This window comes from Pseudophryne corroboree, chromosome 11 (assembly GCF_028390025.1).
Source record: "Pseudophryne corroboree isolate aPseCor3 chromosome 11, aPseCor3.hap2, whole genome shotgun sequence".
NCBI lineage: Eukaryota > Metazoa > Chordata > Amphibia > Anura > Myobatrachidae > Pseudophryne > Pseudophryne corroboree.
Genome location: NC_086454.1, coordinates 66,160,625 through 66,448,982, shown reverse-complemented (window position 1 = coordinate 66,448,982; position 288,358 = coordinate 66,160,625). Strand labels below are relative to the sequence as shown.

Genomic DNA, 288,358 nt, shown 5'->3' with positions numbered 1-288,358 from the left:
GCCCACAGTCCTGAGGACTCCTGGCCATATCCCTTTGCCCTCCAGACTGCCTTTTCCTTTAGGGAACACAAATTTTGCACATTAAATTTACTATCATGTGTTATCAGTTGTGTGAAGTAAACTGTCTCTGGATGAGAGAAGAGAGAGGAAAAAAAATAGTAAATTAAGAAAAGAAAAATGGTTGGCATTCACCAACAGGCTGTCACACCATCATGCATATCGGTGTCTATGCACAGTCTCCCTTCACCAGTATTCTCATTCTCCACCCTTTGTGCATGACCAGGCGCACTGCATTAATACTGGTGTCCTTATGTCCTTATGCTGTTGAGATATACTGGTTTTGGGTAGAGCTCTGAAAAGACCGATTAGGCATGTGGCGTTTGAACTGTAACCAGGTCCATGTGTTGTACCCTCCTGTCGGTGAACGTAAGAAATGAGGCGGAAACTTTGAAGGAAAATCACATAGAGGTTAGTAACAGATAAGTTTGTAGAAGCAAAGAGGATTTTATAAAATTTGACAACTGGATTGGGCACTATGGGGAAGTGATTCTCTACTGTCTATACCCCTTAAAAAAATTCTGTGTGTCTTATCTCTACTGGGACTATCCCAGCCATCAATCCAGTGTCCTGTCCATCCTAAGTTCATAGGGAACCCGGTATCTGTGAGTTAATTTTCTCTACCTGTGATGGACATGCATCTAGAACAGTGAAATGTAACATTAGTAAGTTGCATTTATTCTGTTCTTCCCATTAACCGAATCTGTGTTTTCTATATGGCTCGTGATTCCTTACTATATGTCTCTTGATCCCGTCTATGTGTTTAATACTGTGGCTTGTTTTCTCTGTCTAGGGGTCTATCTTGACTATGTGTTCTACTATATCTACAATCTCTGACTAAATGCCCTTCCTTCCTACAAGTGTAACATATCCTAGGTCTTTTCCTACTATCCGGGTTTTGGGGTTTAGGTTGATGAGACTTTGCTGCAAGAGCCTGTAGACTTATTGTCATCAGCTTCTCCTGTTGCTTTCTACGCCTAGCAAAATTCTTAAGATGTTCAATTGCGCATGCTCTAAGACAAGCTACAAAGGCCCCTCTCCAATTAGGCAAAGATGCTTGTACCCTGTCCCTACCTGCCTTATTGAGTCCGTCCATTAGCACAGAGACAGCTACTTCCCTGTAATTCGCATCGTTCCCTGTATCTGATACCCCAATGTATCTATCCATTATTTGCAGGGCCCGATGGAAATATTCAGATGCCATTTCATTTCCCCCCTGTTTTATGGAGAAAATTCTTCTCCACTTAACAGTAATGGGGAAACACAACTCTAGTTGCTTATTAATTCATTCTATATTGTCCTGATTGTTTCCGTCAGTCATAGGACTATCCGACTCTAACTTACAATCAATGATACATGTTTGGGTGTCAATATTAGGGGGTAGGCACGCTTTTAAAAGTATCCACCAATCTTTATTAACTGGTTCATAAGCATTACCCAGATCTCTGATAAACTTTTGACATCTGGCTAAATACTCCCGGGGATTGGGGAATTCTGAAATGATTGACCGCAGCTCAGCTCTGGACCACGGGCAATACATTGCATTATACCTGGTGAGGATTACTCCTTGACTATCGGTTCCCCAATTGGGAGTTACTATTTCCAAGACAGGATGTAATCCTACCATTCCGTTTCTAATCTGTTTACTGTAGGGTGTTGTTGTCTCTGTGCAATGACCCGTCTCACACTTACCGGTAGCTGTGACCTCACCAGTTCTTTCAGTGGGGAACACTGGTACTGCTCTAACTGGATGGACAGGCCCCACCTGACTTTCCTGCAGAGCGACTGCCTGAATAAGAGCTGTGATTTGGCTATATCCTTCATCTTCCTGTGACCTATGACCTTGAAAAGACTTCAAAACAGGATACAACTTGCAAAGGTTAGGGTTAATACATTGCTCTTGCATATTACTATCATTTACAGATGTACCATTGATTGTAGCCATCTTATTCCCTTCGACCTGTGTCGGTAATGGTGGGTTCGTGTCTCCATTCCTGCTAAGTTTGGAACCTGCTTTACGAGTTTGTTCCCGTTGCATCTCCCCCTCTTGCTGCCATAAATTTAAACAATCATTATGTCTAATCCTTTGTTTTCTGGATTTAAGAAGACATATTTTACTGCTTACATTCTGCAGTGCCTCGGGTTCAAAGCTGCCCACCTTAGGGAATGGTACCCTATCTTTGTCAGTCATACGTAACAATTCATTGCAAAAAACTTCTGTGTGTGAACCATATTTTTCACACATGATGAACCTTGCTGAGCCTTTCGGCCACATTTCTGCCTGAACCCTGCCTAAACGTCTCTCACTTGAGCAACTGGCTCCCATATTTGTGGGTCTCTTTTAATAACAAAAAAAAAATCCCACAAACACCAAAATACTCAATGTAAGTAGACGGTGGAAGTATCTCCGAGTGCGTTCCACTCGCTCTCCGCCCACGTTGGCCAGTACTACGATACACTGTTGATAGCGAAGGCAATGTACCCAACTTAGGGCTCCTATCAGACCTTACAACACCGTAATTTCTTTCGGTGGAAGTTCTGTTTGGAATATTTTCCTGAGAGAGGCAGCGAAAAATCCCTTTTCGGTATCTTTCAACTGGAATTGTTTGTAGGGTGAAAAACAGAGAAATTAGATAATTATCCTTCACCCTTTCCAGTGAAGCCCACCAGGGAGATTTCCCGACGTTGTCAAAGAAAAACCCCTTTTGTCTATGCAATCACGTCTGCGTATGCTCTCCCACAGCGCATATGACACAATGGTATCACGTTGTGCTGTGCAGAACACACGGACATGCGATGCAATAGCACAGCCTATAGATACTAGTAAGATTGCTGTAGACCACCTAGCCTAGATCACCCCAGACCACTTCAGCACTTCGTTGTATGGGATTACTAAGACCACTTCAGACCACTTCAGTTCTAATCACGCAGGGTAGCGAACCCTACGCCGCCGGGCCTCTACTAACCCGGTGTTACCACTTCAGACCACTTCAGTTTCTGGGTTCAGTTCCACTCTGTCCGCTTTCACTCACTTAAATACACTTTGGTTTTTCTGTACAGAAAATTTAAATTCATTCAGATAGGCAGCTTTACCCCAGAGGCAATACAGTTTAAACAAAAGTTTTATACTAATCTGCTTTAGAAACTGGGTAGTTTTGTGCAATTGTAGCATGGCTACTATCCCACCTTTTAACTAAACGACACTATTGTGTAATTTGTACTTAGCGTCCGCACTCTTACGCACTTTGTGTAAACACGTGACCGTGCATGTCTTTTTACGCTGTTTGCGCAGTCCTGTACTTTGTCCGAGACACGTGTACAAAACCCTGCGTCCGCAATAAATCACACAGCTCTATAAATGTGAACAATACTAATTACTATTGCCCACTAGACACAACTTGTTCTGTATAAACTTTTATGCAGACCTGCGTTTGTGTCTTTTTACTTACTTCCTTAAAATACTGTTTTATTTTTAACTATATAGCAACAAATATCTCCGGTTTCACACATATCTAAATGAATCTAGCAATCTGAGTTTTATGGCAACAATGTGAGAGAGTATGCAAAGTATGGGTGCCTTTTGTGTACGCTATTTGGCGCCAAAAAAATTGTACAGATTTTTAAATAGCTTTTTACCTGTTGTTCTACGGGTTCTACCAGCATCTCTGCAAACCATACAGAGCAGACGTCATCTAATCAGCACACAAGTAGGGTTTTCAGTGCATCCATCGACCACGAAAGGGTTACGTAGGATACTTTCTGTCCACCCTTTGCTGATAGATTAAGTCTGCTATGACCCGTTAGGCTGCAAGTATGTGGCAAATCGGACAAGCTCCCAATTGTAAATGCTGGTTTACATACAGGACTAAAAGCAACACTTTAAAAAGACATTTCATACACTTTAAATGAAGCCGCTGCGGCCGCTATACTTAATACACAACCTACGTACTTGTTACACCTTTAGCGTACAGAGTACCGTACCGTGTACGGAGTTTGTGTACAAATGCCGGGCTGGCTGTACAAAGTACACACAGCGCGTACACACCCAAAGATACACCGTGAACCCTTAACAGCTATGCATGCGATAGTAATACACTTTAAACCTTAGCAGGGAAGGAAAACACGACACCAGATTTGTATTTAAAATGCCGGGTTCCGACACCACAACATATTATTACTGAAAGGGGGTTACAATAACAAAGCAATACAATATAACAGAATAATGGCTACAATCAATGGTACATACTTTTGGTTTCGCCTGCGCTTCCCGGTCCGGTCCTCAGTCATCAAGGGTGATGACCTTCAGAGTCTGTGATAGTGACCTGGCATGCAGCTGGCTCTTTATACAGTAGATCAAAACATAATACAATAGACACTGTGTGCTCTTCTTCCATTGGTTCGGGGGTGGGACATATCCTGTGCACCGGGGATCATTGGTCAGCTCAAGAAGTGGGTGATGGCTAGGACTTGAAATGTGGTTTCTGTTGTTTGCATCTGAGTTCCCGCCCCATGACCAGTTAAACCCATCACATTAATCATACATAAATCTGGTATTATTAATAACTTAATGTGGCAATATATAATAATATTCTTATTCCCACCAGATTAATGTTTACGTGACTCTGAACAATATGATCCCACACATGATATGATTATCTATTTCCATCCTCAAGATATACATATATCCACATATATCCATATACTCATATATATATATATATATATACACACACACATACACGCACACATACTCCTGCTATTACAATGTTAGGAATTATATATATATATATATATATATATACAAACAAACAAACACATACATCTCCAAGAGTTTAGACTATGAATGTTAGTATCTCAGATTTCTAAATGTCTGGTTTGTATTTTTGTTAGCTATTGCCAATTGAGTTTCTATCAGCCTGGGTTTCTGGGTATTGTCTCTGTGTTTGTTTTCTCTTCAGGTGAGACAATGACAATCCAGTTCTTATTGCTTTAAATAGAAACTTTGCTACCCTAGTAAACAAAGGTGTTTGCCTTCTTCATAGAATTTCAAGGCTTAGTGTAAATAAGGCCATTGTATCTTAGTCTCTGGGAGTTTTAATTTATGTGTGACCGATCTTCATGCTATTTAGAAAAGGAAGCAGGCAGTGTGGGATTTATGCAATATATAGATTAGATTTATGATATGTCTTTGTGGCTTTTCCATGCGAGTACAAATTCCACTGTAATTACTCATACCACGCTCTAATGCGCAGGACTGCGGGAGTGACCATTCGCAATCTGCGAATATGTGCACGCACAGCCGAATACGTACGCACACGGAGGCCATCTATGTGGTGTTTGTACGTAATGTGTGTGTTGTAATATTTTCTGACTTCGACAACCCCTAAATACCCTTCGTGTAACTGTTAAGTATAATACTTCGGCCCCCATTTATAAAGCCTTGGAGAGTGATAAATAGCACAGTGATAAAAATAGGATTTTAATTACCTACCTTTTCTCGTAGTCCGTAGCGGATGCTGGGGTCCACATTAGTACCATGGGGTATAGATGGGTCCCTTGGGAGCCATGGACACTTTAGAGTTTAATAGTTTGGGTTGGCTCCTCCCTCTATGCCCCTCCTACCAGACTCAGTCTAGAAACTGTGCCCGAGAAGACGGACATACTTCAAGAGAAGGAAATACACAGATAGTGGTGAGATTCATACCAACTTACACATAACAACAGAAAATCAAGCAACCAGCTTGAAACAAGTCAGCAACGGCTGAACAACAGTACTCAACTAAGTAACAAGGCAGTACAGAACCAAGCAACAACTGCAGGAAAACAAAGCACTGGGCGGGCGCCCAGCATCTTCTACGGACTACGAAAAAAGGATTTACCGGTAGGTAATTAAAATGCTATTTTCTCTTACGTCCTAGAGGATGCTGTGGTCCACATTAGTACCATGGGGATGTACCAAAGCTCCCATTACGGGAGGGAAAGCGCGGAGGCTCCTGCAGCACCGACTGACCAAACTTTTGGTCCTCAGAGGCCAAAGTATTGAACTTGTAGAACTTAGCAAACGTGTTCGACCCTGACCAAGAAGCTGCTCGGCAAAGCTGTAAAGCCGAGACACTCCGAGCAGCCGCTCAGGAAGGATGGATTTAGGACACGGCAATTCTGCTGTAGAATAAGCATGCTGGATAGTAAACCTGATCCAGCGAGAAATCGTCTGCTTAGAAGCAGGCCACCCAACCTTGTTGGGATCATAAAGGACAAACAGAGCGTCCGACTTTCTGTGACGAGAAGTTTTCTTCACATAAATCTTCAAAGCCCTCACAACATCCAAGGACTTTGAGGTAATTGAGGAGTCAGTAGCCACTGGCACCACAATAGGTTGGTTGATATGAAAAGCCGACACAACCTTCGGAAAAAAATTGCTGACACGTCCTGAGCTCAGCTCTATCTTCATGAAAATCAAGTAGGGGCTCTTATAGGACAATGCCCCCAATTCAGACACACGCCTAGCAGATGCCAATGCCACCAGTGTTACAGTCTTCCAAGTAAGAAACTTGACCTCAACCTCCTGTTAAGGCTCGAACCAATCCGATTGCAGGAACTGCAGTACCATGTTAAGATCCCAAGGTGCCATAGGAGGCACAAAGTAAGGTTGGATGTTCAGAACCCCTTTCAAGAAAGTCTGAACCTCAGGGAGGGCAGCCAATTGTTTCTGGAAGAAAATGGACAAGGCCGAAATCTGGACATTTATGGAGCCCAGGCGCAGGCCTACATACACCCCTGCTTGCAGGAAGAGGAGAAACCATCCAAGTTGAAACTCCATCGTAGGAAACCTCTTGGATTCACACCAAGACACATAAGTTTTCCAAATCCGATGGTAATGTTTTGACGTTACTCCTTTCCTAGCCTGTATCAGGGAAGGAATAACTTTGTTCAGAATGCCCTTCCGAGCTAAGATCTGGCATTCAACCTCCATGCCGTCAAACGGAGCCATGGTAAGTCTTGATAAGCGAACGGCCCCTTTTGCTTAAAGTCCTCTCGAAGAGGATGAGGCCTCGGATCTTCCAGCAGTAACTCCAGAAGATCCGCATACCAAGCCCTTCTTGGCCAGTCCGGAGCAATGAGGATTGCCTGAACTCTTGTTCTTTTGCTTATTTTGAGAATCCTTGGGATGATTGAAAGTGGAGGGAACACATACACTGACTTGAACACCTACGGAGTTACCAGGGCATCCACCGCCACTGCCTGTGGATCCCTCGACCTGGAACAATACTTCCGAAGCTTCTTGTTGAGGCCATCATGTCTATTGAGTTATGCCCCAAAGACTTGTCACCTCTGCAAACACCTCTGCGTGGAGGCCCCACTCTCCCGGATGGAGATTGTGTCTGCTGAGGAAGTCCATTTCTCAGTTGTCCACTCCCAGAATGAAGATTGCTGACAGCACCACCGTGTGCTTTTCCACCCAGTGAATGATTCTTGTTACCTCTGACATTGCAGATCTGCTCTTTGTTCCACCTTGTCGGTTTATGTAGGCCACTGTCGTTACATTGTCCGACTGAACCTGAATGGCCTGATCTTTCAGAAGATGCACCACTTGTAGAAGACCGTTGTACATGGCTCTTAGTTCTAGAATGTTTATCGGAAGGATGGATTCCAGATTTAACCACCTTCCGTGGAAGTTTTCCCCTTGGGTGACTGCCTCCCAACCAAAGTCTTGCATCCATGGTTAGGAGGATCCAATTCTGAATCCCGAACCTGCGGCCCTCTAGTAGGTGAGAGGTTTGCAGCCACCAGACGAGCGAGATTCTGGCCTTCGGTGACAGACGGATCCTTTGGTGCATGTGAAGATGAGATCCTGACCATTTGTCCAGTTGAAAAGACCGTGCATGAAATCTTCCATACTGTAGAGCCTCGTAGGAGGCTACCACCTTCCCCAGAAGGCGAATGCACTGATGAATCGATACCTGGGTTGGCTTCAAGACATCCCGGACCATTGCTTGTATCACCAATGCCTTCTCTTCCGGCAGAAACACCCTATGAATTTCCGTTTCGAGGATTATCCCCAGGAAGGACAACCTCCTTGTCGGCTCTAAATTCGACTTTGGAAGGTTCAGGATCCATCAATGATCCTGGAGCAGTTGAGTTGAGAGAGCAATACTCTAACACTTTTCCCTGGAAGATGCTTTTATTAGATTGTCCAGATAAGGAATTATGTTCACACCCTGCTTGCGGAGGAGTAGCATCATCTCCGCCATGACCTTGGTGAACACTCTTGGTGCCGTGGAGAGGCCAAACGGCAGTGCCTGGAACTGATAGTGACAATCCAGCAGCGCAAATCTGAGATAAGCCTGGTGAGGCGGCCAGATTGGGATGTGAAGGTACGCATCCTTGATATCCAGGGATACCAGGAATTCCCCCTCCTCCAGACCTGAGATCACCGCTCTCAGAGATTCCATCTTTAATTTGAATTTCCTCAATTAGGAGTTCAATGACTTTAGGTTTAATATCGGTCTTACCGAACCGTCCGGTTTCGGCACCACAAACAGGTTTGAGTAATAACCCTTGTGTTGTAGGAGAGGTGGAACTGAGACAATGACATTTGACCGTAGCAATTTTGAATAGCTTCCTGTAGGATAGCACTTTCTGTCAGCGAAGCTGGCAAGCCTGATTCGAAGAATCTGTGAGGTGGGAGTTCTTGAAAATCCAGTCTGTACCCCTGGGTAACAATAGCTTGTACCCAGTGATCCAGGCATGAGGACGCCCAGACATGACTGAAACTTCTTAGTCTTGCTCCCACCTGCCCGATCTCCAGGCTGGGATGTCCACCGTCATGCCGAGGATTTTGAGGAAACAGAACCAGGTTTCTGTTCCTGGGAACCTGCGGGTGCACGTTTTTCGGGATTTCCCCTAACCACCTCTAAAGTGGAGTGGGATTTGGACTTTTTAACTTTAGCGGTCCGAAAGGACTGCATTGCAGACGTAGGATATGATTTCCTAGTCGGTGGTATAGCAGAGGGAAGAAAAATTGACTTACCCACAGTTGCCGTGGAGATCCACGCATCTAGCGCTTCCCCCAAACAGAGCCTGACCTGTGAAGGGTAGATTCTCCACACTCTTCTTGGATTCCGCATCCGCAGACCATTGGCGCAGCCAGAGCCTCCTGTGTGCCAAGACAGCCATGGAAGAACTTTACTATGGCTTTAGAAATCCATGCACAAGCAATAGTGGATCTTAAAGCTACGCCATTTGCTGTGTATAAAGATTTGAGTGTAGTCTCAATCTTGCGGTCGGCCGGCTCTTTTAAAGCGGTGGACCCAGGGACAGGCAAAACCACTTTCTTAGACAACCTAGAAACAGAAGCATCTACTATCGGTGGGTTTTCCCACTTTTTTTCTATCCTCCTCAGGGAAAGGTAAAGCAATGAGAACCCTTTTAGGGATCTGGAATTTTTTCTCTGGGTTTTCCCAGGATTTTTCAAACAATGCGTTTAGTTCCTTAGACGCAGGGAATGTAAGGGAGGATTTCTTATTGTCAGTAAAGTAAGCCTCCTCTACTTGCTCAGGTACCTTATCAGTAATGTGTAAAATGTCCCTAATAGTCTCAATCATTAGTTGCACCCCCTTACCGTCTCCTGTATCAGAGTCGGTATCCGTGTCGGCTTGCATTAATTGGGCAAGAGCACGCTTTCAGGATGTATATCAGGGGTTTTGGATAAGGTAGTGGGAGCAGAATACGACAAAACCTCTACAGATCTTTCAGTGTCATTATGAGCTATCCTAGATAATAGAAGCCACCCATGGGGGTTCGGATTCAGAAGGATGAGACTGTATACTGCATTCCTGAACACATGGAATAGATTCCCCTGGAGAGGACACACTCTGCAGCACAAGATACAGAGTCCCTAGACATGGTAATGTGAGATATATATAACACACACACACACACACACACACACACACACACACACACACACACACACACACACACACACACACACACACACGAAAATGTCAGACAGTTTCCCCCAAAGTACCTTCAGAGAGACACAGAGTATAAGGAGCCAGCACACACAGGGCCCCAGTAGGCAGTTATTGTGATAAATGCCTGGCGCTGACTGAGTAACCTTAATAGATTAAACAGTGAATAACACTCCTCCCCCCCTTCCATAACACCCTGGTACCGCAGAGGATAACTGGAGTGAAGTGGAGGGCAGGCTCCCTGTCAGTGTCTCTGTAGTGTGATCTGCAGGGAGAAAATGGCACTGGTGAGTGCTGGATCCGCTCTGAGGATAAGCCCCGCCCCCTGTAATGGTGCATCTTCCCGCACTCATTGTATTATACTGGCCTGAGGTGTGCTTGTTGCTAATAGCCCCTGTTAGCTCAGATGACCAGAGTTAGGGTATTGCGCTGGCCCAGGGCACCCCTCACAGCACCGCACAACTGTACCTCTGAGCCCTCCGGAGCGCAGCATTAGCGCTGCGCTCCCACCCTTGTGCCGCGAGGCGCCGGCGTCATACTCACCACAGCATCTTCTGGCTCTGTTAGGGGGTGGCGGCAGTGCTACGGGAGCGAGCGGTCACCTCGGTGGCTTGCGATCAACACCCTCAGGAGCTCAGTGTCCTGTCAGCGGAGATAGGAGCAATTAACCTCAAAGGTTGGATCCTACTTCCCCCCCTAAGTCCCACGAAGCAGGGAGGATGTTGCCAGCAGCCTCCCTGTACCTAACAGCTCTTAAAATATAATAAAACTAGAAAAGCCCCTAGGAGCTCCCCTAGCTTTGACCGGCTCCACCGGGCACATTTTCTAAACTGAGTCTGGTAGGAGGGGCATAGAGGGAGGAGCCAGCCCACACTATTAAACTCTTAAAGTGCCCATGGCTCCCAAGGGACCATCTATACCCCATGGTACTAATGTGGACCCCAACATCCTCTAGGACAGAAGAGAAATACCAACCAATCAGCTCCAAACTGCCATGTTACAGGCTGTGTTTAAAAAATGACAGGTGCTGGTTGGCTGGTACTTTATCACCGTGCTATTTATCACTCTCCAAGGCTTGATAAATCTGGGCCTTCATCTGATAGGGTGAGCTGATCACTTATGGTAAAGAATGGGTACAAGTCACACTGGAGTTCTCTAGAAGACAGATGGCCAGCCATGTAATATAATCTGGGATAGATGGAAGATTTCATCAACAAGAAACTCCTTTCTGAGCTCTTCCGCTCTGTTGGGTTGGAAGAAACGACCTACACCGACATGACATTCTATTTGTCATCTTAAATTGTGTTGTCAGCCAGATGTAAGCAGTGTCGGACTGGGGCATGAAGGGCCCACCGGGGGAATGCAGTGATAGGGGCCCATACTTAACGGTGTGGCCAGCCTACAAAGGGTGTGTAGCCAGCCTCCACGGAGGCTTGAAATACACAATAGTCTAGTGCAGTGTAATGCAACATATCTGCCATGTGTAATACAAGTGCACAGTCTGGAACCTGATCCCTAGAGGAAGGAATGGGCACTCAGGCAGTGGGGCCTACCGGTGGTTTCCCTGGTACCCCTGTGGGCCAGTCCGACCCTGGATGTAAGTGAGCACTGGTCAGAGTGTCATCTGCAAAAAAGTTCTCTGCTGCTCTAGTCAATCACATCTAAATTGTATATTTGCAGTTCAAACACCATCCTGTGCATATGGTTATAAACTGAGGCTTCTGCTGGATGGTTATAATGGTCTGTTTAAATTGTAACTGGGCAAGCATAAATGAAGGCGTGAAATTTGTTGCAGCTGCTGAACACACAAGACTAAAAGTGTGTACACACGGTGCGATTTTTCTTACAATGTTGACTATATAGTCAAAATCGTAAGAAAATATTGTGCATATCGCACCGTGGTGGTCATTCCGAGTTGATTGCACGTAGCAACTTTTTGCTGCTCGTGCGATCAAGCTGACGCCGCCTATGGGGGAGTGTATTTTAGCATAACAAGGCTGTGATCGCTTGTGCAGCCCTGCTATGCTAAAAAGTTTTGTGCAGAACAAGACCAGCCCTGTACCTACTTACCAAGTGCGACAGATCCAGCGATGAAGGTCCCGGCTGTGACGTCAGACATCCGCCCTCCAAACGCCTGGACACGCCTGCGTTCGCCTTACCATGCCCAGGAAACGGTGAGTAGACGCCCCGATCCTCCTTCCCGCTGTCAATCTTCTTGCGATCGGGCCTGCGATCGCTTTCTTCGGTCCTGGCATCGTTGCCAGCGTGTGGGCAATGTGGGTGCGCGCAGCCGCAGTTCCAACCCATTCGCACCGCAGCGAAGAACCGCTGCTTGCGAACGGGTTGGAATGACCCCCAGTGTGTATAGTCCGTGCGATGCTGATGCGCGGCCCTGCGGGAATGGCGTCGCAAGGAAAAATAGACTGTGTAGGTAGCCCAACATTGACTATATCAGTCGGGCTGCACGGCGCATCGTGACGTGTGTACACAGCATAACAGTTCTTGATCTGTGCTTACCTGGATTTGGCCACCACGCCATTTTCCTGGTGACTTGTGCAGTATTTGAAGCGGGACTCCGTAGGGGTAATTATTTAATAAATGGTTGAAGTCTGTGCAGCGTCTATGTGCAATGTTGCACCCATTATAGATATGCCACTGATTGTTGAGGTGAATTGTATTGATGAATAGCCTAACTGTGCTGTCACCATAGCAGAAACCCTTAGTGTTTGCTTTTCTGGAGGTGTGGTAGCCTCTAGTTTGGTCATGCCGTCAAGCGCTGTGGTGACTTTTGGGTCCAGTTACTTAGGGAGACATGCACTAAGCAGTGATAAAAGTGGAGAAGTGAGCCAGTGGAGAGGTTGCCCATGACACCCAATCAGATGTTCTGTATACTTTTATAGTATGCAAATTAGAAATGTTATGTCAATGTTGATTGGTTGCCATAGGCAACTTATCCACTGGCTTGCTTCTCCACATTTATCACTGCTTAGTAAATCTCCCCCTAAGACTCCAATGACCGCTGAGAAAAAGCGGCTCCTTATTTGCCTGATACCGCTGCAAAGTTAAGTCACCACTTTGGCGGTGTCAGACAGCAGAGAGGAGTGGAGTGACTCATCCTCTCCCATAGAGTTGCAGCAGTGAGACTTTTTTGTCAAAACTTTATTGATAACTGTCCAATCAATAGAGAACTCACTTCCTGCTTCCACACTGAGGAGTATCACATACCCGCAGCTACAGGTGACGAAGCCGGCGCAGGAGAAGACACTGACTGTAAGTGACCTCCCCCTTAGTAACAGCTGGTTTCTTAATGCTGCCATAGTTGGCTACGGCAGCGCGATATCCTAGCTTTCTCTTAGCGCTAGCAGACAGAGAAATCCCTTTAGTACATATCGCTTCTCAATTTCTCTGTCTTCTGTCTGCAGGGATTTTGTCTGCCTTTTTTTCATCTAGACCTATTATCTAGTCATAGTACAGAGACACCTTTATCTTTCTTGGCCACTGAGCATACCTCCCAACATGACCCTCTCCAGGAGGGACAGAATGCTCTGCTCCTGGACTTGCCTTTTAATTTGTGATTGCCATCACCTGTGCTGAAACACCTTTCTTATCCATTAGCCTGTTCAACACAGGTGATGGCAATCATAGAGAAAGGGAAAAGTCCAGAAGAAGAGCATTGTGTCCCTCCTGGAGAGGGTCATGTTGGGAGGTATAACTGAGGTGTCACGGTGCACACATTGTGACGAATACTAGTTTAATTGCATGTGGGAAACCGGCGGCCGCTTACCAATGGTGGTAAAATCAAGGATACTGAATTCTTTCAATTCTGGAATTTCTTGCTGAACCACATGCACTTCTTGTCCTAGCAATATCAAGCCAAGCTTAACAATGACGTATAGGCCCAAATATCTTTTAATGTCATGGTTTAAAGCATAAAATAGTAATGCAGGATCTGGATCATCTAAAAAGGAGAAGTGCTGCAGCCTGCAATTCTTCAAGCCTTCATCATCTCTTGCATTCGCACTAAGGAGGTTTTAAGGAGTTACTAAGGAAGTTATCTGAAGTTTATATTGGTTTCTAATGGCCAGCATGTGGATACCTGACCTCAGATGAATTTGGGACAATTCCCCTCTCTGGCTATGCCTGCGTCAGAGAATTGGGGAAATCCAACAAATTGGAAAACTACGATTCACTGTTTTCTACCAAAATATTATTGAAATTGGTTAGTCAGGAATTTTTAATGTTCAGTTTTCTGCTGATTCCCCAAAGAATTGCCAATTATTGATGTCTGCCGATAAGCGTTTTTGATTGGTAGATCGGATCAGCATCTTCAGAACGGGGAATTGGCCTGTAGCTGTATGGGCCCCATTAGGTTGTTTAAGGACCCACAATAGCCCTGTCCAAAGATCTAGTACTAAATACTAAAGTATCAGTATAGGAGGACTAACAACAATCCTAAGAATAACCATATTGCATATGTAGATACAGATCCATGGACATAATTACATATAAACCCATTTTTATCATACATGCTATTTTATAACCTAAGTGGCCTGCAATGGCTCCTTATGGTAAATTGTGCATGAACTTATTCCAATTTAAACTCCCTTCACTAACATAAGGCAATTAAAAAAATGCCAAAAATGTACCCATACAAAAGATATCTATTTGCAATAATGAACCTGTTCATCTGATTTACAAAAACAGGTCAGATAGCAAAAACTAGACAAAGGTTCTGGTTTTATCAAAGATTCAAGTGCAATTTTTTTGACACTTCTTTGTACACCTTGGTTACTCTTGCTGGCATTACTGGCTAAATAGCTCTATGGGAATGTTCCTTCATACCATAGGGGATATGTATCAAGCCTTGGAGAGAGATTAAGTGGAGAGAGAGATAAATGACAAGCCAACCAGCTCCTAGCTGCCATTTTACCGGCTTTGCTTGAAAAATGACAGGAGCTGATTGGTTGGTACTTTATCTCTCTCCCAGAGCTGGCCCTAACCAATTTGATGCCCTAGGCAAAATTTTGTCTGGTGCCCCCTAGCACCGCCACTAGTTCTGCATCTGACCCAGCAGCACTCAGGCAGTGGGGCCCACTGGGTGGTTACCCTGTGGGCCAGTTCAACCCTGCATAATGCCACACAGTAATGCCCATAATATACATAATTCCACACAGTAATGCACCTTACACATATGCCCCACATTAGTAATGCCCATAATACACATAATTCCACAATGTAGTACACCTTACACATATGCCCCACATTAGTAATGCCCATAATACACATAATTCCACGCAGTAATGCACCTTACACATATGCCCCATATTAGTAATGCCCATAATACACATAATGTCACACAGTAATGCACCTGACACATATGCCCCACATTAGTAATGCCCATAATACACATAATGCCACACAATAATGCACCTTACACATATGCCCCACATTAGTAATGCTAGTAGCTTTTTTTTAATAAAACTTATGACTGTGTTTTCTGAGATGGGGTGGCAGGATCGGTGGGTGCATGCGCTCACACCCGTTAAAGTTGCACCCGTACAAGGGATGTGACCTCACAGGGTATGCCGTCCTTTGCAAGCCTCACCCTTTATTTTCGCTTGCTCGTTGAAAACAGATAGCAGCAATGTCCAGATACTGCCACACTCGCTGCTTGTACAAAAAGATCAATAAAGCATGTAGCGCTTATAGGTCACAAATGAGATGAGTAGGTCATTGCAATACACATGTTTAATTATATTCAGATCAAAAATTCAATCTCACAATTGATAAAATTAAAAGATAAAAACAATACTTGGCGGCCTGTATCATATGAATTTGTTTCTGGGGTTCACAATGTTGGCAGAGTGTTGCGGTGTTTGTTAATCCACACAATTGATAGTTAACCAGAATGATGGTTTATTGACATACAAAGACAACACTTGTTAATTCGGAAGATGTCCTGCAGCATCAGTAACTCACTCATATATATAACAGGCTGGTACAGCGGAAGCGCGGTACTTAACGCTATCATCATGCGGCTGCGGTAAGGTAGTGACTCTGACAGTTTGGGATGGAAGGCTGCACGTCCGTGCAGACTGACTCCCGTTGGAAGGAACACACACCACCCACTGCTCTCCGTCCCACTCAGGCAGTGCGAACCGTCTCTCTTCACTGCAGGAGGAACTGTGTCAACTATCACTCCACTGCAGGAGGAACTGTGTCATCGGTCTCTGCCTCCCTGATGCTCCAGCACTAGAGGGTAAACATTAGAGGATGCTGTCGAAGTCGAAGAATATTGCAATACATACACCACATGCAAACACCACACAGATGGCATCCATGCATGTACTCAGTCTGCCGCGCGTGCGCATACTCGCAAATTGCGTACAATCGCCTCCCACGGGAGTGCGCATACGGGCATGGTATGAGCAATTACAGAAAGATTCTTACTTGCAATGGAAATGATTAGACACATGCCACAGTGCCCAGCCAGTGTCGAGTCACTGTTCACACACACACTAATCTAACCAAACATGCACATCCTTCCAACACAATGTCTTGTTCACTCCAATGTTTGAACAGACCCCCTGGTCTGTGATGAAAGACAAACACAAACCGAACAAGTCTTCGTTTGGTAGGGGCCAGAACAATGGGAGACAAATATCCCAATAGATACACATAAGCCTGCGTTTTCAAATTATTAACTACAGGCAGCCTGCAGTCTAGAAAACCTTTGATATAATAGCAGGGAAACACTTATAAATAAAGCGACAAAGCGTACGTATCATTGGGTGTGACTCTCTCTCTGTGATTGAATTGTATTGTCTTGTACCATTTATATTGTAACTTATTGTAATCCCCTTTTACAAATATATTATTACTTGTTGCTGCTTTGGACCACAACATACAATCAAATACTGGTGTCGCATTCAGTTTCTGTTGAGCGTTTGTATAGTGTAATTGCCACACCTAGAGCTGCCTAGTGCTCTCAGCGTGTCGGTCTGTGTGTATGCACTGAGTGTAAGCTGCACGGCTATTCCGGCGTGTGTACGCAAAGTGCGTGCACAGTACGGGACTGTGTACGCTAACTCGGGACAGAGTACGTAGGTAAAGGATTTATTACAGCGGCCGCAGCGGCTTCAGTTACAGTGTGCAATAGGGGTTAGTGGCTGCTTTCCAAGAAGTCTATAGAACTTCTCAGTTGAGGGCATCGTCCGGCTTTTGCACAACATTGCAGGTGCTTGCCAGCAGCAAAGGGTGGATTAGCATTAATATATTGTGTTGAGCTATCTTGTGCTGCTGAACCGCGCCTGTACTGCATTGGTTAGGGATGCTGGCGTGAACCGCAAGGACAAAGGGAAAAAAAGCCATTTAAAAGTTTTTTCTTTTTTTTCTTTTGCACATGTAACCTTGCGTAAAGGCGCACACAGCGTACCCATACTTTGCATCCATCCCACATATTGTTGCCATAGGTTATAACGGTCATTTATAGGTTTGTGTGAAACCGGATACATCTGTGTTGCTATATACATTTGAAGTAACTGTGTTAACGATATAGTTGTAAGAACACAAAAAGCAGCTCTGGCCTAGTCTTTTAGGTTAAACAGAGCAATTGTGGGGTGTGTTCGTGAGCGACAATAGTTTATATCGCTCACATTTATACTGTGTGATTTGTTTTAGTGCAGGCGCACTTTTGTACACGTGGCCCGGACGAAGTACGTGAGCGCGCACAAGCGTGAAAAGGCACGTGCGGTTGCGTAATTATGCAAGTTGCGTAAGATCGCTAACGCCAAGGACAAACCACACAATAGTTCAATTTAAAGCGGAGTAGTAGATGTTTATCTACAAATAGCATATAACTATCCGGTTTCAAACGCAGATTAGAATAACATTGATAAAGTGTGTTACCTCTGGGGAAAGCTATCAGTTAACAGGAAAGGATATTTTTCTGATCAGAAAACTATAGAGTGTTAGTGTGGGCTGAAAAAGGTGTGAATGTATTGAACCCCACTTGGTGAACTCGGTGAACTTGGTGAGCACGGTCTAGGTGAACACGTGCAACGGAGTGTGATAAAGCTTTGTGAAGTTGTTGTTTTAAAGGTTTTTTTTGTTGGTATTACACTCCGGCTGTTTTGGAGGACAGTGTGAAGACTCCAGTGATCCTACAACTTATAGATAGCAAGTGTCTATAAGTGGTACGATTGGACCGCACGGTTGTGTGAGCGATACGTGGCGCAACGTGATACGAAGTTTTGCATATTTGTGCATAAATCTCGTCATCATACGCGTTGTGTAAAGCACATGCAAGCGTGATTTGTGCAAAAATTGTCTTTTAGGCAGATATTCACTGGGTACGGTAAGTTACTCCTAAAGGCCCAGGGGATATAGGCCGAAGTAGGGCCTGCACTGGCTACGCGTGTCTGCTAAATAGGGCGGATCCGTGGTACTCGGAGCAGAAGAAGTTAGTGGAAGAACTTTGAGGACTTCCACCGTTAGACTACTGTGTTTGGAGCATTTTAGGAAGTTTTCCCGTGTTAAAAGGGTCCACAATGGGAGCCAAGTGCACAACACAGGGACGTTCCTCAGTCAGGGTTCAGACAGCAGAATTGAGACCCAGGGGGTCAGCTCGGTTGGTAATGTGGGGGAAGTATGGTCCCCACACTGAGACCTTTTGTGATGAATGGACACGAATGACTGTGGGGGATAAAGCATTATTTCCTGGGATAGGTAGTTTTGATCCAGAGGTACTACAAAATGTAAGGATTAGAATATGCCTGCTTAAATCCAGAAAGCAAAGGGTAAGGCATACAGATTGTTTAAACTTGTGGCAACAAGAGGGGGATGTGCAAAGGGAGCTTGCTTGCACAGCAAGTTCCAAACCAGGCAGAAGCGTGAATGCGACAGCACCACCACCACCATATGTTGATGGAGAGAAGAGTGTCACCACCAATGATACAAAGGTAGAGGTCAGGGAAATGCGCAGCGAATGTATTAAAACTAACGCTTGTACCTTGTACCCTGTTTTACCTTCTCCCCAAGATTACAGCAACGTAGAGGATGAGCCTATCATGATCTCAGCCCTTTCCCTGGCTGCCACCATACATGACACAAGGGTGGGCATTGCCCAACCACCAAGGGCAGTGGCCGCATCAGCCAGTGAGGGGGCAGATGAGATCGTGGCGACTGGTAAGTACGGTACCATCCATTATGCAGAAACAGTGACTCCCCGTATTGTAGAGACAAACAAGAAAGATGTGGTTGAGTTGCATCCAGTTAGGGTGATTGCAGTCCCTAACAGGAGAACTGACACTCAGGGGGTGACCCCAATCAGGAACATTGCAATGTACTGTCCCTGGTCCCGTATGGAGCTGAGGTCAATTATGGCAGAATTCCCTGACCCCAGAAAGGATTTAGTCGGATGCCAGAAATATATAAAAGATTTAGTACTTTCCCAAGAACCCACAAACAAAGATTGGCGGACAGTGTTGCGAGCGAGTCTCCCCACTAACATTGACATCCCAAAATTTATTACAGACTGCAACCTAGATGCAGAAGTGCCACTCACTGATGCTTACAATCAGGAGAATGTCAGGCAAATCAATATACAACTAGGTTTGCATTTCCCAGCCGTAGTTAGATGGAATAAGATTTTTTCCATAAGACAGAAAGAGAATGAACTGGCATCCGAATATTTCCACAAAGCTTTGATGGAAATGGCTAAATTCACTGGGGTTGAGGATATTAGAGACAATGTCAACCACAGGGAAGTAGCTGTCTCTGTATTAATGTAGGGATTGAAGGAGGCACTGAACACCAGGGTGCAAACTTCTCTGCCAAACTGGAGGGGTATTACGGTGACTGCACTTAGGGAATCAGCACCGGAGCACGACCGTAATATTCAGAAAACCAGGGAGACACAAGGGGAGCGGTTGATGGTGATGAGCATCCAAGCACTGGAAGGAGCACCAACTCGACCAAAACCCCAGGCCCCTGACACATGGAAAAAGCCAAGAGTTTGTTACCTGTGTAAAAGGGAAGGGCATTATGCCAGAAATTGTAACAGCACACAAAAATTCAGACCCCCTAGACAAGAACACGAGCAAAGTAATTATACACATAGACGAGATCAGGGATCATACAGGAGAGAGTACGAGCCGCATAGAGGGGAAACAAGGAGGTACCTGCCGAGGAGGGACTGGCAGACCTCTGAAAATTCTCAGTTACCCCCCTCACATATTGTAGCTGCCAATGTGCTGTGGGAGGGTCCACTGCCCCAATAGAGGTTAGGCCACACCTGTAGTATGCAGCCAGTGAAGTTGATTGCAAACCTTGGTAGTGAACCTGAGGTCACAGTTGATGTAGCTGGTAGATCATTACCTTTTCTTGTAGATACAGGGGCGGCCAGGTCAGTGTTAAATTCAATGGTAGGTATAAAAACCACGGGTAAAACAATTTCGGCAATCGGGGTAACAGGAACAGTGCAACAATACCCTTTGAGTAGACCAGCAGAGATTACGATAGGGCCCTTGCAGACCAAGCATTCCTTTTTGCTAGCTGTATCGGCTCCGACTAACCTGCTTGGAAGAGATTTATTGTGTAAAATGCGGTGTGTCATATATTGTACTCCTGAGGGTGTCTTCTTAGATATACCTGAGAATCACGTTCAAGAAGTACAAGATATATTAGACACCCCTCAAAGGCTAATGTCGCATTCTGCTGTTATAGACAAGTGTCCATCAAAGGTAGAGGAAATGATCTCACGAATACCGGGTTCCCTTTGGACCAAAGATGGACAAGACACTGGATTGATGGCGAATGTAGCTCCAGTAGTAGTACAAGTAAAAGATGGTAGGATAGCTCCAAAAATCCCTCAGTATCCTCTGAAGCCAGAGGTAGAATTAGGAATTTTCCCTGTCATAGAGCGCTTGCTACAACAGGGCATCCTAGTCAGGACGTCCAGCACTGCCAATAGTTCCATCTTCCCTGTGAAAAAGAGCGGGGGGAGGGGTTACCGGCTAGTGCAGGATTTAAGAGGGGTGAACAAAATAGTTGAGAGTCAATTCCTCGTAGTGCCAAATCCAGCTGTCATCTTGATGCAGATCCCCGCAACCTCTTCATACTTCACTGTCATTGATCTCTGTTCTGCCTTCTTTTCTGTCCCTCTCCACCCCGACAGCCAATACCTGTTTGCATTCACATACAGGGGAGTACAGTACACCTGGACTCGTCTCCCCCAAGGTTTCATTAACAGCCCAAGTATTTTCTCCCAGGCATTGCATGACTGTTTACAATCCTTTCAACCTGAGAGTGGATCAGTGCTAATACAGTATGTTGATGACTTATTGTTGTGTTCTGATTCACTCGAATCATCCTTGAAAGACACGGAACAGCTTCTGTTTCATCTTTCCCATACGGGACACAAGGTTTCAAAGGATAAGTTGCAGCTGTGCCAGGCCAGAGTAAAATATTTGGGACATTGCTTGACTCAAGGACTTAGACATCTCACCGCTGATAGAATACAGGCGATTCGCGACATGATTCTGCCACAAACCCAGCAACAGATCCGCACTTTCCTAGGAATGTGTGTGTACTGCCGAAACTGGATTCCAGGGTTCTCCATACTGGCTTTACCTTTGCAAGAGATGGTCTCTTCAAACAAACCAGATCGGGTTTCGCACACAGATGAGTCCAAACTGGCATTTGAGAGACTCAAACAGTGCCTATCACAGGCACCTGCATTAGGTATGCCAGATTATGGGAAACCCTTTGAATTGTACGGTACGGAAAGTGCTGGGTGTGCTGCAGGTGTTTTAACACAGAAACATGGTGATGCCAGCAGACCAGTAGCATACTACAGTGCACAGTTGGACACTGTAGCACGGTCTCTCCCCACATGCTTGCGAAGTGTTGCAGCGATAGCTTTGCTAGTGAGTAAGAGCGAAGACGTAGTGTTAGGACACAACCTGACCGTCCATACACCTCATGCAGTATCAGCCTTACTGAACTCTGACCAAACCAGACATGTCTCATCTGCGTGGTTTACAAGGTGGGAATTATCACTCATTGCCCCTGTAAACATCACCAAAAAGAGATGCAGCACACTAAATCCTGCAACTTATCTGCCAAGTGTGCCTGGACAGGCACAAAGGGTGGAGGATGAGAATGATGGTGAAGGAGGATTTAGTGCAGACACTGATACGCATGATTGTATGGAATACCTGAACCAGACTTTCACTGCGAGACCTGACATTAGTGACAACCCACTGGAAGGCGTAGATTTTACTTTTTACACTGACGGTAGTTGCCACAGACAGACGGACTCGGGAGACCTGTGTACTGGATACGCAGTTGTAGACGACAGAAGTATCATAGAAGCTGAGCCCCTGGGCCCACCGCACTCAGCACAAGTTGCTGAGCTGGTCGCCCTAACCAGAGCGTGTGAACTGGCCAAGGGTGAGTCAGCTTAAATATACACAGATTCTAGGTATGCCTTTGGAGTGGTACATGATTTCGGGGCCCTATGGCACCTCAGAAATTTCATGACAGCAGCTGGCACACCCGTGGCGCATGCGACCCACATCAAAAGATTGCTATCAGCAATACAAGATCCCAACAGAGTGGATGTTATCAAGTGCAAAGCCCACACTTACAGTCAAGACCCAGTGTCACTTGTTAACAGCCGGGCAGATGAAGCTGCCAAGGCAGAGGCAAGTTCAGCCACACTAACCAACATCACACCACTGATGACATTTAACACAATAAGCACACAACAACTCATTGAAATGCAAGATTTGTGTTCCCTGCAGGAGAAGTCTATCTGGAAGGCGAAGGGATATGGAAGAGAGTCTTCGGGCCTCTGGACAGATGGGCACGGTAAGCCAGTGGCCCCCAAGGCATATCTTCCAGCCCTAGTGGAAGCAGCTCACGGCCTGACCCACTTGGGCAAGGAAGGTATGTGCAAACTGGTCAGGGCATACTGGAGTGCACCAGGGATCTCATCTCATGCAGGTAGGAGGGCAATGGCTTGTATTACCTGCATGAGAAAGAATGTTGGGAAGACAATACCGATGGAGCCATCCCATATCCCTCCTACGGACGGACCCTTCCAGGTAATACAAATAGACTTCATACAGTTACCACCCTGTAGGAATCTGAAATATGTCCTAGTGTGTACAGATGTCTTTTCAAATTGGGTAGAAGCATTCCCCACTGCCACAAATACTGCTACGTTCACTGCAAAGAAAATTGTGCAGGAATTTGTGTGTAGATATGGTATCCCTAGAATAATTGAAAGTGATAGGGGTACCCATTTTACAGGTGAAGTCTTTCAGGTCATGTGGAAACTGATGGGTATTAATAGCAAGCTACATACTCCGTACCGGCCACAGGCAAGCGCAAAGGTAGAGAGAATGAATAGCACTATTAAGAACAAGCTTAGCAAAGTGATGGTTGAAACTGGATTGTTGTGGCCAGAGGCATTGCCACTAGTGTTGTACAGCATCAGAACCACTCCCAGGTCACCACTTAACCTATCAGCCTTTGAAGTTCTTTTTGGGCGACAACCTCACGTAATGATTGACCCCCAGGATGATTTGAAATGTAATAATGAAGTGACTGTGCAATATTTGGTTAGGATGAGCCAGCAGCTCAGAAATCAACAAAGAAATCTAAAGCTGGTGATTCCTGACCTACCAAACAGTAATTGTCATGACATTGAACCTGGGGACTTTGTGATGATTCGAAATTTTCTACACTCAGGTTGCCTCATTGACAGGTGGGAAGGACCGTACCAAGTTTTATTGACCAGTACAACAGCACTAAAAGTCGACGAAAGAGAGACATGGGTCCATTCGTCCCATTGCAATAAAGTTGCAGACCCGGAGACAGCTCGTGATAAGCAGAAAGGTGAAGAGAACCTTGTATCGCTGGAGCAGCTATTCCGGGAGAACTAAAAAGGCAAGACTGTTGAGCGGCACCCGAGCGTAGGGAGCGGAAAGAGCAAAGACGGTTGGTGCAGCCAGAGACGGTTAACAAAGATCAAGGAAGGTTGTCGCACCAGTTTTTCTTTTTTCACCTCCCCACTACTTTCTCTTTGTTTTTGGTTTTCCCCCTCATCTTCCTATTTTTGTCCCTAACGAAATGGATCCATCCCAAGAGACTGTATTCCGGCTTTTTCTGGTGGTTTTGTTTTTTTAGTGCAGGACAATTTGTTTTTGTGAGGGCCCCCGAGACGTCGAGCAAGGATCTGGAGTGAGTTCTGATGGAGAGTACGGGTTGGTAGGACCCCAGGATCAGCGTATAACTTTCGCCAAGGCTAGCATCAGAAAAAGGAAATCCACAAACCGGAACCCAACTCATCAATCACCAAAAATGTCATTTTATTGTTGTATGTACTGTTACATGTCTTCTGTTCATCTCTGTAGGGCTAGGTTAGTGAAACACACATAGTCATTAGATAATAGGGACACATAATTGCTCACACATATAGATCCCCACGATGTATCATCAGATAAATGTGCTCCCCATTTATCATATAGCTCGGTGGAGTTTGTTGGACCATGTACAGACCCTTAATACGGGATGAGAAGGAATATAATGAATACTTCACAAAGCCTAGAAGCTAGTGATGCACGATGATACATCCCCCTCAGGCAGTTACTCATACATACACGTTTTTCCTATCACACTAGGCCATCCATTTCTCACCTATGACCTTTTCTCCCTCTTCCAAGGTACATACTCGCCCGTTGTAATGTATAGCATGTAAATATTTGTTTCTGTTATTAATATTAGTGGCAGTTATTGTTGACTGCCAAAGGGTGGACTGTCGAAGTCGAAAAATATTGCAATACACACACCACATGCAAACACTACACAGATGGCATCCATGCATGTACTCAGTCTGCCGTGCGTGCGCATACTCGCAAATTGCATACAATCGCCTCCCACGGGAGTGCGCGTACGGGCATGGTATGAGCAATTACAAAAAGATTCTTACTTGCAATGGAAATGATTAGACACATGCCACAGTGCCCAGCCAGTGTCGAGTCACTGTTCACACACACACTAATCTAACCAAACATGCACATCCTTCCAACACAATGTCTTGTTCACTCCAATGTTTGAACAGACCCCCTGGTCTGTGATGAAAGACAAACACGAACCGAACAAGTCATCGTTTGGTAGGGGCCAGAACAATGGGAGACAAATATCCCAATAGATACACATAAGCCTGCATTTTCAAATTATTAACTACAGGCAGCCTGCAGTCTAGAAAACCTTTGATATAATAGCAGGGAAACACTTATATGTATATATATATATATATATATATATATATATATATATATATACATATATATGTGTGTGTATCTTGAGAATGGTTGGTCATTTCATGTGTAGGATCATGTTGCCTGGAGATAACATAACAAAGTAACCTAATGAACATGGAAATATCTGTCACACATTACATATTTCCCAAACTTAGTACACACATTACACATAGTCTCCCCTTTCCCCTCATGCAACTTTTACTTATTTACAAGGCACAACAATGGAATTATACACCTTTACAGTATGCGAGGGGACAGTAACTGATCAGAGCATCATGCATGGTATCTACGTGTTCGGATAATTATGAGTAATAATCCGGTGTTGGTTTGGAGAAGATCGCATGTCGTTACGAATAGTTATTCGCAAAGGCAGATTAAAGGTATATTTGTGTTTATTATGTACTTGGTATGCGGTGGGAATCCAGAGCTGACCAGCTGTACACACCCCTGGATCAAGGCATCGCCCATCTCTTCAAACCGACCAATGACCTCTCCTGTACTGTAAACGACCATCCCTCCAACCAATCAGTGGAGAGCATACAACCCCATTGCATTGTATTTTGGGCAAGGGTATATAAACCTTGCCCAAAATGGGCCGGTCACTCTCTCTCTCTGCTTTTTAAAGACTCATAGGTCGTCTCGCCAGACGACTGGGGACCGGATCCGGGTGGCGCAAGCGACAAAGCGTACATATCATTGGGTGTGACTCTCTCTCTGTGATTGAATTGTATTGTGTTGTACCATTTATATTGTAACTTATTGTAATCCCCTTTTACAAATATATTATTACTTGTTGCTGCTTTGGACCACAACATACAATCAAATACTGGTGTCGCATTCAGTTTCTGTTGAGCGTTTGTATAGTGTAATTGCCACACCTAGAGCTGCCTAGTGCTCTCAGCGTGTCGGTCTGTGTGTATGCACTGAGTGTAAGCTGCACAGCTATTTCCGGCGTGTGTACGCAATATGCGTGCACAGTACGGGACTGTGTACGCTAACTGGGGACAGATTACATAGGTAAAGGATTTATTACAGCGGCCGCAGCGGCTTCAGTTACAGTGTGCAATAGGGGTTAGTGGCTGCTTTCCAAGAAGTCTATCGAACTTCTCAATGCACACCCAGTGTAATGTATACACAGGAGACAAGGTACTGAGTGCACTATACTCCAACAGCCCCCCTCACTCAGGACTGTCTCTGGTCACATATGTAAGAACATGACATTTTATCAAAACTTTTCAATAAAGTCATACCTGTAACCGAAAACATGGTTATGAAGCAAAAAACAGTAAGAACAAATCAAGATCACATATATTCTAGTCCACGTTCTTTCAAGAACACATTTAGCAGGTGTGATGACAGTCCCTTTGTTAACATGTCAGCAACATTGTCCTCAGTTGCCACATATTACACATTGATGGACTTATTCTCCACTAATTCACAAATGAAGTGATGTCTTATGGCAATATGCCTGGACTGTCCATAATGCTTGGTGCTAGAAGACAAATATATTGCTCCTTTGTTATCACACACAATGTTGATGGTCTCACTGTGATAAAGAAGACTTAATTCATACAAAGTCTCTTTTATCCATAGTGCTTCCTTTGATGTTTCTGTAAGTGCCATATACTCCGCTTCTGTAGCAGAAAGGGCAACTGTGAGTTGCTACGTACTCGCCCAGCTGACAGCTGCACCTGCCAATGCAAAGAGATACCTTGTGTAGGAACGACGGTCATCCTCATCTGACCCTCAGTTGCCATCACATAAAACTTTTAAGATGGAATCTTTAGACTTTGTAAATCCCAACTTTTGTGAACTTGTAGCTTTAAGGTATCTGAAAATTCTTTTAACTGCAATCCAGTGTTGCCTCCCAGGATTGATTGCGAACTGACTTACCTGACTTACTGCATGTGTGATGTCAGAATGAGTCCCAATACTTGCGTTCATTAAGCTACCATCTGCATTCTGATAAGGAATCTCTTTCATTTCCTCTATCTCTTCCTGGCTGCTTGGTGACATGGCCTTTACGATTTTTACACCTTTGTCAATGGGAGTGCTTACTGGTTTTGCATCAGACTTTCCATACTTGGAAAGTATTGCCTCAATATATATTTGTTGATCAATTGTAACAGTCCCTTCTTTTAGATTTTGTACAATCATCATGCCTAACAAAAGATTTGCAGGGCCTAGATCCTTTAGCTTGAACCTTTGCTTTAGCTGGGGTTTTACGTCAGTGATGTGTTTCTCTTGGCCTGCCAGTAGTAGATCATCTACAGATACAGCTATGATGAACAACTTTTTGTCTATAGTCTTGTGATATGGGCAGTGATCAGTCTCTGACCTAACAGAGTTCATTTCTAACAACACAGCATCCAACTTCACATACCAGCAACGGCCACTTTGCTTAAGGCCGTATAACGACTTTTTTAAAAGGCAAACTTTTCCTGCTTGGAATATACTCTCATCATAATGTTCAGGTGGTTCCATATAAATCTCCTCAACTAACTCTCCATTCAGAAATGCAGAATCAAAGTCTAGCTGGTATAACATTAAATCATGTAGTGCAGCAATAGCAACCACTAACCTTAAGGTGCTGTACCTTTAGAAAGGTGAGTAGATCTCTCCGTAATTTATTCCGGACCATTGGGTATATTCATTGGCAACAAGGCAGGCTTTGTAATGAGCAATTGTCCCATCTGCATTTAACTTCTTGCAAAAGACCCACTTGTTCTTGATCGTTTTACAGTTGCTTGGCCTATCAGCTACAGTCCATGTACTGTTATCATCCAGTGCTGACAGCTCTGTATCAATTGTTGATTTCCACTCTGTCCAATCACTGCTTGACTTTGCTTCCTGTATGTTTTGGGGTTTACATTAAGCTATGTCTGCATATTCCTCACTGTATTTCTTGGCTGGAACACCTTTGTTGCTCCTCATGGAATTCCTGTTTCCTGATTGGCTGTCTACATTGACATTATCAGTTTCAGACATGCTTTCTGCTGCCTGTACATCCAATAATACATGTTGTTTTTCTTCTTGCTCCACTGCTCCAGTTAATGGCGCTATTTCATAGAATACCACATCTCTGGATTTAAGGAGACGTTTGTTTGTAATATCCCAAAGTCTGTATTCTTTGCTTTCTTCACAGTATCCCAGCATAATACATTCTATGGATTTTGGATCTAACGTTCTCCTTTTCTCCTTAGGTGTATGTGCAAAATCTTTGCTCCCAAAGACATAAAGATGACTGACACTTGGCTTTTTATTGGACCATGCCTCCAGTGGCGTTTACCCTTTAACAGCTACTGTAGGTGCAATATTTTTTAGGTATACTGCAGTAGATACTGCTTCTGCCCAATATTTTTTTTTCAGGCCCGCGTCACTTAACATAGTCCGTGCTCTCTCAACAATTGTGCGGTTTGCCCATTCACTCACGCCATTGTGTCCCGGTGTGTAGGCAATTGTTAGTTGATGTTTTATGCCATATTTTTTTAGGAATGTGGCTAACACCTTGTTGTCATACTCTCCACCATTGTCAGATCTCAAGACCTTTAGTTTCAGACCCGTCTGAGTCTCCACCAGGTTTTTGTGTTCCACAGTTTTTTTGACAACTTCACTCTTTTCTTTAATAAAATAAACATATGTCATTCTTGTGGAGTCATGAAATATCTGTAGCCACTGGTTCCACTTTCATTATTATTATTATTATTATTATTATTATCCTTTATTTATATGGCTCCACAAGGATTCCGCAGCATACAGTTACAGAGTACATATGAACATAATCAAAACAGGAAAACAGTGACTCACAGTTGAAGACAATATTGGACAAGTACAGGGTAACTAAGCATAACTACATCAGTAGACGACACTGAGATAAGTATCAAGGTGACCGAGAACTGTAGGATTTGGGCAGTTGAGGATTATTAATGTAAGAAAAAGATAATCACATGAGGGAAGTGGGCCCTACTCATTAGAGCTTACATTCTAAAAGGGAGGGGCAGACAGACAGGGGTGACACAGATGGAGTAGACTGAGCGTAGGACAGAGGGTTAAGATGAGATTTGGCCGGGTTTGGTAAAGAAGTGGGTCTTGAGAGCCCGTTTGAAGTTCTCTAGAGAGGTGGAGAGTCTGAGGGGGTGAGGTAGAGAATACCAGACTAAGGGAACAGCACGTGAAAAAGCTTGGAGGTAGGAGTGGGAGGAAGTAATCAGAAGACAGGAGAGTTGGCGTACATTAGCAGAGCGAAGTAGACGGGTGGGAGAGTAAAGGGAGATAAGGTCATAGATGTAAATGGGAGAGCAGTGGGTGAGTTCTTTATAAGTGAGTGTGAGAAGTTTGAATTGGATTCTAAAAGGGAAGGGAAGCCAGTGAAGGGCTTGTATGAGAGGGGATGTGGACGTAGGGCATTTGGTGAGGAAGATGAGCCGGACTGCACCATTGAGGATAGATTGGAGTGGAGAGAGGTAATTGTCAGGGAGACCAGTTAGGAGGAGATTACAGTAATCCAGTCTGGAAATAATCAGTGAGCGGATAATGGTTTTGGTGGCATCCTGAGTGAGAAAGGGTCTGATCCTGGAAATGCTTTTGAGATGAAAATGACAAGTTTGTGAGAGGTGCTGAATGTGTGGTTTGAAGGAGAGGGAGGAGTTAAAGTTTTCGCCAAGACAGCATACTTGGGGGCTAGAGGAGATAATCGTGCCATCAATGGATAATAAGATTGTGAGAGGTGAGGTTTTGTGGGAGGGTGGGAAGATGATCAGCTCAATCTTGGACATGTTGAGTTTAAGAAAGTGCTGGGACATCCAGGAAGAGATAGCAGAGAGACAGTTGGAGGTACGAGTGAGGAGAGCCAGGGAGAGATCAGAGGAGGAAAGGTAGATTTGAGTGTCATTAGCATAGAGGTGATACTGGAAGTTAAAAGAACTAATGCGTTCACCTAAAGAGGACGTATAGAAAGAGAAAAGGAGAGGACCAACAACAGAACCTTGGGAGACACCAACAGTTAGTGGAAGTGGGGAGGGGGTAGTGTCATGAGAGGAGACAGAGAAGGAATGATCAGAGAGGTAGGAGGACAGCCAGGAGAGGGCAGTATCACAACAGACCAAGAGAGTGAAGGATTTGCAGATGGAGAGGGTGGTCCACAGTGTCAAAAGCAGCCGAGAGGTCAAGAAGAATAAGCAGAGAGTAGTGGCCCTTAGATTTGGCTGCATGGAGGTCATTGCACACTTTTGTGAGGGCAGTTTCAGTGGAGTGGAGAGAATGGAAACCAGACTGGAATGGGTCAAGCAGTGAGTGGGAGGAAAGAAAGGCAGTGAGGCGGTTATAGACAATACGCTCAAGGAGTTTGGAGGCAAAAGGGAGGAGAGAGATGAGTCGATAGTTGGAGAGGGTGTTTGGATCAAGGGTAGGCTTTTTAAGAATAGGGGAAATGAGTGCATGCTTGAAGGCAGAGGGGACAGTGCCTGATGAGAGGAGATATTGAGAAGGCGGGCAAGATGGGAACAGGCAGAAGGAGAAAGGTAGCGGAGGAGATGGGAGGGGATAGGGTCAAGTGGGGAGGTGGTGTGGGGTGAGGAATGGATGAAGGCCATGACTTCCTCACCAGATACATGGGAGAAAGAGTTGGTGAGAGGGAAGGGGAGGAGTGGCAAGGGATGGGTGGTGGCTGGTTGCTGGTCTGGTGTGATGTCCTGACGTATGGAGTCAATCTTGAATGTAAAATAAGTGGCAAAATCAAGCGCAGACAATGAGGAAGGGAGAGGAGGTGGTAGTGGGCAGAGGAGGGAGTTGACAGTGGCAAAGAGGCACCGGGGGTTGGAAGACTGGGCAGAGTTGAGAATTTTGAAGTATGATTGTTTATAGAGGGAAAGGGCAGCACTGAAGGATGAGAGCATGAATTCAAAATGGAGGAAGTCTGCCTTAAAGCGTGATTTCCTCCACTGTCGCTCAGCAGTACGTGAGCATTTTTGAAGATGTCTGGTGCATTTGGTGTGCCAGGGTTGGGGTGTTGATCTGCGAGGGTGACTAGTGGTTGGTGGAGAGACAGAGTCAAAAGCAGAAGTAAGAGATGCATTGTATATGGATGTGGCTTGTTCAGGGCATGTGTGAGAGAACAGGAGAGAGATGCGACTCGAACAGGGTGGATAGGGATGAGGTGTCAATAGCCTCAATGTTACGCTTAGTGACGGTAGCCTTAGGAGGTTGGTCAGAGAGCGGAAAAGGGGAATTGGAGAAGTCAGAAATATTGCAGCGGTGAATGAAAACTAGATCCAGTGAGCTCCCATTCACATGGGAGGGTGAGGTGGTTAACTGGGAGAGACCAAGTGAAGAGGTGAGGTTAAGGAGTTTAGAGGCAGGTGATTTTGTGGGGTTATCAATAGGGATGTTGAAATCACCTAGGATAATGGAGGGAATGTCAGAAGAGAGGAGGTGAGGTAGCCAGGAAGCAAAGTTGTCAAGGAATTTGGAGGAAATGCCAGGTGGATGGTATATGACAGCAACTCGAAGATTAGTAGGTTGGTAGAGGCGTATAGCATGGACCTCAAATGCAGAGAATGTAAGGGATGGTTCTGGAGGTATAAGTTGGTATGTGTAGGTAGAAGGTAAAAGGATCCCAACACCACCACCATGGCGCCCCCCGGGTCAGGGTGTGTGTGAGAATGTGAGGCCCCCAGCAGAGATAGCAGCAGGAGAAGTGGTGTCATAGGGAGTAATCCAGGTTTCTGTAATGGCCAGGAGGTGCAAGGAATTGGAAATGAAAAGGTCATGAGTAGGGGCCGGTTTGTTGCACACAGATCTGGCATTCCAGAGGGCACATGATAGGGGGTAGAAGTTTGTGGGAGAGATGTGAATGAGATTATCAGGGTTGCTGGAGCATTGACGTAAGATTAATTTGGAAGGAAGGGATATAGAGGGTGTAATGATTGTGCTGGGTCCTTGGCTAGGAAGGGAGACTGGAGGAGAGAGGTATGGAGGGAGTATAGAATGATAGTGGTGGAGGTAGAGGCGGAACTACCGGCAGGGCAAGCAGTGCGTTGCACTGGGGCCCGCCTCTGTCCAGGGGCCCAAGCATGCAATGAGTCAAACTGACTCATTACATGCCGCTGTGCACTGCGGGCAACCGCTGCCCGCAGCGCACAGCCGCCCACAAAGGAGAAGAGCAGCGGCATGGACGGGGGAAGGAGGAGGACGGAGGTGAAGGAGGGAGCCGCAGCAGCGCTTTGTTACTGGTGGAGGCGCTGCTGCTGCTGCCCCTCTGCTTCACTATAGGCTGTCTTCCGAGAACAGCCTATAGTGAAGCAGGGGGGCAGCAGCAGCAGCGCCTCCACCAATAACACAGCGCTGCTGCGGCTCCCTCCTCCACCTCGTCTACTGCCCGGGAATCGTCAAGCTGCACGAGGAGCCTGAGCCAGCGGAGAGGGTAAGTATGATTCTACTTTCTTTCTTTCTCTTTATTTCTTTCTTTCTTTCTGTCTCTTTCTTTCTTTATTTCTTTCCGTCTCTTTCTTTATTTGTTGGGACTGCCTGCCGCTATGTGTAAAAATGGGGGACTGCCTACCGCAATGTGTAAAAAGGGTGGACTGCCTGCCGCTATGTGTAAAAATTGGGGACTGCCTGCCGCAATGTGTAAAAAGGGGGACTGCCTGCCGCAATGTGTAAAAATGGGGAATCTGCCTGCCGCAATGTGTAAAAATGGGGAATCTGCTTGCCGCTATGTGTAAAAAGGGAGAATCTGCCTGCCGTAATATGTAAAAATGGGGAATCTGCCTGCCGCAATGTGTAAAAACGGGGGACTGCCTGCTGCAACGTGTAAAAAGGGGGAATCTGCCTGCCGTAATGTGTAACAAGGGCACGCTGTCTGCCGTAATGTGTAACAAGGGCACGCTGTCTGCTGTAATGTGTAACAAGGGCACGCTGTCTGCCGTAATGTGTAACAAGAGCACGCTGTCTGCCGCTATGTGTAAAAAGTGTACGTTGTCTGCCGTTATGTGTAAAAAGTGTACGCTGTCTGCCGTAATGTGTAAAAAGGGGACGCTGTCTGCCGTAATGTGTAAAAAGGGGGACGCTGTCTGCCGTTATGTGTAAAAAATGTACGCTGTCTGCCGCTATGTTTAACAAGGGCACGCTGTCTGCCGTTATCTGTAAAAAGTGTACGCTGTCTGCCGTAATGTGTAAAAAGTGCACGCTGTCTGCCGCTATGTGTAACAAGGCCACGCTGTCTGCCGTTATGTGTAAAAAGGGGACGCTGTCTGCCGTAATGTATAAAAAGGGGGACGCTGTCTGCCGTAATGTGTAAAAAGGGGACGCTGTCTGCCGTAATGTGTAAAAAGAGGAATCTGTTCGCTGTAAGGTGTAAAAGGGTCTCTACCTGGTGTAGTGGTGCTACTGTGCGGCGTAATTTGAAGAATGGAGACTACTGTGCATCGTTTTAGGAATTGGTATTATTTTGTGGCCACACCCCTTCCCCGCGAAGCCATGCCACTATGTATTTTTGCACGCGCCTACGGCGCTCACTGCCCCTGTTTTGCATGCAGGGGTGGGGCTCCGATGCCGTTTCTTGCACACAGTGCTAAAATGTCTAGTTACGGCACTGTTGCTAGGTATCCATTTCTCTGGCCCTGAGCAGGTCCCCCTCACCAGATCCTCTCAAGGGGTGAGGGGGTGGACTTGGATGGGATGGGGGGGGGGGCCCAAAGCATTTTGTCGCACCTGGGCCCACCGCTTGCTAGTTCCGCCACTGGGTGGAGGAGTGGTCCAATAATTCATTGAACTACATACGTTGGTGTGCACTAGAGCTAGTGGTGTCTCTGCTCTACTAACTAATTTTGGAAATGGGTTACGAGTTTGCTTTTCTTTTATACAGCTCTCGCACATGGGTCTTTCATTGTTACTCATGGTGATCCCTGTTACCATTCCATCTAGCAGTTTCTGGACATTGTCATATCCTAGATCAGAGCCGTTTCTAGACAATTTGGCTCCCAGTGCGAGATTTCAAAATGCGCCCCCCCCCCATTGCTATAAAAAAATTTTTGCGTCCCCCCCCCATATAGCCAGAAAAAAACATGCGCGCGCTCCCGACAAGGCTGTGTGGCCTGATTGAAATGGGCGTGGTCTCATTACAGTGGGCGTGGCCTCGTCTGATATCACACCCACCACAGGGGGAAAAAATAAAAATAAAAAAGTCCCCTTTTTACACATTACACCAGGCAAGTGTCCCCATATTACACAGCGCGGCAGGCAGGTGTCCCCATTTTACAAAGTGCGGCAGGCAGGTGTCCCCATTTTACAAAGTGCGGCAGGCAGGTGTCCCCATTTTACAAAGTGCGGCAGGCAGGTGTCCCCATTTTACACAGTACGCAGGCAGATATCCCCATTTTACACAGTACGCAGGCAGGTGTCCCCATTTTACACAGTACGCTGGCAGGTGTCCCCATTTTACACAGTGCGGCAGGTATCCCCATTTTACACAGTGCGGCAGGTGCCCCCATTTTACACAGTGCGGCAGGTATCCCCATTTTACACAGTGCGGCAGGTGCCCCCATTTTACACAGTGCGGCAGGTGTCCCCATTTTACACAGTGCGGCAGGTGCCCCCATTTTACACAGTGCGGCAGGTGCCCCCATTTTACACAGTGCGGCAGGTGTCCCCATTTTACACAGTGCGGCAGGTATCCCCATTCACACAGTGCGGCAGGTGCCCCCATTTTACACAGTGCGGCAGGTATCCCCATTTTACACAGTGCGGCAGGTATCCCCATTTTACACAGTGCGGCAGGTATCCCCATTTTACACAGTGCGGCAGGTATACCCATTTTACACAGTGCGGCAGGTGTCAAGTGGGGGGGGGAGAGAGAGAGAGAGAGAGAGAGAGAATACTTACAACTTGCCGCTCTTCGGGTCCCGCGCGCCGGCCGCCTCCTCTGTCGATGGTTATCTCCAGTCCTCCTCTCCTCCCTCTCTCTCCCCCCGAGCGCTCCTGCTCGGGGGGCGGGGCTTCGCGAAATGACGCGTTTGCGTCGTGACGCAGAGCAGTGGTCACAAAGTGCCGCGGCGGTTGCACGGCTCGCCCGCCGCTAGAAACGGCACTGTCCTAGATGACCCAAATGTTTGTGCCACAGCACCATTGATTGGTTTGCATCAGTAGCCATCATTGCAGAACACTCCTCAGTGTCCAAGACATATAGTTGGTTGCATCGGGTTGCTGAAACAATTACAGTCCCTCTTTTATTTTGCATCATACACTTGGCCTTTGCAATCTGGACTCTGCAACCCTTTTTCTCTAGGATGCTGATAGCAATGAGATTACTTCCCAAATCTGGCACAGATAATACATCTTGGATATCTGTAACAACTGTTTCTCCAACAATTCTTAAACGCACTGAGATTGTCCCGACTTGTGATGCAATAAGAATTTTATTTTTCCAATCCCTTTTACTGTAGAGGGTTCACATGGTGTTAAAGAACTGAACCAATGCTGATTGCAACTGAAATGCCTAGTGGCACCCGAGTCCATTAAATGCCTAGTGACCCCCGAGTCCAATCCTTCTTGTGACTATCTGCCACATTCAGTGGTGACTCGTTTGGTTTGTCACGCTGTTTCTACGCACCACTGGAATTTCTCATCCTACAATCTGAAGCTTTATGCCCCAACTTGTGACACATAAAACACTTGAACTTAAGCTTTTTGGACTTTGTCCCTTTTGTCAGTAAGGCAGAATCATCAGCTATGGAACTGTAGTAGCTTGGTCCTTACAATTTCTGTTGTCAGCTTGGTATCATTAGACTCCAAAGCAACCACCAAAAAAATAAAATTCTGGCGTCATATTTTGTAACATCGCCATTGCCACTTCCTCCTCATCCACCTGTGCCCTTACAGATGCCAACTGCTGAGCTATTGACAATATCTTATCAATGTAATCATTCATGTCATTGCAGGCACTGAATTTTGTCCCATATAGCATGCGTCTCAAACCTATCCTTCACATTAGATATCTGTTCTCGTATGCCTTTTGTAGGGCTGTCCACATGTCCTTAACTGACACTTTCCCACTGATTATAGAATAAACATGCTGCTCCACAGCTAATCCTATCATGCCGGTGGCTCTGTCTACATCATCTGGGTTAGGACCTGTTCCTGGGTCTATTGTGACCTTCCACAGTTTTTCCCGCTTAAGCTGCATCTCCATGGCAAACTTCCATGTAGTGTAGTTCTTTGAACCTTTCAATTTTGCAAAGTTCATGCTGTGCCCAGTGCTTTGCATCATCACAGTGTTTTAACAAAATGTTTCTTTAAATTAATTAATCTGTTGTAGTTTTGTTATGTGCACCTTTGTTCTGGGCTATCACTCAAACACGCGGGGCTATGCCCATAACCTGCTGGCAGAGTGTTTCGTTGTTTGATAGGGATGTTAATCCACACAATTGATATTTAACCAGAACGCTGGTTTATTAACATAAAAAGACAACACTTGTTAATGCAGAAGATGTTTCGCAGCATCAGTAACTCACTCATATATATAACAGGCTGGTACAGTGAAAACGCGGTACTTATCGCTATATGTCATGCAGCTGTGGTAAGGTAGTGACTCTGACAGTATGGAATGGAAGGCTGCACGTCCGTGCAGACTGACTCCCGTTGGAAGGAACACACACTGCCCACTGCTCTCCGTGCCACTCAGGCAGTGCGACATGCTACAGGAGGAACCGTCTCTCTCTCTCCACTGCAGGAGGAACTGTGTCATCTCTTATTCTGCTGCAGGAGGAACTGTGTCATCAGTCTCCGCCTCCCTGATGCTCCAGCACTAGAGGGTAAACACTAGAGGATGCGCACACAGTGTAATGTATACACAGGAGGTAATGAGCGCACTATACTACAACACACAATACATGGACCATCTACATAGACATTGAGACTGCGGTTTATCTATTTCCATCATCCACTTGTAGCTGACCCATGGTAATGACTGGAGGATGTTTTCTGACTGGCAGGATGTTAAAGTCGGGGGCGGATTTAGGGGTGAGGGCGCCCCTAGGCACAAAAGTAACAGCTGCCTCTCCATGCCTAATTTTACTGTTTTCATTGATTGTTTATAAACCCTCATTTGATGGTAGCCAGTTTAATAGAATAATAAAAAAGCCACTAAGACATTTTTTTTAATTTATGTATAGATACTGTATTTATTAAGTAGGACAGCTTACAAGGGCAGTATGTGCATGTCTTACACTTCATTCAAGATGGCATATGGTACAGTACAGTGTAAATATTTTACAATTACTGGTATATTTCAGGGTAATAGTACCAACACAAGCATCCAAGCGCCACCCCCAAACACGTGCCGCCCCTATGGGAAATTCAGCACTGGGTAAAGGGTGGTGGCAGGCACCACAGTTTGCTGCTGGAGGCATTTAAGCAGGTTCTGTATGCTGCCATCCTTACCTCGCAATCCCATCCTTCCTACTTTTTATTACTTGTGTATGAGTAAGCCATGGGCCTAGCAATACTGAGAGGCCATGGCTTCTGATGGAGGGGGGCTTGGTGGTTATGGCAACACAGGTAAGTATGCAGGGAAGGGGCGGTAGTAGTTACGGGGGTGGGTGCCCGGTGGCAGTATCGCGTGTCTGATAAGGCTGCGGTGTAGCATCGCAGGGACAGAGCTTTCTAGCAAATGATGTCCCTGCATGCGATGATTGATACATTCATACAATGTAATCAATTATCGCATTGTGGATTGGGCCGATGTTATCACCTCACATCCGCACCCTCAGATGCAGATGGTGATAATTTAACATATTTTTATTGTTAATAAAATATGTCGCACAAACTCCTTACCTATAAAATCTCTAATCCTTCAGGGGCGTAGCTTGATGTTTTAAGTGGAGGACGTGTCCCGGGATAGCTCCTCCGTCTTGGGCCCTTATAAGCCCTTGTATCTGGGCTACTTTACCTCCCCTGCAGCCCTGCACGCTGCCTTAGTGTACCCTGTGCCCCTGTACCTGGTGCCTGTGTGTCGCGGAGCCGGGGGACGTGGAGGCAGGTCTTCGCGGGTTGGGGCCTAACAGATTACGGGAAACCGGGGCCTCAAGTGCCGGCCGCGGTTGTACTTTGAGCTCCAGAGCGTGCGCTCCGCATCAGATTGCTGCGGCTGCCTCAGACTGGTGTGTGGAGACCCCCTGCCGCCTGTACCTCTCCATTGTGGCCAGCCTGCCTGCCCCGGACCTCAACAGGAGAGAGGGTAAGGGTCCCTATACCACACTGCACAGCACTCTTTTGGAGCAGGCCCCAGTGGGCGGCGGCCATCGTTCTTCTTGGCACTCTCCCTGGCAGCCTCCAGGCAGTGCTTCTCACTGCACAGCACTCCATAAAGCTGCCACCGTGGGACGGAGCAGCGGAGCCCCGAAGTTCTAGTGCCCTTGCCCCGCTGGGCAGCGTCCTGTCCCCCACTGGGAGGTCGGAGCTACGGCGCTTGCACAGCATGGACCCGGAGACCTGACACACGGTGGCCACCGCATACGGTTCCCTCCTACCTCTCGGCCAGCTCCCTCACTGCCTCCTGCCTGTCCCTGATCATTGGAGGTGACGACGAGCCGCGGACTCTTGTTCCCCGCCTGCCTGAGCCCCTGCAGCGGCTTCCTGGGTGCTGCGTCCCCTCCGGCGGTGGCCATCTTGCCATGCCTGGCCCGCTCTTCAGCAGCACCATCCCGCTCTCACGAGCGCCGACTGGGCCCCGGAGCCCCCTCCGCTATATAAGAGCCCCCTTCACTGGAGATCAATGAGGGCTCCCACTGCCTCTGGAGCCCCTGCGAGTCAGGGACCATGCGGGACATAGGAGCCGCAGTCTAAGGGAACCTGACCCCTTGGCACTTCAGGTGTCTGCCAGAATACATACTCCATTCTCAAGTCTCCTACGTCAACCTCTTGTGCCTCTCAGATTTCTACAGAATTGTTTCGCAGATAATTACCATGGTTCCCCTCCTCAACGGAAGAGACAACCTCACGAGGGCCCCCCGATCTGAACTTGGAGTCGCTGCTGGCTGGGACTTCCTGCTCAGTCTGGGTCTCTGACAAATCTACTGTGGTGAGTAGTGGCACCAGCTGCGTGGGCTGTCTGCAACCGCCACTGTCTATTGCTACTTTCTCCCCTCCTAGCCTCACATGACGGTTCACATATGATAGTTTAGTACTTACGGGACGTCTGGGTGCCCCTCTCGTTACTCTCACCTGTATCCACTCATCTATGTAGTTCTATGCTCGTTTAGGATCTCAAGTGCACTTTCTTGCCCTGTCCTCATCCCTCCGCAGTGAAATAACAATTCAACAGACTGCTTAGCTATGGCCAATAGAAATCGTCGGTCCTCTACGGGGGCTGCATCCACATTCTTTGGCCCTAAGCGAGGAAAAAAATTGTCACAACAGCCTGCATCGCCGAAGACTGCTCCCAACGCCTCCTCATCTCCGTTAAGGTCAGATGATCCCATTGCTACCAACCCTGGCCCTCATTCCGAGTTGTTCGCTCGCTAGCTGCTTTTAGCAGCATTGCACATGCTAGGTCGCCGCCCTCTGGGAGTGTATCTTAGCTTAGCTTAGTTTTTAGTCAAATAACTAAGCGCATGCGCGCTGCATACCATGCGCATGCGCATTTAGCAGCAAATAGCAGCATAGCAAAAATCGGAAACGAGCGAACAACTCGGAATGACCCCCCCTGACCAGTATGATTCTTATTGCAGCCACTTTTAGGGTCGAATTGAGAGCAGCCATTCAAGATTTGAGATCAGATCTCTCCTCTCTTGGCTCCCGTACAGACGCCCTGGAACATAAAACGGACGATCTGTGTAACTATCAAGATGTGGTTACCCAGGAGGTGTCTGATTTGCGCTCGGAAGTGGAGTCATTGCAGGAACACGTTGAGGACTTGGAGAATAGGTCCATATGAAACAATCTGCGGATAAGGAATGTCCCGGAATCTGTGGACAATTCAGCTTTACAAGATTATCTATTTGGCTTGTTTCGGCTTCTTCTTCCTGATCTCATGGAAGACCAATTTTTGCTGGACAGAGCTCACAGAGCCCTCCGGGCAAAGCCCCCCCCCCCCCTCCCCCCCCCGATCAACCTCCAAGGGACATTGTCTTATGGATGCATTTCTACTACGTCAAAACGAAGGTTCTAAATGCATGTCGAGGAGCTCCAGCGATCTTGTACAAAGGGTCTGAATTGCTCGTGTTTCAGGACCTGGCTCCCTCCACATTGAGAAAGAGATGGGAAATGCTACCGGTCACAAAGGCCTTGCGTGATCGGAAGATTCTGTACAGATGGGGTTTCCCGTTTTCACTCCAATTCTCATCCAAAACTCCTGATGATGGTCAGGACTACCCTAAGAGACTGGGAATCATATTGGCCTCTACCGAGTCCCCCTCTCGCAGTCAAGCTCGTAGCTCGAAATCGAGTGCACCGCCACAAGCCGAATGGTTGACTGCATAGATGGCTTCCTAACTTTTCCTATGCTCGTTACTGTTGAAATGTTTCACTTCACTTGACTAACCTATTCTCTTACAGGTCCCGAAGGTGCCTATACCCTACACCCTCTGTTTTTTTTTTTGTGTGTGTTTTTTTGTGTGATTATTATACTATGTCTGCTCTTGTCACGGCAGTCACTCTCTCAGGTTGATCTCTAGTTTCGTAATGATTTGCTGTTTCACATGTTCCTAAGTATATAATCCACTAAATTTCTAGTATACGGCCTTCTAACTGGATTTACAATGACTTCTCATGTTGCTAGCTTAAGTGCATGTATATCCACATGAGCTGTAAGGGTCAATTCAGCCCCGCCCATATCTGTCTTCTTCTGCATTATCTTGCTGCTTCACTGACTTGAGTGCAGATATGATTTTGACTACTGCGGTCGAGGCAGATATAGCATTTGACTAGGCTTTAGAAGAGTTGTGTTAGGCTACACTACATTCTATTGGCTATATGACCCGCTAAGTTTTCAGTTTTATGTTATGAATGTTTAAGGCACCACATTAACAGTAGGGGCCTACCCAGCCCCACCCGTATTTGCTTGCGTCTGTTATGTCAGGTTGCGTTACCGACTTGACGGCTGGTTTGCTTACATTGTTCTTCCTCTCAGTCCTGCTGCCAGTTCACCCCCCACATCGCAGTGAGCCCCATCTCCGTAGATGGAGCTTCTCAACTGTGATGTCTGTCGAGTCCTTGAGATTCCGACCATACTTTGTTTTACTATTGGTCTATAGACCATCCTTTTTTTGTTTTTCCCTATTTTCCCATACATACATTGCCCTTCTCTTTCTCTGTGCATTCTCACTCCTGGTTTAGATTTCTAAGGCATATTGAATATCTTTCATTCTCTTGGTATCCACCATGAGTTTGAGTATCTTGATGTTAAACGTTAATGGTTTGAACTCTCCTGGCAATTCAATTTTTTAAGAAACAAAGGGCTGACATAGTCCTCTTGCAAGAGACACACTTCAAAACTATTCACCCATCCTTGTCCTCTCGGGCTTACCCCCAGGCTTTTTATTCATCGGCAGATAAGAAGCAAAAAGGGACAGCAGTTCTCCTACACCATGGGCTCTTTTGCTCAGTTGACAAATATTTCTCTGACCCGAAGGGACGCTTTAATATCCTTGTACTAAATCTGGGGTAGTCATACCTGACGGTAGCCTCAGTCTAGCCTCAGTCTACTTTGTGGAAAGCAGGGTGCTTTCCACAAAGACTTTTTTCCATGGCTGACTAAACTCTCCAAGGGTCAGGTGGTTGTGGGAGGTGACTGGAATGCAGTGCCGGATCTTCACTGGAACCGCTCCAACTCTATGAAGCCAAGCCCTGCCACAATTAGAGAATCCAAACGATTGGCCGACTCCATCTCCTCACAGGGTCTCTTTGATGCCTGGAGAGTTTTATACCCCTCCGAGCGTACCTATACTCATTATTCAGTCCCCCACAGAGTCCATTCTAGAATTGATCTGTTTCTAATTGGTGGTGGTTCCACCCAAGGACTGTCTAAGGCCCGGGTTACTCCTGTAGTTTGTTCTGATCATCTAGCGGTTTCGCTATTGGTGTCCTCTTCGCAGCCCTCATCTTCCTTTTTCTGGTGGAGATTGAATTCTTCCCTCCTCCTGAACCGGGAATTTGTAGAACAGACGAGGAAATCACTGGATGATTTCTTTGCATTTAACGTCACTCCAGAGGTTTTCCCTGCCATAATCTGGGAAGCTCACAAGGCTTCTATTCGAGGGCACTTTATTTCCCTGGCAAAAGCACAGAAACTGAAAGATACACAAACTATTGAGAGTCTAGAACACCAGGTCGAAGCTCTTATGCGCAAGCATCAACATAATCCTAAACGTTCGATATATAGCAAGCTCTTAGCTCTCAAAGGACAGTTGCAACAGATTCTCTCTGCTAAAGCTACCAAAACGATGAGATGGTTGCAGTATAAATTTTATGCTAAGGGCGCTAAAGCAGATTCTCTCCTGGCCGCCCGGCTTCGTTCCCGAAAACAAAGAAGTAGGATACTGTGCCTTACCGACGCCCAGAATAATCCAATCTACGACCCTCAAAAGATAGCTAATAGCTTCCAAGAGTTTTACCAAACTCTGTATAATTTACCCAACCCTGTTGATGCTACGGAATTGCAAAACCGTATGGACGCATTCCTTTCTAGCTGCTCACTTCCAAAACTGTCGGCAACGCAACTCCATTCCCTTAATATGGAAATCACTAATACAGAAATTGATTCTATAATTAAATCGCTCAAAAACTCTTCGGCCCTGGGCCCGGACGGTCTCCCGGCATTGTATTATAAGAAATTCAGGCAGTCCCTTACTCCCTTCCTGAAAGACTTTTTTTTAATGATATCTTGTCCGGATCCTCTTTTGATAGCGCCACTACTACAGCGGAAATAGTCGTCATCTCGAAGCCCGACTGAGACCCTACTAATTGCAGCAATTATAGGCCCATTTCGTTATTAAACTCAGATTTTAAATTATTTGCAAAGATCTTGGCTAACCGTCTTGCTGGGGTGATATCACATCTGGTCCACCCGGATCAGGTGGGTTTCATGCCGTGTAGACAAGCCTATGACAACATTAGAAGAGCGGTCGATACTATCCAATTTATCAATATCTCTAAAACCCCCTCTTTGGTCATGGGCCTGGACGCGGAAAAGGCCTTTGACCGCATCTCCTGGTTATATATGCATAGAAACCTGGCACAATTTGGTTTTAAGGATAATTTCCTATCGGGAATTAATGCACTATACAACTCTCCCACGCCCCGCGTACTAGCCAATGGTTGCTCCTCTCAACCTTTCGCGATACATAATGGCACTAGGCAGGGCTGCCCCCATCCCCTCTTATTTTTGCCCTCATGGTAGAGCCCCTAGCTTCCAAAATACGTGGTTGCCCGGATGTCTCGGGTATTACGGTTGGCCCTGATGAATATAAAATCTCCTTATATGCAGATTATATCCTCCTCACTGTCTCTAATCAGCTTATCTCCCTTCCCAATTTGTTCCAGATTTTACAGGATTTTAGTGTCATCTCCAACTTCAAAATTAACAATTCGAATTCGGAAGTTTTAGATTTCTACCTCTCTGGCCCGCTTAGACAGTCCTTAGCCTCGAGCTTCTCCTTCAGATAGAAACATTTACATATGAAGTACCTGGGGATCTTCCTGACTAAAGAGTACTCCCGACTTTTTGCCTCCAATTTTCCTAGACTTATCAATTCGATATCAGCAGATCTCACAAAGTGGTCGGAACAGTTTATCTCCTGGACAGGCAGAGCGAATGCTTTAAAAATGAATGTCTTGCCCCAATTGCTCTATCTCTTTCAAGCCCTTCCAGTTACGATACCCTCGCACGTCTTTATAAATTTACAGAAAAAGCTGTCTTTGTTCCTGTGGGCTGGCAAGAGACCTAGAGTCCGACTTAAAACTTTATATAGTGGGGCCAAGGAGGGAGGTATGGGGGTCCTAAATTTGAAGCTTTACTACTATGCTGCTCATTTATCGCAGGCCACTCAATGGCAGGTAGATAGCTCCACTAGACGTTGGGTACAACTTGAATCTGCACTTACACAGCTGACTTCGGTTTCCACTTTGCTCTGGATTCCTCAAGCTCAGCGGCCCCCCAATTTGTCCCGCTTCCCATCTGTTGCTTTAACTCTCACTCTATGGGATAGGCTTTGTAAGACCTTTTCGTTGGTCGCCTCCCCTCCTACGCTCTACCCCCTCTGGGATAATCCTGCATTCCCTGAGGGTATTGGCCACCATAATTGTAGAAACTGGAAATCTCATAACTTACTGTTTATTAATGATTTAGCTCCCTTACGAGGATTTCCAGATTTTGCCGCCCTTCAGGACAAATTCAACTTATCGCACCAATGTTTTTTCCAATATTTGCAGCTGCGTAGCTTTCACTCTGCCTGGTCTCGGAGAGTTGGCGTATGGTCCGGATCTGCTCTGGAAAGGCTCTGCCTCCGCTGACCCTGTCTAAGGGTCTTATCTCTACGCTATATCAGATGATGCTTAAGTACAAACAACCCCCTTTGGCCAAACACAAGGTTGCTTGGGAAACAGATTTCCAGGAACAGCTGGGAACTGACACATGGGTCCAAATTAGACGAGGTATGGTAGCCTCCTCAATGGCAGTGAGACATAGAGAAAACTCATATAAAATCTACGCGAGATGGTATTTAGTTCCATCTCGTCTGAAGCGTATATTCCCTAACTCTTCGGGCCTTTGCTGGAGGGGTTGTGGGATGGAGGGCACCCTGCTCCACATATTTTGGGAATGCCCAAAAATCTCTCCGTTATGGCGAGCGGTCAAAAGATTTATCTTCAATATCACTAACACTAGGATCCCCTTCTCTCCTTCCTTTTTCCTTCTCCCACGGGAGATCCAGTGTTTAGAGATGGCGGATCAGAGACTAATCTGGCACATCACCAGTGCGGTGAAGTGCAGGATTGCGTTCCACTGGAAATCCGATACTATTCCATCCATGGCTGCTATTACAATGAACATCTGGAACACGTATCAGATGGAATTCCTGTCTAGTATAGTGGAATGTAGATCCTCCACTTTCTCTAAAACATGGGCAGCATGGTTACATTTTTATGATGCTCCCCCCCCCCCCCCTTTCACCTGTGGTTTATAAAGAAACATGGCCTTTCACAGGTGTTTTACAGTTGATTGAGGTGATGTCTCCTAGCACTAAGGCCACAATGACAATGTTTATCTCTTGTTGGGTGAGATTAATATTATGCCTATGAACAATTTTTTCTGCTTGTCATTGGTGTGTCGCGGCACGACCCCCCCTCCCCCCTCCCCCCTCTCCTCCCCCTCAATCCCCCCCTCTTTAAATGGTTTTTACGTTACTACTGTTATTATTGCATTTTTTGCAGAAATGTTAGTGCTGTATTATAAATGAAAACATTTTCAATAAATTGTTCGATTAAAAAAATAAATAGATAAATCTCTAATCCTTCAAGACATCCTGCTGGTTTGGTGGTTGTATCCTGCATGATGTCAGCAAAGTTACATTGCTGTATCTTCTAGATGGGTATGGGTCGTTGGGTCGACCTAACTTAGGTCGACAGTCAATAGGTCAACCACTGAAGGTCGACATGGGCATTAGGTCGTCATGTACTAGGTCGACAGGTGAAAAGGTCGACATGAGTTTTTGGACTGTTTTTGGTGTAATTTTCTCCGTAAAGTGACGGGGAACCCCAGTTAGTGCACCATGTCCCCTTGCATGGCTTGCTTCGCTCGCCATGCTTTGGACAAGGTGCCTTGCTCTGCTACCGCTTTGCTTGGCACAGGTTACCGTTCCAATCGTAGTCCACGTGGATCGTCAAGTATGGAAAAACCCAAATAAATGAAAAAAAGGTGAAACACTCATGTCGGCCTTTTGACCTGTCGACCTAGTACATGTTGACCTAATGACCATGTCGACCTAATGCATGTCGACCTTCAGTGGTCGACCTAATGACTGTCGACGTAAGCTGTGTCAACCTAACGACCGTATCCCCTTCTATACGGTTTGCCTTTGTTGCTCTTCATAGAACTCCTGCTCTGTGATTGATCACTTGTATCTGTGGTTTCAGTCTCTGGCACGCTTCCAGCTGTCGACATGTCCAGCATCACAAGTTTTTGTGATATTGTAGTACCTAGCTTGTCTTTGGCTGAAGATGTTTCATGAGACACTACAGCAGTGGTTCTTAAACTGTGTGCCTAGGAATCCTGGGGTACCTTGGGACACTTGCAGGTTTGCCTTTAATTGGTGGTCCAGGATCAATTACAATTATTTATGGCCAATGTAATAGGCAATACCAGTGCTGGTGGCTGCCAATCATAAAATATGTGGACAATCAGAAGCAAATCACCACACAATTGAACCTAAGGATGACATATAAACACAATTTACTTAATTTACTAATTATTTTTACATTTCTCAATAAAAAATATTTGGTGTATGGGTGGCGTGAAAAAAATTCTGATACTCTCGGAGAGTGTTTCCCAACCGCGGTCCTCAAGGCACACTAACAGTCCTGGTTTTAGTGATATCCAGGCTTGAACACAGGTGACTTAATTAGAACCTCAGTTATTTTGATTTAACCATCTGTGCTGAAGCCTGGATATCACTAAAACCTGCACTGTTGGTGTGCCTTGAGGACCGCGGTTGGGAATGCCTGCTCTAGGGCACCGTAATTCAAAAAAGTTTGGGATCCACTGCACTACAGGATAAATATATTAAAGATCAATATGGGTTTTTGGTCATTTTACCTTGGGTTTTGCAACCCAACAATTTACTAAAGCGAAATTGATTGCAAAACAACCAAATATCCGACTTTTGGACAGTTTAGAACGTCAAATAAACTATCAATATTTTTACACAGAGAGCAGTGCTCTCAGCCAATCAGAGCTTCCCCATTAATTTTTATGGCATTGTCCGCACAAAACTTGTCATTTCGTTGCGGTTCTCTACGTTGCCAGTGAATCAGGTTTATTGTTTTGCCAAGGGGGGTAATTCCAAGTTGATCGCAGCAGGAATTTTTTTTAGCAGTTGGGCAAAACCATGTGCACTGTAGGTGGGGCAAATGTTACATGTGTAGAGAGTGTTATATTTTGGTGGGTTATATTGCTTCTGTGTAGGGTAAATACTGGCTGCTTTATTTTTACACTGCAATTTAGATTGCAGATTGAACACACCACACCAAAATCTAACTCTCTCTGCACATGTTATATCTGCCCCACCTGCAGTGCACATGGTGTTGCCCATTACAGAAAGATTTTGCTTTTGCAATCCATGCTCCTGGCCCTTTGTGAGTATTAAATTGGAAAATGAGGGCTGTGTAGGGGTGTGTTTTCAATATTCCTTTACAGTCAGACTACAAGCGCTAGCAGGCTATTAATGTCCAGGCATGCTGGGACTTGTGGTTCATGCCGGAGAGGCTTGCTGGTACTTGTAGGCCACCTGTAAAAACCAATAATATGAACAAATTATTAATAATATTTTTGGGGGGTGTCCCAACTTTGCGATTGATTACAGACCTGGGCTGAGCAGTTTGGTGCTGGTTAATGTTATGGCAGTGGGACCTCATGCTGTGTGTCTACCCCCAGATGATTCAGCCTGGTGCTGGTTTTAGGAAATTAGGGGGAACCCCATGCCATTTTCCCTTCTATTTTCCCATACTAGCCCAGACTGATACCGCTTTCAGATCGCAATGCCAGGTCCCACCCGGGATTTGGAAACGGGTTCTTCCCGGGTGGGACCCGGCATTGGACCCTACACACTGCAATTCTGACCTGGCAATATGCCGGGTTGGGATGCCATCCGAGGGCGGGGATGGAGTAGGCATCGGTGGTGGGGGCATGTGTGGATGCGGCACTTGGGATGACATTATGTCCGTGCCGCCTCTCCCTATGCAGTGAACAGGTACCGGGTCACATCAACCCGGGTAACCCGTTCACACTGCGCCTGACCCAGTAATTACCCGGGAATAACCCTTCGTATAACCCGGGTTGAGTTACCATGACCCCTTTCATACCGCACATCGACCTGTTATTTGTGCTGTGTGAAAGGGGTATGAGATGTCCAGGGCTGGGCCGTAGAGAGCCACGCCAGGCCCCGGTAAAGGGATGGGGGGGTGGAACTCGATAGCTGCAGGTGTCGGAAACGGTCAGTGCTGCTGACCATTCATACATTGGCCCCGCATATCGGCCTGCTATCATTTAGATGCACACTGCCGCTGTAATACAAGGGGAAAGAAGCGGTATCACTGCACATAATGTGCACTGATACTACTTCTCCCCCATAACGACCCTTAATACATCTACCCCTTTGTTTTGTATATGTTGTCTAGGCATCATTCCGGCTGGACTTATGGAGAAGCGCCTCTGAGGAATTAACTCTGCCTGATTAGCTGCACCTGTTGTGCAGGTGTTCCACCCCTCTCTCTGAGACAGTGAGTTGCTGGCCATTGACATTTCTGTGCCATTCATATGAAGTTCCTGTGATGTTCTGTTGAAAGTTCCTGTGCCTGCTGTTGGGATCTGCCTAAATTCTGGAAATACTTTTGTCTGCAGTCTGTCCATTTTGCTTGGAACTTGAACTATGTTCATCTGCCTGCCTACTGCTGACTCATTGGTATATACTTACTAAAGACTGTTTCTGAGTTTCTTTTCATAGTCTCCACAAAACCTGCTTTCATGTGAGCTGTTGTTGTAATCAGTCATGTGCAGTGAGCTCATTGGCTGGGGAGGCACTGAGATTTATAAATATATATATATATATATATATCGGTGAAAAGGTGGTACTTAGCGCTACACCAAATGAGTGAAAATAAAGAGAGTCTTAGTCCAGAGACAGTGGTGATGTCCAATTTCTCTGTCTCCAATCCACACTCCCTCTGACAGGGTGGTAGCCGTAATCCAGGTGACCGGTGTTCAGTCGATCTGTTTTGATGGATCTAGAAATAAGGTGAAAACAGCGCCTACTAGTGCAGTATTTTAGGATCCTTCAAATGAAAACCTCCACCAGTTAAATAACACCCTTAGAAAAGGAAGTGGAGTTAACCACTTCATTAAATCGCACGCTCTCAAAATGGGAATTCCCGAACTGGATAGATTTCTCCCTACAGCTCCAGAACCTCATGGTACTTCTAATGCTCAATGGTCACCAATGAAAAGAAAGAATGTAGCCAAAATAGTGTAATAAAGTCCAGGCTTGAGATGCCATAAGGACGAAACGCGTTGAAGAACAGAGACTGAACTGTATCTACTACACATCAGATAAGCTATTTTTACATTATTTTGATGTACGGGTATTTGCTTTGTTTTTTAACAATTAAACTGGTGTTAAAAATTTATTACACATGGCCGGACAGGCAAAAATATCCTCTGACTTGTACTTCTCGGTTCGTTATTTATTTCATTAAATGCCCATGCGGGCTATTATACATTGGCAACACCATTCGCTAATTTGAAGAGCGCATGGCTATACACAGGACCTCCATCCGACATGCACTAGAAGGTTGTGACCAAGAGCAGCCAGTTGCGAGACATTTTAAAAATCTCAGACATAATTTGGCAAGCCAGAGCAGCGAAACGCGTCAGAAGAAATCAACTGCTACATACACCGACTACACCAAGAAAGACCTGTGGTTCCATTGCTGCCTTTACAAGATTCTGGAGGACTTTTCCGGTAATTCACCAATCCGGCTCTATTTCCAAGCCTTTTGTGGACCAGGATACCTACCAAAATTGCATGGAGTTCAGCTGCTTTCAGGCACCATCGCTATGGATCCTCATATAGGAACACAAGGCTGGTAACATTGGACATTTTGACATCTTTAAGTCCTCATTTGTGAATCTGATTAATCTATCAGGAACACGGTCATAAGGTGTTGCAAAAACAACAGCAGTATATAGTCAATTTTTTCCTTATCCCATTTGTCAATGGACATTATCTATATTTTCATGTGAGATTTGTTAGCTTAATTTTAATTTTATCTTAATCTTATCTTTTTAACACCATTATATTAAATGTGTTCAGAAATCTGAATCTAGTGCTGTTTTCCTTTTCTTTTACGGCCATTCAAACTATGTTGAAGGCTCGTAAACCGGCTTCTGCTTGGATTTACCGTAGGGTCTGGAATTCTTACTTTGCTTGGTGCGCATCTAACAATCATGTCGTTTACAAGTTTAGTACGGCCAAATTTTTGGTCTTCCTACAACAGAGTCTGGACTTGGGCCTTCGGCTGGCCTCCCTCAAGGTTCATATTTCTGCCTTGTCGGTATGGTTTCAGAGAAAATTGCGACACTGCCTGGTGTTCATACATTCACTCAGGGTGTTTTACGGATTCAACCTCCCTATGTTCCACCTTTGGCTCCTTGGGATTTGTCGGTGGTTCTGGAGGCCTTGCAAGAGTCTCCGTTTGAACCTCTTGAATCTGCGGACCTTAAGTGGCTTTCTCTTAAGGTCTTGTTTCTGCTGGCTATTGCCTCTACTAGACGGGTATCAGATTTGGGTGCCTTGTCTTGTAGGTCCCCCTATCTGATTTTTCACCGTGACCGGGCAGTTCTTAGACCGCGCCCTGGTTATCTACCTAAGGTGGTGTCTTCTTTCCGCCTTAACCAGGAGATTGTGGTTCCGGCCTTTGTCTCCCCTGAATTGTCTTCCAAAGTGAGGTCTTTGGATGTGGTACGGGCTCTCCGTATCTATGTGAAGAGGACAGCCTTCGTTAAGAAGTCTGATTCTCTCTTTGTACTATTTGGTTTTCACAAACGTGGCTGGCCTGCTAACAAGCAGACCTTGGTCAGATGGATTAGAATGGTGATTGCACATGCTTATGTACAGGCTGGCCTTCCAGCTCCTGCTACCATCAAAGCCCATTCTATTCGGTCTGTTGGACCTTCTTGGGCGGCCCGCTGTGGTGTGACCCTTGAACAATTGTGCAAGGCGGCTACGTGGTCCTCAGTGAACACGTTCATAAGGTTCTTTGCCTTCGATTCTTCCACCTCCCAGGATGCCTCCTTTGGACGCCGTGTTCTTGTGCCCGCTACACTGCATCCCCTCCCATGAGGAACTGCTTTAGGACATCCCGATGTTATTCCCTGTGGAACCCCAGTGTACCCCGCTGCAGAAAAGGAGATTTATGCTAAGATCTTACCTTCTGCGAGGTACACTGGGCTCCACAGGGTGCCCACCCTGATGCACTTAGCTTCCTTGGGATTGTATGGCATTAGCCGCTGATACCTTCTCCTGTCGTGAGTATGTGGTGTATGTGGCTACTAATGGTTGTCGTCTCCTTTACCTGCATTGAAATGGTTAACAAAACTGATCTCCTGTGCATGGACGCAGAGTTATAGAGGAGGCGGCGCTGAGCAACTAGGGAACAGTCAAAGCTTTTAGCCTGTTGGTGCCTCGGATCAAGATCCTACTCTACACCCCGATGTTATTCCCTGTGGAACCCAGTGTACCTCGCAGAAAGAGATTTAACAAAGGTAAGTTCTTACCATAAATCTCTCTCTCTATATATATGCAATATTGCACCTCCTTGTCCCTGCAGCCGAAGTGATCTGTGGGTGAGCTGCCCAGTCATTTCCCACCCAGCCCAACTGCCCCCCCTCCCCCCTCTGACCTGGGTGGTCCTGGGCACCAGGTGTCCGGGAGAGTGTAGGTGCCGGTGATGCTGCTGGAGAGGAGAGCAGATGAGGAGGAAGGAGCGGTAAGAGCGCTGGCTGTCACCGCACGCTCTCCAGGCTCCAGGGCTGCCATCAGAAATTGTGGGGCCCAGGACAAACAAAACAGGTGGGGCCCCCTCCCACTACCTTATCCCTACACAAAATTATCACCTTCTTCTTAGGCTGGTCTGTCTGTTCTCTGCAGTGCTCACTTGGCACCCTAGGGCCCAGCATTCCGCTGCACCGCTCCACACCTATGTGACATCACGTAAAGGTGGAGTGTAGTGGATCTGCAGGAATGATTCACAAAGGGCTGTCACACATGGAGGCTTGATTTTGTAAATGCTGATTTACATACAGGACTAAAAGCAACACTTTAAAAAGACATTTCATACACTTTAAATGGAGCCGCTGCGGCCGCTATACTTAATCCTCAACCTACGTACTTATTACACTATTAGCGTACAGAGTCCCGTACCATGTACGGACTTTGCGTACAAATGCTGCGCTGGCTGTACAAAGTACACTCAGCGCGTACACACCCAAAGATACACCGTGAACCCTTAGCAGCTATGCATGCAATAGTAATACGCTTTAACCCTTAGCAGGGAAAGGAAAACACGACACCAGATTATATTTCAAATGCCGGGTTCCGACACCACAACATATTATTACTGAAAGGGGGTTACAATAACAAAGCAATACGATACAAAGAATAATGGCTACAGTCAATGGTACATACTTGTTTGGTTTTCGCCGTGCTACCCAGTCTGGTCCTCGGTCATCTAAATAGATAACTTATAGAGTCTTTTGTGACCAGGCCTGCAGCTGGCTCCTGTTATACAATCTTCCAAAACTTAACACAATGGATACTGTAATCTCTTTGTCACAGGGATGGTCATTTACAGTACAGGAGAGGTCATAGGTTGGTTTGATTAGGTGGGCGATGTCTGTTCAAGATGCACTTGTGGGTGGTCTCCTCTGGGTTCCCGCCGCATACCTAATGTACAGTAAATACAGTTTATATCTATATTCTGCTCCTGCACATAACTATTCACAGGAACGTGCAATATTCTGCCAACCAACACCGGAATATTACCCATAAAATACCCTACAGCTGGATACCAAACACCACCTTATAACCTTGTTCTGTCCCCTCCTATCCTGTAAAGGTGAATCCCTTTGTTCTGATACCATTTAAACTGTTGTAACTTGCTGGTGTAGTGCAGGGAGACTATGTGTACATTGTGCACTATTTGGATTAATTATGTAATGTGTTTTGATAGCTTTTCCATGTGTCCACAAACTCTACCGTAAATACTCATACCAGCGCTAATGCGCAGGACCACGGGAGCGACCATACGCAAACTGCGAATATGCGCACGAACGGCCATCTGTGTGTAGTTTGTACGTGATGTGTGTACTGCAATATTTTTCGACTTTGACAGTCCACCCTTTGGCAGTCACCAATAACTGCCACTATCTAATCAATAAACAGAAAAATATCTATACTATATCTACAGAAGCTTGGATGGTCGGGGGAGAGTTGTAGGTAGGAAATATATGACCTAGTGGGATAGTAAAAAGCATGTATGTATGAATCCATGTCTGGGGGGCATGTATCATCGTGCCGTATATGTTATACATAAGCTTCGAGGTATTGCGAAGTAAACATTAAATCCTTCTTATCCCATATTAAGGGTCTGTAAATGGGCCAACAAACACTACCGAGCTCTTTTCGGCTTCTTGTTCCAACAAATGGGGTGCACATTTAGTTGATGATACATGGAGGGGAAACATATGTGAGTGCTAGTATATGTGGATATCACCTGTCGACTATGTGTGCCATTAGCTGGAGGTTGCAGAGATGAAGATAAGACACATATATAAAAATACATTCACATAGACATTTTGGGTAGGACTGACGTCTTTTACGGATGGATGTATCTGGGCAGAGGGGGAGACAAAAAAAAAACGGGTGAAAGAAACAGGCCATGAAATTCATTTGCAATCCTTATCATAACACTGTCTCTATCGATGGGTCATAAATTAAATCTGCTGCTATAACAGAGCCCTCGCTCCTGTGACTCATCAAATTTGTGCCGTGCTTGCGCCGCATTAGAATTTGAACACACCTAAATATCGAACCGATAATTATGACGACTCCCAGGATACAAAGGAGAAACTTCCCCACACTCATAATGACATACTGAGCCCACTCTCCTAAACCTGAGAACCATTTGTGTGGGTTCAACCATGAGACCCAGCTGGTCAGTTCATTACTCACAGTTGCTAAGGTAAGGTTGTGCTTCCTCCTGAACTCCCACTTCAACTGCAAGATATCGTCCATCTTTTGATCGATGATCTCCGTTGGGTTGTCAGTGCTGTTTGTAATATAAGTACAGCACTTCACACCATATTGAGTTGCCAGAGTAACACAGTACCCACCTGTCACGGCTGTGACATAATTAAGGACCATCCTGTGCTGAATCAGTTCCTTCTTGTAAGCTTGTAACTCCCTTCCCGTATACCTGAAGGTGTCATCATACATCTCAGTGATATTATCTATCAAGTTCGCTAGCGCATGGATATACCTATAATTTATAGTTCCTCTGACAGTACGGGTAATGTCTAATGCGAGAAGGAACTGAATCCCGGTGGATTCATGGATCAAATCAGAGGCTGCGTGCTCTGCCCTGTCTATGAGGTGCCTCTTGATGATGTGTTCATAGTGAGTATGAGTATAAGGAGCCTGAGCACTGCGGTGAACGTCTTTTATTTTATCATGGGTTATGGTCATGACCTCCTGTAGTACTCTCCCAATATAACACGATCCCTCTGAGCTCAGGGCAAGCCACTTGTACGCCTTCCTCCCACATATGAAATAGGCATCATCTGGGAGAACATAGGGGACAAAATATAACATCACCATATTACAAATTTTCCAAGTGAAGAAACCAATCCCTAGTTCTCCCATCTGCTCAGTACAAGTATCGAGCTGGATGATATGAGCACAATACCCTGACGATACTTTTCCAACCCACATGGTCTTGCTTCCACGAGTATACCTATACCGAAAATACCTCCCACTGTTGGCTATTTGGCGTACAAGTTCAGAGTCTATGGGTATCCTATCAGCTCTGTGTGAAAAGGTCATTGTCTGGTTATTCCACGTCACTTCCCAATTTCCCGGTTTTCGGTAATTGGAAATATTAAAACACAATAAGGACCTGTCTATATGATACTGGTGGAGCTCCAAACTAGGGGGCCTAGAGATATTGAATTTCTTGTCCACCGGTCTCCCACCCCGCAATTCAAGTACCTCATCTATTGCTAAAGGGCATGGTACTAATCCTGACTTACTCTGACCTTGAGGTACTTGTGAGCACACCCAGCATTCTGTCTGGTTTAAGACCTTACCCACTAGTGAGTGGTAATCCCTCAACGGATGGCGGTCCATGTCGATATTAAGGTTGGACTGACATCTCTGGATGCACCCATCCTCTACTATATTCTCACAATTCCTACAAATACAATATACATCAGATAATAACCCCTCACAGTGCCTCCGAGCTCCCTGACTACCAGAGCGCTTACTGATGCCAGCCTTTACTAGAGTGATGTGCTGCTCCTGAGATCCTACAAATTCATACTCGCCATCAGAACCCATTCCAGATCCCTGCTCGACCTCTCTGGGACCCTCACCAAAACAAACTGTCCTGATCAAAACCAGAATTACTAACAGAACCCGCAATGCAGTCTCTTGTGATCGATCCATTTCGTTAGGGGAAAAGGAGGAAAATAAGAAGGAGAAAAGAAAGGAAAATGCAGGGGGAGGTGAAAAAAGAAAAATGGTGCGACAACCGTTCTAGATCTTGTTACTCTCTGTGCTCAGATGCCCTTCAACAGTCCTGCCTCTCAAGTTTCCCGGAACAAACACTCCAGTGATACGAGGTTCTCTACACTCTGCTCTTTGTCACGAGTTCTCTCCGGGTCAGCGACCTTCTTGCAGTGGGACGAGTGGACCCAAGTCTCTCGGCGACCTTCAATGCTGTCGTGCTGGTTAACAAGACTTGGTATGATCCTTCCCACCTGTCTATGAGGCAACCTGAGCGTAAGAAATTTCGAATCATCAAATAATCCCCAGGCTCAATGTCATGACAATTACTGTTCGGTAGGTCAGGAATCACCAGCTTTAAATTTCTTTGTTGATTTCTCAGCTGCTGGCTCATCCCAACCAAATATTTCACAGTCACTTCATTATTACATTTCAAATCATCCTGGGGGTCTATCATTACATGAGGTTGTCGACCAAAAAGAATTTTGAAGGGTGATAAGTTAAGGGGAGACCTGGGAGTGGTTCTGATGCTGTACAACACTAGTGGCAAAGCTTCTGGCCATGACAATCCAGTTTCAGCCATTAATTTGCTCAGCTTGTTCTTAATAGTGCTGTTCACTCTCTCTACCTTTGCACTTGCCTGTGGACGGTATGGAGTGCGCAGCTTACTATTAATTCCCATCAGTTTGCACATTACCTGAAAGACTTCACCTGTAAAATGGGTACCCCTGTCACTTTCAATTATTCTAGGGATACCATATCTACACACAAATTCCTGCACAATTTTCTTTGCAGTGAACGTAGCAGTATTTGTGGCAGCAGGGAACGCTTCTACCCAGTTGGAAAATACATCAATACAAACTAGCACATATTTCAAATTCCTACAGGGTGGTAACTGTATGAAGTCGATTTGTATTACCTGAAAAGGTCCATCTGTAGGAGGGATATGGGATGGCTCTGTTGGTATTGTCTTTCCAATATTCTTCCTCAAGCAAGTAAAGCATGTCATTGCTCTCTTACCTGCATGAGAAGAGAATCCTGGTGCACACCAGTAGGCTCTTACCAATTTGCACATACCCTCTTTGCCCAGATGAGTCAGACCGTGTGCCGCCTCAGCTATGCTTGGAAGATATGCTCTGGGGGTCACCGGCTTACCGTGTCCACCTATCCAAAGTCCTGAGGACTCCTGGCCATACCCCTTTGCCCTCCAGACTGCCTTTTCCTTTAGGGAACACAAATTTTGCATTTCAATTAATTGTTGTGTGTTGATCAGTTTAAATGTCATCAGTGATGTGATGTTCATTTGTATGGGGGTGCATGCTTGCTGATTTAGCAGCTTCATCTGCCCGGCTGTTACCAAGTGAAATTGGGTCTTGGTTGTAAGTGTGTGCTTTGCACTTGATAACAGCCACTCTGTCTGGTTCCTGTATTGCTGTAAAAAGCCTTTTGATGTGGGACGCATGCGCTACAGGTGTGCCAGCTGCCGTCATGAAATTTCTGAGGCGCCCTAGGGCCCCAAAATCATGCACTACTCCAAAGGCGTACATAGAATCTGTGTGTATATTAGCTGACTTACCCTTGGCCAATTCACACGCTCTGGTTAGGGCGACCAACTCAGCAACTTGTGCTGAGTGCGGTGGGCCCAGGGGTTCAGCTTCTATGATACTTTCGTCATCTACAACTGCATATCCAGTGCACAAGTCTCCCGATTCTGTCTGTCTGTGGCAACTACCATCAGTGTAGAAGGTAAAGTCTACTCCTTCCAGTGGGTTGTCACTGATGTCAGGTCTCGCTGTGAAAGTCTGATTCAGGTATTCCATACAATCATGCGTATCAGTATCTGCACTAAATCCTCCTTCACCAACATTCTCATCCTCCATCCTTTGTGCCTGTCCAGGCACACTTGGCCAGTAAGTTGCAGGATTTAGTGAGCTGCATCTATTAATGGTGATGTTTACAGGGGCCATCAGTGATAATTCCCACTTTGTAAACCGAGCAGATGAGACATGTCTGGTTTGGGCTGAGTTTAGTAAGGCTGATACTGCATGAGGTATATGAATGGTCAGGTCATGTCCTAACACTATGTCCTCGCTTTTACTTACCAGCAAAGCTATCGCTGCAACACTTCGCAAGCAAGTGGGGAGAGACCGCGCTACAGTGTCCAACTGTGCACTGTAGTATTCTACCGGTCTGCTGGCATCACCATGTCTCTGAGTTAAAACTCCTGCCACGCATCCTGCACTTTCTGTATCATACAATTCAAAGGGCTTCTCATAATCTGGCATACTTAATGCAGGTGCCTGTGATAGGCACTGTTTGAGTCTCTCAAATGCCAGTTCGGACTTATCTGTGTGCGAGATCCGTTCTGGTTTGCTCGAAGAGACCATTTCTTGCAAAGGTAAAGCCAGTATAGAGAACCCTGGAATCCAGTTTCGACAATACCCACACATTCCAAGGAAAGTGCGGATCTGTTGCTGCGTTTGTGGCAGAGTCATGTCGCGAATCGCCTGTATTCTATCAGCAGTGAGGTGTCTAAATCCTTGAGTCAAACAATGTCCCAAATATTTGACCCTGGTCCGGCACAACTGCAACTTATCCTTTGAAATCTTGTGTCCCGTTTGGGAAAGATGAAACAGAAGCTGTTTCGTGTCTTTCAAGGACGATTCGAGTGAGTCAGAACACTACAATAAGTCATCAACATACTGTATTAGTACTGATCCACTCTCAGGTTGAAAGGATTGTAAACAGTCATGCAAAGCCTGGGAGAAAATACTTGGGCTGTCAATGAAACCTTGGGGAGGTCGAGTCCAGGTGTACTGTACTCCCATGTATGTAAAGGCAAAAAGGTCCTGGCTGTCAGGGTGAAGAGGGACAGAAAAGAAAGCAGAACAGAGGTCAATGACAGTGAAGAATTTTGCAGTAGAGGGAATTTGCATGAGGATGACAGCTGGATTGGGCACTACGGGGAATTGGCTCTCAACTATCTTGTTTATCCCCCTTAGATCTTGACTAGTCTGTAACCCCTCCCCCCACTCTTTTTCACAGGGAAGATGGGACTATTGGCGGTGCTGGACATCCTGACTAGGATGCCCTGCTGTAGCAGCCGCTCTATGACAGGGTACACTCCTAACTCTACCTCTGGCTTCAGAGGATACTGAGGTATTTTTGGAGCTATCCTACCATCTTTTACTTGTACTACTACTGGAGGTACATTCGCCATCAATCCAGTGTCTTGTCCATCTTTGGTCCAAAGGGAACCCGGTATTTGTGAGATCATTTCCTCTACCTTTGATGGACACTTGTCTATAACAGTATAATGCGACATTAGCCTTTGAGGGGTGTCTAATATATCTTGCACTTCTAGAGCGTGGTTCTCAGGTATATCCAAGAAGACACCCTCAGGAGTACAATATATGACACATCGCATTTTACACAATAAGTCTCTGCCGAGTAGATTAGTCGGAGCCGATGCAGCCAGCAGAAAAGAATGCTTGGTTTGCAAGGGCCCTATCGGAATCTCTGCAGGTCTACTCAAAGGGTATTGTTGCACCGTTCCTGTAACTCCTATTGCCCGAATCATTTTTCCCGTGGTCTTTATACCTGATGTGAAATTCAACACTGACCTGGCCGCCCCTGTATCTACAAGAAATGGTACACCAGCTACATCAACCGTGACCTCAGGTTCACTACCAAGGCTAGCAATAAATTTCACTGGCTGCAGACTACAGGCGTGGCCCAACCCCTATTGTGTATTGGTACCCTCCTGCAGCGCATTGACAGCTACAATATGTGAGGGGGGTAGCTGAGAATTTTCGGAGGTCTGCCAATCTCTCTTTAGGGGGTACCTCCTTGTTTCCCCTGCATGTGGCTCGTAATTTCTCCTAGCTGGTCCATCATCCCAATTATGGGAATTGTAGTGTGGTTCGTATTCTGGTCTAGGGGGTCGGTATACGTTATGTGTACCTTTACTCCTACATTCCCTCGAGTAATGTCCTACCTACTGACAATTATAACATATTACTACACTTCACTTGGCTTACCATCAGGGGTCTGGGGTTTTGGCTGATGTGGTTTTGTTGTAAGAGCATTTATACTCACTGTCATCAGCTTATCCCCCTGAGACTCCCTGTGCTTACTGATGTTCCGGTCGTGCTCAATAGCGGACTCTCTCAATGCAGCCACCGAGATACCTCTCCAGTTAGGTAGAGAGGTTTGTACCCTTGTTCTTAATGCCTTCTTTAACCCATCCATTAATACAGTAACAGCTACCTCCCTGTGATGTGCATTATCTTTTATGTCCTCGATCCCAGTGTATCTAGACATTTCCTGCAGTGCCCAATGGAAATATTCGGATGCCGTTTCACCTTCTTTTTGTCTTATGGAGAAAATTTTATTCCATTTGACAACAGTAGGGAAATACACTCCTAGTTGCAGATTGATTTGTTTTACGTTCTCCTGATTGTATTCATCAGTGAGAGGTACTTCTGCATCTAACTTACTGTCTGCTATAAATTTTGTGATGTCAATATTTGAGGGTAAACACACTCGTAGCACTGTTCGCCAATCTTTATTTGTAGGCTCATGGGCGTTACCTAACTCTTTAATGAATCTCTGGCATCCGACTAGATCTTTCCTGGGATCGGGAAATTCAGACATAACTGACCTTAACTCTGCCCGGGACCAGGGACAATGCATGGCAATGTTCCTGATGGGAGTTACTCCCTGATTGTCAGTTTTCCCATTGGGGACTGCAATTACCCTGACAGGATTTAATTCAATTACATCCTTCTGGTTTGATTCTACAATGTGGGGAGCTATTGTTTCTACATAATGTATGGTACCATACTTACCTGTGGACACCACCTCACTTATCCCTCCGCTAGGGGGCCTTGCTACAACTCTTGATGGTTGGGCCGTGCCCACTTGAGTATCTTGTATGGTGGCTGCTAGAGAGAGTGCCGATATCGTGCTGGGCTCATCTTCCTGCTCACAATCCAGGGGAAAATTTAAAATGGGATACAGCTGGCAAGGGTTAGCGTTAGTACATTTATCAATCACATTCCTATCTTGTACTAATGCACCATTGCTTGTAGCCACTTTCTCCCCAACAATATATGCTGGTGGTGGTGCGGTCGCCATTGTTTTCCCGCAAGGTTTGGAACCTGCTGCGCGAGCTAATTCCCTTTGCATCTCCCCCTCTTGCTACCATAAATTTAAACAATCTGTATGTCTAATCCTTTGTTTTCTGGATTTTATCAGACATATCCTTATCCTTAAGTTCTGCAATACCTCCGGTTCAAAGCTGCGCACCTTAGGGAATGATGCCCTATCTTTGTCAGTCATACGTACCCATTTGTTACAATAAACTTCAGCGTGTGGACCATATTCCCCACACATAATAAACCTCGCTAACCCCTTGGGCCGTGGCTCTTCAGCCTGAACCCTGGCTAAACGTCCCTTAGTTGAGCAACTGGCTCCCATAATTGTGGGCCTTTTCCCACAAACACCAAAATACTCAATATAAGGTGACGGTGAAAGTTCTCTGAGCGCTTTCACCCACTCTCGCCCATGTTGGCCAGTACTACCATACACTGTCGATAGCGAAGGCGATGTACCCAACCTAGGGCCCCTATTGACCTATATTTACTGGAAGTTTTTAGGAATAACTTACCCTTTCAAGTAAAGTATCTGTCATTGGAGATTTTACTGAGAGAGACCAGCGAAAACTCCCTATGCACTTTTTTATACACAAATCACGCTTGCGTATGCTGCATACAGCGCTAATGATATCGTGATTTTACGCAAAAATCTTGTAAAAGGAATATCAAGTTGCGCTATATATCGCACCCACAAACACGCGGTCCAATCGCACAGCGTAGAGGTACTTGTTACCTATCCGCCATACGACCACTGGAATCGAATCACAAGCTGCGAAACCTCAGCCGGAGCGTATCAAAAAAACTACATGGGTCACACAGTTCACAATTCACAATTCCCTATCATGCTCCTGTGTAAGTCTCTTCACGACTTACGTATTACAAATCCTATACTACGTGAGTCAGCCGCCTCACGCCACCAAGCCTCCACTTACTTGGTGTACCACACGACGGGATCCCGAATTCCGGGGTTCGAATCCACTCACTCCTACGTTCGCTCACTCAAATACACTTTGTTTTTTCTGTACAGAAAATTTTAATTCATTCAGAATTGGCAGCTTTACCCCTAGAGGTAATACAGTTTAAACAAAAGTTTTATACTAATCTGCTTTAGAAATCGGGTCGTTTTGTGCTATTGTAGCATGGCTACTGTCCCACCTTTGAACTAAATGACACTATTGTGTAATTTGTACTTATCGCCCGCACTCTTACGCACTTTGCGTAAACACGCGACTGTGTGTGTCTTTTACGCTGCGTGCGCAGTCCTGTACTTTGTCCGAGACACGTGTACAAAACCCTGCGTCCGCAATAAAACAAATCACACAGCTCTATAAATGTGAACAATACTAATTACTATATCCTACTAGACACAACTTGTTCTGTATAAACTTTTATGCAGACCTGCGTTTGTGTCTTTTACACTTACTTCCTTAAAAAAAATATGTTATTTTATTTTTACTATATAGCAACAAATGTATCCGGATTAACACAGATCTAAATGAATCTAGCAATAATCAATAATTTAAATGATATGATTCAGATTGGATAGCTATCCTGCAGAACATACACTGATATAAATATACACATAATTATAATAATATTATATATATGTACCATTCACTGGTCTCCTATGAGACACCTTACCTCTTATTTGCATATCAAAGCTATTTGGTTTTCACTGCTAAAAAAAAAAAGCAGTTACACAGGTTAATTTGCATTTCAATGGCTATCCTCCCTAGTAAGCAGATTCTACAAGTCTTGGAAGGAAAAAAACAAAACCAACTCTTTCTTTCCTTTTTCTATATGTGTGCAACCCCCCACTTGATGTAAAGTAATTACGCACAGACAAGAAGGACAGAAAAAAAAAACTTATCTCACCATTTACTCTCACTAGGCCCAAATGAAACTATTTGTAATTGACTATGGCATGGGTTAAATAAATGCATTGGTAACTAATAAATGGTGCTTGATGTGACAAGGGAAACTGATTGTTCTGAGCAGACTGAAAATCAGCTATTTAGAAAATGACCTTCCTAAAATGGCCACTGCTCCTCCCCCTTCCACATCCATGAGGTTTACATAAGATGGTGGACAGGCCATGTGGTTAGTCCAAAATGGAGGACAGACCATGCGGCTTCCTTTGTCACAAAGAAATCACACATTATACATGCACCAGAAGTTATTTTAGGCCTGAGTTAAAAAAAAAAAACTATATCAAGGCTATGCAGCAACTTTTAAATGTACTTTTAAATCTACTTAACAGGTAAACAATCCAATCTGAATCAAACACAATATGACTTATTTGAACTTTGTTTTGCAACAATGTGAGAGGGTATGCAAAGTATCGGTGCACTTTTGTGTACGCTTTTTTCGCCCCAAAAATTCACAGATTTTTAAAAAGCTTTTTTACTGTGTTTTACGGGTTCTACCAGCACCTCTGCAGACCATACAGAGCAGACGTCATCTAATCAGCACACAAGTAGGGTTTTCAGTGTATCCATCGACCAAGAAAAGGTTACGTAAGATACCTTCTTTCTGCCCTTTGCTGATAGATTAAGTCTGCTGTGACCTGTTAGGCTGTGAGTATGTGGAAATCGGACGATGCCCCCAATTGTAAATGCTGATTTACATACAGGACTAAAAGCAACACTTTAAAAAGGCATTTCATACACTTTAAATGGAGCCGCTGCGGCCGCTATACTTAATCCTCAACCTATGTACTTATTACACCATTAGCGTACAGAGTCCCATACCGTGTATGGACTTTGCATACAAACGCCGCGCTGGCTGTACAAAGTACACTAAGCGCGTACACACCCAAAGATACACCGTGAACCCTTAGCAGCTATGCATGCGATAGTAATACGCTTTAAACCTTAGCAGGGAAAGGAAAACATTACACCAGATTGTATTTAAAATGCCGGGTTCCGACACCACAACATATTATTACTGAAACAGGGTTACAATAACAAAGCAATACAATACAAAGTATAATGGCTACAGTCAATGGCACATACTTGTTTGGTTTTCGCCGCGCTACCCAGTCTGGTCCTTGGTCATCTAGATAGATAACTTCTAGAGTCTTGTGTGACCAGGCCTGCAGCTGACTCCTTTTTTTTTTACAATCTTCCAAAACTTAACACAATGGATACTGTAATCTCTTTGTCCATTGGACACAGGGATGGTCATTTACAGTACAGGAGAGGTCATAGGTTGGTTTGAATAGGTGGACGATGTCTGTTCAAGAGGCACTTGTGGGTGGTCTCCTCTGGGATCCTGCCGCATACCTAATGTTCAGTAAATACAGTTTATATCTATATTCTGCTCCTGCACATAACTATTCGCAGGAACGTGCGATCTTCTGCTAACCAACACCGGAATATTACCCTTAAAATACCCTACAGCTGGATACCAAACACCACCTTATAACCTTGTTCTGGTCCCTCCTATCCTGTAAAGGTGAATCCCTTTGTTCTGATACCATTTAAACTGTTGTAACTTGCTGGTGTGGTGCAGGGAGACTATGTGTACATTGTGCACTATTTGGATTCATTATGTAATGTGTTTTGATAGCTTTTCCATGCGTCCACAAACTCTACCGTAAATACTCATACCACGCGCTAATGCGCAGGACTGCGGGAGCGACCATATGCAAACTGCGAATATGCGCACGCACGGCAGAACAAGTACACGCATGGAGGCCATCTGTGTGTAGTTTGTACGTGATGTGTGTACTGCAATATTTGAGAATTTTTAAGCCATGCACATCAGCACCCTGTGGTTGAGCATCCCGGTAGTAGTGCCTGATATAAAACCATGTGGGCCTGGAGCTGACGTTTATGAAGGGCCTATTGTGTGCCACAAGGAGTGGTGCAGGGGGTGTTGCCAGCACCATGGGGATGTTGCTAGTGATGTAGGATGTGTGACCAGTGTTGTGGGGGTATATTAATAGTGTATATATATATATATATATATATATATATATATTTATATTATACTGCTTCCAAAAATATAATTATTAAAATCTGGTGTCTGTAGCTGCATACCATTACCTATAGGCTCTCATACCCTCCAACATTTTACACATAAAAATTGGTACAAATTCAAAAAGGGGGCATGGCCACGGGTAAAGGGGGCGTGGCCATGCCCCATCCTTTTCCTATACTTTCAATGGAAGTTTGGTGAGCCAAAAATTGGTACAGACCATAAAAAAGGTACTTACCTGCCAAAAAGGTACAGTTGGAGGGTATGGGCTCTGAGGCTCAGGCTACAGGACACTCTGATAGACCGCAGCAGCCACCAGGAAACACACCGGTCAGCAGCAGCCAGCAGGACATAAACATGTAAGGATCAGGGTCGTTTTCACAGTGCCAAGCTTGGGCTCAGCTGCTTTTGAGTGCGGTGGTGAGATGGCACCTACGTGATGTCACGTGGTTTGGAGGAGGCACCAACCTTTTCGGTTTGGGCAGGGTGGAGCATGGGGTGGATAAAGGTGATCGGCATATGATGGATCCCGTTACCAGTATCCATATATCTATCTGTATATACATATCTGTCAGTGTGAATATAGGGAAGTAATAATTCCCCCAGACTGTGTTATGCCGCTTCCTGTGCTCTCTCACCTCACAACCATTCCAGCCTGACTCCGCTTTCTCATCGGTTTAGCTGGTCATACTGCACAATGCACCCTGCAGGGCAGGGTATCACAATATTTTCCCCCCAGACCATCAAAATGGGGAGAAATGACTTAAAATAAAATAAGTAATCTCATGTAATAAAATGAACTGGCCATTGCTTTCTGCTATGAGAAGAGTGGGCAGCACAGATCCCTGTATGTGAGCAGGTTTACCCAATAGTACTGCTGCTGTCATCTCTGTGTACCCTGCATGACAGCTCCAACCTACCACGGGGCTCATTCTGGGATGTATCAAGTACAGCATGCGCCTTTCCTCTCTTGCCTGCGAGTCCCTCCTGAGTCCAGCAGCGGTGGCGGTGTGCGTTGAGCCGGTTTGTGAGCCAATCAGAGCTCGCGGACCGGCTGCCAATCAGGAGCCACTGCTGCCGGACAGCAAGCCCTGATTGGCTCGCGGACCGGCCCCAGTTCAGGAGACCGGACTGAGGGCAGGAGAAGGAGAGGAGGAGCGCGTGCTGCGCTATCCTCTCCCCAGCAGAAGATAGTGCCTGCCCCAGGCAGCAGCAACAACGGTAAGTAAGTTACACTGCTGGGGCATATCTGGCACTCTGGGGGCATGTGTATCTGGCACTGTGGGGGCATATCTGGCACTCTGGGGGCATGTGTATCTGGCACTGTGGGGGCATATCTGGCACTCTGGGGGCATATATGGCACTGTGGGGGCATATTTGGCACTCTGGGGGCATGTGTATCTGGCACTGTGGGGGCATATCTGGCACTGTGGGGGCATGTATATCTGGCACTGTGGGGGAAAATCTGCCACTGTGGGGGCATGTGTATCTGGCACTGTGGGGGCATATCTGGCCTTCTGGGGGCATATGTGTATCTGGCACTGTGGGGACATGTGTATCTGGCACTGTGGGGGCATGTATATCTGGCACTGTGGGGGCATGTGTATCTGGCACTGTGAGGGCATATCTGGCACTGAAGGGGCATATCTGGCACTCTGGGGGCATATGTGTATCCGGCACTTTGGGGGCATGTGTACCTGGCACTGTGGGGGCATATGTGTATCTGGCACAGTGGGGGCATAGGGGTGTCCTAACTAGCAGTGATAGGGATACTTGTGGCTGGTGATACCATGCACAACCTTCTGTGGGACCTGCACACTGCCGGAGACACAGTGACACCCACCCTCTCTCCCCCTGCACACATTGGTTTGCTCCTTAATTTTAATACCCTAGCTGCTGGTGTGCTGAGACACTATGCAGGAAGGAAGGGCTAGGCTAAGGAAGTCTTACTTGTGCTGTAGCCACCATGTATGATCCTCCTGTGATGTCTGCCCAGTGTTTAAACCAGGGAGGGGGCGTGACCTCAGGTGAAGTGGGCGTGGCCACATGCGGAGGGGGCGTGAAATCGGTCTGAACATAGCAGGCATGCTATAGAGGTTGTGTCTATGTTCCCTTCGTGATCAGGACGTGTAGTACCCTTAACACCCCCTTGATAGCGGCCCACTCCAGCTCTGGGGTTCCCGCTGTCTCAGGAGCTGCCACTGCTGTAGTGAGTAGTGACAGCCCCACATTAGTATTGGAGGGTCCCGCTGCCGCTTCACCCCACCGCATATGGGTGATTGGACCAGCGGATCCACACTGGATCCGCTGTCCAATCACATCTGCCTCGCTGACAGGAGAGTGTTGTCCCTGTCAGCGAAGCACTTGTATAAGTGCCACTTTCCCCACTGTTTTTTTAATGGGCTTTTACAGCCCAGGCTTTGCCCTGCCCCCCCGCTTTAACCTGTTCTCATTGTAAACGGGAGGCACTGCTCTCTGTGCCTCCCAAACTAATTTTAAGTACTGAAATGGTTAGCATAATATAAAGAAATTATTTATGACACAGAATATGTGTCATAAGTATTTTCTTGATATTATTTTAATCATTAATGACAGGGGAGACACTGCACGTCCCTGGTTGTAATAAATCTTTTTTGCACCTGCAGCTGTTTCTCAATATCTTCTTCTGCATGGGGTGTCCTCCTGCGGAGCTCTTGTATGGATACCTGTGTACTCAGCTTCAACATGTATATGATGATTTATATATGAAAAGGTTAAACCTGTGGTGTCTGATACTGAAAAATTAAATTGCTCTAGGAAAAAAAAAAGATAAATACAGTAACATGTTCACAGAATTTTGGTGTCACAGTTAAGGTTTCCATACACTAGATGATATTATGAGCAATTTGTGCGGTCTCGATGCGCGGCCTCGATGCACGGTCTCGCTGCTCGTTGGTCGGAGCGTCTGATCTTTCCTGCTGCAGGGAAGATCTGAAACTATTGTCAACGACAGCATGCTCCTGGATGTAGCCACTCCCAGATCTTAAGATATATCTTTTGCGTATTGTACTATGGGGGTAATTCCAAGTTGATCGCAGCAGGAAATTTTTTAGCAGTTGGGCAAAACCATGGGGGTGATTCCGAGTTGTTCGCTATTTTTTTCGTTCGCACAACATATTCGCAATTTTGCGAACACGTTGCACAATAGCGAATAACCACCCCCAACGTATTTTTGCTATTTCGTACGCAGTATTACACAAAGTAGGCGTATGCCAAATGACATCGCACTAATGCAAACCCATCGCAATTTCACAAACCTCATCGTAAAAATCCTAACTCCTCATAGATTTACACATTCCTCTTAAAAATGCTCACGCTTTTGCGGAAAATCGCACAGCAATGGTTTTTTTTTTCAAGTTATATTACACCTTTCAATTCAAACTCAACAAGCCTTCCTCAATTACGAATCTAATTAGTGTAATGAATGATTGTGGTCATGACCAATTAAGGGGTAGATTTACTAAGATTCGTATTTTCCCGTTTCAGGTCAAAGTTCAATCACGAATGACATCGAAAGTGTAAAACTGCAACTTTTTGAATTTGTTACGATGGATTTACTAAGCTGTCGTATTCGGGTTTTTCTTTTCTTCCGATGTCGATGTCATTTGTGTTTTTTTTGTGTTTTTTACGGCAGTGATTAGCAAAACACTGCCGACTTTTTTACAATTAATCTCGGCCGGATCTGTGTGATCCGTGCTGGGGTTTTTTTTTTTTAATTAAACACTGTAAAATTTAAAAAAAAAATTGCGTGGGGTCCCCCCTCCTAAGCATAACCAGCCTCGGGCTCTTTGAGCCGATCCTGGTTGCAGAAATATGGGAAAAAAATGACAGGGGTTCCCCCATATTTAAGCAACCAGCATCGGGCTCTGCGCCTGGTCCTGGTCCCAAAAATACGGGGGACAAAAAGAGTAGGGGTCCCCCGTATTTTTAAAACCAGCACCGGGCTCCACTAGCTGGACAGATAATGCCACAGCCGGGGGTCACTTTTATATAGTGCCCTGCGGCCGTGGCATCAAAAATCCAACTAGTCACTCCTGGCCGGGGTACCCTGGGGGAGTGGGGACCCCTTCAATCAAGGGGTCCCCCCCCCAGCCACCCAAGGGCCAGGGGTGAAGCCCGAGGCTGTCCCCCCCCATCCAATGGGCTGCGGATGGGGAGGCTGATAGCCTTTGTTGTAAAAGAAAAGATATTGTTTTTAGTAGCAGTACTACAAGGCCCAGCAAGCCTCCCCCGCATGCTGGTACTTGGAGAACCACAAGTACCAGCATGCGACGGAAAAACGGGCCCGCTGGTACCTGTAGTACTACTACTAAAAAAATACCCAAAAAAAGACAAGACACACACACCGTGAAAGTATAATTTTATTACATACATACACACATACTTACCTTAAGTTCCCACGCAGGTCGGTCCTCTTCTCCAGTAGAATCCAAGGGGTACCTGTTGAAGAAATTATACTCACGAGATCCAGGGGTCCAGGCTCCTCGGGAAATCCAGGGGTAATCCACGTATAATTGGCCATTACCATGTTTGTTTATAAATAAGTGAAATAGATGTGTAAACTGTGCCTGGCCTAATGTTAAATAGCATATTTTTGTGTGGAGGTGTAGTGTGTGAATATATGTGTTTACATGTTTTTCTACACAATAAGCTACTAACTGACATAATTTGTTTGTTTGTTTGTAAATAATAAGATTAATATTCGTAAGTTTGATGTGTGTTTTTTGTAAGGTAACAAATTTCTGCTAGGCAATATGCTGTTCCTTTATTGCATTAAAAAACACAACAACCGCTTAACTGTAATAAACAATTGTTTATTTTTGTACATCATTTTTTTTGTTTGTTTTTTATAACCAAGAACAAATATTTTCAAATTTTAAAATTAACAAATTAGAATTTTTTTTCCATCCTCTCAACATCTGCCAGCATGGCCTGCAAATTAGCCTTTAGGCTTGCAATGATGCCAGGCAGGCTTGTGGGATCTCCAACTGCACCATCTGAAAAGAAGAGCAAAAATAAAAATAAAAAACTTACTCACATTACCTATTACACAAGCAAGCCACAAAGCACACTTTAATGGCAAAGGGACTACATCATGGATGTTTGAATGTTAAAACAGTAGCATAGCAACACACAAGCATGCTCAGCAATGTTTGTTATTGTTAATTTTCATTTTTAAAAAGTGTACCAAACCATGATGTACATTTACTAAGATGGGAGTTCTATTTAAGATGGGACGTTGCCCATAGCAGCCAATCAGATTCCACATATCTTCTAGAAGGTGCTAAATAAATGGGAAGTTGAATCTGATTGGTTGCTATGGGCAACATCCCATCTTGAATAAAACTCCCATCTTAGTAAATGTAACCCCATGCTGGGATTCATTCACATCTAGAGTGAAGCAGACTTGTCTTTTTTGGTGTTTGCTCTGCATCATCACACTGCATATCAACATCTTCAGAAGGACAACATATCCTAGCATGCCCACACTCCCTGAAAGCCTGCCTTACTACATAAGGTGAAACATGTTTTTTTTAAGTAAAATAAAATCATTTTTTGAGTGTAACTTTCACAACACAAATCATTGTGTCCTTAGCCTGGCTAACAAAGTGAAGCATGCGAGTTGAATGTGCAAATATTAGGAATACCCAGGCACAAGTGTAAAAGAACAACAACATACTAAACTCCACTCAGGTCTAACTGTTTCACTGACAACCTATCACATATAAACCCTGTTGTCCTGGCAACCCTGTCGACCTAATGAGTGCCGACCTAGAGTGGACACCCTAAACATTGCAGACATAGACACTGTACATCTAATGATACTCACACAAATGTAAATGCAACATCCATACCATGATGAAGAAAACAAACATTTTTCCTTGGGCCAAGATTGGCCACAGTACAACACTGCATGTATTGGAATTTGAAGTTAAAGTAGGTAACAAATACATTTTAAATGTGTTAAAACTTACTCTCATCAGCCACATGCGCAGCACCCTCAGGGGCTTCTGCTGCCCATTCACTGGGTGGGGAAGGAGGCTGGATGGGGGAAGGAGGGTGGATGGGGGAAGGAGGGTGGATGGGGGAAGGAGGATGGATTGGGGAAGGAGGAGGGATTGGGGAAGGAAGAGGGATTGGGGAAGGAGTAGGGATTGGGGAAGGAGGATGGAATGGAAAGCTGTTTACAGAGGGTGGGTCTGATTGAGAGGGGGAGGGGGGCAGAGAGGGTGTTTGGGCAACAGAGTGGGAGGGGGCCAGAGAGGAGGAATGGGAAAGAGAGGGGGAGGTGGGCGGAGTGGTGGTTTGGCCTACAGAGGGGGAGGGGGACAGAGAGGGGTATTGGTAAAGAGAGGGGGAGGGGGACAGAGAGGGGTATTGGTAAAGAGAGGGGGAGGGGGGCTGAGAAGGGGATTGGGAAGGAGAGGGTGATTGGGCGACAGAAGGGGGGGGGCTGAGAAGGGGATTGGGAAGGAGAGGGGATTGGGCGACAGAAGGGAAGGGGGCTGAGAAGGGGATTGGGAAGGAGAGGGGAATTGGGCGACAGAAGGGGATGGTGGCTGAGAAGGGGATTGGGAAGGAGAGGGGGATTGGGCGACAGAAGGGGAGGGTGGCTGAGAAGGGGATTGGGAAGGAGAGGGGGATTGGGCGACAGAAGGGGAGGGGGGCTGAGAAGGAAATTGGGAAGGAGAGGGGGATTGGGCGACAGAAGGGGAGGGGGGCTGAGAAGGGGATTGGGAAGGAGAGGGGGATTGGGCGACAGAAGGGGAGGGGGGCTGGTAAGGGGATTGGGAAGGATAGGGGGGTTGGGCGACAGAAGGGGAGGGGGGCTGAGAAGGGGATTGGTCTGGACTTCCTGCAGCAGCTTGCCGTTGTGCTCGCCCTAGAATGACATAGGTAATATTTAGGTTGTTGGTTTAAAAATTATAACAACAGTATTTTTCTATTACACTGTTCTGTCCCATGTTAAAGAGACAGGGGTAAAATTGCTATTTTTTTTTAAACTGGTGTTGTTGCCCATAGCAACCAATAAGATTCTACGTAACATTTATTAGGCTGCTTTTAGAAGATAATAGATTTAATCTGATTGGTTGCTATAGGCAACATCACCAGTTCTAAAAAGCTCCCACCTTAGTAAATTTACCCCACAGAGCAAGTTATTGGGTTCAGTTGATAGCCTGTGTAGCAACTCAGTACAACAACATTCACTTTTTCAGAAGCACTTTGCTACACAGTCAGTACTGCTTGCCCTAACCACACACTGTGTCATGTTTGTTCTACAATAGTTCATTGTCAGTGTGCTAATTTTCACACTATATAATTTAGTGAAAATATGCAAGATTTGCATTACAAGTTTCTGCTAATAATCTCAGTGTTATTTAATGTAATATGAAACTTACTGCCCCTACGTCTAGTGTGGATTTGTTGGCAGAGCTCCGCCAACAGGTCCGGTGTGCGATGGCGGAGGTCGCTCCAGCGTCTTTCAAGTTAGATAATGGAGCGTGTGGTCCGGGTTCGGCTGCGGAGTATGCGGCGGACCTCCGCGTAGGCCTCGCGCTTTATCCTATTGGGGATAAAGGGGCCTGCGTGGCCTACGCGGCGGTCCATCACCTCGACCAACACGCGCAGCTCACGGTGGCTAAATGCTGCTGCGCGCATGGTGCCAATGGCGTTTTCCATATATGGGCTTGTATTTATAGTGTGTGGTGGCATGTGATTGGTTGTAAATTTATGGTGTCATCTAATAAACTTTATTGATGTGTGCATTGCCGTGAAGGACAGTGGGTACAGTTCGCAATAGCGGAAATTCGCAGCCGCGGAAGAACAAGAAACACAATACATACACTCACACACACACACACACACACACACACACACACACACACACTCACAATCACACACACACTTATAGAAAAGTAATTGTTACAATCTGTGTACTCGCCACATTTGTCAATAACAATCAGCTGCACAAAGTTACAAAGTTTTCGACATTTAGGATCATATGTTGTGTCATTTGTAATGTAAACAGATGCATGGCATATAATCATTTGTGGAACAAGGGTTACAATCAGAATATTTAGACAAACATTGCATATTAAAAATTTAAACAGGTATGCCTTGCACAACACTTAACTGGGCATATAATTAAAAATGTAAAAATAGGACCTGGGGTTACTAGGGGCAACATTACCTAATATTAGATATGGACACATATTCCCCAAAAAAATAAAAAAATGTTTAATTAAGTAACATTAAGTGTAGCCTGCATTATGTGGTACATGTTATTTGGTACGTACAAAGGAATATGTCTATGTCGATAAGATTTAGCTGATGTAGTTTATAAGTTGGTTTATTCACACGTGATTGCATTTGCTACTATTAAATAATTTCAACATGCATTTAACATCAATGTTTATTTTGGGTAAAAAAAAAAAAGATTATTTGGGAGCATGTCAGATGTGTAGGTGCTAACAATAAAAATGTTATGTGTCCAGACAATTGCTGTTTGTAGTATTTTGGCTGAGCAGTGTTTGCTCAGTAATTGGACAACAGGTGAATTCATTGGCATACCAATTGCTAATTAGGGCAGACACACTAGTCACAGTACTTCGCAAGTGCAGAGTAACTGCAGACTTACTCCTCGGCTGCGACAGGATAGCGAACATTTGTTGTGTATATTTACCATCGTATACACATTTCTGCTCAAAACACGCCTACTGCTGGTTGCATACTCCCACACTAGCCGCCCACTTTCACGCCCATTTCGTTAGATAGCGAAGCCGTGCCTCTGTCACGCCTCCGTCACTCCCAGTTTTCGGTGGTGTAGTACGTGCAGGTTTTCAGTTAGTAATTTTGCTCAAGCGTCGTATCGCTCCCTTTGCGCACGCGCAGTATAGCTGTTGCACATGCGCAGTTGGCGGATTTTCGCCATTTTGCGATGCGATGAACTGCTGCGATCAACTCGGAATGAGGGCTCATGTGCACTGCAGGGGAGGCAGATTTAACATGTGCAGAGAGAGTTAGATTTGGGTGTGGTGTGTTCAATCTGCAATCTAATTTGCAGTGTAAAAATAAAGCAGCCAGTATTTACCCTGCACAGAAACAAAATAACCCACCCATATCTAACTCTTTCTGCACATGTTATATCTGCCTCCCCTGCAGTGCACATGGTTTTGCCCAACTGCTAACAAAAATCCTGCTGCGATCAGCTTGGAATTACCCCCTATATCGTTTGCCCAGGACTGCCGGGGAGCTGCTGGGGAGAGTTCTAGGGACATTTTTTAACAAGAATGCATCGTTTACAGGTTGTCTAGTGTAAGGGCACCTTTAGAAATAACACTGTCTCTTCTGCTGCAGTCTCATTTGAGAGCGAATTTAATATTTTCCCAGCTGGACAAATTTCTGTCATTGATTAAACTACACTTTGATATTATTAAAATCACTTTTATCATCCCCCATATTTGTGGGACAGACTAACCATTGTCTGGATACCCCATTATTTTAGAAGGTGAAATATAAGATAACCTTTAATCAAACAGCCACTTCTTTTACGTCCTAGAGGATACTGGGGTCCACATTAGTACCATGGGGTATAGGCGGGTCCACTAGGAGCCTTGGGCACTTTAAGAAATCAATAGTGTGCACTGGCTCCTCCCTCTATGCCCCTCCTACCAGACTCAGTTTAGAAAATGTGCCTGGAGGAGCCGGTCATGTTTGGGAAGCTCCTGAAGAGTTTTCTGCATTATTTTCTATTTTTTGTTTTCAGGCAGGTCTGATTGACACCAGACTGCCTGCTACGTGGGACTTAGGGGGGAAGAACGGCCCAACCTCCTTAGGGTTAATGGTCCCGTTCCCCGCTGACAGGACACTGAGCTCCTAAGAGTCCTATTCGCAAGCCCCACCACAGCGAGCGTACAGACCCGCAGCACGCCGCCTCCCCTAACAGAGCCAGAAGTAAGAAGAGTGGTGAGTAGGTGGCCGGCGTCCTGGTTAGCGGGTCGACGGTTGTAATGGTGGCACAAGGGTAGGAGCTGACAAGCATGCTGCGGATCCAGGCTTCAGAAACATGCAGGGTGCTGCGTGGTCCGCTGTGAGGGGCGAGCTGGAGCCATAACTATTAATACCCACACTGGCAGTACATCTTACAGAGCTTTTAACCCACTGTAGAGCAGAAATATTAACTCATCCAGTATAAAAAACAGGGAAGGCCGCTCACCATTAAGGGGGCGGGGATTCACTATGAGCGGATCCAGCAGCTCACCAGCGCCATTTTCCCTCTGCAGCTACACAGACAGGCTGGCAGGAAAGCGCTGCCCCTCCACAAAGACCCCAGACCACCTCAGCGGTACCAGGGGGTCATAGCCCAGGGGGAGGAGGGTGGAGCAATAATAGTATACTAAGCCCCTTTTAAGGGTGCTTAGTTGGCGACCCAGTTAAACTTGGAAATTATCGATAGGGGCGCGGTGTGGCTGGCTCCCTCATACTCTGTATCTCCCTACGGGGCTCTGTGTGGGTTAACTGTGCTTTTAACCTATTGTCCTGTGTGTGTGGGTCCTTTCACGTTTTACTATGTTAAAGGAGTGTGTCTCGTGCACGGCAGAGTGTTTTTCTCACTCAGGGGGATCACTGCAGTGTACTCAGGATAGTACACATTCTCAGGCTAGTGGATCTGAACCTGTATGGTTAGATTCATTGAAAGGGATGATCTTGAATATTTCACATAAATTATTCCAAAATGAAAAGGAGACGCAATACTTAAGACAGTCGGTAGATGACCTGATGAATAGAGATTCAGTGGCCATTCCGGCGTCTCAGACCCCTGCCATTTGTCCACAAAAGCGTACACTGGCCCAAATCTTGCAGACTGATACTGATGATGATGTATTAGACGTTGAGGAGGGTGAGGTGGACTCGGGAGGGGGGGATGAAGCTTTGTCACAGGGAATACAGGCCCTGATAGAAACTATTAGAGATGTCCTGCACATTCCTGCCAAAGCGACAGAGGATGAGGAGGAATCTTATTTTAATGTAAAAAAGAAATCCTCTGCTACTTTCCCTGCATCTAAGGAATTAAATTCCCTATTTGAAGGAACTTGGGTTAATCCTGACAAGAAGTTTCAGATCCCTAAAAGGTTACTGATATCCTTCCCTTTTCCTCAGGACCATAAGAAAAAATGTGAAAATCCACCGATTGTTGACGCATCGGTATCTAGATTGCCCATAAGATAGTTTCACCAGGATACAGTATTTAGATCGACATAGCTTAGGTCGACAGTCATTAGGTCGATCACTGAAGGTTGACATGCATTAAGCCAACATGGTCAATAGGTCAACATGGTCATTAGGTTGACATGTGCTAGGTCGACAGGTCAAAAGGTTGACATGAGTTTTTCACATTATTTTTCGGATATTTCCATATTTGACGATCCACGTGGACTACGATTGGAACGGTAACCTGTGCCGAGCGAAGCAGAGCAGAGGCACCTTGCCCGAAGCATGGCGAGGGGACACAGTGCACTATTTGGGGTTCCCCGTCACTTTACGAAGAAAACGACACCAAAAACAGTCCAAAAGCTCGTGTCGACCTTTTCACCTGTCGACCTACTACATGTTGACCTAATTCCCATGTCGACCTAGTGCCCATGTCGACTTTCAGTGGTCGACCTAATGGCTGTTGACATGAGTTGAGTGGACCCAATGATCCATACCCGTCTTACCGGACGGGGGCAGCCTCCTTAAAGGATGCGGCTGACCGCAGATTGAGACTACTCTCAAGTCTGTATACACAGCTGCAGGGGTGGCCCAGAGACCCATTATAGCTTGTGCTTGGATCACTAGGGCCATTGATCGGGTAACCTAATTGAGGGGTTAGATTCCTTACCAAGAGGTGAGATACTTTTACTCCCGCACTATATATAGGACTATATATGGTTGAAGCCATAAAATAAATCGGATTGCTCAATGCACGCACCACGGCCATGGCAGTGTCTGCACGCGGGAACCTATGGCTACGTCAGTGAACGGCGGATGCGGATTCCAGAAAGGGGGTGGAAAGCCTACCTTTCACAGATGAGGCCCTGTTTGGTGATGAACTGGATACGTGGATATCCAAGGCTGCAGCGGGTAAGTCTACATATCTTCCTTCCGCATCCCCCTCCAGCTAGGAAGGCCTATTCTGCTCCGACTCTGCAGTCCTTTCGGACAGCAAAATTTTAAACTAAAGCCAAGGGTTCTTCTACAGCCATCAAAGGCAATAGAGGTAAACCCAGAAAACAAGCAACTGCGGGTTCACAGGAACAGAACTCCGGTTCTGCTTCCTCAAAGCCTTCAGCATGACGGTGGACCTCTCTGCCTGGAAAAAGTGCAGGTGGGAGCCCGGTTAAAAGATTTCAGTCACGTATGGGCGACATCATGCCAGGATCCTTGGGTCAAAGAACTCATCGCCCAGGGATACAGACTTGAGTTTCAGGACCTCACAGATTCTTCAAGTCAGGCTTACCAGCTGCTCAGGAGGCAAGTATAAATTTACAGGATGCAATTCAAAAACTGATACAGACTCAGGTCATTGTTCCAGTTCCACCTCAGCTACGGAGCAGAGGGTATTATTCCAACCTGTTTGTGGTACCGAAACCGGACGGTTCGGTGAGACCCATTTTAAACCTCGAGTCTTGAACCCGTATATATGGGTGTTCAAATTCAAGATGGAGTCTCTGAGAGCGGTGCTCTCAAGTCTGGAGGAAGGGGAATTCTTTGTGTCTCTGGATATCAAGGATGCATACCTACATATCCCGATCTGGCCGCCTCATCAGGCTTATCTCAGGTTTGCCATACATGACTGTCACTACCAGTTCCAGGCTCTGCCTTTTGGCCTCTCCACGGCTCCGAGGGTGTTAACCAAGGTAACGGCGGAGATGATGTTCCTCCTCCGCAGACGGGGAGTGAACATAATTCCGTACCTGGATGATCTGCTGATAAAAGTACCATCCAGGGAGCGGTTGTTGGACAGCATTGCCCTCTCAACTCAGTTTCTCTGGTATCACGGGTGGATTCTGAATCTACCGAAATCTCACCTGGAACCAGCACGGAGGCTTCAGTTCCTGGGGATGATACTGGTTATGGAAATACAGAAGTATTCCTTCCATTGGAGAAGGCAGTGGTGATCCAGCCGATGGTGCGGGACAGAGGCGTAACTAGGGTTTTCGGAGCCCAGGGCAATATGAAGAGTGGCACCCCCCAAAAAAAAACACCCCAACAACACCAAAAGGAGTATGTGTGCGCACCGAAAAATGGGCGTGGCCACACTCCAGAAGGGGTGTGGCCACGCACCAGAAGGGATGTGGCCACTGAAAATGCCCCACAGTGCCAGTTACAATGCCCCACAGTGCCATATACATGCACCACAGTGCCAGATACATGCCCCACAGTGCCAGGTACATGCCCCACAGTGCCAGTTACATTGCCCCACAGTGCCAGATACATGCCCCACAGTGCCAGATACATGCCTCAGTGCCTGTTACATTGCCCCACAGTGCCAGATACATGCCCCACAGTGCCAGATACATGCCCCACAGTGCCAGTTACATTGCCCCACAGTGCCAGTTACATGCCCCACAGTGCCAGATACATGCCCCAGTGCCAGTTACATTGCCCCACAGTGCCAGATAAATGCCCCACAGTGCCACTTACAATGCCCCACAGTGCCAGATACATTGCCCCACAGTGCCAGTTCTTTTTTATGTTTACCTGCAGCGTTGAGGCGAAAGAGGGGGGGCAGGCAGCAGTGTACACTGCTAGAGCCCGCCCTCACTCTCTGAAAGCACTCGTGGGTCCCCGTTCTGCTCCCACATGTGCTTCATGTGGTGATCAGTGGACCTTTCTTCCCTTCGTATGTGCGCCGCGGTCGCGCACGCGCAATGTAGATTTTGCGGAGGGGGGGACGAGGCTCTTGGCTGCCGCTGCCTATACTGTGTGACAGGCACAGCAGCCGGGGAGACAGGGAGAGCATGTCGCATGGGGCGAGCGGGCCGTGCAGGTGCCGGTGGCGCCCCCCCCTACCTTGCTGGGGCTGCCGCGGCGCCCAGGGCACGTGCCCTGCTCGCCCTGTGCTAGATACGCCTCTGGTGCGGGATGTTCTCAAACCACCCCGGATATCGGTGCATATCTGTATTCGCCTTCTGGGAAAGATGGTAGCCGCTTACGAGGCACTGCAGTATGGAAGGTTTCACGCCAGACCCTTCCAGCTGGACCTGTTGGACAAATGGTCCGGATCGCATCTCCACATACACCAAAGGATACGTCTGTGCCAAAAGCCAGGATTTCTCTGCTGTGGTGGCTCCAGATTTCTCACCTGACCGTGGGCCTGAGGTTCGGGATTCAAAATTGTATTCTGTTAACCACAGTCGCAAGAATCAGGGGTTGGGGAGCAACCAGGGGGAACACTTCCAAGGAAAATAGTCAAGTCGGGAAACCATTCTTCCAATCAACATTCTGGAACTAAGGGCCATATACAACACCCTTCTGCAGGCAGCACATCTTCTTCAAGATCAGACGATCCAGGTTCAGTCGGACAGTGTGACGGCAGTTACGTACATAAACTGACAGGGCGGAACGAAGAGCAGAGCAGTAATGTCAGAGGTAACATGGATTCTCCTCTGGGCAGAAAGACACTCTGTGGCATTGTCTGTGATCTTCATTCCGGGAGTAGACAACTGGGAAGCAGATTTCCTCAGCAGACACAACCTCCACCCTGGAGAGTGGAGCCTTCACCCAGAGGTGTTCGAGTGCGTGACACGCCGGTGGGGAACTCCACGAATCGTCATGATGGCCTCTCGTCTCAACAAGAAACTCAGGCAGTATTGTTCCAGGTCAAGAGACCCACAGGCAGTGGCGGTGGACGTTCTGGTGGCTCCATGGGCCTACCAGATGGTGTATGTGTTTCCACCACTTCCACTGATCCCCAGAATTCTTAAAAGAATAAAAAGGGAAAAGGTTCATGCAATTCTCATTGCTCCGGATTGGTCAAGAAGGGCTTGGTACGCGGATCTACTGGACATGCTTCTGGAGGATCTGTGGCCTCTACCTCTCCGAGAGGATCTTCTGCAACAGGGCCCGTTCGTCTATCAAGACTTACCGCGGCTATGCTTGACGGCATGGAGGTTGAACATCAAATTTTAGCCCGGAAAGGAATTCCGGACAGAGTAATTCCTACCCTGATCCAAGTCAGAAAAGGGGTAATGTCTAAACATTACCACCGGATTTGGAGAAAATATGTGTCTTGCTGTGAAAACAGAAAAATTCCTACGGTGGAATTTCAACTGGGTCGGTTTCTGCTTTTTCTGCAGTCTGGTGTGGATGTGGGCCTACGCCTGGGCTCCATAAAAGTCCAGATTTCGGCCTTGTCCATTTTCTTCCAAAAACAGTTGGCTTCCCTCCCTGAGGTTCAGACGTTCTTGAAAGGTGTTCTGCACATCCAGCCGCCCTTTGTGCTTCCCACGGCACCTTGGGATCTCAACGTGTTGCAGTTTCTACAATCTGATTGGTTTGAGCCTTTACAGGAGGCTGATGTAAAGTTTCTTACGTGGAAGACTGTCACATTGCTGGCTTTGGCTTCAGCAAGATGTGTGTCAGAATTGGGGGCGTTGTCTCACAAGAGCCCCTATTTGATTTCTCATGAAGATAGAGCTGAACTCAGAACTCGTCAGCAATTTCTTCCAAAGGTGGTGTCTGCGTTTTCCATCAACCAGCCTATTGTGGTTCCGGTGCTTCCTGACATCTCTTCCACTTCAAAGTCCCTGGATGTTGTGCGGGCTTTGAAAATCTTTATCAAACGGACATCTCATCACAGAAAATCGGACTCGCTGTTTGTACTCTATGATACCAATAAAATTGGGTGTCCTGCTTCAAAGCAGTCTATTGCTCACTGGATCAAGCATGCTTACTCTACGGCAAGTTTTCCAGTTCCCTGATCTGCACATGCCCACTCTACTAGGTCTGTGGGTTCTTCCTGGGCTGCTGCCTGGGGTGTCTTGGCCTTACAGCTCTGCTGAGCAGCTACTTGGTCTGGTTCAAACATGTTTGCTAAGTTCTAAAAGTTCGATACTTTGGCCTCTGAGGACCTTAAGTTTGGTCAGTCGGTTCTGCAGGAACCTCAGCACTCTCCCACCCGGTTTGGGAGCTTTGGTACATCCCCATGGTACTAATGTGGACCCCAGTAGAGTCTAGGACGTAAGAGAAAACAGGATTTTAATTACCTACCAGTAAATCCTTTTCTCGTAGTCCATAGAGGATACTGAGCGCACGCCCAGTGCTTCGTTCTTCCTGCTCTGTTACTTGGTTAAGTAATGTTGCATTGGCAGTTGCAGTTCCTGTTTTAAGTTTGGTTAGCATGGCTTTCCTCTTGTTCTGTGTGCTGGTTCGGAATGTCACCACTTTCCTTAACTATCCTTCTCTCAAAGTATGTCCGTCTCCTCGGGCATAGATTCTAGACTGAGTCTCGTAGGAGGGGCATATAGGAAGGAGCCAGTGCACACTATTGATTTCTTAAAGTGCTCAAGGCTCCTAGTGGACCCGTCTATACCCCACGGTACTAATGTGGACCCCAGTATCCTCTACGGACTACGAGAAAAGGATTTACCGGTAGGTAATTAAAATCCTATTTTCTTTCTATATATATATATATATATATATATATATATATATATATATATATATATTTACACTTAAAAGAATGCCCCCAAGTGGAATCATTTTCTTGAATAGCAACTGCTAACTCTGTCTATTTGAGTACCTCCCCAATGGATCAGTTAATACCAGGTATGTGCTCAGCCAACCAAAGGGTAACCAAAAATAAGAGGATATGTAGGATAATGTATCAAAATAAGAATCTGCTCAGTATATATTACCACAACGGCAAGGTATGTTCAGGGGGCAGGGAGGTTTAAATAAAATATAAACCTTCAGAAAGCGGACTCCTATTTGGGCCATAAATAACAATATAGCATGTTAGAGAAATAGCTGCTATGATGTGCTTGGGCCAACCTAATATCTGATAAAATTATCCAATGCTCCATTATTCACATAAGCCAAGAGATTACAAATGGTCTGGCCGATTCACTAAATTCTGCTAAGACACAGTGAGAAGACTGGGGACCCCTGGATGTTTTTTTGTGAGCAGCAGCTATTGTTGAAATGTCCAGGGAGGTTAGGTTTAGGCACCACCAGGAAGGGTTACGGTTATGCTGCGGGGAAGGGAAAGTTAGGCACAAAAAATGGAAGGTAGTGGCTGCACTAATAGAGAAAACAGTATCAGAAAGAAGGAGGGTGCAGCTAGTGGTATGGAGGGTTCCATGATCCCTCATGTTAAAGGCACACAAGAAAAAGGTAAAAATCCTAGCACAAAACTTCCAATTGTTAACAATACAATGACAATGATGTATCATAACAAAATTATTTTAATATACAATTTCACAGAATGTTAGTGAATAACTAATACCGGTATATATAGACAGACAAGATGGAACATAAATAATTAACAATCAAAAAAATCTCAAATAAAATTGAAAAGTTAAAAACAAAAAAATAAAAAAATGAAGCAGGAAAAGTGAAGGTGGGAATCTGAACGTAGTTATAAGGATAAATTCACAGCACTCTGGTAACAAAGTCATTTATCCATATTTGTAGTGGTATTGATCCCTAATAACCAAAATGATAAATGGGAATAGTCATATAACAGTGAGGATGGCAATTCCAAATGGGACTTACCCTCACAGGGTATGGGGTTTTCCTCACACAGGTAGCACAGGTGTATCCTTCCAAGAAAGGGTTAGGCTGCAGGGATGGGGTGTGAGGTTTAGGCATCACCGGGGAGGGTTAGTGTTAGGCTGCAGGGGAAAGGGGGTGTTAGGGTTAGGTTGTGGGAACGTAGAGTTAGGGTTAAGAGGGTGTGGGGAGGGTAAGTATACTAACCCCTTCTTGGATTCTCTCCATCAGGATGTCACTTTCGGTCTTCTGACCACTAGCATGCTGAACGCCGGCTGCGCAGATCACACCTGATGTACTCTCATGTACTTAGTAAACAGAGTCTGTCTTATCGTGTAGCATAGTTATGTTTTAAATTCAATGCATTGTTGACTGAAAGCAAAATCACTTAGAAGAAGCTTTCCTGGCATTTGTTTTTTAATAATACAACTTTGTGTCAGAACCTGAATACTAAGTATTATCGACATGAAACTATTAAACGATGCACAAATTCATTTTTTTTCTTGAATTTGGCTATTTGTATATTACAAAAACACAGCTCAGACTTTGTGTCCTTTCACGGTAATAAATTCACCTCAGAGGACAGCCTGAGCCCTTCACACAGACTCTGCTGGAAACAAATTAGTCTCAACCTGTCCTGTGACATGGACTGATAACTTGTGTCTGCAGCTGAAATGTGCATTACAGGCATGCCAGTGTCTGACACTCTCTCACGTGCTACTTCTCAAAGCAATCACTTGGCTTTCACAAAATGTCTGTCTAATTTCTAAAACTGAGAGATGTCAGCTTCAACAGAACCTCTTAAGAGGGATTCCAGTCACTTTCCTGAAAATAATAAATATTCGGAAGTATACTGTATGTTAGGTTGATGAAATATAAAGACCGCTGAGGGTTTTGCTTCCCAAAGGCGCTGAGTTTAATACCGTATCTCTATGCTGCAGCTGTTGATAGTTTTTATCCAATAGAATGGACATTTGCATTTGACTATCTTGCGGATACCTTTGCCTCAGCACATGGTTACTAGGTCAGCCATTTTAAACTGGACATGCAATTAGATGTATTTTGCATGCCGGTCTGAATGCACATATCATTAACATGCCTGCAACAATGATAAAAGTTCTCTCTTACGTCCTAGAGGATACTGGGGATCCATTTAGTACCATGGGTATAGACAGGTCCACTAGGAGCCTTGGGCACTTTAAGAATTTGATAGTGTGCACTGGCTCCTCCCTCTATGCCCCTCCTACCAGACTCAGTTTTGAAAATGTGCCTGGAGGAGCCGGTCACGCTTATGGAAGCTCCTGAAGAGTTTTCTGCATTTATTTTATCTGTTATTTTCAGGCAGGACTGGATGGCACCAGACTGCCTGCTTCGTGGGACTTAGGGGGGGGGGGGACGGCCCAACCTCTTGAAGAGTTAATGGTCCCGTTCCCCGCTGACAGGACACTAGCTCCTGAGGGAACTATTCGCAAGCCCCACCACGGCGAGCGTACATTCCCGCAGCACGCCGCCACCCCTAACAGAGCCAGAAGAGTGGTGAGTACTAAGCAGGCGTCCCGCTCAGCGGGTCGCCGGCCATTATAGCGGCACGATGGTACAGAGACGCACGGCTTCTAACTGGGGCGGACTGCGTCTCCAGACTCAGTACACAACTGCGTCCAAGTACACTGTATACAGTACCCACACTGGCAAACAAAGCCTTAAAGCGGATCTGACTCCATTTTAAGCACTAAATTACCTGAGCCAGTATAAAAACAGCATGAAGACCACGCGCCATTGAGGGGGCGGGGCTTCACTAAGAGCGGATCCAGCAGCTCACCAGCACCATTTTCCCTCTGCAGTGGACACAGATGCTGACTGACAGGGACGCGCAGCTCCTCCGTGTGACTCCAGATTACCTCAGCGGTACCAGGGGGTCATAGCAGGGGGGGAGCGATTATTAGTGTACTAAGTACCCAATCTGGGTACTTAGTCTGCAACACAGCTAAACTTGGCATTAGCGATAAGGGCGCTGTGTGCTGGCTCCAAAATATCTGTGTCTCCCTCGAAGGGCTCTTTGTGAGTTAATTGTGCTTTTAACCTTTCCCTGTGTGTGTGTGTGTGTGTGTGTGTGTGCTGTCACATTTACGATATGTCAGGCAAAGAGTGTGTTTCGTGTACGCAGAGTGTTCCTCTTCCCCAGGGAGCCAACTACTATGTACTCAGTGTAGTGCACCTTCCCAGAATAGCAGGGCTGAACCAGTGTGGCTGAATTCCATTAAAGGAATGATTTCCAATATTTCTAATAAATTGTCCCGCAATGAGAAAGAGACGCAATACTAAAGACTATCTGTGGATGAGTTGAACAGAGACTCAGTCCCCAAACAAGCATCTCAGTCCACTGCCATTTGTCCACAAAAACAAACTCTGGCCCATATCCTGCAGTCTGACGCTGAGGGGTCAGACATGGAGGAGGGTGAGGTGGATTCAGGGGGGATGGGGATGCTGCTCTGTCACAGTGAATAGAGGCTCTTATAGAAGCCAGCAGAGACGTTCTGCAAATTCCTGGTAAGGTGACAGAGGAGTCTGAGGAATCTTATTTTAATGTATAAAAATAAGTCCTCAGTCACTTTTCCTGTGTCAAAGGAATTGAATACCCTGTTTGAAGAACCATGGGTTAATCCTGATTGGAAATTTAAAATCCGTAAAAGGTTACTCTCATCTTTTCCTCCTGAGGATAGAAAAAAATGGGAAAGTCCACCAATAGTGAATGCATCAGTGTCCAGGCTGTCACAAAAGATTGTATTGCCTGTCCCTGGTGCAGCCTCCCTAAAAGACACGGCTGATTGTAAAATCGAGACTACACTCAAATCCTTGTACACAGCTCCTGGGGTGGCCCAGAGACCCACTATAGCATTTGCGTGGATTACTAAAGCCAAATGGTCAGGTAACCTAATTGAGGAATTAGATTCCTTATCTAGGGATGGAAGGGGGGGGGGGATTGTTTTACTCCTGCAACATATACAGGACTCTGCAAACTTTATGGTGGAAGCCATAAAAGAAATAGGCTTGCTTAATGCACGCACCACTGCTATGGCAGTGTCAGCATGCAGGGGCTTATGGCTACGCCAGTGGACTGCTGATGCGGACTCCAGGAAAGGCGTGGAAGGCCTACCATTCACAGGAAAGGCCTTATTTGGAGATGAACTAGACAAATGGATCGCCAAAGCTACTGCGGGTAAGTTTACATATCTTCCTTCCGCAGCTCCCCCAACCAGGAAGGCTTACTCAGCTTTGAATTTACAGTCCTTTCGGACGGCCAAATTTAAGGGCAAAACCAGAGTTGCTTCTACAGCCACCAGAGGCGCTAGAGGTAAACCACGCAAACCAGCAGCCGCCGGTACTCAGGAATAGAGCTCAAGCTCTGCTTCCTCAAAACCTTCATCATGACGGTGGACCGCGAGGCCTGGTGTCTTTGGATATCGAGGATGCGTACCTTCAGATTCCGATCTGGCTGCCTCATCAAGCTTATCTACGGTTTGCATTGCAGAACTGTCACTACCAGTTCCAAGCCCTGCCGTTTGGTCTCTCCACGGCACCGAGGGTGTTCACCAAGGTGATGGCAGAGATGATGTTTCTCCTCAGAAAACAGGGAGTGAATTTAATTCCGTACCTGGACGATCTTCTGATAAAGGCACCGTCCAGGGAGAGTTTGCTGGATAGCATTGGTCTCTCAACCAAACTTCTCCAGGATCATGTGTGGATTCTGAACCTTCTGAAATCTCACTTAGAGCCAACACGGAGGCTTCCTTTCCTGGGAATGATACTCGACACAGAGTCACAAAAGGTGTTCCTTCCATTGGAAATAATAATAATAATAATAATTTTATTTATATAGCGCTCTTTCTCCAAACAGGACTCAAGGCGAAATGGCATTAGTAATCCAGTCAATGGTTTGGGATGTCCTGAAGCAAACCTGGATATCGGTGCATCTATGCATTCGCCTGCTGGGTAAAATGGTGGCCTCTTACGAGGCACTTCAGTACGGAAGGTTTCACGCAAGACTCTTCCAGCTCGATCTGTTGGACAAATAGTCTGGATTGCATCTTCACATGCACCAGGGGATCCGTCTGTCGCCAACAGCCAGGATCTCCCTTCTGTGATGGCTACAGACTTCTCACCTTGTAGAGGGTCGGAGGTTCGGAATTCAGGATTGGATTCTGCTAACCACAGACGCAAGTCTCAGAGGTTGAGGAGCAGTCACCCAGGGGGTGCAGCTTCAAGGAAGATGGTCAAGTGAGGAAGTTGTCCTTCCAATCAACATTCTAGAACTCAGGGCCATACACAATGCCTTTTTGCAGGCCTCATCTCTTCTTCAGGATTGGGCCATTCAGGTCCAGTCAAACAATGTGACGGCAGTAGTGTACATACCGACAGGGCGGAACGAAAAGCAGAGCAGCAGTGTCATAGGTGTCAAGAATTCTCCTCTGGGCAGAAAAACACGCTGTGGCATTGTCAGTGGTCTTCATTCTGGGAATAGACAACTGGGATGCAGACTTCCTCAGCAGACATGACCTGCACCCGGGGGAGTGGGGCCTTCACCCGGAAGTGTTCAGGTGCTTGACAAGTCGATGGGGATATCCACAAATCGACATGATGGCCTCTCGTCTCAACAAGAAGCTCAAGCGGTATTGTTCAAGGTCGAGAGACCCACAGGAAGTGGCGGTAGACGCTCTGACGACTCCATGGGTCTATCAGATGGTGTACGTGTTTCCTCCACTTCCTCTGATCCCAAGAATTCTAAAGAGAATAAAAAGGGAAAAGGTTCAAGCAATACTCATTGCTCCGGACTGGCCAAGAAGGGCCTGGAACGCGGATCTTCTGGAAATGCTCCTCGTAGTTCCGTGGCCTCTACCTCTTCGCGAGGATCTTCTGCAACAGTGCCCGTTCGTCTGTCAAGACTTACCGTGGCTACGTTTAACGGCATGGAAGTTGAACGGCTGATTCTAGCCGGGAGAGGGATCCCTGACAAGGTAATCCTGACTATGATCCAATACAGAAAGGGGGTAACGTCTAAACATTACCACCGTATTTGGAAGAGCAGAAAATTTTCTGCGGTGGAATTTCATCTGGGGCATTTCCTACTTTTTCTCCAATCATGTGTGGATGTGGGCCTACGTCTGGGCTCCATAAAAGTCCAGATTTCAGCCTTGTCCATTTTCTTTCAGAAACAATTGGCTTCTATTCCTGAGGTCCAGACGTTCTTGAAAGGTGTGCTGCACATCCAACCTGCCTTTGTGCCTCCAACGGCACCTTGGCATCTCAATTTGGTGCTGCAGTTCCTCCACTTGGACTGATTTGAACTGTTACAGGAGGTAGACGTAAAGTACCTTATGTGGAAGACCGTCACACTGTTGGCCTTGACTTCAGCAAGACGTGTGTCGGAGCTGGGGGCGTTGTCTCACAAAAGCCCCTATTTAATTTTCCATAAAGACAGAGCTGAACTCAGAACTTGTCAGCAATTTCTTCCTAAAGTGGTGTCTGCGTTTCATCTCAACCAACCTATTGTGGTTCTGGTTGTTACCGACACCTCTGCTACTTCAGAGTCTTTTGATGTAGTGAGGGCTTTGAAGGTGTATGTAAAGCGAACAGCTCGTCACAGGAAGTAGGACTTGCTGTTTGTTCTTTATGATCCCAATAAGATTGGGTGTCTTGCTTCAAAGCAGTCCATTGCGCGCTGGATCAGATTTACTATCCAGCATGCTTATCCCATAGCAGAATTGCCGGTTCCAAAATCTGTACAGGCCCACTCTTCTAGATCGGTGGGTTCTTCTTGGGTGGCTGCACGGGGTGTCTCGGCTTTACAGCTCTGCCGAGCAGCTACTTGGTCAGGTTCTAACACGTTTGCAAAGTTCTACAAGTTTGATACTTTAGCCTCTGAGGACCTTAAGTTTGGTCAATTAGTTCTGCAGAAACCTCAGCACTCTCCCACCCGGTTTGGGAACTTTGGTACTTCCCTATGGTACTAAATGGATCTCCAGTATCCTCTAGGATGCAAGAGAAAATAGGATTTTAATTGCCTACTGGTAAATCCTTTTCTTGTAGTCCGTAGAGGATACTGGGGGGGTCGCCCGGTACTTCGTTCTTACTGCACCGTTACTTGGTTAAGTATTGTTGTTTGGTTCAGCTGTTGCTGTTCCTGTTTCAAGTTTGGTTTGCATGGCTTTCCTCTTGTTTGTGTGTGCTGGTTCGTAAACTCACCACTTTTATTATTTATCCTTCTCTCAAAGTATGTCTGTCTCCTCGGGCACAGTTTCCTAGACTGAGTCTGGTAGGAGGGGCATAGAGGGAGGAGCCAGCACACACTATCAAATTCTTAAAGTGCCTAAGGCTCCTAGTGGACCCATCTATACCCATGGTACTAAATGGATCCCCAGTATCCTTTACAGACTACGAGAAAGGGGTTTACTGGTAGGTAATTGAAATCCTATTATAAAACATATATGTGAATGTAATAAATGCAGGTGTATTTGTTTATACATATGTCTTCAGTAAGTGACGGGATGCCGACTGTCAGTATCCCGACAGTGACATCCCGTCTGCTGGAATACCAACAGCGAGTCCCCTTGCGAGCTCACTGCACTCGCCACTATGTGGGCCCGGTGGTGAGTGGGAATTAGGGGCAGGTGTCGGCAAAATGCCGGCTGTTGGGATTCCGACGTCAGTCTCCTGAACGCCAGGATCCCGACCACTGGCATTTTGACTGCATCCCCCTGATAACCCTGCCTCAGATATAGTTTTGAATGTATACAAAATAATGAGACGGAGGTATAATTTCATGTTTATAAAACTGGTGATATTTCTCCTCATTTAGGGGGATATTTATCAAAGCTTGGCAAGAGATAAAATGGAGAGCGATAAAGTACCAGCCAATAACCTACTAACTGTCATTTTACAGGCTTTGTTTGAAATATGACATTTAGGGGCTGATTCTTTGGTACTTTATCTCTCTCCACTTTATCCCTTCTAAGCTTTGATAAGTATCCCCATTAGAGATGGCCTTATGTGAATATATAATATAATATACCTCCATAATGCGCATGTGCAGTAAAATTGTGTATATTTATTGTAGCTGACGACTTCCTAGTTGAGAGAGCAGTCAGGTCTGCTCAGTGCGGGGGTGGGGCGCATCACAGGGGGTGTCAATACAAAGGGGGCAGTACAGAACATGGTGGGCCACGTTTACATCATCATAGCCATGCCCCTGCTATACAATGCCAAGAATACTGGCATTATACAGCAGGGGGGGTGTATGGCTATGACGCTGCGATTCAGTGAGAATTGCATCATTGGGCACCTACCGCCTAGACTGCCCACTTTTCTGGCTAAGTGAGCAGACGGGTCCAGGGTGCAGCTGAAGAAGTCAGGAAGACATTCTTCCGGGGATCCAGGAGGGCTACACAATTTTTGGGAGCCTTACGCCTGTTTCGCTAGATTAGGCCAGTATTTGTGTGTGTGTGTGTGTGTGTGTGTGAGTGAGTGTATATGTGTATGCAAAAGATGGGCTGCACCCGCGGGTCTTCATACAGTTGAATAAAAGACTACTGTGTCAGTGTACAATAGTACAAGTTTATTAACTTAAAATTACAGGTAATACAAATGGCTGCGTACCATACATAGATGACCTATTAAGAAATGCTCAATACAGAGCATATAGGGGTATTAAAGCTTCCCCTATTAAGCTGTATTTCCCTCCCTCATGTCAAGGTGGCAGTGCCTCCAGAAGATACACCAATGCATTTCAACCTATCACAGGTCTTTTCAAGGTGTACCTGTGTTTTGGGGGACCAGATATTTATAGTGAATGCCTTAATACACAGCCACTTCCTGTATCTGTGGACAAGGTTGTTTAGTTGTAAATTGGATAGCCTCTTTATGTTAGCACAGTGGACTTATTTTACATTCAATAACTGAAAGAGAGATAGGGCCTGGTAAATATATACTTCTAAACTGTTTTTTTCTTCTATTGAAAATGGGCTCCGCGATCGCTATGCGTTCCACCCACTGGAATGCATGACATCACTTCCTGTTCCGTCGGAAGTGACGCGATGGTGAAGTCTAAAGCCTGGTTTGTAATCCTGGAAGTCGGTCATGCGTTTCACAGTCTGGAATGCATGTCACTTCCGTCGGATGTGCTGCTGCCATTCTAAAGGAGATGATTAGGGAAATATAAACAGGTACTTATCCATCTTACAATACCATCAGGGAGGCGTCCGATTGGCTCCACATTTTTTCTGCAGCAGGAAAATGACACCACAGATAAGAACTATCTTCAGTGTAAAGAAGAACAAGGAGTGTTGGAAGTGATGACATGGCCCCCAAAGAGCCCTGATCTCAACATCATCGAGTCTGTCTGGGAGCACATGAAGAGACAGAAGGATTTGAGCAAGCCTACATCCACAGGAGATCCAAAAAGTTTGACACAACCTCCCTGCCGAGTTCCTTCAAAAACTGTGTGCAAGTGTACCTAGAAGAGCTGATGCTGTTTTGAAGGTTACACCAAATATTGATTTGATTTAGATATCCTTTCTGTTCATTCACTTTGCATCATGTTAATAGATAAAAATTAAATATTAACACTTCTGATTTTTGAAAGAATTTTAACTTTGCAGCATTTTTTCCACACCTGCCTAACACTTCTGCACAGTACTGTGTGTGTATGTGTATATATATATATATATATATATATATACACGTGTGTGTATATATATATATATATATATATATATATATATGTATATTGTTTTACAGTTTTATGCACATCACTGACTTGTACATTTGTACCTGTTATTTAACTGTCCTTGGTCGCACTGCATTTGTCCTGTCTACATTGCAGAGAACTGAAACAATGATTTTCCTAAGAGGGGTACACATGGAACGATGTTCACTTAATTTCAGTACACACGGGAGATTTCTCCCGGAGACGTGTGCTGAGCGATCTAGCACAGACCGCTCTGCACACATCTCTCCCTCCGCTCAGCACAGCGTGATGTGTGCTGAGCGAGGGGGGATGGGACAGGGGGAATGCTCATTTCACCCAACAGTGAAATTAGCGATCTACTAGATTTGGCATGCATGCCAAATCTAGAACCGGCGATAGCGACGCGCGGGGCCACACATCGTTGTCGCTGGCACCCCTACACATGGAGCGATGTGTTCTTAATTTCGAAGCAATCTTGTCAGATTGCTTAGAAATGAAGTGAACATCTCTTCGTGTGTACCCTCTTAATTCACTGCATCAGCTCATTATACTGCAAAGCTATTTTGACTGTTTAGTACCGACTCAGGGACACTGTCCTACTGTCCCCACAGTAAAGTATTTTTTTTTTTTGGGGGGGGGGGGGGAATGTCATCTTATTAGTATATATTTCCTAAAGCAGGGGTGGGGAACCTGCGGTCCTCCAGCTGTGGTTGAACTACACATACCAGCACTCCCTGCAACAGTTTTAACATGGCCAAATAGCATAACTGTAGCAAGGCATGCTGGTATGTGTAGTTCAACAACAACTGGAGGGCCAAAGGTTTCCCATCCCTGTCCCAAAGACACATTACTTTTACCTATCCATTGAGTCCTCCAGAGAAGGCGATTGTTTCACTATTTTGGATTTTTCTAAAACTAATGCTGCTTTCACATCGCAAAACCTGCTTTTAAAATGGTTCTTTAAACGGTTCTTAAAACGGGTCTGAGCAGTTAAACCCCCTTCACATCGCATGTTGTAACTGGTATATTACCGTTTCATTACCGTTTTGGTACTTTTCACACTGAACCCGTTTCTCCCATAGAATCACTGATGAGCGGATTCGGTTTTACTCGGTTTTACTCGGTTCTCAAAACCGAATCTTATTGACTCACTGATGTCACGTGTTTTGGATAGCCAATAAGATTTGGTTTTGAGAACCGAGTAAAACCGAGTAAAACCGAATCCGCTCATAAGGACACGTCTGCTGCTGTAGTGAGAGGAGCATAAAACACTCTGTGAAACATGTATTTGGTTAACTTAGACTTTTTCCACGAGGAACCTGTTTTGGGAAGGGGAATTATTGAAGCTTACATTTGCCAGACCTTGTGCATTATTGCAAAACAGGATAGCAGGGATCAAATAATATAAATATGTAACGTATAATCACAGGGACTGAGGGCAAGGCTAAAGTCATGGGTGGAGAAATGTATCAAACATTTAAGAGAGATTAAATGGAGAACTTGCCCATAACAGCCAATCTCATTCTGTCACTGCATAGGCTGTCCCAGATAAATGACAGAGCTGACTGGTTGCTTTGGGAAACGTCTCCACTTTATATCTCTCCAAGACTTGATACATCTCCCCCAAGGTGCATATTTAGATGTATGATATGGTTAAGGCTTTAGTCATAAGTGCTGACAGTTTGCCTAGGCTCACTGGGAGATACAAGAGGGCGAGTCGCAGGAGGGAGGTGCAGGGGCCAGCCATAATATTATGCAGGGGGGGGCGACGACGACAGGGTCACGATGACACATGTCACCGCAAACTACATCATCAAGTCTCTGAACTGCAAACCTCCATAAGTGTGATTAATGGAGATGAGTGTTACTTTGCAGCACAGAACTGACACACTGTCAGTATAACCGCGGCACCATTTAGTAGGAGCAAAGAATCATTCACAAGAAAGAAATATTATATAAAAAAAACCACATGGAAGAAAATAAGTTTCATTGAATGAGAGACTCAAAATAAATGAGAAGTCTGTGAGAAGTTAGAATGAGAAATGAGGATTCTTATGATAAGAATGTCTCCCGGCCTCAGGCTAGGCAAGAGTGATGTACAGTATGTTACAGTTAGAGAGCTGCAGATTTTACACACTTGATGCAGAAGAATGAACAATGTCAACGACTCTTGTGTCTCATTGTGTCAGCTGTGATAGCTCCCAGCTCATACACAGATGTGTCTACAATACATACAATTTACATCTCAGCCTCTGATCTTCTCTCTCTCTCTCTCTCTCTCGCTATCTGTTCATGCACTTGCTGGCTCCCGTAGTTACAACTATTTTTTTGGGAAAGAGAGAAATCTGATCTAAATTTAAACAGCAATCATAAGGAGCTTTCTCCTATTTTTGTTAAATGGAGGAAATGATTCACTGCCTTTGGAAGCAAAGTATGCCAAATCCCATGCACGTTCCTATATAAGGAGTCTGGGGTGTGAGGGAGGGGGAAAGGGTTTATGAGGCTCCTCCTGTTAGGATCAGAGGTTTTTGGTCCTCTGGGAAGCAGTGTCTGATCTGCACAGCTTCGGGCAGGGGGTCTCACTCCTCCCCCAGGGAGTTCCCACACTGCAGGCGGAAGCAGAGGGATCCTCTTTCCATCAAGGAGGTATCAGACATGGGGTCATTTGCCCCAGCACTTGATTCATTTAAACACCCCATCATTCACACTATCTCTGCATTACCCTCTGGGCAATCCAATAATTGTTATCCACCTGTTTAACTGCATCACCCACTTACCCTTCTCTTTATCTGCATGATTACATCACTGTACCAGTGTACTCACATCACTGTACCTGCAGGATGACATCACTATACCTATGTACTTACATCACTATACCTGCAGGATGACATCACTATACCTATGTACTTACATCACTATACTTGTGTACTTACATCACTGTACCTGTGTACTAACATCACTGTACCTATGTAGTTACATCACTGTACCTATGTACTTACATCACTATACTTGTGTACTTACATCACTGTACATGTGTACTTACATCACTGTACCTATGTAGTTACATCACTGTATCTGCAGGATCACATCACTATACCTATGTATTTACATCACTGTACCTGTGTACTTATGTCACAATACCTATGTACTTACATCACTGTACCTGTGTACTTACATCACTATACCTGTGTACTTACATTACTGTACCTGTGTACTAACATCACTGTACCTACGTAGTTACATCACTGTACCTGCAGGATCACATCACTATACCTATGTATTTACATCACTGTACCTGTGTACTTATGTCACTATACCTATGTACTTACATCACTGTACCTGCAGGATTACATCACTATACCTATGTACTTACATCACGGTACCAGTGTACTTATTTCACTATACCTATATACTTACATCACTGTACCTGTGTACTTATATCACTATACCTATGTACTTACATCACTGTACCTGTGTACTTACATCACTGTACCTGCAGGATTGCATCACTATACCTGTGCATTTACATCACTATACCTGTGTACTTACATCATTATACTACATTACTGTACCTGTGTACTTATATCACTTTACCTGTGTACTGACATAATTTTACCTGTGTACTTACATAACTGTACCTGTGTACTTACATCACTATACCTGTGTACTTACATAACTGTGTACCTGTGTACTTACATCACTGTACCTGTGTACTTACTGTACATCACTATGTGTATTTACATCACTATACCTGCATACTTACATCACTGTACCTGTGTACTCACATCACTGTACCTGCAGGATTACATCACTATACCTGTATGCTTACATCACTGTACCTGGATGATTACATCACTGTACCTGTGTCCTTACATCACTGTACCTGCTGGATTAGATCACTATATCTGTGTACTTACATCACTGCACCTGTGTACTCACATCACTGTACCTGCAGGATTAGATCACTATATCTATGTAATTACATCACTGTACCTATGTACTTACATCACTTTACCTGTGTACTTACATCACTCTATCTGTGTACTTACATCACTGTACCTGTGTACTTACATCACTGTACCTATGTGTACTTACATCACTGTACCTGCGTACTTGCTTACATCACTATACCTATGTGTACTTACATCACTGTACCTGCAGGAGTACATCACTGTACCTGTGTACTTACATCACTTTACCTGCATACTTATATCACTGTACCTCTGCACTCACATCACTGTACCTGCAGGATTACATTACTATATCTGTGTAATTACATCACTGTACCTTTGTACTTACATCACTATACCTGCATGATTACATCACCATACTTGTGTACATACAGCACTATACCTGCGTACTTACTCCACTGCCCCTGTGAAACTACAACAAAGTACCTGCATTATTACATCACTGTACCTGTGTACCTACATCACTTTACCTCTGTACTTACATCAATGTACTTGTGAACTTACATCCAAGGGTCCAAGGGCGTAGCTACCATAGGTGCAGGCAGTGCAGCTGCTATGGGGCCCAGAGCGGAGAGGTGCCACCTTCCCTGTCAAAGTTACATGTGTTATATACATTTTTCACCATTAGGTGGTACGTAGGGGTCCTTTCAAACTTTTTCCTTGGGCCGGCAATATATCTAGGTATGCCCCTAGACCTGCTCATGTAGTGTGGTATAAAATGAACTGGAGGGCATTGTAATGTTATATAATATGAACCAGGGCACTGAAAGGAGGCACAATATGAACGGGGAGCACTATATATCATAATGTGAATTGGGGGTACTGTGCGGCATAATGTGTACTGGCAGCTCTGAAATGTGACATAAGGTGAACTTACAGTAAGCACTAATACGATTCATAATAGAAACTAGGGCACTATTATGGGGCATAACATTAAATAAGGCTCTACCATGGTTCAGAAAATGAACTAGGGCACTATAATAGGGCATAAAATTAACAACTGCTGCAGAAAAATGTCTCTCTAGAAGCACTGGGAAAGGGGCCCCTACAAAATGTTGCTATGGGGCCCACAAAGTTCTGGCTACGCCCCTGCTTACATCACTGTACCTATGTACTTATATCACTTTACTTGTGTACTTACATCATTGTACATGCATGATTACATCACTATACCTGTGCAATTAAGTCACTATACCTCCATGACTACATCACTGTACCTGCATGAGTACATTGCTTCACTTTATCTACTTACTAACATTACTGTGCCTGCACGATTACATCACTATACCTGTGCAATTAAATCACTATACCTGCATGACTACATCACTGTACCTGCATGATTACATTGCTTCACTTTATCTACTTACTAACATGACTGTGCCTGCATGATTACATCAATATGTACCTGCATCACTATATCTGTGTACTTACAACATGAGCCTGCATGATTACATAATTATTCCTGTATACTTACAGGATTACATCATCATACCTGTTTACTCACATCACTATACCTGCATGACTACATCGCTGTACATGCACAATTAAATTGCTCTGTTTGTTTATATCACTGTATCTGTATTATAACATCACTATACCTGTGTAATGACATGACTGTACTTGCTTTATACTGTACTGTGTACATAATTTTATCAGTATATTTTCATAATTGTATCTGCATATATTGCTGTACCTGCCTGATTGCTATACAGCGCTTTATCTGTGTTTTTGCATAATTGTATATACAGTACAGACACGCATATACACACCTTTATGCCCAAACATATACATGACAGTACACAGTTGTATTTGTGTGTTCACATCATCACATTACTTATATGCACAAATCACATCCCTTTACCTACATACTTACCTACCTGGATGCTTGCATCATCTTACCTGCATGCTTACATCTCCCTACCCGCATGCATGAATAACCTTCCACAACCCCCCCTTGACCTGACAGAGAGTGGCTGTGGCTTTAAGAAATATATATACATATATATATATATAGTCATCCTTAGGGTCAGTTATATGGTGGGGGACAGGATTTGCATCTGTCTGTGCACATATGTTATGATTGCCAGCCACCAGCACTGGTTTTGCCTATAACATTGACTATGAATAATTTGAGCTGGTCCTGGGTCACCAATCCAAGGCACCCCTGTAAGTGTCCCGAGGCACCCCAGGATGCCACGGCACACAGTTTCAGAACCACTGGTCTAGTGTGTACCCAGCTTAATTATTGCAGCTGGTCTGTGGGTTACAGCTCCCAGCTCCACTTCTGCAAAAAATGCAACAATGTAATTTGAGTGACAGGCTGCAGAGATTAACCCTTTCTGTGACTGCTGCACAGGAATCACACAACCTCTATTCCTCGGCTGAATTCAATTAGGGTAGAAGTTCTCGCCCCGCAAAGAAGTGGAAGTATATACCGCACTTACGGTAACTTTGGATTTGCAGATATTTTCTTGCAATACACTATATACATAGAAACACTGTGACCCTGTTTTTTGTGTCCCTGATCCTTGGGAACCCCCTGAACCCCGGGGCCCTGCACAAGTATCCCCTTTGTCCCCTCCTGTCGCCAGGCCTGGCTACATCACCTTACCTGTATGCTTACATCATCTTACCTGTATACTTACGTCATGTTACCTGTATGCTTACATCACCTTATCTATATGGTTGCATCACCTTACCTGTATGCTTATATCACATTATCTACTCTATATGCTTACATCACTTTACCTGTATGCTTACATCTTCTTACCTGTATACATCATGTTACCTGTATGCTTATATCACATCTATATGCTTACATCACCTTACCAGCATGCTTACATCACCTTACCTGTATGCTCATATCCCATTATCTATATGCTTACATTATCTTACCTGTATGCTTACATCATCTTGCCTGTATGCTGACATCACGTTACCTGTATGCTATATCATTTTCGCTGTATACTGACATCACCTTACCTATATACTTACATCATCTTGCCTGTATACTGACATCACCATACCTGTATGCTATATCATCTTACCTGTATACTGACATCACCTTATCTGTATACTGACATCACCTTACCTGTATACTGACATCACCTTACTTGTATGCTATATCATCTTACCTGTATACTGACATCACCTTACTTTTATGCTGACATCATCTTACCTGTATACTGACATCACCTTACCTGTATGCTTACATCATCTTACCTGTATGCTGACATCACCTTACCTGTATGCTTACATCATCTTACCTGTATACTGACATCACCTGAACTGTATGCTTACATCATCTTACCTGTATGCTTGCATCAAATTAAAGGGGTAATTCAGACCTGATCGCTGGGCAGCGATTTTTGCAGCCCTGTGATCGGATAGTCGCCGCCTACGGGGGGAGTGTATTTTAGCTATGCAAGTGTGCGACTGCATGTGTAGCAGAGCTGTAGAAACAGATTTTGTGCAGTCTCCGTGCAGCCAAGGACTCACTCAACCGCTGCGATCACTTCAGCCTGCCCGGGACCAGAATTGACCCCAGGAACCCTCCCTGCAAACGCATGGACACGCCTGCGTTTTTCCAGACACTCCCTGAAAACGCAAAGAAAAATACCAAGAGTTGGGGATCAGGCGCTTACAGGTGTTGTTTTTCTAATGCTGCTGCTACGAAATTGGGGTTAGTCACACCCAATAAATAAATCCAAGAACAACACAAAAATAGCAGCACTAACAGGAATCTATAGAGTGAGAAGGATTGAATGAAAAAAATGTATTCATTTAATTAATTTATCACATAAATAAAAACAACATTAAAATCAATAAAAGCAGTAAAAAAGGGTCACAGTAATCACAGCTGCCTATAGAGTGTGATCCGTTCCTATTTATGATAGGCTGGATTGCAGATGGGTGAAGGGACTGATGGTGCAGTCCTGATGGTATAACTTTACCACAATGGTGCCGCTGGAGGTGTAGTCCCTTGTAAGTGTCCCTTTGATGTAATCAGAAACCATTCAGGGTTCGGGATCCTCACTACAGTAGGTCGCGGTGTCCTCCTTTTGTGGAGAGGATTCGTGGTACTCCAGATGTAGTTAATCACCTCAATTTTTCTGCTGAAATTAAAAGTCCAGTCTTGGTCCGGGCACACAAAGGCAGCGATCAGTCTTGATACAGGGATTCAGGATTACCCGGATACCTGATTGCCAGAACACAGAGAAAGGTGAGCAGAATACTCTGAGAGAGCACAGGCACACTGGAGCACAGATTCTGACAGCAATGATCTAGGAAAACGGTCAGTTGACACCCGCAAACGGCCTCTTCCTGTCAATCTCCTTGCGATCGCCCGTGCGAATGGATTCGTCGCACAAACCCATCGCTGAGCGGCGATCTGCTTTGTACCCGTGTGACGCACCTGTGCATTGTGGTGCACACACAACAGCGATCTGGTCTGTATCGGCCCCTAAATGCTTACAGTAATCATCTTACATGTCTGCTTACATCCCATTATCTATATGCTTATGTATTCTTACCTGCAAGCTTACATCACCTTACCTGTATATTTAAATCATCTTACATGTGTGCTTACATCACCTTACTGTACTTGCAAGCTTACATCACATTGAGTGGTCTTCAGGCTGCCGGCGGCTGGCCTCCCGGCGACCACCATACCGGCGACGGAATCCCGACCACCGGCAAACCGACATCTTTTCTCCCTCTTGGGGGTCCATGACCCCCCTGGAGGGAGAATAGATAGCGTGGCGCGCGTATCGCGCAACCGTGCCCGCAGCATGCGAGCGCAGCGAGCCCGCAAGGGGCTCATTTGCGCTCGCCCAGCTGTCGGTATGCCGGCGGTCGGGATTCCGGCGCCGGTATGCTGGTCGCCGGGACCCCATACTACACCCATCAAATTATATATATGCTTCCATTATCTTACCTATGTAGGACCTAATTCAGACCTGATCGCTGTGCTGCAAATGCCACTGTCCTGCGATCAGATAGTCGCCACCCAGGGTAAGTGAAACTTCCCCCATTGCAAGTGTGCGAATGCATGTGTACGCCGTGCAAAAATTCCCCTCAGTCAGCGGACAGCTGCAAAACCGTTCGCATCACACTCACCATCGAATGTTTTTCCCATTCTGTGCAGTGTGTGCAGTCTGTGCGTAGCCCAGGGCTTACTCCTCCAGTGCGAAGAAATCAGACTGATCGGGGCTGGATCTAATGTCACACACCCTCCCTGAAAACGCTTGGGAACGCCTGCGTTTTTCCTGACACTCCCACAAATTGGCCAGTTACCACCCACAAACGTCCTCTTCCTGTAAATCACCTTGCAAATCACGCGCAATCAAAATTTTCGTATCATCCTTTTGCTGTTTGGCAGCACGCGTGTGCATTGCGGTGCATATGCATGTGCTGTAGTTTGATAATCGCCCGCTGTTTCAAAAACGCACAGCAGCGATCAGGTCTGAATCGGGCCCATAGTTACAACACATTAACTCTATGCTTACATCTTCTTACCTGTATGCTTATATCACATGACCTGTATGCTTATGTCACGTTACCTGTATGCTTACATCTTCTTACCTGTATGCTTGTATCACATGACCTGTATGCTAATGTCACGTTACCTGTATGCTTACATCATCTTACCTGTATGCTTGTATCACATGACCTGTATGCTTATGTCACGTTACCTGTATGCTTACATCATCTTACCTGTATGCTTGTATCTCATGACCTGTATGCTTATGTCACGTTACCTGTATGCTTACATTATCTTACCTGTATGCTTGTATCACATGACCTGTATGCTAATGTCACGTTACCTGCATGCTTACATCATCTTACCTGTATGCTTGTATCACATGACCTGTATGCTTATGTCACGTTACCTGTATGCTTACATCATCTTACCTGTATGCTTGTATCTCATGACCTGTATGCTTATGTCACGTTACCTGTATGCTTACATCATCTTACCTGTATGCTTGTATCACATGACCTGTATGCTTATGTCACGTTACCTGTATGCTTACATCATCTTACCTGTATGCTTGTATCTCATGACCTGTATGCTTATGTCACGTTACCTGTATGCTTACATCATCTTACCTGTATGCTTGCATCACATGACCTGCATGCTTATGTCACGTTACCTGTATGCTTACATCTTCTTACTTGTATGCTTGTATCATATGACCTGTATGCTAATGTCACGTTACCTGTATGCTTACATCTTCTTACCTGTATGCTTGTATCACATGACCTCTATGCTAATGTCACATTACCTGTATGCTTACATCTTCTTACCTGTATGCTGACATAATTTTATCTGCATGCTCCATCATCTTGCCTGTATACCAACATCATCTTGCCTGCATACTTACAGTATATCACCTTGCCTGTATGTTTACATGAGGTTACCTGTATGCTCACATCATCTTACCTGTCAGCTTTCATCACCTTACATGCAAGAGTAAATAATCTTAGGTATATTATTACATCAAAGAAATACCATAAAATAGGTATTTGCACTGTCCTGTGTCCAAATATCTAGCGTTATAGTATAATAGATGATCTGGCTCATACTATAAACAGGCTATACTGTTGTTGTTTTTTTATGAAATATACATATTAAAAATATATACATTGTCGCAAGAAAAGAGAAACATTTACTGCAATAAAAAGCACCATAAAAGAGCAGCTGCTATGTAGTGATTTTAAAATAGTGTCTCTTGTAGAACTCTTTACATAAGAAAGTTAATTCACAAATAAAGCGTCCCAGTTAAAAATAGTTCCAATTTGTAATTATGGTGAAGAAACAGCGCCGGATGAGAATTTATAAATGCAAGTTGCACCGGGCTCCCCCAGGAGTTTACCCAAATCAGAGACGATCGTTTATTCTAGAGATGAGCGGGTTCGGTTTCTCTGAATCCGAACCCGCCAGAACTTCATGTTTTTTTTCACGGGTCCGAGCGACTCGGATCTTCCCGCCTTGCTCGGTTAACCCGAGCGCGCCCGAACGTCATCATGACGCTGTCGGATTCTCGCGAGGCTCGGATTCTATCGCGAGACTCGGATTCTATATAAGGAGCCGCGCGTCGCCGCCATTTTCACACGTGCATTGAGATTGATAGGGAGAGGACGTGGCTGGCGTCCTCTCCGTTTAGAATAGATTAGAGAGACACTTGATTTACTAATTTTGGGGAGCATTAGGAGTACTCAGTACAGTGCAGAGTTTTGCTGATAGTGACCAGTGACCACCAGTTTTATTTATAATCCGTTCTCTGCCTGAAAAAAGCGATACACAGCACACAGTGACTCAGTCACATACCATATCTGTGTGCACTGCTCAGGCTCAGGCCAGTGTGCTGCATCATCTATTATCTATATATAAATAATATTATATATATCTGTCTGACTGCTCAGCTCACACAGCTTATAATTGTGGGGGAGACTGGGGAGCACTACTGCAGTGCCAGTTATAGGTTATAGCAGGAGCCAGGAGTACATAATATATTATATAGTGAGTGACCACCAGACACACAGTGCAGTTTATTTAATATATCCGTTCTCTGCCTGAAAAAAGCGATACACACAGTGACTCAGTCAGTCACATACCATATCTGTGTGCACTGCTCAGGCTCAGGCCAGTGTGCTGCATCATCTATATATATTATATATCTGTCTGACTGCTCAGCTCACACAGCTTATAATTGTGGGGGAGACTGGGGAGCACTACTGCAGTGCCAGTTATAGGTTATAGCAGGAGCCAGGAGTACATAATATTATATTAAAATTAAACAGTGCACACTTTTGCTGCAGGAGTGCCACTGCCAGTGTGACTAGTGACCAGTGACCTGACCACCAGTATATATAATATTAGTAGTATACTATCTCTTTATCAACCAGTCTATATTAGCAGCAGACACAGTACAGTGCGGTAGTTCACGGCTGTGGCTACCTCTGTGTCGGCACTCGGCAGCCCGTCCATAATTGTATATACCACCTAACCGTGGTTTTTTTTTCTTTCTTTATACATACATACTAGTTACGAGTATACTATCTCTTTATCAACCAGTCTATATATTAGCAGCAGACACAGTACAGTGCGGTAGTTCACGGCTGTGGCTACCTCTGTGTCGGCACTCGGCAGCCCGTCCATAATTGTATATACCACCTAACCGTGGTTTTTTTTTCTTTCTTTATACATACATACTAGTTACGAGTATACTATCTCTTTATCAACCAGTCTATATATTAGCAGCAGACACAGTACAGTGCGGTAGTTCACGGCTGTGGCTACCTCTGTGTCGGCACTCGGCAGCCCGTCCATAATTGTATATACCACCTAACCGTGGTTTTTTTTTCTTTCTTTATACATACATACTAGTTACGAGTATACTATCTCTTTATCAACCAGTCTATATATTAGCAGCAGACACAGTACAGTGCGGTAGTTCACGGCTGTGGCTACCTCTGTGTCGGCACTCGGCAGCCCGTCCATAATTGTATATACCACCTAACCGTGGTTTTTTTTTCTTTCTTTATACATACATACTAGTTACGAGTATACTATCTCTTTATCAACCAGTCTATATATTAGCAGCAGACACAGTACAGTGCGGTAGTTCACGGCTGTGGCTACCTCTGTGTCGGCACTCGGCAGCCCGTCCATAATTGTATATACCACCTAACCGTGGTTTTTTTTTCTTTCTTTATACATACATACTAGTTACGAGTATACTATCTCTTTATCAACCAGTCTATATATTAGCAGCAGACACAGTACAGTGCGGTAGTTCACGGCTGTGGCTACCTCTGTGTCGGCACTCGGCAGCCCGTCCATAATTGTATATACCACCTAACCGTGGTTTTTTTTTTCTTTCTTTATACATACATACTAGTTACGAGTATACTATCTCTTTATCAACCAGTCTATATATTAGCAGCAGACACAGTACAGTGCGGTAGTTCACGGCTGTGGCTACCTCTGTGTCGGCACTCGGCAGCCCGTCCATAATTGTATATACCACCTAACCGTGGTTTTTTTTTCTTTCTTTATACATACATACTAGTTACGAGTATACTATCTCTTTATCAACCAGTCTATATATTAGCAGCAGACACAGTACAGTGCGGTAGTTCACGGCTGTGGCTACCTCTGTGTCGGCACTCGGCAGCCCGTCCATAATTGTATATACCACCTAACCGTGGTTTTTTTTTCTTTCTTTATACATACATACTAGTTACGAGTATACTATCTCTTTATCAACCAGTCTATATTAGCAGCAGACACAGTACAGTGCGGTAGTTCACGGCTGTGGCTACCTCTGTGTCGGCACTCGGCAGCCCGTCCATAATTGTATATACCACCTAACCGTGGTTTTTTTTTCTTTCTTTATACATACATACTAGTTACGAGTATACTATCTCTTTATCAACCAGTCTATATATTAGCAGCAGACACAGTACAGTGCGGTAGTTCACGGCTGTGGCTACCTCTGTGTCGGCACTCGGCAGCCCGTCCATAATTGTATACTAGTATCCAATCCATCCATCTCCATTGTTTACCTGAGGTGCCTTTTAGTTGTGCCTATTAAAATATGGAGAACAAAAATGTTGAGGTTCCAAAATTAGGGAAAGATCAAGATCCACTTCCACCTCGTGCTGAAGCTGCTGCCACTAGTCATGGCCGAGACGATGAAATGCCAGCAACGTCGTCTGCCAAGGCCGATGCCCAATGTCATAGTACAGAGCATGTCAAATCCAAAACACCAAATATCAGTAAAAAAAGGACTCCAAAACCTAAAATAAAATTGTCGGAGGAGAAGTGTAAACTTGCCAATATGCCATTTACCACACGGAGTGGCAAGGAACGGCTGAGGCCCTGGCCTATGTTCATGGCTAGTGGTTCAGCTTCACATGAGGATGGAAGCACTCAGCCTCTCGCTAGAAAAATGAAAAGACTCAAGCTGGCAAAAGCAGCACAGCAAAGAACTGTGCATTCTTCGAAATCCCAAATCCACAAGGAGAGTCCAATTGTGTCGGTTGCGATGCCTGACCTTCCCAACACTGGACGTGAAGAGCATGCGCCTTCCACCATTTGCACGCCCCCTGCAAGTGCTGGAAGGAGCACCCGCAGTCCAGTTCCTGATAGTCAGATTGAAGATGTCAGTGTTGAAGTACACCAGGATGAGGAGGATATGGGTGTTGCTGGCGCTGGGGAGGAAATTGACCAGGAGGATTCTGATGGTGAGGTGGTTTGTTTAAGTCAGGCACCCGGGGAGACACCTGTTGTCCGTGGGAGGAATAGGGCCATTGACATGCCAGGTGAAAATACCAAAAAAATCAGCTCTTCGGTGTGGAGGTATTTCACCAGAAATGCGGACAACAGGTGTCAAGCCGTGTGTTCCCTTTGTCAAGCTGTAATAAGTAGGGGTAAGGACGTTAACCACCTCGGAACATCCTCCCTTATACGTCACCTGCAGCGCATTCATAATAAGTCAGTGACAAGTTCAAAAACTTTGGGTGACAGCGGAAGCAGTCCACTGACCAGTAAATCCCTTCCTCTTGTAACCAAGCTCACGCAAACCACCCCACCAACTCCCTCAGTGTCAATTTCCTCCTTCCCCAGGAATGCCAATAGTCCTGCAGGCCATGTCACTGGCAATTCTGACGAGTCCTCTCCTGCCTGGGATTCCTCCGATGCATCCTTGCGTGTAACGCCTACTGCTGCTGGCGCTGCTGTTGTTGCCGCTGGGAGTCGATGGTCATCCCAGAGGGGAAGTCGTAAGCCCACTTGTACTACTTCCAGTAAGCAATTGACTGTTCAACAGTCCTTTGCGAGGAAGATGAAATATCACAGCAGTCATCCTACTGCAAAGTGGATAACTGAGTCCTTGACAACTATGTTGGTGTTAGACGTGCGTCCGGTATCCGCCGTTAGTTCACAGGGAACTAGACAATTTATTGAGGCAGTGTGCCCCCGTTACCAAATACCATCTAGGTTCCACTTCTCTAGGCAGGCGATACCGAGAATGTACACGGACGTCAGAAAAAGACTCACCAGTGTCCTAAAAAATGCAGTTGTACCCAATGTCCACTTAACCACGGACATGTGGACAAGTGGAGCAGGGCAGGGTCAGGACTATATGACTGTGACAGCCCACTGGGTAGATGTATGGACTCCCGCCGCAAGAACAGCAGCGGCGGCACCAGTAGCAGCATCTCGCAAACGCCAACTCTTTCCTAGGCAGGCTACGCTTTGTATCACCGCTTTCCAGAATACGCACACAGCTGAAAACCTCTTACGGCAACTGAGGAAGATCATCGCGGAATGGCTTACCCCAATTGGACTCTCCTGTGGATTTGTGGCATCGGACAACGCCAGCAATATTGTGTGTGCATTAAATATGGGCAAATTCCAGCACGTCCCATGTTTTGCACATACCTTGAATTTGGTGGTGCAGAATTTTTTAAAAAACGACAGGGGCGTGCAAGAGATGCTGTCGGTGGCCAGAAAAATTGCGGGACACTTTCGGCGTACAGGCACCACGTACAGAAGACTGGAGCACCACCAAAAACTACTGAACCTGCCCTGCCATCATCTGAAGCAAGAAGTGGTAACGAGGTGGAATTCAACCCTCTATATGCTTCAGAGGTTGGAGGAGCAGCAAAAGGCCATTCAAGCCTATACAATTGAGCACGATATAGTAGGTGGAATGCACCTGTCTCAAGTGCAGTGGAGAATGATTTCAACGTTGTGCAAGGTTCTGATGCCCTTTGAACTTGCCACACGTGAAGTCAGTTCAGACACTGCCAGCCTGAGTCAGGTCATTCCCCTCATCAGGCTTTTGCAGAAGAAGCTGGAGGCATTGAAGAAGGAGCTAAAAGGGAGCGATTCCGCTAGGCATGTGGGACTTGTGGATGGAGCCCTTAATTCGCTTAACCAGGATTCACAGGTGGTCAATCTGTTGAGATCAGAGCACTACATTTTGGCCACCGTGCTCGATCCTAGGTTTAAAACCTACGTTGTATCTCTCTTTCCGGCAGACACAAGTCTGCAGAGGTTCAAAGACCTGCTGGTGAGAAAATTGTCAAGTCAAGCGGAACGTGACCCGTCAACAGCTCCTCCTTCACATTCTCCCGCAACTGGGGGTGCGAGGAAAAGGCTCAGAATTCCGAGCCCACCCGCTGGCGGTGATGCAGGGCAGTCTGGAGCGACTGCTGATGCTGACATCTGGTCCGGACTGAAGGACCTGACAACGATTACGGACATGTCGTCTACTGTCACTGCATATGATTCTCTCAACATTGATAGAATGGTGGAGGATTATATGAGTGACCGCATCCAAGTAGGCACGTCACACAGTCCGTACTTATACTGGCAGGAAAAAGAGGCAATTTGGAGGCCCTTGCACAAACTGGCTTTATTCTACCTAAGTTGCCCTCCCACAAGTGTGTACTCCGAAAGAGTGTTTAGTGCCGCCGCTCACCTTGTCAGCAATCGGCGTACGAGGTTACATCCAGAAAATGTGGAGAAGATGATGTTCATTAAAATGAATTATAATCAATTCCTCCGCGGAGACATTGACCAGCAGCAATTGCCTCCACAAAGTACACAGGGAGCTGAGATGGTGGATTCCAGTGGGGACGAATTGATAATCTGTGAGGAGGGGGATGTACACGGTGATATATCGGAGGGTGAAGATGAGGTGGACATCTTGCCTCTGTAGAGCCAGTTTGTGCAAGGAGAGATTAATTGCTTCTTTTTTGGGGGGGGTCCAAACCAACCCGTCATATCAGTCACAGTCGTGTGGCAGACCCTGTCACTTAAATGATGGGTTGGTTAAAGTGTGCATGTCCTGTTTTGTTTATACAACATAAGGGTGGGTGGGAGGGCCCAAGGACAATTCCATCTTGCACCTCTTTTTTCTTTTCTTTTTCTTTGCATCATGTGCTGATTGGGGAGGGTTTTTTGGAAGGGACATCCTGCGTGACACTGCAGTGCCACTCCTAGATGGGCCCGGTGTTTGTGTCGGCCACTAGGGTCGCTAATCTTACTCACACAGTCAGCTACCTCATTGCGCCTCTTTTTTTCTTTGCGTCATGTGCTGTTTGGGGAGGGTTTTTTGGAAGGGACATCCTGCGTGACACTGCAGTGCCACTCCTAGATGGGCCCGGTGTTTGTGTCGGCCACTAGGGTCGCTAATCTTACTCACACAGCTACCTCATTGCGCCTCTTTTTTTCTTTGCGTCATGTGCTGTTTGGGGAGGGTTTTTTGGAAGGGACATCCTGCGTGACACTGCAGTGCCACTCCTAGATGGGCCCGGTGTTTGTGTCGGCCACTAGGGTCGCTAATCTTACTCACACAGCTACCTCATTGCGCCTCTTTTTTTCTTTGCGTCATGTGCTGTTTGGGGAGGGTTTTTTGGAAGGGCCATCCTGCGTGACACTGCAGTGCCACTCCTAGATGGGCCCGGTGTTTGTGTCGGCCACTAGGGTCGCTAATCTTACTCACACAGCTACCTCATTGCGCCTCTTTTTTTCTTTGCGTCATGTGCTGTTTGGGGAGGGTTTTTTGGAAGGGACATCCTGCGTGACACTGCAGTGCCACTCCTAGATGGGCCCGGTGTTTGTGTCGGCCACTAGGGTCGCTTATCTTACTCACACAGCGACCTCGGTGCAAATTTTAGGACTAAAAATAATATTGTGAGGTGTGAGGTATTCAGAATAGACTGAAAATGAGTGTAAATTATGGTTTTTGAGGTTAATAATACTTTGGGATCAAAATGACCCCCAAATTCTATGATTTAAGCTGTTTTTTAGTGTTTTTTGAAAAAAACACCCGAATCCAAAACACACCCGAATCCGACAAAAAAAATTCGGTGAGGTGTTGCCAAAACGCGTTCGAACCCAAAACACGGCCGCGGAACCGAACCCAAAACCAAAACACAAAACCCGAAAAATTTCAGGCGCTCATCTCTAGCTTTATTCCTCTTTATATTCCAATAGTGGGAGTGCCGGACCACCGGTATAAGAAGAGCAGAGTGCTTAAAGCAGCCAGATCTGCTCACCAGTTGTGGCACTACTGTTCCTTGTCATCCGCAGCTAAGAACCGGGAGCCACTGCTGTGCACCAGGCAAGACGTCAATCTCCTCCTGAATACTACTCCAAACAGAGCCAGCCCTAGGCATAGGCAGTATAGGCAAATGCTTGGAGCATTTGAAAAGCCTAGGGGCATCAGGGCAGGACGGGCATCTAAATTCTAATTAACAATTGAGGGTTGTATCTTTATTGCACTGTCAGTGGCCGATGCAATAAAGTACTTTTTGTTCATTATATCACATTGGGGCTAATTCAGGTCTGAATTAGGCCCATTGTGCGTGATGTCATACCATCACGTAGTAATGCAGTGACCGGCAGAGCAGAGGATCTGTGGCGGCGGGTAGCCACAAAACAGTAGTGGATGGCCAGAAGACATCAAAGAAGTGTGGTGGCTGGAGAGACACTTGTGTGGGCTGGGCAGGAGTCTGCCAGGGTTCATTCATATTGTTTGAGATAGTATATATATTAGTGCGCACTATTTTAACAACGTTCTGGAGCTGGGGCTGGAGTAACACATGTGTGGGCTGTTTGCGATAGTATATTTGTGGGCTGGAGAGACACAAGTTCGGATGAGGCTGTGTGGGATGGGAGCACAACACAATGGGGGAAGGGAAGCAAAGCACCACAAGGCCATGCCCTTCTTTGAGACAATGCCTAATCATGACCCTTTTACACGTGCGCACGCACGCTGGGAGGGGGCATCAGACAAAATCTTGCATATGGCATTAACAGGGGCGTACAGGGTTGGGAAACCAGAAAGGGAAATTTCTTAAAGCAGCCCTAATAGGTGCGGGTCTGTTGAGGGGGTGGGGTTTGTGGATGGGGGCTGGATCACTCCTCAAAGTGCCTGATTCTGAGTTGGACACAGTTGCAGCCTTTGCTGCATTTTTTGCTGCAGTTTCATTGTGACTTTATGCTAATGCAGCTACAATGCTCTCCCCTGGTGTACATCCGTGTGTGCCAATATACAAGGACTTAGTCACCCACTGTCAGTATGTACAGTCACTGCAATCATGCTTTGTGCATCATCCACCATCAGTTGCTCCATTGAAATTTTCACCAGCCCTATGCTAGATACAGACCATCCGTCAGAGTATAGTCTCCAGTGTGAGTGATTAACTGCCTCTATACCCAACCACTATAAGCATCACACCCCGTGTCGCTCCAATAACACTCCTATACTTTGTTACATCTACAGCATGCCCCGTGGCTGCCCTGTCACTCTGCACATGCACAGAACAACTCCTGGGACAAAAACCCAGCAGTCCAGGGCCCGCCGGAGATCGCAAAGGACAGCTCTTATCGGAAGAGCTGTCCTTTGCAATACCAATTGCATATGTTAGTGCATATGCGAATGGAATCGGTACGATTGGTGGTGATGTCAATTAGTTCATCCCGCACAATACCTTTCATTATATACACAGTGCCCTCCACCATACTACCCCTCAGTACGCACAGCACCATGGCTTTCCCCTGTACACACAGCACCCTCATATAACCCCTAGTAAATACAGAACCCCCATATTACCCTAAATTCACAGTGCCCACATATTACCCCAATACACACAGCACTCTCATATTATCCCCCAGTACAAAGTGCCCCCAATCCACACACTGCCCTCATATTACCCTACAGTACACAAAGTGCGCCCCTATTAACCCCCCAGTACACACAGTACCCCTTAATACCTCTCAGCACAAAGTGCTTCCCCGATACACACAGTACCCAGTGCTGCAAGTAGACATTTTTTGTTAGTGCTACTGATAGTAATAATGGGCATGGTCATGTGTCATGAAGGGGTGTGGTCACACAAAACTAGGGGAGTGGCTACATGACAATGGGGGCATGGCCACATTATACCACACACCGTAATGCCTCTTACACTTTATGCCAAACACCGTAAGGCTCATTACACATTATACCACACACCGTAATGCTTATTAAAAATTATGCCACACACCGTAATGCCCATTACACATTATACCACACACCGTAATGCCTCTTACACTTTATGCCAAACACCGTAAGGCTCATTACACATTATACCACACACCGTAATGCTTATTAAAAATTATGCCACACCGTAATGCCCATTACACATTATGCCAGACACCATAACACCCATTACACATTATGCCACACACTGTAATGCCCATTACACATTATTCCACACACCGTAATGCCTTACATATTATACCACACACCATAATGCCTAAGACATATTATGCCACACAGTTATGCCACTGACACCATTTTATGTCCCACACACACACAAAAAAGATTTTACTTACCGGTAAATCTATTTCTCGTAGTCCGTAGTGGATGCTGGGGACTCCGTAAGGACCATGGGGAAAAGACGGGCTCCGCAGGAGACGGAACTTTAAGAAAGAATTTGGATACTGGTGTGCTCTGGCTCCTCCCTCTATGTCCCTCCTCCAGACCTCAGTTAGAGAAACTGTGCCCGGAAGAGCTGACAGTACAAGGAAAGGATTTTGGAATCCAGGGTAAGACTCATACCAGCCACACCAATCACACCATATAACTTGTGATAAACTTACCCAGGTAACAGTATGAACAATCACAGAGCATCAGATAAACCCTGATGCAACTATAACATAACCCTTATTTAAGCAATATCTATATACAAGCATTGCAGAAGAAGTCCGCACTTGGGACGGGCGCCCAGCATCCACTACGGACTACGAGAAATAGATTTACCGGTAAGTAAAATCTTATTTTCTCTAACGTCCTAGTGGATGCTGGGGACTCCGTAAGGACCATGGGGATTATACCAAAGCTCCCAAACGGGCGGGAGAGTGCGGATGACTCTGCAGCACCGAATGAGCAAACACAAGGTCCTCCTCAGCCAGGGTATCAAACTTGTAGAACTTTGCAAAGGTGTTTGAACCTGACCAAGTAGCCGCTCAGCAAAGCTGTAATGCCGAGACCCCTCGGGCAGCCGCCCAAGAAGAGCCCACCTTCCTCGTGGAATGGGCCTTTACTGATTTAGGCAGCGGCAACCCAGCCGCAGAATGAGCCTGCTGAATCGTGTTACAGATCCAGCGAGCAATAGTTTGCTTTGAAGCAGGCGCCCCAAGCTTGTTGGAAGCATACAGGATAAACAAAGATTCTGTTTTCCTGACCTTAGCCGTTCTGGCTACATAAACCTTCAAAGCCCTGACCACATCCAGTGACTTGGAATCCTCCAAGTCAGTAGTAGCCACAGGCACCACAATAGGTTGGTTTATATGAAAGGATGAAACCACTTTCGGCAGAAATTGTGGGCGGGTCCGCAATTCTGCTCTATCCGCATGGAAAACCAGATAAGGGCTTTTATGTGACAAAGCCGCCAATTCTGACACACGCCTAGCCGAAGCCAAGGCTAATAGCATGACCACCTTCCACGTGAGATATTTTACTTCCACCGTTCTGAGTGGTTCAAACCAGTGTGATTTCAGGAAACTCAACACCACGTTAAGATCCCAAGGTGCCACTGGAGGCACAAAAGGGGGCTGAATATGCAGCACTCCCTTTACAAACGTCTGAACTTCAGGCAGAGAAGCCAGTTCTTTTTGAAAGAAAATGGATAAGGCCGAAATCTGAACCTTAATGGAACCCAATTTAAGGCCCAAAGTCACTCCCGACTGTAGGAAGTGAAGGAAACGGCCCAGCTGGAATTCCTCCGTAGGGGCATTCCTGGCCTCACACCAAGCACCATCATTTCCGCCATTACCTTGGTGAATATTCTCGGGGCCGTGGAGAGACCAAACGGCAACGTCTGAAATTGGTAATGACAATCCCGTACCGCAATTCTGAGGTACGCCTGATGAGGTGGATAAATGGGGATATGAAGGTATGCATCCTTTATGTCCAGAGTCACCATAAAATCTCCCCCTTTTAGGCTTGCAATGACCGCTCTTAGCGATTCCATCTTGAACTTGAACCTTTTCAGGTATATGTTCAGGGATTTTAAATTCAACATGGGTCTGACTGAACCGCCCGGTTTCGGGACTACCACATGGTCGAATAATAACCCCCTCCTTGTTGAAGGAGGGGAACCTTGACCACAACCTGTTGAAGATACAATTTGTGAATTGCAGTTAACACTGTTTCCCTCTCGTGGGGGGAAGCCGGCAGGGCCGTCGGTGAGGGGGCATCTCCTCAAAGTCCAGCTTGTATCCCTGAGACACAATATCTATTGCCCAGGGATCTAACAGGGAGTGAACCCACTTGTGGCTGAACTTACGAAGGCGTGCCCCCACCGGGCCTAGCTCCGCCTGTGGAGCCCCAGTGACATGCGGTGGATTTTTTAGAGGCTGGGGAGGACTTCTGTTCCTGGGAACTAGCTGTGTTGTGCAGCTTCTTTCCTCTGCCCCTGCCTCTGGCAAGAAAGGACGCACCTCGGAATTTCTTGTTTCTATGTTCGAAAGGTTGCATTTGATAATGTCGTGCTTTCCTAGGCTGTGGAGGAATATAAGGCAAAATATCAGAATTACCAGCTATATCTGTGGAGACCAGGTCCGAGAACCCTTCTCCACACAATCCTCAGCCTTCCATATGCCTCTTAAGTCGGCATCATCTGTCCATTGCATATTCTACAGGACACGTCAAGCAGAAATCGACATAGCTTTGACTCTAGGACCCAGTAGACTCATGTCACTTTGGGCATGTTTTATATATATATATATATATATATATATATATATATATATATATATATATATATCTCTTAAGACAGCATCTTTAATATATATATATATCTCTATTTCACCTTGACAAAGGGACCTGTGTGTCCCGAAACGTTGGGATTCATGCTGTGATTTTTTTAATACATTTGATTATCACCTAAGACCCTGAGTGCCGCTGATTGCTTCATCGCTTTCGCTTTATCTCTATATATACATATATATATATATATACATACTAGGGTCTCAATCTCTGCTGATAAGGTACCTGTCCACGCTGCCACAGCGCTATAAACCCATGCCGACACAATCGCCGGTCTGAGTAGTGTACCAGAATGTGCACGCTATCTGCAGGATCCCTGAGGATAGCTGTTACGTCAGGGCTACCTTTTGGGCAAACGTGACACCCTAGGGGAAGATTCCCATCGAATCCTGGCCCTAGTAGGGAAAGGATACTCCCTGAGAATTCTTTGTGGGAAACTGCAGTCTCTTGTCTGGAGATTCCCGCTCTTTTTCATCATGAGAGGAGGGAAATTTACCTCAGCTTTCTTCCCCTTAAACATGTGTACCCTTGTGTCAGGGACAGATGAGTCATCAGTGATATGCAAAACATCTTTTATTACAATAATCATATATTGAATACTTTTCTGCCATTTTGACTGTAACTTTGCATTATCGTAGTCGACACTGGAGTCAGACTCCGTGTCGATATCAGTGTCTATTATTTTGGATAGTGATCATTGAGAGACTCTGAAGGTCTCTGCGACATAGGGACAGACATGGGTAGATTCCCTGTCTGTTCTCTAATCTTTTGTGCAATAAATTCACCTTAGCACTTAATTACACATATCCAAACAGGTGTCGGCGTTGTCGACGGAGACACCCTCTTTCACACATATTTGCTCCATCTCCTCCTTAGGGGAGCCTTTTACCTCAGACATGTCGACACACACGTACCGACACACCACACACTCAGGGAATGCTCATCTGAAGACAATTCCCCCATAAGGCCCTTTGGAGAGAACAGAGAGAGAGTATGCCAGCACACACCCCAGCGCTATTAACCCAGGAATAACACAGTAACTTAATGTTAACCCAGTAGCTGCTGTTTTTATTGTTTTTTGCGCCTAATTATGTGCCCCCCCCTCTCTTTTTACCCTCTTCTACCGTGTAACTGCAGGGGAGAGGCTGGGGAGCTTCCTCTCAGCGGTGCTGTGGAGAAAAAACATGGCGCTGGTGAGTGCTGAGGAAGAAGCCCCGCCCCCTCGACGGCGGGCTTCTGTCCCGCTTTCATGTACAATTTTTGGCGGGGGCTCATACATATATACAGTGCCCAACTGTATATATGAGTACTTTTGCAAAAGAGGTCTCTAATTGCTGCCCAGGGCACACACCCCCCCCTGCGCCCTGCACCCTTACAGTGACCGGAAAATGTGGGTGTAGTGTGGGAGCAATGGCGCACAGCTGCAGTGCTGTGCGCTACCTCAGTGAAGACTGGAGTCTTCTGCCGCCGATTTCGAAGTCTTCTTGCTTCTTTCACCCGGCTTCTGTCTTCCGGCTCTGCGAGGGGGACGGTGGCGCGGCTCCGGGATCGGACGATGAGGGTGAGATCCTGTGTACGATCCCTCTGGAGCTAATGGTGTCCAGTAGCCTAAGAAGCAGGACCTATCTGCAGAGAGTAGGGCTGCTTCTCTCCCCTTAGTCCCACGATGCAGGGAGTCTGTTGCCAGCAGAGCTCCCTGAAAATAAAAAACCTAACAAAATACTTTCTCACAGCAAGCTCAGGAGAGCTCACTGAAAGCACCCAGCTCGTCTGGGCACAGATTCAAACTGAGGTCTGGAGGAGGGACATAGAGGGAGGAGCCAGAGCACACCAGAATCTAAATTCTTTCTTAAAGTGCCCATGTCTCCTGCGGAGCCCGTCTATTCCCCATGGTCCTTACGGAGTCCCCAGCATCCACTAGGACGTTAGAGAAATGCCCCTTATAAATAATGCCCAGTGGTGGGCTGGTGGTAAACCATATTTCTTAATGGTACTACGTACCACTCTACTTTCAGCACTGATAAGTTCCAAGGTGGCCAAAAAACTGCAGGATTTGGGCAGTTGAGGATTATAAAAGTAAGAAAGGATAAGCACATGAGGGAAGTGGGCCCTACTCGTGAGAGCTTACATTCTAAAGGGGAGGTGCAGCACCTTACATACAGAACACTTTGGAACAATAAGGGTACACAAAACTTAACATTACAGTACCTGAAAAAGTAAAACAGAGGTAACAATTAGCACCATAGTTCTCAGTACACAATACAGCTGAGATGATAAGGAAGCAAAGGAGTAATCGGCGTACTACTAGGGTCAGGCAGCCACTGGAAGAGATCAACAGTAACGAGCATGAGGAGATGCTGGTATAGTCGGTCGCTGAGTGAAGTGTGAGAGAAGAGGGCTGGGAGAACAGGAGGGAAGAGAGCCCTGCTCCAAGGAGCTTAAATTCTAGGGGGAAGGGGGATACAGAGAGGGGACATGAGGCGCGAGCCAAGGAAGGTGGCCTGATGGTAGGAAGTTAGCGGGACAGAGATGGCTAAGGCAGGAGGTAGGGGGTTGGGAAAGTGGCCTTGGGACTTGTGTGGAAGGGTTGCAGTAACCAGGATAGAGGAGGTACAATGGTCATTGGCCGACCAGAGAGGGTTGGAGGGAGTATGTAGGGAGATGAGGTTGGAGATGTAGGGAGCAGTGGAGTTAGAGAGGGCCTTGTATGCAAGGCCATAAGTAGGTGTGTGCGGAGTGTGCCATAGCACATAACGCTGCAGGGTAGGGGGCGCTGCTGCTGGCACTTGTCAATTATCTGTTTTCATTACTTTCACTTGCAGCTTCCCCCCTTTTTGAAGCCCAGCAACACCTAATCACCGCTGTCTCCTACCCCCACCCCTTCAGTCGCTAATACCTATACAACATTCATGAAATTATCTTGATAGCTCTTTTTCAGTCACACTGGGGTATATTTACTAAGATTCGTAATTGTCGGAATTTGGTTGAAGTTTAAACACGAATGACATCAGGAGTGATAATTTGCAACTTTTTGTTTGTTTTTTACGCCTCATTTACTATGCTGTCGTATTCTGCATTGTCGTGTTTTCCGATGTCGATGTCATTCATAATTTCGGCCAGTGTTTTACGGGAGTGATTAGTAAAACACTGCCGAACTTAACACAATGAATCGCGGCCGGATCTGTGAGATTCGTGCAGGGCTTCATTGTGTACCTTAAAAAAAGTGTTTAAAGTGTTAAAAAATAAGAATTTACTTACCGATAATTCTATTTCTCGGAGTCCGTAGTGGATGCTGGGGTTCCTGAAAGGACCATGGGGAATAGCGGCTCCGCAGGAGACAGGGCACAAAAAGTAAAGCTTTAGGATCAGGTGGTGTGCACTGGCTCCTCCCCCTATGACCCTCCTCCAAGCCTCAGTTAGGTACTGTGCCCGGACGAGCGTACACAATAAGGAAGGATTTATGAATCCCGGGTAAGACTCATACCAGCCACACCAATCACACTGTACAACCTGTGATCTGAACCCAGTTAACAGTATGATAACAGCGGAGCCTCTGAAAAGATGGCTCACAATAATAATAACCCGATTTTTGTAACTCTGTACAAGTAATGCAGATAATCCGCACTTGGGATGGGCGCCCAGCATCCACTACGGACTCCGAGAAATAGAATTATCGGTAAGTAAATTCTTATTTTCTCTATCGTCCTAGTGGATGCTGGGGTTCCTGAAAGGACCATGGGGATTATACCAAAGCTCCCAAACGGGCGGGAGAGTGCGGATGACTCTGCAGCACCGAATGAGAGAACTCCAGGTCCTCCTTAGCCAGGGTATCAAATTTGTAGGATTTTACAAACGTGTTTGCCCCTGACTAAATAGCCGCTCGGCAAAGTTGTAAAGCCGAGACCCCTCGGGCAGCCGCCCAAGATGAGCCCACCTTCCTTGTGGAATGGGCATTTACATATTTTGGCTGTGGCAGGCCTGCCACAGAATGTGCAAGCTGAATTGTATTACACATCCAACTAGCAAAAGTCTGCTTAAAAGCAAGAGCACCCAGTTTGTTGGGTGCATACAGGATAACAGCAAGTCAGTTTTCCTGACTCCAGCCGTCCTGGAACCTATATTTTCAGGGCCCTGACCACATCTAGCAACTTGGAGTCCTCCAAGTCCCTAGTAGGAGCAAGACACCACAATAAGCTGGTTCAGGTGAAACACTGACACCACCTTAGGGAGAGAACTGGGGACGAGTCCGCAGCTCTGCCCTGTCCGAATGGACAAACAGATATGGGCTTTTTTGAGAAAAAAACCACCAATTTGACACTCGCCTGGTCCAGGCCAGGTCCAAGAGCATGTTCACTTTTCATGTGAGATGCTTCAAATCCACAGATTTGACTGGTTTTAAACCAATGTGTTTTGAGGAATCCCAGAACTACGTTGAGATCCCACAGTGCCACTGGAGGCACAAAAGGGGGTTGTATATGCAATACTCCCTTGACAAACTTCTGGACTTCAGGAACTGAAGCCAATTCTTTCTGGATGAAAAATCGACAGGGCCGAAATTTGAACCTTAATGGACCCCAATTTGAGGCCCATAGACACTCCTGTTTGCAAGAAATGCAGGAATCGACCGAGTTGAAATTTCTTCGTGGGGCCTTCCTGGCCTCACACCACGCAACATATTTTCGCCACATGTGGTGATAATGTTGTGCGGTCACCTCCTTTCTGGCTTTGACCAGGGTAGGAATGACCTCTTCCTGAATGCCTTTTCCCTTAGGATCCGGCGTTCCACCGCCATGCCGTCAAACGCAGCTGCGGTAAGTCTTGGAACAGACATGGTACTTGCTGAAACAAGTCCCTTCTTAGCGGCAGAGGCCATAAGTCCTCTGTGAGCATCTCTTGAAGTTCCGGGTACCAAGTCCTTCTTGGCCAATCCGGAGCCATGAGTATAGTTCTTACTCCTCTACGTCTTATAATTCTCAGTACCTTAGGTATGAAAAGCAGAGGATGGAACACATACACCGACTGGTACACCCACGGTGTTACCAGAACGTCCACAGCTATTGCCTGAGGGTCTCTTAACCTGGCGCAATACCTGTCCCGTTTTTTGTTCAGACGGGACGCCATCATGTCCACCTTTGGTAATTCCCAACGGTTTACAATTATGTGGAAAACTTCCCCATGAAGTTCCCACTCTGCCGGGTGGAGGTCGTGCCTACTGAGGAAGTCTGCTTCCCAGTTTCCATTCCCGGAATGAAACACTGCTGACAGTGCTATCACATGATTTTCCGCCCAGCGAAAAGTCCTTGCAGTTTTTGCCACTGCCCTCCTGCTTCTTGTGCCGCCCTGTCTATTTACGTGGGCGACTGCCGTGATGTTTTATCCCACTGGATCAATACCGGCTGACCTTGAAGCAGAGGTCTTGCTAAGCTTAGAGCATTATAAATTTACCCTTAGCTATATTTATGTGGAGAAAAATCTCCAGACTTGATCACACTCCCTGGAAATTTTTTCCTTGTGTGACTGCTCCCCAGCCTCTCGGGCTGGCCTCCGTGGTCACCAACATCCAAAACTGAATGCCGAATCTGCGGCCCTCTAGAAGATGAGCACTCTGTAACCACCACAGGAGAGACACCCTTGTCCTTGGATATAGGGTTATCCGCTGATGCATCTGAAGATGCGATCCGGACCATTTGTCCAGCAGATCCCACTGAAAAGTTTTTGCATGAAATCTGCCGACTGGAATTGCTTCGAAGGAAGTCACCATTTTTTTTACCATGGCCCTTGTGCAATGATGCACTGATTTTAGGAGGTTCCTGACTAGCTCGGATAACTCCCTGGCTTTCTCTTCCGGGAGAAACACCTTTTTCTGGACTGTGTCCAGAATCATCCCTAAGCACAGGAGACTTGTTGTCGGGATCAGCTGCGATTTTGGAATATTTAGAATCCACCCCTGCTGTTGTAACAGTATCCGAGATAGTGCTACTCCGACCTCCAACTGTTCCCTGGACTTTGCCCTTATCAGGAGATCGTCCAAGTAAGGGATAATTAAGACGCCTTTTCTTCGAAGAAGAACCATCATTTCGGCCATTACCTTGGTAAAGACCCGGGGTGCCGTAGACAATCCAAACGGCAGCGTCTGAAACTGATAGTGACAGTTCTGTACCACGAACCTGAGGTACCCTTAGTGATAAGGGCAAATTTGGGACATGGAGGTAAGCATCCCTGATGTCTCGGGACACCAGATAGTCCCCTTCTTCCCGGTTCGTTATCACTGCTCTGAGTGACTCCATCTTGATTTGAACCTTTGTAAGTGTTCAAATTTTTTTAGATTTAGAATAGGTCTCACCTAGCCTTCTGGCTTCAGTACCACAATATAGTGTGGAATAATACCCCTTTTCTTGTTGTAGGAGGGGTAATTTAATTATCACCTGTTGGGAATACAGCTCGTGAATTTTTTCCCATACTGCCTCCTTGTCGGAGGGAGACCTTGGTAAAGCAGACTTCAGGAGCCTGCGCAGGGGAAACGTCTCGACATTCCAAACTGTACCCCTGGGATACTACTTGTAGGATCCAGGGGTCCTGTACGGTCTCAGCGTCATGCTGAGAGCTTGTCAGAAGCGGTGGAACGCTTCTGTTCCTGGGAATGGGCTGCCTGCTGCAGTCTTCTTCCCTTTCCTCTATCCCTGGGCAGATATGACTCTTATAGGGACGAAAGGACTGAAGCTGAAAAGACGGTGTCTTTTTCTGCAGAGATGTGACTTGGGGTAAAAACGGTGGATTTTCCAGCAGTTGCCGTGGCCACCAGGTCCGATGGACCGACCCCAAATAACTCCTCTTCCTTTATACGGCAATACACCTTTGTGCCGTTTGGAATCTGCATCACCTGACCACTGTCGTGTCCATAAACATCTTCTGGCAGATATGGACATCGCACTTACTCTTGATGCCAGAGTGCAAATATCCCTCTGTGCATCTCGCATATATAGAAATACATCCTTTAAATGCTCTATAGTCAATAAAATACTGTCCCTGTCAAGGGTATCAATATTTTTAGTCAGGGAATCCGACCAAGCCACCCCAGCTCTGCACATCCAGGCTGAGGCGATCGCTGGTCGCAGTATAACACCAGTATGTGTGTATATACTTTTTATGATATTTTTCCAGCCTCCTGTCAGCTGGCTCCTTGAGGACGGCCCTATCTATAGACGGTACCGCCACTTGTTCTGATAAGCGTGTGAGCGCCTTATCCACCCTAAGGGGTGTTTCCCAACGCGCCCTAACTTCTGGCGGGAAAGGGTATACCGCCCATATTTTCTATCGGGGGGAACCCACGCATCATCACACACTTCATTTAATTTATCTGATTCAGGAAAAACTACGGTAGTTTTTTCACATCCCACATAATACCCTCTTTTGTGGTACTTGTAGTATCAGAAATATGTAACACCTCCTTCATTGCCCTTAACGTGTGGCCCTAATAAGGAATACGTTTGTTTATTCACCGTCGACACTGGATTCAGTGTCCCTGTCTGTGTCTGTGTCGACCGACTAAAGTAAACGGGCGTTTTAAAACCCCTGACGGTGTTTTTGAGACGTCTGGACCGGTACTAATTGTTTGTCGGCCGTCTCATGTCGTCAACCGACCTTGGCGCGTGTTGACATTATCACGTAATTCCCTAAATAAGCCATCCATTTCGGTGTCGACTCCCTAGAGAGTGACATCACCATTACAGGCAATTGCTCCGCCTCCTCACCAACATCGTCCTCATACATGTCGACACACACGTACCGACACACAGCACACACACAGGGAATGCTCTGATAAGAGGACAGGACCTACTAGCCCTTTGGAGAGACAGAGGGAGAGTTTGCCAGCACACACCAAAAACGCTATAATTATATAGGGACAACCTTATATAAGTGTTTTCCCTTATAGCATCTTTTTTATATATTTCTAACGCCAAATTAGTGCCCCCCCTCTCTGTTTTAACCCTGTTTCTGTAGTGCAGTGCAGGGGAGAGCCTGGGAGCCTTCCCTCCAGCCTTTCTGTGAGGGAAAATGGCGCTGTGTGCTGAGGAGATAGGCCCCGCCCCTTTTTCGGCGGCCTCGTCTCCCGCTCTTAACGGATTCTGGCAGGGGTTAAATATCTCCATATAGCCCCCGGAGGCTATATGTGAGGTATTTTTAGCCAAAAAAGGTTTTCATTTGCCTCCCAGGGCGCCCCCCTCCCAGCGCCCTGCACCCTCAGTGACTGCCGTGTGAAGTGAGCTGAGAGGAAAATGGCGCACAGCTGCAGTGCTGTGCGCTACCTTAAGAAGACTGAGGAGTCTTCTGCCGCCGATTCTGGACCTCTTCTCGTTTCAGCATCTGCAAGGGGGCCGGCGGCGAGGCTCCGGTGACCATCCAGGCTGTACCTGTGATCGTCCCTCTGGAGCTAATGTCCAGTAGCCAAGAAGCCAATCCATCCTGCACGCAGGTGAGTTCACTTCTTCTCCCCTAAGTCCCTCGTTGCAGTGATCCTGTTGCCAGCAGGACTCACTGTAAAATAAAAAACCTAAGCTAAACTTTTCTAAGCAGCTCTTTAGGAGAGCCACCTAGATTGCACCCTTCTCGGCCGGGCACAAAAATCTAACTGAGGCTTGGAGGAGGGTCATAGGGGGAGGAGCCAGTGCACACCACCTGATCCTAAAGCTTTACTTTTTGTGCCCTGTCTCCTGCGGAGCCGCTATTCCCCATGGTCCTTTCAGGAACCCCAGCATCCACTAGGACGATAGAGAAATCAGAAAAAATTGAAAAAATACAGGGAAAAAATGACATGGGTTCCCCTATATTTTAACAACCAGCACCGGGCTCTGCGCCGGGTCCTGGTGTAAAAAATTTGGGGGACAAAAGACGTAGGGGTCCCCCGTATTTTTAACACCAGCACCGGGCTCCACTAGTCAGCGAGATAATGCCACAGCCGGGGGACACTTTTATATTGGTCCCTGCGGCCCTGGCATTAAATCACCAACTAGTCACCCCTGGCCGGGGTACCCTGGAGGAGTGGGGACCCCTTAAATCAAGGGGTCCCCCCCCTCCAGCCACCCAAGGGCCAGGGTTGAAGCCTGAGGCTGTCCCCCCATCCAAGGGCGGGCGGATGGGGGGCTGATAGCCATAGTGTAAAAAAAAAGAATATTGTTTTTTGTAGCAGTACTACAAATCCCAGCAAGCCTCCCCGCAAGCTGGTACTTGGAGAACCACAAGTACCAGCATGCAGGGGGAAAATGGGCCCGCTGGTACCTGTAGTTCAATACCCAAATAAAAACAAAACACACACACCTTGATAGTAAAATTTTATTAAACATACATGCACACTTACATTCATACATACTTACCTTTGTTGACACGAAGAGTCGGTCCTCTTCTCCAGTAGAATCCAGGGGTACCTGTAAATAAAATTATACTTACAAAGAATCAGGGGTAGATCGGTCCTCTTCTTTAAGTTTGTAATCCAGGGACTTGGCAAAATAAAAAAAACGGATTACCCGGACCACGCACTGAAAGGGGATCCATGTTTACACATGGATCCCCTTTCCCCGACTGGCGGGACCCCCCGTGACTCCTGTCAAAGAGGGTCCCTTCAGCCAATCAAGGAGCGCCACGTCATGGCACTCTCCTGATTGGCTGTGCACGCCTGAGCTGTCAGTCAGGCTGCGCACTGAAGATACAATGTAGCGCAGCGGCGCTCCATTGTATCCAATGGTGGGAACTTTGCGGACTGCGGTAGACCGCGAGGTTAAGTGGGGCCAACCACAAGAGTGACCCCACTTAACCTCGCGGTCTACCGCAGACCGCAAAGTTCCCACCATTGGATACAATGGAGCGCCTATGCGCTACATTGTATCTTCAGTGTGCAGCCTGACAGCTCAGGAGCGCACAGCCAATCAGGATAGTGCCATGACGTGGTGCTCCCTGATTGGCTGAAGGGACCCTCTTTGACAGGAGTCACGGGAGGTCCCGCCAGTCGGGGAAAGGGGATCCATGTGTAAACATGGATCCCCTTTCAGTGCGTGGTCCGGGTAATCTGTTTTTTTATTTTGCAAAGTCCCTGGATTACAAACTTAAAGAAGAGGACCGATCTACCCCGGATTCTTTGTAAGTATAATTTTATTTACAGGTACCCCTGGATTCTACTGGAGAAGAGGACCGACTCTTCGTGTCAACATAGGTAAGTATGTATGAATGTAAGTGTGCATGTATGTTTAATAAAATGTTACTATCAAGGTGTGTGTGTTTTGTTTTTATTTGGGTATTTTTTTTGTAGTAGAACTACAGGTACCAGCGGGCCCATTCCCCCCCCCCCCCGCATGCTGGTACTTATGGTTCTCCAAGTACCAGCTTGCGGGGGAGGCTTGCTGGGACTTGTAGTACTGCTACAAAAAACAATATTTTTTTTACACTATGGCTATCAGCCCCCCATCCGCTGCCCTTGGATGGGGGGGACAGCCTCGGGCTTCACCCCTGGCCCTTGGGTGGCTGGAGGGAGGGGACCCTTTGATTTAAGGGGTCCCCACTCCTCCAGGGTACCCCGACCAGGGGTGACTAGTTGGTGATTTAATGCCAGGGCCGCAGGGACCAATATAAAAGTGTCCCCTTGCTGTGGCATTATCTCGCTGACTAGTGGAGCCCGGTGCTGGTGTTAAAAATATGGGGGACCCCTACGCTTTTTGTCCCCCGTATTTTTTACACCAGGACCAGGCGCAGAGCCCGGTGCTGGTTGTTAAAATATAGGGGAACCCATGTCAATTTTTTCCCTGTATTTTTACAACCAGGACCGGTTCAAAGAGCCCGAGGCTGGTTATGCTTAGGAGTGGGGACCCCACGCCATTTTTTTTCCTGATTTTTAATTCTTTCCCACCCCTTCCCACTGATAAACATGCATGGATCTCACAGATCCGTGCATGCCTATCAGAACACAGTAAAAAAAAAGCAGGTCTATTTGAAAACTGCTTTTGTTTACGATTTGCATTTTTTCACGGCAGTGTTTGGCTATTGCCGGCAGTGATTGTGAATTGTGATTGTGAATTGTGATTGTGAATACGAATTTTTAGTAAATTACCGAGTTGTATAAAATAACAGGCGTATTTGACCGATGGTGTATTCATTCGTATTTTTTTCCCAAAAAAATACGAATGCTCTCATCACTGCCGAGATTATAGTTTAGTAAATTCCAGAGATGACACTTTGATGAAAAAACACCAAATGGGTCAAAATCGGGAGCTTAGTAAATTTACCCCACTGTCTTTTATTACATTTCAAGATGCTGACTTACCTGGAATTTGAACCTATTGCCTGTGGCATTGCAGTCAGACACCCTATTCACCTGCCCTTGCATAGAAAGCTATAGAATTCTAAGCTAGAGAATTCTAACTATTTGAAGCTTACCTTGTACTTTGAAAATGGGTGTCTGACTGGAATTAAACAGGTTAAGGTTTGAATCCTTGGTATGGCAGTATATTGAAATGTGTAATTTAATAAAGTATATTGGGGGTCATTCCGAGTTGTTCGCTCGCAAGCGGATTTTAGCAGATTTGCTCATGCTAAGCCGCCGCCTACTGGGAGTGAATCTTAGCATCTTAAAATTGCGAACGATGTATTCGCAATATTGCGATTACACACCTCGTAGCAGTTTCTGAGTAGCTCCAGACTTACTCGGCTTCTGCGATCAGTTCAGTGCTTGTCGTTCCTGGTTTGACGTCACAAACACACCCAGCGTTCGCCCAGACACTCCCCCGTTTCTCCGGCCACTCCTGCGTTTTTTCCGGAAACGGTAGCGTTTTTTCCCACACGCCCATAAAACGGCCTGTTTCCGCCCAGTAACACCCATTTCCTGTCAATCACATTACGATCGCCAGAACGAAGAAAAAGCCGTGAGTAAAATTCCTAACTGCATAGCAAATTTACTTGGCGCAGTCGCAGTGCGGACATTGCGCATGCGCATTAAGCGGAAAATCGCTGCGATGCGAAGATTTTTACCGAGCGAACAACTCGGAATGACCCCCCTTGTAACTGAATAACAGCAAGCTCTCAAGATAAGTGCATGAATGTGGTATAAAGAGGATTTGCATCCAAATCCACTTTCTTGCAGTCTTTTATAAATGTGTGTGTGTATAATATATATATATATATATATATATATATATATATATATATATATATATATATAAATATACACACACACACACACACACACACACGCACACGCACACATACTGCATCTGAAAAGTATTCACAGTGCTTCACTTTTTCCACATTTTGTTATGTTACAGCCTTATTCCAAAATGAAATAAATTACATTTTCCCCTCAAAATTCTACACATAATACCCCATAATGACAACATGAAAAAAGTTTGTTTGAGATTTTTGTAAATTAAAAATAAAAAAACAAGAAATCACATGTACATAAGTATTCACAGCCTTTGCCATGAAGCTCAAAATTCAGCTCAGTGCATCCTGTGGCCACTGATCATCCTTGAGATATTCCTACAGCTTAATTGGAGTCCACCTGTGGTATATTCAGTTGATTGGACATGATTTGGAAAAACACACACCTGTCTATATAAGGTCCCACACTTGACAGTGCATGTCTGAGCACAAACCAAGCATAAAGTCAAAGGAATTGTCTGTAGACCACAGAGACAGGATTGTCTTGAGGCAGAAATCTTGGAAAGGGTACAGAAAAATATCTGCTGCTTTGAAGGTCCCAATGAGCACAGTAGCCTCCATCATCCGTAAATGGAAGTAGATTGGAACCACCAGGACTCTTCCTAGAGCTGGCCGGCTGTCTAAACTTAGCGATTGGGGGAGAAGGGCCCTAGTCAGGGAGATGACCAAGAACCCAATGGTCACTCTGTCAGGACAACAGCACTCCTCTGTGGAGAGAGGAGAACCTTCCAGAAGGACAACCATCTCTGCAGCAATCCACCAATCTAGCCTGTATGGTAGAGTGGCCAGACGGAAGCCACTCCTTAGTAAAAAAAGCACAACGCAGCCCATCTGGAGTTTGCCAAAATGCACATGAAGGACTCTCAGACCATGAGAAACAAAATTCTCTGGTCTGATGAGACAAAGATTGAACTCTTTGGTGTGAATGCCAGGCGTCATGTTTGGAGGAAACCAGGCACCGCTATTCACCAGACCAATACCATCGCTACAGTGAAGCATGGTGGTGGCAGCATCATGCTGTGGGGATGTTTCTCAGCGACAGGAAATCTGAGACTAGTCAGGATAGAGGGAAAGATGAATGCAGCAATGTACAGAGACATCCTGGATGAAAACCTGCTCCAGAGTGCTCTTGACCTAAAATTGGGACGACACTTCATCTTTCAGAAGGACAATGACCCTAAGCACACAGCCAAGATATAAAAAAGTGGCTTCAGGACAACTCTGTGAATGTCCTTGAGTGGCCCAGCCAGCGCCCAGACTTGAATCCGATTGAACATCTCCGGAAAGATCTGAAAATGGCTGTGCACTGACGCTTCCCATCCAACCTGATGGAGCTTGACAGGTGCTGCAAAGAGGAATGGATGAAACTGCCCAAAGATAGGTGTGCCAAGCTTGTGGCATCATATTCAAAAAGACTTGAGGCTGTAATTGCTGCCAAAGGTGCATCAACAAAGTACTGAGCAAAGGCTGTGAATACTTATGTACATGTGATTTCTTAGTTTTTTTTTATTAATAAATTTGCAAAAATCTAAAAAAAAAAAACTTTTTCACGTTGTCATTATGGGGTATTGTGTGTAGAATTTTGAGGTAAAAAATTAATTTATTCCATTTTGGAATAAGGCTGTAACATAACAAAATATGGAAAAAGTGAAGCGCTGTGAATACTTTCTGGATGCACTGTATATCTATCTATCTATCTTCATCTATCTATCTTCATCTATCTATCTATAAAACAAAATGTGGGAAGGGGCGTCATAGCACAGGCTTTCTCTGGGATCAATTTTGTTATGCCACTTCCCCATGAGGCATACACCTTATGCCCCTATTGTAAAAATGAGGGGGCACCATTTCTCTTTCTAGCACAGGGCACCAAAAAGTGAGGGTGCGGAGTTTTAGGAGGACTCTCTAGGGTAATGGGAGCCAGTGCAGGTTTTGTCTAAGGGGAGTAGCAGATATGGAGCAGCGTGAGAGGAAGATAAGTCTAGCTGTGGAGTTCAGAACATAGTGGAGGGGAGTGTGGAAGGCCAATGAGGAGAACGTTGCAATAGTTGAGCCGTGAGATGACCAGTGAGTGGATATGTTTAGTTGCACTCTGGGAGAGGAACGACCTGACTAATGACCAGGATGACCCCACAGAAAATGGAATTGGCTAATGAAGCTGCTACCTGGCACAATAGCCACCACTATGTATAGTGGGTCATGCCATTCAGACAGTGTAATGCCCTCCCCCCTTATTTCAAGCATATGTGTATTCTTTCTTTAAGTAGACTATTTAGCAGTGAGTAAAGACTTTCCTCCACCTAGTGCAGAAGGAGCTTCCAGGACAAATAATTTCATCAAAGGTCATACAAATGTAACAAGAGAAACTCTCCACTGTACTGGATTGGTATTAAGGCTAACCAGAAGTTTGTGATGTATAACAATACTAAACACGTTTTATATACAATTTCTCAACATTTGCTAACCCTATGACTGCCTTTACAAACAGGGGACTCCTAAGCTACAACACGCTTTTGATACCATGATACATCTCTTCAAAACTCCACATATTCTCAAGTGTCTCTACCTTATACCTTCAAAGTTTATATGTCTAAGAGTGGAACAAAAGTCATACTCTACAATACCAAAGACCTCGGAAATCTGAAGATATTGGCAAGCCTCATCACCCTCATTGAGTGGAGGCATTTTCGGAGGGGGCCCAAATTCCCTCTGTACATCATTATCAACCACAAGAACCTGCAGCATATAAAGAAACGGTTGAACTACTGTATCTGCATGTGCTATTTACAATCTGTTTTGACTTCATCATAACATAATGGATTGGATACAGCAAAGTCAAGGATGCTATACTGCTCAAGCATTTCTCTCCATAACAATCCATCATGAAGGGCACAGCCATTGCAACTTCAGGCTTGATTCTGGAAGCAAACATCTTCTCAGAGTTATCAGATGGCATTTGGGTCAAAATAGTAACCCTCACCAAGGTACGTAAGGCACCCAAAAGCAAGAGATTTTTTTTTCCTGCCCACTAGCTGAAGTTCCTGCAATGGGGACATGACTCAACATTAGTAGGGTATCCAAGCATCAGGAAAACATTCATTTTGGTTCTCCCTAAAATCTGGTGGATAACTGTTTGGAAGGATGTCTCTGTCATGGACTGAGGAAGTCTGAGATCTTTATTGGGACCCTAGCGCTCTGCTGACATAGGCATGTGATTGACATGAGGAGGATTTAATATGGGTATGCTCATGGAATGATTCTGAATGAGTATTGATGGCCTCATAGGTTTTACAGGAGATTAAGCACACTAATGACACCTAGGTACCATGGACTGCTGATATGCATGGATACTGAAATGGAACCAGGAGCCACCAGGTCACCGGGTGAATTCTAACCTAATGATCAATAAAAACCAGTCAGACCAGAAACCCACACCAGAAGCTAGGCAATCCCTATAACTCAAAGCAGCATAGCACTGACAAAATGGAACTAGAATCCAAATCAGGAATAGGAGTGTTATGTAACCAGAAAAAAGTTTGAGGAAGCTATATCCCTGGTACTGCTCTGATGCAAGACCTTGTCCCAGCATCTGGATGAGGAACTCAAACAGAGGAACAATCCAGGTAAAACAGTATCTGACACTGGAGTGCATAGACTGTAGTTTGATCACTTATTCCAGCCCTGGAACCTGCATACTATACTGCAATCCCAAGACAACAGCACACAGTACTGGGAAACCAATAATAGTCAGCTAGAGTGTGCTGTAAGCTGAGTGAACCACCGAGTTTAAGTAATACTTGCAAACACAGTCCATTAAAGTATCCAGCACAGTGCAGAGCGGTGAGTACAGCAGCAGATGAGATGAGCCCCAGGTACACCGGCTGGACTGGAGATGGAATGTTGCAAGCAAGTCTGTGTGCAGCATGGAAGCTGCAGTGCTGATAGATGTTACAAAGTGGTAATGAAGTTCACTGAATGCTGGCAGATGCAGGATATCCAGATATACTGGAGATATAGAAGAAGCAGATATACTGAAGATTATTGCAGGTACACGATATGCAGATATTCTGAAGACACTTGTTGAAGCAGTATATGCATATACACTGGAGATGTTGGCAGATGCAGGATATCCTCATATGCTGGAGATGTGCAGAAGCAAGGAATCCATATATGCAAAGAGACTAGAGATGCTTAAACAGGTACAGGAGATGCAGATATCCTGGATATGTAGTCACAGATGCAGAAAGTCCAGATTTGCTGGAAATGTTGCACTGTTGATCAATACACACAGTAGTTGGAAACAGAGCTGAGCAGGATACCAGGATTCTCTGATGGCAGCAATGAGCAGGGCACATGGTAGTGCAGGCCAGAACACATGGATGAGCTGAAGTCAGGAGCATGCTGACGCTGGAGAGGGACAGCGATATCTACTAGCAGCATTCAGGTAACAAAGGCCCTGTATTCAGGAACTATCCCATCGAAGGCATTCCTATGACATAGTATTGCTGGGAGTCTCAGGTTTAAATAAGAACAGGAGGAAGTCCATTGGTGGATGAAGTCAGGTGACCGCTGAAACACTGAGGTTGGCTAAAATCACATGACAGAGTCCAAGATGGCTACAGAGACCATGCAGGATGTTTAGAGGTTAACAACAGATCAGTATTTCAAATCACTGCTGTAGATATAGCAATGTATTAACCAGCAACTTGTGCAAGTAGTAGCTTCAATCTGGGAATTACAGGTGCACAGAGGATTACTGAAACAGCAGAGAGTTAGAACAGAGCAATGATGAGATTGAAGAAATGCAGAGTAAGAGGATATGACAGTACTGGGTTTGGTAAGAAATGCTAAGACCCTGATTCATGACAGTCTCCTTCTTTATCCAATCCTGCAGTTCTTCACCGCTATTTTTTGCCCGGTGTTTTTTATTGGTCAGTTAAATAGAAGCCCCTTTTTTTCATCCGAAAATTGACCACATATGATACGGGATAACTTCCTGGACTCATGTGTTTTCATGATCACGGCCCTTTAAAAAAAGGTAACTTATTAGGGATGTTTTTTCTGGACATCAGCGGGTCCCCAAAAACAAATTCCAGATGATTGCAGACATCAGAGCTAATTCGGTGGCAAACGCAGGATTTCTAGAGGGGAAGGGGGGGGGGGGGGGTCCAAATGCAGTCCACAATTTTCCACTCTGCGGAACTTTGGAGCAAGTGCTGGAGTCTGGGGGAGCTGGCACTGGATACTGTATGGAACACAGTATTAAGATTTAACACTATAGATTGTCTATAGTATAGCCTGTATCAAACATTGAACTAATATAATAAGAATTTACTCACCAGTAATTCTATTTCTCGTAGTCCGTAGTGGATGCTGGGGACTCCGTAAGGACCATGGGGAATAGACGGCTCCGCAGGAGACTGGGCATATCTAAAGAAAGATTTAGGACTATCGGGTGTGCACTGGCTCCTCCCCCTATGACCCTCCTCCAAGCCTCAGTTAGGACACTGTGCCCGGAAGAGCTGACACAATAAGGAAGGATTTTGAATCCCGGGTAAGACTCATACCAGCCACACCAATCACACCGTATAACTCGTGATAGGAACCCCGGTTAACAGTATGATAACAACGAAGCCTCTGAACAGATGGCTCGCAATAACACCCCGATTTGTGTAACAATAACTATTTACAAGTATTGCAGACAATCCGCACTTGGGATGGGCGCCCAGCATCCACTACGGACTACGAGAAATAGAATTACCGGTGAGTAAATTCTTATTTTCTCTGACGTCCTAGTGGATGCTGGGGACTCCGTAAGGACCATGGGGATTATACCAAAGCTCCCAAACGGGCGGGAGAGTGCGGATGACTCTGCAACACCGAATGAGAGAACTCCAGGTCCTCCTCAGCCAGGGTATCAAATTTGTAGAATTTTGCAAACGTGTTTGCCCCTGACCAAGTAGCAGCTCGGCAAAGTTGTAAAGCCGAGACCCCTCGGGCAGCCGCCCAAGATGAGCCCACCTTCCTTGTGGAATGGGCTTTTACAGATTTAGGCTGCGGTAGTCCCACCACAGAATGTGCCAGCTGAATAGTGCTACAAATCCAGCGCGCGATAGTCTGCTTGCGGAGCACCCAGTTTGTTGGGTGCATACAGGATAAACAGCGAGTCAGTTTTCCTGACTCCAGCCGTCCTGGGAACATAAATTTTCAGGGCCCTGACTACGTCCAGTAACTTGGAATCCTCCAAGTTCCTAGTAGCCGCAGGCACCACAATAGGCTGGTTCAAGTTAAACGCTGATACCACCTTCGGGAGAAACTGAGGACGAGTCCTCAACTCTGCCCTATCCATATGGAAAATCAGATAAGGGCTTTTATATGACAAAGCCGCCAATTCTGACACACGCCTGGCCGAAGCCAGGGCCAACAGCATGACCACTTTCCACGTGAGATATTTCAAATCCACAGTCTTAAGTGGTTCAAACCAATGTGATTTCAGGAACTCCAAAACCACATTGAGATCCCAAGGTACCACTGGGGGCATAAATGGAGGCTGAATATGCAGAACTCCTTTGACAAAAGTCTGAACTTCAGGCAGTGAAGCCAGTTCTTTCTGGAAGAAAATCGACAGGGCCGAAATCTGGACCTTAATGGACCCCAATTTGAGGCCCAACGTCACCCCTGCTTGCAGGAAATGCAGGAATCGACCCAGTTGAAATTCCTCCGTTGGGGCCTTCCTGGCCTCACACCAAGCAACATATTTCCGCCAAATGCGGTGATAATGTTTTGCGGTGACATCCTTCCTGGCTTTGATCAGGGTAGGGATGACTTCCTCCGGAATGCCCTTTTCCTTCAGGATCCGGTGTTCAACCGCCATGCCGTCAAACATAGCCGCGGTAAGTCTTGGAACAGACAGGGCCCCTGCTGCAGCAGGTCTTGTCTGAGCGGCAGAGGCCAAGGGTCCTCTGAAAGCATCTCTTGAAGTTCCGGGTACCAAGCTCTTCTTGGCCAGTCCGGAACCACGAGTATAGTTTTCACTCCTCGCCTTCGTATTATTCTCAGTACCTTGGGAATGAGAGGCAGAGGAGGAAACACATAAACCGACTGGTACACCCACGGTGTTACTAGAGCGTCCACAGCGATCGCCTGAGGGTCCCTTGACCTGGCGCAATAACTTTTTTGTTGAGGCGGGACGCCATCATGTCCACCTGTGGTCTTTCCCAACGGTTTACCAGCATTTGGAAGACTTCTGGATGAAGTCCCCATTCTCCCGGGTGGAGGTCGTGCCTGCTGAGGAAGTCTGCTTCCCAGTTGTCCACTCCCGGAATGAACACTGCTGTCAGTGCTAACACATGATTTTCCGCCCATCGGAGAATCCTTGTGGCTTCTGCCATTGCCCTCCTGCTTCTTGTGCCGCCCTGTCTGTTTACATGGGCGACCGCCGTGATGTTGTCTGATTGGATCAGTACCGGTTGGTTCTGAAGCAGGGGCCTTGCATGGCTTAGGGCATTGTAAATGGCCCTTAGCTCCAGAACATTTATGTGAAGCGAAATCTCCTGATTTGATCACAGTCCTTGGAAATTTCTTCCCTGTGTGACTGCACCCCAGCCCCGAAGGCTGGCATCCGTGGTCACCAGGACCCAGTCCTGTATTCCGAATCTGCGGCCTAGAGATGACAGCTCCTCGGCTTTTTCCACTGGAAGAAACACTTTTTTCTGGTCTGTGTCCAGAATCATTCCCAGGAACAGAAGACGTGTCGTCGGGACCAGCTGTGACTTTGGAATATTGAGAATCCAGCCGTGCTGTTGTAGCACTTCCCGAGAAAGTGCTACCCCCACTACCAACTGTTCCTTGGACCTCGCCTTTATCAGGAGATCGTCCAAGTACGGGATAATTAAAACTCCCTTCTTGCGAAGGAGTATCATCATTTCGGCCATTACCTTGGTAAAGACCCTCGGTGCCGTGGATAACCCAAACGGCAGCGTCTGGAACTGATAGTGACAGTCCTGTACCACAAATCTGAGGTACTCCTGGTGAGGAGGGTAAATGGGGACATGCAGGTAGGCATCCTTGATGTCCAGAGAGACCATGTAATCCCCCTCGTCCAGGCTCGCAATAACCGCCCTGAGCGATTCCATCTTGAACTTGAACTTTCTGATATACGTGTTCAAGGATTTTAAATTTAAGATGGGTCTCACCGAACCGTCCGGTTTCGGTACCACAAACATTGTGGAATAGTAACCCTTTCCTTGCTGAAGGAGGGGTACCTTGACAATCACTTGCTGTGAATACAGTTTTTGGATAGCCACCAACACTGCCTTCCTGGCAGAGGGAGTTGCTGGTAAGGCCGATTTTAGAAAACGGCGGGGGGCGGGGGGGGACGTCTCGAATTCCAGCCTGTACCCCTGAGATACTACTTGAAGGATCCAGGGATCCACCTGTGAGAGAGCCCACTGTGTGCTGAAATTTCTGAGACGGGCCCCCACCGTACCCGGGTCCGCCTGTGAAGCCCCTGCGTCATGCTGTGGACTTACCGGACGCGGGGGAGGACTTTTGCTCTTGGGAACTGGCTGTATGCTGCAGCTTTTTCCCTCTACCTTTGCCTCTCGGCAGAAAGGATGCGCCTCGAGCCTTCTTGTGTTTATGGGGCCGAAAGGACTGTACTTGATAATACGGTGCTTTCTTCTGTGCATCACGCATGTATAAGACAGCGTCTTTTATATGCTCTAGTGTCAGCAAAATATTGTCCCTATCCAGGGTATCAATATTATCCGACAGGGAACCTGACCACGCCGCAGCAGCACTGCACATCCATGCCGATGCAATCGCTGGTCGCAATATAATGCCCGTGTGTGTATATATAGCTTTTAGGGTAGCCTCCTGCTTTCTATCAGCAAGATCCTTTAGGGCGGCCGTATCCTGAGACGGTAGTGCCACCTGTTTTGATAAACGTGTAAGCGCTTTATCTACCCTAGGGGATGTTTCCCAACGTGACCTATCCTCTGGCGGGAAAGGGTACGCTGCCAATAACCGTTTAGAAATTATCAATTTCTTATCGGGGGAAGTCCAGGCTTCCTCACACACCTCATTTAATTCCTCAGATGCAGGAAAAACTACTGGTAGTTTTTTCTCACCGAACATAATACCCTTTTTTTCATTGCCTCAATCATGTAACGGGTGGACCTATTGGAGGGTACACTAGTCTCATCGTCGTCGACACTGGAGTCGGTATCCGTGTCGACATCTGTGTCTGCCATCTGAGGTAGCAGGCGTTTTAAAGCCCCTGATGACATTTGAGACGCTGGAACAGTCACAAGCTGAGTAGCCGGCTGTCCTATGTCATCAAACCTTTTATGTAAGGAGCTGACACTGTCACGTAATTCCTTCCATAAGTCCATCCACACAGGTGTCGACCCCACAGGGGGTGACAACACATTTACAGGCATTTGCTCTGCCTCCACATCATTTTCCTCATCATACATGTCGACACAGCGGTACCGACACACAGCACACACACAGGGAATGCTCTGACAGAGGACAGGACCCCACAAAGCCCTTTGGGGAGACAGAGGGAGAGTATGCCAGCACACACCAGAGCGCTATATAACAGAGGGATATCACTATACAGAGTGTTTTCCCCTATAGCTGCTTGTATTATATATATACTGCGCCTAAATTTAGTGCCCCCCCTCTCTTTTTTACCCTTTCTGTAGTGCAGGACTGCAGGGGAGAGCCAGGGAGCGATCCTTCCAGCGGAGCTGTGAGGGAAAATGGCGCCAGTGTGCTGAGGGAGATGGCTCCGCCCCTTTATCGGCGGGCTTTCTCCCGCTTTTTGTGTTATTCTGGCAGGGGTAATTTACACCTATATAGCCTCTGGGGCTATATATGGTGTCAGTTTTGCCAGCCAAGGTGTTAATATTGCTGCTCAGGGCGCCCCCCCCCCCAGCGCCCTGCACCCATCAGTGACCGAAGTGTGTGGTGTGCATGAGGAGCAATGGCGCACAGCTGCAGTGCTGTGCGCTACCTTGGAGAAGACAGAAGTCTTCAGCCGCCGATTTTCCGGACCTTCTTGCTTCTGGCTCTGTAAGGGGGACGGCGGCGCGGCTCCGGGAACGGACGACGAGGTCGGGTCCTGTGTGCGATCCCTCTGGAGCTAATGGTGTCCAGTAGCCTAAGAAGCCCAAGCTACCACCACTTAGGTAGGTTCGCTTCTTCTCCCCTTAGTCCCTCGCTGCAGTGAGCCTGTTGCCAGCAGGTCTCACTGTAAAATAAAAAACCTAAACTATACTTTCTTTCTAGGAGCTCAGGAGAGCCCCTAGTGTGCATCCAGCTCGGCCGGGCACAGAAATCTAACTGAGGCTTGGAGGAGGGTCATAGGGGGAGGAGCCAGTGCACACCAGATAGTCCTAAATCTTTCTTTAGATGTGCCCAGTCTCCTGCGGAGCCGTCTATTCCCCATGGTCCTTACGGAGTCCCCAGCATCCACTAGGACGTCAGAGAAAAATAAGTGATCAGGAAAAGGGCAAACATACTATAATAACTAAATACGCAAACATAATAGAACCAGTACTGCACTTTCTAAGCACACATTCTCCCACCTCATGGTAAGGATCCTGTCTCTTCTTCCTGGCAGCTACTCTCTGGTCCAGTGTACTGATTGAGGATTCAGATCCTCACACACATCAAACTTGGTAGAGGAAGCTGCTATCACTGGTCATGTGCAGCAGCTCTGATCTGTCCCTTAAACTGCATGATGTGGCGGCAGCTCTAGTATTCATGTTATATATACCACTGCTATTGTTGTCATAATTTGAGCCACTTGCCAAGAGGATGGGGTTTCTGGGCAACCAGAACCCCCACCCCCACCCCACCCCTTCCTGCATTTGTCGGGATCATCTGGCCGTGGTAAATTACCGTGGCTAATTGAATTCCCTTTTTAGGGGGAAATGATAGACTTTCTTGGAACATTTATCATAAAGTACATTAAAATAATTTAGAATAACATATAATATATTTATTTTAATAAAAAAATAGATAATATGTCAGGTAATTTAATGTTTCACTTAGAATACAATATATTAAAAATGTTATAACTGCAGTTACTATAGTAAGTATATTTTTAGGGGAAAACGTGTTTTTAAGACACATTGGGACTCATTCTGAGGGGTAAATTTACTAAGGACAGTGTTTGCCTGAATTTGCAATATCAAGAATTTACTAAAGGCAAAATACGGGAGTGTTGCATGGAATACACCATCGGCCAAACTCGGAAGTACTTTACATAGTCATCACTGAAACACCGGAATTTACCAAAAATATAGTGGGGCAGATGTATTAACCTGGAGAAGGCATAAGGAAGTGATAAACCAGTGATAAATGCAAGGTGATAAATGCACCAGCCAATCAGCTCCTAACTGTTATTTTACATATTGGAGCTGATTGGCTGGTGCATTTATCACCTTGCATTTATCACTGGTTTATCACTTCCTTATGCCTTCTCCAGATTAATACATCTGCCCCAGTGTTTTCAAACACACCAGTAAATTGTGGAAAGTCAGCCCAAAATACAGTTTTGAAATACACGTCCCCTTGAGCAGTGTGTTTGTAAAAGCCTGCACAGAGCACACTGTGCTTCTCTGTGGAAAAGTAGTTAAAAAGTGTAAAAAAACTAAAGAAATGGTCCCATGGCCAAAGCATTCATCTTCCCTAACTAGTCAGACCAGGCCCGGGATTCCAGGGAGAGTGGGAGCCCCCCCAATGAAGTGCACCCAAATCTTGTTTCTCACGTTCAGTTGGAGTTTTCTTGTGTGGTTCTGCTGCATTGCATGGGATGAACTCAGGATTCTGGCAGCCAGGATCCCCGTGGTAAGGATCACAATGGTCACAATCCCAACAGTGGAAACCAAACGCTCACAATGCTGACGGATCCCTACGGTAAGTATTAGGGTTAGGGTTAGGCACTAGGGGGAGGGTCAGGGTTAAGCTGCAGGAGAAGTCAGACAGGGTTAAAGTTAATGCGAGAAGGATAATGTATACCCAAGGGTATTCGGGCGCTGTGAGGCGAGATGCTCGGCTAAGCGGCAGCCTAGTTTGAGAGGGAAGTCACTCCCAATATAATCACGAAAGAAGAAAAAAGATGGCTGCGCTGCAAGGGGGAAAGAGCAATGATCCACTAAATGTGTACAATTTGATAAATTTATTAAAAACAGATTTATTAAAAGCGCTAACTGATTAAAAAACAGCAATATTCTGTACATTTAAATGTGCCATGTGCATACAAAAAATATATATGAAAAGAGAATTTTTTTACCCAGAATAATGGTTCAGGACATGTATCATAAAGCTCTGTAGGATCCGTTCCAAATATTGCCCTGGAGTGCTAAAAGTCCAGTTATATTCCACTGTGGAGAGTCCCTTTTATATGGTATTTAGAGAGTCCTTTACAAATTCCATATGCCGCTAAAGGATTGAAGATGGAATACAGTGTCCCATGTGCAGTGGGTACCTCATGCAGTGCGGTAATTGGATGGTGCCTCTCTGGGACTCCTCTGGAAAGCTGGAAAGGATTGGTAAGGGCTGGTCCGGATCTAATTGAGAAGAAGTCCTGCTCCAATGTGTAAAAAGCTGACGCGTTTCGCTGCGTATGCCTTGCAGCTTTTTCAAAGGCCTTTCAAAAGGCTTTGAAAAAGCTGCAAGGCATACGCAGCGAAACGCATCAGGTTTTTACCCATTGGAGCAGGACTTCTTCTCAATTAGATCTGGACCAGCCCTTACCAATCCTTTCCAGCTTTCCAGAGGAGTCCCAGAGAGGCACCATCCAATTACCGCACTGCATGAGGTACCCACTGCACATGGGACACTGTATTCCATCTTCAATCCTTTAGCGGCATATGGAATTTGTAAAGGACTCTCTAAATACCATATAAAAGGGACTCTCCACAGTGGAATATAACTGGACTTTTAGCACTCCAGGGCAATATTTGGAACGGATCCTACAGAGCTTTATGATACATGTCCTGAACCAGTATTCTGGGTAAAAAAATTATCTTTTCATATATATTTTTTGTATGCACATGGCACATTTAAATGTACAGAATATTGCTGTTTTTTAATCAGTTAGCGCTTTTAATAAATCTGTTTTTAATAAATTTATCAAATTGTACACATTTAGTGGATCATTGCTCTTTCCCACTTGCAGCGCAGCCATCTTTTTTCTTCTTTCAGGGTTAAAGTTAGGCTACGGAGGAGTGGTTAGGACTAGGGTTAGATTTGAATACTCACCGGGATCTGTCAGCATTCTGACTGTCGGGATTCTGATAGTCAGGATCCTGACTGCCGGCATTTCATACCCAACCGCTATACAGTACTTGTTAGGATATGGTGCGCTCTGTACCTGTCTCCTTCTGTGTATCAATCTATGGGTGCATCCCCTAGTGTTAGACCTCACTCGGAGGTGGAGTCATATGATTCAGTTCCTCTTCCTCCATCTCAGAGAGAGTGCGGAGAGTGTGACACACACACACACACACACACACAGAGACTGAGAGAGAGTCCTGTGTGTACAAGTGTGCAGAGCCGAGACTGGGAGCAGATCTCAGCTACAGATACTCACAGTGTTCCAGGGCATGCATCATCTTCTCTACAGTGGGAGTCAGACTGCAGTCCTCCATGCTTCGCCACCACAGACATCTCCTGATAAGTACCACTACCTAATGCTGTTACCTTGTGTGATATATGGGCTCCTGATTACCGCTATCAGTGTCACATCTGAGTCACCTGTGTACACTAAATAAACCTGCATTACTGTTTAAGTCACAAAGAGTGTGGACTGACGTCACTGCACCAGATAGCCCAGAACACTCTGCCAACAATACTTACCAACTGTCCTAATATAGACATGAAATTCCTTATTTGATGGTTCTGCCCCATTGTCTCGACCGGGTAGTGGGGCAGACGATCACTGTGAGGGTACTGTCCCTCTATTCCGCAGGCTAGAAACTTGGGGGATATGTTCTTTTCACAACACAGCATTGGATCATCTGTATGAATCTTGGACATGTGAGTAACACTGAGGTTACTCAGGATGTCCGGTGAAAACGCACTGCTGGGACCAGTGAAACTGAGTCCGAGGACAGAGCCCTGGCTTCAACATGCCCTGAAAACTGGGCTGACACCTCACAATTTTCTGGTACGCTATCTGTCACTGAGCCCAAACATCAGGAACATGGGAATCATGCTGCGGTTTTTGGATCCCTGCGAGCAACATTAGAATCCGAGGTTTGAAAGGTTTGCAAATGTGCGGTTCAGCTTCTGTGCATGTGCAGGTATTAAAACATTGGAGATTTGCATTAACATCAAATTAATTTACACCTCTGAATCATGCCCACAATTGGGATGAATGTGCAGTGTGACTTAGATGCATGTGCAGTAACAAACCAAATCCCCCCCCCCCAAAAAAAAACCAACAACTCAACTTCAAGAGCATCGGCATTGCGTCTGGCATTGGAAAGTTTTGCAACTGTGCATGTGCAAAATTCCTAAAAAGACCTACAGAGAATCCGTTACATAGAGTGCACTCACAAAGGACCAGCTGCGATCAAGGCAAACAATATCAGAAATGCTGCAAAAAAGTGATGGGTGTTCCTTGGCAGGGTCTGGGAGGTGGCCGGAAATTCTGTGGAAAATTGATGGGTGTTCCTTGGCAGGGACTGGGCTATAAATTCTATGGAAGTGATGGATGTTCCTTGGCAGGGACTGGGAGGTGGTAAAAATTCTATGGAAAAGTGATGGGTGTTCCTTGTCAGGGACTGGGAAAAGTGATGTGTGTTCCTTGGCAGTGATTGGGAGGTGGCCAGAAATGAATGCAAAAATGCTCCGTTCAATTGAAGTTTTATGGGAATGTCGGGGTCAATGCTGATTCCATAGATGCACAGCTACAGACATAGGACTTCATGGTCAGATGGAGACACTGCACCTGCTGGTATATGGATGTATACAAAGAAAGTTTCTAGCACCATTTGCATAAAGTCACAGACAGACGACCACCAATAGATGCTGCTATGTATGATTCTGCATGCAACTCAGGATCAGGCACTACATTAATGTCTCTGAATCTTTTGCTGCAGTTATGTCTGAGTCTTATTCTAAGGTCCTACAAACTGAGATGCCCCTTGCTGTGTCTTGAGATGGTGCATTTCCATCTCGGAGCATCTTTAGATGCACCTTCGGTGTGCCATCAACACTTGCACCAGCCCTATAGCAGGTGCAACTTCTCCTTCTGAGTGTGGCCTCCAGTGTGAGGGTTTTAAGCGTTTTTGGACACAGCCACTTTCAGTGACACGCCAACATCTGCTTAGCCACACCCTAGTTACCACCTAGGTATGTCCACTAAAAATGACAGACCGCGCCACCCAACCCGTATTGCATTTCTGAGTGGTGACAATCAGGACACATGTACAGACTGACAATATCAGCCATTAGTGTGCAACATCGTCAGTGTGTCCATCTCTTAATTAGGCCTGATGTCTCTATTAGGGATGGACATCGATCATCAATGGTTAATAAAAATTGATGGTTTGTAGAGGTGGATTTTTAAAAACATTTTTTACTCAGTGTAAGGGGTACAGAGTTTAGCCCCAGTGGCTCGCTAAGCCCCCTCCTTCCCTAACTGGCATACCACCTGTCACTTAACAAGTCCATCAATGGGTGCAAACCATTGATGGTTCCCTGTCAATGGTTTAATGCCATTGATTTTAATCAACCATTGCTCCATCTACTGTAACCATTGATAATTAACTTACAGATTGCCATCCCTAGTGTCACTATTAATTTGACCTTAAACAAAAGTGTTTTTTTTTTAAAAGCAAATAAAAGCTTTCTGAGGACTAAGCATCTGAGGACATAGCACTACACTACTATCTAATGACAACTTAATTTTTATCCATATTCTTATACATGTGCTTCTGTGACTGATTTTGCTTTTAATGGTCTCCTTTTAGAATCCAACGATGTCTAGAGATCCCAAGTGCAACAGTGCAGAGCAGGTTCCCTTTTTGGAAGAATGGAGGGCACGGAGAGAAAGAATGAGGTTACGCTCCTCTTCATCTAGCTTTGTTGGGAGCAAGTCCATAGAGATCCAGGTAAACCAAGATGTGGATCACCAAACACAAACCAGGTCTTCACATGCTGGCCAAGAACATGGAAAAGATGTTGAAGGATCAAAGGTAACATCAGCTCCCAACAAAATTCAGTCTCTTGGGTCTGCAGATATCGAAGCCCATGATCCAGTAACATCTAAAACCAAAGAGAAAAAGGGGAGCACTCAAAAGAAGCATCGTACTCAAATTGAAAAACGTAAGCTACGGGAGAAAAGACGACCCACTGGAGTAGTAAATATGATTCCATCAGAGGCAAGTGAGGAACTCCTATCATCTCACGGCTGTATGACATTTCTCCAGCTTAAAAAAAAATAATGTAGATGATCGTGAAATGCTTGTTTTCATTCAAGGTTCAAATTTGGGTAGGATACCATTAAGTGATATATTATCATTACTTATCATTACTTATATATTACCATTTATTATACATTTCATTCCTGGAGTACAGGTTTCCACCCAGTTTGGTGGCTCTTCATACATGTGTTACTTGCTGTAAGGAGAGCATTGCATGGAGGGCTCACTAGATTTGATGTATTTCCTGCCCCCATGAAGTAACATTCTGTTATAACAGTGGTTCCCGCCTCCAGTCCTCAAGCACCCCAAAAGGTAATGTTTGAGGATTTCTGTCTGTTGAAGCAGTTTGGAGTATTCATCTCTTAGCAAGATACCTGTAGATTAACTCAACTGTTCATAGTTAAAAAAAAATCCACAAACATGTCCTGTTGAGCACTGGATTTGGGAAGCCCTGTATTACAATAATAACTGTCCAGCATACGTTTAAAACAGTAGAAGCATGCACATTTAAATGTGGGCTGGCCTTACTGTGTAACATAGAGGCCCATAGTATGGGGTAGCCCTGCAGTGATGTGATGCCAACTAGAGATGTGCGGCGGGCACGTTTCGTGTTTTGTGTTTTGGTTTTGAATCTGGATCCCGGCTCGTGTTTTGGATCTGGATAGGTTTTGCCAAAATCACCCTTTCGGGTTTTGGTTTTGGATCTCGATGACTTTTGAAAAAACCATAAAAATAGCTAAAATCACAGAATTTGGGGGTCATTTTGATCCTACGGTATTATTAACCTCAATAACATTAATTTCCACTTGTTTCCAGTCTATTCTGAACACCTCACAATAATGTTTTTAGGCCTAAAAGTTGCACCATGGTGGTACAAACACCTGGCCCATCTAGGAGTGGCACTGCAGTGGCAGACATGATGGCACTTAAAAAAACTAGTCCCCAAACAGCACATCATGCAAAGAAGTAAAAGAGGTGGAATGAGGTAGCTGTATGACTAAGCTAAGCGACACAAGTGTGCGGCACAAACACCTGGCCCATCTAGGAGTGGCACTGCAGTGGCAGACAGGAATGCACTTAAAAAAAACTAGCCCGAAAACAGCACATCATGCAAAGAAGTAAAAGAGGAGCAATGAGGTAGCTGTATGACTAAGCTAAGCGACACAAGTGTGCGGCACAAACACCTGGCCCATCTAGGAGTGGCACTGCAGTTCTACTGCACTAATGGCGGATACCGGACACACGTCTAACACCAACATAGCTGTCAAGGCCTCAGTTATCCGCTTTGCAACAGGATGACTGCTTGCATATTCATCTTCTTCGCAATGGACTCCCGGACAGTCATTTGCTTAGTTGAAGTAGTACAAGTAGTCTTCCGACTTCCCCTCTGGGATGACGATCGACTCCCAGCAGCAACAAAAGCAGCAGCAGCAGTAGGAGGAAGTGGTTCTTGATCTTTCCCTATTTTATCCTCCAAATTTTTGTTCTCCATTATTTTTCTGGCGTTATATAACAAAATGCAGCACAGGCGAGCGTACCTCTATACCACACAGGGCAAACCCTGTAAAAATAATTTGGATTAAATATTAATAACCCCTTTATTTGGAGTAAATAATATACAGCACAGGACAGCATCACTGAACTTATATGGCAGCACCACTGGACTGGACTTATAAGGCAGTACCACTGTACTTATATGGCAGTATCACTGGACTTTTACGGCAGTACCACTGGACATATACAGCAGTATCACTGGACTTATATGGCAGTATCACTGGACTTTTATGGCAGTACCACTGGACAAATCGGCAGTATCACTGGACTTTTATGGCAGTATCACTGGACATATACGGCAGTACCACTGGTCATATACGGCAGTATCACTGGACTTATATACAGCAGTATCACTGGACTTATACGGCAGTATCACTGGACATATACGGCAGTATCACTGGACTTTTATGGCAGTACCACTGGACATATATGGCAGTATCACTGGACTTATATACGGCAGTATCACTGGACTTATACGGCAGTATCACTGGACATATACAGCAGTATCACTGGACTTATACAGCAGTACCCCTGGACATATATACGGCAGTATGACTGGACATATACGGCAGTACCACTGGACATATACGGCAGTATCACTGGACTTATACAGCAGTATCACTGGACTTATACGGCAGTACCACTGGACTGGATTTATATGGCAGTATCACTGTATTTATATGGCAGTACCACTGAACTGGATTTATATGGCAGCATCACTGGATTTATACGGCAGTACCACTGGACTGGATTTATATGGCAGTATCACTGGATTTATACAGCAGTACCACTGGACTGGATTTTTATGGCAGTACCACTGGACTTTATTTATATAGCAGTACCACTGGACATATACGGCAGTATCACTGGACTTATATGGCAGTATCACTGGACTTATACGGCAGTACCACTGGACATACAGTATACAGCAGTATCACTGGACTTATACAGCAGTATCACTGGACTTATACAGCAGTATCGATTTATACGGCAGTACCACTGGACTGGATTTATATGTCAGTATCACTGTATTTATACAGCAGTACCACTGGACTGGATTTATACGACAGTACCACTGGATTTATACGGCAGTACCACTGGACTGGATTTATATGGCAGTATCACTGGACTTATTCGGCAGTACCATTAGACTTATGCAGCACAACTCAGCACCACTGGACTGGACTTATACAGCAGCACTGGACATATGGCAGCAGAGGACACCACCACTGTGACTGGACTGATGCAGCACAAGACACCACCACTGGACTGGACTTATACAACAGCCTGGACATATGTCAGCAGAGGACACCACCACTGTGACTGGACTGATGCAGCACAAGACAGCACTGGAATGACACACATAAGACAGAGCAGGTTGCCACACCATTTTCCCACACAAACAGACACTGAGGATAGAGACACGTCCTCTCTCTACACTCTTCAGGACTTGAGTGAAAATGGCGGCAACGCACGGCTCCTTATATGGAATCCAAAACCCGCGAGAATCCAACAGCGGGATGATGACGTTTTGCCTCGCTCTGGTTTCCGAGTCTGGTGGGAAGTTCGGAGCTGGACTCGAATCCGGGCTTGGGACGTGATGTTCGGTAGGGTTCGGTTCTCAGAGAACCGAACCCGCTCATCTCTAATGCCAACCCCAATTTGGTCATCACAAGCATTGGGGCTCTTCTTGGCAACTTGGGTGTTGGTTGATGACAGGGTATTACTGTATTTGGAAGTACAAGAAGTACAATTGTAGATCTACAAGAACCAGCTTGCCAATAGCTTCCCCTCAATACAATAAAATAGGGGTGGCTATTGTGTTAAATATGCACCTGTTTGCAGAGCTTATTCTGCATATATTCACACAGCACATGCTTCCGACTGAGCGTAGGACTGAAGAGGCATAACTAGGCTATAACCTGGCATTCTCACATAGGCAAAGCTCACTGAGACTACAGAACTGTCGGCTATGCAGAGTTGCATGCAGAGCCAGCCCTAACCAATATGATGCCCTACACAAGATTGTGGCTGGTGCCCCCTAGCACAGCCAGTAGTTCCGCCTCTGACCTTGTACCCGTATCCCAGCACCATCACCCCTCACCCATAGCAGTCCCCATTTTGGTGTTCCTACCCCCTATATTTTAAATAGGAACAGTGTGCACATGCGTAGCCCAAAACGGGGCGTGTTCTTGCTGGGAAGGGGCAAGGCCACACAGTAATAGCCCCAGTTGAAATGACGCCGCACAGTACTGCAACTTTATTCACATTATATCATGCAATAGTGCCTCTTATTCACGTTACATCACACAGTAGTAACACGTTACTCATCACAGTAGCACCCCTTATTCACATTACACCACTCCATATTAATCTTTATTCACATTAGACCACACAGTAGTGCCCTTTCAATACATTACGCCACAAAGTAGTACACCTTATACTTATAATGCCACACATTAGTAATGCTTTTATACACATAATACACATAATACCACACAGTAATGCCCCTTACACATGTGACACACATTATTAATGCCCTTATACACATAATGGTGGTCATTCCGAGTTGTTCGCTCGCTAGCAGTTTTTAGCAGCCGTGCAAACGCTATGCCGCCGCCCACTTGGAGTGTATTTTAGCTTAGCAGAAGTGCGAACGAAAGGATTGCAGAGCGGCTACAAAATAATTTTGTGCAGTTCCAGAGTAGCTTCAGACCTACTCAGCGCTTGCGATCACTTCAGACTGTTAAGTTCCTGTTTTGACGTCATGAACACGCCCTGCTTTCACCCAGCCAGGCCTGCGTTTTTCCTGGCACGCCTGCGTTTTTTCGAACACTCCCTGAAAACGGTCAGTTGACACCCAGAAACACCCTCTTCCTGTCAATCACTGTGTGGCCGGCAGTGCGACTGAAAAGCTTCGCTAGACCTTGTGTGAAACTACATTGTTCGTTGTAATAGTACGACACGCGTGCGCATTGCGCTGCATACGCATGCGCAGAAGTGCAGTTTTTTCACCTGATCGCTGTGCAGCGAATGAAAGCAGCTAGCGATCAACTCGGAATGACCCCCAATGTCACTTACACATATGCCGCACATTAGAAATGCATTTCATATGCAGATAGAGCCGCAGTCACACACAAAATAGAGGCATGCTGCATATCATTTTAATCAGCAGAAGCTGCTTGTGCCCCCCATTTGCCTATGAATAGGGCCGGCTCTGGTTGCATGTATCCAGATATACCTGCAGGCATATCTTTTTCACTTGCTATAGGGTAGGTGCAAATACACTGTTCATAAGCAATAACAAACCATACAGGAGCAGGTGCATCGCAAGATGCGTACAACTCTGAGTGCATTTGCATTTTTTCCACGCACACAGGCCCTCATTCCGAGTTGATCGCTAGCTGCTTTCGTTCGCAGCGCAGCGATCAGGCACTTCTGCGCATGCGTTTGTGGCTCAATGCGCACGCGCGTCGTACTTTCACAAAAGCCAATGCAGTTTTACACAAGGTCTAGCGACGCTTTTCAGTCGCACTGCTGGCCGCAGAGTGATTGACAGAAAGTGGGTGTTTCTGGGTGGTAACTGACTGTTTTCGGGGAGTGTGTGAAAAAACGCAGGCGTGCCAGATAAAAAAGCAGGAGTGGCTGGAAAAACGTAGGCGTGGCTGGGCGAACGCTGGGCGTGTTTGTGACGTCAAAACAGGAACGAAATAGTCTGAAGTGATCGCTAGCTAGGAGTAGGTCTCGAGCTACTCTGAAACTGCACAATCTTTTTCGTTCGCACTTCTGCTAAGCTAAAATACACTCCCAGAGGGCGGCGGCTTAGCGTTTGCACGACTGCTAAAAGCAGCTAGCAAGCGAACAACTCGGAATGAGGGCCACAGTTTTGCAGTCACATATCCTGTACCTATTCTACTTCCATCTCTGCCCCAACCCCCCTACAGCCTGACTCTACTGGGTCTATTTGTGACTTCTCCCTCACTAATTCTGTAAAAAAGAATTCTTGGTTTCCACTATCTCATGATTCATCATATACTCTCTGAATGAACTCATCATGCACAGGAGCATGCGTCATCACCTGTTTTAATAAAACCAGTCCCCTCTTTTCCAGAGAATACACCCAAACGCAGGGCTGCGCCAGCGTGTACAGGATAGAAAGTTGCACCTGGAAGTTACATGGATCTGCCATCCTCTCCAGTATTGTTTACCATAGGTGTGCGATCTCACATGCCTGATGCAGCGATCGCCGAGCAAGCTGATTACTGTCCTCTCTGCGCTGCACCCTGTCAGGACTGTATTACTGACCGGACGCTTGGGTTAATCAAGGGTGCCACTGCCATCGGCTTTCAAACTCCCGGCTCCACCTCCATGTACAAAAACAGCGTGATGTGATTACGTCATGCTGCTCGCACGCCCACCCGCCACACGTCCACCTCTCTCCTTCTATGCTATGCCAACGCCAGCCACTGATGAGGAGCAGCATGCAGCCAGTGTTCCTCTTAGGAAGACAAATTCAATACTGGCAGGCGATCGGCAGCAACATTGACACGTCACTCGTTTTTCCAGCAGCAGCAGCAGCAGTAACTAGTCTGCGACTGTCAGTGTCAGTGAGTGACTGACTTGTAAGTAAGCTGCTGCAGCTTGCAGAGGAAAGAGAGGAAGAGCCAGACCAGGCTGAGGAGGAGCACTGTAATTGCAGTGAGTGCCATCAGGGGTGTTTATTTGGTGCACACCACAACATCTGACAATGTATCTGCTTTATTAGGATTGGTGCAAGGGTGGATATTTTATATTGCGTTGACCGTCAATAGATGGTGCTAGACACGCCCAAAAGGTGGTGCTAGACACACCCCTCCGACGGTGCACCCCCTAATAAAATGTACTGCGCACGCCTATGTTGTTTACTGATACAGCTAAACCTGAATCTTACAGCCTAGCACTCCCTAACCTGCAAACCCTATCACCACCACCTCTCAGAGGGGAGATGCAGGTGACCACTAGGTGGGTTCTGGTGAATTGCATTTTTATACATATACATAGAAAGGGCAGTGGCGTATTTATAATGAGTGCAGTGCATGCGGTGCACATGGGCCCCCGGGGGTCCAGGTAGGCTCACACTGCACACCCTGCACCCATTTTTTTTTTTTTACAATTCTTACCTTTCAGAGTTCCGTGTTGGCAGCAGCAGCAATGCAGGAATCACCAGAAAAATGGCACAATGCAGCACCATTTTCTCTGAGACCTGCGCCTGCACACTAGACTCTGGAACAGCGCCGGGGTCCCCTAGTGGCCCTAGTGCCCAGATTCTACAGCACAGCCGGCAAGAGAGGAGGATCCTGCACACAGGCCTCTTTCTCTCTAGACCCCTGGGAAAACGGACAACACTCAAGGACTTTTAATGTGGTTCACAATATACTTTCTGCAGCAGGGTACACTGGGTTCCACAGAGATAACATCGGGGTGTAGAGTAGGATCTTGATCCGAGGCACCAACAGGCTAAAAGCTTTGACTGTTCCCAAGATGCTCAGCTCCACCTCCTCTATAACCCCGCCTCCGTGCACAGAAGCTCAGTTTGTAAGTTGGTGCCCTGCAGGCAGGACACTAGCAGGCAGGGTGAAAAGAGCTTTTAAAAGAAGATAGAAGACTTCAAGGGCTGCAGCATAGGTACTCACAGTGCTAGATGTCATTTTGACATCTCATGCTGCAGCTCCATCACCTCTCCCTGCGGCGCTGTATACTCCCGCGTCCCTGGTTGCTGGGTACTTACAGCGGAGGGCTCCGATTCTTCTGGTCAGGCACACACACTCACCGCAACTCTCCGGGATCGCTTGGCCACATCAAGGTAGGTGGTAAGAGGGACCCCCAGGCGGGACCAGCTGTAAATTGCAATCCGGCGTGGTCTTTAGGAGGTGTGCCGCGCACGCTGGCGTGGACACTGTGTTGGTACAGGGACCCCACTAGACCACCAGGGCAAGGGCACAGGTTGTGAAGTCCGGCAAGGGGATAAGGCTCTGACCTGTAGCCCCTCCCCCAGGGCGCCATTTAGAGTAAATGCTCCTGCCCTGGAGCTGCATCTCTCTCTCTCCCTCACTCCCTGTCAGCGTTTGGCGCCATTACACATGCTGAGCTGATTCTGGGACTGCAAAGTCTCCTCTGTAAAGCCGCCTGTATCATCAGCGCTGTTCATTTTACAGGACACTTAAGTATTCTACATGTCTTTTGACAGTGTTAGTTAAGAAACAGTGCATTACTACAGGGCTATTTAGTACAAGTACCCTGTGATATACATCCAGTCTTTACTGTGCATTGTTATATCTATATAGCTTTACTTAGTGGTACATAGTATTGCTAGTCCAGTGCAGTTTTATTGTTTGTCATAATTGCTGCATTGTACATGTGACTGTGTGTGTGCATATAGCTGCTGTGTGATATCTACTTCGTGTATCTCACACATACTGCTATCCCTACATACTGTACCCTGAGGGGGGCTAAGTGCGTCAGGGTTATTAGTTGATATAGGTATTTTCACAGGATATACTTATTTAGTATTTTTCTCTGTGATTTTCAGTCACCATATACCTCCTGAATCCTCTCTTTGTGCTGTCACACTGCACAGGGGGTTCTTGGTTAGGTATTATATCTGCTGACGTTGTACTGTGTCGCCCGTGGTTTACGCTTTCATATCATGTCAGCTACAAGGGGTTATGGTTCTGTGGTTCTCCAACATCCAACAAATCACCGCCCTAAGCAAAAGGACACAGCAAAATATTGAGGAACCCGTTTGGACGTTCAATTACATCAATAATTTCCAAGGGACTTCACCTCTAGCGGCATGGGTAAAGTTGGATGTTTAGACTGCGCAGTCAGTCTCTTTTCATAACTGTTCATCTGCTTATCCAGTTCACCTAATAGGAACGGACTGCTTATCAGAGGCAATTCAAAATTGAGACCCATTTTAACATTTTAGTTCATGAGCTGTGTATATTTGTTTTAACAGGCTTAAGATTGCCATTATATTAAATAGAAAGTTTTATCACTCAATCCCTATGTGTTAGTAATTTAATCAGCGCTGCTACTGTTTGTTTGGGGTTATGGTTCTGTGGCTGACCCCGCAATACGCGGTGGTGATGCCACAGATGCATTAGAGGAAAATATAGCAGCGGAGGGTTCAGGTTTTGGGGGTTCCTTACACCCCAATCAGTCTGTAGCAACGGGGGCACATCACGACACCCGCCTTGGGCTACTTTCTCTAATTTACTGACTACGCTGGTAATTAGACTTACGCCCCCTATGGGACCTCACGTGCCTTTTCAGCCACATATCGTCCCTGCGGTTAATCCGCCATGGGCAGATCTCCTGTCCACACAGTTACAACAATTGAATCACTCATTGACTAAACAAAAATCTAACCCTGGCCCGCCTAAGACCAAGGGGTCCTCTAAGCAGGCCATTACTTCCTCACAATCCACTCATGTTTCAGATACTTCATCCAATGAGGATGGCGTGTTTACTAACCCCTCAGACACTGATCCAGATGCTTCTGATGGGGAGTCTGTTTCACTGGTAGATATTCCTGACCTATTAGAGGCTATCAGGCTGATTCTTCAAATTGATGATGACCCAGAACCTGTTGTTGTCTCCAAGAAACCTGACAGATTCAAATGTCAGAAGGTTACCAAATTAATTTTGCCTCATGCTGACCATTTGGTTGATATACGTCAGGAATCCTGGGAGAATCCAGGAAAGAAATTCACACCTCACAAGAAGATACTAGCTCGCTACCCCCTCCTTGTGGAGTTAAGTAAAAATTGGGAAATGCCAATACTTGGATTCGCAAGTCGCTTGGCTGGTGGTGTCCTCTACTCTGCCTGTCACTACCGTTACTTCTCTGAAGGAACCAACGGATAAGCGTGTGGAGGGTTGCTTAAAGTCTATTTATACCCTTGCGGGAGCTGTGCATCGGCCCTCTATTGCGGCTACTTGGGCTGCAGAAGCTATTGAAGCGTGGGCTCAGGAGGTGGAAGCAGAGCTGCCGTCCAATTTTTCTGATAATGCTAGACAATGTCTTTCGTATATTGTCACAGCCTCTCATTACATTAAGGAGGCGGCTTCTGATGCCAGTGTTCTGGCGGCCAAGGATTCTACTATGTCCATTCTGGCTCGCCGGATTCTCTGGTTACGGTCCTTGTTTGTGGATCTGGACTCTAAGAAAACCTTGGAGGTGCTCCCCTTTAAGGGGAACATCCTTTTTGGTGAAGATCTCAACAAGATTGTTGCTGATTTAGCTTCCGCTAAGACGGCCTGTCTACCTATTACTGCTCCTTCGGCTCCGAAGGTTAAGAGTACTTTCTTTCGTTCCTTTCGACCTCCAGGTAAAGCAAAGGGTCAGGCGCACCCGAAACAGGCTCGCACTTCCAAAACCAATAAGCCCAAACCTAAACGTGCCTGGGCTGCCCGTCAGCCTGCTTCCAAATCAGACAAGCCTGCTGCATGATGGGGCGGGCCTCCCCCTGGTGGATTCCAGGGTGGGAGGCCGACTTCTATGGTTTACTCAAGTATGGTTGAAGACCACTTTAGACGCCTGGGTAAGGGAAGTCGTCACTCACAGATACGCCATATCCTTCAAGAAACGTCTCCCTCATCAATTTTGCCTGGCAAACATCCCTTCAGATCAGGTAAAGGAAAAAACTCTTCATTTGGTGGTACAGTCCCTCCTGGACACAGGAGTGGTAGTGCCGGTGCCTCTGGATCAAAGAGGCAGGGGGTACTATTCACCGCTGTTCCTAGTCCCGAAACTGAATGGTTCCTTCCGGCCCATTCTCAACCTCAATTCTTTGAACAAATTTGTGAGGGTCTCCAAGTTTCGTATGGAAACTCTTCGCTCCATTGTTCTGGCTTTGGAGCCCGGGGACTATATGGTCTCCCTGGATATACAGGATGCTTACCTCCATATTCCTATTACCATGTCGCATCAGCAATACCTGCGATTTGCTATTGGCAACCTACATTATCAATTCCGGGCCTTCCCTTTTGGATTGATCATGGTTCTGTGAGTCTTCACCAAAGTCATGGCGGTGATGACAGCCTTGCTTCGCCGTCAGGGTGTCAGGATCCTACCATATCTTGACGACTTGTTGATCCTGGCAAATTCCCCAGAAGTTCTCCTCCATCATCTGGATCTGACAGTCCAGTTTCTGCAAGTCCACGGGTGGCTCATCAACTGGAAGAAATCTTCCCTGGTCCCTGCTTAGAGCATGGTGCACCTGGGGGCATTGTTGGACACTTACAACCAGCGGTTGTACTTGTCACAGGAGAAGGTCCTGAACCTTCAGGACAGGATTCGATGCTTACACTCTCACCCGCGAGTGTCGTTTCAAGTTCCATGGAACTTTTGGCTGCCTCATGGTGTCAGCTTTCGACTTGGTAGAGTATGCTCAATTTCATTCCCGCCCTCTTCAGAAGATGATTCTTGCCAAGTGGGACGGCCTGCCTCACCGGAACAGGTCTCAAATGATCTCCTTGTCTCAAGAGGTTCGTCTGGCACTGAGCTGGTGGCTACAGGACCAACGATTGAGCAGGGGTCATCCCTTCTGGATCTCCAACTGGGTCCTCCTGACAACGGATGCCAGTCTGAGGGGTTGGGGCGCGGTGTTGGAGCAACATTCTCTTTAGGGTTGGTGGACCAGGGAGGAGTCTCTCCTCCGGATAAACATTCTGGAATTGCGGGCGGTGTTCAATGCTCTGAACCTGGCCCAGCATCTGATGCAGAACAGGCCTGTTCAAGTACAGTTGGACAACGCCACCACGGTGGCATACATAAATCATCCAGGCGGCACTTGAAGCCGCATGGCAATGAAGGAAGTGTCCAGGATTCTTCAGTGGGCGGAACGCCATCTGCCAGCCATATTGACAGTGTTCATTCCGGGGGTCCTCAACTGGGAAGCGGACTTCCTCAGTCATCAGGACGTTCACGCCGGAGAGTGGAGCCTCCATCCAGAAGTATTTCAACTCCTAGTGGACAAGTGGGGCCTACCAGACGTAGACAAGATGGCGTCTCGACACAATCACAAGGTACCGGTCTGCGGCGCAAGGACAAGGGATCCTCAAATAGCGCTCGTGGATGCACTGGCAATTCCATGGAACTTTTGGCTGCCGTATGTGTTCCCTCCGGTGTCACTCCTGCCCAGAGTAATAAGGAAGTTCAAGCAAGAAGGAGGGATCCTACTTATGATCGCTCCAGCGTGGCCCAGACGGCATTGGTTCTCAGACCTACAGGGTCTCTCGTTAGAGCGTCCTCTTCTACTTCCACAACGTCCCGACCTCCTCGTTCAGGGCCCTTGTGTATACCAGGATTTGACCTGGCTGGCTTTGACGGCATGGCTCTTGAAGCTTCAGTTCTGAGGGCCAAAGGATTTTCTGTGGCAGTCATTCAAACTATGTTGAAGGCCCGTAAACCGGCTTCTGCTCGGATTTATCATAGGGTCTGGAATTCTTACTTTGCTTGGTGCGCATCTAACAATCATGACATTTACAAGTTTAGTACAGCCAAGCTGTTGGCTTTCCTGCAACAGGGCCTGGACTTAGGCCTTCGTCTGGCCTCCCTGAAGGTTCATATTTCGGCCTTGTCGGTATGATTTCAGAGAAAAATTGTGACTCTGCCTGATGTTCATACATTCACTCAGGGTGTTCTACGGATTCAACCTCCCTATGTCCCACCTGTGGCTCCTTGGGATTTGTTGGTGCTTCTGGAGGCCTTGTAAGAGTCTCCATTTGAACCTCTTGAGTCTGTGGACCTTAAGAGGCTTACTCTTAAAGTCTTGTTTCTGCTGGCTATTGCCTCTGCTAGATGGGTTTCAGACTTGGGTGCCTTATCCTGTTGGTCACCTTTTCTGAATTTTCATCGTGACCAGGCGGTTCTTAGGACACGGCCTGGTTATCTACCTAAGGTCAGGTGGTGTATTCTTTCCACCTTAACCAAGAGATTGTGGTTCCAGCCTTTATCTCTACTGACTTGTACTCCAAAGAGCGGTCTTTGGATGTGGTACGTGCTCTCCGTATCTATGTGAAGAGGACAGCTACCGTTAGGAAGTCTGATTCTCTCTTTGTACTTTTTGGTTTTCACAAACGTGGCTGGCCTGTGAATAAGCAGGCCTTGGCCAGATGGATTAGAATGGTGATTGCACAAGCTTATGTACAGGCTGCTCTTCCAGCTCCTTATACCATCAAAGCCCATTCTACTCGGTCTGTTGGACCTTTTTGGGCAGCCCGCCGTGGTGCAACCCTTGAGCAATTGTGCAAGGCGGCTACGTGGTCCTCGGTGAACACGTTCATTAGGTTCTATGCCTTTGATACTTCCGTCTCCCAGGATGCTTCCTTTGGACGCCGGGTTCTTGTGCCCGCTACAGTGCTTCCCACCCCATGAGGAACTGCTTTAGGACATCCCCGATGTTATCCCTGTGGAACCCAGTGTACCCCGCTGCAGAAAAGGAGATTTATGGTAAGAACTTACCGTTGTTAAATCTCTTTCTGCAAGGTACACTGGGTTCCACAGGGCGCCCACCTTGACGCACTTAGCTTCTTTGGGTTTGTATGGCTTTAGCCGCTGATACCTTCTCCTGTCGTGACTATGTTGGGTACGTGGCTACTAACGGTTGTCGTCTCTTTTACCTGCTACTGCATTGGACTGGTTAACAAAACTGAGCTCTTGTGCATGGAGGCGGGGTTATAGAGGAGGCGGTGCTGAGCATCTTGGGAACAGTCAAAGCTTTTAGCCTGTTGGTGCCTTGGGTCAAGATCCTACTCTACACCCCGATGTTATCCCTGTGGAACCCAGTGTACCTCGCAAAAAGAGATTTAACAAAGGTAAGTTCTTACCATAAATCTCCTTTTCACTTTCAAATCCTTGAGTGACGACCATTCTTTCTGCCCACGTATACACGCTAGCTGGCATGCTAGGAATTGTATAGGTCACTGAAGCCAATTTCACATTTTTTGCTGAGTGCCGAGATACAATATTTTTTTTACAAGTGCAAATCACCCATCGGACTGTAAGATCTGTACTGTCTGTGGTCCCACAGAAGCCCCGATGGGTTACTTACCTAAAAGTTGTTTCCTTGTTTTCCCTCGTAATTGGCATGGTTCCCCTTACAAGCGGCAGCAGCATTACAGCGACACTGCTGGGTGCTGCTTGCTGCTGGAGAGGCGGGATCCAGGGGCATGGAGGAGGCGCATCAGGGCTATGAGGAGTGGCTGTGGTGGAGCCATAGTTACATCCACCTCCTATGTGCCTTTCCATGACTCTATGTTACACTTGTCAACACGGAGAAAGCGCTGAGACACTATGTGGTACAGCCTGATAGCGGTGACTGCACTAGACTAGACCTGCAGCAGCTGCCAGAGCAGTGTAAAAGGAGGAGGCTGCATACATAGACATCCTTCAGTTTGTGTTAGATGAATTCTGTGGCGCCTTCCAGGGGTGCCTAATAGTAGAGCTAGACCAAGGCTCCTCACTCCATTATTCCTGAATGCAGGGCCAAAACTAGGATTTTCAGCACCTTGGGCAAATACAATACAAGAATTTTTTCTCACATAAGCGCAGACACATACATAGCCTCTTAGTCTTTTATCCTGCTTCAGTAGAGGAAAGGCTGACACAACACTTGAGCTCCGATATGTTGGGAGATTCTCCGGCTGCAATGATCTCTTTAAAATGCCAGAGCCGTTTTGTAAGATGTCATCAGAAATGATGTTGGATCTCAAAAAGAAAGAGATTTCATAGTGCAATAATGCAAAGACCAGTTAAAAACCAGAATATTTAATTGCACTCACAATTTAGAAAACAGATAACAGCATATAACCATATCATATGGTAAACGTGATCACTGAGCCTGGGAATTCTGCAGCTAGCATGGAAACTTCTAAGTGGAACAAATCCGGACTATTCCACAGAAGGATAACATTTGCAGCTCACCCGACCAGTACCACTTGTAACAGCTCACAACGCCTAAAGCTTTTCGGACATCCAGGTCCTTCCTCAGAGGCATGCCTGCAGAATTCCCAGGCTCAGTGATCACGTTTACCATATGATATGGTTATATGCTGTTATCTGTTTTCTAAATTGTGAGTGCAATTAAATATTCTGGTTTTTAACTGGTCTTTGCATTATTGCACTATGAAATCTCTTTCTTTTTGAGATCCAACATCATTTCTGATGACATCTTACAAAACGGCTCTGGCATTTTAAAGAGATCATTGCAGCCGGAGAATCTCCCAACATATCGGAGCTCAAGTGTTGTGTCAGCCTTTCCTCTACTGAAGCAGGATAAAAGACTAAGAGGCTATGTATGTGTCTGCGCTTATGTGAGAAAAAATTCTTGTATTGTATTTCTACCATTGGGATTGTTGTGAAGAATCCCTTCTTTTTCTCATAGCTGCATCACCATCTTGCGCAATTAGGAAAATCAATTATTTGTTTAGCACCTTGGGCAAGGCAGTAATTTGGAGGCCCCCCCCAAAAAAAAAAATAAAAAAAATAAAAATACATAAATAAATATATAAATAAAAAAACATTAACATTTAAAAATACATGAAAAATAAATAAAGCAAATCAAACTACGCCACACAGTAGAGCAACCTTATTCTCATAACACTACACAGTAGTACAAATCATTAACATTAGGCCACCCCACAGGGAAGAGAGGGTGAGAGAGTGAATGAGAGAGAGATGGGCAAGGGGAAAGAGGGAGAGATGGTAGACAGGTGTGAGAGACAGAGATAGAGGAGAGGGGGAGAGAGGGGTGAGGGAGAGAGACAGAAGAGAGGGGGCAGAGAGAAGAGAAGGAGAGAGGGGTGAAGGAGAGAGATAGAGGAGAGGGGGAGAAAGAGGTGAGGGAGAGTGATAGAAAAGAGGGAGACAGAGAGAGGAGAAATAGAGAGGGTGAGGGTGAGGGAGAGAGATAGAGGAGAGGGGGCGAGAGAGGTGAGGGAGAAAGAGAGATAGAAGAGAGGGGGACAGAGAGAGGAGGAGAGAGGAGTGAGGGAGAGAGATAGAGGAGAGCGGGGAGAGAGGTGAGAGCTGAGAGATAGGGACAGAAAAGGGAGAAGGCGAGAGATAGAGGAGAGGGGGAGAGAGAGGAGAAGGAGAGAGGGGTGAGGGAGAGAGATAAAGGAGAGGGGGGGGGAGAGGTGAGGGAGAGAGATAGAAGAGATGGGAACAGAGAGAGGAGAGATGGGAGAGTAATAAATAAAAAATAAAGCAATTTTATATAAGAATTTAATTAGAATGAAAAAGATACACTGTCACTTACCACTGTCTCTGCCAATGATGATGGAAGCTGCAGCCAGTCAGTGTCACTTGAGTCTTCTTTTTTTCTTTATTGTTGCTGCCTTATGGTTCCTCCTGACGTCAAATTCTATGTTTCTATGTCTGCAGTCAGTGCCTGCAGCTGCTGTGCGGCGCAGGTAGTGCTGCAGATAACTGTTTGTTCGCCTCCTCCTACATCCCTGCTCTTTCTAGGTGTCCTTAGCGGCATGGGGGCTAGGAGAGAAGGGAAAGGCCGGTGCAGGTGAAGGATAATGACGACAGTGCAGTACAGACCATGTGACGTGGTTACCAGGTGGGGGGCAGTGAGCGTGTGTTACGCTGTCCTGTTTTTCGGGATTTTTCGCCTAGATGAGCAACGCCGGATGCTTGACTGGTGCACTCAGTTTGTACATCACATGTAGGCGCCGCAGCCTGCACCTGTTGGAACGAAGTCTTGTGGGGCCAAGCCGGATTTCATGGTGCCCTGCTTGGCGCCCTCTCAAATCCAGCACCCAGCCATGTGACCCCTTAGCCCCCCACCCCCCTTATTCTTTACCCACTGTTATTCCCCTCACACTACCACTCTGACAGCATACTTCACCCACAGAAATACCCCGTCACTGCCCCATAACCTGATACTGGTTGCTGCTCATGGCTTTCTTGACTAAATCCCTCTCTACTGCCTGGGGGCTCATCTCCTCCTCTAGGGATCAGGTTCCAGACTGTGCATATGAATTATACACTATACCAAGGGCGTAACTAGAACTTTATGGGCCCATTGCAAAATCTTGAAAGCCGCTCAACCACTACCGTTGTCATTCTCATTAAAATGCCCCTTAGGGGAGCAGGAGAGAAAGAGTGAGGGAAGGGTGAGACAAAAAAGGTGTCAGGGGGAGAGAGAGAGAGAGAAAGAGAGAGGGGGGGTCAGGTAGAGAGAGTGGATTTCATGGAAAATGAGAGAAAGAGAGAGAGTGGGTGTCAGGGAGAAAGAGAGAATTGGATGAGGGGGCAGAGATAGAGGGCATCAGTGAGAGGGTGTCAGAGAGTGAAGGGGGAGGAAAAAGAGAGGGAGTGTGAGAGAGAGAGAGAGAGAGAGAGAGAGAGAGAGCGTCAGGGAGGGAGAGAGAAAGAGGAGAGCAAGAGAGAGTAAGAGAGTGTCAGGGAGAGAAAGAGGGAGAGACAAAGGAGAGATAGAATGAGAAAGAAAGAGGGTGTCAGGGAGAGAGAAAGAGTCAGGGAGAGAGAGAAAGAGAGTAACAAGGAGAGGGCTAGAGGGAGAGAGAAAGACAGTATCAGTGAGAGAGAGAGAGACAGTGTCAGGGAGAGAGGGACAGCATCGGGGGGGAGAGAGAGGAAGAGAGATGGTCAGGGAGAAAGTGTCAGAGAGAGGGAGAGAGAGACAGAAAGGTTAGGTTTCGGCACCTCAGGGGAGGGCTAGGGTTAGGCTGCAGAGGAGGGAGAAATAGGGATAGGCTGCGGGAAGGGAGGTTAGGTTTAGGCACCACCGAGGAGGGAGGGTTAGGCTACCGGGGGGCTGGTGGTGGTTAGGGGTAGGGTTAGGCTGCGGGAAGGGAGGTTTAGGGTTAGAGAGGTAGTATGGGTGGGTAAGTATGCTTACTGAACCACTGTCGGGATTCTCACCATCGGGATGTTGCTGTCGGTCTCCTGACCACCAGCAATCCGAATGATGGGCATGCATATGAATTCCTTACCGGGCACCTGCTTCAAGCTTTACCATTCATACTGAGCACTGCTAGGCTAGACAGCTAAAAAAATTTATTTCCAGGACTAGAGATACAGTATCTGCAGTCAACCAAGATGCCCTTCCAAACAAGCTGCCCTTCAGAAATGATGAATATTAAGCCCACTCCACTATCCACCCCTCCCCTGTGTATTAAACGCCCCCTACCACCCTGGAAGTCATGTACCAGGGCCTCTTCATTCAGCTCAATGCCCCCTTCTACAGTTTACTGTTCTCCCATCCCCTACCATCTGTGCAGTAAAGGAGTAATTAGCAGAAATTGCGGAAGGTAGAACATCCCCTAGCACACACGGGACATGAAAGCTGCAGCTTATAGCACTGCCCACCCCTACTGCTAGAGGATGGGTAGGGGCCCCAGTGCATTGCTTTGCTCAGAGGCCTACACTGCTGTTAAGACAGCCCTGGGTGCAAGGGAAGCAGCGGGCCCTCAAAGCAGCCTGCGCCCCATAGCAATGGCACCCCTGGCACCCACGGTAGTTACGTCACTGCATTATACATAATATTAGGGACATGCGGTGAGCTAAATGGCTCAGGAGGCACTGTTTAGCACCAGAGCCAGATTTACACACAATATATGAGCCAAAGGGTTCATCTGGGCATTATACACAGTTGCAGCAGTATAAACTCCTGGAAATTTGGTGAGTTTTGATCAGAGATGTGCGGAAAAGATATTCAGGTGAGGCACTGCCTCCCCTGCCATAGACTTTTTACTCCAGAGTCTTGGCTATAAAAATGATTAGAATAATACAAAGAAGATATTTCAAACATATTGGGGTAAATTTACTAAGGTGGGAGATTTTTAGAACTGGTGATGTTGCCCTTAGCAACCAATCAGATTGTATCTATTATCTTCTAGAAGCAGCTAGACAAATGTTAAGTAGAATCTGATTGGTTGCTATGGGCAACATCACCAGTTCTAAAAAACTCCCACCTTAGTAAATTTACCCCACTCTTTGTATTTTTCATATACTTTATACAGTCAAAACTCTGGCACAAACGTTAGTATGACAGGAAAGGATCTGCCTCACCTGCCTCACCCCACCGCACATCATATGTTACTTTATACTGCACAGGACGATGGTGTATAATCTACAGTGCATTGCTGTTATTCTGGTGCATTAGCACTAGCAGTATTTACTATATATATTTAGCCAGGTGCCCAGATCATGCTCTCATTAATGGTTAGGCAAACCAATGTGGTAGCTGGCCACACCCCCTCTGGAGACTAGCCACACCCGTAAACATGGGCATTTACCACGGCATTCAAGAGTGGGTCCTTCATGGCCCAATCTGTAACTGTACAATCACCCTCTTAATCTTAGCTTAGTTGTGTTCCACTCCCACAAATATTAAAATGTTCTTAGATGTTAAAAAGTCTTCACATGCTATTTAATGTAGTAAAACGAATTCACTGTACATGACCATATTACCCCATACACTTCATAGCATACACCTGGTAAATGTAGGTATTTATATAGAGGACCTGTTGCTGTTAGTAAATAACTTCTGTTGTTACTCTACAGGACCCTGATGAGAATGAAGATGCTACTACCAATAATGGTCCTAAAGAGCAAGAAGCTGTAAGCCAGGTAAGAGACCATGTCATGAGCCATCTCCAGTGAGGAAGAATAGACTTCTTCTTCATCACCCTACACTTCCCTATAGCATCGTGTTACTAGGTTTTGTCCATATTTAATGTTGCCCTATACCAATACCAAGCCTTCACTTCATTAGAAACACCACTGAGACACAAAACTTTAATTATAGTAGAGAGGTTCTGTCCCTGAGGAACTTTTCAGGTCTGGTGTTCTGTTTTTTAGTGTATGATTTGATCTGTACAGTACGTTATAAGGATATCACGGTACAAATCACCAAAGTCTTAATAAAACCTGGGTCACAGACCTGCAACTAATTCATGAGCCCAGCTGAGCTTCTTAAGGCATGAAGGGGCCACATTTGCTGACACACAGGTCTATTCAATGCATGTCGGATCCTGTCTGAGGGAGAGAATCCGACAGTGCAGTATTCAATTTGCGGGCACATCCGACTGGTTTTGCCCATTTTCGACAATGCCACTCTGACTTTTTTTAAAGTCAGATTCACATTGAGGAAAACGGGCCAAAGCCTGTCGGATTTGGCCACAAATCCGACAAAACACGTAGATCCGCGGCTAAGGCGCCAATCCACGTGTTTTCCAACAAGTCAGAAAAACGGCAGCACCATTGAATATGTCGAATTCTGATTCGACCAAAAAAGGTCGAAAACTGCCGTCTTTACGACTAGACTGCAATTCCAACATGCATTATATAGACCTGATAGTAATGTTAAAACCACTTCCATATGCAAGTTTTATAATGTGGGGGAGATGGGCAGGGATGGAGGAATCAATGTCCTTCGTCATCACTGTCTTGCAAAAGTGCTATATATTATGTCTTCATCCCAAAGTCTATGTAAATGAAACCAAACGTAACACATTAAAAATAACAAAATATATAGCAAAAAAGTAATAAAAAAACAAAATATTGTATCATAATCTTTTCGCTATGTGCCGAACTAAGTGGGGTATGAGATGCCCACACACTCACTTTACTCACGTGTACTCGCTGCGTTGGCACTTGTAGCCACATAAGCACGTGCCTAGGGGGCGACACCTGAAGTGGGCAGGACAGCAGTCCGCAAACTCCCGCAGTTATATTCATCTTAACTCAGTGGTGCAAGTAGAAAAAATGTCTAACGGGTACTGTGCGCGCGCAGTATAAAATGGGTGTGGTCAAATGCCACATAGGGCGTGGCCAATGAAAATGGGGGCGTGATACACATACGGGGGGAGGGGCAGATACACATATGACCCCAATAGTGCCAGATACAAGTTGCCCCACAGTGCCAGATATACATTGCCCCACAGTGCCAGATACACATTGCCCCACAGTGCCAGATACACATTGCTACACAGTGCCAGATATACATTGTCCCACAGTGCCAGATATACATTGCCTCACTGTGCCAGATACACAAATGCCCCCAGAGTGCCAGATACAAATTGCTTCACAGTGCCAGATACACATTGCCCCACAGTGCCAGATATACATTGCCCCACAGTGCCAGATACACATTGCCCCACAGTGCCAGATATACATTGCCCCACAGTGCCAGATACACATTGCCCCACAGTTCCAGATACACATTGCCAGATATACATTGCCCCACAGTGCCAGATATACATTGCTTCACTGTGCCAGATACACAAATGCCCCACAGTGCCAGATACAAAAATGCCCCCAGTCTGTCAGATATACATTGCCCCCCAGTGCCAGATACAGAAATGCACCCACAGTGCCAGATATGCCCCCAGTGCCAGATACAGAAATGCCCCCAGTGCCAGATACACATGTCCCCCCAGTGCCAGATATGCCCCCAGTGCCAGATACAGAAATTCCCCCAGTGCCAGATACACATGTCCCCCCAGTGCCAGATACACATGTCCCCCCAGTGCCAGATATGCCCTCAGTGTCAGATATGCCCCAGTGCCAGATACACATGTCCCCCCATTGCCAGATATGCCCCCAGTGCCAGATATCCCCCATTGCCAGATATGCCCCCAGTGCCAGATATGCCCCCAGTGTCAGATATGCCCATCAGTGCCAGATATACATGCCCCCCATTGCCAGATATGCCCCCAGTGCTACATATACATGCCCCCCAGTGCCAGATACACATATTTCCGCAGTGCCGCATATGCCCCCAGTGCCAGATATGCCCCCCAGTGCCAGATTTGCCCCCAGTGCCAGATACACATGTCCCCCCTTTGCCAGATATGCCCCCAGTGCCAGATATGCCCTCGGTGCCAGGTATACATGCCCCCATTGCCAGATATGCCCTCAGTGCCAGATACACATGTCCCCCCTTTGCCAGATATGCCCCCAGTGCCAGATATGCCCCCAGTGCCATGTATACATGCCCCCAGTGCCAGATACACATGTCCCCCCTTTGCCAGATATGCCCCCAGTGCCAGGTATACATGCCCCCATTGCCAGATATACATGCCCCCAGTGCCAGGTATGCGCTCCCCTGCTCACCGCTGCTGTCTTGTGTGTGAGGGGAGGCGTCCTCAGTGTCCGGTGGGCGGCGGGTGCGGCTGTGTCTGTTCAATTCAGCGCCGATCCGTGAGCCAATCAAAGCTCTGATTGGCTCACGGGCAGCGCTGAATTAAACGAAGACACTGAGGGGCAGGAGATGCGCAGGCTGCGCTCTCCTCCCCTCACATCAGCGGCAGTGCGGCGGTGAACGTCGGGAAGAGGCGGTGAGCAGCGGAGGGAGGGAGCGGCGAGGTGCGGCGGACCGTCGGTGTGGGTACGGCGTACCCACGGCTAAATTCTTAAGGGTACGCCGTACCCACCCGTACCCGCACACTTGCACCACTGTCTTAACTACTGTCTGCTCCGCTGCAGTGATCAGCAGGGTGCAGGAATGTACAGTGTCTGGGTAGCTGGCAGACGCTTTTTCTTTGTCTTCTGGTGCCGGCTCCTCTGCTGTCAGAGCAGCACTGCGGCGCAGCATGCGTGGCGTGCTGTGTCGCATTAAACAATAAAATCTTTATTCTAGAAGTGTGTTACTGCTGTGGTCACATTATTTGCTGCAAAAATAGAAAAAGGAAAAGGTACAAAATGTATATTGTTATATAATAACAATAACTGTTAAAGTACTAATGAAATTTCATTTGTCAGTGTGTTGGCTGATGACAATAAACTTTGAACTCAATGTGCAGTAGCAGCTGCTGCCCCTGGGCTGCACCGCCGAGCACACGTTGCAGGGGGCAGCTGGTCAGCACATATAAACATACATGTAATACCGACAGCGTGGCGAGCGCAAAGGAGCTGCGGGCACGGTGGCGCGCTACGCACGCCATGCTATTTATTCTCCCTCCAGGGGGGTCGTGGACCCCCATGAGGGAGAATATGTGTCGGTATGCTGGGTGTCGGGATCCCGGCGCCGGTATACTGTGCGCTGGGATCCCGACATTCGGCATACTGAAGACCACCCGTTCCTATTTATATTACACAGCATTGAAGTGCCCCTTACTCACATTACACGACACAGCAGTCCCCTTACTCACGTCTGGAATGCTGGGAATGAGGTAAGTATTGGAGATTTGTGATGAAGGGGGCAGAGACATGAATAGGTCCAGCCCAGGGACTGGCTGGCAACTTTCAGCCTGGGGGGCAGACTCAAGCAAGCGGCTCAACTTTTTGCAGGGAATCTGCAGTCAGGTGGCCCTGGAACACTTAAATTGCACTGGCCCGGGGAGGCAGATGGCACCCTGCCCAGCCAGCCCCTGGTCCAGCCATTATACTAGTGTGTATATTATATATAGTGGCATTGCACTCAGGGGGAACAAACCTTTTCAGTGGCACTGGACTAAGAATCATTCTCTAGGACACCACGTTCATGATCAGCAGCAGCAGCCTGTCCCCGATCAGCAGTAGCCTGTCCCCAATTGGGGGAGGGGAGGGGGAAGGTTTGAGGCACTGGTAAGATGGTGGTATATGGTGAGGTGCAGAGGCACAGATGGAGAGGGGGACATACGATGAGGGGGGCAGAGGCACAGATAACTGAGGAGGCAGACTCACAGATAAATGTAGAAGGGACAGAGTCACATATAATGGAGGGGTGGCAGGTGCACATATAAATGGAGGGTGGTACAAGTATAGATAATGGAGGGGTGGAGGTGGAAGAGGCACAGATAAAGGAGTAGAGAAAGATGCACTGATAATGGAATAGAAGAGGCACAGATGTGTAAAGAGAAAGTGGCACAAATGGGGAACTTCTTATTGCCTCTATTATACCCCTTTCACATCGCACTAAAAACCCGGTATCGACACGGCATATTGCCGTGTCGAAACGGGTCAGTGTGCGATGTGAAAGGTCCTTTGCAGAATTAGCGGGTCGCCTGACCCGGTAATTCAACCCGGTAAAAAAGAAGGGTTATTACCGGGTTGAATACCGGGTCAGGTGCGGTGTGAATGGGAGCCGTTCCGATGCAACACGGCTCCCATTCACAGCATAGGGAGAGGCGGCGCAGGAGATGAGCTCATCTCCCAGCGCCGCCTCCACCCCCGCCCCTGCTGCGCCCCCCGCTACTATGGCGACCGACCCGGTATATTGCCGGGTCGGAAAGCCAGCAGAGGAGCGCAAATGCCGGATCCCACCCGGTAATGACACGATTCTCTTACCGGGTAGGATACGGCATTTGCGATCTGAATGCAGCATTACTTTCTAAATCAGGGGTGGGGAACCTTTTTTCTACCAAGGGCCATTTGGATATTTATAAAATCGTTTGGGGGCCATACAAAAATTATCAACTTAAAAATGAGCGTGCCCCCAGTAGATATGCCCCCAGTAGATATACCCCATTAGATATGCCCTGTCACTTGTTATGCCCCATTAGATATGCCACCAGTCAGTTTTTATGCACCATTAGATATGCCCCCTAGTAGCGACGCTTACACACACACACATTAAAAGAAAAAAAAACCCACAATACTCACCAGCCCCGCTCCTGCTTCCGGACCGTTGCCCTCCGCCTGGTCGCTCGCTCCTCAGAACTATGGGAGAGAAGTCATGATATCTCTCCCATAACACCGCTCAGCCGCACATGCACACTGCCAGAGCCGAAAGCCGGAGCTCAGGAGTGAGCTCCTGCCTCCGGCTGCTACTGAGGGTAAGAAGCCAGGCACCCACTAGTAACAAAATCTCAGCGGGCGCCCGGCTAGGTGAGCCTGGCCAGGCCGGATCAAGTGGCTCTGCGGGCCTTATACGGCCCTCGGGCCTGAGGTTCCCCACCCCTGTTCTAAATTATCTGGCCATTGGAAGAACAGAGGAAGAGAGCAGGAGGGTGACAGGGAGAAAAAATAAGAATTTACTTACCGATAATTCTATTTCTCGTAGTCCGTAGTGGATGCTGGGGACTCCGTAAGGACCATGGGGAATAGCGGCTCCGCAGGAGACTGGGCACATCTAAAGAAAGCTTTAGGACTATCTGGTGTGCACTGGCTCCTCCCCCTATGACCCTCCTCCAAGCCTCAGTTAGGATACTGTGCCCGGACGAGCGTACACAATAAGGAAGGATCTTGAATCCCGGGTAAGACTCATACCAGCCACACCAATCACGCCGTACAACTTGTGATCTGAACCCAGTTAACAGCATGATAACAGAGAAGCCTCTAGAAAAGATGGCTCACTACAGCAATAACCCGATTTTTTGGTAACAATAACTATGTACCAGTATTGCAGACAATCCGCACTTGGGATGGGCGCCCAGCATCCACTACGGACTACGAGAAATAGAATTATCGGTAAGTAAATTCTTATTTTCTCTAACGTCCTAAGTGGATGCTGGGGACTCCGTAAGGACCATGGGGATTATACCAAAGCTCCCAAACGGGCGGGAGAGTGCGGATGACTCTGCAGCACCAAATGAGAGAACTCCAGGTCCTCCTCAGCCAGGGTATCAATTTTTTAGAATTTTACAAACGTATTTGCTCCTGACCAAGTAGCTGCTCGGCAAAGTTGTAAAGCCGAGACCCCTCGGGCAGCCGCCCAAGATGAGCCCACCTTCCTTGTGGAGTGGGCATTTACAGATTTTTGGCTGTGGCAGGCCTGCCACAGAATGTGCAAGCTGAATTGTACTACAAATCCAACGAGCAATAGTCTGCTTAGAAGCAGGAGCACCCAGCTTGTTGGGTGCATAACAGGATAAACAGCGAGTCAGTTTTCCTGACTCCAGCCGTCCTGGAAACATATATTTTCAGGGCCCTGACAACGTCTAGCAACTTGGAGTCCTCCAAGTCCCTAATAGCCGCAGGCACCACAATAGGTTGGTTCAGGTGAAACGCTGAAACCACCTTAGGGAGAAATTGAGGACGAGTCCTCAATTCCGCCCTGTCCGAATGGAAAATCAGATAAGGGCTTTTACAGGATAAAGCCGCCAATTCTGACACGCGCCTGGCCCAGGCCAGGGCCAACAGCATGACCACTTTCCATGTGAGATATTTTAACTCCACAGATTTAAGTGGTTCAAACCAATGTGACTTTTGGAACCCAAAAACTACATTGAGATCCCAAAGTGCCACTGGAGGCACAAAAGGAGGCTGTATATGCAGTACCCCTTTTACAAACGTCTGAACTTCAGGGACTGAAGCTACTGTAGTTCTTTTTGAAAGAAAATTGACAGGGCCGAAATTTGAACCTTAATGGACCCCAATTTCAGGCCCATAGACACTCCTGTTTGCAGGAAATGTAGGAATCGACCCAGTTGAATTTCCTCCGTCGGGCCTTACTGGCCTCGCACCACGCAACATATTTTCGCCAAATGCGGTGATAATGTTTAGCGGTTACATCCTTCCTGGCTTTGATCAGGATAGGGATGACTTCATCCGGAATGCCTTTTTTCCTTCAGGATCCGGCGTTCAACCGCCATGCCGTCAAACGCAGCCGCGGTAAGTCTTGGAACAGACAGGGTCCTTGCTGGAGCAGGTCCCTTCTTAGAGGTAGAGGCCACGGATCCTCCGTGAGCATCTCTTGAAGTTCCGGTTACCAAGTCCTTCTTGGCCAATCCGGAGCCACGAATATAGTGCTTACTCCTCTCCATCTTATCAATCTCAGTACCTTGGGTATGAGAGGCAGAGGAGGGAACACATACACTGACTGGTACACCCACGGTGTTACCAGAGCGTCCACAGCTATTGCCTGAGGGTCCCTTGACCTGGCGCAATACCTGTCGAGTTTTTCCCAACGGTTTATAATCATGTGGAAGACTTCTGGGTGAAGTCCCCACTCTCCCGGGTGGAGGTCGTGCTGAGGAAGTCTGCTTCCCAGTTGTCCACTACCGGAATGAATACTGCTGACAGTGCTATCACATGATTTTCCGCCCAGCGAAGAATCCTTGCAGCTTCTGCCATTGCCCTCCTGCTTCTTGTGCCACCCTGTCTGTTTACGTGGGTGACTGCCGTGATGTTGTCCGACTGGATCAACACCGGCTGACCTTGAAGCAGAGGTCTTGCTAAGCTTAGAGCATTGTAAATGGCCCTTAGCTTCAGGATATTTATGTGAAGTGATGTCTCCAGGCTTGACCATAAGCCCTGGATATTCCTTACCTGTGTGACTGCTCCCCAGCCTCGCAGGCTGGCATCCGTGGTCACCAGGACCCAGTCCTGAATGCCGAATCTGCGGCCCTCTAGAAGATGAGCACTCTGCAACCACCACAGGAGGGACACCCTTGTCCTTGGTGACAGGGTTATCCGCTGATGCATCTGAAGATGCGACCCGGACCATTTGTCCAGCAGGTCCCACTGGAAAGTTCTTGCGTGGAATCTGCCGAATGGGATTGCTTCGTAGGAAGCCACCATTTTACCCAGAACCCTTGTGCATTGATGCACTGAGACTTGGCTCGGTTTTAGGAGGTTCCTGACTAGCTCGGATAACTCCCTGGCTTTCTCCTCCGGGAGAAACACCTTTTTCTGGACTGTGTCCAGGATCATCCCTAGGAACAGAAGACAAGTCGTCGGAACCAGCTGCGATTTTGGAATATTGAGAATCCAATCGTGCTGCCGCAACACTACCTGAGATAGTGCTACACCGACCTCCAACTGTTCCCTGGATCTTACCCTTATCAGGGAATCGTCCAAGTAAGGGATAACTAAAATTCCCTTCCTTCGAAGGAATATCATCATTTCGGCCATTATCTTGGTAAAGACCCGGGGTGCCGTGGACCATCCATACGGCAGCGTCTGAACTGATAGTGACAGTTCTGTACCATAAACCTGAGGTACCCTTGATGAGAAGGGTAAATTTTGACATGAAGGTAAGCATCCTTGATGTCCCGAGACATCATGTAGTCCCCTTCTTCCAGGTTCGCAATCACTGCTCTGAGTGACTCAATCTTGAATTTGAACCTCTGTATGTAAGTGTTCAAAGATTTTAGATTTAGAATCGGTCTCACCGAGCCGTCCGGCTTCGGTACCACAACAGTGTGGAATAATACCCCGTTCCCTGTTGCAGGAGGGGTACCTTGATTATCACCTGCTGGGAATACAGCTTGTGAATGGCTTCCAAAACTGTCTCCCTGTCAGAAGGAGACATCGGTAAAGCCGACTTTAGGAAACGGCGAGGGGGAGACGTCTCGAATTCTAATTTGTACCCCTGAGATATCACCTGAAGGATCCAGGGGTCTACTTGCGAGTGAGCCCACTGCGCGCTGAAATTCATTGAGACGGGCCCCCCACCGTGCCTGATTCTGCTTGTAAAGCCCCAGCGTCATACTGAGGGCTTGGCAGAGGCAGGAGAGGGTTTCTGTTCCTGGGAACTGGCTGATTTCTGCAGCCTTTTTCCTCTCCCTCTGTCACGGGGCAGAAATGAGGAACCTTTTGCCCGCTTGTCCACGAAAAGACTGCGCCTGATAATACGGCGTCTTCTCATGTTGAGAGGCGACCTGGGGTACAAACGTGGATTTCCCAGCTGTTGCCGTGGCCACCAGGTCTGAAAGACCGACCCCAAATAACTCCTCCCTTTAATAAGGCAATACTTCCAAATGCCGTTTGGAATACGCATCACCTGACCACTGACGTGTCCATAACCTTCTATTGGTAGAAATGGACAACGCACTTAGACTTGATGCCAGTCGGCAAATATTCCGCTGTGCATCACGCATATATAGAAATGCATCTTTTAAATGCTCTATAGGCAAAAATATACTGTCCCTATCTAGGGTATCAATATTTTTAGTCAGGGAATCCGACCACGCCAACCCAGCACTGCACATCCAGGCTGAGGCGATTGCTGGTCGCAGTATAACACCAGTATGTGTGTAAATACCCTCCTGCTCTCTATCAGCAGGATCCTTAAGGGCGGCCATCTCAGGAGAGGGTAGAGCCCTTACAAGCGTGTGAGCGCTTTATCCACCCTAGGGGGTGTTTCCCAGCGCACCCTAACCTCTGGCGGGAAAGGATATAATGCCAATAACATTTTAGAAATTATCAGTTGTTATCGGGGGAAAACCACACATCATCACACACCTCATTTAATTTCTCAGATTCAGGAAAACTACAGGTAGTTTTTCCTCACCGAACATAATACCCCTTTTTGGTGGTACTCGTATTATCAGAAATGTGTAAAACATTTTTCATTGCCTCAATCATGTAACGTGTGGCCCTACTGGAAGTCACATTTGTCTCTTCACCGTCGACACTGGAGTCAGTATCCGTGTCGGCGTCTATATCTGCCATCTGAGGTAACGGGCGCTTTAGAGCCCCTGACGGCCTATGAGACGTCTGGACAGGCACAAGCTGAGTAGCCGGCTGTCTCATGTCAACCACTGTCTTGTATACAAAGCTGACACTGTCACGTAATTCCTTCCAACAGTTCATCCACTCAGGTGTCGACCCCCTAGGGGGTGACATCACTATTACAGGCAATCTGCTCCGTCTCCACATCATTTTTCTCCTCATACATGTCGACACAAACGTACCGACATATAGCACACACACAGGGAATGCTCTGATAGAGGACAGGACCCCACTAGCCCTTTGGGGAGACAGAGGGAGAGTTTGCCAGCACACACCAGAGCGCTATATATATACAGGGATAACCTTATATAAGTGTTTTTCCCCTTATAGCTGCTGTATCTTTAATACTGCGCGTAATTAGTGCCCCCCCCTCTCTTTTTTAACCCTTTCTGTAGTGTAGTGACTGCAGGGGAGAGACAGGGAGCTTCCCTCCAACGGAGCTGTGAGGGAAAATGGCGCCAGTGTGCTGAGGAGATAGGCTCCGCCCCCTTATAGGCGGCCTTATCTCCCGTTTTTCTATGTATTCTGGCAGGGGTTAAATGCATCCATATAGCCCAGGAGCTATATGTGATGCATTTTTTGCCATCCAAGGTGTTTTTTATTGCGTCTCAGGGCGCCCCCCCCCAGCGCCCTGCACCCTCAGTGACCGGAGTGTGAAGTGTGCTGAGAGCAATGGCGCACAGCTGCAGTGCTGTGCGCTACCTTGGTGAAGACAGGACGTCTTCTGCCGCCGATTTTCCGGACCTCTTCTGCCTTCTGGCTCTGTAAGGGGGCCGGCGGCGCGGCTCTGGGACCCATCCAGGCTGGGCCTGTGATCGTCCCTCTGGAGCTAATGTCCAGTAGCCTAAGAAGCCCAATCCACTCTGCACGCAGGTGAGTTCGCTTCTTCTCCCCTTAGTCCCTCGATGCAGTGAGCCTGTTGCCAGCAGGTCTCACTGAAAATAAAAAACCTAAGCTAAAACTTTCACTAAGAAGCTCAGGAGAGCCCCTAGTGTGCACCCTTCTCGTTCGTGGCACAAAGATCTAACTGAGGCTTGGAGGAGGGTCATAGGGGGAGGAGCCAGTGCACACCAGATAGTCCTAAAGCTTTCTTTAGATGTGCCCAGTCTCCTGCGGAGCCGCTATTCCCCATGGTCCTAACGGAGTCCCCAGCATCCACTTAGGACGTTAGAGAAAGGAGAAAATAAAACTGGCCTGGACTGCAGCCCCCTGAGAGAGAAAGGGAACCCAGCTCACATTCCCCGTGCCTCCACATCAATCTGGCTCAAATGGAGACTCTGATCCTAGCTGCAAACGGCTCCTGTGCTCGTATGGGAAGTCCCTCCTGCGCATGGCGGATGTCCCTGAAGACACGGCAGCAGACGGAGAGGGGGTGGAGCATACAGAGGAGTGACAGCTGCCGCGCTGCCCATTGTAATCAAAGTATATTAGTAGAAGTGTGTCCGGCAGAAAAGGAGCCAGGCACAGCGCTACTTTTATACCTTACAGTGGGCAAAGCTGCGATGACGCATACATAGGTGGGCAATGCTGGTGGCGGATGGCGATGAATTAATCCATCCTTGGCCACAGGTGGCACCGCCAGGCGGCGCACCCCACCCTCCCCCGGGCCGGCGCCCCTGGCGAGTGATATCCTGGCCAATAGCTAGATATGCCCCTGTATGTACTAGCTGCCTTACCCAGGGATCAGCAGCACACAGAGGCGTAGCGTGGAGACATGACACCCGGAGCAGGGCCATGTCACTGCGCCCCCACCCACCACCACACACATATACATAGATAGATTCACACACATTTAGGCACAGACATACATAAACACACAAATATACACATATATACAGATCATACTTGCCTACCCTCCCGGAATGGCCGGGAGGCTCCCGAAAATCGGGTGACCCTCCTGGCCCCCCGGAAGAGCAGGCAAGTCTCCCGATTACAGGGGTCCCCCCCTGCCCGGCTGCCCACTTAGCGAGTGAAGTGGGCGGTTCGGGCAGGCGATGACGCGGTTCTTGTTGAATCGCGTCATGCAAGCCACGCCCCCCACTGTATAATGCCGGTAATTGCGGCATTCCACAGTGGGGGGCGTGGCTTGCATGATGCGATCCAGCAGCCACGCCCTGTCCCTCCTCTGGCCCGCCTCCAGCCCGCCCCCGTGCCGCCTCCGGCCCGCCCCCTCCTCACATCAGCTCACTGCCCGGCGTGCCCGCCCCCCTGCTGAGCCGACTGGCTGCTCTCTCCCGGAGAGAGCAGCCCAAAAGTCAGCAACTATGATACAGATATATATATATTCCATAGACAAAAAACCTTACGGTTTCACATGTCCCATTAAGGCTTCTTACACATGATCTGGCATTTCAGAAACCTGTCGTAACTCTTCCACTCAAACTCCAAAAAGCAATGAAATTCCGATCATTAAGGCTGACGCCTTAATGGACGTGTTCCTTGCGCAATACAGATATGGTATGCCATCACAGCCTGTGGGTAAGTGCAGATTCAGCACTCTCACAGAGTGACATTGCTGTCACTCACACAATGGTGGAGCTGCTAATTCACAGATTTGTGTGCTCATTGGAATACACACATGCAGTCTATGCAACTGAAGGTCTGAGCAGTTTTGTGGTGCTCCCATCCCACACAGTGCCCACAACCATCCCATTCAGTCACCACAACAATCCCACCTTGTTACAACAGCCTTCTCAATCCGTACATCCATCTCATTTAGTATACACATTTCGCTCCCGCAAACATCTTGGTTAATTGCTAAAACGATAATACCCCATCTACTGTCTATGCATCTACACTTACTTCCCCTATACACCCCCATGCTGCTCTGTCTGCCCCAATCCCTACTGCTGTGTTCTCCCATCTGTGCTAGTCTGTACTAACTTATCTGCACCATCTGACTTTCCACACCTGTGCCTTGTCTGTACCACCGTTTCCTTTTCTCTGTGCTGATCAGTGTTTCCCTCTTCAACGTCACTCTGCCTCCTCCAATACATGGCACACTATCTTATCTCCCATCTGCACCAGTTTTCTACCCATCCATGCAAGTGTTTTCAACCCATCTGCATCGTTTCCCCCATCCGCACCACTCTGCCTCCCTTCCCATACGTGCTGCTTAAACTACCCACTATCCACACCACTCTTACCCTATTCATGTAGCTGACATCCTGAAGGTAAGTTTCGTGGGTCACTATGGGGGGGGGGGGGGGGGGAAGGGGTTGCCCTATCCAACCCACCCAAGGATTAGGCCTAGCTGCCACCCCCCAAGGGAAGGTAAAAATACTTATTGCCTCTGATGTTGGGACTGTATTCCCCTCATCCATGCTGCTCTGCCTTCCTCATCCACGCCGTTTCTTTCCATCTGTACTGCTCTTACCCCTCCCACATCTGTGCTGCTCTTTCCCCCTCATCCAACGGCAGTGCCCACCCATCCACACAGCTCTATCTCCCCACCATCTGTGCCATTGTCTTTCCCCCCACCTGTCTTACCTCCCCCCATCTGTGGGGGTAATTCAGAGTTGATCGTAGATGTGCGTACCCCCTCTGGGCTCCTGGGGTACGCACGCGCAGTGTGTCCATTGCACGTGCGCACCCCACAATCTAATTCAGACTGCGATCGCTGCCGCTGCAGTCTGCATTATCCTGTGTTTCTTTGTCACCCCCCTATCAATGCTGCTTAGTCTTCCCTCTTTCCACACACTTCTGTCACCTCATCCACACTGCTGTCTCCTCCCCCCATCCACGCCACTCTTACCTCGTATGAGCAGCTCTGTCTTCCGCTCAGACCTTCAGTTGCATAGACTGCATGTGTGTATTCCAATGAGCACACAAATCTGTGAATTAGCAGCTCCACCATTGTGTGAGTGACAGCAATGTCACTCTGTGAGAGTGCTGAATCTGCACTTACCCACAGGCTGTGATGGCATACCATATCTGTATTGCGCAAGGAACACGTCCATTAAGGCGTCAGCCTTAATGATCGGAATTTCATTGCTTTTTGGAGTTTGAGTGGAAGAGTTACGACAGGTTTCTGAAATGCCAGATCATGTGTAAGAAGCCTTAATGGGACATGTGAAACCGTAAGGTTTTTTGTCTATGGAATTTCATAGCTTTTTTTACATTTTTTTTTTTTTCATTCAGAAATGTCAAATTTCACTGTAAGAATAAACATTTGATTTTTTTTACATGTTTAACGATAACACACCCCTGGTAACGAGCATTACCCCTGGCCACAAGCATTACAAACCCCTGGCAACGAGTATGACACCCGTCCCAGACATGAAACCCCTGGCAACGAGCATGACACCCAGCGTGTAGAAGCTTTACTGGAGGGCATAATGTATCACGGGCATTGCAGTATGGGGAATATGGTGCAGGGAACATTACTGTATGGGGCCTAATATGGTGAAAATTTTTTTTTCCTGTGGTGGCCATGGTCTGTTGGTGCAGGGCAAAAAACTGGGGTATAAGGTAGTCTTTTCCGGTGAGGCCATGCACATTTTAATTAGACCACGCCCCTTGCCTGGGTCAGAGCATTCTCCAGCTTTTACATTTCTGCTTCTCTTTTCAACAGCAGCAGAGTGCAGGGTGGAGAGGGGGCGACTCCATTTCCCCTGGGCTGCCCGATCACTGAGATCAGGGACACACTGGGAGAGAAGCCATGGGTGCAGAGAGACCAGTAGGTTCCTCTAAGATTGGCGGATGCTGGAAGATTTACTTCCAGCAGCAGTACAGTTTTCTGGTTTAAGGGATATTCAGAAGTTTTCTGAAATCGGACATGTGCATCCATTCTATATATACACCAAAACAAGGGTGTAACTAGGGTATTTGGTGCCCAGGGCAAGTTAAAGAATGCCCCCCTCCCTCCTACCCAAAAAATAATAATCACGCACTTCCGAAAAAGGGACACTGTCAGCTGGGGATAGGCATAATCACTGTTTTGGTGAGTAACTGAAAGAGACACATGGGGCAGAGAGATAGAGGGAGACACTGGAAAGAGAATGAGAAACCAGGGGCAGAGAGAGAGGGAGGGGAGGATCAGGAGGGGAGAGAGAGAGAGAGAGAGAGAGAGAGAGAGAGAGAGAGAGAGAGAGAGAGAGAGAGAGAGAGAGAGAGAGAGAGAGAGGGGGGAGGATCAGGAGGAGAGAGAGAGAGAGAGAGAGAGAGAGAGAGAGGGGGGGGGATCAGGAGGAGAGAGAGAGAGAGAGAGGGGGGGAGGATCAGGAGGAGAGAGGGAGGAGAGAGAGAGAGAGAGAGAGAGAGAGAGAGAGAGAGAGAGAGAGAGAGAGAGAGAGAGAGAGAGATGAGGATGAGGAGAGAGAGAGAGAGAGAGGGGGGGGGGATCAGGAGGAGAGAGAGAGAGAGAGAGAGAGAGAGAGACCAGACAGAGAGAGGGAGATATGGGGAAGAGAGAGAGAGAGAGAGAGACAGTGGCGGAACTAGAGAATGGTGGGCCCCGGTGCAACAATATGCATTGGGCCCCTCTACCTTATTAAAATAAGATTTTACTCACCGGTAAATCTATTTCTAATAGTCCGTAGTGTATGCTGGGAACTCCGTAAGGACCATGGGGAATAGCGGCTCCGCAGGAGACTGGGCACAATTAAGAAAGCTTTAGTACTACCTGGTGTGCACTGGTTCCTCCCACTATGACCCTCCTCCAGACCTCAGTTAGGATACTGTGCCCGGAAGAGCTGACACAATTAGGAAGGATTTTGAATCCCGGGTAAGACTCATACCAGCCACACCAATCACACCGTACAACTCGTGATACTATACCCAGTTAACAGTATGAAAAACAACGAAGCCTCTCAACAGATGGCTTCTCAACAATAACTATATACAAGTATTGCAGACAATTCGCACTTGGGATGGGCGCCCAGCATCCACTACGGACTACGAGAAATAGATTTACCGGTGAGTAAAATCTTATTTTCTCCGACGTCCTAGTGGATGCTGGGAACTCCGTAAGGATTATGGGGATTATACCAAAGCTCCCAAATGGGCGGGAGAGTGCGGATGACTCTGCAGCACCGAATGAGAGAACTCAAGGTCCTCCTCAGCCAGGGTATCAAATTTGTAGAATTTAGCAACCGTGTTTGCCCCTGACCAAGTAGCAGCTCGGCAAAGTTGTAAAGCCGAGACCCCTCGGGCAGCCGCCCAAGAAGAGCCCACCTTCCTTGTGGAATGGGCTTTTACAGATTTAGGATGCGGCAGTCCCGCCGCAGAATGCGCCAGCTGAATTGTGCTACAAATCCAGCGAGCAATAGTCTGCTTAGAAGCAGGAGCACCCAGCTTGTTGGGTGCATACAGGATAAATAGCGAGTCAGTTTTCCTGACTCTAGCCGTCCTGGAAACATACATTTTCAGGGCCCTGACTACGTCCAGCATCTTGGAATCCTCCAAGTCCCTAGTAGCCACAGGCACCACAATAGGTTGGTTCAAATGAAAAGCTGATACCACCTTAGGGAGAAACTGTGGACGAGTCCTCAATTCTGCCCTATCCATATGGAAAATCAGATAAGGGCTTTTACACGACAAAGCCGCCAATTCTGACACACGCCTGGCCGAAGCCAAGGCCAATAGCATGACCACCTTCCACGTGAGATATTTTAAATCCACGGTTTTAAGAGGTTCAAACCAATGTGATTTTAGAAAATCCAACACCACATTGAGATCCCAAGGTGCCACTGGAGGCACAAAAGGTGGCTGAATATGCAGCACTCCCTTTACAAAAGTCTGAACTTTAGGCAGTGAAGCCAGTTCTTTCTGGAAGAAAATCGACAGCGCCGAAATCTGGACCTTTATGGAACCCAATTTAAGGCCCATAGTCACTCCTGACTGTAGGAAGTGCAGAAATCGACCCAGCTGAAATTCCTCTGTTGGGGCCTTCCTGGCCTCACACCACGCAACATATTTTCGCCATATGCGGTGATAATGGTTTGCGGTTACTTCTTTCCTAGCTTTAATCAGCGTAGGAATGACTTCCTCCGGAATGCCCTTTTCCTTTAGGATCCGGTGTTCAACCGCCATGCTGTCAAACGCAGCCGCGGTAAGTCTTGGAACAGACAGGGCCCCTGTTGTAGCAGATCCTGTCTGAGCGGCAGAGGCCAAGGGTCCTCTGATAGCATTTCTTGAAGTTCTGGGTACCAAGCTCTTCTTGGCCAATCCGGAACCACGAGTATCGTCCTTACTCCTCGACTTCTTATTATTCTCAGTACCTTTGGTATGAGCGGTAGAGGAGGGAACACATAAACCGACTGGTACACCCAAGGTGTCACTAGAGCGTCCACAGCTATCGCCTGAGGGTCCCTTGACCTGGCGCAGTATCTTTGTAACTTTTTGTTGAGGCGAGACGCCATCATGTCCACCTGTGGCCTTTCCCAACGGTTGACCAGCATTTGGAAGACTTCTGGATGAAGTCCCCACTCTCCCGGGTGGAGGTCGTGCCTGCTGAGGAAGTCTGCTTTCCAGTTGTCCACTCCTGGAATGAACACTGCTGACAATGCTATCACGTGATTTTCCGCCCATCGGAGAATCCTTGTGGCTTCTGCCATCGCCATCCTGCTTCTTGTGCCTCCCTGTCGATTTATATGGGCGACTGCCGTGATGTTGTCTGATTGAATCAGTACCGGCTGGTTTTGAAGCAGGGGTCTTGCATGACTTAGGGCATTGTAAATGGCCCTTAGTTCCAGAATATTTATGTGTAGGGAAATCTCCTGATTTGACCATAGGCCCTGGAAGTTTTTTCCCTGTGTGACTGTCCCCCAGCCTCGAAGGCTGGCATCCGTGGTCACCAGGACCCAGTCCTGTATGCCGAATCTGCGGCCCTCTAGAAGATGAGCACTCTGCAGCCACCACAGCAGAGACACCCTGGTCCTTGGAGACAGGGTTAACAACCGATGCATCTGAAGATGCGATCCGGACCACTTGTCCAACGGGTCCCACTGAAAAGTTCTTGCATGGAACCTCCTGAATGGAATTTCTTCGTAGAAAGCTACCATTTTTCCCAGGACTCGCGTGCAGTGATGCACCAAAACCTTTTTTGGTTTCAGGAGGCCTCTGACTAGAAATGACAGCTCCTTGGCTTTCTCCTCCGGGAGAAACACTTTTTTCTGGTCTGTGTCCAGAACCATCCCCAGGAACAGTAGACGTGTCGTAGGAACCAGCTGCGACTTTGGAATGTTTAGAATCCAACCGTGCTGTTGTAGCACTTCCCGAGAAAGTGCTACCCCGACCAACAACTGCTCCTTGGACCTCGCCTTTATCAGGAGATCGTCGATGTACGGAATAATTAAAACTCCCTTTTTTCGAAGGAGTATCATCATTTCGGCCATTACCTTGGTAAATACCCTCAGTGCCGTGGACAGGCCAAACGGCAGCATCTGGAATTGGTAATGACAATCCTGTACCACAAATCTGAGGTACTCCTGGTCAGGATGGTAAATGGGGACATGCAGGTAAGCATCCTTGATGTCCAGGGATACCATGTAATCCCCCTCGTCCAGGCTTGCAATAACCGCCCTGAGCGATTCCATCTTGAACTTGAATTTTTTTATATACGTGTTCAAGGATTTAAAATTTAAAATGGGTCTCACCGAACCGTCCGGTTTCGGTACCACAAACATTGTGGAATATTAACCCCGTCCTTGTTGAAGTAGGGGCACCTTGACTATCACCTGCTGGGAATACAGCTTGTGAATTGAAGGGAGTTGTCGGCAAGGCAGATTTGAGGAAACGGCGGGGGGAGACGCCTCAAATTCCAGCTTGTACCCGAGATACTACTTGAAAGATCCAGGGATCCACCTGTGAGCGAGCCCACTGATCACTGAAATTTTTGAGACGGGCCCCCACAGTACCTGGCTCCGCCTGTGGAGCCCCACCGTCATGCGGCGGACTTGGAGGAAGCGGGGGAGGACTTTTGCTCCTGGGAACCGGCTGTTTGTTGCAGCTTTTTCCCCCTACGTCTGCCTTTGTGCAGAAAGGACACGCCTTTTCTCCGCCTGCTTTTCTGGGGCCGAAAGGACTGTACCGGATAATACGGTGCTTTCTTAGGCTGTGAGGGAACATGGGGCAAAAATGCTGACTTCCCAGCTGTTGCTGTGGAAACCAGGTGTGAGAGACCATCCCCGAATAACTCCTCACCCTTATAAGGCAAAACTTCCATGTGCCTTTTAGAATCTGCATCCCCTGTCCACTGCCGAGTCCATAAGCCTCTCCTGGCAGAAATGGACATTGCACCTATTTTAGATGTCAGCCGGCAAATATCCCTCTGTGCATCTCTCATGTATAAGACTGCGTCTTTTATATGCTCTATGGTTAGCAATATAGTGTCCCTGTCTAGGGTGTCAATATTTTCCGACAGGGAATCTGACCACGCAGCTGCAGCACTGCACATCCATGCTGAAGCAATAGCTGGTCTCAGTATAATGCCTGAGTGTGTATATACAGACTTCAGGATCGCCTCCTGCTTTCTATCAGCAGGCTCCTTTAGGGCGGCCGTATCCAGAGACGGTAGTGCCACATTCTTTGACAAGCGTGTGAGCGCTTTATCCACCCTAGGGGGTGTCTCCCAACGTGACCTATCCTCTGGCGGGAAAGGGTACGCCATTAGTAACCTTTTAGAAATTACCAATTTTTTATTGAGGGAAGCCCACGCTACTTCACACACTTCATTTAATTCTTCAGAAGGGGGAAAAAACACTGGTAGTTTTTTCTCCCCAAACATAATACCCTTTTTTGTGGTACCTGGGGTTACATCAGAAATGTGTAAAACATTTTTCATTGCCTCAATCATGTAACGAGTGGCCCTATTGGACACTACATTAGTCTCTTCGTCGTCGACACTGGTATCAGTATCCGTGTTGACATCGGTGTCTGCCATCTGAGGTAGCGGGCGTTTTAGAGCCCCTGATGGCCTTTGAGACGCCTGGGCAGGCACGAGCTGAGAAGCCGGCTGTCCCGAAAATTTGGCATGTCGTCAAATTTTTTATGTAAGGAGTCAACACTTTCACGTAATTCCTTTCATAAGTCCATCCACTCAGGTGTCCGCCCCTCAGGGGGTGACATCACATTTATAGGCATCTGCTCCGCCTCCACATAAGTCTCCTCATCAAACATGTCGACACAGCCGTACCGACACACCGCACACACACACGGAATGCTCTGACAGAGGACAGGACCCCACAAAGCCCTTTGGAGGAGACAGAGAGAGAGAGTATGCCAGCACACACCAGAGCGCTATATAAAACAGGGACTAACTGAATTATATCCCCTTATAGCTGCTATATATATATATATTGATATACTGCGCCTAAATATAGTGCCCCCTCTCTTTTTTACCCTTCTGTAGCTGTAGACTGCAGGAGAGAGTCAGGGAGCTTCCTTCCAGCGGAGCTGTGAGGAAGAAATGGTGCCAGTGTGCTGAGGGAGGTAGCCCCGCCCCTTTTTCGGCGGACTTCTCCCGCGTTTTTATAACTCTGGCAGGGGTATTAATTTACACCTATATAGCCTCTAGGACTATATATGGTGTAGATTTTGCCAGCCAAGGTGTGTAACATTGCCCTCAGGGCGCCCCCCCCCCCCCCCCCGAGCGCCCTGCACCCATCAGTGACCGCAGTGTGAGGTGTACATGAGGAGCAATGGCGCACAGCTGCAGTGCTGTGCGCTACCTTGGCGAAGACTGAAGTCTTCTGCTGCCGCTTTTCCGGACCATCTTCATGCTTCTGGCTCTGTAAGGGGGACGGCGGCGCGGCTCCGGGAACGAACACCAAGGTCGGGTCCTGCGGTCGATCCCTCTGGAGCTAATGGTGTCCAGTAGCCTAAGAAGCCCAAGCTACCACCAGTTAGGTAGGTTCGCTTCTTCTCCCCTTAGTCCCTCGCTGCAGTGAGTCTGTTGCCAGCAGATCTCACTGTAAAATAAAAAAACTAAAATATACTTTCTTTCTAGGAGCTCAGGAGAGCCCCTAGTGTGCATCCAGCTCGGCCGGGCACAAGATTCTAACTGAGGTCTGGAGGAGGGTCATAGTGGGAGGAGCCAGTGCACACCAGGTAGTACTAAAGCTTTCTTAATTGTGCCCAGTCTCCTGCGGAGCCGCTATTCCCCATGGTCCTTACGGAGTGCCCAGCATCCACTAGGACGTCAGAGAAAAATATGGATAGCACGTGCCACAGAAAAAACTGTAAGTGGGTGACTGAGGTAGGGCTGACAGGGAGAGAGCGGGTGACTGAGATGTGCGGCTGCCAAGGGCCGGGAGCCAATGGTCTGGAGAGTTGGGCGCTGCGGCGGGGATCGCTGCTTTAAGGTCCTCTAGTGGTGACACAGTATAGTGTGAGACAGAAGCTGGCTAAAGCTGTGTGCCAACAGCTAAGTATGTCTCCTGTGCTGGGGGCAGTCATGTTGGAGGCTGGGGTGACAGGGATATAGTGGGTGACTGAGGCAGGGCTGACAGGAGGATAGTGGGTGACTGAGGCAGGGCTGACATGGGGAGAGTGGGTGACTGAGGCAGGGCTGACATGGGGAGAGTGGGCGACTGGTGAGGCAGAGGTGACAGGGAGAGAGTGGGCGACTGGTGAGGCAGAGGTGACAGGGAGAGAGTGGGCGACTGGTGAGGCAGGGGTGACAGGGAGAGAGTGGGCGACTGGTGAGGCAGGGGCGACTGGTGAGGCAGGGGTGACAGGGAGAGAGTGGGCGACTGGTGAGGCAGGGGTGACAGGAAGATAGTGGGTGACTGAAGCAGGGCTGACAGGGAGATAGTGGGTGACTGAAGCAAGGGTGACAGGGAGAAAGTGGGCGACTGGTGAGGCAGTGGTGACAGGGACTTACTGGGTGACTTGTGAGGCAGGGGTGACATGGAGAGAGTGGGCAACTGGTGAGGCAGGTGTGATAGGGAGAGAGTGGGTGACTGAAGCAGGGGTGACAGGGAGATAGTGGGTGACTGAAGCAGGGGCGACGGGGAGATAGTGGATGACTGAGGCAGGGGTGACAGGGAGATAGTAGGTGACTGAGGCAGGGGTGACAGGGAGATAGTGGATGACTGAGGCAGGGGTGACAGGGAGATAGTAGGTGAATGAGGCAGGGGTGAGAGGGAGATAGTGGGTAACAGGTATAGAGTGGGTGACTGAGGCAGAGGTGACAGAGAGAAAGTGTGCTTGCAGAAAGATGGCGGCCGCAGTGTGCAACCCTGTGCCAGTGGTTTCCCTTTCTGGCTCCCCACTCACCTCACCCTGTGATCCAGGCTCTCCTGGGGCAGTGCAGCAGGGGTGCGAGCACACCTCGGGAGGAGATGAGAAGGCAGCGGCAGCTCCCTCCACATATGATACTCTCCGCAATGTAACGGTTAGCCGGCCGTGTGTGTGTGTGTGTGTGTGTGTGTGTGTGTGTGTGTGTGTGTGTGTATATATATATATACACACACACACACACACCGTAAAAGACACACACATAGCAAAACACACATACACACGTATGACAAAACACACAAACAGCTAAACACACATAGCAAAACAATTGTACACACACACATATAGCAAAATACGCACACAGATAACCACACACACTCTGGTACTTACATACTTTACCCCTACTGGCTGGCTCTCTGGTTCCGAGAAGGCCCTTCACGACTGACAGCAGCAGCAGCGCGGTGCCGGGTTGAAGGGGAATGCAAATGCCTTCTCATCCCGACTGCCACCTCTCACTTATACACCCTCTAGTCTCTCTCATATTACTTCACATCTCTCCTTTTTCTCTCTAATTCTTGCTCTCTTTTACACACATGCTATCTTGTTTTATTTCTGCCACACACACGCTATCTCATTCTGTCTCTCATACTATACATCCCTACACTGCCTCTCTCATACATTCATACATCCCGCACGCTGACGCACTCATACATCCCGCACGCTGACGCACTCATACATCCCGCACGCTGACGCACTCATACATCCCGCACGCTGACGCACTCATACATCCCGCACGCTGACGCACTCATACATCCCGCACGCTGACGCACTCATACATCCCGCACGCTGACGCACTCATACATCCCGCACGCTGACGCACTCATACATCCCGCACGCTGACGCACTCATACATCCCGCACGCTGACGCACTCATACATCCCGCACGATGACGCACTCATACATCCCGCACGATGACGCACTCATACATCCCGCACGATGACGCACTCATACATCCCGCACGCTGACGCACTCATACATCCCGCACGCTGGGGGGCGACACACAGGGGATGACACATTGGGCGCAGGGGACTGGACGGGGTGGCGACGCGCAGGGGATTGGACGGGGTGGCGACACACAGGGCACCGGGGACTGGACGGGGTGGCGACACACAGGGCACCGGGGACCGTACAGGGGGCAACAAGCAGGGTGCAGGGGACCGACATGCAGGGCACATAAGTCTGTATGGGAGGGCAACATGTAGGGCACCGGGGTCTGTATGGAGGGGGGCGACATGCAGGGCGCAGTGGACTACTGGGGGCGACACGCAGGGGACTTATGGGGGGGCAACATGCAGGGGGCTGTACGGGGGGACGACATGCAGGGCACAGGGCACTGTATGGGGAGGTGACATGCAGGGCACAGGCGACTGTATGGGGAGGTGACATGCAGGGCACAGGGGACTGTATGGGGAGGCGACACGCAGGGCACAGGGGCTGTATGGGTGGGGGCAATGCGCAGGGCACAGGGGCTGTATGGGTGGGGGCGATGCGCAGGACGCAGGGGCTGTATGGGTGGGGGCGATGCGCAGGACGCAGGGGCTGTATGGGTGGGGGCGATGCGCAGGACGCAGGGGCTGTATGGGTGGGGGCGATGCGCAGGACGCAGGGGCTGTATGGGTGGGGGCGATGCGCAGGACGCAGGGGCTGTATGGGTGGGGGCGATGCGCAGGACGCAGGGGCTGTATGGGTGGGGGCGATGCGCAGGACGCAGGGGCTGTATGGGTGGGGGCGATGCGCAGGGCACAGGGGCTGTATGGGTGGGGGCGATGCGCAGGGCACAGGGGCTGTATGGGTGGGGGCGATGCGCAGGACGCAGGGGACTGTATGGGGAGGTGACATGCAGGGCACAGGGGACTGTATGGGGAGGTGACATGCAGGGCACAGGGGACTGTATGGGGAGGTGACATGCAGGGCACAGGGGACTGTATGGGGAGGTGACATGCAGGGCACAGGGGACTGTATGGGGAGGTGACATGCAGGGCACAGGGGACTGGACGGGGAGGTGACATGCAGGGCACAGGGGACTGTATGGGGAGGTGACATGCAGGGCACAGGGGACTGTATGGGGAGGTGACATGCAGGGCACAGGGGACTGGACGGGGAGGCGACACACAGGGCACAGGGGACTGTATGGGTGGGGGCGATGCGCAGGGGACTACCAGAATGAGCCACAAGCAGGAGACTGTTTGGGGGCCACACACATGGGGAGGGGCAACACACAGGGCGCAGGGGACTGTACTGAGGGGGGAGACACACAGGGGACTGTACTGAGGGGGGCGACACACAGGACAAAGCAGACTATAAGGGGGGGTAACACACCTAGTGCAGGGGACTGCAAGGGTGGGCAACATGCAGGGCTCAGGGGACTGTATGGGGGGGTCGACACGCAGGGCACAGGGGACTGTATGGGTGAGGGTGACACGCATGGGAACTACAGGGGTGAGCCACAATCAGAAGACTGTTTGGGGGGCCACACACATGGAGGAGGGGTCAACACATAGGACGCAGCGGACTGTAAGGAGGGGACAACACACAGGGCGCATGGGACTGTAAAGGGGGGCAACATGCAGGGTACAAGGGACTGTATTACGGGGCAACACCCAGGGAACTGTACAGTGGGGTGACTTGTCACAATCTGGGGAGCACTCACCTGGTGAGAAGGAGCAGGATCAGGTATGGAGGAACCAGCTAAGGAGGCTGCAGAGAGGACCAGTCCGGCAGCAACAGCTAGGAAGGGCTTCAGTGAAGTCCGACAATGCATTCAGCTTTACCCGCATCCTTTTGGTGAGGGGAGGCAAACACCCAGGCTGGCGGCAGATGCAGGGCTGGCAGAATGATCTAGGCGGGCGGCGGTAGCGGGCACACACACAAGGGCAGTGTCTGGAGGAAGGGGGCGGAAGCGGCTTTTGCCGAGGTCCGCGGCCACACTGCGGGGCACCAGCGGCTTTTGCCGAGGTCCGGGGGCCACACTGCGGGGCACGTCACTTTTGAACCGTGCAGGCAGTGTCTGGGGAAAGGCGTGATCAGCTCTGGCGCTATGGGTGTCAAGGACCTGGTGCTGGGGGCTGTGGCTGCAGAGGAAGCTCCGGAGGGCAGGGGGACAGCCCATAGCCACGCATGCAGGGCGCAGGGGAGTACCATGGCTGCAGAGGAAGCTCCGGAGAACAGGGGGACAGCCCAGTCATGCATGCAGAGCGCAGGGTTGTACCGTCACTGGTGCACCGTACAGGCAGTGTCTGGAGGAAGGAGCATAGGCGTGCGCAGCTTATTTTATTAGGGTGCGCACCGCCAGAGGGGCTTGTCTAGCACTATTTTACATTCTCTCAGTAAAATCACATGGCTTAATCTAATTTATCCCTAGTTCCCAATAGTACATGTAGATATAATACACCCCAGAAAAATAAAATTAATAAAATGAAGCATAATGGCGAGACCACTGGCCAGTATTCCACTCTTGCATAACCCTAAGCCCCAGCTGCCACTGCGCCCTGTCGCTGCTTACACTTCCCCAACCTATCCCTGACCCAGTGGCAGAACTAGAGTGTGGTGGGCCTAGGTGCATATGCATTCTCTTGCACCCCAGCACCTACACCCTGATTTTGAGTGGGACACTCTGAAAATTATGTGAGATTTAGGGGGGCGAACATTTGAGTTATTCACATTATGTCACACAGTATGAGCCGAAATTCACATTATGTCACACAGTATGAGCTAAAATTCACATTATGCCACACAGTATGAGCCAAAATTCACATTATGCAGCACAGTATGAGACGAAATTGACATTATGCCACACAGTTTGAGCTGAAATTCACATTATGCCACAACGTATGAGCCGAAATTCACAATATGCCACACTGTATGAGCCAAAATTCACAATATGCCAGAAGGCATGAGACGAAATTCACATTATGCCACAATTCATGAGCCGAAATTTACAATATAGACAAATAGAAAATAATTACCACACCATATCACAGGCGCTTCTTGTATGATGTTCGTGGGGTTTGTTACACTCCCCAGATTGAGGGGTGGATGTGACCTTACAAAACAACATAAACATAGATATAGTGTAATATTGTTAATGCAACTCTGGAATAGAATCCTACTGTTCTAGTAAAATCAGCCTCGTACCCCAAAGAGTGGTCTACTATTAGTAGACAATCAGCATATAGAAATGGAGCGGATCACCGATCAGATGTACTGTCCCCGTTGCCAATGCAGTTCTTTGTAGTTATAAAACACTTTTCCCTCGTTCATTCGCCAATGGAATATGTGAATAGAGGATGGCTGGATAGTGTATTACCATAAAAACATTTTATTATACATTTAAAATACAAGGTGGATAAACAGGTGGACTCTCACCGAACAGAATGGTCTACAGATGGAAGTACAAAGAACTGCATTGGCAACGGGGACAGTACATCTGATCGGTGATCCGCTCCATTTCTATATGCTGATTGTCTACTAATAGTAGACCACTCTTTGGGGTACGAGGCTGATTTTACTAGAACAGTAGGATTCTATTCCAGAGTTGCATTAACAATATTACACTATATCTATGTTTATGTTGTTTTGTAAGGTCACATCCACCCCTCAATCTGGGGAGTGTAACAAACCCCACGAACATCATACAAGAAGCGCCTGTGATATGGTGTGGTAATTATTTTCTATTTGTCTATGTTGTTGAGTGTTGGTGACACTCTTTACCACCTGAATTCAGGCTGCTTGATAAGCGCAGGTTACACGGTCTTTATTCATTTTTTTGAAATTTACAATATGCCACAAGGCATGAGCCGAAATTCACAATATGCCACACGGTATGAGCCGAAATTCACAATATGCCACATGGTATGAGCAGACATTCACAATATGCCACACGGTATGAGCCGAAAATTCACAATATGCCACATGGTATGAGCCGAAATTCACAATATGCCACACGGTATGAGCCAAAATTCACAATATGCTATACGGTATGAACCGAAATTCACAATATGCAAATGGTATGAGCCGAAATTCACATTATGTTACACGGTATGAACAGAAATGCATATTCTGGTTTTCATATTCGGAGGATGACACTGGGGTGAGGCAGAGGGTGACAGCCATGAGGGTGACACTGGGGTGATGCAGTCGAAGAAAGGCAGAGGGTGACATGTAGTGGGAGACAGAGGGTGATACTGGGGTAACACAGTGGGTGATAGGCAAATGGTAACACTGGGGACATGTAGTGGGTGACAGGCAAATGGTAACACTGGGGACATGTAGTGGGTGACAGGTAGAGAGAGTGACAGCCATGAGGGTAGCACTGGGGTGAGGCAGTGGGAGAAAGGCAGAGGGTGACACTGAGGATACTTAGTAGATGACAGGCAGAGGGTGACACTGGGGACATGTAGTGGGAAACAACAAAAACAGAGAAAGATTGTCTCTTTGTTGGCGCACTTAAGAAACTATGAAAAATAAATATATTTATGTATTCTGAATTTTTAACCCGCAGGACATGTAGTGGGGACAGGCAGAGAGTTTGACACTGGGGTGAGGCAATGGGACATAGACAGAGGGGCACACTATGGACAAGTAATGGGTGACATGCATAGGGAGACACTAGTGATACGTACTGGGTGACATGGAGGAAGGTTGGGGGTGCAGCAGATGGGCATTTGGAGCTGAGAGTGGGGCATGTGTGGGCAGCAAGTATTGAGAACGCTCTTAATGAAAAAGCTGAGAGAAGACCATGTACCCTGGCCACACCACATCCATTAATGTGGAGACCTGACAGACACGGGGAAGAGCCAGCATGAAGCAGAGAGTTGGGTAAGTGGGACAAACCTTGGCTGTGGGCGGCTACTCTCTCCAGTACCACCAGCTGGCTCAGCTCCGCCGACACCTTGCCCTGCAGACGCTCTGAGTCCTGGCCCCTCAGCAGCTCTTTCAGTGTGCACTCTACTCCGTCCATCACCTCCGCGGGTCCTGCAACCATGGCATCCTGTAAACAGAATCTGTCAAACAAGTCATGTCACACAAACACAGGGGCCGCTGGGGGGAGTACAGACGGCACCTGCAGAGTAGAAACTTGCCCGCTTCTCCATGATCCTTAGTGGACCCACTTCACCATGACTGTGGAGCTGGTATATGTAATAGGCTAACACTGAGGGGTACCTGACATTAGGGTATGCCTGTGCAATACCCTCCATGCATAGAACGCATACATATACATTTAAACACGCATATGGGTTTGGTATGCATGACAGCCGAATGGGATGCCGGCAGTCAAAATACCGACGCCAGCATCCAGAGGAATTCAATCCTGACTGGTGATTTAACTAATCTATCCTCTGTCCGCTACCCCCTAAGCCCAACCCTAACCTCCCCTCCCTAAACTCCACCTGGTGGTGCCTTATCTTAACCCTCCTGTCCGCAGCCTAACCCTAACCTCCCACCTACTGTAGCCTAACCCTATCCCCTCCAGTGTCGGCTAAATTCACCCCCCCCCCCCCCCCCCCCTCCTCCCCCCCCCTTCTCCGGCAGTAGTCAAAGTTTTGTGGCTATACTTACAATGGCCGGGATCCTAACACATACACAGACATACAGTCGTACACACACTGTACATATACACACATATAGAACACATACACATACAGTACATATAAACACACACACAGAACACATACATATACTAGAGTATACACACAAACCCACTGACACCTGGAGGATGGAGCCCAGTGGTAGCTGCAGGAACCAGGAGCAGATCAGTGCTGGCAGTCGTGCAGTTAACTTTACATCATTAAGCTCCGCCCACTAGCGGCTTATGCCGCGATTCGCGGGTCGGTGGGGGAGGGGGCGGAGCCAATATGACACCATTCAAAGAGAAACATGTCATAATGGCTCCACCCCTCACCACCAACCCGCAAATCGCGGCATATAGCCGCGAGGGGGCGGGGCTTCAATCGCCGGGACAGGGACCCACTTGAAAAAAATATATATTTGATCCATGGTGGGGGGAAACTCATAGGTCCTTCCATTGCCCAAAGTTTAGTTGAGCCAGCTCTGGCATGCCCCTGGCCACTGCAAATGCCCTAGGCATTTGCCTATAGATATGCCAGCTCTGACTATCTGCTTACGTTCTCCGCTGCCACCTGTCAGGGTTGCTGGACATTAGGGGGTGCCCGTGCACACACCTATGGGAAGGAGTGATCAGCTCTGCCTCTGTGGGTGTCAAGGAAAGTGCTGGTGCTGGGGACCGTGGCTGCAGATGAGGAGGGCACTGGGACAGCCCATAGCTGCGTATGCCTGCAGGGGAGTATCGTGTCTGCAGTGGAAGCTCCGTGGGCAGGGGGACAGCCCATGGCCATCAGGCAGGAAGGAGGCGCAGAAGGGGGAGAGAATAGAGAACGGGCTGCGCCTCCTTTCTTTATGAGTTCGCCTTCTCTCTGGATCAGCAGCATCAGTCCGGCATGTGATCCGGATGAGCTGCCCAGGGCTGTTGTATGCTTGTGCCTGGAGCACACAGAGGATGAAGGAAGCTGTGCTAAGCACTATTGAACTTCCCGCTCCTAGCTGACTGCGGCGATCACGTGATGTAAGCCGGCCCAGGCACCGCTCGAACTGGACAATGAAATCTAATTAATGTGAGCGGTGCCAGGGCTAGTTATTGTCACAGTGTGCCCCCAGTAGCCCCAAAACACCCCCCAGCCCCACTGAATTACCGAAGTGTAGGCAGTTCCCCTGTAGTTTACTGAATGAAAATGGGAGGCAGTGAAAAAGTCGGCCATGTTTGTGCTCTCATATGAAGCCTCTGTGAGTACACCCCCTGCTGGCGGCCACTGCGCAGCCGCAACAAATTGAAAAGCCCTATCTTTATAATGGGGCATATTTTACTGAATTAAAAAAAAACTATAACTTTCTAAAACACCACAACCCCAAAAGGCACTACACTGGGACAAGATGTATCTAATAAAACAAACCCCAAGTCTTAATTCATCCTCTATCCTGAGTTATGCCTTCCCAAAAATCTTCTCATACATTACATGGAAAACCATGTCAAAAAGCCATCCAGGAAGTAGCAGAAAAAAACTGACAGTTGAAACTTTAGGTTACTCCCAATTCCTCATTTTTTATTATTTTGCCCTGAAATTTGGCATGCCGCAGCGGGTGACGATTCTACACGCCCATGCCAAATTTCAGCTCAGTATGTCCTATCACTTTTGAGGTGTAGCCCCTCAAACACTATGCCCCCATCTCACAAGTTCCCTATGGGAGAATTCCGTTTGTTCGATTCAGCCTTAATATAAGGGCACGACCGTGCCCTTATAATATATATATACACACACACACACACACACATAAATACACAAATATACACACAGATATACATAAACACACACACACAGATATATACACCCACAAATATACACAGCTATACACAGCCATGCATAAACACACACATACACAGACACACACACACACACACACACACACAAATATACACAGATATACACATAGATATACAGACACATAAACACACACACATATATACACACAGATATATACACACACAAACACAAATATACACACACATATACTGTATACAAAGATATATACAAATAAACACACACATACATGTATACACATAAACACACATATGCACACAGACATTCTGTATACACACATTTACAAACACATTTACACACACAAACACAGACATATACACATAAACACACAGTATACACAGATATAAACACATACACACACCATATACATACAGTATACACATATTTATTCTCACCAAGTGGGCAGCAACTCCTCGTTCTAGCCTGGAGGGGTGGAGCTTCTATGTGATTGACAGGCTTGGCCTCCATGGGTAGAAGGAAAGGACTGAGGAAAGGGAAGGGGTGGCCACCATACTGCCTGCATGTTCCAGATCACTGAATGCAGATTCCTGACAGCCAGGAAGCATCTATCTTCTGACAAGACTCCAAACCTCCCCACTTCCATAACAACACACCACACTACACTGCACTGGACTCTCTGCACTGCAATCAGTGACATGGAACATGCAGGCAGTGTGGTGGCCACCCCTTCCCTCTCTTCTAGTGATCTCCTCCTACCCCGAGATCCCGGCTCTCAGCTGTGTTACAGGGAGACGGCGCCTTCTGTCCCTAGCGGCGCCTGGAGCTCGAGCTTCACTTGCTCCACTCTCCTTACGCCCCTGGCAGCACAGCTGTGTTTCACTGACCTGCTGCAGCACGGAACACATTGCTCAGCTTGTCTGTCTTCAATAAGCCCGCCCCAAGACTCCTGTGAAACTAGCCAATGGCAGTCTTGGGGCGGAGTTACAGAAGATAGAATGGCTGAGTGCTGCCTGTGTCCTGTGCTTCGGGGTATCCGGTCTATAGATCTACACTAAAAAGGTCTACAGTCAATAGGTCAACCAGTAATGGTTGACACGCATTATGCTGACAGGGTCAAAAGATCGACAGGGTTAAAATGTAGACAGTCAAAATGTCGACAGTGTCAAAAGGTCGACACATGTTTTCTAGGGTTTTTTACATTTTGACAACTTTTGCTGCATTTACTATCCATGTTACAAACTTTTACCTTTAGTAACCTTTTGGTGAGCGAAACGGAGCGAGCCACCGAGCCCGAAGCGTGGCGAGCAAAGCGAGCCTGCGAAGGGGCGCATTTTAAAAAATTGGGGTAATTTTTGTTGTTGACCCTGTCGGCCTTTTGACTGTCGACCTTTTACTGTCGACCTAATGACTGTCTATCTTTTTTATGTCTATTTTGTGTATCAGAACCTGCTGCAGCAGGTCAGTGATACACAGTGACGTTGCTGATCCCCGGGTAAGGCAGCCAGCCCATATATTGCATATGTGTATCCGTTGAACGGCTCCACCCTGCAATGTGTGGTCGGTGCTGCAGTCCAGGGGCCGCACCCACCTCTGATATGTATTATTTCATTATAACTTATACAAGAGGTACAATTTCCACATATTAAAATAACAAATGATTCTAATTTACTCACAGCAGGCGATTATACTGTGTAATTTATTTGTTCATCCTGTTTTCCCAGGAAGTCTGGCTTTCTGAAGGAACTTGTACAAACAGGTAGGTGTTTAATCTGGCCTTGTGATCTGTAACTGCCTAACAAACTTCTCCAGTCTCATTTGTTCTAATAAAATAAATTACATACAAGAGTATTTACAGAGCCAGCCCTAACCAATATGATGCCCTAGGCAAGATTTTGGCTGGTGTCCCCTAGCACTGCCGCTAGTTCTGCAGGAGATGCCTGGCATGAGTCAGCTGGCAGCTCTGCTAACGTCGGGTGCCTTTTGTTTATGAAAATGCATCATATTATTTGCATTACTATGTAGCTAGGATGCACAAGCAGCTTCTGCTGATTACAAAGATATGCAGCATGCCTATATTCTGTGTGCGACTGTGGCTGTATCTGCATACGAAATGCTACATTACAGTGATTTCCAGGAATACACTGCAACGTTGCATTTTGTATGCAGATACAGCCGCAGTCACACACAGAGTATAGGCATGCTGCATATCATTTAAATCAGCAGAAGCTGCTGGTGCCCCTAAGCATACCAAATGGCCTAGGCATTTGCCTAGATTGCCTATGCCTAAGGCCGGCTCTGAGTATTTATATCAAATTAAACAAAGAGCACACAAAACCTCATGATGTTGTTTGATAAGTCAATAGGAAAACACATCTCACATTAACTGCTTGATACTTTAGGGTTCTTTGGTGTATAGCGGGGGTTCTCATAATATTGTGCTCTGGGATCCCATTTTTTTTTTTTTTACAGTATCCTAGAATAGATCCGCTATATATTTATAAGTACACTTTGCAGAAAGTGGGTCACGACCATCTCAGCATTGGGTCACTAGTGCCATCTACAGCTGCAAGCAGAAATGTCAGATGCCGACAGCAATGCCAGCGGTATGCCTGGCTTGTTAGAGATGCACTATGCACTGTCTCTGTTTATTACCAGAAAGACACCAGGCACTAGGACCCAGCAGATCTCCACAGGGACACAACCTCCATCATGTTCCTTCTTGCAGACGTGACCCTGAGTAACTGAGTTGTAGTGTATAACACCACTATAACACCACCACATACTATGGGGCAGATTTAACACAGAGTGATATTCTTGTTATCACTCATTACTCATTTTAAATGGTGCTCCAACCAATCAGCTCCTAACTATCATGTGTTTAAAAAATGTCAGGAGCTGATTGGTTGGAGCACCATATAAAACTAGTAACTGATAACAAGAGCGTCACTTGTTGTAAAATCTGTCCCTCAGAACCCATCTTGATTAGAGTATATGAGAAACAGACAACAGTAAAAATCATGGGCAAGTACTGAGGCCACGCCCTCTTTTTTCAAACACATGCCTTGGGCGCGCACAGATGTCACACTCGGCTCTTCTGAGAAGTTGGCAGTTATGTGATGGGCAAAACATATAAGTGGGATGATGGGCATAAAAATAAATAAAGAAGAAGATAGGCAAAGGGGGTGGCGGGCATAAATATGTAAGTGGGATGATGGACATAAAATATATGGGGGGGATGTTGATGGTCATAAAACATATATATATATATATATATACACACTGCTCAAAAAATAATGGGAACACTAAAATAACACATCCTAGATCTTAATGAATGAAATATTCTTATTAAATACTTTGTTCTTTACATAGTTGAATGTGCTGACAACAAAATCACACAAAAATTATCAATGGAAATCAAATTTATTAACCCATGTAGGTCTGGATTTGGAGTCACACTCAAAATTAAAGTGGAAAAACACACTACAGGCTGATCCAACTTTGATGTAATGTCCTTAAAATAAGTCAAAATGAGGCTCAGTAGTGTGTGTGGCCTCCACGTGTCTGTATGACCTCCCTACAACGCCTAGGCATGTTCCTGATGAGGTGGCAGATGGTCTCCTAAAGGGATCTCCTCCCAGACCTGGACTAAAGCATCCACCAACTCCTGGACAGTCTGTGGTGCAACGTGGCGTTAGTGGATGGAGCGAGACATGATGTCCCAGATGGGCTCAATTGGATTCAGGTCTGGGGAACGGGCGGGCCAGTCCATGGCATCAATGCCTTCGTCTTGCAGGAACTGCTGACACACTCCAGCCACATGAGGTCTAGCATTGTCTTGCATTAGGAGGGACCCAGGGCCAACCGCACCAGCATATGGTCTCACAAGGGGTCTGAGGATCTCATCTCGGTACCTAATGGCAGTCAGGCTACCTCTGGCGAGCACATGGAGGGCTGTGCGGCCCCCCAAAGAAATGCCATCCCACACCATTACTGACCTACTGCCAAACCGGTCATGTTGGAGGATGTTGCAGGGAGCAGAACGTTCTTCTTGGCGTCTCCAGACTCTGTCACGTCTGTCACATGTGCTCAGTGAGAACCTGCTTTCATCTGTGAAGAGCACAGGGCGCCAGTGGCGAATTTGCCAATCTTGGTGTTCTCTGGCAAATGCCAAACGTCCTGCACAGTGTTGGGCTGTAAGCACAACCCCCACCTGTGGACGTCGGGCCCTCATACCACCCTCATGGAGTCTGTTTCTGATCGTGATTAGACACATGCACATTTGTGGCTTGCTGGAGGTCATTTTGCAGGGCTCTGCTGCTGGGTTGTTGCCCTCCTACGGCCTGCTCCACGTCTCCTGATGTACTGGCCTGTCTCCTGGTAGCGCCACCATGCTCTAGACACTATGCTGACAGACAGCAAACCTTCTTGCCACAGCTTGCATTGATGTGCCATCCTGGATGAGCTGCACTACCTGAGCCACTTGTGTGGGTTGTAGACTCCGTCTCATGCTACCACTAGAGTGAAAGCACCGCCAGCTTTCAAAGTGACCAAAACATCAGCCAGAAAGCATAGGAGCTGAGAAGTGGTCTGTGGTCACCACCTGCAGAACAACTCCTTTATTGGGTGTGTCTTGCTAATTTCCTATAATTTCCACCTGTTGGCTATTCCATTTGCACAACAGCATGTGAAATTGATTGTCAATCAGTGTTGCTTCCTAAGTGGACAGTTTGATTTCACAGAAGTGTGATTGACTTGGAGTTACATTGTGTTGTTTAAGTGTACCCTTTATTTTTTTTGAACAGCGTATATATATGAATATTTGGCCATTCACATCAGTCCCTGTCCCAATGGAGCTTACAATCTATATTCCTTGCCACACGTACATGCACACACATTCACGCTAGGGGTACATTTTTTTGAGCTACTGTAAGTAACTTACCAGTATATATTTGCATTGTGGGAGGAAACCGGAGCACACAGAGGAAACCCACGCAAGCACAGGGTGAATATACAAACTCCACACAGTTAGGGCCATGGTGGTAATCAAACCAATGACCTCAGTGCTGTGAGGCAGTAGTGCAAAAAAATGTGATATACATAGGGTCACTGTACTGAAGTCCTGTAATACATTTTCTCTGACGTCCTAGTGGATGCTGGGAACTCCGTAAGGACCATGGGGAATAGCGGCTCCGCAGGAGACTGGGCACAAAAGTAAAGCTTTAGAACTACCTGGTGTGCACTGGCTCCTCCCCCTATGACCCTCCTCCAAGCCTCAGTTAGATTTTTGTGCCCGAACGAGAAGGGTGCACACTAGGGGCTCTCCTGAGCTGCTTAGTGAAAAGTTTAGTTTTAGGTTTTTTATTTTCAGTGAGACCTGCTGGCAACAGGCTCACTGCATCGAGGGACTAAGGGGAGAAGAAGCGAACTCACCTGCGTGCAGAGTGGATTGGGCTTCTTAGGCTACTGGACACCCTTAGCTCCAGAGGGATCGAACACAGGCCCAGCCATGGAGTCCGGTCCCAGAGCCGCGCCGCCGGCCCCCTTACAGAGCCAGAAGCAAGAAGAGGTCCGGAAAATCGGCGGCAGAAGACATCCTGTCTTCACCAAGGTAGCGCACAGCACTGCAGCTGTGCGCCATTGCTCCTCAGCACACTTCACACTTCGGTCACTGAGGGTGCAGGGCGCTAGGGGGGGGCGCCCTGAGCAGCAATAAAAACACCTTGGCTGGCGAAAATACATCACATATAGCCCCCAGGGCTATATGGATGAATTTTAACCCCTGCCAGATTACACTGAAAAACGGGAGAAAAGGCCGCCGAGAAAGGGGCGGAGCCTATCTCCTCAGCACACTGGCGCCATTTTCCCTCACAGCTCCGTTGGAGGGAAGCTCCCTGGCTCTCCCCTGCAGTCACTACACTACAGAAAGGGTTAAAAAAGAGAGGGGGGCACTAATTAGGCGCAGTATAAACAATACAGCAGCTATAAGGGGAAAAACACTTATATAAGGTTATCCCTGTATATATATAGCGCTCTGGTGTGTGCTGTCTCCCCAAAGGGCTAGTGGGGTCCTGTCCTCTATCAGAGCATTCCCTGTGTGTGTGCTGTGTGTCGGTACGTTTGTGTCGACATGTATGAGGAGGAAAATGATGTGGAGGCGGAGCAAATTGCCTGTAATAGGGATGTCACTCCCTAGGGGGTCGACACCTGAGTGGATGAACTGCTGGAAGGAATTACATGACAGTGTCAGCTCTTTACAAAAGACAGTGATTGACATGAGACAGCCGGCTACTCAGCTTGTGCCTGTCCAGACGTCTCATAGGCCGTCAGGGGCTCTAAAGCGCCCGTTACCTCAGATGGCAAATACAGACGCCGACACGGATACTGACTCCAGTGTCGACGGTGAAGAGACAAATATGACTTCCAGTAGGGCCACACGTTACATGATTGAGGCAATGGAAAATGTTTTACACATTTCTGATAATACGAGTACCACCAATAGGGGTATTATGTTCAGTGAGGAAAAACTACCTGTAGTTTTCCTGAATCTGAGAAATTAAATGAGGTGTGTGATGAAGCGTGGGTTTCCCCCGATAAAAAACTGATAATTTCTAAAAAGTTATTGGCATATATCCTTTCCCGCCAGAGGTTAGGGTGCGTTGGGAAACACCCCCTAGGGGGGATAAAGCGCTCACACGCTTGTCAAAACAAGGGCTCTACCCTCTCCTGAGATGGCCGCCCTTAAGGATCCTGCTGATAAAAAGCAGGAGGGTATCCTAAAATGTATTTACACACATACTGGTGTTATACTGCGACCAGCAATCGCCTCAGCCTGGATGTGCAGTGCTGGGTTGGCGTGGTCGGATTCCCTGACTGAAAATATTGATACCCTTGATAGGGACAGTATATTATTGCCTGTAGAGCATTTAAAAGATGCATTTCTATATATGTGTGATGCACAGCGGGATATTTGCCGACTGGCATCAAGAGTAAGTGCGCTGTCCATTTCTGCCAGAAGAGGGTTATGGACACGACAGTGGTCAGGTGATGCGGATTCCAAATGGCATATGGAAGTATTGCCTTATAAAGGGGAGGAGTTATTTGGGGTTGGTCTTTCAGACCTGGTGGCCACGGCAACAGCTGGGAAATCCACGTTTTTACCCCAGGTCGCCTCTCAACATAAGAAGACGCCGTATTATCAGGCGCAGTCCTTTCGTTCCCATAAGGGCACGTGGGCAAAAGGTTCCTCATTTCTGCCCCGTGACAGAGGGAGAGGGAAACGGCTGCAGAAATCAGCCAGTTCCCAGGAACAGAAGCCCTCTCCCGCCTCTGCCAAGCCCTCAGCATGACGCTGGGGCTTTACAAGCAGACAGGGAGGCAGTGTTGGAAGCCATTCACAAGCTGTATTCCCAGCAGGTGATAATTAAGGTACCCCTCCTGCAACAGGGAAAGGGGTATTACTCCACACTGTTGTGGTACCGAAGCCGGACGGCTCGGTGAGACCGATTTTAAATCTAAAATCTTTGAACACTTACATACAGAGGTTCAAATTCAAGAGAAGGGGACTACATGGTGTCTCTGGACATCAAGGATGCTTACCTTCATGTCCAAAATTACCCTTCTCACCAAGGGTACCTCAGGTTTGTGGTACAGAACTGTCACTATCAGTTTCAGACGCTGCCGTTTGGATGGTCCACGGCACCCCGGGTCTTTACCAAGGTAATGGCCGAAATGATGATACTCCTTCGAAGGAAGGGAGTTTTAGTTATCCCTTACTTGGACGATCTCCTGATAAGGGTAAGATCCTGGGAACAGTTGGAGGTCGGTGTAGCACTATCTCAGGTAGTGTTGCGACAGCACGATTGGATTCTCAATATTCCAAAATCGCAGCTGGTTCCGACGACTCGTCTTCTGTTCCTAGGGATGATTCTGGACACAGTTCAGAAAAAGGTGTTTCTCCCGGAGGAGAGAGCCAGGGAGTTATCCGAGCTAGTCAGGAACCTCCTAAAACTGAGCCAAGTCTCAGTGCATCAATGCACAAGGGTTCAGGGAAAAATGGTAGCTTCCTACGAAGCAAAGCCATTCGGCAGATTCCACGCAAGAATTTTCCAGTGGGACCTGCTGGACAAATGGTCCGGGTCGCATCTTAAGATGCATCAGCGGATAACCCGGTCACCAAGGACAAGGGTGTCCCTCCTGTGGTGGTTGCATAGAGGGCCGCAGAGTCGGCATTCAGGACTGGGTCCTGGTGACCACGGATGCCAGCCTGCGAGGCTGGGGAGCAGTCACACAGGGAAGAAATTTCCAGGGCTTAGGGTCAAGCCTGGAGACATCATTTCACATAAATATCCTGGAGCTAAGGGCCATTTACAATGCTCTCAGCTTAGCAAGACCTCTGCTTCAAGGTCAGCCGGTGTTGATCCAGTCGGACAACATCACGGCAGTCACCCATGTAAACAGACAGGGTGGCACAAGAAGCAGTCAATGGCAGAAGCTGCAAAGATTCTTCGCTGGGCGGAAAATCATGGGATAGCACTGTCAGCAGTATTCATTCCGGGAGTGGACAACTGGGAAGCAGACTTCCTCAGCAGGCACGGCCTCCACCCGGGAGAGTGGGGACTTCACCCAGAAGTCTTCCACATGATTGTAAACCATTGGGAAAAACCAAAGGTGGACATGATGGCGTCCCGCCTAAACAAAAAATTGGACAGGTATTGCGCCAGGTCGAGGGACCCTCAGGCAATAGCTGTGGACGCTCTGGTAACACCGTGGGTGTACCAGTCAGTGTATGTGTTCCCTTCTCTTCCTCTCATACCAAAAGTACTGAGAATTATAAGACGGAGGGGAGTAAGAACTATACTCGTGGCTCCGGATTGGCCAAGAAGGACTTGGTACCCGGAACTTCAAGAGATGCTCACGGAGGACCCGTGGCCTCTACCTCTAAGAAGGGACCTGCTCCAGCAAGGACCCTGTCTATTCCAAGACTTACCGCGGCTGCATTTAACGGCAGGGCGGTTGAACGCCGGATCCTGAAGGAAAAAGGCATTCCGGATGAAGTCATCCCTACCCTGATCAAGCCAGGAAGGATGTAACCGCAAAGCATTATCACCGCATTTGGCAAAAATATGTTGCGGGGTGCGAGGCCAGTAAGGCCCCGATGGAGGAATTTTCAACTAGGTCGATTCCTGCATTTCCTGTAAACAGGAGTGTCTATGTGCCTAAAATTGGGGTCCATTAAGGTTCAAATTTCGGCCCTGTCAATTTTCTTCCAGAAAGAACTAACTTCAGTTCCTGAAGTTCAGACGTTTTGTAAAAGGGGTACTGCATATACAGCCTCCTTTTGTGCCTCCAGTGGCACCTTGGGATCTCAATGTAGTTTTGGGGTTCCTAAAGTCACATTGGTTTGAACCACTTGAATCTGTGGAGTTAAAATATCTCACATGGAAAGTGGTCATGTTGTTGGCCCTGGCCTCGGCCAGGCGCGTGTCAGAATTGGGGGCTTTATCCTGTAAAGGCCCTTATCTGATCTTCCAGACAGGGCGGAATTGAGGACTCATCCTCAATTTCTCCCTAAGGTGTTTTCAGCGTTTCACGTGAACCAGCCTATTGTGGTACCTGCGGCTACTAGGGACTTGGAGGACTCCAAGTTGCTGGACGTAGTCAGGGCCCTGAAAATATATGTTTCCAGGACGGCTGGAGTCAGAAAATCTGACTCGCTGTTTATCCTGTATGCACCCAACAAGCTGGGTGCTCCTGCTTCTAAGCAGACTATTGCTCGTTGGATTTGTAGCACAATTCAGCTTGCACATTCTGTGGCAGGCCTGCCACAGCCAAAATCTGTAAAAGCCCATTCCACACGGAAAGTGGGCTCATCTTGGGCGACTGCCCGAGGGGTCTCGGCTTTACAACTTTGCCGAGCAGCTACTTGGTCAGGGGCAAACACGTTTGCTAAATTCTACAAATTTGATACCCTGGCTGAGGTGGACCTGGAGTTCTCTCATTCGGTGCTGCAGTGTCATCCGCACTCTCCCGCCCGTTTGGGAGCTTTGGTATAATCCCCATGGTCCTTACGGAGTTCCCAGCATCCACTGGGACGTCAGAGAAAATAAGAATTTAGTTACCGATAATTCTATTTCTCATAGTCCGTAGTGGATGCTGGGCGCCCATCCCAAGTGCGGATTGTCTGCAATACTTGTACATAGTTATTGTTACAAAAATCGGGTTATTGTGGTTGTGAGCCATCTTTCCAGAGGCTCCTCTGTTATCATGCTGTTAACTGGATTCAGATCACAGGTTGTACGGTGTGATCGGTGTGGCTGGTATGAGTCTTACCCGGGATTCATAAATCCTTCCTTATTGTGTACGCTCGTCCGGGCACAGTATCCTAACTGAGGCTTGGAGGAGGGTCATAGGGGGAGGAGCCAGTGCACACCAGGTAGTCCTAAAGCTTTACTTTTGTGCCCAGTCTCCTGCGGAGCCGCTATTCCCCATGGTCCTTACGGAGTTCCCAGCATCCACTACGGACTATGAGAAATAGAATTATCGGTAAGTAAATTCTTATTTTTATTGTCAGATGGTGTCCCAGGGCAAAATAATTTGAGAACCCCTACTCTAGGCCATGCCTGTTCAGTCTGCAAGCTCTGTAATAAAACACTTCTCACTGCATTAATCCTTTGGTTGTGTATTTCCTGCTGGGGTTTTCTCACTGATTTTTATAATAAAACTACTTTAGTAATGTACTTTCTGTGCCGTTTCAGACTATCAGATGTTCATTCCCATATGCCAGCTCCTGACAATATAGAAAGCGGCTTGAAATCGAGACAGTCATGGATGGAGGAGCTTCAGAAGGTATGAGCATTCATTAACACTGATTTGTCATTTTTAAATATAACTTACACTTTGCTAAGGGCAAGAAAATGTTACAAATAAATCATACAGACAGTCGGCAGTTGTCTGGGCTACTAATGCACACTGTGAGCATGCACAGACATTTTCCCCTGGTGCAATCCAATTGTAAGTGCTTTTATAAGCGTATGAATGTGTCATTTGTAGACATTTGATTGGCCTCCTTACATTCCATCCTCTGAGCTTGGCTTTTTTTTACATTCCATCGTCTGTAAATGGACTCTTTATATTCCATCCTCAGTGCTTGGCCTCTTTACTTTAAATCCTCGTGTGATTGGTCTTTTAATATTCCATCCCCTGTGATTGGCCTCTTTAAATGTCATCATCTGTGATTGGCTTGATTCTCCAGTGAGGGTTAAATATTTGCCACACTTTTGATGAGTTGAGAACCATATACAAGATACTGTAGCTCGTGGTAGCCACATTTCCAAATCACAATTGCATGTTCAGCAAAGCCTTGTAGAAATAAACAAGCCGACCTTAAAGACATGAGTGGGCCCTGGGCAATTACTACTAGTGGCTCTGAAACCTGTTTTGAATGTACAGGACAAACATGACAATTGGATTAGATTGGATAACGCGTTTCACCCGTAGGCTTGTTCACATCCTATCACCTGCAGCGTCCACAGTACACCACATAGTGGTGAAACGCCTACGGGTGAAACGCGTTATCCAATCTAATCCACAGCTGAATCGGAGCTGATGCCGCTGCTAGTGGGAGGCTTGTGAGACCACACGCCCGTGATACGGGCCTTTTCTTTTTTATTCCTGACATAGGCACTTATCTTTTCGGCCCGCTCTCATTCCTGCATTGCGCCCCGACACCAGGTAGCCGCATACGCTCTAACCGGAACAGTAGAAAGGCACTTTCCTTCCTTCCCAATCAGTGGATTACCCGGCCACTCTCTCATCTTCCATCCGCTGATTACCATAGGCGTAGGTAAATCAAGATGGAATGACAGCAGAAGTTGCTGGATTAATTCACTGGTTTTCTCTTTCTCTCGTGTCAAGTCAGTTCTGAAGTATGGTGAACCTTTAACACATGCATATGTTATTGTGAATATACAGGTCGACCCTATATTAGTGTGGCTTAATTAGCTTGAACTGTTATATCTATATATTCGATAGGTGTTTCTCTGTGATTACGTGCATTTGAGGAAGCGCAATTATTACACTGTGTTTATCCGGTATGTGGAAGCTTGCCTCCCGTAAATGTTATTAATGACCTATACAGGTCTTCACATCTAGTATGGATTAGTTTAATTGCCTTATTCCACATGCCTAACTGTGATTATGAATGTTTAGATCACACATAACTCAGATGAGGAGGTTAAATTGCTACACTGTGGTTTTTTGGTATGAGAAACCTGCATCCTGTAGATGTGATTGAATATTTTACCGGCTTTTGTAACAACAAAGACACATTGTATCCTTCTATATAGAGCACAGTGTATCTTGTTCTCTCCCTAGCCTGGTGTTGTAACACAAACACTTTGCAGCTGATGCATGGCCTCAGTATAACTCGCAACATTGTACTGAATATACAGATTAAGTTGCAACATCTCTATCAGCCAAATTGTGAACATCTGGGATATTCTGCTGACAGCTTTATTAACAATGCTAAGTAATCAATAAATTTGTTACAATGTTTAATGTCAGTAATACCATTATGTGTCCTCTTTTCTAAATTTGCGGTTGCAACCAAATACAGGACTCTTCATGTTCAAAATAGTTGAAACACACCTATATAATTTTGACTTTGAATAAATTGGTTTATTACAGTTTACCTATGATTTAAAAATCTCCATACGTGTGACTGCTATAGAGATTGGGCTGCTCACTACCGGTTTTTGTACAACAAAGAATGACGGCCGGGTTAGGAGCTATTAATTATTAGGGAAGGAGGAAACCTTAACAGTCAGTGGTATGTTTATCCTTGATACCTTAAAATATTGGTATTAATAATTTTTGTCTAATTAATTAGTGCCTTTTTCAGGATTTTTTAGATTGAACATTAACTTTATTACCAGTATAGGCCCTATTGACAAAAGGCGTGTGGATAATAATTTTTGGGGTTTTACAGCCTATTAAATACCCACTTTGAGAATAATTTTATACCCAACGAAATTGCAGGGCATGATTTCACTGCTGCATTTTCTGTTTCTTAATGTTTATGGTATTTATCCAAAAAATTACACACAATCTCAGATATTTGAATGTAATAATAAAAGTTATATTTTATTGATAAACAGTATTTCTCTGTACAGGTATAATACAATTAAGAGTGCCCCCAAACAAGAGTTTTCTTTTCTTTCCATAACACATTGTGGCCACATCCAGGAAGGATGCGGGCGTAATGTTATTGACCTGCGACGGCATTGCGGGGGCGGAGTTACGGTGTTACGGAGGCAACTCCGGGAAAACTAAGCAGCTCCGGGGGAAAAAAACGCTGACCACCTAACAGCGCAGCCAGACTGCACTACCAGGGATCAACTTTAGATCCGATTTCTCTGCAATCTAATTGCGGACGCATCAGGAGATGGCCGCACACATGCTGGGCGGCAGGGACGTGCGGTGGGGTGAGGCAGGTGAGGCAGAGCCTTTCCTGTCATACTAACGTTTGCACCAGAGTTTTTACTGTGTAAAGTATATGTAAAATACAAAGAATATAATTGAAATATCTTTTTTCTATTATTCTAATAATTTTTATAGCCAAAATTCTGCAGTAAAAAGTCTATGGCAGGTTTGCAATCTTTTCCACAGCTCTCAGATCAAAACTCACAAAATTCCCAGGAGTTTATACTGCTACACCTGTGTATAATGCCCAGATGTACCCTTTGGCTCATATATTGCGTTTAAATCTGGCTCTGGTGCTAGACAGTGCCTCCTGAGCCATTTAGCTCACTGCACATCCCTGCTGCACGGAGCCCTAGCATGTGCAGGGATGAACACAGATCTGGTTGCGTATGCAGCGATCTGCATTCATCTCTGAATAACCCCACGGATTCATGTGTTAATGCAGTGGCGGCACCCGTCAAACCCAGAGTTATCAGGTATTTTTTTTATTCCCGCTGAGGGAGGTGAAAAAAATTCACAATAACTGCTGGCTTCGGGGCTAATTGGATAACCCCGGGGGATCAGTTAGCACGCTGTAATCTACCATGGCGAATTGATCCCCCCTATGCAGGAAATTGCTCTAAATATCACAATATGCATGAAAAACTAAGCACAGTGAACAGAAAATCATATAATCATCATCGCACACACTCACTGATAGGTAGATAGAAAACAATCATATACAGCAACTTAAGTAACATCACACTATAATGTCAGCTCCTAAGTAATTACCAACATATAAAAAGTGGAAAAAAATCCTACATGGTAATTTACAGAACAATAACAGCGTAACCCTATGCAGTGCCAGATTAAGGTCCACATGGGTCTGGAGCTGAAATTTAGGAAGGTCCTATTATGTGCCTCTGCAGGAGGTGTGACAAGCGCTGCGGTGGTGTGATTAGTGATGTGGGGGTGTGACCAGTGTGGTGTGGGTGTGGTCTAAATAGCGGTGTGGCCTGTGCCATGGGTGTGGCTATCTCGATGGAGGTCAAAGCTAATGCCTATCTTCAACCACTTAATAGTGGCGCTATAACAAGAAAAAGTTTGTAACCTCCATATAATATAATACAGAGAAACAGTGACCACCATAATACAGTGCATCAGTGACCACCATATATACAGAGAGCATCTCCGTGACCAGCATTTAATACCGGGAGCATCGCAGTGACCGCCATATGATACAGAGAGCATCTCAGTGACCAGCATTTAATACCGGGAGCATCGCAGTGACCGCCATATGATACAGAGAGCTGTATCAACATGCAAAGAAGGTGGAAAGGGGAGAAACGATGGGGCAAAACAGAGCAGGTGTGGAAAGATTGGAAAAGAGGGGGGGCAATACAGAGGAGATAGGGAAAGGGGAGCAGAGATAAGGGCAAAACAGAGCAAACAGTGAACTGAGGGCTCATGGGACACAGTTACTGATACAAAAACCTATTGACAGACAGAGGCGTATCTAGGGTAGGGCGAGTGGGGCACGTGCCCTGGGCGCCTTGGCAGGCCCAGGAGAGGGGGGCGCCGCCGGCGTCCACTCGCCCCCGTCAACCCTAAATGTGAGGGGAGGAGAGCGCAGCGTCTCTCCCTCCCCTCACCGCCGCTGACAGCACTAGCAGCGCTGGCAGCAGCGCTGCTGTGTCCGGTCTCCGGCGCTAGCCAATCAGAGCTTGCGGACCGGCTCCTGATTGGCTGCTGGTCCGCGAGCTCTGATTGGCTAGCGAACCGGCTCCAGACAGCCGCCGGAGACCTGGAGCGGCGAGGGGAAGGAGAGGCGCTGCGCTCTCCTCTCCTCACATAGCAACAAGCGGCCGACGGACGGTAAGTGACGGGGGAAGGGGGTCCGGCGGCACGGGGGAGGGGAGGGGGGGCGGCGGCACGGGGGGGGCATGTATCTGGCACCAAGTGGGGCCTGGCACTGTGGGGCATGTATCTGGCACTGTCTGTGGGGCAATGTAACTGGCACTGTGGGGCATGTATCTGGCACTGTCTGTGGGTCAATGTAACTGGCACTGTGGGGCATGTAACTGGCACTGTGGGGAAATGTATCTGGCACGGTGGGGCATGTAACTGGCACCAAATGGGGCATGTAACTAACACTGAGTGGGGCCTGGCACTGTGGGGCATATATCTGGCACTGTGGGGCAATGTATCCGGCACTGTGGGGCATGTATCTGGCACTGAGTGGGGCATGTATCTGGCACTGTGGGGCAATGTATCTGGCACTGTGGGGCTTGTATCTGGCACTGTGGGGCATGTATCTGGCACTGTGGGGCATGATCTGGCACTGTGGGGCATGTATCCGGCACTGTAGGGCATGTATCCGGCACTGTGGGGCAATGTAACTGGCACTGTGGGGCAATGTAACTGGCACTGAGTGGGGCATGTATCTGGCACTGTGGGGCAATGTATCTGGCACTGTGGGCATGTATCCGGCACTGTGGGGCAATGTATCTGGCACTGTGGGGCAATGTAACTGGCACTGAGTGGGGCATGTATCTGGCACTGTGGGGCAATGTATCTGGCACTGTGGGCATGTATCCGGCACTGTGGGGCAATGTAACTGGCACTGTGGGGCAATGTAACTGGCACTGTGGGGCAATGTAACTGGCACTGAGTGGGGCAATGTATCCGGCACCGTGGGGCAATGTATCCGGCACTGTGGGGCAATGTTACTGGCACTGCGGGGCAATGTAACTGGCACTGTGGGCCATCTTCAGTGGCCACACCCCTTCTGGAGCGTGGCCACCCCCCTTCTGGTGTGTGACCAAGCCCATTTTTTCGCCACGCGCGCACATGATTCTTTTTGTATGTTTTTTTTTTCTGGGGGGGGGGGGGGGGGGGGCGGTCGCCATTTTCCATCTTGCCCTGGGCTCCGAAAACCCTAGTTACGCCTCTGTTGACAGAGACACCACTTACCAACAGACATCTCTTACTGACACAGGCACACTTGCAGACAGACACTGCTTACAAACAGACACCCCTTACTGACACAAATATAGACTCACTTACTTACACACTTACTGAAACACCTACCTGACACACTTATTGACACACACACACACACACACACACACACACACACACACACACACACACACACACCACCTACTGACACAGACTTACTGATACTTACCACTTACAGACACCTCTTACTGACACCTCTTACTGACATATTACTTATGAACAGAGGCACCCCTCACTGACATATTCCACTTACTGACACAGAAAGACTTACTGACACATCTTACTAACACAAACATTTATTGACACAGACACCATTTACTGACACATGGCACTTACGGACACAGACACCACTTATTGGCACATACATACTTAATAATAGATACAACTTAGTGACACAAACACTCCTACTGGCAGGGACTGGGCTGCCATCAGAAATTGTGGGGCCTGGGACTGAAAAAAATAGGTAATTCCCCCCCCCCCCCCTCCCTCGACCCACATAGCCTCACACATGCATATGCTACCCCCATAGCCATATTTCCCTCTGTCTCTCAGTTACACTCCCTCCACACATTACCCTCTGCCTCAGTGACATGGCCACATTGACCTGTCTCTCAGTGACCCCCCTCGGCACATTCCCCTCTGTCTCTCAGTTACACCCCCTCCACACATTCCCCTCAGTCTCAGTGACATGGCCTCATTGACCTGTCTCTCAGTGACCCCCCTCGCCACATTCCCCTCTGTCTCTCAGTTACACCCCCTCCACACATTACCCTCTGCCTCAGTGACATGGCCACATTGACCTGTCTCTCAGTGACTCCCCTCGCCACATTCCCCTCTGTCTCTCAGTTACACCTCCTCCACACATTACCCTCTGCCTCAGTGACATGGCCACATTGACCTGTCTCTCAGTGACCCCCCTCGCCATATTTCCCTCTGTCTCTCAGTTACACCCCCTCCACACATTACCCTCTGTCTCAGTGACATGGCCACATTGACCTGTCTCTCAGTGACCCCCCTCGCCACATTCCCCTCTGTCTCTCAAATACTGCCCCCACATTCCTATCTGTGTCAGTGACACCCACACATTTTCCTGTCTCTGTGACCCACCTCACCACGGGTGCGGTATGTAAGGTCGACAGTAAGTAGGTCGACCACTATTGGTCGACAGGGATGCTAGGTCGACAGGGTCTTTAGGTCGACAGGTCAAAAGGTCGACATGATTTTTTGATTATTATTTTTTGTGTCGTTTTCTCCGTACAGTGACCGGGAACCCCAATTAGTTCACCGTGTCCCCTCGCATGCTTCGGGCTAGGTTACTATTCCCAATTGTAGTCCACATGGATCATAAAGTATGAAAAAGTTCAAAAGAAAAAAAAATGTAAAAAACAAACACGTCGACCTTTTGACCTGTCGACCTAGAACATGTCGACCTAAATACCATGTTGACATAGAAACCCAGTTGACCTACTTACTGTCGACCAATAGTGGTCGACCAAAACATTGTCGACCTACTTACTGTCGACCTAAAGACCGGATCCCCTCCCCACATTCCCCTGTCTCTCAGTGACCCCCCAAAAAACATTCCCCTCTGTGTCTCAGTGACCACGACACTCACACTCACATTTCCTTCTGTTTCACCCCCCCCCCCCCACACACACACACACACACACACACACACACACACACACACACACACACACACACACACACACACCCACATACCCCTCTCGGCAGCAACATTAATATAAAGGTTCTCACCAGTGAAAAGATGCTGGCTGCCGAGCACTCTCCTGGCCCACAAATGGTGGGCTGCCAGGTTGGCTGGTTACCGGACCACATCTAAGCTGGAAGATAAGCTCTGCGCGGCCGGGCCAGAGCTTAAGTGCAGTGTCAGCCCCTTACTGTAAGAGCCAGAGGGAGCCCCACTTTCTATCCAGGACAGGTACTCCTGTCCAGCAGTTCCCCCCAACCCCTGACGCAGCCCTGGACACAGACACCCCTTACTGACAGATACCACTTACCTATACAGACATCTCTAATGGACACAGATAGCCCTTACGGACACAGAGACCTCTTACTGACATAGACACCCCTTACTGACAGACACACTTACTGACACAAACACACTGATATAAACTTACTGACACTACATACACAGACACTCCTTACTGATACAAACACATTTACTGACAGATACCACTTACTAACACAGATAACCCTTACTGACAAAGACGCCACTTACTGACACAGATGCCACTTATTGGAACATACAAACTTACTGGCAGACACGCCTTACTGACATAGATACAACTTACTGACACAGACCACTTACTGAGACACCCCTTACTGACACAGACACTACTTACTAACAGATAACACTTATTGGTACATACATACTTACTAACACACAACCCTTACTGACACAGATACAACTTACTGATATAGATACCACTTACTAACACAGATAAACTAAATGCCTCAGACATCACTTACTGACAATTTATATATAAATGTTTTCTGCGCTAATGATATATAGCAGCTCAAATTATAATAATAAATGTGTTGTAAAGAATGAGCGCTTATGTTTTAATGTGGCACCTGTGAAAAAAAGTTAGTTATTAGTAACAGATGTTTACAGCCATTTATATAAGCCCTTTAGCGGTGTAGTACACAGACTTGTCCGGAACTTAGACCTAACTGTCCCTACCTTACTGATGGCCACGGGATTCCTCAGCCTGGTGTAGAAGCGGCTGGCTGTGGCTTGCTGGTATAATCGCGTTTCACTACCGCTGCGTCCAACGGGGGAAGTTGAGCAGATGACGTCACTCGGCAAATCGCTGGATCCGCTGGACGTTAGTTTGTATAGATCCTTTGTGTTACCGCTTATCCACCACGTCTCCCCCGCTGGACGCAGCAGTAGTGAGAGACACGATTATACCAGCAAGCCACGGACAGCTGCTTCTACACCAGGCTGAGGAATCCCGTGGCCATCAGTAAGGTAGGGACAGTTAGGTCTAAATTCCGGACAAGTCTGTGTACTACACCGCCAAAGGGCTCATATAAAGGGCTGTAAACATTTGTTTTTAATAACTAACTTTTTTTCACAGGTGCCACATTAAAACATAAACACTCATTCTTTACCACACCACTTACTGACAGACACTACTAACTGACACACACACACAACACAAACTTACTGACGCAGTCTCCACTTACTGATAGACATTACTTACTGGCACACACGCACAACATAGGCACTACTTACTGACACACACAGATACAACACAATACTTACTGACACAGACACAACTTACAGACAGACACTACTTACTGACACACAATGCAACACTTACTGACACACATACCACACAAAACGTACTGATACAGACACCACTTACTGACAGATACTACATACTGACACACACGGCACAACACAAAACTTACTGACACAGACACCACTTACTGACATACACTACTTACTGACACACACAACACAAAACTTACTGACAGACACCACTTACTGACATACACTACTTACTGACACACAACATACTACTTACTGACACACACAACACAAAACTTACTGACAGACACCAGTAACTGACAGACACTACTTACTGACACACACCACAAAACTTCCTGACACATACCACTTCCTGACACACACACGCAACACTTACTGACACAGACACCACTTACTGACACATAGACATGCACACACACAACACACAAAACTTACTGATATTGACACCACTTACAGAGGAGGAGACCTTAGGGCCTGGTGTGGCTTGCAAGTCACCTAAAAGACAGCTCTCCCAAAAGACAGCAGCCCCTCCCCAGACCATCACCCTCTTTCATGAAGCTTTTTCCTGTTGGGAAGCTGCAGCGGGGAGGGTAAGTATATAAGCATGCATATTGGATTGGTAGGGGGCGTAGCCTCGGGCCGAATGGGGGCGGAGCTTCGGGCATACCTGGGGGCGGAGCCTCACATCGATACTGCAAGGAAAGGCAGGTTTAGTGCCGTGGTGGGGTGAATGGGCAGCCGGAGGTGAGTGCGCTGCTGTTTGTAATGACAGGAAATATATTTCTCTTACGTCCTAGAGGATGCTGGGGACTCCGTAAGGACCATGGGGCATAGACGGGCTCCGCAGGAGATAGGGCACCTAAAAGATCTTTGACTATGGGTGTGCACTGGCTCCTCCCTCTATGCCCCTCCTCCAGACCTCAGTTAGATCTTGTGCCCAGAGGAGAAAGGGTACAAAGCAGTGAGCTCTCAAGAGTTTGCTGTTTTAAAGAATTTTGTTAGGTTTTTTATTTTCAGGGAGTCCTGTTGGCAACAGGCTCCCTGCATCGTGGGACTGAGGAGAGAGAAACAGAGCTGGCTTGTAAGGTTGGGCACTGCTTCTAGGCCACTGGACACCATTAGCTCCAGAGGGAGTCGGAACACAGGCCTCACCTGGGGTTCGTCCCGGAGCCACGCCGCCGTCCTCCTCACAGATGCCGAATATAGAAGCCGGGTGAGTATTGAGGAAAAGACTTCAGGCGGCAGAAGACATCAGATCTTTATGAGGTAAGCGCGCAGCGGTAAGCTGCGCGCCATTGCTCCCAGTCACACACACACAAGAGGCACTGTAGGGTGCAGGGCGCAGGGGGGGGGGGGGGGGGGGCGCCCTGGGCAGCAATAAACCTCAATTTGGGCATAAATATGTTGGATTAGGCTGTGGGACAGTAAATCCACGGACCCCCGCCATTTTCTTACAATATCATGAGGGGACCGAAGCACGCCGTCGGGTGGGCGGGGCTTGATCCTCTGCACTTACCAGCGCCATTTTCTCCACAGAGGCTGCATGAGAAAACGCTGCCTCCCTGTTCTCTCCCCTGCTGAGCTTCACAGGCTGGAACAAAGAGATGGGGGGCACATTGGCGACGCAGTGAGTGGAGATTAACATTATAAATATATAAAAGCGCTATCTGGTCATATATTCCAGTGTTTGGGCGCTGGGTGTGTGCTGGCATTCTCTCTCTCTGTCTCCCCTAAGGGCCTGGTTGGGGTTTTGTCCCCTTATAGGTAACTCCCTGTGTGTGTGGGGTGTCGGTAAGTGTGTGTCGACATGTCTGAAGCGGAAGGCTTCTCCAAGGAGGAGGTGGAGCAAATGAGTGGTGTATCCCCGTCGCTGGTGCCGACTCAGGATTGGATGAGCATGTGGCATAGGTTAAATGCAAGTGTGACATCTTTACGTGAGAGGCTTGATAAGGCTGAATTAAGGGGAACATCAGGGGGTCAATCCTCGGATTGGACCGATTCACAGGGCCCGTCGGGGTCTCAAAAACGTCCCTTAACACAAGACACTACTACCGACACGGACTCTGATTCCAGTGTCGATTATGACGAAGTAAAATTGCACCCTAGGATGACTAAAACCATTCAGTGTATGATTGTGGCAATTAGGGAAGTCTTGCATATTGTAGATGAACCCTCGGTCCCCGACACAAGGGTACACATGTTTAAGGAAAAGAAACAGATTATACATTTTCCCACATCTCATGAATTAAATTAATTCTTTATAAAAGCTTGGGAGACTCCGGAGAAGAGGCCGCAGATCCCCAAAATAATTTATATGGCATACCCCTTCCCTAAACAGGACAGGGAGAGTTGGGAATCACCTCCCACTGTGGACAAGGCCCTGACGCGCTTGTCCAAGAAGGTGGCGCTACCGTCTCCTGGCACAGCTGCCCTTAAGGACCCTGCAGATCGCAGGCAAGAATCTACCTTAAAGGGTATTTATTCTCATACGGGTGCTATACTACGACCGACGATTGCGTCGGCATGGGTGTGTAGCGCAGTTGCAGCTTGGGCAGATGAGCTGACAGATAATTTTGATAGTATGGATAAGGATACTATATTCTTAACTATAGCCCATATAAAAGACGCAGTCTTATTTATGAGGTATGCTCAAAGAGACATTGGATTGCTGGCTTCTAGGGCCAATGCCATGTCGATCTCAGCGAGATGATCCTTATGGACTCGCCAATGGACGGGTGATGCGGATTCCAAAAAGCATATGGAAGTACTACCCTATAAGGGTGATGTATTGTTTGGGGATGGGCTGACGGACCTGGTTTCCACAGCTACAGCAGGTAAATCAAATTTTTTACCATATATTCCCCTAACAGCAAAAGAAAATGCCACCCTACCAGATGCAGTCCTTTCGGTCGCACAAGTCCAGAAGAAGTCGGGGATCCTCCTTCCTTGCCAGAGGTAAGGGTTAGAGGCAAAAGAGCACCTGCTTCGGCAAACGCCCAGGAACAAAAGTCCTCCCCGGCTACTCCAAAACCCACAGCATGACGCCGGGACTCCCCTGAGGGAGTCCGCACCGGTGGGCGCACGTCTTCGACTTTTCAGCCAGGTCTGGGTCAGCTCAGACCTGAATCCCTGGGTGTTAGAAATAGTTTCCCAGGGTTACAAACTGGAATTCGAAGAGGTGCCCCCGCGCCGATTTTTCAAGTCGGCCCTACCAGTTTCCACGTCGGAACGGGATGTAGTGTTAGCTGCAATTCAAACGCTGTGTATACAGCAAGTGATAATCAGGGTTCCCATGAACCAGCAGGGAAGAGGTTATTACTCAACCCTCTTTGTGGTCCCAAAACCGGACGGTTCGGTCAGACCTATCTTGAATCTGAAATACCTAAACCTGTACATAAAAAGATTCAAATTCAAAATGGAATCGCTCAGAGCGATAATAGCCAATATGGAGGAGGGGGAGTTTATGGTTTCTCTGGACATAAAGGATGCGTACCTTCATGTCCCCATATATCCCCCCCATCAAGAATTCCTGAGATTCGCTGTACAGGATTGTCATTACCAATTTCGGACGTTGCCGTTTGGACTTTCCACGGCCCCGAGGATTTTCACCAAGATAATGGCGGAAATGATGGTGGTCCTGCGCAAGCATGGAGTCACAATTATCCCATACTTGGACGATCTCCTGATAAAAGCGAGATCAAGGGAGAAATTGCTGAGCAGTGTGGCGCTCTCTCTGAGAGTGCTCCAGCAACATGGTTGGATTCTAAATCTACCGAAGTCACAGTTGATTCCGACAACTCGATTACCGTTCCTAGGTATGATACTGGATACAGAAAAAATGAAGGTCTTCCTTCCAATGGAGAAAGCCCAGGACATCCAGAACATGGTCAGAGACCTGCTGAAACCGAAAAGGGTGTCTGTTCACCAGTGCACTCGAGTTCTGGGAAAGATGGTGGCGGCCTACGAGGCCATTCCATTCGGAAGGTTCCATGCAAGGACTTTTCAATGGGACCTTCTGGACAAGTGGTCCGGGTCCCATCTACACTTACATTGAAAAATAACTCTGTCCCCAGGGGCCAGGGTGTCTCTCCTGTGGTGGTTGCAAAGAGCTCACCTACTGGAGGGTCGCAGATTCGGAATTCAGGATTGGATCCTGGTTACCACGGACGCGAGCCTCCGAGGATGGGGAGCAGTCACACAAGGAAGACATTTTCAGGGACTTTGGTCAGACCAGGAGTCATGTCTACACATCAATGTGTTGGAACTCAGGGCCACATACAACGGCCTTCGACAAGCGGAGAGTCTTCTTCGAAACCTACCAGTTCTGATTCAGTCAGACAATGTCACAGCAGTGGCTCATGTGAACTGCCAAGGCGGGACAAGAAGCAGAGTCGCGATGGCGGAAGCCACCAGGATTCTTCGCTGGGCGGAAAATCACGTGAGCGCTCTGTCGGCTGTCTTCATTCCGGGAGTGGACAACTGGGAAGCAGACTTCCTCAGCAGACACGATCTCCATCCAGGAGAGTGGGGACTTCATCAAGAAGTCTTTGCAGACATAATACGTCTTTGGGGAACTCCTCAAATAGACATGATGGCGTCACGCCTCAACAAAAAACTTCGGAGGTATTGTGCCAGGTCTCGGGACCCTCAGGCAGTAGCAGTAGACGCTCTGATAACACCGTGGGTGTGCAAGTTGGTCTACGTGTTTCCTCCTCTTCCTCTCATCACAAAAGTGTTGAGGATCATAAGATGAAGAAGAGTACAGATGATACTCGTTGTCCCAGACTGGCCTCGAAGGGCCTGGTACTCAGATCTACAAGAGATGCTCACGGGAGATCCCTGGCCTCTTCCGCTGAGGGAAGACCTATTGCAACATGGGCCCTGTGTATTTCAAGACTTACCGCGGTTACGTTTGACGGCATGGCGGTTGAACGCCGAATCCTAGCAAAAAAGGGGATTCCTGAAGAGGTCATCCCTACTTTAATAAAGGCTAGGTAGGAGGTGACGGTTAAGCATTATCACCGTATCTGGCGAAAGTATGTGTCTTGGTGTGAGACCAAGAATGCACCTATGGAAGATTTTCATCTGGGTCGTTTTCTCCACTTCCTACAGACAGGAGTGGATATGGGCCTGAAATTAGGCTCTGTTAAGGTTCAGATTTCGCCCTCTCGATTCTCTTTCAGAAGGAATTGGCTTCTCTTCCAGAAGTCCAGACGTTTGTAAAGGGAGTGCTGCACATCCAGCCCCCTTTTGTGCCTCCAGTGGCACCATGGGACCTCAACGTGGTGTTGCAGTTCCTAAAATCACACTGGTTTGAACCGCTTAAAAAGGTTGAGTTGAAATTTCTTACTTGGAAGGTGGTCATGTTGTTGGCCTTGGCATCGGCAAGGCGAGTATCAGAATTGGCGGCTTTGTCACACAAAAGCCCCTACTTGATTTTTCATGTGGATCGAGCTGAATTGAGGATACGTCCGCAATTTTTGCCTAAGGTGGTTTCTTCATTCCATGTGAATCAACCTATTGTGGTGCCTGTGGCTACAAGTGACCTGGAGGATTCCAGATCCCTGGACGTAGTCAGGGCCTTAAAGATTTATGTAGCCAGGACGGCTAGAATTAGGAAAACAGAGGCCCTGTTTGTCCTGTATGCGGCCAATAAGATTGGCGCACCTGCTTCGAAGCAGACTATTGCTCGCTGGATCTGTAATACGATTCAGCAGGCTCACTCTACGGCTGGATTGCCGGTGCCAAATTTGGTTAAGGCCCATTCCACTAGGAAGGTGGGCTCTTCTTGGGCGGCTGCCCGAGGCGTCTCGGCATTACAACTTTGCCGAGCGGCGACTTGGTCGGGGTCAAACACTTTTGCTAAATTCTACAAGTTTGATACCCTGACTGATGAGGACCTAGCGTTTGCTCAGTCGTTGCTGCAGAGTCATACGCACTCTCCCGCCCGATTGGATGCTTTGGTATAAACCCCGTGGTCCTTACGGTGTCCCCAGCATCCTCTAGGACGTAAGAGAAAATAAGATTTTAAACCTACCGGTAAATCTATTTCTCCTAGTCCGTAGAGGATGCTGGGCGCCCGTCCCAGTGCGGAAACTCTGCAAGACTTGTATATAGTTGTTGATTACATAAGGGTTATGTTACAGTTGGAATCGGTCTTGGACCGTTGCTGTTTTTTGTTCATACGGTTAACTGGTTATGTATGATCCAGGTTACATGGTATGATTGGTGTGGGCTGGTATGAATCTTGCCCTTGGATTTCTAAATCCTGCCTTGTAGTGTCCATCTCCTCTGGGCACAGTTCTCTAACTGAGGTCTGGAGGAGGGGCATAGAGGGAGGAGCCAGTGCACACCCATAGTCAAAGTTCTTTTAGGTGCCCTATCTCCTGCGGAGCCCGTCTATACCCCATGGTCCTTACGGAGTCCCCAGCATCCTCTACGGACTAGGAGAAATAGATTTACCGGTAGGTTTAAAATCTTATTTTTTCATGTCAGCACTGGTCGCACTGCAGGGAACTCTGGGCCTATTTTCAATGGGGGCTTGGAGCTGCAGCTCCATCCGCCCCATTGTTAATCCGGCCCTGACCCTATGGTATCAGGCATCGACTATGTTTTTCCAAGTAGTAAGGAAAGGCATGAAACAGGTATATCAGGAGAGATTCAAGAGATACACACATAGGGCCTAATTCACAGTTAACGTAGATGTGCGAAAAAACGCACATCTACGATCAATAACTCTGACATGCGGGGGGCGCCCAGCACAGGGTAAGTCCGCCCTGCATGCCGGATCCAGCCTCCCCCCCCCCCCCCGCAGACATGCAAAAGCATATGTGAAGCCGGCGCCCACCCCTGCCTTGCGCTCTCTGTGTCACATGCTGCAACACCCTAGTTACGGCACCGCAGAAGAAGAAGGGCAATGGGGCTTTACTCTGCACCATGACAAGGGGGAAAGCGGGCACTAGAGGCAGTCTGGGCCCCGTAGCAACTGCACTCCCTGCACCCACAGTAGTGTGGTGTTGCTGATAGCAACCAATCCCTATTACATTCTAGAAAATGATAGAAAGATTAGCATCACATTTTGGCCTACAGACTGATCCACTGTTTTTTTGTTATTTTTAAATTTTCAGTTTTCAAAATGCAGCGAGTCAGGAGAACTTTGGATTATATGGCTAATACAAACCATAAAGTCCTCATGATCAGACTCTTTGTTTTAATGGGATGCGGTCAATATGCCGCCGGCCGGAATCCCGGCGGTCGAAATACCGACGCCGGAATCCCGACCGCCACAATCCCGACCGCCACAATCCCGACATATTCTCCCTCCGTGGGTGTCCACGACACCCATAGAGGGAGAATATAATAGTGTGCCGAGCGTAGCGAGGCACCGTGCCCGTAGCGTGGCGAGCGAAGCGAGCCCGCAAGGGGCTGCGTTCCGCTCGCCACCCCTGTCGGGATTGTGTGGTCGAGATTCCGGCGTCGGTATTTCGACCGCCGGGATTCCGTCCGGCGGCATTTAGTACTGATCCCGTTTTAATACATGTGAATAAGAGAATGGGTGCTTTAATGCAGTGATTTTCAATCTTTTCCAACTTGCGGCACAGTGAACAAGACTTTAAAATTGCCAAGGCACACCTTCAGTCCTCCATAGAGATAAAACACACAAATAGACATTGGCCTCCACAGTAATGAAACAAACTCATTGGCCCACACAGTAATCCAAACACATTGTCTCCCACTGGCCTGCACAGTAATTCCTAACATGTTGACCCGCACAGTAATTCAAAATACATTGGCCCCCACAGTAATTCCAAACACATTAGCCCCCAGAGTAATTCCAAACACATTGACCGGCAGTAATTTTAAACACATCCCCCAGAGTAATTCCAAACACTTTGCCTCCAAAAGTAATTCCACACACATTGGTCCGTACAGTAATCCGAACACATTGGTCCCCACAGTAATTCCGCTCACACTGTCCCTCCACAGCAATTAAATAAATAAAAATACACTGCCGCCCCCCCCCCCCCCCCCCACCCCCCCCCCCCACCATGACTTTCTTTTTCTTCTCCCTCCATCAGCGCCGGTGGCTAGTGGGAGTTTACACAGCCATAAGCACTGTTGCATGCTGTTGGCAGTTAGACTGGTGCATGCTGCTGGCAGTAAGAATGGTGCGTGCTGCTGGCAATAAGACTGGAGCATGCTGCTGTCAGGTAGACTGGTGCGTGCTGCTGGCAGGAAGGCAAGCGGGTGGGAAGGCGACGTGGCGTGTGTGACCTATGAGCCACGCCGCTTCGCCATAGCTAACAGGCCGGGTGGTGGAAGAGTGCCAGGCCTGCCCGAGTCCTAGACTCTGATGCCAGCAACCGGGCAGCGCATCTCTGGTGGCACATTAGATAACCGCTGGCGGCATACTAGGCAGTTGGAAATCACTGCTTCAATGGCTTTTCTACTTGGGCTCCTATATTTGAATGTCCAATGGTAGATCTTTGGAGGATAGTAATTTTCTCTGATTTTTTTTTTACAGCTCTGGATGTAAAAAAAATGACAGTGAGCAAAACATATCACATAGAATTCATAGATATATTTCCACTATAATTAGTGTTGTTTACATTGCCATTTTATTATTATGGGGCATATTTATATAAAACAAAAAAAGTTGTGGGATGTTGTCTAAAAACAACTATTTTCAGGTGGTATCTGCAAATATCATGCATACCCAGAATGTATCTAGGCAGGATTGCAGCAGGGCTGTCTTAACAGCTTTGTAGGCCCTGGGGAAAGCACTGCACAGGGGCCCCTACCCACACATTCACAAGAAACAATAATTAAAAAAAAATCCTCTCTTCATACAGTGAATGGTTGTCAGCAGTCTGATTGGTGGATTGCTCTAGCCGTTCACCAATCAGCATGCTGACAGCCATTCATTGTCTGCTTGCAGGCTGGGAAGCAGTTAGAGATTGCTGTCTCATCGCTCTGATTGCGTGACCACCACCACCCCTGCACGGTGGCCTCTAGAATTGTGGGGTCCTGGGCAGCTGCCCAGTGTGCCTACATGTTAAGATGGCCCTGGACTGCATCAGTCCCTTGTTTTGTGATCAGACAAGAAGCCCCTCTATATGTTTCTATGGGGACTGCTATATTGTGTGATTTACCATACAAAGCATTCTGGAGCTTGCCCTGGCAACTAGCGGTCACGGCGAGTCTATGGGCTACTGATCTTTACCCTCTGGTCCCGAGTCACGCATGCACATTAAGCTGGCCGGGTTTAAGCCTGGAAGCAAATTGATAGGGTAAGCCATCACTCTGCTTCCAGTTCCTCATCAAGACAGGCTTTTGTCAGAGCTCTGCAAGACATTCTTAGTAAATTCTAGCAAAAATATTAATTTTTACTTTGCGAATTTAGTTGATAATATCACATCACATTCACAATAAAAATGGGGGATGTGATACCTAGGGCCCTCAATACCATTGCGATATCATTTGAGAAATAAAGGGTAGACGTGCACTAGAGTGTTAGTCACTTTATTGAAAGCCCAACTTTTTGAAAACTCCCATATAAATTTAAATCCCGCCAGTGGCAATCAGCATATACACATCAGTGAACTAATAGTCCATGGACAAGTCCTCCTCCAAGTACATAAAGGTGACATCATGAGGGTATTGGTGATAGCCGGATGGTATTGGTGATAGGATGGTATTGATATTGGTGATTTGTACTGTGAGCTGTGTTTCAGGGACGTGCAGTCAGGGGAGGCAGGGGAGGCAGTGCCTCACCTGTCATACTACAGATACAGAGTTTATATTATAAAAATTATCTGGACCTGTATAAAGTAAATATTTCTAACTTATACTGTAAGTATAAACTTTGTATTCTTCAAATAATTTTTAGTCTAAAAACTCACACGTTGCAGTGCTCCAGGAAGACACCGTGAGTCGTGAGGCAGCATCCAGCTCTGCCTCTCCTGTGATAGTAAGATCTGCCTAGTGCAGGGGGGCGGGGCTCTGCCGCTGCCAATAATATCACAGAGAAAACGGACCACTAGAGGCAGCTACTACAGCTGCCTCAATGATGATCGGGTGACCTGACCAGGAAGTTCAGAGCTTCAGACAGCTCACTTCCGACAAAGCACTCAGCACTGCCGCTGCCCGCTGCCTTCATGCTCCTAATCCTCCTGTGCTCTGGCTAGGTAGGGTCCTTTAATATACATTTTCTGTGCCTCAGCTCTGTATACTCTATACTGTAATACAGTGATGATCTAGATTCTATACAGTATCATCTGCACACAGCTGATTCATTAATCCTTCTCTGTGACATGAGCCTGCCTGCTGCCCTACACTGGTGCAGAGGTCAAAGCTCATCAGCACTGGCAGCACACCCCTGTGCACTGCATGCAGCAGTCTCTGTGTGATGCTGCTGGCTGGGACCTCTGCACAGGGGAACCACAGGACTTTGGCTCTGCACATTACTAATCTGCAATTGTGTGGGACCCTCCCATAGGCATATCATACTTGTTGTTTTGATAAATTAAATGGATTACTGTACAAAAGTGATGGACAAGGTGATAAATCAATGCCCTCGAGTAGCCACTTGCACATCAGGAGCTGGACTGACGGTAATCTGGTATGTGCTGTACTCTAGCATACTCTGCACAGTTCTACTGTATGTGATTAGTGGGAGTGACCAATCTGAATTGCCTAGGTGGGACCTTTAGCTACAGTATGTGTCTGTTATATAGAACGCACTTAGTATAGAACACTTTAAGGTGGATCCTCTACTTAGCGATGTTTTGTAGTGTTGGCCTCTAAAACTGAAATAACATTAACTGCAATTTTTGTTATTATTTTTAGTTTTGTGTGTGATTTTATCACATAATTTCCAATATGTTTTTTTTTTCTTTTTATCTACGTAGCATAACTGGAATAAAAAGTACTGTAATTTTACTTTGTATGCTCCCTCTTCGTCTTATATGCGCCCTACACACTGGGCGATGTTGCAGGGTTATATGAACGTTCTCGTTCAGTAATGAACAAGAAATCATTCATATCACTGAGTGTGTATGCACCAAAGATGAACAATGCACGTCCCTGCGGTCATTCATCGTTGGTTTCCGTCGTTTTGCAATGCAAGTCAATTTGGACGATATCGAGATCGATCATCATCAAAATTGCTGCCATCGCCCAGCGTGTAGGGTGCATTATACTAGAGTAGGTATCACACTGCTTGCTGGCTGAGATGATCAGCTTCTGCCTGGCTGTACACTCACTGGGTGTTTGGGTGTTTCAGGGGTTATTAACATTGCTGTCTAAAGGTCACTACTCCAGATTTCAAGGTATGTATAGGTGCCTCTATGCTCTTCTCTTACAAAGCCTGCAAAAAGGTCACATCTAGTGCTGTCTGGTAATTTGGGTAAGCTGCAGTTGTTTTATGTGAAACAGTGTATGTGTGTTAAGCCCCGTACACATGGGCCCACATTCCGAGTTGTTTGCTCGCTAGCTGCTTTTAGCAGCATTGCACACGCTAGGCCGCCGCCCCCTGGGAGTGTATCTTAGCTTAGCAGAATAGTGAACGAAAGATACGCATAATAGCGAAAAGAAAATTCTTAGCAGTTTCTGAGTGGCTCCAGACCTACTCAGAAATAGCGACGAGCTCAGGCCATTTCGTTCCTGGTTCGACGTCACACACACGCCCAGCGTTCGCCCAACCACTCCCCCGTTTCCCCAGCCACTCCCGCGTTTTTACTTGGCACGCCTGCGTTTTTCGTCAAACGCTGTGAAAACGCTGAGTTGACACCCAGAAACACCCACTTCCTGTCAATCACATTACGATCACTCGAACGAAGAAAAAACCTCGCTCTGGCATGAGTAAATTTGCTAAGGTCTTGGTAAAATAACTAAGCGCATGCGCAGTTAGCGTCTTTTTGCAATATAACGAAAAATCGGCAACGAGCGAACAACTCGGAATGAGGGCCATGGTGCGATTTGTCCTTACGATTTTGACTATACAGTCAAAATCATAAGAAACGTTAGTGCATATCGCACAATGTGTATGCTCTTGTGATGCCGATACGCGCTACCGGGGATCAACATCTTAAGACAAATAGACTGTCCAGGCAGGGCTGATATTGGTTAGATTGGAGGCTCATGCCTCTGGGCAGTTTCTAGCCGATATCGTCCATAAGCCTAAATCGTGTAGACACCATCAGACTGGTAACCTGATAAATACAGTAATGATTTATTGTAAACTTCAGAGGCAGGTTAAGCCTTATATATTTATTGCTATCCAGACTTTTAAATTCTGTAAATCATCCTGAGGTTTTAGTTCTGACCATACAGCGGCACCAGCTTGTTAGTTAAGTGACTTAGTGGGACATGTAATAAGCAGTGATAAAAGTGGAGAAGTGGCCCATGGCAACCAATCAGATACTCTGTATGGTTTTATAGTATGCAAATTATAAATGTTACGCCAATGCTGATTGTTTGCCGTGGTCAACTTCTCCACTGGCTCACTTCTCCATTTTTATCACTGCTTAATACATGTCCCCCTAAGGGGTTTAATTACTAAGCCTTGGATGGAGATAAAGTCAACAGAGATAAAGTACCAGCCAATCCGCTCCTAACTGACATTTCACTGGCTGTTACTTTAACTCCGTCAACTTTATCTCCATCTAAGGCTTAGTAAATACTGTAATGTTAGCAGTTTTGTTTGGAGCTTCTGTACAATGAAAAGCTAACAAAATGTAATCTGGGTGATGTGCGCACAGTGTGCAACCCAGCAAAGTCCTCCCTGACAAAAACCTCTATTGGGTTCATATATGTGTGTGTAAATCTGGCTCTGATGCAAGCCAGTGCCTCCCCAGCCATTTACCTCACCGCACGTCACTGCTGTGTTTGTGTTTTACTAGGCAGTTAGAGGAAAGCGACAAGATAACCACAAACTGAGTACCCAGCTGAATGACAAGGAGGGGTCTCTGCTCCTTCTCCAAAAAGAAATGAAGACCCTGACTCAGGTAAGACTTCTGCTGCTCTCTGAATGATAGCCAACAGGTACCTACAGTGGCTTTAGTAGCACCAATCAGCCTCTCTCAGTGTCCCAGTTCCTGGGCAACTTGTCTGTGCCGACTGCCGAGCATCTTTTTCACTCAAAATTATTTGCACAAATAAAACAAATGAAAGCGACAAAATGGCTTTGCTAGATTGCACTGATCAATTTCATGTGTGACATTTGTGCATCTATGTGCTAGCGAGTCAGGATCTGTATAGAAAGTGCTATGCTGCAGCGGCTGTGACTAAGGCTGGGTGCACACTACAACAATCCAGGATCGTGACCGACAGCATGAAAAAATGGTGGCCGACCGCCTGACAGCGCAGCCAGGGGTCAACCTTAGTTCCGATGCATTGCGGACGCATCGGGAGGTGGCCTCACACATGTTGGGTGGCCTTGCCCTGTGCTGATGGTAAAGTATGAAAAAGTTGAAAATTAAAAAAATATTGTTAAAAACTCATGTCCACCATATGCTCTGTCGACCACTGCCACGTCGACCTTTTGACAAAGTCGACATTCTGACCATGTCAACCAAATGCACGTCGACCAATCGTGGTTGAACGATTGACTGTCGACCATAGTACTGTCGAGCTATCATTCGGATACTGGTGTATGAGGGCACATTTGTACAGAATGGAGGCAAGCGGCACCTCCCAAATTCTGTGCACCAAACATAAGCACAGAAACGTAAGTGCTTAAATAATAATAAAAAAATGTCACTGGTTCCCCAAAAATGAATAAGCAGCGCTACAGCTACTGTATGGCCTGCAGGGTAGCAAAGTTCGGGATGTCCTTATAACAGGTTGCCCTGTCACAATACGAATCAACCCAACAGGTCTGAAGCTCTTAGGAAAATCAAAGGCAAAAATAGTCCCAACGAGTCCTGTCTGCCAAGCACCACCATGCCCATCACTGCCAGGACATACCTGAGCTTAGACAACTGCAAGTGCCAGCATGACCTGGCAGCCAGGGCCCATGTAGTTCCACAATAGTGATAGAACATAAACATAAACTGGAGATCCCCTTTCTAAAGTGTGTCATCATCATCATCATCATACTGTTATATAAGGGCTAATTTAAAGATAAGGCGGCTGCTACAAAGATCTTCCCTGGTGTACATCCCGTGTGTCCGAACATACAAGGACTGAGACGCCCACTCTCAGCATTCGTACATTCTGAGAAATACTGATTAGTACATCTTTGGAAACGTGGTGCACGATTGAAAATTGCCCCAGCCCTACAGCAGGTGCAGCTTCCCTGTTTGATTATGGTCTCCTATGTGAATGGGTGAGTGTCTGTATACACAACCATCTGCCATACTCCCATAACACACCCATAAGTTGGACCATCTTTATGTGTACACTAAGCCACCTCCCTGTCACTGCCCAGAAACACTCACAACAGCGTCAATATGTTGGAGAGCGTTACTATGCGTACTCTATGTTTAGGTTCCTACAAGGAGGCTTCAAATCCCTAACCAAGATGGCCACCAATCATGCTTCTGTGCATGTGTGACGCCAACTTGTCACTTTGGGAGATAGGCATCTTCCACCTAGCTCCAGGAGACTCTGCGATTACTACTAATCCAACCTGCCAGTACTCCTGTTACCGCTTGTACTATACACTGCTACCCTGATACAGTCACCAGCTGATGACCTTTATGCTCTGGTCAAGCTCTGCTCCATGTATAAGAGTCTGTGTATGTATAACTGTGAGTACATCTGTACACTTCACATTACTGCTGAATAAACAACCCCACTGGTTAAGAACTGGCTGGTGTGTACTTACACTCTGCCATACCACTGCCACCTGGACACACACATTCCAACACAATACATATCTCTGTGCATGCATCTAGAATCATAACTGCGACACAGACAGGACGCATGCGCTGTGCGACTTAGATGTATGTGCAGTAGTTATTAAAATTGCCCCACTGGGTCCGATGCCGCTAAGCGTCAATGCGTCCTCCCCTGCAACAGCCCCATACTCTCCATTTTTATACAACTATCGGGGTAACTCTAGAACAGAGGTTCTCAAACTCGGTCCTCAGGGGGCACACACAGTGCATGTTATGCAGGTAACCCAGCAGGTGCACAGGTGTATTAATTACTCACTGACACATTTTAAAAGGTCCACAGGTAGAGCTAATTATTTCACTTGCGATTCTGTGAGGAGACCTGCAAAACATGCACTGTGTGTGCCCCCGAGGACCGAGTTTGAGAACCTCTGCTCTAGAAAATAGTTTCCATGGGCATCTGTGTTAGCCTTACCTCATTCTAGCCCCCCATATTCAGCAGAACCTCTTTATCAGATTTGTGAGTTGAGGCATCAGCTTTCAATATAAGATAAGAAGGCAGTAATAGGTACCTTACATTGTGTTGCATTTGATGGAGTTCCTAAGTTAGAAATTATCTTTAGCTCTTTATTGGTAGTGGCCCCTACAGGAAAGTTGCCTTGGGCCCCCCACAAACCTTAATCTGGCCCTTTTGTGTCCTGTTGCCAAGATAATTTATATGTTATCATAGTGCTCCATCTGCCCACCGTTGATTAGCAACTATCCAACCCGCCGAGAGTTGTGGCAACCTATACTATACTACTGGAGCAATTAAATATTGCGTGGCGACGGGGACAGCTGCTCCAAAGAGCAGACGACACTGAGTGAGCCCTAACACAGCTATTGTAGCGGAATTTTATGCTGCCGGCTTCGACCCAGCTGAGTTAGATTGCATGCGTCAGTTTAGGCATGCACACTTGCAGGTCATAGGGGGCGGAGGGATCGTAGAAAGGCCAACCTTGGCAACAAAGTAGAAAGGAACAGGGCTTTATGATATAGCATCATCTAAAGATGGCATAAGTTCCCCCAGTCGAATTTTGAAAATGTTCAGTTTAGGCAATTTGATGACTGAAGGTCTCCAAACTAGTGTATGGGGAGGGTGAAGAGTATCAAGAATGAAATGTAAGCAGGATATATCAGTAATATCTTTTGTGTTACCTCTGTAATGAGTGGGTTGGTGAGAAATAATGTTTTCACCTACTTTAAGAAAGGACCTTTGTGCCCATGCCTCTTGCTCTAAACTGTGTTGAAAGTAGAGATGAGCGGGTTCGGTTCGTCGAGATCCGAACCCCCCCGAACTTCACCTATTTTACATGGGTTCGAGGCAGCCTCGGATCTTCCCGCCTTGCTCGGTTAACCCAAACACGGGCGAACGTCATCATCCCGCTGTCGGATTCTCGCGAGATTCGTATTCTATATAAAGAGCCGCGCGCCGCCACCATTTTCACTTGTGCATTGGAGATTGAACGGAGAGGACGTGGCTACGTTCTCTGCCTGAAAAGCTCCATATCTGTGCTCAGTGTGCTGCAAATATCTGTGCTCAGTGTGTTGCAAATATCTGTGCTCAGTGTGCTGCAAATATCTACGTTCTCTGCCTGAAAAGCTCCATATCTGTGCTCAGTGTGCTGCAAATATCTGTGCTCAGTGTGCTGCATTTTGGTGACCAACAGTATATAGTTGTACAGTACAGTAGCCCATAGCTGTATCTTGCAGCTCTGTGTCACTGCAAGTATCCATTCCATATCTGTGCTGCATTTTTGTGAGCAGTATATATAGTAGTACAGTGCAGTATTTTGGTGACCAACAGTATATAGTTGTACAGTACAGTAGGCCATTGCTGTATCTTGCAGCTCTGTGTCACTGCAAGTATCCATTCAATATCTGTGCTGCATTTTTGTGAGCAGTATATATAGTAGTACAGTGCAGCATTTTGGTGACCAACAGTATATAGTTGTACAGTACAGTAGGCCATTGCTGTATCTTGCAGCTCTGTGTCACTGCAAGTATCCATTCCATATCTGTGCTGCATTTTTGTGAGCAGTATACATAGTAGTACAGTGCAGCATTTTGGTGACCAACAGTATATAGTTGTACAGTACAGTAGGCCATTGCTATTGATATAATAATATTACTGGCATATAATTCCACACATTAAAAAATGGAGAACAAAAATGTGGAGGGTGAAATAGGGAAAGATCAAGATCCACTTCCACCTAGTGCTGAAGCTGCTGCTACTAGTCATGGCAGAGACGATTTAATGCCATCAACGTCGTCTGCCAAGGCCGATGCCCAATGTCATAGTAGAGAGCATGTAAAATCCAAAAAACTAAAGTTCAGTAAAATGACCCAAAAATCAAAATTAAAAGCGTCTGAGGAGAAGCGTAAACTTGCCAATATGCCATTTACGACACGGAGTGGCAAGGAACGACTGAGGCCCTGGCCTATGTTCATGGCTAGTGGTTCAGCTTCACATGAGGATGGAAGCACTCATCCTCCCGCTAGAAAACTGAAAAGAGTTAAGATGGCAAAAGCACAGCAAAGAACTGTGCGTTCTTCTAAATCACAAATCGCCAAGGAGAGTCCAATTGTGTCAGTTACGATGCCTGACCTTTCCAACACTGGACGGGAAGAGGTGGCACCTTCCACCATTTGCATGCCCCCTGCAAGTACTGGATTGAGCACCCACAGTCCAGTTCCTGATATTCAAATTGAAGATGTCACTGTTGAAGTACACCAGGATGAGGATATGAGTGTTGCTGGCGCTAAGGAGGAAATTGACAAGGAGGATTCTGATGGTGAGGTGGTTTGTTTAAGTCAGGCATCCGGGGAGACACCTGTTGTCCGTGGGATGAATATGGCCATTGACATGCCTGGTCAAATTACAAAAAAAATTCACCTCTTCGGTGTGGAATTATTTTAACAGAAATGCGGACAACAGGTGTCAAGCCGTGTGTTGCCTTTGTCAAGCTGTAATAATTAGGGGTAAGGACGTTAACCACCTAGGAACATCCTCCCTTATACGTCACCTGGAGCACATTCATCAGAAGTCATTGACAAGTTCAAAAACTTTGGGTGACCGCGGAAGCAGTCCACTGACAACTAAAACCCTTCCTCTTGTACCCAAGCTCCTGCAAACCACACCACCAACTCCCTCAGTGTCAATTTCCTCCTTAGACAGGAACGCCAATAGTCCTGCAGGCCATGTCACTGGCAAGTCTGACAAGTCCTCTCCTGACTGGGATTCCTCCGATGGATCCTTGAGTGGAACGCCTACTGCTGCTGTTGCTGCTGTTGTTGCTGCTGGAAGTCGATCATCATCCCAGAGGGGAAGTAGGAAGACCACTTGTACTACTTCCAGTAAGCAATTGACTGTCCAATAGTCCTTTGCAAGGAAGATGAAATATCACAGCAGTCATCCTGTTGCAAAGCGGATAACTCAGGCCTTGGCAGCTGTGTTGGTGTTAGATGTGCGTCCAGTATCCGGCGTTAGTTCACAGGGACTTAGAGAATTTCTTGAGGTAGTGTGTCCCCGGTACCAAATACCATCTAGGTTCCACTTCTCTAGGCAGGTGATACCGAGAATGTACACAGACGTCAGAAAAAGACTCACCAGTGTCCTAAAAAATGCAGTTGTACCCAATGTCCACTTAACCACGGACATGTGGACAAGTGGAGCAGGGCAGACTCAGGACTATACGACTGTGACAGCCCACTGGGTAGATGTATTGCCTCCTGCAGCAACAACAGCAGCGGCGGCACCAGTAGCAGCATCTCGCAAACGCCAACTCGTACCTAGGCAGGCTACGCTTTGTATCACCGCTTTCCATAAGAGGCGCACAGCTGACAACCTCTTACGGAAACTGAGGAACATCATCGCAGAATGGCTTACTCCAATTGGACTCTCCTGGGGATTTGTGACATCGGACAACGCCACCAATATTGTGCGTGCATTACATCTGGGCAAATTCCAACGCGTCCCATGTTTTGCACATATATTGAATTTGGTGGTGCAGAATTTTTAAAAAAACGACAGGGGCGTGCAAGAGATACTGTCGGTGGCCCGAAGAATTGCGGGCCACTTTCGGCATTCAGCCACCGCGTGCCGAAGACTGGAGCACCAGCAAACACTCCTGAACCTGCCCCGCCATCATCTGAAGCAAGAGGTGGTAACGAGGTGGAATTCAACCCTCTATATGCTTCAGAGGATGGAGGAGCAGCAAAAGGCCATTCGAGCCTATACATCTGCCTACGATATAGGCAAAGGAGGGGGACTGCACCTGACTCAAGCGCAGTGGAGAATGATTTCAACGTTGTGCAAGGTTCTGCAACCCTTTGAACTTGCCACACGTGAAGTCAGTTCAGACACTGCCAGCCTGAGTCAGGTCATTCCCCTCATCAGGCTTTTGCAGAAGCAGCTGGAGAGATTGAAGGAGGAGCTAAAACGGAGTGATTCCGCTAGGCATGTGGGACTTGTGGATGGAGCCCTTCATTCGCTTAACCAGGATTCACGGGTGGTCAGTCTGTTGAAATCAGAGCACTACATTTTGGCCACCGTGCTCGATCCTAGGTTTAAAGCCTACGTTGTATCTCTCTTTCCGGCAGACACAAGTCTGCAGAAGTTCAAAGACCTGCTGGTGAGACACTTGTCAACTCAAGCGGAACGTGACCCGTCAACAGCTCCTCCTTCACATTCTCCCGCAACTGGGGCTGCGAGGAAAAGGCTAAGAATTCCGAGCCCACCCGCTGGCGGTGATGCATGGCAGTCTGGAGCGAGTGCTGACATCTGGTCCGGACTGAAGGACCTGCCAACGATTACTGACATGTCGTCTACTGTCACTGCATATGATTCTGTCACCTTTGAAAGAATGGTGGAGGATTATATGAGTGACAGCATCCAAGTAGGCACGTCAGACAGTCCGTACGTATACTGGCAGGAAAAAGAGGCAATTTGGAGGCCCTTGCACAAACTGGCTTTATTTTACCTGAGTTGTCCCCCCCTCCAGTGTGTACTCCGAAAGAGTGTTTAGTGCAGCCGGTCACCTTGTCAGCATTCGGCGTACGAGGTTACTTCCACAAAATATGGAGAAGATGATGTTCATCAAAATGAATTATAATCAATTCCTCCGTGGAGACATTAACCATCAATTGCCTCCAGAAAGTACACAGGGACCTGAGATGGTGGATTCCAGTGGGGACAAATTAATACTCTGTGAGGAGGAGGATGTACACAGTGAAAAGGGTGAGGAATCGGAGGATGATGATGAGGTGGACATCTTGCCTCTGTAGAGCCAGTTTGAGCAAGGAGAGATTGATTGCTTCTTTTTTTGGTGGGGGCCCAAACCAACCAGTAATTTCAGCCACAGTCGTGTGGCAGACCCTGTGGCTGAAATGATGGGTTTGTTAAAGTGTGCATGTCCTGTTTATACAACATAAGGGTGGGTGGGAGGGCCCAAGGACAATTCCATCTTGCACCTTTTTATTTTTATTTATCTTTGCATCATGTGATGTTTGGGGCCAATTTTTTTAAGTGCCATCCTGTCTGACACTGCAGTGCCACTCCTAGATGGACCAGGTGTTTGTGCTGCCCACTTGGGTCGCTTAGCTTAGTCATCCACCGACCTCGGTGCAAATTTTAGGACTAAAAATAATATTGTGAGGTGTGAGGTGTTCAGAATAGACCTGAAATGAGTGGAAATTATGGTTATTGAGCTTAATAATACTATAGGATCAAAATTACCCCCAAATTCTATGATTTAAGCTGTTTTTGAGGGGTTTTTGAAAAAAAACACCCGAATCCAAAACACACCCGAATCCGACAAAAAATTTTCAGGAAGGTTTTGCCAAAACGCGTCCGAATCCAAAACACGGCTGCGGAACCGAATCCAAAACCAAAACGCAAAGCCCGAAAAATTTCCGGTGCACATCTCTAGTTGAAAGTCTGTCCTGCAGAAGGAGAAAACCAACAATTCCGTTCTTGCAGTTTGAAAAAAGACATAGGTGGTCATTCCGAGTTGTTCGCTCGTTATTTTTTTGTCGCAACGGAGCGATTAGTCGCAAATGCGCATGCGCAATGTCCGCAGTGCGACTGCGCCAAGTAAATTTGCTATGCAGTTAGGTATTTTACTCACGGCATTACGAGGTTTTTTCTTCGTTCTGGTGATCGTAATGTGATTGACAGGAAGTGGGTGTTTCTGGGCGGAAACTGGCCGTTTTATGGGTGTGTGCGAAAAAACGCTACCGTTTCTGGGAAAAACGCGGGAGTGGCTGGAGAAACGGAGGAGTGTCTGGGCGAACGCTGGGTGTGTTTGTGACGTCAAACCAGGAACGAAACTGACTGAACTGATCGCAGTTGCCGAGTAAGTGTGGAGCTACTCAGAAACTGCTAAGAAGTGTCTATTCGCAATTTTGCTAATCTTTCGTTCGCAATTTTGATAAGCTAAGATTCACTCCCAGTAGGCGGCGGCTTAGCGTGTGCAAAGCTGCTAAAAGCAGCTTGCGAGCGAACCACTCGGAATGAGGGCCATAATACGTACACACAATGGGAGTGATTCAAATACCTACGTGGCAGTTGGCAAATGCCTGTAAATAGACACAGAGCAGGATTTGGTTTCAAGACATCATATTTTTAAGACATTTTGTGGGTTTGCTTTAGCTCAGCACATAATACAAATCTTACCTATTTAGAAACATAGTTATGGCAGCAAAAGTGTAATATTTTCATTGCTTATAAATAGAGATGTGCACTGGACATTTTTCGGGTTTTGTGTTTTGGGTTTGGATTCGGTTCCGCAATCGTGTTTTGGATTCGGACACGTTTTGGCAAAACCTCCCTTAAGATTTTTTGTCGGATTCGGGTGCGTTTTGGATTCGGGTGTTTTTTTTTTTTTAAAAAACCCTCAAAAACAGCTAAAATCATAGAATGTGGGGGTAATTTTGATCCTATAGTATTATTAACCTCAATAACCATAATTTCCACTAATTTCCAGTCTATTCTGAACACCTCACACCTCACAATATTATTTTTAGTCCTAAAATTTGCACCAAGGTCGCTGGATGACTAAGCTAAGCAAACCAAGTGGGCGGCACAAACACCTGGCCCATCTAGGAGTGGCACTGCAGTGTCAGACAGGATGGCACTTAAAAAATAGTCCCCAAACAGCACATGATGCAAAGATAAATAAAAAAAGAGGTTCAAGATGGAATTGTCCTTGGGCCCTCCCACCCACCCTTATGTTGTATAAACAGGACATGCACACTTTAACAAACCAATCATTTCAGCGACAGGGTCTGCCACACGACTGTAGCTGAAATGACTGGTTGGTTTGGGCCCCCACCAAAAAAGAAGCAATCAATCTCTACTTGCACAAACTGGCTCTACAGAGGCAAGATGTCCACCTCATCCTCATCCTCCGATTCCTCACCCCTTTCACTGTGTACATCCTCCTCCTCACAGGGTATTAATTTGTCCCCGCTGGAATCCACCATCTCAGGTCCCTGTGTACTTTCTGGAGGCATTTGCTGGTAAATGTCTCCATGGAGGAATTTATAATTCATTTTGATGAACATCATCTTCTCCTCCTATGCTAGCTGACAAGGTGACCAGCTGAACTAAACACTCTTTCGGACTAGTACACACTGGTGCAACTTAGGTAAAATAAAGCCAGTTTGTGCAAGGGCCTCCAAATTGCCTCTTTTTCCTGCCAGTATATGTACGGACTGTTTGACATGCCTACTTGGATTCTGTCACTCATATAATCCTCCACCATTCTTTCAATGGTGACAGAATCATATGCAGTGACAGTAGACATGTCAGTAATCGTTGGCAGGTCCTTCAGTCCGGACCAGATGTCAGCACTTGCCCCTGACTGCCCTGCATCACCGCCAGCGGGTGGTTTTGGAAATTTTATCCTTTTCCTGGCAGCTCCAGTGGCAGTAGAAAATGAAGGAGGAGCTGTTGGCGGGTCACGTTCCACTTGACTTGACAAGTGTCTCACCAGCAGGTCTTTGAACATCTGCAGACTTGTGTCTGCCAGAAAGATAGATACAACGTAGGCTTTAAACCTAGGGTCGAGCACGGTGGCCAAAATGTAGTGCTCTGATTTTAACAGATTGACCACCTGTGAATCCTGGTTAAGCGAATGAAGGGCTCCATCCACAAGTCCCACATGCCTAGCGGAATCGCTCCGTTTTATCTCCTCCTTCAATCTCTCCAGCTGCTTCTGCAAAAGCCTGATGAGGGGAATAACCTGACTCAGGCTGGCATTGTCTGAACTGACTTCACGTGTGGCAAGTTCAAAGGGTTAGAGAACCTTGCACAACATGGAAATCATTCTCCACTGCGCTTGAGTCAGGTGCATTCCCCTATCCTTTGCCTATATCGTAGGCAGATGTATAGGCTTGAATGGCCTTTTGCTGCTCCTCCATCCTCTGAAGCATATAGAGGGTTGAATTCCACCTCATTACCAGCTCTTGCTTCAGCTGATGGCAGGGCATGTTTAGTAAGTGTTTGCTGGTGCTCCAGTCTTCGGCACGCAATGGCTGAATGCCGAAAATGGCCCGCAATTTTTCGGGCCACCGACAGCATCTCCTGCATGCCCCTGTCGTTTTTCAAAAAGTTCTGCACCACCAAATTAATTGTATGAGCGAAACATGGGACGTGCTGGAATTTGCTCACATGTAATGCACGCACAATATTGGTGACGTTGTCCGATATCACAAATCCCCAGGAGAGTCCAATTGGGGTAAGCCAATCTGCGATGATGTTCCTCAGTTTCCGTAAGAGGTTGTCAGCTGTGTGCCTCTTATGGAAAGCGGTGATACAAAGCGTAGCCTGCCTAGGAACGAGTTGGCGTTTGCGAGATGCTGCTACTGGTGCCGCCAATGTTGTTGCTGCGGGAGGCAATACATCTACCCAGTGGGCTGTCACAGTCATATAGTCCTTAGTCTGCTCTGCTCCACTTGTCCACATGTCCGTGGTTAAGTGGACAGTGGGCACCACTGCATTTTTTAGGACACTTTTTCTGACGTTTATGTACATTCTCAGTATCGCCTGCCTAGAAAAGTGGATCCTAGATGGGATTTTGTACTGGGGACACACTACCTCAAGCAATTCTCTAAGTCCCTGTGAACTAACGGTGGATACCGGACGCACGTCTAACACCAACATAGTTGTCAAGGCCTGAGTTATCCGCTTTGCAACAGGATGACTGCTGTGATATTTCATCTTCCTCGCAAAGGACTGTTGGACAGTCAATTGCTTACTGGAAGTAGTACAAGTGGTCTTCCGACTTCCCCTCTGGGATGACGATCGACTCCCAGCAGCAACAACAGCAGCAGTAGGCGTTCCACTCAAGGATCCATCGGAGGAATCCCAGTTAGGAGATGACTCGTCAGACTTGCCAGTGACATGGCCTTCAGGACTATTGGCGTTCCTGTCTAAGGAGGAAATTGACATTGAGGGAGTTGGTGGTGTGGTTTGCAGGAGCTTGGGTACAAGAGGAAGAAGGGATTTAGTTGTCAGTGGACTGCTTCCGCTGTCACCCAGAGTTTTTGAACTTGTCAATGACTTCTGATGAATGAGCTACAGGTGACGTATAAGGGAGGATGTTCCTAGGTTGTTAACGTCCTTACCCCTACTTATTACAGCTTGACAAAGGCAACACACGGCTTTACACCTGTTGTCCGCATTTCTGTTAAAATAATTCCACACTGAAGAGGTGATTTTTTTTTTTTTTGACCAGGCATGTCAATGGCCATATTCATCCCACGGACAACAGGTGTCTCCCCGGGTGCCTGACTTAAACAAACCACCTCACCATCAGAATCCTCCTCGTCAATTTCCTCCTCAGCGCCAGCAACACCCATATCCTCATCCTGGTGTACTTCAACAGTGACATCTTCAATTTGAATATCAGGAACTGGACTGTGGGTGATCCTTCCAGCACTTGCAGGGGGCGTGCAAATGGTGGAAGGAGCCACCTCTTCCCGTCCAGTGTTGGGAAGGTCAGGCATCGCAACCGACACAATTAGACTCTTCTTGGGGATTTGTGATTAAGAAGAACGCACAGTTCTTTGCTGTGCTTTTGCCAGCTTAACTCTTTTCATTTTTCTAGCGGGAGGATGAGTGCTTCCATCCTCATGTGAAGCTGAACCACTAGTCATGAGGAACATAGCAGAGGACCTTAGCCGTTTCTTGCCACTCTGTGTCGTAAATGGCATATTGGCAAGTTTACGCTTCTCCTCAGATGACCAAATAAACCTCTCCTCACTCAAAAGAGTGGGTGTACCACGCGCTTGATAGGGCTGGTTCTCCTGAGCAGCTGTAAAACCTTGGACAGTCACTCCAAACTATACACAAAACACAATAGTACTGAAAGTACTCATACAGCGCTAAAAAAGAATCTATGCAGGCAGGTGGAAAGGATCAATCAACAATTTAATAAAAAATAAAAAATAGGTATAATAATGCCTAAGGTGACAATTAATAAGCACCAATGCACATAGAGAACAGTTAAAAGGCCATGGCTCGTTTAAAAAGCCAAATGGAATCAGCAACAGGACAAGAATTTTCTAATATCCAGTGGTTGGTGGACCTCAATTTTCCTTTAACCATGAAAGATGTGCATCTCTCCACAAATAGTTACCAATCCTGGAGGTACAAATGCAGGCTTCCCTGATGATATCTCAGCAAATGAAGATCTCAGCACATCAGTTGAAGGGAAATGGGTTAGTCCTCCATTAGCAGTAGGATGGTTGTGGAGGAAAGGTCCTTTGACAAAGCTGCCCCCTGAAGACAGCGAAACGCGTAAGGACCTACTTGCTGGACACTGGGACATATATCATCCAGGATCATTTGGACGGTGGACCTTTAAAGAAGCTTGGAACCATTCCTACACAACCATCCTAATGCTAATGGAGGACTAACCCATTTCCCTTCAACTGATGTGCTGAGATCTTCATTTGCTGAGATATCATCAGGGAAGCCTGCATTTGTAACTCCAGGATTGGTAACTATTTGTGGAGAGACGCACATCTTTCATGGTTAAAGGAAAATTGAGGTCCACCAACCACTGGATATTAGAAAATTCTTGTCCTGTTGCTGATTCCATTTGGCTTTTTAAACGAGCCATGGCCTTTTAACTGTTCTCTATGTGCATTGGTGCTTATTAATTGTAACCTTAGGCATTATTATACCTATTTTTTATTTTTATTAAATTGTTGATTGATCCTTTCCACCTGTCTGCATAGATTCTTTTTTAGCGCTGTATGAGTACTTTCAGTACTATTGTGTTTCTCCTCAGATGATTTTAATTTACATTTTTGGGTCATTTTACTGAACTTTTGCTCTTTGGATTTAACATGCTCTCTACTGTGATAACAAAAATAGGAAATGAATAAATGCGCTGCTAGGTACACTGCAGCCAACTTCACAATAAAGGAACCTTCACAAAAATTCCACAAGAAATAGGAAGTACAAAGGAAGTTGAGAAGTTGGCGCAAAGACCAATAGAAAGCCTTACATGAAATGTCCTTATATATTCCAGATGTAGTGAGTCCTGTGTTCTAAAGTCCCGTGGTCCATACAACCTTTGATCCCATAGTTAATTTCCTTATCTTAACAAAGAAAAACAGATCATGGTGCAGATCAACTTTTTGAGGGACCAAGAATTTATTTACACAGGAAAACTCACAATTTATACAAATAAAACAAGCATATCACCACTCAGGGTAAATGGAAAGGGGTGTTGGCGTGACTGGTAATCAAAGTCACCCTCCCAGATGGTCCAAGAGCTCCACTGGTGGTTCCGGATACCACAGAACAGAGTAAGGGTAATTTGAAGTCCAGCGTCAGGTCACCCACGATCAAAAGAAACACCAACTGCTCAACACGTTTCGGACGCTGCGGTCCTTCCTCAGGAGCATAATGGCGTACAACAATGAGGCAGATATTTATACCTAAACCTAATTACACAATAATGTCCATGTGTGCAGACTTTTCCCGCCCCGAAACGCCGGCCGGACGTCCGCGACCGGAAGTCCCGTTGACCGGAAGCGGAAGTTGAGATGCGTTCCACCACCGATGCCCGGAAGTTCGCTATGCGTTCCAAATACGGGTGCTCACAGGCGGGAAATCCAGAATATAAAGTTCCACACTTCAAAGTCGGATATTTGTAGTCCATATTGATCCAAATCCAATTATTTTCACATGTAACCAAAAACACAAAATATGCATATAAAAATTTAATATAATAAAATAAAAATATAGAATAAAAATATCGATTAAAAATATATCATAAAAATTAAGGGGAAAATAGCAGCAGAAACATAATAGAATTAAAGAAACCATTTTAATTCGAATTCCCCATTTAGACCTTCTGGAGTCAGAGTTTTTAACATAAAGACCTGACGCTGGACTTCAAATTACCCTTACTCTGTTCTGTGGTATCCGGAACCACCAGCGGAGCTCTTGGACCATCTGGGAGGGTAACTTTGATTACCAGTCACGTCAGCACCCCTTTCCATTTACCCTGAGTGGTGATATGCTTGTTTTATTTGTATAAATTGTGAGTTTTCCTGTGCAAATAAATTCTTGGTCCCTCAAAAAGTTGATCTGCACCATGATCTGTTTTTCTTTGTTAAGATAAGGAAATTAACTACGGGATCAAAGGTTGTACAGACCACGGGACTTTAGAACACAGGACTCACTACATCTGGAATATATAAGGACATTTCATGTAAGGCTTTCTATTGGTCTTTGCGCTGACTTCTCAACTTCCTTTGTACTTCCGATGCTCTCTGCTGTGACATTGGGCATCGGCCTTGGCAGACGACGTTGATGGCATTTCATCATCTCCACCATGACTAGTGGCAGCAGCTTCAGCACGAGGTGGAAGTGGATCTTGATCTTTCCCTATGTTACCCTCCAAATTTTTGTTCTCCATTTTTTAATGTGTGGAATTATTAGAGATGAGCGCCTGAAATTTTTCGGGTTTTGTGTTTTGGTTTTGGGTTCGGTTCCGCGGCCGTGTTTTGGGTTCGAACGCGTTTTGGCAAAACCTCACCGAATTATTTTTGTCGGATTCGGGTGTGTTTTGGATTCGGGTGTTTTTTTCCAAAAACACTAAAAAACAGCTTAAATCATAGAATTTGGGGGTCATTTTGATCCCAAAGTATTATTAACCTCAAAAACCATAATTTACACTCATTTTCAGTCTATTCTGAATACCTCACACCTCACAATATTATTTTTAGTCCTAAAATTTGCACCGAGGTCGCTGTGTGAGTAAGATAAGCGACCCTAGTGGCCGACACAAACACCGGGCCCATCTAGGAGTGGCACTGCAGTGTCACGCAGGATGTCCCTTCCAAAAAACCCTCCCCAAACAGCACATGACGCAAAGAAAAAAAGAGGCGCAATGAGGTAGCTGACTGTGTGAGTAAGATTAGCGACCCTAGTGGCCGACACAAACACCGGGCCCATCTAGGAGTGGCACTGCAGTGTCACGCAGGATGTCCCTTCCAAAAAACCCTCCCCAATCAGCACATGATGCAAAGAAAAAGAAAAGAAAAAAGAGGTGCAAGATGGAATTGTCCTTGGGCCCTCCCACCCACCCTTATGTTGTATAAACAAAACAGGACATGCACACTTTAACCAACCCATCATTTCAGTGACAGGGTCTGCCACACGACTGTGACTGATATGACGGGTTGGTTTGGACCCCCCCCAAAAAAGAAGCAATTAATCTCTCCTTGCACAAACTGGCTCTACAGAGGCAAGATGTCCACCTCATCTTCACCCTCCGATATATCACCGTGTACATCCCCCTCCTCACAGATTATCAATTCGTCCCCACTGGAATCCACCATCTCAGCTCCCTGTGTACTTTGTGGAGGCAATTGCTGCTGGTCAATGTCTCCGCGGAGGAATTGATTATAATTCATTTTAATGAACATCATCTTCTCCACATTTTCTGGATGTAACCTCGTACGCCGATTGCTGACAAGGTGAGCGGCGGCACTAAACACTCTTTCGGAGTACACACTTGTGGGAGGGCAACTTAGGTAGAATAAAGCCAGTTTGTGCAAGGGCCTCCAAATTGCCTCTTTTTCCTGCCAGTATAAGTACGGACAGTGTGACGTGCCTACTTGGATGCGGTCACTCATATAATCCTCCACCATTCTATCAATGTTGAGAGAATCATATGCAGTGACAGTAGACGACATGTCCGTAATCGTTGTCAGGTCCTTCAGTCCGGACCAGATGTCAGCATCAGCAGTCGCTCCAGACTGCCCTGCATCACCGCCAGCGGGTGGGCTCGGAATTCTGAGCCTTTTCCTCGCACCCCCAGTTGCGGGAGAATGTGAAGGAGGAGATGTTGACAGGTCGCGTTCCGCTTGACTTGACAATTTTGTCACCAGCAGGTCTTTCAACCCCAGCAGACCTGTGTCTGCCGGAAAGAGAGATCCAAGGTAGGCTTTAAATCTAGGATCGAGCACGGTGGCCAAAATGTAGTGCTCTGATTTCAACAGATTGACCACCCGTGAATCCTTGTTAAGCGAATTAAGGGCTGCATCCACAAGTCCCACATGCCTAGCGGAATCGCTCCCTTTTAGCTCCTTCTTCAATGCCTCCAGCTTCTTCTGCAAAAGCCTGATGAGGGGAATGACCTGACTCAGGCTGGCAGTGTCTGAACTGACTTCACGTGTGGCAAGTTCAAAGGGCATCAGAACCTTGCACAACGTTGAAATCATTCTCCACTGCACTTGAGACAGGTGCATTCCATCTCCTATATCGTGCTCAATTGTATAGGCTTGAATGGCCTTTTGCTGCTCCTCCAACCTCTGAAGCATATAGAGGGTTGAATTCCACCTCGTTACCACTTCTTGCTTCAGATGATGGCAGGGCAGGTTCAGTAGTTTTTGGTGGTGCTCCAGTCTTCTGTACGTGGTGCCTGTACGCCGAAAGTGTCCCGCAATTTTTCTGGCCACCGACAGCATCTCTTGCACGCCCCTGTCGTTTTTTTAAAAATTCTGCACCACCAAATTCAAGGTATGTGCAAAACATGGGACGTGCTGGAATTTGCCCATATTTAATGCACACACAATATTGCTGGCGTTGTCCGATGCCACAAATCCACAGGAGAGTCCAATTGGGGTAAGCCATTCCGCGATGATCTTCCTCAGTTGCCGTAAGAGGTTTTCAGCTGTGTGCGTATTCTGGAAAGCGGTGATACAAAGCGTAGCCTGCCTAGGAAAGAGTTGGCGTTTGCGAGATGCTGCTACTGGTGCCGCCGCTGCTGTTCTTGCGGCGGGAGTCCATACATCTACCCAGTGGGCTGTCACAGTCATATAGTCCTGACCCTGCCCTGCTCCACTTGTCCACATGTCCGTGGTTAAGTGGACATTGGGTACAACTGCATTTTTTAGGAGACTGGTGAGTCTTTTTCTGACGTCCGTGTACATTCTCGGTATCGCCTGCCTAGAGAAGTGGAACCTAGATGGTATTTGGTAACGGGGGCACACTGCCTCAATAAATTGTCTAGTTTCCTGTGAACTAACGGCGGATACCGGACGCACGTCTAACACCAACATAGTTGTCAAGGACTCAGTTATCCGCTTTGCAGTAGGATGACTGCTGTGATATTTCATCTTCCTCGCAAAGGACTGTTGAACAGTCAATTGCTTACTGGAAGTAGTACAAGTGGGCTTACGACTTCCCCTCTGGGATGACCATCGACTCCCAGCGGCAACAACAGCAGCGCCAGCAGCAGTAGGCGTTACACGCAAGGATGCATCGGAGGAATCCCAGGCAGGAGAGGACTCGTCAGACTTGCCAGTGACATGGCCTGCAGGACTATTGGCATTCCTGGGGAAGGAGGAAATTGACACTGAGGGAGTTGGTGGGGTGGTTTGCGTGAGCTTGGTTACAAGAGGAAGGGATTTACTGGTCAGTGGACTGCTTCCGCTGTCACCCAAAGTTTTTGAACTTGTCACTGACTTATTATGAATGCGCTGCAGGTGACGTATAAGGGAGGATGTTCCGAGGTGGTTAACGTCCTTACCCCTACTTATTACAGCTTGACAAAGGGAACACACGGCTTGACACCTGTTGTCCGCATTTCTGGTGAAATACCTCCACACCGAAGAGCTGATTTTTTTGGTATTTTCACCTGGCATGTCAACGGCCATATTCCTCCCACGGACAACAGGTGTCTCCCCGGGTGCCTGACTTAAACAAACCACCTCACCATCAGAATCCTCCTGGTCAATTTCCTCCCCAGCGCCAGCAACACCCATATCCTCCTCATCCTGGTGTACTTCAACACTGACATCTTCAATCTGACTATCAGGAACTGGACTGCGGGTGCTCCTTCCAGCACTTGCAGGGGGCGTGCAAATGGTGGAAGGCGCATGCTCTTCACGTCCAGTGTTGGGAAGGTCAGGCATCGCAACCGACACAATTGGACTCTCCTTGTGGATTTGGGATTTCAAAGAACGCACAGTTCTTTGCGGTGCTTTTGCCAGCTTGAGTCTTTTCAGTTTTCTAGCGAGAGGCTGAGTGCTTCCATCCTCATGTGAAGCTGAACCACTAGCCATGAACATAGGCCAGGGCCTCAGCCGTTCCTTGCCACTCCGTGTCGTAAATGGCATATTGGCAAGTTTACGCTTCTCCTCCGACAATTTTATTTTAGGTTTTGGAGTCCTTTTTTTACTGATATTTGGTGTTTTGGTTTTGACATGCTCTGTACTATGCCATTGGGCATCGGCCTTGGCAGACGACGTTGCTGGCATTTCATCGTCTCGGCCATGACTAGTGGCAGCAGCTTCAGCACGAGGTGGAAGTGGATCTTGATCTTTCCCTAATTTTGGAACCTCAACATTTTTGTTCTCCATATTTTAATAGGCACAACTAAAAGGCACCTCAGGTAAACAATGGAGATGGATGGATTGGATACTAGTATACAATTATGGACGGGCTGCCGAGTGCCGACACAGAGGTAGCCACAGCCGTGAACTACCGCACTGTACTGTGTCTGCTGCTAATATATAGACTGGTTGATAAAGAGATAGTATACTCGTAACTAGTATGTATGTATAAAGAAAGAAAAAAAAACCACGGTTAGGTGGTATATACAATTATGGACGGGCTGCCGAGTGCCGACACAGAGGTAGCCACAGCCGTGAACTACCGCACTGTACTGTGTCTGCTGCTAATATATAGACTGGTTGATAAAGAGATAGTATACTCGTAACTAGTATGTATGTATAAAGAAAGAAAAAAAAACCACGGTTAGGTGGTATATACAATTATGGACGGGCTGCCGAGTGCCGACACAGAGGTAGCCACAGCCGTGAACTACCGCACTGTACTGTGTCTGCTGCTAATATATAGACTGGTTGATAAAGAGATAGTATACTCGTAACTAGTATGTATGTATAAAGAAAGAAAAAAAAAACACGGTTAGGTGGTATATACAATTATGGACGGGCTGCCGAGTGCCGACACAGAGGTAGCCACAGCCGTGAACTACCGCACTGTACTGTGTCTGCTGCTAATATATAGACTGGTTGATAAAGAGATAGTATACTCGTAACTAGTATGTATGTATAAAGAAAGAAAAAAAAACCACGGTTAGGTGGTATATACAATTATGGACGGGCTGCCGAGTGCCGACACAGAGGTAGCCACAGCCGTGAACTACCGCACTGTACTGTGTCTGCTGCTAATATATAGACTGGTTGATAAAGAGATAGTATACTCGTAACTAGTATGTATGTATAAAGAAAGAAAAAAAAACCACGGTTAGGTGGTATATACAATTATGGACGGGCTGCCGAGTGCCGACACAGAGGTAGCCACAGCCGTGAACTACCGCACTGTACTGTGTCTGCTGCTAATATATAGACTGGTTGATAAAGAGATAGTATACTCGTAACTAGTATGTATGTATAAAGAAAGAAAAAAAAACCACGGTTAGGTGGTATATACAATTATGGACGGGCTGCCGAGTGCCGACACAGAGGTAGCCACAGCCGTGAACTACCGCACTGTACTGTGTCTGCTGCTAATATATAGACTGGTTGATAAAGAGATAGTATACTCGTAACTAGTATGTATGTATAAAGAAAGAAAAAAAAACCACGGTTAGGTGGTATATACAATTATGGACGGGCTGCCGAGTGCCGACACAGAGGTAGCCACAGCCGTGAACTACCGCACTGTACTGTGTCTGCTGCTAATATATAGACTGGTTGATAAAGAGATAGTATACTCGTAACTAGTATGTATGTATAAAGAAAGAAAAAAAAACCACGATTAGGTGGTATATACAATTATGGACGGGCTGCCGAGTGCCGACACAGAGGTAGCCACAGCCGTGAACTACCGCACTGTACTGTGTCTGCTGCTAATATATAGACTGGTTGATAAAGAGATAGTATACTCGTAACTAGTATGTATGTATAAAGAAAGAAAAAAAAACCACGGTTAGGTGGTATATACAATTATGGACGGGCTGCCGAGTGCCGACACAGAGGTAGCCACAGCCGTGAACTACCGCACTGTACTGTGTCTGCTGCTAATATATAGACTGGTTGATAAAGAGATAGTATACTCGTAACTAGTATGTATGTATAAAGAAAGAAAAAAAAACCACGGTTAGGTGGTATATACAATTATGGACGGGCTGCCGAGTGCCGACACAGAGGTAGCCACAGCTTGTGAACTACCGCACTGTACTGTGTCTGCTGCTAATATATAGACTGGTTGATAAAGAGATAGTATACTCGTAACTAGTATGTATGTATAAAGAAAGAAAAAAAAACCACGGTTAGGTGGTATATACAATTATGGACGGGCTGCCGAGTGCCGACACAGAGGTAGCCACAGCCGTGAACTACCGCACTGTACTGTGTCTGCTGCTAATATATAGACTGGTTGATAAAGAGATAGTATACTCGTAACTAGTATGTATGTATAAAGAAAGAAAAAAAAACCACGGTTAGGTGGTATATACAATTATGGACGGGCTGCCGAGTGCCGACACAGAGGTAGCCACAGCCGTGAACTACCGCACTGTACTGTGTCTGCTGCTAATATATAGACTGTTTGATAGAGATAGTATACTCGTAACTAGTATGTATGTATAAAGAAAGAAAAAAAAACCACGATTAGGTGGTATATACAATTATGGACGGGCTGCCGAGTGCCGACACAGAGGTAGCCACAGCCGTGAACTACCGCACTGTACTGTGTCTGCTGCTAATATATAGACTGGTTGATAAAGAGATAGTATACTCGTAACTAGTATGTATGTATAAAGAAAGAAAAAAAAACCACGGTTAGGTGGTATATACAATTATGGACGGGCTGCCGAGTGCCGACACAGAGGTAGCCACAGCCGTGAACTACCGCACTGTACTGTGTCTGCTGCTAATATATAGACTGGTTGATAAAGAGATAGTATACTCGTAACTAGTATGTATGTATAAAGAAAGAAAAAAAAACCACGGTTAGGTGGTATATACAATTATGGACGGGCTGCCGAGTGCCGACACAGAGGTAGCCACAGCCGTGAACTACCGCACTGTACTGTGTCTGCTGCTAATATATAGACTGGTTGATAAAGAGATAGTATACTCGTAACTAGTATGTATGTATAAAGAAAGAAAAAAAAACCACGGTTAGGTGGTATATACAATTATGGACGGGCTGCCGAGTGCCGACACAGAGGTAGCCACAGCCGTGAACTACCGCACTGTACTGTGTCTGCTGCTAATATATAGACTGGTTGATAAAGAGATAGTATACTCGTAACTAGTATGTATGTATAAAGAAAGAAAAAAAAACCACGGTTAGGTGGTATATACAATTATGGACGGGCTGCCGAGTGCCGACACAGAGGTAGCCACAGCCGTGAACTACCGCACTGTACTGTGTCTGCTGCTAATATATAGACTGGTTGATAAAGAGATAGTATACTCGTAACTAGTATGTATGTATAAAGAAAGAAAAAAAAACCACGGTTAGGTCACTGGTATATACAATTATGGACGGGCTGCCGAGTGCCGACACAGAGGTAGCCACAGCCGTGAACTACCGCACTGTACTGTGTCTGCTGCTAATATAGACTGGTTGATAAAGAGATAGTATACTACTAATATTATATACTGGTGGTCAGGTCACTGGTCACTAGTCACACTGGCAGTGGCACTCCTGCAGCAAAAGTGTGCACTGTTTAATTTTAATATAATATTATGTACTCCTGGCTCCTGCTATAACCTATAACTGGGACTGCAGTAGTGCTCCCCAGTCTCCCCCACAATTATAAGCTGTGTGAGCTGAGCAGTCAGACAGATATATAATATATATAGATGATGCAGCACACTGGCCTGAGCCTGAGCAGTGCACACAGATATGGTATGTATGTGACTGAGTCACTGTGTGCTGTGTATCGCTTTTTTCAGGCAGAGAACGGATTATAAATAAAAGTGGTGGTCACTGGTCACTATCAGCAAAACTCTGCACTGTACACTACTGAGTACTCCTAATGCTCCCCAAAATTAGTAAATCAAGTGTCTAAACGGAGAGGACGCCAGCCACGTCCTCTCCCTATCAATCTCAATGCACGTGTGAAAATGGCGGCGACGCGCGGCTCCTTATATAGAATCCGAGTCTCGCGATAGAATCCGAGCCTCGCGAGAATCCGACAGCGTCATGATGACGTTCGGGCGCGCTCGGGTTAACCGAGCAAGGCGGGAAGATCCGAGTCGCTCGGACCCGTGAAAAAAAACATGAAGTTCTGGCGGGTTCGGATTCAGAGAAACCGAACCCGCTCATCTCTAGGAATTATATGCCAGTAATATATCTGGAATTAGGCGGCAGTAATGTCTGGAATTAGATACCACTAGATAGATATCAGATACCACTGTGACTGGAATGATGATGACCTATGCACAGTGACAGGACACTACCATAGCACCCTACAGCAGCAAGATGCAGCACAAGACACTGTACTAGTATTAGTAATGTAGTATTACTGAGCACCACAAGACATTGAGCAGTGATACTGAGCACTGATGATACTGAGCACCACTGATGATACTGAGCACTGATGATACTATGGAGAACTGACACCGAGCAGCACTATTAGCATAAGACACTGTACTAGTATTAGTAATGTAGTATTACTGAGCACCACAAGACAATGAGCAGTGATACTGAGCACTGATGATACTGAGCACTGATGATACTGAGCACTGCTGATACTGAGCACCGATGATACTGAGCACTGATGATACTGAGCACTGATGATACTACAGAGAACTGACACTGAGCAGCACGATGCAGCACAAGACACTGTACTAGTATTACTGAGCAGCACAAAAGCACTCTGGAATTGTCACCCCCCCATATATACCACTGTGACTGGAATGATGATGACCGATGCACAGTCACAGGACACTACTACCAGAGCACCCTACAGCAGCAAGATGCAGCACAAGAGAGACACTGTACTAGTATTACTGAGCAGCAATAAGCACTGATACTGAGCACTGATACTGAGAACTGACACTGAGAGAACGTAGCCACGTCCTCTCTGTACTCTCTACAATGCACGAGTGAAAATGGCGGCGACGCGCGGCTCTTTATATGGAATCCGAGTCTCGCGAGAATCCGACAGCGGGATGATGACGTTTTGCCTCATTCGGGTTTTTTGAGTCAGACGGGAACAACCGAGCCTTGCTCGGACCCGTCTTTGACACGTGAAGTTAGGTAGGGTTCGGTTCTCAGAGAACCGAACTCGCTCATCTCTACTTATAAACACAATGTATCCTTAATCACAGTGACAGCTGAGTGATACTCAGCTGCAGTGGCGTAAGTTCGTCACAGTCGCCCGGAGGCAAGATAAATATTGGTGCCCCCCTATTTCCTATATGAAGATAAATATATGTATGTATGTATGTGTGCGTGTGTGTGCGTGTGTGTGTGTGTGTGTGTGTATATGTGTGTGTGTGTATATGGAGTGTTCTGAAAAAAATTGATATACTGTATTTATACATTTAATTGTCTTTTATTTTAAATCACACATTTCTTAGCAGTCATACCCAGGATTAGAACCCATGACCTGTTACACTAACAGCAGACACTTTACTGATGAAGTTATTTGCTCCTGTAGAGGAAGCATGAGAATTCTAACTATATGAAATTACGTGTAATTGTCAGCGAAGTATCTTCATATAGTTAAAATTCTCATATTTCCTATACAGGAGCAAACAGCTTCATCAGTAAGGTGTCTGCTTCCAGTGTAATAGGTTGTGGGTTCTAATCCTGGGTGTGATACTTGTAAAATGTGTATCTACAGTATAATAAAAAGGGTGTGATTTGTATGGTGCAGAGACCAGTGAGGAAGTCGGCCACTGAAGAGATAGTGGCAGCTATCAATTAACTTAATTCAATGGTGTCACAGAATGGGAGGAGAGGTGCCCCCCTTCAAAGTAGGAGCCTGGCGGCAGATGACTCCGTTGCCTCCCAGAGTTCTGCCTCTGCTCAGCTGACAACACAAAATATGCAAAGCTATGGAGTTAAATATTGCTGTGGAGGGTCCAATCAAGCAGTATCGAGCATGCTCCAGAGACAGGAGCACACATGGATTCAGGGGCACCTAGCCATGGGCGGGTAATGATTACCAGCCCTGGTGGAGGAGAAATTCCCCCTACCTTGGCACACTAGTAATGGTAAATCTTTTCTGGAGCAGGTGTGACCATGCCCAGTGCGTGTCCATGCCCTGACTAATATATTAGCCAGCAATATGTTTTGGTGGCCCTGCAGGTAACTGGAAGCTCAATTTCAGCTTTTATTTTTGCCGTTTAAATGAGAACATATAAATGAAAAGTTGAAATGTGGAGATCAATCATTTTTATTGATGTGATAAGCAGCAGTTTTTGCAACAATAACCACTTATGCTGAGAAACAGAGGATAAAATCGTGCAAGGAAGGACTGTTGAACAAAATTAGTTTTATTGTATTATACTTGTTCAGATATAAAATAAAGGATGTCAGGCACATGGTATGTGCTCTTCATAAATTATGTGGTGTTTACATATTGAAGAGTTTTTACCACTTTTTGAGGTGCAAACTGTTCTCAGGGAATTTATCATTAATAAATGTACAGAACATTGCTAGATTTAACTATTGAAATGGACTTTTTGTTGTTGCCTAAATATAGATTGGGATTTAAAGAAGTCCAAGTTCGGCGGCCGCGTGGGATGCCGGCTGAAACGCGCACATTTTTTTTAAAGGGGCAATCATGTACAAAGCTAAACCTTGCCTTGTACATGATTGCCCCTTTAAAAAAGCATCCGTGTTCAGCCGGCATGCTGCATGGCCGCCAAACCCAGACTTCATTACATTCCACCCATGATCACAATTACAGATGTGTCCTGCTATATCTTTGCTGTGGAGCGTATGCAGCGTGACTCCCGAGATTTGCGTTCGCGTGCACCCATGAGCCATGGGTGCAAATGCTTGAAGCTTTCCGTGACATAGCGCTACCACAATACATACACATCGCGGGAGCAACCACTGCAAAGATATAGCAGGACACATCTGTGTGTCGCGTTTCACCCATGAATGCTTGCGGGAGTCTGAAATATATTGATTTGCAGATCTGGTCTAATCATTTGTGTTGCAGAAAATGAAGAGGGCTGAGGATGAGAACAAGAGGCTGAAGGAAGAGAACCAGATGCTGTTGAAGATGATGGGTCAACTGAGTAGCTAAAATAACACCCTGGATTTTCTCACCAGACAGAGCAGCATAAGGATAGAAATAGCTGCTCATCCACCCGTTACTTACCACAAAGCATTTCACAGTCAGGGACAGTGACAGGAGACGATGAAGGCTGTAAAGCTTGGGGGTAGGAACAAACATGGGTTGTACAGTGAATTAGTTGAACATTGGAGAAACCAGGAAACTCTATTTTGAAGTATGTTTCAAGATTTGGAAGACTAGATAAAGCTGATGACTCTAAACTCCAAAGTGCTGCTCAGGCCACACTGCCCATATTAAGATGGGTTAACTAGCATAGGGCTCTCAGATTTTATTTCCAAGTTAAGAGAGCCATACTGTATTTTACTTTCTACAATTAGCATCTTTGTATACTGTAGGTGTCTACACTTTATTTAGGCTCCAACAACATGAGGATCCTATGGAACCAGACTGTTTTTTTGTGGCTAAACATAAGTTATATGAGCTGTCCTCATCGGGGCATCACTGGAGTCAGTGACACCAGCTGTCAGTGGCCCTAGTCACGTACGTGGCCGAAAAGGGGGCGTGATCTCCAGGGATGCGTGGTGAGCTAAACGGCTCAGGAGGCACTGGCTAGTACCAGATCCAGATTTACACACAATATACGAGCCAAAGGGTTCATGTGGTCATTATACACAGGTGCAGTAGTATATACTGCTGGAAATATGGTGAGTTGTGATCAGAGATGTGTGGAAAAGGAGGTACTACCTCTCCTGTCATAGACTATATTCTTTGTATTTTTCGTATACTTTATATAGTCAAATCTTGGGCGTATACTGGAGTATGACAGGAAAGGCTCTACCTCACCTGCCTTACCTCACCGAACATCGCTGGTGATCTCATGGGAAGGGGCGTGACCTCGCAGGCCCCACCTTGTTTTCATCACAATATTCCCGGAGATGCTGGCCTGAACTACCGGCTCCTCTTTAGTGCTGTGTGATACTGGCACAATGCAGCACCCAGCTCGCGGTCATTGCAGAGGAGTAGTTCACCTTCTCCGGTACGATGCTTTGGCCATTAAACAAATTGTTTATTCATTGCATATGGGCAGACAGGTGGACTTGGTTTATTTAGTCGGATGTCGACATTCAGAGAGTGGACATGACAGATGTCAACACTGACATAAGGCAGACATTGTCATAATGTTTTCATTATGAATGTCAACAGTTGTCATGTTGACAATGCAAATTTCCATTCACTAATTTATGTACTGTACACCTAATCCTAACTGCAACCCTAATTCATACTTTGCCAACGCCATGTCCCCACCCAATTCATAACTCCATTTTATAATTGCAATGTCTTCAGTCTGATAAGCCACATCAGTGTTCCAGCATCACAGTATAGTGCTGCTGGATGAGTGTGTGTCCTGTGCATATAATGGGTCATGTAACTAAGACTAAACTGGTACAAAGGAATGGATTGTTTTCTTGATGTACAGGAAAGGATAAATAACATGACCACAAACATAAGCCCTGGTGATTTACCAGCTACGCAATAAGCGTTATTTATAAATGGCTTCTTTAACCAATTACCTGATGATTTTCCCTACAAAACACCTCAGAAATTGTTAAATTACTTAATAAAGTTTAAAAAGTATTTTTAATAATATATTGAAATATTTAATGTAAAAAAAATATATATATATACCAAGAGGGTAATTTGCACCCCTCTGCCCCATGTCTATAGGCACCCATTATAAAATAACTCCCCACCCGCCAATGGCAATAGACCCCCCAGTGGTCTTAAATCCTAATAACAGTACCTCCCCACATGTTTTATTTAATATATGAAAAAGCCCCTCCTAACAGTACCCCCCAATGAGAGTGTTTTTGCACTCTCTGTGACCAATGTACATATTTTTCTCTATCGTCCTAGTGGATGCTGGGGTTCCTGAAAGGACCATGGGGAATAGCGGCTCCGCAGGAGACAGGGCACAAAAAGTAAAGCTTTTCCAGATCAGGTGGTGTGCACTGGCTCCTCCCCCTATGACCCTCCTCCAGACTCCAGTTAGATTTTTGTGCCCGGCCGAGAAGGGTGCAATCTAGGTGGCTCTCCTAAAGAGCTGCTTAGAAAAAGTTTAGCTTAGGTTTTTTATTTTACAGTGAGTCCTGCTGGCAACAGGATCACTGCAACGAGGGACTGAGGGGAGAAGAAGTGAACTCACCTGCGTGCAGGATGGATTGGCTTCTTGGCTACTGGACATCAGCTCCAGAGGGACGATCACAGGTACAGCCTGGATGGTCACCGGAGCCGCGCCGCCGGCCCCCTTGCAGATGCTGAAGTCAGAAGAGGTCCAGAATCGGCGGCTGAAGACTCCTGCAGTCTTCTAAAGGTAGCGCACAGCACTGCAGCTGTGCGCCATTTTCCTCTCAGCACACTTCACACGCAGTCACTGAGGGTGCAGGGCGCTGGGGGGGGGGCGCCCTGGGAGGCAAATGTAACCTATATAAAGGCTAAAAATACCTCACATATAGCCCCCAGAGGCTATATGGAGATATTTAACCCCTGCCTGGATTCACTAAATAGCGGGAGACGAGCCCGCCGGAAAAGGGGCGGGGCCTATCTCCTCAGCACACGGCGCCATTTCCTCTCACAGCTCCGCTGGTCAGGACGGCTCCCAGGTCTCTCCCCTGCACTGCACTACAGAAACAGGGTAAAACAGAGAGGGGGGGCAAATTTATGGCGATATTTTGATATATATAAAGCAGCTATAAGGGAGCACTTATTATAAGGCTATCCCTGTTATATATAGCGCTTTTGGTGTGTGCTGGCAAACTCTCCCTCTGTCTCCCCAAAGGGCTAGTGGGTCCTGTCTTCGTTAGGAGCATTCCCTGTGTGTCTGCTGTGTGTCGGTACGTGTGTGTCGACATGTATGAGGACGATATTGGTGTGGAGGCGGAGCAATTGCCAAATATGAGGATGTCACCCCCTAGGGAGTCGACACCAGAATGGATGCCTTTATTTATGGAACTACGGGATAGTGTCAACACGCTAAAGCAGTCGTTTGACGACATGAGACGGCCGGACAATCAATTAGTGCCTGTCCAGGCGACTCAAACACCGTCAGGGGCTGTGAAACGCCCTTTGCCTCAGTCGGTCGACACAGACCCAGACACAGGCACTGACTCCAGTGGTGACGGTGACGAATCAACCGTATTTTCCAGTAGGGCCACACGTTATATGATTTTGGCAATGAAGGAGGCGTTACATTTAGCTGATACTACAGGTACCACTAAACAGGGTATTATGTGGGGTGTGAAAAAACTACCTATAGTTTTTCCTGAATCAGAAGAATTAAATGACGTGTGTAATGAAGCGTGGGTTGCCCCTGATAAAAAGCTGATAATTTCAAAGAAATTATTGGCATTATACCCTTTCCCGCCAGAGGTTAGGGAGCGCTGGGAAACACCTCCTAGGGTGGACAAGGCGCTAACACGCTTATCTAAACAAGTGGCGTTACCCTCTCCTGAGACGGCCGCACTTAAAGATCCATCAGATAGGAGGATGGGAAATATCCAAAAAAGTATATACACACATGCAGGTGTTATACTACGACCAGCTATAGCGACTGCCTGGATGTGCAGTGCTGGGGTAGTTTGGTCAGAGTCCCTGATTGAAAATATTGATACCCTGGACAGGGACAATATTTTACTGTCGTTAGAACAAATAAAGGATGCATTTCTTTATATGCGTGATGCACAGAGGGATATCTGCACACTGGCATCACGGGTAAGTGCTATGTCCATTTCGGCCAGAAGAGCTTTATGGACGCGACAGTGGACAGGCGATGCGGATTCAAAACGACAGCACCGACTTTTCAACCGCAGCCCTTTCATTCCTTTAAAAATAAGAGAGCAAAGGGCTATTCATATCTGCCACGAGGCAGAGGTCGAGGGAAGAGACAGCAACAGGCAGCTCCTTCCCAGGAACAGAAGCCTTCCCCGGCTTCTACAAAAGCCTCAGCATGACGCTGGGGCTTCTCAAGCGGACTCGGGGACGGTGGGTGGTCGTCTCAAAAATTACAGCGCGCAGTGGGCTCACTCGCAGGTAGATCCCTGGATCCTGCAGATAATATCTCAGGGGTACAGGTTGGAATTAGAGACAGATCCACCTCGCCGTTTCCTGAAGTCTGCTTTACCAACGTCCCCCTCCGAAAGGGAGACGGTTTTGGAAGCCATTCACGGGCTGTACTCTCAGCAGGTGATAGTCAAGGTACCTCTTCTACAACAAGGGAAGGGGTATTATTCCACTCTTTTTGTGGTACCGAAGCCGGATGGCTCGGTAAGGCCTATTCTAAATCTGAAGTCCTTGAACCTGTACATAAAGAAGTTCAAGTTCAAGATGGAGTCACTCAGAGCAGTGATAGCGAACCTGGAAGAGGGGGACTTTATGGTATCCTTGGACATCAAGGATGCGTATCTCCACGTTCCAATTTACCCCTCACACCAGGGGTACCTCAGGTTCGTTGTACAAAACTGTCACTATCAGTTTCAGACGCTGCCGTTCGGATTGTCCACGGCACCTCGGGTCTTTACAAAGGTAATGGCCGAGATGATGATTCTTCTTCGAAGAAAAGGCATATTAATTATCCCATACTTGGACGATCTCCAAATAAGGGCAACGTCCAGAGAACAGCTAGAGATGGGATTAGCACTGTCTCAAGAAGTGCTAAAACAGCACGGGTGGATTCTGAATATTCCAAAATCCCAGTTAATGCCGACAACTCGTCTGCTGTTCCTAGGAATGATTCTGGACACGGTTCAGAAAAAGGTTTTTCTCCCGGAGGAAAAAGCCAAGGAGTTATCCGAGCTTGTCAGGAACCTCCTAAAACCAGGAAAGGTGTCTGTACATCAATGCACAAGAGTCCTGGGAAAAATGGTGGCTTCTTACGAAGCAATTCCATTCGGCAGATTCCACGCAAGAATTTTCCAAAGGGATCTGTTGGACAAATGGTCAGGGTCGCATCTTCAGATGCACCTGCGGATAACCCTGTCTCCAAGGACAAGGGTGTCTCTTCTGTGGTGGTTGCAGAGTGCTCATCTATTGGAGGGCCGCAGATTCGGCATACAGGATTGGATCCTGGTGACCACGGACGCCAGCCTGAGAGGCTGGGGAGCAGTCACACAAGGAAGAAACTTCCAGGGAGTATGGACGAGCCTGGAAACGTCTCTTCACATAAACATTCTGGAACTAAGAGCAATATACAATGCTCTAAGCCAGGCAGAACCTCTGCTTCAGGGAAAACCGGTGTTGATCCAGTCGGACAACATCACGGCAGTCGCCCATGTGAACAGACAGGGCGGCACAAGAAGCAGGAGTGCAATGGCAGAAGCTGCAAGGATTCTTCGCTGGGCAGAGAATCATGTGATAGCACTGTCAGCAGTGTTCATCCCGGGAGTGGACAACTGGGAAGCAGACTTCCTCAGCAGACACGATCTTCACCCGGGAGAGTGGGGACTTCATCCAGAAGTCTTCCACTTGCTGGTAACCCGTTGGGAAAGACCAATGGTGGACATGATGGCGTCTCGCCTCAACAAAAAACTGGACAGGTATTGCGCCAGGTCAAGAGATCCGCAGGCAATAGCTGTGGACGCGCTGGTAACGCCTTGGGTGTACCAGTCGGTGTATGTGTTTCCTCCTCTGCCTCTCATACCAAAAGTATTGAGAATTATACGGCAAAGAGGCGTAAGGACGATACTAGTGGTTCCGGATTGGCCAAGAAGGACTTGGTACCCGGAACTTCAAGAGATGATCACGGAAGATCCGTGGCCTCTACCTCTAAGGAGGGACTTGCTTCAGCAGGGTCCCTGTCTGTTTCAAGACTTACCGCGGCTGCGTTTGACGGCATGGCGGTTGAACGCCGGATCCTAAAGGAAAAAGGCATGCCGGAAGAAGTCATTCCTACTTTGATTAAAGCAAGGAAGGAAGTAACCGTGCAACATTATCGCCGAATTTGGCGAAAATATGTTGCGTGGTGCGAAGATCGGAGTGCTCCGACGGAGGAATTTCAACTGGGTCGATTCCTACATTTCCTGCAATCAGGATTGTCTATGGGTCTCAAATTGGGATCTATTAAGGTTCAAATTTCGGCCCTGTCGATTTTCTTTCAAAAAGAATTGGCTTCAGTCCCTGAAGTCCAGACCTTTGTTAAGGGAGTGCTACATATACAGCCTCCTGTGGTGCCTCCAGTGGCACCGTGGGATCTCAATGTGGTTTTGGACTTTCTAAAATCTCATTGGTTTGAACCACTAAAGAAGGTGGATTTGAAATATCTCACATGGAAAGTGACCATGCTTCTAGCCCTGGCTTCGGCCAGGAGAGTGTCAGAACTGGCAGCTTTATCTTACAAAAGCCCATATCTGATTTTCCATTCGGACAGGGCAGAACTGCGGACTCGTCCGCATTTTCTCCCTAAGGTGGTGTCAGCATTTCATCTGAACCAGCCTATTGTAGTGCCTGCGGCTACAAGTGACTTGGAGGACTCCAAGTTACTGGACGTTGTCAGAGCATTAAAAATATATATTGCAAGGACAGCTGGAGTCAGAAAATCTGACTCGTTGTTTATATTGTATGCACCCAACAAGATGGGTGCTCCTGCGTCTAAGCAGACGATTGCTCGTTGGATCTGTAGCACAATCCAACTTGCACATTCTGTGGCAGGCCTGCCACAGCCTAAATCTGTAAAGGCCCACTCCACAAGGAAGGTGGGCTCATCTTGGGCGGCTGCCCGAGGGGTCTCGGCATTACAACTTTGCCGAGCAGCTACGTGGTCAGGGGAGAACACGTTTGTAAAATTTTACAAATTTGATCCTCTGGCTAAGGAGGACCTGGAGTTCTCTCATTCGGTGCTGCAGAGTCATCCGCACTCTCCCGCCCGTTTGGGAGCTTTGGTATAATCCCCATGGTCCTTTCAGGAACCCCAGCATCCACTTGGACGATAGAGAAAATAAGATTTTACTTACCGATAAGTAATCTCGGAGTCCGTAGTGGATGCTGGGCGCCCATCCCAAGTGCGGATTATCTGCAATAATTGTACATAGTTATTGTTAACTAATTCGGGTTATTGTTGAAGGAAGCCATCTTTCAGAGGCTCCGCTGTTATCATACTGTTAACTGGGTTTAGATCACAAGTTGTACGGTGTGATTGGTGTGGCTGGTATGAGTCTTACCCGGGATTCAAAATCCTCCCTTATTGTGTACGCTCGTCCGGGCACAGTACCTAACTGGAGTCTGGAGGAGGGTCATAGGGGGAGGAGCCAGTGCACACCACCTGATCTGGAAAAGCTTTACTTTTTGTGCCCTGTCTCCTGCGGAGCCGCTATTCCCCATGGTCCTTTCAGGAACCCCAGCATCCACTACGGACTCCGAGAAATAGATTTATCGGTAAGTAAAATCTTATTTTTTATTATGTTATTTTTATTATGTTACACCTCCCTTCCCCCTCCAGCATTATTTATCTATATTTTACTCCTTCCCCACTCCCACTAGTTCTAAATCCCCCCCAGTCGGTTGCCACCCACCCCAATCCCCATGGGCCTATACCCCCTCTCCACCCACATGTAAAGCACAGAGGGAGTCAGAGAAGATCCATTCTTGTGCAGGACATATCTCCTAATCGACAACATGGCGGACACAGCGGTCAGTGCATTGCATGTGATGCGACCTGGCCATGTGACGTACTCCTGGCTATGGTCGCATCACATGCAACTATGCCAGGCAAGTGGTTCATGTCAAAATAGCCCCATTAGCAATATGGCAGTCAAAATATAAACAGGTTTTTTTTTACCACACAGGAACATACAATTTAGGAGCTAGAACACAGTAACTAACACCATCACTCCTGAAGTACAAAGAGGGATGTAGATCCCCCCCATTCCACCACCACACCTGAGTCCTTCAGTTCCCACAGCGCATATGCACAGCCTAAGTTCACACATACACAGGAACACTCTGTAACGGCACAAACCCTGCAGTATTGCTTATCAGAGCCGCTGTCCCGGTTACTGAGCAATGATAAATAGCCCCGAAAGACGTTAATAGCGACGATAAGGAGTAATAGGATTCTAGGCATTCATTACATTTTTGACAAATAGGCCCCACATTGAGACAGAAAGATGGCCTTGCTTACAGTCTAAAGAAATGTGAGTGATTCCAACATATACCATAATGAAATACACAGCCTTGTACCAACTCTCCCTTTTTATTTAATAAACAAAGTGTACACTGGCATTTTCTACTCTTTTTTTTTTTATTTCAAACAAAAATTCTTTGCATACAGGCCTGGTGAGAGTGGGGTACAAAGAGAACACTCAGGATCCTCAGTAGTCCAGTACCTGCACTAAATTCAGCAGGAAACAGGCAGACAGAGAGAGAGCATGGATAGCCTTCGGCATGTAGCACAATAACGTTTATTTTGTGCTGATGCTGCACGCATGCCTTCATAATGTCACACCGCTGGACAGCAGGGGAGCCGAGCTGCTCGCAAAGATGAAGAAGCAGCCTCAACATGCAGCAGGAGGTAGTGTGGGCTGGGCTGTGGAGACACGGGTTGTGTGTTGGGGTTGGAGGACTGGAGATGAAGTGGCACAGTGGTATGGAGCTGAAGACATGTGGCTGGGGTAACACTGGGGCATGTGCTTAACAGATAGAAGATAAGATACACATGGGGAGGGGGGTTGAGAGACAAAGGGGGATGGTGAGGCTGAGCGACAGGGATGGGGAGGCTGAGAGACACAGTAGGATGGGGTTGAGAGACAAAGGGGATGGGGGGCTGAGAGACACAGGGAGATGGGGGGCTGAGAGACACATGGATGGGAAGGCTGAGAGACACAGGAGGATGGGGGCTGAGAGACAAAGGGAGATGGGGCTGAGAGACAAATGGATGGGAAGGCTGAGAGACACAGGAGGATGGGGGGCTGAGAGACAAAGGGAGATGGGGGGCTGAGAGACACATGGATGGGAAGGCTGAGAGACAAAGGAGGATGGGGCTGAGAGACAAAGGGAGATGGGGGACTGAGAGACACAGGATGATGGGGCTAAGAGACATATGGGGATGGGAAGCTACGAGACATAGTGGGAAGGAAAGGCTGAGAGACAAAGGGGGAAGGGGGGCTGAGAGGCACAGGGGGTTGGGGGGCTGAGAGACATGGGAAAGGGAAGGCTGAGAGACCCATGGGGGTGGGGTCTGAGAGACACAGGGAGGATATGTACTGAGAGACCCAGGGGGATTGGGGGCTGTGAGACAGAGGGGGACGGAGGGCTGAAACGAGACACAGGGGGATGGGGGGCTGAGAGACACAGGGCGAAAAGAAGGCTGAGAGACCCATGGGGATAGGGGGCTGAGAGCTAGGGGGGATAGGGGCTGAGAGACCGAGGGGGATGGCAGGCTGTGAGATACACAGGGATGGGGAGCTGAGAGACACGGGGAAGGGAAGGCTGAGAGACCCAGGGGGATGGGAGGCTACAAGACATAGTGGGAAGGAAAGGCTTAGAGACAAAGGCGGAAGGGGGCCTGAGAGGCACAGGGGGTTGGGGGGCTGAGAGACACGGGAAAGGGAAGGCTGAGAGACACAGGGAGGATATGTTCTGAGAGAACCAGGGGGATTGGGGGCTGTGAGACAGAGGGGGACGGAGGGCTGAAATGAGACACGGGGATGGGGGGCTGAGAGACACAGGGCGAAAAGAAGGCTGAGAGACCCATGGTTATAGGGGGCTGAGAGACACAGGGGGGATAGGGGCTGAGAGACCGAGGGGGATGGCAGGCTGTGAGATACAGGGGGATGAGGAGCTGAGAGACACGGGGAAGGGAAGGCTGAGAGACCCAGGGGGATGGCAGTCTGTGAGATACAGGGGGATGGGGGCTGAGAGACCCAGGGGGATGGGGGGCTGAGAGACACAGGGGGATGGGGGGCTGAGAGACACAGGGGGATGGGGGGCTGAGAGATACAAGGGTATGCTGAGGCTGAGAGACACACTGGGACTGATTCAGAGTTGTGTTAATGCCTTCGCAGCTGCGATCACATGTGCAGCATATATGTGAAAATATGCAAATGCCACGGACGCTTACACCGCATCACAAATCCAAGCACTGTATGCAAACACGCAGCGGCCATTGGAGATCCTTCATTAATCGACTCCCCGAGTTACCCTGTGGTGACGCATACCCTCCAACATGACCCGCCCCACTAGGTACAAAAGGCTCTGTTTCTGGACTTCCCTCTTAATTTATTATTGCCATCACTTGTGAAGACACAGCTTTCTTATTGTTTAACTAGTTCAACACAGGTGATGGAAATCATAAATTAAGAGGGAAGTCCAGAAACAAAGCATTTTGTACCTAGTGGGGCGGGTCATGTTGGAGGGTCTGGTGACGCAGAATGGCTGCGAGATTTAATACGCTGGCAACATGCTTTGTGTGTCTATGTTTCTGTTCAATGTCCCATACTAATCCCATACTATTAACAAATTACCCATATAAATAACATTGCAAGACACTGTAGAGGTATAGCTGTTATATGGCTGCAGCACAGGGTGACTGGGACGTACAGTAAGAGTAAATGAGTGGCGTTGTGCATTAGTACGCCATAAAATGTTACTTACAGGGCTCCCGGCTCAGTGATTTCTAGTTCTGCCCAATTTACATACTTGTGACTTGCATTAATTGTGAAAGACAAGTGGTTCTGGAATGTACAGAAGGGGATTGACCCCCCATAGGACCAATAAGGAAGTTTTAAAATTGGGGTCCTAAATAGTTATCACTGGTTAATGTCATGTGTGCAATACTAATTATGGGCACAAGGTGGCACTAGAAGACAAATGTGAAAATTGTAATTGCAATATACAGAGACTGAAAGACAATTATTGACAACAGAGCCCTTTGCTACAGTATGTCCAAATTGAAACATATATATATGTGTTCAAACTTCAAAGTAGAAATTTCATGAGTATTTGAAGCATTATTCCTTGTGAGTTTGAATACGTGTTTCATAGAATATTCAACAGCACTAATCCACTAGACGGTATGCTCACTCACAAGAATGGTTCTTTCTCCGAGTTGTTTTCACATCCGTACTTTGCCTTGTTTGTGTCTGTTACGTGTATGTTCAAGCAGAGCATTGCAGAGCCGTACAACTCAACATCAAAAAGAATAAACTCAGCTCCTTGCTGTTAAGCTTTGTAAATGATATTAGTCTGCATCAGAGCAGGATGATGGGTTTGGGAATAGTCATAAATTAGCCTGTTATCTGCAGGGCTGTCTTTTCATATGGGCTCAATGGTCAGTTGCTTAAGGTCCCCAGGAGTGTAAGGGCTCTAGGCTGAGGGTCCCCTTTTTCCAGGGGTACCAGATTTTTGAAAATTGGCACTGGGGAACCGGAGATAACCGACTTCAAAGCAGTGGTCCCCATCCGAGCCTGCTAATTGCAGTCAGATATCCATACTTGCCTACTCTCCAGGAATGGCCGGGAGGCTCCCGAAAATTGGGTGCCCCTCCCAGCCCCCCGGAAGAGCAGGTAAGTCTCCCGATTTCAGGGGTCTCCCCCTGCCCGGCCGCCCACTTAGCGAGTAAAGTGGGCGGTCCGGGCAGGCGATAACGCGATTCTTGTTGAATCGCGTCATCATAGCCATGCCCCCTGCTGTATAATGCCGGTAATAGCGGCATTATACAGTGGGGGCGTGGCTTACAAGACACGATCCTGCAGCCACGCCCCGTTCCGCCTCTGGTCTGCCCCCCTCTGCACGGCACGTCACAGCCCACCCCCCTGCTGAGCCGACCTGGCTGCTCTCTCCCGGAGAGAGCAGCCAAAAAGTCGGCAAGTATGCAGATATCTCAGGTTCTGTCCAACTTAGAGTTTTTCAGAGTTTTCCCCCTTTCAATGGACACTGGCAGCGTATCTCTTCTATGCCCAGAACCAGAGATATCAGCCTTTCAGCAACTGGTCCCTGCTCCAACGCCGCAGGCTTGGTATGCAGTTTTTTTATTTTCGTTGGTGGATTGCTCTGGCTATTGAACTCTGAATCCCAAGTCCCCATTACCTCCTGAAAGGTGGGACTCTCTAGTTGTTAATCCCATTAAAAGCTAAGAAATCTATTTCCAGAAACTGGAGATATCTGCAGTCAAGCAAGCTGCCCTCCCACTGGGAAATTATGAATATTAAGCTCACTCCACTATCCACCCCTCCCCTGCATATTTAATGGTATCCGGTCTCTAGGTCGACCATACTTAGGTTGATAGTCACTAGGTCAACCACTATTGGTCGACATGCATTAGGTTGACAGGGTTCCTATGTCGACATGGTCACTAGGTCGACATGTTCTAGGTTGACATGACAAAAGGTCGACATGAGTTTTTCAAGATTTTTTTCATTTTTTTAACTTTTTCATACTTTCCAATCCATGTGGACTACAATTGGTAATGGCAACCGGTGCTGAGCGCAGCAGTAACGGAGCGAGCTAAGCGAAGGGACACGGTGCATTAATTGGGGTTCCCCATCACTCTACGAAGAAAACGACACAAAAAAAACCCTCATGTTGACCTTGCTCACGTCGACCTAATGATTGTGACTGCAGACCTAAGTGTAGTCGACCCTATGTACCACACCCATATTTAACACCCCCTACCACCCTGGAAGTCAAGTACCGTTTCCCCTTCATTCAGCCCAATGTCCCCTTCTGCAGTTTAATGTTCCCCCTTCCACCCCATCTCCCACTATCTGTGCAGTAAAGGAGTAATCAGCAGAAATTACTGCTCCAGGTCCTACATGCTGAGCGGAAGACAGAACATCCCCTACCACCAACAGGACGGGTTGGGAATGGGTGACCGACGATCAGCATACAGATGCTGGGATCCTGATCGCCAGAATGCCGCCAGGGGGATGAGCGCAACAAAGCCCCTTGCGGGCTCTCTACACTTGCCATGCTGCAGGCTCTGTGGCTCGCTGCACTCACCGTAGGTTCTATTCCCACTTTATGGGTGTCGTGAACACCCACGAGTGGGTATAGTCCTGGGCCCCCTGCCGGCATTCTGGCGGCTAGGATCTCGACGACCGGGATCATAACTGTTTTGTTCATATGTTTGTAAATCCAGTCATCAGGACACAGAGACATGTGAGTTCACTGCTGTGCTGTTTTATTTCATCACCAACTCCAGGCACACTGTACACTGGACCACCCACTTCCCAGCATCCCCCTGGTCCCAGGGACCATCACTGAAGATTTAGGCTTACACATATTAGTAAGGGAGTGTCTACAAATATTGGGGCAGATGTATTAACCTGGAGAAGGCATAAGGAAGTGATAAACCAGTGATATGTGCAAGGTGATAAAGGCACCAGACAATCAGCTCCAATATGTAAATTAACAGTTAGGATCTGATTGGCTGCTGCCTTTGTCACCTTGCCCATATCACTGGTTTATCACTTCCTTATGCCTTCTCCAGGTTAATACATCTGCCCCATTAAGCATTGTAATACACTAACATCACATCCTCTTTTCTTTAAAGATAAGCCCTGTACGCTTCAATGCAACAATTAACAATGTCATATTAAGAACATCATCTAACATGTTTCAATGAGTCTCTCAGGTCTGCGTATTTCCCTTTTGGGTCTTTCATACACAGTCTGTGTTTCATCGACCATGTTGGACCTTTCTAGAATCGTGGTTTGTTCACGATTATGAGGATCATCATACATGTCAGATGAAGGGTATTCTTCAGTCATGTTGTCTTCATTATGGTTAGGTTGAGATCTTAAATCCACCCGATTTCTTCTTACTTCCGTTCCACGCTCTGTACGTATAGTATAAGATCTTGGTGCTACTTGTGCTTGCACAATACCTTTCTGCACCCAAATACCTTTCTCGTTATCTCTGAGACGGACTTGGTCACCCGATTTTAGATCAGATAAGCTTTTTGCTCGCCTGTCATGGAACAGTTTCTGTTTCGCCTGTTGACGTTCCTTACTCAGTCTGACCAACACTGAGTTATGTGTATTAAGCAGTTTATCATGTATCGGGAGATTTGCTCTAATCCTCCTTCCCATCAGCATTTGTGCAGGAGAAAGTCCATTCTGTAAAGGTGTACTGCGGTAGATTAAAAGACTTTTGTAGAAATCTTCTTTACCTTCTTGAGCTTTTTTCATGAGACTCTTTACAGTTTTTACTAAACTTTCCACCAACCCATTTGAGCGTGGATAGTGGGGACTTGACATAGTATGGACAAATTCCCACTCATCAGCAAATTGTCTAAATTCAGCACTGGAAAACTGAGGACCATTGTCAGTGAACACTTCCATAGGAACACCATGCCTTGCAAAGATTGACTTCATGAAATTGATTACGGCTTTACTAGTAGTTGTATGTAGTGTCTTCACCTCAGGGTAGTTAGAGTAATAATCAGTCACAACAATGTACATTTTCCCATTACAATCAAACAAATCTGCGCCAACTTTCTGGTACGGTCTCTCTGGCACTGCGTGAGGACTCAGTGGCTCGACTTGTTGTTTCGGTCTATACATAAAACATAATTCACATGTAGCTGTAGTCTTGTTATGCACACCAGTGCCTGCAGGAAAGTACTGGTGTCAGAACTGTTATGCACTCCAGTGTCTGCAGGAATGTACTGGTGTTTGAACTGTTATGCAAAACAAATGGACTAACAGACAAACTGGGGAATATGACATAACGTACACAGAAGGTAATAGGGTAACAAAATACACACAAAGTGAACAGAGAAGCCCAGAGGCTAAGGAACTGGGTATCTCCCTTGTATTAGAACTGCACAGATGGAAAAAGCAAGATGTTGTGTTTTAATACGTAGAGAACCCGAAATGCTGTTGCTAAGGGCAACAGCAAAACCCTAAAGGGTTACCAACGGGTGTGGCAGTAAACTCCTTGGTCAGAGATGGAATGATAGACACAAGGAGAGTCTCCACAATCCTATTTCTCACTTGCAGTGCACAGGTTTTAGCTTACTGCCACTAAACTGACCCCTGACACCTAGCACAGTGAGACAGGATTAGACAGGCAAGTCTTAGAATACAGCCGCAAACTTGCTAAGTTCACAGAGTAGTAACAGAACCCCAGCAAGCTAAACGACTGACTCCAGTCTTACTGCTAGGTCTGGATTGGCAGAGTGTAATACCAAATCCCTAGGCCTATTTGCAGTAAGCAACAAACAAATACAAAGCTACACAGTACTGGCTAACTTTCATGAACTGACTAACCAACAAAGATTCAGCAGCATCTGCTTACCCTGAAAAGAGGCCTTATAAAGCAGGTGCTGTCCACGCCCCACTCAGACCTCACAGACTGTGAGCACAAAAACCAGCACCGGATCCCCTGCCGTGCACAGAGCCTATAACCACTGCACAGCAAAAGACCCGAACCGGAGTATCAGCTGCGCTCAGGTTACTCCACTAGCACTTGTCTCCCGGTTGCCATGACGACGTGGCAGCACAGGGCAGGAGACCCTAACAGTACCCCCCCTCTGATGAGGGGTCAAAGAACCCCTACCACCGGGTTTATCGGGGAACTGCGAGAAGAAAGAGCGTATCAGTCTGGGGGCATGAAGATCACAACTGCGCACCCACGACCGCTCCTCCGGGCCATACCCCTTCCAGTGCACCAAAAATGACAGCCGACCCCGAACCACCTTGGAGTCAAGAATCCTTTCAACAACAAACTCCCTCTGGCCACGTATCAGAAGAGGGGAAGGTCTTCCACTGGAAGAAGGATTACTAATCGCCCGTTTTAAAAGGGAACAATGAAATGTTTTATTGATACCCAAAGAACGGGGCAGATCTAACTGAAATGCCACCGGATTGATAACCCTGGTGATCTTATAAGGGCCGATGAACCGGGGCCCTAACTTATGAGATGGCTGTCTCAACTTCAAATTCTTGGTAGACAACCAGACGAAGTCTCCTAATTTGAAGCTGCAGGGTCTTTTCCGCTTATCAAAAACCCTTTTGGTCACTAATGACACAGACACAAGGGCTTTCTTCACTTTCCGTCAAATACCTCTAAGGACCGAAACCACAGAGGAACCACCAGGCGTGGAGTCCAGGGGGTCAAAAGAATTGGCCTTAGGATGATGCCCATACACACAAAGGAAGGGAGAGATCCCTGTAGCAGAGTGAGCCGCGTTGTTATAGGCAAACTCCGCCATGGACAGATGAGCAACCCAGTCAGTCTGACACTTGGAGACATAACACCTGAGGAACTGCTCCAAGGACTGGTTCACCCTTTCAGTCTGCCCATTAGACTGCGGATGGTAGCCTGACGACAAGCTGACAGAAATCTGGAGATCGGAACAAAATGCCCTCCAGAATTTGGCCACAAACTGGGATCCGCGGTCAGAGACCACATCAAGTGGCAACCCGTGGAGACGCACAACATGCAGCATAAATAATTCAGACAGGCGTCTGGCTGATGGCAGCCCAACCAGTGGAACGAAGTGCGCCATCTTCGAAAACCTGTCAACGACAACCCAGATGGCTGTCATCCCCGAGGATTTGGGCAAGTCCACCACAAAATCCATTGAAATGTGGGTCCATGGCTTAGATGGGATAGAGAGTGGATGTAATGGGCCAACAGGAACCCCTCTAGGAGTCTTATTTCGGGCACAGATGTCACATGCCCGAACCCACTGATCCACATCCTTAGCCACCGAGGGCCACCACACCGCCCTAGATAGCAACTCCCGAGTTCTGGCAATACCCGGGTGACCTGCCGACTTCTTGGCATGGAATTCCAGGAACACTCGCTGTCTTAACCTAGGAGGCACAAACAAAAGACCTACCGGAAGGTCTGGAGGAGCCTGCTCCAGTGCTCTAAGGACTAATGATAAGAGGTCCTGGGTAATGCCCACTTTAATACATGATGGGGAAACAATGGGCAACGGCTCCTCGGTGGTCTCCTGGATTGGAGCAAAACTCTGCGAGAGCGCATCAGCCTTGATGTTTTTTGACCCAGGGCGATATGTTATCAAAAAATTAAAGCGAGCAAAAAACAAAGCCCATCGTGCCTGCCTGGCATTGAGACGCTTCGCTGACTCTAAATATGCCAGATTCTTATGGTCAGTAAGAATTGAGACCACAAACTTAGCCCCCTCAAGCCAGTGTCTCCACTCCTCGAGTGCATCCTTAATAGCCAACAATTCCCGGTTACCCACGTCATAATTCATCTCGGCAGGCGAAAATTTACGGGAAAAGTAAGCACAGGGATGAAGGCGATTATCAGACACTCCCATCTGAGAAAGCACTGCCCCAATACCCATCTCAGAGGCATCCACCTCCACCACAAAAGGACGCTCTGGATCTGGGTGTCGCAGCACCTTGGCCGAAACAAATGCCCTTTTGAGACGGGCAAAAGCCGCTTTAGCCTCACAAGACCAGTGAGCAACATCCGCCCCTTTCTTAGTGAGTGCCACCAAGGGCGCCACTATAGACGAAAATCCAGCGATAAATCGTCTATAAAAATTTGCAAAGCCCAGGAAACGCTGAAGCGCCTTCAAACTAGTGGGCTGCACCCAATCCAGGACTGCCTGTACCTTGGAACCCTCCATTTGGAAACCTTCTGGGGAGATAATATATCCTAGAAATGCGATTTGCTGAACTTCAAATTCGCACTTCTCCAGCTTCGCCCCAAGCCGGTGGTCTCTGAGTTTCTGGAGGACTAAGCGTACATGCTTCCGATGTTCCTCCAGGGAATGGGAGAAGATTAGGATGTCATCTAAGTATACAACTAAGAATCTATCCAAATATTCCCTGAGCACATCATTCATGAAATCCTGGAAGACTGCCGGGGCATTACAGAGCCCAAAAGGCATCACCAAATATTCATAATGCCCTGAGTGGGTATTAAAGGCAGTCTTCCATTCATCCCCCTCTCTTATTCGGATTAGATTGTACGCACCGCGTAGGTCAATCTTAGAAAAAATGGTGGCAGTACGAAGCTGGTCAAACAAGACCGAAATGAGAGGCAGTGGGTATGAGTTTTTAATCGTGATACGGTTCAATTCCCTGAAGTCGATGCAGGGTCGCAACGAACCGTCCTTTTTACCCACGAAGAAGAACCCCGACCCAACTGGAGACTGTGAAGGTCTGATAAATCCCTTAGCCAAGTTCTCCTGAATGTACTCTGCCATAGCCTGAGTCTCAGGACGTGACAGGGAGTACAACCTGCTCTTGGGAAGCTTAGCATTTGGCAACAAATCAATGGCACAGTCATAGGGGCGATGGGGAGGTAGTACCTCTGCAACTTTTTTGGAGAACACGTCCGCAAAATCTGCATAACACCCTGGCAATCCTGGCAAACTTAGCTGCGAGAGCCTGACTGGAAGGCTCAAGCAACTCCTGAAACAATCAGTACCCCAACTAAGAATCTCCCCAGAGACCCAGTCAAATTGAGGATTGTGGGCCCTTAACCAGGGTAACCCCAACACCAATGGGGCAAAAGTACAGACAGTCACATAAAAGGACAATTTTTCAGAGTGTGTGGCTCCAATAAACAAAGAAATCTGGCTAGTGCAAGAGGTAATTTTACCTTGGGATAATGGTTCCCTGTTTAACCCACAAATCTCAATTTCCGTTGCCAAGGGTACTAAGGGAACAGAGTGTTTCAGGGCGAATTGGCGGTCCATAAAAACCCCGTCGGCCCCACTGTCCACAAAGGCCTCAGTCTTGACAGTTTGACCGAGGATCTTCAAGGTCACCGGAATGATAAAAGTCTTCTTGGGAAATTCTGACTTCTGGCCTGACAGGATATTTCCCATCACCCTCAGGCCCTGAAGTTTTCCGGCTTTTCTGGGCATGATACTACCACATGACCTTTATTCCCACAGTACAAACACAACCCCTGCTGTCTCCTCCGCGTCTTCTCACGCGAGGAGAGGCGGGTAGCCCCAATCTGCATAGGCTCCTCAGAAAATTCCTCAGAGTCTGAGGTTCCCTTGGGAAGGAAGGAAATCTCAGTCTCCCTTTCAAGCCTACGCTCTCTCAGCCGTCTATCCACCCGGATGGATAACTGCATGAGCTGATCCAAGCTATCAGGCAAGGGATATTGTACCAGTTGGTCCTTTATCTGGTTAGAAAGACCTCTTCGGTACTGGTGTCTCAGGGCTGGGTCATTCCACTGGGTATCATGGGCCAACCTCCGAAACTCCGTACAGTAAACCTCAACTGGCCTTCGCCCTTGCTTAAGGATCGAAATCTGAGCCTCGGCTGAGGCCGTCTTGTCAGGGTCATCATACAACATGCCCAGTGCCGTAAAAAAAGCATCAACACTTTTAAGCGACGGACAGTCAGGCTGCAACCCATATGCCCAGACCTGTGGGTCTCCTTGTAGCAAGGAAATCACTATGCCCACCCGCTGAATCTCCGACCCAGAAGACTGAGGCCTAAGCCGGAAGTATAGCTTGCAGCTCTCCTTGAAACAAAAGAACTGCGAGCGATCTCCAGAAAAACGATCCGGGAGATTTACTTTCGGCTCCTTAACCCCTGCAGGTGCTGCTGCTGCGGGAGCTCCGCCAGCAGCCTGGGAGGTGTGCATTTTAATGGACAAATCATTAAATTGTCGAGTCAGGACCTGCACCTGATCGACCACCTGTTGCAACGTATTTTGAGGGGTATGCTCCATATTCCCACAAAATTTCAACAGGAGTATTAGGCTGCTGAATATGTTATGCACACCAGTGCCTGCAGGAAAGTACTGGTGTCAGAACTGTTATGCACTCCAGTGTCTGCAGGAATGTACTGGTGTTTGAACTGTTATGCAAAACAAATGGGCTAACAGACAAACTGGGGAATATGACATAACGTACACAGAAGGTAATAGGGTAACAAAATACACACAAAGGGAACAGAGAAGCCCAGAGGCTAAGGAACTGGGTATCTCCCTTGTATTAGAACTGCACAGATGGAAAAAGCAAGATGTTGTGTTTTAATACGTAGAGAACCCGAAATGCTGTTGCTAAGGGCAACAGCAAAACCCTAAAGGGTTACCAACGGGTGTGGCAGTAAACTCCTTGGTCAGAGATGGAATGATAGACACAAGGAGAGTCTCCACAATCCTATTTCTCACTTGCAGTGCACAGGTTTTAGCTTACTGCCACTAAACTGACCCCTGACACCTAGCACAGTGAGACAGGATTAGACAGGCAAGTCTTAGAATACAGCCGCAAACTTGCTAAGTTCACAGAGTAGTAACAGAACCCCAGCAAGCTAAACGACTGACTCCAGTCTTACTGCTAGGTCTGGATTGGCAGAGTGTAATACCAAATCCCTAGGCCTATTTGCAGTAAGCAACAAACAAATACAAAGCTACACAGTACTGGCTAACTTTCATGAACTGACTAACCAACAAAGATTCAGCAGCATCTGCTTACCCTGAAAAGAGGCCTTATAAAGCAGGTGCTGTCCACGCCCCACTCAGACCTCACAGACTGTGAGCACAAAAACCAGCACCGGATCCCCTGCCGTGCACAGAGCCTATAACCACTGCACAGCAAAAGACCCGAACCGGAGTATCAGCTGCGCTCAGGTTACTCCACTAGCACTTGTCTCCCGGTTGCCATGACGACGTGGCAGCACAGGGCAGGAGACCCTAACAAGTCTGTGCTATGTCTTGGTTCATTCTTGGCCAATACATAACTTCACGCGCTCTCCGCTTACATTTTTCTTCTCCTAAGTGGCCTTCATGTATCTTGCACAGCATAGTTTTTCTTAGTCGTGCAGGTATGACAAACCTATTGCCTATGTAAATAATACCATCGACAACTGTAAGGTCACTGCGGTACATCCAATAATCATGGATAGACAGCGGGCACGCATGTTTTTCTGCTGGCCAACCTTTCAGAATGATATCTTTTAACACTTTCATTGTGTCATCTGTCTCCGTTTCTTTCCTAATCTGTTCTTGTCTTGCAAGAGACACTGGTAGAGAAGCTACGATCAAATTAACATAGGCTTCTATCTCTTCATCCATCAGACTTTTGGAACCTTCACTTTTGTCCACAGCACGAGAAAGTGTATCGGCAATGTACATGTATTTGCCGGGACAGTACAGCAAGTGTACATCATATTTCTGTAGTCTGATAAGCATTCGTTGAATTCTCATGGGACAGTCATGTAATGATTTAGTCATGATAGCTACCAATGGCTTGTGGTCAGTTTCCACTGTAAATGTTTCACCATACACAAACTGATGAAATCGCTCACATGCATATGTGATCGCTAGAAGTTCTTTTTCTATCTGAGCATACCTTGTTTCAGCACTTGTCAGTGCTCTTGATGCATAGATTACTGGTTGCCATGTATCCTCATGTTCTTGTAAGAGCACTGAGCCTAGGCCAAATTGCGAAGCATCTGATGAAATTCTTATTCTTTTCGCAGGATCAAAGAATTTTAGCACTGGTTGCTCTGTAATGATCTGTTTCAAGTTTTGCCAACTTTCTTCTTGTTCATGTGACCCCATCCACTCGCTATCTTTGTCCAACAACCATCTAAGAGAGGCTGTTTGTTCAGAGAGTTGAGAAATAAACTTTCCTAAGTAAGTAATCATCCCTAGGAATCTTCTGACGTCGTCTTTGTTGTTAGGACGTTCCATGTTAACTATGGCTGATATTTTCCTTGGGTCTGGTTTTACACCTTGATCCGAGACCACGTCGCCCATAAAGGTAAGTGTATTCATGCCAAATTCACATTTGTCCTTGTTTAGCTTTAGATTCACTTTTTTGACAAGTTCCATTACTTGTCTCAATCTAGAATCATGTTCTTCCTTTGTAGATCCCCAGACAATAATGTCATCTATCATTGTTTCAACACCTGGAATATGTTCAAAAATCATGTGTATCTTTTTGTGATATACTTCTGGAGCAGACAATGGGGGTGATTCCGAGTTGTTCGCTCGCTAGCTGCTTTTAACAGCATTGCACACGCTAAGCCGCCGCCTACTGGGAGTGTATCTTAGCATAGCAGAATTGCGAACGAAAGATTAGCTAATTTTCTCGTAACGATTACCCCGCAGTTTCTGAGTAGTTCCACACTTACTCTGCCATTGCGACCAGCTCAGTCCTTTTCGTTCCTGGTTTGATGTCACAAACACACCCAGCGTTCGCCCAGCCACTCCCCTGTTTCTCCAGACACTCCTGCGTTTTCAACTAGCACGCCTGTGTTTTTCCGCACACTCCCATAAAACGGCCAGTTTCCGCCCAGAAACACCCACTTCCTGTCAATCACACTACAATCAGCACAGCGATGGAAAAACTTTGTTATGCCATGAGTAAATCTACTAAGTTTTGAGCTAAAATACTTAGCGCATGCGCACTGCGTACCATGCGCATGCACATTTTTGCATTAATCGCTCTGTTGCGAAAATCAGCAATGAGCGAACAACTCGGAATGACCCCCAATATTCTATATGGTAGTCGAAGAAATCTGTATCTACCTTCTGGTGTATTAAATGTACAAAGCTTTGAGCTGGCCTCATCTAGCTTCATTTGCCAGAATCCTGAAGATGCGTCCAATTTACTGAACCATTTTGCTCCCGCAAATTGCGACATGATTTCATCTCTGGTTGGTAGTTTGAAATATTCTCGTTTAATAGCTTTGTTTAAATCTCTGTGGTCTATACATATTCTGAGTTGTCCATTTTTCTTTTCAACAATTACTAAGGAGCTTACCCATTCAGTAGGCTCATCAACTTTCTGTATCACACCCAAGGCTTCCATGCGATTTAACTCTTGTTTCAGTTTTTCTCTCAGTGCAAATGGCACTTTTCTACAGGGGTGTATCACGGAAGAAACTTGCGTGTCTATATTTATTTTATGCTCTCCAGGCAAACAACCTAGACCTTCAAGCAAGTCTCTGTATTCTGTAAACATCGATTTGCAGTCATCTTCTACTTGTGATGTCACCATAAAAACTTTCTTTTGCAAGCTTAGTTTCTCACAGGAACTTAATCCTAGAATCGGTTGCAAAAATCCAGTCATCAGGATACAGAGACATGTGAGTTCACTGCTGTGCTGTTTTATTTCATCACCAACTCCAGGCACACTGCACACTGGACCACCCACTTCCCAGCACCCCCTGGTCCCAGGGACCATCACTGAAGATTCAGGCTTACACATATTAGTAAGGGAGTGTCTACAAATATTAAGCATTCTAATACACTAACATCACAATAACTACATCCCCACGGGACATCAAAGCTGCTGCTGATAGCACCCCCCACCTCTATCGCTGGAGGATGGGTAGGGGCCCCAGTGCATAGCTTTGCCCAGGGGCCTACACTGCTGTTAAGACGGCCCTGGTTATCTGGAGGTGTGCAGTAGCTAGTATAACTATAATAAGTACATAAGAATGATGCAGAGAAAACTAGACCTGGTGTGGGAGCTGATCCCCATCTCATCTGCCCAGATGTCATACATAACCAGGGAAGGCTCCAGAGGTGGGGCTGCAGCGCAGTCCATCATTCAAATAGGTGAGTTGGCTGCAACCTCGCCACAAGTCCCCTGAATTAACAATTCTAATTGGATCTCGCATTTCTTGGGTGCGGGAATTGCCACAATGTATGTAAGTTTAATGAACTTGCTCTTAATTTGTCACAACTGAGGGCCTGAGCTGACGGGAGGCAGCCTCAGTTGTAGGGGCTGAGATGTACCGGAACCTGGGAGGTTGTATCAGACCCCTGGACATGTAAGTAACATGAATAATAACTGCCCGAAGGCGTGACCACGACAACTTAGATAAAAGTCAATGATGTTTATTATGACAACTCCGCATCACAGCAGCAATAAAAGAAAACGTAAAAGTCAGCAAAGAATAAATACAGTTCCTGAGTACTACAGCATGGCAGGAGCCACAGGGCACTGGTAGTGTGAGATAGTTCTTATGATCTTCTAGATGGAAAGTCCTTACCAGGCCCGGCTGTAGCAATGGAGATAACCCAGGATTGTACCAGCTGGTGTTCCAGGAAGAGCTGGGTTGCTGAAGGTAAAACAGCTGCTGTGGATACTGGCTGGAACCAGACTGTTGTTAGCACGGAGTGGATACTGGCTGGAACCAGTTAAATAATAAATGAACTTTGGGAGCGATGAAATGTGAACTGAAATGTAGAACTTGAGAGCGGAGAAATAATAATTCCGGTGGAGAGTGGTAAAGTGTAGAAAGGACACCGGCCCTTTAAGGGAAGCTGTACTCTGCTGGAAGCTGAGGCTGGAAGCAGGTAGTGTTGTAGCTGGAAACAGATGAATCCACAATGGATTGGAGAGTCAGGCTACACCGCAGGTGGAATGCTGGTGCGGGTCTCTATGGTGGAAGTCTTGAGACAGGAGCTGGAACCTGGAAGACAATCATAGAAGAGAGACAAACAGGAACTAGGTTTGACAACCAAAGCACTGACGTCTTCCTTGCTCAGGTACAGCTTACTTATACCTGCAGCAAGGAAGGGGTTGGCTAGGCAATTATGCAAATCAACAACACAGACAGCAGATTGGTGGAAATGATCAGATGACAGAATCCAAGATGGCTGCGCCCATGCAGACACTTGGAGGGAAGTTTGGTTTGTAATCCATGTGGTCTGGGAAACAGTAATGGCGGCGCCGGCCACCGGAGATAGGAGACGCCAGGCTGATAGATGCATATTTAACCACGCGGGCACAGCGGAGGCCGCGGCTGATGAAAAGACCACTCTGCATGTGGAAACTCAGGAACAGCGGAATCCGGTCCTGGAACGCTGAGCCCGCCTTAGGAGGCATCTGAAGGGTAAGTAATGGCGTCCAGATACCCGGATCGTGACAGCACCCCCCCCTTTAGGAGTGGCCCCAGGACACTTCTTAGGCTTTAAAGGAAACTTTGCGTGGAAATTTCGGACCAAGGCAGGAGCATGGACGTCAGAGGCATTGGTCCAAGAGCGTTCTTCAGGACCATAGCCCTTCCAGTCAATGAGATACTGAAGTTGACCGTAACGGTGACGTGAGTCCAGGATCTTGGCCACTTCATACTCAACGCCTCGTTGAGTTTGGACTTTCGGAGTTGGTGGAAGTGAGGAATGAAACCGATTCAAGATTAGCGGTTTCAACAGGGAAACATGGAATGTCCTGGGTATTTTTAAGAAGGGAGGTAACTGGAGTCTGTAAGCAACAGGATTGATGACTTGATCAATTTTAAAAGGACCGATGTAGCGAGGTGCAAACTTCATACTGGGAACTCTTAACCTCAAATTCTTCGTGGATAACCATACCCGATCACCCACCTTGAGAGCAGGAACTGCTCGACGCTTCTTATCCGCAAACTTCTTGTACCTGAACGATGCCTTGAGCAGAGCTGATCGTACGCTCTTCCAGATATTGGCAAACTGATGCAAGGTGATATCCACTGCGGGAACAGAAGTTGCTGGAAGCGGTTGGAACTCAGGGACTTTAGGGTGGAATCCAAAGTTGGTGAAGAATGGTGTTGAGGAAGATGAAGAATGATACTGGTTGTTATGACAGAACTCGGCCCAGGGAAGTAATTGAACCCAGTCATCTTGAGAGGAGGACACATAGATGCGGAGGAAGGCCTCCAAGTCCTGATTCACCCTCTCAGTTTGACCATTGGTCTGAGGATGGTAAGCCGTGGAAAACTTTAACTTGACTTGGAGGACTTGACATAAACTTCGCCAGAATTTGGCTGTGAATTGAACTCCTCGATCTGAGATAATTTCTTCTGGAAGACCGTGGAGTCGGAAGATCTCTTGTATGAATACTTGAGCCAACTTGGAAGCTGACGGAAGACCGGTGAGAGGAATGAAGTGTGCCATCTTGGTGAACCGGTCAACTACCACCCAGATGGTATTGAACTTGTTGCACATGGGCAAATCTGTAATAAAATCCATCGACAAATGGGTCCATGGTCGACGGGGAACAGATAGTGGAACCAGTTGCCCCGCAGGCGACTGGCGGGATACTTTATGTTGAGCACACTTTGGGCAAGATGCAATAAACTCCAAAACGTCCTTTTTCAGAGTTGGCCACCAATAGGACCTAGAGATAAACTCCAGGGTTTTTTGGATACCTGTATGTCCGGCAAAACGGGAAGCATGGGCCCAATGCATGAGCTTCTTCCTTAGTGTCGGCTTCACAAAACTTTTCCCTGATGGAGGCGTAGAGTCCATCCCTACCGTGGAGAATGCCAACGGATTTATAATAGGATGCTTGTCTGAAGACTCTGACTCATTTTCTTGCTCCCATGAGCGGGAAAGGGCATCGGCCTTGCGATTCTGAGAGCCCGGACAGAACTGGAGTTTAAAGTCGAACCTGGAAAAGAAAAGTGCCCATCTGGCCTGACGAGGGTTGAGACATTGTGCGCCTTTTAGATATAGAAGGTTCTTGTGGTCTGTAAGGATGGTGATTGAATGAGAAGCTCCCTCCAACAGATATCTCCACTCCTCTAGAGCGAGCTTGATGGCTAGCAACTCCTGGTCGCCAATGGCATAGTTGCGCTCCGCTGGGGAGAACTTCCGTGAGAAGAAACTGCAAGGATGTAAAGGGCCATCTTTAGCCCTCTGAGATAACACCGCTCCTACTCCAACGGAGGAGGCATCCACCTCTAAGATGAAAGGAGAGTCGATGTCAGGCTGTTTCAGGACAGGTGCAGAGATGAACCTCTGTTTTAAAAGATGAAAAGCTTGCATGGCTTCTTCAGACCACTTGGACGGGTTAGCACCCTTCTTGGTGAAAGCAGTAATAGGCGCCACAATGGTGGAAAAGTCTCGTATAAACTTTCGGTAATAATTGGCGAACCCTAAGAACCTCTGGACCCCTTTGAGGGTTAAGGGTACCGGCCAATTCTGGATTGCTTGTAGTTTCTCAGGATCCATCTCTAGTCCGGAACCGGACACAATGTACCCTAGAAACGGAATGGACTTGACTTCAAAGACGCATTTCTCTAATTTGCAGTAGAGATGATTGACACGGAGACGGGACAGAACCTCCTTTACCCAGAAACGATGTTCCTCTAAATCGTTGGCAAAAATGAGGATATCATCTAGATAGACCACGACATGACGGTATAGAATGTCTCTGAAGATCTCATTGACGAAATGCTGGAAGACAGCTGGAGCATTGCTCAATCCGAAGGGCATGACGAGGTACTCATAATGTCCGTCACGGGTGTTAAATGCGGTCTTCCACTCGTCACCCTCACGGATCCGGATGAGATTGTATGCACCTCTCAGGTCCAGCTTTGTAAAGATGGTAGCTCCGCTAACTCTGTCAAAGAGCTCAGTAATCAGGGGTAAAGGATAGCGGTTCTTGATGGTAATGTCGTTCAAACCTCTGTAGTCGATGCACGGCCGCAGACCACCATCTTTCTTCTTTACAAAAAAGAAGCCTGCGCCGGCTGGAGAAGAAGAAGGTCGAATGAACCCCTTTGCTAGGTTCTCTTTAATGTATTCCTCCATAGAATGTGTCTCGGGGAGAGACAACGGATAAGTTCGGCCTCGAGGTGGAACCTTCCCTGGAACGAGATCAATCGGGCAGTCCCATTCTCTATGAGGAGGAAGGATATCAGCAGAAGCTTTACTGAACACATCCGTGAAATCTTGATATGGAGGAGGTGGAACATCAGACGACCTGGGGGAGGAAGAACAGACAGGCAACACTTTAAACAAACATGTCTTAGTACAGGAGGAACCCCATGCCAGGATTTGCGTAGTCGTCCAATCAATTGTAGGATTGTGAAGACGGAGCCATGGAAGGCCCAGGACCACAGGATGTGTGGCTCTTGGAATCACTAAAAATGAAATAAGTTCGGAATGAAGAACTCCCACTCTCAGACGAACTGGTAGAGTCCTTAGAGAAATAACTGTATCAAAAATTTTACTGCCATCCACAGCAGTTAAGGAAAAGGACGAAGGAAGTCTCTCGGTGGGTAGGGACCACCGTTTAACATAGGCTTCAGTAATAAAGTTCCCAGCTGCTCCGGAATCCAGGAGGGCAATGACGTTCTGATAACGTTGAGCAACTTGAAGCGAGACTGGGAGGTTACAATCTTGAGGAGATGGAGAGGAGATCATTACTCCTAGCCGGCCCTCTCCTTGGCGAGCTAGGATTTGGAGTTTCCCGGACGTTTGGGACAGGCATTAATGGTGTGAGACGGAGCTGCACAATACAGACAGAGAAACTCGGAGAGACGTCTTCGGCGCTCAGCAGGAGTTAAACGGGAACGGCCAATTTGCATGGGTTCATCTGTAGTTGGTGACAGTTGGCGAGGAGGAGGAGTAGAAGATTTTGGAGCAGATGATCTTCCACGCTCAGTTGCTCTCTCTCTGAAACGTAAGTCCACTTTCGTACAAAGTGAGATTAGCTCATCTAACTTGGAGGGTAAGTCTCTGGTAGCTAACTCATCTTTAATACGCTCGGATAAACCATGCCAGAATGCAGCATACAGGGCCTCGTCGTTCCATGCCAGTTCGGATGCCAGGATCTGGAACTGTATAAGATATTGTCCTACAGTACGTGATTCCTGGCGTAAACGGAGAATCTCAGACGAAGCTGAAGTTACCCTGCCTGGCTCGTCGAAGATGCGCCTGAATGTTGACACAAATGCAGTGTAAGAAGATAGCAGGGTGTCGGACCTCTCCCATAACGGTGATGCCCAATCAAGGGCTGAGCCACTGAGAAGAGAAATAATGTAGGCAATTTTTGTACGGTCACTGGGAAAATTGCCAGGTTGTAGCTCAAACTGAATCTCACACTGGTTGAGAAATCCCCTGCAGAATCTTGGAGATCCGTCAAATTTTGCTGGCGTTGGAAGATGAAGACGTGGAGCAGAAATGGGTAAGGTGGGTGGGGTTATAGCTGGAGTCACTGTGGTTGACGCACCAGACGCGCCTGATCCACGGAGAGTTGTCTGAATCCCATCCAGCCGAGTAGAGAGATCCTGGAGACAGCGGATGATGTGGCCCTGTGCAGCCTCCTGATGTTCTAGTCGGGCTGCCAGTTCTTGCATCGGCCTGGCCGCTTGATCCTGGTCTCCGGCTGGATTCATTAGGTCAGTGCTTACTGTCACAACTGAGGGCCTGAGCTGACGGGAGGCAGCCTCAGTTGTAGGGGCTGAGATGTACCGGAACCTGGGAGGTTGTATCAGACCCCTGGACATGTAAGTAACATGAATAATAACTGCCCGAAGGCGTGACCACGACAACTTAGATAAAAGTCAATGATGTTTATTATGACAACTCCGCATCACAGCAGCAATAAAAGAAAACGTAAAAGTCAGCAAAGAATAAATACAGTTCCTGAGTACTACAGCATGGCAGGAGCCACAGGGCACTGGTAGTGTGAGATAGTTCTTATGATCTTCTAGATGGAAAGTCCTTACCAGGCCCGGCTGTAGCAATGGAGATAACCCAGGATTGTACCAGCTGGTGTTCCAGGAAGAGCTGGGTTGCTGAAGGTAAAACAGCTGCTGTGGATACTGGCTGGAACCAGACTGTTGTTAGCACGGAGTGGATACTGGCTGGAACCAGTTAAATAATAAATGAACTTTGGGAGCGATGAAATGTGAACTGAAATGTAGAACTTGAGAGCGGAGAAATAATAATTCCGGTGGAGAGTGGTAAAGTGTAGAAAGGACACCGGCCCTTTAAGGGAAGCTGTACTCTGCTGGAAGCTGAGGCTGGAAGCAGGTAGTGTTGTAGCTGGAAACAGATGAATCCACAATGGATTGGAGAGTCAGGCTACACCGCAGGTGGAATGCTGGTGCGGGTCTCTATGGTGGAAGTCTTGAGACAGGAGCTGGAACCTGGAAGACAATCATAGAAGAGAGACAAACAGGAACTAGGTTTGACAACCAAAGCACTGACGTCTTCCTTGCTCAGGTACAGCTTACTTATACCTGCAGCAAGGAAGGGGTTGGCTAGGCAATTATGCAAATCAACAACACAGACAGCAGATTGGTGGAAATGATCAGATGACAGAATCCAAGATGGCTGCGCCCATGCAGACACTTGGAGGGAAGTTTGGTTTGTAATCCATGTGGTCTGGGAAACAGTAATGGCGGCGCCGGCCACCGGAGACAGGAGACGCCAGGCTGATAGATGCATATTTAACCACGCGGGCACAGCGGAGGCCGCGGCTGATGAAAAGACCACTCTGCATGTGGAAACTCAGGAACAGCGGAATCCGGTCCTGGAACGCTGAGCCCGCCTTAGGAGGCATCTGAAGGGTAAGTAATGGCGTCCAGATACCCGGATCGTGACATAATTGAATTGACCCTCTACCAAAAATATCCCACTGGGTGTCCTGGATATTAGGCATATCATAAGGACAATAAAAACAGGAGGGAGGGACCTGCATATGAGATCCTACAGTATAGTGGGGAGGAGTGTAGGACAATGATGCATGCATGGCAGCTTGGTAGATACTAGCATGGCTTTGCTGATTGCAGATCAATTGGGTTGGGATCGGGTGACCGGTGGTCGGGATCCCGGTGGTCACCCTACTGCGTGCTCGTGGGGGGTTTGGGGAGTGCGCTCACCACATAGCAGCCTTGATGTCTCGCTGCGATCGCCATGGCTCCTATTCCCACTCTATGGGTGTCGTGGGAATAGTCCCTGCTAGTTGGCATGCCGTCTAATCGGGATTTCTCGCAGGCAAAATGATTATATCCCGATCAATTCACTGGTTATATTGAGAACTGATCTTGTGCATTTAGTACTGTACATGTAATGGTTGCATATTATTATCACAGCTCTGGTGGATGAAGTTATTAGGTGAATAGCTGATCCTGGCTTCTCCTGGGACTTTTCTGAAGTTGTGGTGAGTTCAGAGTTATTAGATGTCATTACGGCTCCCTTCTAATTATGCGGTTTTGTGACTTTTAGCTGTGAGCCAGTTTAGTGCAGGTGTGGCACCTCGATCTTCCCCAGACCTCAGGATTCCTGATCACTTCTGTCTGTGCTCTGTGTAAATTTAGACAATGCAATGAATATTACAACAATATTTATTTATTTTTATGTGTGTAAAGAAACTTTATCTTAAATCACGTCCTGTTAAAATTCTTTGTGTGGTTTGTTTAGTTTTTGTCTTAATTGATTCTATTTCTTATATTTCACAATAGAGGCAGGGGCAAACGCAGGATTTGGGAAGGGGGGTTTCCAATGTAGGTGTGGAGCCATGAATAGGTGGGGGCAGGACTGAAGTGAAACTATATGTGTACATAAATATATAGCACACACACCTCTTTCACTTATTACGCACACACACCTTTTCATTTATTACGACACAGCTTTCACTTATTACAAACACACACACACACACACACACTCTTAATAACACACACACACTCTTTACTTAATAACACACACACTCTTAACACGCACACACACACACACACACACACACACACTCTTAATAACATACACAGACACACACTTAATAACACACACAAACACACACTCTTTACTTAATAACACACACACTCTTTACTTAATAACATACACAGACACACACTTTTAATAACACACACAAACACACACTCTTTACTTAATAACTCACACACACACACACACACACACACACACACTTTACTTAATAACACACAATCTACTTAATAACACACACACACACACACACACACATTTTACTTAATAACACACTCTTTACTTAACACACACACACACACACACTCTCTCTTTACTTAACAAACACACACACACACACACACACACACACACACACACACACACACACACACACTCTATACTTAACACACACTTGAAAATATAAACACAGGTGGCTGCTGTCATCATGTATTACAGATGACCCCCCCCCCCGCACCCCCCACTTGCGCCACACACACAGTGCAGCATGGGGGTCATTCCGAGTTATTCGCTTGTTATTTTTTCCCGCTACAGAGCGATTAGTCGCAAACTGCGCATGCGCAATGTACGCAGTGCGGCTGCGCCAAGTAAATTAGCACAAAAGTTTGGTATTTTACTCACGGCGTAACAAAGTTTTTTCATTGTTCTGCTGATCGGAGTGTGATTGACAGGAAGTGGGTGTTTCTGGGCGGAAACTGGCCATTTTCTGGGAGTGTGCGGAAAAACGCAGGCGTTTCAGGGAAAAACGCGGGAGTGTCTGGAGAAACGGGGGAGTGGCTGGGCGTGTGTGTGACGTCAAACCAGGAACGAAACTGACTGAACTGATCGCTATATGTGAGTAGGTCTGGAGCTACTCAGAAACTGCTAAGAAATTTCTAATCGCAATTCTGCTAATCTTTCGTTCGCAATTCTGCTATGCTAAGATACACTCCCAGAGGGTGGCGGCTTAGCGTGTGCAATGCTGCTAAAAGCAGCTAGCGAGCGAACAACTCGGAATCACCCCCCATGATCCATGCACTGCGTTACCTGACTGTGCTGTTGCCGGGACGGAAGAAGAGAGTGCTTCTCCCGGCCAGCACTAGTAACATGTGACCTGCTGCTCCTGAGGAGCTGTGCTCTCCAGCTCCACCTACAGGCCGCTGCCAGCAGCTTTTCGAATACGAGGAGGCAGCTTCAGTGTTATTAACCAGCTCCTCCGTCTAATGAAAAAAAAAAAAATCGATCAGCTGGGGCAATGGATTGGAGCGCAGGGGGGGTTTCTAGGTACTTAGAAAACCCCCTGCGTGCGCTAGTGAGAGGACACGGTATACTTTTGTGTACTGAGTAAGAAGACAGATAACATTAGCCATTGTCTTATGGGGGGGTCAACATTATTTAATTAAAATAAAAAGGGGCAAAATAAATGTTTATTCATTTAGTTATTTAGAGCAATATTATTTACTGAATATGTGAAAGGGGCAAAATTAAGTTGTTAAATAAGTTAAAAATTGTTGTTAGGACGGGGCAACATTCATTATTCTGTGACTACAAAATTGGTGCCCACATCTTAAGAACAACATCAAAACCTCTGATTAGTATACTCAGTGGTTTGGTGCTCCAAACCACTGGTGATGTCATGACATCAAACCTTTGACAAAGCCGCTAACCACTGGTGATGTCATGACATCAAACCTTTGACAAAGCCGCTATTTAGTAAATGTTGCCCTTGGCATCTCTGGGCAGGTGCACACGTGCGTCATTGACACTGGTGAAAACCTCTGATCGAGAAATTTTTGGAGTGTATTACCCAGGTTAATTGGGACTAACAAAATTGATAAATAATTGACTGCCGTGGTGAGAGGTAGGAATTATGGTGACGTGACTAGTACTGAATTATTACATTTATGCCATGATAGTTTCTCTCTTCCAGTGAAAGTTCTTGGTCATTTTAATGTTGTTATTCCCTGCCTTGATCGAGCCAGAGTACTACAGATGGGTCCACATTTATCTTGACCTTTAATAGGATTAACTGAGACTGGCCAATTGGACTTAATCCCCTGCTGTAATGACTTAATCCCCTGCTGTATTGTTCTCTGTATTGTATTGCAGTTGAGAACAATAGATGAAGGGTTTATGCTAATAAGTCATGTTGTTCCTAGGCGCAGAAAACTAGTCAAGATAACCGTGGACCCATCTGTATACTGCTGAAAACTCCAGGAGAGCTAGTTTCCATCTCTCTAGGTTTGGAGGTGTACTTGTTTCATTCTAATATGAAGAATGTACTTGTATCATTATAATATTAAATTGTAAATACTATAACAATTTTCCTAATAATCTTAATTCATGCAAATAAATAACAGATAATTAAACTAATGTTAAGCACAATAGGAGTATGCAGGAATATTCGATGTTATAGGGTACGGTTTGTTTCGTAGCTTTTACTGCCAGGTCGCCCACTATGCAAACTGAATCCAGATGAGAGAAATACCCGTACAGTTTGTTGGAACACTGAACAAGTAAAACTAAAATTAACATTTTGTTGCCTATAGGAGTTCAAGCAGCGACGGACTGGGGCTCAAAAATAGCCCGGGCATTTGTGAGCGCGTGCACGTCATGGGGGCGTGCCGCCATGATGTACAGGGGGCATGCCGCGAGTCATGGGGGCGTGGACTCATGGTACGCCCCCATTACCATGGCGACGATTGCTGGGGGTGGGAGCGCGCCGTGAGTCTGGGGGCATGGACTCGCGGCACGCCCCCATTTCCATGGAGACACAGTGGGGGTGGCTGAACCAGAGAGCTGGAGGCTGCGCGCGGCCTTTCCAGCTCTCTGACGGACCGGATTGGCCCACCTGCCCATCGGCCCTTCTGGCATGTGCCAGATGGCCAGTCCGGCCCTGAGTTCAAGTACTGCCACATTTGCAGTAGTTTTAGATTATCATTATTATTATTTGCTATTATATTGTATATATATAGGGATTTAGGAGTCACTATTTCAAGTGACTTAAAGGGGTGTGGTATGTAAGGTTTACAGTATGTAGGTCGACAGTGTTTGAGTCAACCACTATTGGTCGACAGTAAGTAGGTCGACAGGGATGCTAGGTCGACAGGGTCTTTAGGTCGACATGGTCTAGATCGACAGGTCAAAAGGTCAACATTATTTTTTTATTTTTTTGGGTGTCGTTTTCTCTGTACAGTGACCGAGAACCCCAATTAGTGCACCGCTCGGCACAGGTTACCGTTCTGGATTTACGTGGATCGTAAAGTTTGAAAAAGTTCAAAAAAAGAAATAAATGTGAAAAACTCATGTCGACCTTTTCACCTGTCGACCTAGAACATGTCGACCTAAAGACCCCTCGACCTAGAAACCCTGTCGACCTACTTACTGTTGACCAATAGTGGTCGACCAAAACATTGTCGACCTACTTACTGTAGACCTAAAGACGGATCCCACTTAAAGGCAGGAAAGCAATGCAACAAAGCAATGAGAAAGGCAAGTCAGATGCTTGGTTGCATAGCGAGAAGAATCAGTAGCAGGAAAAAATAAGTAATAATGCCACTGTATAGGTCATTGGTACGGCTTCATCGGGAATACTGTGTCCAGTTCTGGAGACCATATCTCCCAGGGATATAAATACATTAGAGAATGTACAAAGAAGGGCAACTAAAATGGTGCATGGCCTACATCACAAATCTTACCTGGAAAGGCTAAAAGATCTTAACATGTATAGTTTGTAGGCGAGAAGGGAAAGGAGGGACATGATAGAAACTTTCAAATATACCAAGGGTTTTTAACGTTTAAGTTCAGGAGGGAAACATTCTTCAAAGGAAGAGAAGTATTGGAACTCGAGGATATACACTGAAACTGGAGGGAGGCAGGTCCAGGGGAAATTTAAGGAAAAGTTACTTTACAGAAAGGGTAGTGGATAAGTGGAATAGCCTCCCATCAGAGGTGGTAGAGGCTAAGACTGTAGAGCAGTTTAAACATGCTTGGTATAGGCATATGAATATCCTTACAAAGAATTAAGGTTAAAAGGATTTAAAAAAAAGGGGCAGACTAGATGGACCAAGTGGTTCTTATCTGCTGTCAAATTCTATGTTTCTATGTATGGAGGAGTGGAGGTATTTCTGTAGCGTGGGGGTGGTGGAGGCATTGCTATAATGTAACGGGGTGGAGATATTTACTGGCAGATGCCTACAAGTTGGTAAGTTTGTAGGGAATGTGAGCAAAGAGGTTAATCCTTATGTTGATTCGAAACCAGGGTAGGTTATATTGAACAAAACAGGATACACATGATAGAAGACGATCAGCAGTCAAAACAATAAAGTATCAATCTCTAATGGGCTAAGTAATGTATAGTTATACAACACTGTGGCACTCCAATAGCAAAGTGACAGACTTGTGCACATGCAGATACTTTTATAGAGGCAGCTAAACAAATCCTGCACCTGGAGTCTAGATAGTCTGACCTTTAGGTTTGGTGAATAATATCTACTTATTTAGACAGATGACTCATGCACAGCAACACAGTTAAGAGACAGCACGTGTTTACAATTTAACTACATAATTGTTGTAGTGTGGGGGGTGGCAGAGGCATTGCTGTAGTGTATGGTTGGCAGATGTATAGCTGCTTTTTGGGGTGGTGGAGGTATTTCTGCTGATTAAATGATGTGGTGGAGATGTTATTCTTGGTGTGTTGGGCAGTTCTGTAATGTGAAGGTTATGGCAACGGGATGTTAGTAAAGATGGTGGTCTTTAGGATAGATAGGTCTAGTTGTTTAATTTAAATGCTATTAATTAATGCTATTAATTAAATCTTGCAGCAGGCTATGGGTTTGTAAGTTGCACTACCTTCCAGGAGGAGCATACTGCCAGACCTGCTGACATTAGGGTGTGTCTGGGGTCAAAGTTTACAAAAAAATTGGCATATTTTAAAAATGGCTCCTTTTGTCTAAGCAGCTGTAAAACATTTAACAACCTAGCTATGTACATGGTAACATTCTAATATGACTAAACATTTTTTTAAAATAATATGCTGGTTTTGGTGTGTTTTTTAATGTACATTTGAATCCTGCATAGTGTATGAGAAGATCTAAGGGTTCTATGTACTAAGCATTGGGGAGAGATAAAGTGGACATAGATAATGTACCAGCCAATCAGCTCCTAACTGCCGTGTTACAAGTTGTGTTTTGAAAAATGACAGGAGCTGGTTGGTTGGTACTGTATCTCTGTCCACTGCACTGTTCATGCCTTTATTAACTACATGTATAATACCTTGAGTCACGATTGAGCTCGCACAGATATTAAATTAATCTCTATAATTATGACAAACATTACTTCCAGGGCCGGTTCTAGCCCTTTTGGTGCCCCTGGTGGAAAATAGGGGCGTGGCTTCATACAGGGGGCGTGGTCAGTTACGCCCCCTGTAGAGTTGTGCCCCCATTTGTGCCCCCTGTAGAGTAGTGCCGCTTACACACAAAAAAAATAATTAATACTTACTATCCCCGCTCCTGATTCCCGACCGCTGCAGACCTCCGCCGGCGCCGCTCCTCTCCTCGGATCTATGGGAGAGACGTCATGACGTCTCTCCCATAGCACAGCATAGATAGACACTAGAGGTCAATTATGACCCCTAGCGTCTGTGTCAGTCCCACAATGCTGTGCGGTGCGCAATGATGTCATTGCGCACCGCACAGCAAAGGTCCTTTCCACGAAGAGAAACTAGACGGGTAGCGTCTAGTTCCCTTCACGGCGGGGGACCAGCGGGGGGCACAGCAGCACAGATCTTGCCATGGTGCGGCGCCCTCCGGAAGGCGGCGCCCCGGGTAAAAGTCCTGCTTGCCCGTGGCAAGATCCGCTACTGATTACTTTATAGAGAGGTGGAGCACCTACAGTAGACACACAATTCCCTCCTTCCCTACAGGGCTGCGGCCCCCATCTTATGGCAGATGGATATA

The 288,358-nt window shown here is 46.8% G+C and overlaps 1 pseudogene; it reads left to right on the top strand.

The window, feature by feature from the left end:
- Nucleotides 1-94,132: 94,132 nt before the first annotated feature.
- Nucleotides 94,133-251,138, top strand: LOC134968639 (PRKC apoptosis WT1 regulator protein-like; annotated as a pseudogene).
- Nucleotides 251,139-288,358: the final 37,220 nt, after the last annotated feature.